The 288,358-nt window shown below is 43.0% G+C and overlaps 5 protein-coding genes and 1 non-coding gene across 32 annotated transcripts; all 6 read right to left on the bottom strand.

Moving 5' to 3' along the window:
* Positions 1 to 84,408: 84,408 nt before the first annotated feature.
* On the bottom strand, positions 84,409 to 94,818 carry NOC4L (nucleolar complex associated 4 homolog). Its single transcript, XM_075041499.1, has 15 exons — positions 94,698 to 94,818; positions 94,425 to 94,566; positions 94,193 to 94,299; positions 93,798 to 93,905; positions 93,107 to 93,256; positions 92,393 to 92,492; positions 92,072 to 92,106; positions 91,917 to 91,967; positions 91,266 to 91,377; positions 90,575 to 90,635; positions 89,907 to 90,017; positions 88,432 to 88,595; positions 87,586 to 87,668; positions 86,572 to 86,685; positions 84,409 to 86,254 (listed from the first exon to the last, which is right to left on the bottom strand). The coding sequence occupies exons 1-15, from the start codon at positions 94,791 to 94,793 to the stop codon at positions 86,138 to 86,140; spliced, it is 1,551 nt and encodes a 516-aa protein (XP_074897600.1). The 5' UTR covers positions 94,794 to 94,818; the 3' UTR covers positions 84,409 to 86,137.
* Positions 94,819 to 95,056: 238 nt separating this feature from the next.
* On the bottom strand, positions 95,057 to 149,803 carry LOC142037264 (E1A-binding protein p400-like). Of its 18 annotated transcripts, none has more exons than XM_075041479.1 (55): positions 149,678 to 149,803; positions 146,224 to 147,577; positions 143,897 to 144,007; positions 138,050 to 138,137; positions 137,525 to 137,632; positions 136,449 to 136,828; positions 135,895 to 136,197; positions 134,921 to 135,106; positions 133,368 to 133,508; positions 133,182 to 133,260; positions 132,849 to 132,901; positions 131,690 to 131,747; positions 130,918 to 131,007; positions 129,545 to 129,652; positions 128,581 to 128,774; positions 128,215 to 128,392; positions 127,412 to 127,548; positions 126,866 to 127,035; positions 126,217 to 126,391; positions 125,673 to 125,809; positions 124,851 to 125,037; positions 123,720 to 123,886; positions 122,726 to 122,880; positions 121,963 to 122,199; positions 120,735 to 120,899; positions 119,709 to 119,876; positions 117,502 to 117,596; positions 116,411 to 116,709; positions 115,454 to 115,656; positions 115,183 to 115,352; positions 114,770 to 114,966; positions 114,159 to 114,270; positions 113,308 to 113,451; positions 112,299 to 112,457; positions 111,951 to 112,034; positions 111,224 to 111,355; positions 111,061 to 111,105; positions 110,800 to 110,953; positions 110,116 to 110,357; positions 109,393 to 109,566; positions 109,103 to 109,150; positions 107,947 to 108,083; positions 107,331 to 107,387; positions 107,132 to 107,210; positions 106,352 to 106,552; positions 105,269 to 105,314; positions 105,068 to 105,177; positions 104,239 to 104,443; positions 103,565 to 103,728; positions 102,973 to 103,179; positions 102,470 to 102,665; positions 101,712 to 101,842; positions 100,893 to 101,060; positions 100,057 to 100,134; positions 95,057 to 97,609 (listed from the first exon to the last, which is right to left on the bottom strand). In XM_075041479.1, exons 2-55 carry the CDS (start codon positions 147,544 to 147,546, stop codon positions 97,337 to 97,339), a joined length of 9,408 nt encoding a protein of 3,135 aa, XP_074897580.1. In that variant the 5' UTR covers positions 147,547 to 147,577; positions 149,678 to 149,803; the 3' UTR covers positions 95,057 to 97,336. The 18 variants fall into 18 exon arrangements, with proteins under 18 accessions (XP_074897580.1, XP_074897582.1, XP_074897584.1 ...); XM_075041481.1 differs by having other exon boundaries at positions 100,899 to 101,060; XM_075041483.1 differs by having other exon boundaries at positions 102,470 to 102,644.
* A 241-nt stretch (positions 149,804 to 150,044) lies between these two features.
* LOC142037263 (E1A-binding protein p400-like) lies at positions 150,045 to 174,849 on the bottom strand. Its single transcript, XM_075041478.1, has 33 exons — positions 174,738 to 174,849; positions 173,855 to 174,182; positions 172,803 to 173,019; positions 171,292 to 171,477; positions 170,921 to 171,061; positions 170,374 to 170,452; positions 169,561 to 169,896; positions 169,145 to 169,281; positions 167,468 to 167,637; positions 167,130 to 167,304; positions 166,891 to 167,027; positions 165,911 to 166,097; positions 164,701 to 164,864; positions 163,224 to 163,393; positions 161,958 to 162,119; positions 161,662 to 161,717; positions 160,916 to 161,211; positions 160,157 to 160,359; positions 159,884 to 160,056; positions 158,689 to 158,885; positions 157,724 to 157,835; positions 157,162 to 157,314; positions 156,311 to 156,394; positions 155,807 to 155,929; positions 155,336 to 155,380; positions 155,051 to 155,204; positions 154,300 to 154,541; positions 153,967 to 154,137; positions 153,368 to 153,504; positions 152,806 to 152,884; positions 152,199 to 152,318; positions 150,864 to 151,055; positions 150,045 to 150,574 (listed from the first exon to the last, which is right to left on the bottom strand). The coding sequence occupies exons 3-32, from the start codon at positions 173,001 to 173,003 to the stop codon at positions 150,882 to 150,884; spliced, it is 4,764 nt and encodes a 1,587-aa protein (XP_074897579.1). The 5' UTR covers positions 173,004 to 173,019; positions 173,855 to 174,182; positions 174,738 to 174,849; the 3' UTR covers positions 150,045 to 150,574; positions 150,864 to 150,881.
* LOC142037482 (small nucleolar RNA SNORA49) lies at positions 159,369 to 159,509 on the bottom strand. The gene has a single exon (XR_012652389.1). It is a non-coding gene; the product is annotated as a small nucleolar RNA SNORA49 (small nucleolar RNA).
* A 621-nt stretch (positions 174,850 to 175,470) lies between the features above and the next one.
* PUS1 (pseudouridine synthase 1) lies at positions 175,471 to 184,670 on the bottom strand. Of its 4 annotated transcripts, none has more exons than XM_075041477.1 (6): positions 184,652 to 184,670; positions 183,264 to 183,488; positions 181,624 to 181,761; positions 180,801 to 180,903; positions 179,834 to 180,531; positions 175,471 to 177,408 (listed from the first exon to the last, which is right to left on the bottom strand). In XM_075041477.1, the coding sequence occupies exons 2-6, from the start codon at positions 183,477 to 183,479 to the stop codon at positions 177,358 to 177,360; spliced, it is 1,206 nt and encodes a 401-aa protein (XP_074897578.1). In that variant the 5' UTR covers positions 183,480 to 183,488; positions 184,652 to 184,670; the 3' UTR covers positions 175,471 to 177,357. The 4 variants fall into 4 exon arrangements, with proteins under 4 accessions (XP_074897578.1, XP_074897577.1, XP_074897576.1 ...); XM_075041476.1 differs by lacking the exon at positions 184,652 to 184,670 and adding an exon at positions 184,061 to 184,113; XM_075041475.1 differs by lacking the exon at positions 184,652 to 184,670 and adding an exon at positions 183,924 to 184,050.
* A 6,240-nt stretch (positions 184,671 to 190,910) lies between these two features.
* ULK1 (unc-51 like autophagy activating kinase 1) lies at positions 190,911 to 276,667 on the bottom strand. 7 transcript variants are annotated; one of them, XM_075041473.1, is made up of 29 exons: positions 276,213 to 276,667; positions 275,848 to 276,045; positions 274,906 to 274,998; positions 274,775 to 274,816; positions 259,600 to 259,632; positions 258,740 to 258,776; positions 251,500 to 251,673; positions 249,649 to 249,722; positions 246,863 to 246,964; positions 238,790 to 238,848; positions 234,809 to 234,891; positions 228,936 to 228,986; positions 221,664 to 221,752; positions 219,399 to 219,564; positions 217,450 to 217,510; positions 217,021 to 217,110; positions 212,828 to 212,953; positions 209,039 to 209,190; positions 208,135 to 208,218; positions 207,294 to 207,556; positions 206,460 to 206,644; positions 205,526 to 205,641; positions 204,801 to 204,944; positions 202,028 to 202,215; positions 199,108 to 199,286; positions 198,846 to 198,964; positions 196,449 to 196,606; positions 196,095 to 196,230; positions 190,911 to 194,130 (listed from the first exon to the last, which is right to left on the bottom strand). In XM_075041473.1, the coding sequence occupies exons 1-29, from the start codon at positions 276,264 to 276,266 to the stop codon at positions 194,075 to 194,077; spliced, it is 3,312 nt and encodes a 1,103-aa protein (XP_074897574.1). In that variant the 5' UTR covers positions 276,267 to 276,667; the 3' UTR covers positions 190,911 to 194,074. The 7 variants fall into 7 exon arrangements, with proteins under 7 accessions (XP_074897574.1, XP_074897568.1, XP_074897567.1 ...); XM_075041467.1 differs by having other exon boundaries at positions 202,028 to 202,212; positions 275,848 to 275,998; positions 276,213 to 276,665; XM_075041466.1 differs by having other exon boundaries at positions 275,848 to 275,998; positions 276,213 to 276,664.
* Between the last annotated feature and the right edge of the window lie 11,691 nt (positions 276,668 to 288,358).

Genomic DNA, 288,358 nt, shown 5'->3' with positions numbered 1-288,358 from the left:
CATGGTATAACTCTGCAACGGCAAGTGGAGGATCAAACCTGAGGTATCCCATTTGTCAGCTCCCTTCGTGGGAGTGGAATCAACTTGTAGACAGCTCTGATATTTTCCTATCCAGCATCCTAAAAATGAGTCACTCAATCGCAGGACGGTACAGCCCCCACAAGGGCAGCTTTGTACCAGTTCAGGAGGATGCTTTTTCTTCCTAACTTGTGTTAAGGACATTTAGGGTTGAGAACCAGTCATGTCCTCACCTGGACCTTAGAAATCCTGCAGTTCCTGGAGCCTCTAGAAACTGCCTGGCTCTGCATTTTCCTCAGACCACATTAGTCTTTCTCTTACACAGAAGTGATGAGAAATCTGTGCAATTGTCAGGTCTAGGTCCCTGAGGATGGCTTTCCAGGCTAGGTTGGATGGTGCAAGCCATTTGGTATGTGGATAGGAGGAGAATAGGGCCTATGGCTTAGTTTTTGCAGCTATGTTTCCACAGTATAAGCTCTGTCCCTCTAAAAGAACTCAGAGTTGGGCCTTGGGACCTTGTGGCCGACTCTTTACCCAGAAAGATTTCAATCTCCGTTGGCACAGGGTTTGTGCCAGGTTACAGTTTTCTGAGCTTTGCAGTGGGAACATTATATTTTGTTTTTAGAACACCAGCGGTGGTAGGTAATACATAGATAGTTAAGGTTACCTCCAGCTAGGAGAGTCTGACAGAGGCAATGGTAGCGACAAAGGAGTGACCTGGAAATGCTGCCCTTGATCATTCAATATGGAAATAAGAGCTCTGACCTTGAGTACCAGAAGCACGTTATCTCTGCACATACAACATGGAGATGATGAGAGAAGATTTAGAGGGAAGCTTGGGGTGCACACAGTAACTGCTGAAGGAAAGTATACATCAGATTCATGACTCAGTGTGAGTATACTTACTCTGTGGAAGAAGGTGGGTGCCTATCAAAATCTTCAAAGGCACACACAAATGCAGCAATTTCCTGGTTCTCTTAGTGGCTGCCCAGACTCTGCCATGCTCTATGTCTTAGCAAATAGGAGGCTCAAAGCTGGCATTAAAAGCAGCCTTCTGTCAAAACTCGGAAACAAAGAGTAAGATCCTGTGCTATTCCCTTAGGTGCTTTTGCAGTCGTCTTGTTGGCCCACAGCTTGCTTTTTCTCCTCTCTCTACAGAAAGAGTAGCAAAGAAGGAGTGTGTTGCATGTGCAAAGCCTGTGAAAGCCTCGAGTCTAGTGAGTGAGTAAGACTTGATGTGAGGAAGCTGGGTTTTCTTAGGAGTCCAGTTTCAGTGCTCCTGTGGGAAGAGCTGATTTCAGGTCCTTGGTTACTTCCCACCTGAGAAGTTATGTGACTAGGAGCCTCAAAAGGGGAAACTTAGCAGCTATTTTCTTGGAAATAGCTTTATTTAAACCTCATATCTTTGCAGAGTGCCCCAGAAGCATACAGCCATGCAACCAGGGACTGTATGAAATACTCAATCTTTCCATTCTCCTGCAGTTTTTCCTGCTTGCTTGGCATATGGAAGCACTAGATACGCTTGCCAATAAAGAACTCCCCTGGAAGAAATCAAAGAAACCATTTAACAAGGGATGAAAATGTGATAAATGTTTTATAATCAAGGTCCCATAAGCAAAAGTGAGTGTGAGGCAGCTCTTATCCATCTGAGTGGGAACTAGCTGGAAGTTTTAATAGTCACTTGGCACTGGATTTCTCTGGGTTTTGATGTGAACAGACTTCTTCTAGTAGGCTCATTTTTACAGGCATTCATCTCTGCTGCAGCTGTTCCTGCTATAATTTTTACAGATGCTATTATTCATAAGCAGTCTTGTCTCCAATACTTCTGATGTTAAAATCTTTTTGTTGTTGTTGTATTCCAAATCAAAGGATTTCTGCAAAGTATAGGTAATTCATGCAGTTTCCCTTATCTGCATGCTGATGCTAAGGAGTCTCATCTAATTAAAAAGCTGTTATCAAAAGTCTCTTCACCCCACAGACAGCAGATAAAGTTGGTTTACCAGCTTCATTTCTAACCTGAGGACTAATGAATATAATTTTACTGATGAGGGATTTCTGTGTGATTCCCCATGTGAACTGCACGTATAATCTAATGGAGAACTAGCTGAGCTTGCAGCGACAGTCAAGTCACTTTTCATACTGGGGCAAGCCAGTATCTTTTAAATCAAATTGTTACTCTCTATTAATTACTGCAACATATTTATCTGAAACATAACTGGAGTGACAGTGCTTATTAACAGCTAGGCACTTGTAAGTATGGTGGAAATATCATAAATGAGAATTGTGAGGCACACTAATGAGAGACAGGGGGATATTCAGTTATATGCAGCAAGGACTTTCAGTGTCCAGGTACCTGGCTGCTGATACTAACATCTGGCAGCAGCCATAGCACTGCATCAGCTCACGGGGCTTTTAGGGAGGCCTCATGCCGGTGATCTATCAAGGAGGCTGCCACAGCACAGCCTTTATATTTGCCTTCTCATCCAAAGATGCTGTCCTGGTTTTGGCTGGGATAGAGTTAATTTTCTTTCTAGTAGCTGGAATAGTGTTATGTTTTGGGTTCAGTATGAGAAGAATGTTGATAACACACTGATGTTTTCAGTTGTTGCTAACTAGTGTTCAGACTAAGTCAAGGATTTTTCAGCTTCTCATGCCCAGCCAGCAAGAAGGCTGGAGGGGCACAAGAAGCTGGGAGGGGACACAGCCAGGACAGCTGACCCCAACTGGGCAAAGGGATATTCCATACCATGTGACGTTATGCCCAGTATATAAACTGGGGGGAGTTGGCCTGGGGGGGATCGCTGCTCGGGAACTAACTGGGCATCAGTCAGTGAGTGGTGGGCAATTGCATTGTGCATCACTTGTTTCGTATATTCCAATCCTTTTATTATTGTTGTCATGTTATTATTGTTGTTAGTATCATTATTATTATCTTCCTTTCTGTTCCACTAAACTGTTCTTCTCTCAGCCCACAAGTTTTACCTTTTTTTCTCCAATTGCCTGCCCTATCCCATGGCGGGGGGGGGTGTGAGTGAGCAACTGCGTGGTGCCTAGTTGCTGGTTAGGGTTAAACCATGACAGATGCTCAGGGGAGGACCGACGAAGACCTCCTTACAGAAAAGAAAAAGATTTAAGCAGACATGTGGCAGCTGATGAGGGTTGTATGTGCCAGTATGTGTGTAGATTTGTGCTCATGTTCAGAGATGGGTTGCAGGGGAGAATGTATTGCCTATGGAGATGTGGTAGACTTACTGCTCTGACCTTAGGAGAAGGATCAGGCTGCTTTTATGTAATGACAACTAGATGAAAACTTGACTTGGGGCATGACATGAACAGAAGACTTCATTTTTTCACTAGGAGAAACCTGAGGCTTGTAGATGTTTTCTTCTAAATACTCAGAAGAGCAGAACCCTCAGCCAGGCCTACTGGCCTCACTGGCATTCTATGAAAAGCTTTTATTTTGGAAAAAGTGTTAAGTTTTGAGTGGCGGGGGGGGGGGGAGGAATGTCCATAGTGCTTCCTAATCTTGTAGCACATCACAATTTTCCCAGTGCTTCATTATTCAAAGAAAGATCCACCTAAATCTAATCATCTAACCCACTTCCTCTACTTTCTAATCAGAAAATCAGCATGGTCATGAGCTCTTAATCTGCTCCTTACTTACATTCCCTGGCTAATGTCCCCAGAAATTGTTACTGCTGTTGGTGAGTCAGCAGACTTACCTGAACGAGGGTTTGTTCCCTTACTACAGCTGTTAAAATCTTGGATGAAGGAAGAAGAAAATTATTCTCTCTCTCAGCAGTTAAATGCTGTACTGCATGGCTATTCAATCAGGTCACACAGACCAGAATAAGTTTTCAAAAACCAGATGGTTACAAACCTCTGTAAAATCTGCATGTGTTCAAATGTCAAAGGCAGCACCTTTCTGAAAAGTCAAGTTAATTAATACCTGTGATTTTGTAGGGAATTAAATGCAGGAAGCATTCCCTTATAACTTGCTCGTGACTGGATGGCTGGAACTACAGTAATTGCTTTGTATCAGGAATGTCATTTTTCATTTCTAGCAGGTCTTGTTTAACCAGACAGGTTCTTAAATTACTGTTCACTGTCTGCTCTGTAGTGAAGCAAACCTTTCAGTACGGTTTTTCATATGTGGAAGCACGAATTCAGAAGGTGGCCAACACATACTTTGCAAAGGCACGTGCTCTGCAAAGCTCTTGCAGGCTGTGTAGCTCCATCAAAAGATTGTTTTCTAGTAATAGTGGGCTGCTGTTTGTCCTTCTGACTGATCTCAGCAGAAAGGGAACATGGAAAAACATCTCACTGTTTAACAGACTTCAGAGATGTTTGAGGTTCTGTTTTGACCCATTGCTTGGGTCCATGGATAATTTTGTGATTGGGTAAAGAGGGCATAATTCACTAATATTCACCTTATGATCTTAATTAAATCTCTAGGGGTTTTGGTTTCTTTTTTTTTTTTTTCCAGAACCAGGATCATTCAGCTGTTACTGACTAATGAGGGATATTTTTCAGGGACCCACAATTATGCAGGAAACAAATCCAGAGAGACTGGGGAAAGAATACAACAGGCCCAATTCTAAGGCCAGGATAATTCCTTGGCCACAATGGAGTTGTTTCTCCTGAAAAGTAATTCTTAAATTTCTATTTCAGCTGAACCCAGCACTAACCAAATATCCAGGTGTACCCAGCTTTAGGCATGAAGGATTTTCATGGGACTTTAAATGAGGTGTGGGCTGGTCTCCCTGAAGAAAAATTATTTCATCACCTCTTTGTAATCTGAATAAATCTGGTGTATTTTCCTGTACATATTTTTTATTAATTATCCTTCCTCGATCCTTATGTTCTTTGTATCCTGTAAATAGTTTGTAGATCATGTATGTTCTTCTTTGCTACCGCCGATGTAAGCTCTGCTGTATAGTTCACACATTTAAAACTCCTTAATCTGTGTGCAAAAAATGTCCCCTTACTCCCTGCGTACGTTCCATGCAGGCAAGGTTGAGTTTTTTATTATTATTAAAGTCTAACATAATTCTCATGAAAATTTAAAAATCTGCTACTGCAGATGACTAGTGCGTGACAGATTTTCATCAAATATGCTTTATTCATTTACAGATGTTTAAAGGAATGATGCACTAAGAGCACTGAACTGATTCAATCCAGTGCTAAGCCCTCTGACAACAATATGAATGTATAATTCTTATGGTGAGAGCTCAGCAGAAAAGTGTTCCCATTAATATCTGGTCCCTGGCAACAGTGGGGCTTAAGAAATAGGGAAACGGCATATTTATTCACCACCTAAATTTTTAAACAGCAAACATTTTTAAAGTACTTGCTAAAATATTTAAGCCAGGCAAATAACAAGTAGATGATGGATGACAGGGAGAATAAATACCTTGACTTATTGAAGGAAAAGGAATTTAAGAACTTGGTTTGAAGAACTTTCTAGTTAAACTAACTGACTGGTGATAATTCTCTAATTGAATTGTTTGTACTAGGTTATTGAATTTGAGAATCTTTAAAGGAGTTCCAGCCCAAGGTTGTAAACTGCGCCATCTAACCCTTGAAAATGTCATTCGCTAGCTAAGATTAATCTAGAAAGGTTTACAGAGCTGTCAGCAAGTTCACCCAAAATCAGCTTCTTGGCAAGAATGGATTAAGAGGAGCCTTTAATGTGCTTACGCTGCAACCTACCATCTCCTTCATTTTCTGCTGGGAGTGGGAGAGAGAAGTCAGGTTTCGGGCTTGCGAGCTGTCAGACTCCAAGTTCTCTATCAAAAAGGAGTTCAGAGCCGGTATTTCTGATTTAAAGCTCTTCATTCACATCTTCCCTGCCCTCCCCCCACCCCACCACCTTTCCTTTTTTTGCAAGAAGGAAGCATCTGAAGGGCGTCCTTACCCAGAAAGGATAGGAAGGAAAGAGAAGTAGCAGATGTACAGCTCTTATAAACAGCCATTGTTTCTTGGCATTTATGGGCTGCATCGTTTTAACAGCTGGATATATGTTCCTTTATCTGCAGTTGATCTCTTAAAGTGGCACTTGTTCAGCGACTTTTATGAACCTCAGACTTCAGATGTCTATGCGTATTTTGAACAAAAAGTGAGAATTAATAAACTACGTTAGTCCTCCTCAGAAATTTCCAAGCTTCCTAACTCTGTTTGCATTTCAGAGCAATAGCTCCAAGGTTTTGTTGGTGGAGGATGCTGTGGCTTTTCCAAAGGCAGTATGAAGGGAGCAGGTTACACTGATTTCCCTTCTAGTTTCTCATCCCATGCAGGCTAAACTGAGATACACTGGTGCTTTCCTGCCAGCAGTAGAGCTACTAATGAAGTTTGCTCTCATTTCACCTTGCAACCCTTGTGTTCCCTGTGAGCACAGGGCATAGTAATTCATTGCATCTGCGGCAGGGACTGGAAACCGGAGTGAGACACAAATCTGAAACACTTTACAAACTTAATTTTCCTTTTATGTTTCTCTTCGTATCTGGGACAAGCCAGCAGATGCTAGCTTAAGATAAACAAGTGCATTGCGTTCTCCTGGGAGGGAAGGGTGTATCTATTTGTCAGGAACCCCGAGGAGCAGTTGGCTGGCTGACTCTAAGCAACACTGAAAACAGATTTAGCCTACTCTTTACTGTTTAGCATCACATTGCAGCTGATGGGAAGGAGGTTTTAGTGAATTTGGGAATAATCCAACAAAATTCAGGTTGGTTCTTTATGCTGCAATGTCAAGTTGTGCTCGGAGTAGGTCATAAGGCTGGTGGCAAGATAATGATACTCCAGGATCTAATCGCAGAGCTAGCTCAGATGAACTGTGGAGGAACTAGAAGACGATGGAAGTTTTACTTCAATGATTTGGAAATTATTAGGCAGATGACTCGATATTTTTGTGACAGAAACTGTAAGATCACATGCTTACATGAGCATTCATGTAATTTGCTTCATGACTTTCCTTAGTCTTGTATATTTGGGTGGAGAGGATAAATCAGATATAACATAGTACTTCTTAGGCTCTGAGCCAGCAGTTTTGTTTCTGATTGGCAAATTATATTATTATGTGTTCACTTTAGGTACTTAAAAAAATCTCACTATCAGAGTTACAAACAGTCCTCTTTTGCAATGAGACCCAGCAGTCGCTGTGTTCAGCGCAGATTTCCCCATAAGACATATCTCCAGTAAACAAGCAAATGGAGGAGCTCACAAAGCAAGAGCATAACACCTGAACGGTTTAATACTTATCAGTTGTTGACCCTGAACATCACTGGGTCATCTTTTCAAGTGCATGACTGCACTAACCTTGCTGTGTCAGGAAACTTTGTGTCCAATCCTGTAATGCATAAAGATGTCCTGGAAGGAGAAAGGTAATAGAGTTTCCTTGCTGAACTCCAAGTGCAACCTGTCATTATTTATTAAAGAGCGAGTAGCTGAAAATTCAACCATTCTTGACACTTCAACCTCTCCTAGCCTTATTTGTCCGTGTGGTAAACAGCCATTTGCAGAGAAAGACATTGCCAGTCACTTCTGAGGGAGCTGAAATAGTATCATTCTACTTATTTAGGAAAGGCATCTCTTTTTATTCTTGTTTTAAAGGTGGGACAATGTGGTCAATTCCCCTAATGCTTGCCGGTCTCATTTCAGCATGCCTGAAAAGGGAGAGTCCCAGCAGAAATCTTGGGCGCAAGCTGTAATTAATTGAAGCAAGCAGATGGCTCCAGCTTCTTGTGCCTTAGCAATGTGACAGCATCTCGTGGAGGGACTGTGACAGCATAGGACGCTTGTAGGAGAGGGGGTGGGATGAAAACCCTCAGGGTGCATCTGCAGGAGGCTCAAGCAGCGTCTTTATTCAGGCAAATGTTATCTCACCACTCATTGAATTATCTGTCTTGAATGGCCTTGGATAAGGGATAGCTGTACAGGAAGGAGAAGGAGGTGAACCAAGATTTACACTTAAGAAAGTGCAGAATACGATGCAAAGTTTGAATGTCAAGCCATTTAACTGGTCCTAATTGGCTCTGTGGGTGGTTGCTCTTATTTTGGAAGAGGAACACCTTTTCGGAATAAACATCTCTTCTAAATGGATTAAGCAAATTCAACTAAAAATTTGAAAATGTTGTTAAAGGATGAGCACAATCACATATGGCATCAGTGTCCAAAGTAATTTCTGGCATAAATATGACCTTGCAAGAGTAAACAAGCAGTTTTGTTTCTCTTGTGTTTCACATAGTCTAATTTAGTATACACGTTCCTGATGTTAGAAGTCAAATCCTTGTTTTGATTTTGATTACTCATAAATGGGCTTATGTAGGAAGTGTTTCTCACTCTCTAAGAATTTTCCAGATCTCCAAATTGTCATTAAAAAAATTAGAATTTTCTTATTTTTTCAAATAAACAAAATTAAGGGGGTAAGAAAGAGGAAGTCTGGGTCAACTAAAACATTTCTATTTTTCATCTCTTGGTATAAATATAATTCTTATTAACAGAAGTAATTTAGACTTACTTTTTAAATACAAAACCAGAAGATTTTTCACAACTTTGAACCAGTGAAATAGCAATACCAGGCTCTTCCTCGTTACGAATTTGGTCTCTAAACAGTTATTTTTTAAATAAAATTAAGCCAGAAAGTTGCCAGTAAGTTCCACTCACATGCCTCAAGTGAAGTACATAAAGCAGTGATTTGCTAAGCATGTGTCTGTGCCTTAGGCTGACCATCTGAACCTCTCAGATTCCTTACTGTGATACATTAATATTTATTTGCGAAGTATTGTGTGATTCCCCATACACAACACCTTTCACAAGCATAAAGTCTTAGTCTCCTTTGAGACTAGAATGAGGCTAGAAATCACACCAAAATCCCTAGGTGAAGTGTCTCTTCAAATAGCATCCTGCTTGAAGTGAATATTTAAAATACTGCAAACAAAAAAAAAACCTCTTGGAAAATACAAAATTTTACTTTCAAGCTGCGTGGTTTAACTGATGGAAGTATGATGTCAATTGGTGCTTTATCTGAAGGCTGTGTTTGGTATTTAAGTCAGGGCTAGCGCTGCAGTTTTGAGCATAGAAATTCAAGAGTGTCTTTTCTTTAGGAGACTCCTTAAGGATACATAAAGTGTGGCAGATGGAGAAACTTGCTGAATCTTGGATAAATTACTCTGACATTGCAGAGTTGCTGTAAACATTGTAGGACCTCGTGACAGCCAAAGGAGGTGAAGAAAAGACATCTGCACAGAAAGGATGCAAACTGTTTGTAAGCTTCCAACTTTTAGGAAGGAATAAATATCTAACTGCCTACAGTTTTGGGTCTTTAGACCACAGTCCTCTATGGAGAGTCACGGTGAAATAGGTCTACCCACACCACATCAGTGTCTAGAGAAGGACTGTACAGTGTTTCACTAAGTACAACATTATTTGCTGATGGTTTAGACCCATCTAAGCCATTTCCCGGGTGTCATAAGTACCATGCCATAAGTATTTTCTTCGGAGAGAAAAATCAGACTCTGGCCTCTTATAACTGCAGGTGACAGGGATGGTTCAGTTTTCCCTCTAGTTATGTCACCTGCTTCTTTCTTTTGTTTGCATGTATCAAATTTGTGACGTAAGCTTAGTGCCGTTTTCTCACGGTATCCTGAATCCACAATTAGGACAGACTTTTATTTTTAAGATTTCTATGCACTGCAGTCAACGGAGTTTTTCTTTAAATCCTTAGATCTTATTTAACCTCATGAGTTAAAAAGATTTTATTAATTATCTTATTTTATTATTATCTTTAGATACTCTAGAGTTTGACCTGCCAGCTTTTTTGCTGCCATGTCTGTTTGTGAGGACAAGTTGTCATGTGTGAAGACTCTGTAGAGCAGCTCCTTATTCTGGATGGTTTTGTACAGCTTTCATTCAGGCAAACTCCCAGATGTGGCAGGATCAGGCCCCCTGTTCTGAGGATGCTGATAATTCTAGCTGAAGCCTTCCATAAAAACTTCTTCCGAGTTCAGCATAAGGATAACTGATATAGTCAAAAAGAGTTCTCTGCTAGTGCTAAATTAACACTCATCTCTTCTCTTCTGACTCCAAAGAGATGGTTGGATGAACCTTATATGTCCCTTGGTGCAAATATTTTCCAGCTTTTTCTCCTACATATTTTCTATTTTTGTACATGCATACACTTTTTAAGGGAAAAACTTGCTTATGTGCCAAAAAATTCTATTGCTGCTTTTTCTTTGTTCCATGGTTTCTCCATTTAAATTGCCTCACAGCAGTTCCTTTTCATTCACAAGTGTTTATCAATTTTTAACAATTTCCAATTACCATATTCATTTCTAAAATTTGCGGAAGTAATGTTGCTGATGCAATGCAGTAAATATAATGCTTCTTTCTAGCCTACCTGAAAAAACAGTGAAAACAAGTGTGCTATTTACAAAGAGGTATCACTTTGAATCAAGAGTGATCCAAACCAAATTGTTACACACTGACATCTGATATGAAGGATCCTAAACTAGTTCTCACTTTGTAGCCTACAACCTAAAGGTCTTTTCTGGGAAGGGTAAGTATCAAATACCTGAAGGGGTGTATTCTTAACTTTCAGTATGTTCTTAGCACCTCATCCACATTCTGCACTCACAGTTATAAAACACAGTATCTCAAGCCATAAGAAATTATCTGAAATTGTGGAAAACTTGGCCTGCATATACTTTTCCTTTCAAACTTCCATTTAATTTTAAAAAGGTCAAACCAGTTGGAGCAGTAATTAGCAGAACAAACACTACTGTCCTCAGAGGAGACTGTCTGCCAAACTACTGACTCGAGAGAATGGTTACAGCTGAGTTACAGCCCAGATCTCTTTCCTGCTCTGGAAAACAGACCTGACTTAAGCTGGAAAATGCTGACAGACCCTGAACTTTATCTGTGCAGGTGGGTGTCACGCTATAATAAAGCACACCTCAGTCAAGCACATAAAACCAGGATTTAATTCAGAATCTGATGCTTAACTCTGCATCACCAGTCTTCCTTCTCTATATTAATCACACCAAAATACATACTGGTTGCATCTGTTAGTACTCCAGAGCCTGTTTGACAACTGGATGCAGCTGAAAGCTCTTAATTCTTGATTTGTATTTTGGTTTGGGAGGGGGGGGATTGGGCTTTTTTTTTAACACAAAGCAGTTAACACAGCAAAGCTAGATCCTAAGAGCTGGCCTGTCCTCCACCGAAGTTTGCCCAAAACAGAAAACCAATTTGGAAGAGCAGGCTCTACTCAAGAGCTTGTTAAATAGAATTTGAGTGGATTGACAATTATTTGAGGCTGGTGCCTATTGAAAAAGTACTCTCAGTGAGTATTTAGGAAACACTAGTTTTCAATAAACAAGGAAATTGGAAATATTATACAGATGCTAATGAATGGGACTTCAACTCTGTCAAAATTAGTCAAATTCATCCCTGCTCTGTAATACCTAGTATTTTACAAAACAGTAAGATCTCTGGACCCTTCCAGATGAGACATGGGTTGTACAGAGCACTTCAGCCCTGCTAGTTTTACTGGAGATGTGCTGATTTACATCAGCTGTGAATCTTGTCCTGTTGCAATCTGGAAAAGTTGGGGGTTGATAGGTGGAAAAGTATGCGGTGATGGTAGGGCCGAAGGTTCTACAAAGCCAGGCAGCAAATGCATGCATTGGCCCAAAGCCAACCTTCACGTGGGCCTCCGGGTACCTTCATCCCGACTGTTACGTACAAGGTCACTGAGAAACTGCAGAGTTGTTAGTGCTGTGGATGCTGGCAGCGCAGTTCTGTTCTGGCCCCTTGTACCTCCTGCTCTTTTCTAGGCAACGCTTGTCAAATGTCCCAGGTTTTGCTAAGACTGCAAGGCTTGGGGTCTCAGCCTTCTGCACTTCTCCATTAGCTAGCTTGGTGTTGCTGGAGATGGGAGTGTGTCCTGAGATTTGGACTGGGAGCGATGCTATAGGTCACCTCAGCATGGCAAGCAGGGAGTTTAGGAAGTGTCAGCTGGGGAAAGAGAGAAACAAGCTGAAGACGCAGCAGGAGAGAGGGTTTGTCTGGCACAGCTGCTGTTGTAGCTGATTTCCGTGCTTCCTCTGGCAAATGCAGAAACCCTTTGGACAATTAGGAAGCATGAGGGTGCTCTGTTTCCGTAAAAAAGGGGATTTCCATGAAAAGAGGTCTGGCAGTTCTGCACAGCAGAGAAGGTTTTCTCAGCTGTAAAATTCCTTTGTTTCCCTTACAGCTAGTTCCCTTCTGGCTGAATTCAATGGGCAAACCAACCACTCTCCCTGTCTTTGGGGGTTCCTGTGCTTCACCTAATGCTAAATCATAACATTGTGTTTTTTGACTGAAACACTGCAGCCTTCAGAAGAGAAGTGCTCTCTGGCTGCCGGGGGATGCAGGACACCCAGCTGGATGGACCCGTGGTGCAGCGCAGGTCATCTCTTCTTTGGCAATGTCTAGTCTGTTAAGTGTAGCTGTAGCGGTCCCGTTTGAGTAGACGACTAGAGCAGAAATCCTATCTGTACACTGCAGGACCATGCAATGGGTGAGAAAATCTAGTTATGCTAAAATTTCTCTTGCTGTCTCTCTTTTGACCTTTTGTGGGATCTGCTAGCTCATTTGTCTTGCAGCACGAACAGAAATATGAGTAAGGAAGCAAAAGAAAAGCTGAGTGCTCACAAAATTGAACACAGATTCAGACGAGACTAGCAAACCCAATTTTTCTTGCAGAGATGTCCCTTATCACTTTTTTATTCACTAAGGTAAGTCAAAACTTTTCAAACTGGGAAAATATTTTTTATTGTCTGTTGAACCCAATCAAGTCACAATTCAATTAACTGGATTGAGAGAGAGAGAGAGATGCTAGAGACTTTTATTTGTGCACCTGGCAGTGTGTGCAGAATACTAATAGTCTGGGTAATATTCTCCAAATTCTTGATCAGCAGCAGCTGGAGCAAATTTTTTTACTTTGATGAGTAGGGGAAAAAAAAAAATCTATTTCAGTGCACCGACATTACAAACACGGCAATTGCTAAGCATTACTGGAATTCAGTGGCCAGAATAAAGGCAGTGGCATTCATTTAGTTTCATTTCCAATTATAAGAGAACCTGTTGGGTTTTTTTCTCCAAAATAAAAACCTTGCAAACCTAGCTTAATTACAAAACTACACCGGCCACTAGCCATCTTGTCTGACTATGGATGTCATCATCTGTCATCCCAAGCATTTTGAACTCATTCAGCTTTGGGGAGATGAAAGGCAGACTTTGGTCCTGTGATTATTGTAAAACTTCTTTTATTTCATAGCTGAGCATGGAAGCAGGCAGCCTGGTACTGCGAGGGATAGCTATCCATGGTAAATCGAGAACAACCCTCATCCCTTTGTTCACTGTTGGAGCTGAATCTTTGGCAAACAGCTCCTCTTGCTAGGGCAAACGGTGACATTTGTTAAGTGCTTCCAAACTGGCACTTTGTGAATTTTCGATACAACTACCCCACATCTGATCCAATTGTCACTGAAGTGAAGTCAGTGGGAGTCTTTCTACTAACTTCAGTGCAACTAAGAAATTCTCCTGCTGTATGGTTTGTACAAGCGGGGGCTGGGGGGCGTGTGTAATATAATTTACTGGTAGTTGGGGAATTTCTTACAGTGATAGCATTGCGAGGAAGGCTAGTGAGGACAGAGGTTATAGGACATCAGTGAGCTAGGACAGTAATTCAGCCTAGTCAGTACATTGCCTGCAGTTCCCATTTCAAGACAGGTGACCCAGTAATAAACATTATTCAGGGAAATTTGGTGGGAAGAGATATTTTTAAAAATGTAGCATGTTGGAACAAATCCTGCTGTCAGCACAGAAGTGATTTTACTGAAAGAACAGAGTGGAGTGAATCTTTCTTTTAAAGTTCTGCTCCAGAAAGGTTACTGAGGCTCTCCCTTTCTTTCCACACTGAGGAGCGATACCCCCAACCCTGCCTGAGACCCCAGCCCTTTGACCTACCTGCAGAGGTTTTGGGGAGCAAAGGAAACTAAGTCATTGCAACAGGCACAACGTCTAAAATCTCCTGCACAGGGCCTCCTTGGTTTACAGCAGGAATGAAATATTTCAGCTGTGACATAAAGCTTCTCATATTTGTTGAGCAGAGCAATGCATGGATTGGATCCGATTCATTAATAAACTTTTGTATGCGGTAGCTCTGTTATTTCTTCAGGCTCTTGCTACTATACAATGAAGTACATGATTAAAACCAGCAAATGTCAGCTCAGAATCAATCTGGTTTGGGTAGGTCCTTTTAAATACAAGTTACTTTACAGTTGGAGTTGCCGCTTGCTGAACAGTTGGAGGGTATTGGTTGTGTTACAATTCTCAGGAAAAACTAATTCTATTCAGACCTAGTGCAAGCAAATTTTATTGTGCATGCAGCTGTTCAAGATTAAGTAATTATTTGATGAACCTTTAGAGGCAATGAATTTTAGATGAAGCATGTACACATTTTTATTATGCATACATTTTTCTTGATCAGTTTTCTCTTCATTTGGTCACTCGTTTATGTGGAAGCAATGAGCAAAATCTGCATATTTCACTCTTTAGAAAGAAAATTTCCATTTACATAGCCTTAATGTTTTCAGCCCACACATCCTTCAGTGAATTTTCAAAACCCACTGATCTATTACATTCTACATAGCAATAAACAGGTCATCTCAAAAAGACCAAGGTTAGACCCTCAGCTGGGCTCAACAGACTTTTCTCTTTTGAGCTCTTCTTGAGCTCACCTAGAACCATTTCACCTTCAGATGGGCAGGGGTGGCTTGTAGGGGCTCATGACCCTGGTCTCGTCAGGGGATGTTCTACATGCTTTTTTGTTGCTTAGAAAAGGTTACAAATCAAACGTTTCCTCTCTTTATTTTGTTCTTTGCAGGCAGCTAAAAGTTCTTTTTGTTAAAACTGGTTTCTGAAAACACCAAAAAAAGACAAAAGGGAGAAAAGCAGTTCTGAAACAATAAGCAAAACGGTGTGTTTTCAAGAAGAGGAGCGAGATGATTGCTTTTAAGCCTTTTAAATATTTTGCAGTCCATAATACCTAAAGTATATGTATGTAACTGGTCCAACCTTAGCAAAGCCAGCAGCAGCTTTGGGTTTCAGGCCAGATCCATTCTGAAGGAGGACACCATGATTTGGGCTCCAGATCACATAGAATGACTTTTACTGCCACCTTGAGCACTCACCTGCCCCCCTGCTTAGATCAGAGACTTTGCCCTGGGGCAATACATTCCGGAACTGTTTCAGCAAAGGCTGAAGATTTTATTTTCTGGTCCTTATACCACATCTACACACTTACGGGACCATCCAGCAACATAGATTTGAACCAGATCAGGCACGGACATGCAATTGCATCTTTAGTGAATTAGCTAAAATATAAGATAAGGAGCATATGTTTATTTTCTGGTAGCTGAAGATAGTATGGGATCTCCGAAAATGTTAAAGTGCTTCAGACACATGGTACGTGATCCAGCATAAAGCCTGCCAGTGAAAACTTAACCTGTCAAAGTTTATTTTTTTTTTAACAAATCTGAATCAGCAGAGCAAATTTATACTGGATCAGTGCTTTGTGTCTCACAGCTGCAGTAGGTTTGATCTAAGATGGATTTATTATATCATTGAACCATGATGTGAGTGTGCAGAAGATGTGAATACAGCTGAGGGAACTGTATTTCTGTCAGGAAAACACACCCGATAAGATACCTCACCCTGAAGCTGTTTGTCTCTGGCTACATTGCTTTTAAGCCTATGTCTGAGAGCCTTTTTCCATGATTGCCTTTCCTTCAAGCCGAGCTTCCACAGCACAGTGCCATGGTGTGGTACACAGAAATATTAGCGCTCTCTATGAAGAGATTATATAGCAAGAAAGAACAGTATATCTATGTAGATACAGGTATTTATAGACAAATACAGGTACAAAGCTGTATAAAAGAGCTCTGCTGGTTTCTTTCACAACAGCCCACACGGTGCCAGCAATATCCAGCTGTTGTGTTATCCTGGGTGTCCTTCCAAGGGGATATTCTCTTTCCTGCTGTTCCTTGCAGGTACAAGAATGGACTGAGGTATTCAGCTGTGCTCAAAAACCCCCTTCTCGTACTCCTGGTGCAGCCTGAGGCTGCACACACTGTGACACCCCGGAGGTGCTACCAGGAGGAAAGTAGCCGAGTAATTTGCCTGCGTAAAGTCTGTTTTGCCACAGGGGTGTTGGACGAGCTGGGGTACAGAAAAGCGTTGAGCTGCTCTGGATCCGGGTGGGTGCTACTGCCCTTTCCTGGGGTGCAGATTCCTGCTGCAGGCGCCTCCAGGCACAACAATTGCATCCTCACGGGAGATGACCACTCTGAAGTTCATTTGATCGGGCCCAGTTTGTTTCTCTGCATATATTTAAGAGAGTATATATATATATATATATATATACACACACAGAGTTTGCAGCTCGCCAAGTCTGTTGTCTGTGTGTATCCAAAAACCCCAGATCTTGATTATAGGTGAGATCTTCCAGCAAGTTTCTGTTTGGTGAGTAGCACTTGCACTAATACACAAAACATCCGTTGTCTTTACTTTGTCTCATATAGTGCTAAAGCAAGTTTCATAAGCCTAAATCAGGTACGTATTGAGGAAAATCCTGTATTTTAGCGAGACCCATCCACACCTGTTAGGATCCGCATGATGGATCAGTGTTAAGACATCAGCTGACTTGCTATCAAACTCAATCTGGAGCAGGAGCACAGTTACATTCATTCAAGACTCCTACTGTACCTCTTTGATTTAATACACCGGTGAGTATGATGGACCAGTATCATAGAGCACTTTTTTGGATTGTTTTTGGTTTTGACAGCTCAGTTGTGTGCCAGTTATCTGTGTGCCAGTTATCTGTGTTAGTTGGACTTGATCTGAAATCAGTGGAAGGACTGAACCTTTGACTTTGGGAGATTTGGAGGAAGCCCGTAATGACTGGCAGTGCTTGGAAATGGTCCAGACGTCTTACTGCTAAAATCACATTTGAGAATTTCTTCTGTCTATGTGGCATGAAAAGGAGTTGGTTACAAATGTTCTGGAGGGTTTATGCTTTGGGGTTTATTTTTATAGTTTTTGCCTTGGTTCCCTTTTTAACTGTGTTTAAAAAAAAAAAAATCTACAGGGTTAAACAATAAAGCAGTAATGCCCTTCTCAGCTCCTGAAGCCCCTAGATGGAACCGTGTCTCTTCTGGATTGAGGTGTAACAGGTTAAATGGGTTAGCATGGTGGGGTTTTTTGTTTTCCAGCTGAAAACTAGAAATGCATTTTCTTGTTTTTATTATTCTTCATTCTTTATCTTTAGAATTACAGTAACTAAAACCGGGTCATCCTCCATCTTTCTCCAGAGTTTAACAACCAGTAACCACTGCCCTGCTGTGGTATCCCACTGCTGGCTTTACCACATGAAATTTGTATGCTGTTTTTTAATAAACATAATAAAAAGTTTGCACATATATCCTGATACTAAGCGGTGTCTCAGCTCCTCCAAAACATAGTTTATCATACTGGTGTCTCAAATATTGATCTGGGCCTTGTCTCAATCTGGCAACTTCAAATCTTTGAGTATTGCTTCTCCTGGCCCCCAACCCCTGTACGGGGAAGGTTTGGAAGAAGGAGGTATTTGTGGGCTTTCCCTTCTGAGAAATCAGGACTTCAGGAACTGCCCACTTATGTTCACATAAGTGCTTTTCTAGTTGAAGTTCCCTGGAAATTGGAGGGAGGGAGGAAATTGTAAAGTTCTTTGCTTTCTTTAGCGTTTACACACAACTTGGCTTGCAGCCTTACCCATTAACCAGAGTTGGCTCATTCATAAAAATGATAACATGTGCTCTTTCATTTCAAATGCAATTTTACTAGCAAAACTCAATTCTAAAGCCACTCTTCATGATGAAATCATATTTGCAAAGTTAGATTGGCAAATAGTAGCCCAGAGTTACCAGGATCACCTGAGCAGAAATCAGATTACCTGATTCTGTTAGGGATAATTTAGAGAGCTGACGATCCCAGGAAGCCCTGTTAGGCATCTTGAATGGTACTGTTCCTTTGGTGTGGACTCTCACACGTACAGAACATTACCTTGAACCACCAAATTGTGCAAGGGCTCGATCTTTACCCACCCCGAGTAGGGAGTAATACAAAATGGATGCTGGCCCAGAAGCTGCATTTCTACTGTGGGATTAGAAAGCACTTTTCAGCTGTCTCTGGGATGAGGTGGAGCCCCGCCACACGCAGTTCTCCTGCACACTCTGCTTTCAGCGGGGAGAAAACACCGGTGCCTGGGCTGGAAGGGAGTTGTGACACAGAGAAGATCAGCAGACCAGTGCCGAGTGTGAGCTGTACAAAGGTGGCTTTGCTATCCTTTATTCCTGTCCAGTCAAATGCCAAAATACGCACTACCTGATGCGTGGGTGGAGCATGAGTTGGCTTTACAAGGTCCAGCTCAAGTTCAACCAGGGAAAAGACTTATTTTTCTTGTAAATACCAGCCAGGATTCCCATCGCTGGCAGACCCTCTATCTGGTGGTGAACAAAGATATCATAAGCAGGTGCTTTTTAGTGGTGTTATAAGGAAGTACTGTGTGTTCAAAAGTAATTACCCGTTTGTCAGGCAGGGATGAGGATGCTCCATAAAAACTTGTTATGAAATAAAAGCCTGGTCTGTAATGCAGCAGTTTCAACCCAGGGCTTTCTAGCCCCATTATGCTATGTAACAGAATACCAACAAGAAACACAGGTAAGCCCAATACATGCTACAGTAATTTCATTGTAATGTTTTTTTCTGTCAATAACTCCTAAGAAAAAAATTATATTGTTCAAAACAAAGTATCTGGAAAGTGATGTGTCTTTGTGATCCCATGCACTTCAGTATTGCATACACGAAAAAGGGTAGCTTGCTGTAGAATAGGTTTTATATTACTTAGACTCTGTCTGGTCTGTTCAGACTGATTCCTCTTGTTCTGTATTTTATCTAAATGTATGTTATAAACTGCCTCATATGAAGGCAAGAGCAGCAGTATGGCACCGAAGAAGCTAAAGGGCTTTGCTTATATCAGTGCGTCATTGACTTTAGTGGAGCAGGGGGTGACCCCCTAACAGGACTTTTGATAGTACATCTAAAGCCAGTGTTTGTATTGCAGTTGCCAATAAATGAAACCAGCAGATTCTTTATCAAATGGGCCATGAAGTGAGAAGAGGTTTGCCTGTGTATACAATGATGAAAAGAAAGGCACCAAACTGTCCAAAGCTCAGCTGTACTCATTTTTTCCTGGTCTGTCACAGCCATCAGTAACAATGATCGTGTTGCTTGTCTCTCTTTCATATGCAGGAAAAACGTATGAATAGGTACAGATACTTTTCTTTTATTTGCAGCCATTGTACAGAGGGGGGGAGGAGAGGAAAGAACATTGGTTTTGTGAACAACATTCATGAAAACTAAAACTTGAAAGAATAGCAGAAATCAGGACAAAAACATTTCATTTTAGCTTTTGACATCCTGCACAAAAAAAGCTTTTAATGAAAAATCATTCTGCATCAGAAAACAAAATGTCACAGCGAAATGTTTTGACTCCTTTTCATGGCTTTTTTAATGGAGTTAAAGTCCAGAAAGTTGTACAAAATAATACCATGGTGTCCCTATGCCACTATTTCTCCTGTATGCTCCAAAAGTACAGAAAATAAAAAAAAAAAAACAAACCAATCATCTGATTTTCCTCTGAGGATTTCCAGTTTGGGACCAAAGCACATGCTTCAGGTTTGTCTCAGTTGCCTAGACTGGGGTGAGCTGCTGCTACGTAGTCCTGACACGCTGAATTTGTCCTCCCTAACACAGCCTTGGGGTGTGAGGCAGTACTGACTGGCTGCGGGCATAGTATTTACAGAAGTGCTGCTTTTCGGAGCCAACATGCTCCCGTGTGCTCATCAGCTGCATGTGCAGTTACAGTAGGGTAAGGCCATGTTTGCAGGGACTTCTGCAGTAGAAGTTTCAAGAGAGATACAGCAAAGCTTTTGTTTTGTAAGATTCAAACCTTCCAATTTCTTACTAACAAACTCTGCTTTTATCTATGAGGTTGTGCATGAAAGAAAACTTTAGAACAATGACTTTTATGGCATCTGCCAATATTTTCATTTTAGCTTAACGGGGGATTTAAATTATTATTGAGTCTTATTTTCTGAAGAAAGCAAATGCATAGAAATTTGATTATATTGAGCCTCTAACTGCATAAACACAATACTAGCCCCAGTGGACTAATTCCATTAAGACTTGAACTATCCATCTTGAAGTTGCTCATGAATACAAACTGCCAGAGCTTCTGGCATTGCTGGGTTTGCAAAACAACTTGTACATTTTTGTGTCAGATAATAAAAGTCAGATTTATTTAGAGAGATATTAAAATAAACAGGTTTAATAATATATTTAAAAACTTCATTGTTACTCATGTGTTGTTTCTCTCTGCTTGAATAATAGTCTTTATTACAGCTGTATATTACCTTCAAAATGCCTCTTGCTTTGAACCTTGCAAGGTGCTGAATCTGTAAGTATATGATCTGTAGTATAGGCAGGTGGAGAATTTTAATTCCCGCAGCAGGAAGGTCCGTTTCAATATCTTGTCTATCCAAACTGTGCTCTGGCTTGCCAGTTTTTTAATTCTACCTATCTTTTAGATAACTCTTTTCTACCTAAATATAACATATTACTGCTGAGTTTGGGGAGTCATTAGGGAAGATCTGCCCAATTAGCATGTTAATTAGGACCTACCCAATTCGGGGATAGGGAGGTGATTGTTTTATTAGCATTCTGTGAGATGAAAGAAAGATTAATGACTGTGCCTGCACCCCTTAAGGGGTATAGAAGTAACACTTCTTATTTGAGATACCTGCAAGTGAGAGGAGGTATTTGAAATGGCTGGGCTTACTGAGGGAGTTGCCTGCTGATTAGTTATGCCTGGAGCAGAGAAAAGTATAATTGAGTTTGTTTCTTGATGAGAAGGAAATGATAGTACAAAGCAAACATAACGGGGCAAGAACGTCTGCTCTTATGAATAAGCGAAGTCCCATTGATAGCAATCTATCAACTAAAGGTTTGGTCCCTTGAATTGGGCGAGCTGGTCAGTGGGCTGGCAGGACAAGATTCGTGTCTGTTATACGCACTATAGGTTTACGTAGGTATTTAGATGCTATGAATGGAAAAGGTTGGTTTATAAGCAGCAAGGTTGCACCTCTCTTCCAGATGCTGGACTTTCTCATGGCTACATACTCCCATACAGCCACGGAGTCTGATCCATGGGTGTGCTGAACAGGTTATGCCCAGGGCATTAAAATTCAAAGGGCCTAAAATAAAGTCAGCTGGGGAAAAAAGAATGAAGTGTAGGCAGGAATCTTATTGAAATGTAGAAAGAAATAATAACACTAAGCAAAAAAGAGCTCTGGGCAACATTATCTGAGACAAACATGTAACCTTTCTTTTAACTTTATGATTGCTGTCCCTTCCCACAGCATTTCACATTAAACTAATGAATTCTGCTGCGAGAGAAAATACTATGTGCTCATAGTACGCTGAAGAAAGAAGGAAAGCGGTGTCATCATTGATCTTTCTGTCAAACTTTAATCATTTCTGTCTCGTGCTTGATTTAAGACTTGTCCTTTCCCGCTTTGGTCAATGAGCTGAGTTCTGGAAGCAGTGGATAGCAGGGGACTCCAGCTGCATTCTGCCAAGTCTTCTACTACTGCTTCTTGCGACAGCACCTACAAACTCCCGCAGTTCAGCACTTCGCACGCTGCTTGGTGCTGCACACAGAGGTAAAAGGGCTGAAAGCCCTGAAGGGAAAAATGAGATCATGTAAACAGATGTGAAAAAGCGGTCTTTTTTCAATCCTGATCTGAATCACTCTGTGCTGCTCTTCCAACCTTGCCGTGGAAGCTCTTGGTATCAGGATCCAGCCCATCGCTAAGGACTCTGAAAGACTGAAAGCTGCAATGGCTCTGAAGTATTCAAAGGCCTAATGAAGAGTAGGAAGAAACGGGTCTGACTGGTACCATACAGATTTGTTCCGCTTTTCCATGTTTGGCTGTGAAAATGATGCATTCCAGGATTCTCTGGCAAACACAACTCATGTCTGTCGTTTTGTTGCAAAACTCCAGCACTAATTTCTTCCAGGGCTCTGAAATATTCATGTGCCTAAGGGAAACACCAGGATGTTGGTTTCTTTGCTGCTTCTGATTTCTCCATAGACAGCAGCTATTTTGACGTAGTTCTTTCTTATATAAAAATCTTTGTTCCTCACTTCTTTTGTCAAATTCTTGAGTAAACAATATCAGCCTCTCAAAATTTAGAGGGTTCTCAGTGTGGTCTCGTCCACAAATGCACATGAACTTGTTTTTCCCGGCTTTGGGATTTGAGCAAATATTCCTTGTAAAGCAAAGGATACCTTCTTCCCAAGATTATCCTCAACAGCATGGAGGAGACCAAAAACGATCCCTGTGGACTTTATTAGTTTATCATAGCTTGATCTTGTTACAAAGGCAGGCCATTCTTTAAACCTTTGTTCTACGATTTTGTCTGGTGCTCACACATACATCTCCATTCACACGTTATTCATGCCAATCTTAAAATTGCTTTTATAAATTGTTGCAGTTCCAGGTAGATTTGCTAGAAATAGTTCTATTATATTTCTCTGTGTTTCTGTTGGCCTTGGATATCTCCACCATTAGATGACCATAAAGTACCATTTGATGTAGTAAATTCCTGATATGAGTTCCCATTGCACAAGCACAGACCTTATGCTTTCAACCGTTTACTTTGCTTTAACCATAGGATTTTTTTTAATCAAGTAAAGCTGGGGTGAATTGCTTTATTCATAGATGATTTTTTTTCTTTTGTCATCCTTATCCATGTGAATGCTTCTGGATCTGGACTGTAAATTAATCTCTTACTGAATTTTAAATTGGGATATGAGCAGCTTGTTCATCTCACTGAGAAGGAAGAAAACTGAGATATGTGTCTCTGTGCTCATGTGAGTTACAGCCAGAGTGTTCAATAAAAAGCTACATACAGCAATAGTATGCAATAGTAGTGTGTTTTTTTTAAAGTCACCCTGAGATGGAGTTTGCTATTTGTCAAACAATAGCTTTTTGATACTGGTAAAAACTGCATACATTATCTTTCGATACAACCAACAGTACCTGTGGGAGACCAGTTCTGTATAAAACAATTGATTCTACTGATATAAGCAAATTAGGTTTTTGTGACACAGGGAGGAGTTTTCCTTTTAGTCTAAAATGCTCCCCATTGAGAACTCCCACCAGGTGTACTATGCTTTCTGAAGTCATTAATGTAGATCAAAGAATAATTAGGCTTTGGCAAGCATAAGGGGGTTTGATTAATCAGACTGAACAGCATCCTTTTATCTCATAATACCAACTGCCTGTTGAATCAGCGTGGTGTGGCCAGGTTTTAAGAAAGTACTTTCACAATTATTTTCCTCTTGCACAAAAGCACGGCATTAAAACCAAGCAGAATCCATCCTTTTGTTTCTTGCCTTTCCCAACACTGACGACTAGGAATAAATGTTTATAGCAAATAGCAGATCCCGTGTGGAAATAGCAAAAGGTTGTTGTGAATTTGAAGCTGGTTTTTACTGGTGGTTGATACATTGCTGTTCTCCAGGACATAGCAGGTTTTTTTCTTGATTTTTCAGAGACTGGCAGCTGACTAGTGACAAATGCCAAATGATGGTGGAGTCAAGTGCATGAATCTAGCAGGTGCCAAATCTTTGCATGTGTGGGATGGAATCACCCAGACTTTCAGAATCCTTATGTCCCCATTCCACGCTGGGGTTCAGGTAACCAGAAAATTTAAGAAGATTTTTTTTTTTTCCCCCCTCATATGAACCAGTACTTTGTGAGAAGGAAATCTAGTAAATCTTCTGAATTGTTCACTCCATCACTGTGGTATTTCTTGAAATCTGTAGCTAGAGATCAGCTCTGTGACCTACAATAAGAAATAGGGTAAACTGTGGGAGTTGTCCTTCCATCAGATGGGTAGTATCAAATCTAAAAGTATCTGGATGCAAGGGATTATTTTTGTTGTTTTTCTACTGTAAGTTGTTAAAAAGTCTTGTGAAGCCCAAATTGAACAATGATTCAGACACAGCACTGAACAGATACTGGACCTGAACACCTCATTCTTTGTGAATGATAGAGACTACCCCTCCACACAGATGTGGAAAATCCATGTAGTAGATTAGTTCCTTGAGGACGGTACTGTGCAGCGAGAGACTGATTCTTACCCTGCATGCGTGTTGTTGTTTAACCCCAGCCAGCATCTAAGCACCACGTAACCGCTTGCTCACTCCCCCACAGTGGGGTGGGGGAGAGAATCAGAAGAGTAAAAGTAAGAAAACTCATTCGCTGAGATAAAGACAGGTTAATAGGTAAAGCAAAAGCCACGCACGCAAGCAAAGCAAACCAAGGAATTCATTCCCCACTTCCCATGGGCAGGCAGGTGTTCAGCCATCTCCAGGAAAGCAGGGCTCCATCACGCGTAACGGTGACTTGGGAAGACAAATGCCATCACTCCAAACATCCCCCCCTTCCTTCTTCCCCCAGCTTTATATACTAAGCATGATGCCATATGGGATGGAATGAATACCCCTTGGGTCAGTTGGGGTCTGCTGTCCCGGCTGTGTCCCCTCCCAACTTCTTGTGCCCCCCCAGCCTACTCGCTGGTGGGGTGGGGTGAGGAGCAGAAGAGGCCTTGGCTCTGTGTGAGCACTGCTCAGCAATAGCGAAAACATCCCTGAATTAACAACACTTTTCAGTACAAATCCAAAACATAGCCCCATACTAGCTACCATGAAGAAAGTTAACTCTATCCCAGCCAAAACCAGCACAATGTGTCAGAGAACAGAACGGTACGTTCTTGCTTACTTACAGGAGTTTAATTTATTTCTTGAAAGGTGTTTGCTGTTCACAGTCCATTTTTCCAAAGATTCCCATACTCCTTGCTGACACCTATGCCATAGCTTTGTAAAAAGTGCATGCCCTGCTACCTCTGCTTGTAGATGGCTTATCAATGCCTGGGATATAAATGTATATTTCATATGAATGAAGAGAGGCAGAAAGTCAATGGTGTTAACGTGATCTTGTGTCTGTAGAGCACTAGTAAGACTGGCATAAATATGGTCAGGGTTTGGCTTACAGAGACTTCCTCTGACTTAATCACCTGGCAAAACCCTAGAAAATTACTGTCAACATTTTAAAGTAAATTGATTAGGGTAGACAAAAGGAGAAGAATCAAACCAGAATCTTTTTTAAATTGAGTTTGTATGCTTCTGTCAAATAAGAGTATACAGTCCTTCTTCAGGGAGAAGGCAGCTGCTCAGGTCTGTTTTGTTGTGCAGCCCTGGAGAAAGAGAGGAAGAACAGGTTTTGTTGTTAAAATTTAAGTTGACTGTAATGGCCACTCTAATGTTTCATTTTGAACAGATCCCACAGGGAGAGGATGATATAAGTGGGGGAAATACAGGTTTTTTGGCTGACCAGCACTCTGTGTCCTGAGAACAGCCGACTGTCCAGGGTGCTTCTCTCCTCCCTTTCTGCCGCTGTAAAGGGGCAGCACCCACGGGCGTTTCTGTTGTGCAGGTGTGTTATGATGTAGGTGATCTCAAGAGCAACTGAAAAGCAGAGGGGGAGAAGGGGGAGCAGAGCAGGGTTTCACGGGAGCCATTTCACCGGGTGCAGAAGCAATGGCTGGGACTTGCTGTGGGTGCTGGGTATAGCAACATTATGAATTTTCACCTTCCTCCTAGAAATTATTCCCATCAAGTTGTAATGTAAGAGTATGAAACACCAGTAATGTCATTGTTGCATAAGAGCAGGTGCCTGTGGCAGTTGCTGCAGGTGTCTAAGGTGTGCTAAGTAAAGTCCTGAGGAAATAATTGGATCAGGATGTGCTGGGTTGCATCCCTCCCCAGCAATAAGGAATGCTGACACGCAGAATGGGACTTGATAGAAGACTGGTAATGAACTACTTTAACTCTAGAGGTTAAACAGAAAATAGTACAGAAAGCTTCTCCATGTTACGTTGCATTTCCATAGGAAATACATCTAATTTTTTCCTATTTGTTGGGGTGGGAAAATTAGAGAACCATAAAATAAACTTTGCTGGTTTATGATGATAATACGATTTTCAGCTTCACTGGAAATGAGCTTTTCCTTTTTTTTTTTTTTTTTTTTTTTTTTGCAGTTGTAGATACTATCATCTTTCTGGTAAACTCAAGCACTGTTACAAGACCTACAAGGTCAGCTATTAGCAACTAGAAATTACAAGGTCCTAGGGACATGGGAGCTATGAGGCAGAACACCCAAAGCAACTGCAGGGTCAGGGCTTCAGCCTTGTTTCAATTACAGATTAATGGAAATTACTCAGACTAAAAATTTTCAGGGGATTTTTAAGGTTTGCAGAAGTTTCTAGTGGGTTTTGTGTCTGGTTTCTATGAAAAACGAGAGGATTTCCTTGCAGCTGTGGAGTCCGTGAGCTCAGGGAAGGTGGGAATTTGTACCCAGGCAAAGATTGACCTTGCAGTATGGTCAGATGGAAAAAATACCAGAAATCTTTGTAAAGGGAATATTCTTGAATTGGTCTCAGAAGAAAAACATCCACATTTGTTGCATTCTCTAAAAGAAGCCTCCAAATTGTTTAATTCCTCCCCGCTTTCCATCAGTCACAGCTCCCATGCAAGGCAAGTTAGCGTCACAGCACCCATCCTTCTTCGGTGCACCACAAAGCACTGGCTTCCTTCCAGCTCTTGGGATTGTTTTGAGCTAAAACAAAAACAATAGGAACGATTCTTGCAAGTGTGAAGATGCTTTACACAGGGAATGACGCCAAGTGATGTAGCTGGATGTGCACAGTTTTGCTTATTGGATACGTTTGCAGAAATTCAACCACCTTCTGCAAAATGGAGGCTCAGAGCTTTGCTCAGGGGAGATGCCTGGCCACGCACTCAGCGAGGAGCAGAGCCACGGGCAGGCGAGAGAAAATTTTTGAAACGTCTATCCATTCTACATGCTAGGAGCAGAATTTGTCTTCAGAGACTGGGCAAAGAGAAAAGGGAAAGACTTTTCTCTTTCTGCACTTTCTTCTGAAGTGACTGCTACTGACAAAGCAACAAGATGCAGGACTAGGGGAGCACGGACCGGCGGTTCCCCCCCAGCAGATCTCTGCCGGCACCGCTTTCAGAGCTCCTTCCCGAGATGCAAGGAAAGACAATGTTACAGCAAGTAGGCAGCATTTTCCTAGCAATATTGTATTGTTTGTCTTCTACGCTTACATCAATATTTCAGTGAGGAAACAACAAAGCGTTTCCTTCCACCAAGCAGTGAAAGAGATCTCAAATGGGGAAGTAATGCTTTTATTACCAAAGTATATGTGGAACAAAGTGCTTCCTTTTTCCCTATTTATTTCTAAATCACATTCACACTAACTGTTGCATCCATTTTCTGCATCTCTGTCTGCGTGAAAGAAACTTGGGGAGAAATTACCTCAATAACGTCTTTCTAATCTTCCTTGTTTACAGCACACTTTTTGTTCAAAGTCATTATGACAGTCGTGGAACATTCTGAGTATGATGCAGTTATTGAATTTTAAATGAAAACTAAATTGGCTGTGGTGGAGGGGGAAAATATTTCATAGCACAGTAATTTTTCCTCAGGGTACAGTTGCTACATTTTATTAGAAATAAGCAATTTTCACTATGTCTCCAAAATGTATAGAGCAGATAAATGTGAGGTATTAATCTAAGGAAAAAAGGCTTTTACAAGTATTTAACACCAAATGGTGGTTTAAAGTTTGCATTTTTTCCTATGTTTTTCTGGTGTGTAGCTGGAGAAGCTATTTACTCTTTTTACTGAAGTAAAACACATCTTAGCTCTCTGCATTGGTCAAAAGCCTCCCGTGGTGTCAGTTAGATGGGATTTAATTGAGCCGATTGGAGGTTTTTTCTGCTTGATTTGTGCGTTCGGGAAGCGAGAAACATTATCTATATGTGAAATGTATTAAGGTGCCCATGTGGCTGATAAACAAAACTGTCTGCTGAACGGGCAGCTCTCCGCTCCCGTAGCGATGCCCGGGCATCTCCCACCTCTCCGTCCCCGCCAGCCCCACGCAGGGACGAACACCCCGAGGGTGTCTCCAGCTGGTTCCGCCAGCAAGGCGAAGGGGAGGCGTTCGGGAAGATAAATATTGGGATAAAATAACCGTGCCTTCGTCCCAGGGCTGCAGCAGGTTGGCAGGTATTCATTTCACAGAAGAGCTCCGTCAGCCGGCAGATCTCCGCAGGGAACGGCGCTCACGCGTGGCACGGCTCAGAGGCTGCCGGGAGGGAGCTGGGAGCAGCCCGGCACGGCGGGCAGCCCCCCGAGCCCTGCCCGGGGTGGGAAATTTCGCTGGCAGGGCCTCCGGAGAACAGATTTCTGCAGCCGCTCAAGCTGCTCCGGCAGCATCATTCAGCCGTTCCTTTGTAAGCGAGCAGCGCTGATGCCCTGGTTTTACGTTCATTAGATTTGCTTCGTTCCTTCGGCAGCTCTCAAGCTCTAGTTAGGCTGCAAATGAGAGCAATATTCAAATCAGTGCTTAGCGAATTCTCATTAACCAGTATTAGTTCTTGTTCAGCTTCGGCTCTGATTATAGTTTGTCAAACTGGAAGTAGATAGGAATTAATTGTAGCAGAGGAAGACGCGTGTTTTATGTGTTTGCAAAGCATACAAATTAGTATGGAAAATGCATCCACACGCGGTTAGTGGTGTCCGTAGGGTCGCGGTTTCACTCGGCTCGACTCAGAGCTGCAGCTGTCGCCAGCCCATAACGTTGACATCGTTCCCATCCTTCGCATACGCCTGCCTTTCGGCTACGGCTCCGCTACGGCTCCGCCAAACACTGCACAGCCCCTGTCCCATTAACGAGCACGTAGATTTTCTCTGATAGCTCTCATCCACCAAAATATGGATGGGGAACACAGCCTCTATGAGCACTGATGTTCCTGAGCAACCCCACAGAGCTATGGCTTTCTGTTCCAAATCGGGCCGTGTTCGTACGTGCCCCTGTTGATGGCCTCCATAGGTTTTGGTGGTGTTGGCACATCAGTGGCCCCTGCTTGTGTCTTCTATTTGTCTCGTGGCTGTAGATCACATTGCAAATCCACATGCACGGAGTGCACAGAGTAGGGTAAACGCAGCATGCAGGCAGGAAGAGGTTCAGTTTGAGCGGAGCCCGTAGGCTTGCAATAGGATGCAATTATGGAGAAATCATGGTTTGCTTGGCCCCAGGTTGCTTTGTGCTTTGGGAAGTAAAACCTGCATAGGCACTGAATGTAAAATGAGCGTTAGAAGCGCGTTCAGGAGAGTGTGGATAGAGGATTTTGTTAGATCCTCACAAACTGGTGCCATTTTCAGAAAATCTGGTCTGGGGTTGGATTTTTCACACTTTTGCCAGGATGCTAAAATAGAAATTCAGGGGAGGTTTACAAGCCAGTTCCCAGCAAACCTCACACTAAGTAAGCTAATTCAATTTATCGGTACTTATCGGATGCTGGGATGAGAGACCGTTTAGAACTGAATATGTTAATGTAAGTCTCTCTCCAGATTAATCACAAGCAGTTATATTTTTATGATTTAGCAGTGTTGTTTATGACTAACATTTACAGAAGATTACTAGTAGATTTTCAATAAAAGCTTTTCAGCTAAAACTAAGATTATAACAATTTTAGAGATAATTGGACAACCGTTGAATTCAAAAGCTGGTAAATATAGGGAGTTTTTCAAAACTCTATATTGCATGCTGACATAATGGCAGGTTAGACTTCCAGATGCATTGCTATATGATGAATGTATAGCTTGCTAAAAATAATGATACTCTTCATCGGTTGAAATATGTCGCAGCCTGTAAGCAGATGAAAGGGGTCCCCCCCATTTCAAATTAAATCAATTGTGAAAAGCATTTTCTTATTAACAAGTCTCTTCATTTTAGAGCAAATAGGAAAATCCCTGATAGTATATTCTTCCCTCTTCTGTTTTTTTCTCTTTGTAAATATGCCGGCATGATGTTATCAGTTGCTTTGCTTCCCACATAGTCTGTGTGGGCTTCACAAACTGAAATGGGACAGAGACTGTATTAAGAAAAATTAAGAAAACATCATTGCAAAAACTTGGAGGAAAACTTGTGGTTCACATGTAATTTCTGAAAATAACATTTGTTCCTCCTTTCATGCTAGCATGTGATACACAGGTACCAGTGTCCTTTGGAGGCTCTGCACCCACAGTCGTAAGGGATCAGATTATCTCAGCTGAATGAGTGGCTGTGCAGCAGCAAGGCTAAAGTAACCATGAGCTGGATTTACCCAGCCACACGGGATAATTTTTTACCTCCCAATGAATCTAGACATGTGATCTGTGAGCTGTCACAGATAGCAGAAAAGAAAGGTAAGCTTATAGACATCACGCTTAGATAGTTTTACAGCAATCTGCATCAGCCTTGAAAAAACTTTATAGTAAACAAATTGACAAAGGTTGAAAATCTCTAGTTTAGGGGAAAACTTTATCCCCTCTCCCCCCCAGACTGGAATTTTATGGTCTTTACATTTTGCTATCAGATTTGCTGTAAAAGCGCTGGAATTTTAGTACAAATGCTGTTTCCATTAACTTCATACAAAAACAAACTCTTCAGAATTTTTCTACGTGTGTATGGGTGCATCTTTACTCCTCCATTTAATGATAGTTTAATTAATTGTTTCCTGGTTTTCAGCTTTGTGTTGGCTGCCACCCATTCAATCTTAGTTTTATTTTTTGGACAAACCTTGCTGTAAATAGCATTTCAATGTCTACACAAGGAATGTAAATGTTGTTCTAATTTCCAGCATCATTCAAATGCCCACATAACCGTTATCCTTGTGAAAGCAAATTGAATCTGTCACGTCATCTTCTATGGAAGTCTAATTCTTGGTAACAAAAGATATTGCAGCTGACAGATGGAGCCACACACTACATAATTAAGTCTCCAGTGTGTGTCAACTGTAGCCTTTCAGACACAATTAGAGTCTGACCAGTTCACCCATTTAGGTACTTTAAAAAAAAAAAAAAAAATCCCTTAGGTGGGTGCAGAGGTTTCTGTGAAAAATGAACTCCAAAATGCGCTAAACAGAAGAAAATAGGATCGTGTTCATCGCCAGACTTTCCAGTGATAAAATTTGATACAGCTCTTTAAATCCTCACTTTACGTCCTTTTCTTTCGCATTTATTATGTCCTGAGTGTAGCTAAGCATAAACTCTTCTCAGTAGGGATGCTCGTGGAGGCAGTGGATGGAAAATACATTTTCTTTAGAAAACTAGCTTCGGGAACCCCCAGCTGTGCAGGAGATACAATTGTGTTAGGTTTGTAACAGTAGATTGTAAAACTTTGGAAAAAACTACGAAACAACAGAAAACTTTGAGAAGAAAAAAGGTGCTTAGTGGTGTGCGATGCATCCAGAATTAAAGAGGAGCCTGAAGCACTACCTTGTGACATGGGCCTCGGTATCTGCCGTGCTCAGCAATCTCCATGTTTAGGACTTTTCTTCATAGAGTCACAAAGACAAACGCAGAAGAGGTTTTAGGTAATCTGTTCCACTGCTCTCCTGATAAATGGTTAGGCATCTTACAGTAATCACCTCTGAATACGTGAGGCGTTCTGGTCTATAAGAATACCTGAGCAATACCAGATCTCAGGTTTTTCCTGTTATACCTATATTTTAGCTTCCAAAATTGATTCCGTTATTTCTGATATACACTCCTTTGTTCATTCTTTCTTCTTTCACTAGAACACACGCAGCAGTTGCCTGATAGTCATTATAACGATGCACCAACGGCAGCAAAAGCAGCTCTCAGAGTACAACAGTTTTTTCACGTTCCTCTTCACTTTTTAGGTATGCTTTGCTTCATTAAAGAGAAGTTCCATGCTGCTTTTATTACGCTGGCTACTAATGAAGGATAGGCTTATTAATTCAGAAGTTTTAATTAAATCACTTTCAGAGGGACCTGCTTGGCATGAAAATACATTCTGTGTCTGATTGTAAGGAGTCTCCGGTGAAACAGCCTTCCTTGCTGACCATTCACATTGGACACCTGTATTTCAAATTGGCGTTGGCAAGGAGATCGGGAGGCAGGAGACACCAGGACAGTGTGCACAGAGCAGCGCTCCCCACATGCAGGGCTGCGACCACCAAGCCAGTCTTTTAGCTTTCCGTAACTGTGTCGGCAGACATCTCAGATGTAAACACCCATCCAGAAATGGAACCGGACCACGGTGAGCGTTTGCAGGTGTACTGCTGGTGCCCGTCCCGCGGCAGCATGCGGGAGGTGAGGTAGCCACACGCGTGGCAGCTTCCCTGGTCCTGTGGGAGGGTGGTCTAGAAGAAGTCTAAACTAAATGGAGAAAAACAGGTTGCCAAGAAGCAGCTCAGTCAACTTTTCCTACACAGCTAGCTAAAAATGGGAGGGACTGCCTCATGGTTGGCCCTATTGAATGCCTAGTTCAGGCTGGGTAGTCACTTTTAGCAGTTTAAATTAAGGCTGGAGTGGGATTTAGCCACTTTTTTTGAGAAAGAAATCTCCAGAAGGCATATACACTTCTGTAACAGATCTGCATTCAGAAGAAAGGAAGCTAGGTCCCAGAACTTGGTTTAGCTTGGCTTATATGGGATAGATTTGATTTTAAGAAATAAACCTTTCCTTGAAAAAAAGAATGAATATGTCTAATTCTGGGAACTGTACTTGATGGTGAATTTGCCCTCTGACCTGCCTCTTTCATGCTGCCCACCCCAATCTGGCACAGATTTACAAAATTGATTTAAAGACTTAGCTTTCTCATCCCATTTCCATGCTTTCCCCCAAAGTAACCAAGTTACAATGCTTTCCTCAGGCAAAATGCATTTTCAGCAACACCATTACTCAATAAACCACAGGTGAGGTCAGGCAGGAAATATTTTTCCTTGCAGTCATCTAAAGAATAGGAAAAGAGGGAGGAAGAGTCTTGATTTCACCTACCAGACTACACCCTGCTCCCTCCCCTTCTGGCCTGTCTCTCTCAGATCTGTGGTTTGAGCCATTAAAGTCCTGGCCTGGATGGGCTTTCGTGCCGGGAAGGTCTGATTTGGATCTTGCACACTGGTGTAGGGCAGGAGAAACCCCACAGTCAGGACCTCTCCACTGTAAATCTGACTAAAAGCCATAATAGCCATGATACATCAGGTAGAAGACCTGGAGAGAGCAAATGCTCTCATCTCAAACACTGAATTTACAGTAATTAACAATTGTAAATGCAATTGCAATATTTTATAGGCTGTCCTTCCTATGATTGTGGAGAATGGAAGTTAATGGAAATACACTTGATAGTACTTGTTGGCTGAAGGGCTTACATTAGCTGATCTAGTACCTCCAAATGCACACTTAGGTAATAATGTAGTAGATGAATCAGAGACGAATGAGATTTTTTTTTTTTTGAGAAATAATAAACATGTTTCTCTCACTAGGCTCAGCTGGGATATTACTGCTGTTCATATAGCCAAGTGTTTTGTTGGAGAGATGAAGTGCTGCGTATAAACTTGTTCATTACCAGAAACCTGACAAATACTGAACTAATATCATGTCAACAATAAGCTGGGGATAATGCATTTCCTCTCCTTCTAATAGATTTTTTTCTTACATATAATAATAAGTAATACTAAAAAATTACAATGGGAAAAAAGGGCCGCCGGAAGATGTCTGCTCTCTGTGATACACAGTTCTTTTGACTTGAATATCGGGGCAGAGAAGATGAAAATAATTTGTTTGGGGATTATCTACACGCAGAAAGAAACTTGATAATCACTTGAGTGAGTAGCTGCTGTATTTGTTTTCTACCCTCTTGCCTAGTGATCATTGTTCACTTCAGTGAAATTATTGTTTCCAGGGGTGGGGAGTGAAGGAGAGTTCATTAAAGTGCCTCTGCTCCCCTGTTGCAAAAGTGTTAGCAGCCACTTAGCAGGACTTGCACGCTCAAGGAGGTATGTTAGTTGGATCTACAATATTCACCAATCAATTAATGGTTGGGGTTTTTTCCTTAGGGGAACACAAACATGTTAACACAAACAGGAAGATTTAATATACAGACTAGCTTAGTCCTCAGAAAAGGCCTAGTGCATCTTCAAGACAACATAGCACTTAATGGCACATGTATAATTATGTTTTATAAAGATTTTATAAGAATGGCCAGAATAATATTAATGATGTGTGAACATAGGTGGCAAGACTAGATTTATGTTTCAGGCAATTACATTTTACAAGCTGAAGTAGAGAACAGAGGTAATTAACAAGAATAATGAAAGCACTACCTTGCCATAAATCACTGTTAAAAAAGAGTAAATAATAGAAGACAAAGGGATTATGAGTCAAGTTCAGTCGTTATCCATCAATTTTAGAGCAGAAGGGTGGGTTTAATTAGTGAAATGGCATAGCACTTGTTTGGTGCTTTTCAAATAATCTTGATGCTCTTCTATCAGGGGGAACAAACATCTGATTGAATGCAAATGACAGTGATTGCCTTCTCCACTTTTCTAATCAGTGCAGGAAATTTCATTTTGCCCTCCTTTTGATGAAGCAAAGGGAGCGATTAGCAGGCATGCTGGACTGGGGAATTTTGCAGTCCTGATTGCAGATGAGGGTAAGAGTGTCCCTAATTTGTGAAGGAAAAAAAGCACCCAATGCTCCAGCACTTCCAGTTTCCTATGAATTGTTTAGTTCCAGTTTTTAATCTGCAACGCTTTGTGGATCAGAAAGCAAATCAGCCTCTACTGGGAAGACCCTTATCTATTAATTACTTTTTTCCTCTTCTTATCCTAGGAGAAGATGTTTCTCATACCGAGCGACAGGAAGATGATGTTGAATTGAAGTAACAGCAGATGTTACTGGGACGCTATCACAAGTCTGAGGCGAAGGGGCTCTTCGTGACCAGCTCCGGGCAGAACCCCAGCATCTTCTCCGTGTGTTTTCTTTGTATGTCTTGAGGTAGCAGCTCATCTTCAGCTGAGTTTACCCTTTCTCCTCATTCTGTTTAATCTTGCGAGAGGAGTAGCTGTATCCCTGCCCTGCAGCTGACCTTTGCAGAGCAGAAATGTTTGACCTTTGCAATGCGTGAGATCGCAGAGACGACACGTGCTTAAGACGCTCGTCTAGTCTGCTCTGCAAGGGCTTGAATTCACCACTGCCCTTTGTGTGAATTGCCTGGTTCAGTCCTGACAGCGGTGAATTGTCCAGGGTCCTCAAAGGTCGTCAAAACCTAGGACTGGCTCTGTGCTAGGTGTTTCTGGCTCTCAGAGCAATTTCATGTTAGTTTTTCTTCTTTCTTTACGTGTGGGATTCATCCTCAGTGCCTGCAGGAGGCAAGTATAAGATTCTTCCATGCCTGTTGTTTGTACCTTATATTTGCACATGATGCCCTTTGGACAGGTCGGTGTTAACTTGCTATTAGAAGCCTCTGTTTTGTGAAAAACTCATGACTCCTCCACTGCTGTGAGCTGTTGGCCATCAGCACCTGGAGGCCATGCCCACGAGGGTGCTGTGACTATCCAGAAAACAGCGTGAGTGCCGGCTTGCCGTTTAACACAGGTGCAACAGTGCAAAGTGAGGGCCTCAGCCATCCCGGTCAGGGATAGAACTTTCCCAAACTAGGACATGCCACTGACTTCTAATATTGTGTCTCCCCTGCTGAATAACAAAATTGTAAGAGGTGATGTCAGTTATCCCCCAGCAAATTCTCCTTCACCTTGTCACAGGAGAGACAAGGCATCATTTCCCTCTGAACCTTCACAGTATAGGCTGTCGTAAAAAAAGAAATAATGTGGCAGATTCTTGCTCAGCCCAGAGAGGATGGAGATGACTATGCCTGTCCCATGAACACCTGAGTCAAAAATTAAGAGTGTGTATTTGGGCACTAAGCCCCGGTCTCCCAGAAATGTGAAGCTTGGTAGAAAGATCCCAGGGGAAGCCGCATGCCACAGTGTAAATATGGATTTTCCCATGGATGAACAAAATATATTTCTAAACATCTTGTCTTAACATTTCAGCCGATACAAGGACTGTTTCTTTGGAAGTTGTTTTGTGTTCTAGTTATTCATCTCAGAGCTGAGCAAATATGGACTGAAAACATGACTGACTAGCGAGAGGGCTTTTTCATCCTGATCAGCTTGGGCTGTGATTTTGACTGACTTCACTGACTAAGGGATAAGATAGTTGCTACTTGTAGACGCATCTGATCTCTCATTGCCAAGAGGACATGCTGCCATTCTGATAAGGAAAAGTAACGCTAAGTTATTTCTCCATTCACAGAACACAAATCTGTTTTTGCAAGCAGTTTGCCAGACTGTGATATTAATCAATATAGCCTCTTTACTAATCCCTAGCTGAGGGCCATTTCATTTCCACTTGGTATCTGTGTAGTCTAGTCTGAGGTGAGTGGGGAGTTTCTTTGCACTGCTGAAGATTTGCTACAAGGCATCACAAGAGATGGCTGTTTCACTGCTGGGTGAAAAACTCTATATGTATGCAATATGTTTTGCAGAGCATTAAGGCACCCTTTGACTGAAAACTAATGAGAAATGGACTATTTACTATTATTCATTATTGCATGTGCAAAGCTTGTGAGCTAAGTTTAATTAAATTCAATAAAGACATATGCAATAAAAATGAACAATTAGCAGCAGTGAAGGATTCTGATCTGAATCTGTGAAGACTTTCTTCATCCCTGCAGCAGAGCGAGAAACAAAAAGACTGCGTAATCTCAGTTGACACATATAGAAAGGGAAAGCTCTACGTTGCCCATATTGCAAGTGGGTAAATTCAGTTAACCTGCGTTTGTCCTTGATTACACACTGCTTTCTCCTCTGCCTATAAACCTCAGCACAAATGTCTAGCCACCCAAGCCACTTCCAGATACTGACAAAATGCTTTGTGTCACACAGAAAGCACACCTACTAAATATAAAAGGTTGCAATGGAAGTCTAATGAATACTTTCAGGAGATTTGCTAATCTGTGGGAAGAGTCATTAGCAGCTAGGTATTGCGGCATGCTCCACCCTGCTGACCACAGGGCGAGTGATAAATGATGCTGAAGGGATGGAAAGCTGAGCTGGGGAAAAAGGTGCTCATTCAATACTGCAGATTCTCTGTGCTGTATCATCATCTCTGGTGATGCTAGGATGAGAGTAACAGTGTAGATCCATTGTGAAAAGGTTCAATATTTCCTCTTGTACTCAGGCTGAGAAAAATCTCTGTGGTTCAGAAGCTGTATTGGCTGATGAGAATCACATTGCAGCCCTTCAGATTGGAGGCCTCAAGAATCTGGACTTTCCAAACCTTTCTAGATCTAACTGAATCAAAAATCTAGCCTGAAAAAATATTTTGTGATGGTCAAATTTAAAAAAAAAACAAACAAACCCAAACCCAAACCAAACAAGAAAAGATAAATTATTCCCATCATTACACAAAGTTAAATTGAACTCTGCACATCACATAACTCTTCCTGGCCCAAAACCCAGATGTGAGTTTTGATATTGGGCTTCCTCCACATCCTAAACTGGCATGCAGTGCCATATTCAAAAAGGAGAGTATAGAAGGTTAGCTGTGCCTCTTAGAGTCTTGTCCTGGACAAAGATTTTTGTGAGCTCAGTTTTTCTTGCAAAGGGATGAGTGCAGCTCTGCAAGCACTGCAGGTAGCATCTGTCCTGCAACTCGCATAAGCTGACATAAACTCGGTGCAAACTCTAACAGCTTCAGATGTGTACTGGCAGTGTGATGATACAGAGTCATAGCTCAATAAACCAAACCAGCTTCTTTTGGTGTCCCGCCTGCTTGAGCGCATCACTAGAGCTGATTGGAAACTGGCCAAGAGAAACAGTTCCTCTGGCAAAATTCTGACTCATTGAAGGCAAAGCATGTTACGAAAATGCCTCAGTTTTGAAGAAGCAGGGTGATAACTTTCAATTCTGAGCTTCTTGGAAAGTAATGCTATGAATTTTTTCTTTGAAAAAAACATTTTCTTTGTTTTTAATACTTGTACTTACGTGGTATATATGTGTATATAGTGTACAGTGTACAAAAGAGTTGTCCAATTTCAATGACAGATTTTTTTCTTGATTGAAACAGAATGTTTCAGTTGTCTGAAAAGAAATCTCAAGTATTTTAACTTGTGGCAAATACATTTCTTTAAAAATCCTAGAGCAGCAGAAGATGAAAAAGTGGCAGTTTCATGTAAAGCAGAAAATCTGATTTCAGTTCAGCTTTACAGACAGCACTGCCCGTGTATCTGTAGCTTCAGAAGATACCTTCATATGAAAAATACTCATGCAAAACTGATGTTGCATTCCTATCTTTAAAGATCTGAATCTCTGGATTGACTACTTTCAATTTCTGACCTAATAGATAAAGGCGTAATAAGGGTTTTCCTGGAAATCCTTGGAGTTTTCAGTTTGTTGGGGGCATATTCTTATTCCTCGTGTTCACCTCCCTGCCTTTGTTTGTATCTAGGCTTGGTGAGTAAAGCAGAGCTACCTTTTAAGGATGCCATTGAAAATCAGGGGAGGGGGGAAAAAATCTTCAGAGGCTATTTGTGGGCGTGTGGAGGGAGGGGGGATTTTTAATGAGATTTAATGGAGCTGGGAGCTGGGTTATTTAAGACTGGTGCAAAGATCCTTTGTATTGACAATTCACTGTATGAGCCATAAACTCTTCACTCTGTGCATATAAAAGATGAAAGGACCAATTACTTATTGAGGTATTAAACACCCAGGGGACAAAGATGCCTGTCTGGCAATAGTAAACATATTGACTGAAACCTATTTGAATTTCAAATTGCCAAATGTCCCAATTTTTGAAAAGCTTCCTATGATAACCAAGGTCTGGAAAGTCAATTGAAACTTAATTCTCCTGGATATCTCATGGGGAAAAAGTACATGAGTCCGGACAGATTCAATTATTTAATTTTAATGAAAAAATAGATAGCTGCTTTATAATTTCCTTATAGAGCAGTAGATGGGAATTCAGCTCCTTTTTCTAAGGTGTTATCCTAGGATAAATTACAATAGAGGTCTGCCAAACATGGGTTGCCAAGAGGTTTATGACCAAGGATTTTCTGCTTCCTCTTGTCCCTAGATCCTTTCTTTCCCTCCATCTGGGACCAGGTCTTTCTCACATGCCAGCCAAGTCTGGACTAGCGTTTCCTCTGACCACAGATGGTGCAGATGGTATTTATAAAGCATTGCAGAGGGAGTCTGTTTCAGGGTGCTGTACATCCACACATTGCAGAAGGATATGTTTACTGTCTCATCTACTAAAAGACTTTCAGAGAGAAAATCAGCCACAGGGCAGTGCTGCTGCTATCAGCGTCGTGCTGGTAAGATATCCTGTGACTGTCCTTGCTGGGAAGACAAAGTGAGTCCTGAAAGCAACTGGGGAAAAGAAGCCGCTCCATTATGCCCAGTATGCTTGCTCTGACCATCTTCTTGGGTTGTCTGAAGTCCCCCACCATCAGATGCTCTTGGGGTGAGGCAGGGACTTGCCGTGATCTCAAGACCCATCAACTGTTTGCCACGAGGTGGCTGGGCAGAGCTCCAGTTGAATGAAAAGTTACAAGTAACTCTCCCTGACTTGCACTACTCTTGTCACGTTCATTAGTAAAAGAGTTCATCATGATTAGTGCTATTACTCTGAATACCAATGAAGTTATTGATTTCCTCTGTATTGGACAGCATTGCCTGAAACGTTGATTCCGTCACGAAACCATGAAAACACTTAGTGCTGTGTAACCGTGGGTATTTGTTGTTGAATTCATTTTCCCTTTGTTTTTACTGTAACGTCATATACAAAGCAAAGGTACGCAGCAGCAGGGCTGTTCTCAAAACCTCAGAGGAGTTTATCCTCCCCTTTATATGCTCTGCACACATAGAGCGAGCATCCATAATCATAACAGTTGGCTGCATGTGCACTGCCACGCAAAAGAGACACCTACTACTGTACAACTGTCCTTGACCTTGGCATAATAAGACTTTTATCAGATACAGTCAACAAGTACACCAATCAATGCTTCTGTCTGAATAAAACTGGTATTTGTTGTTGCTTTTGTTCTAATAGCTCCTTGTTAAATAAGAGAGGACGAGTTGCTGCATATCAGATACGTTCAGCTGACTGTGAAAGAGATTTCATATCTCCCTCTTTGTCTCTGGTGGTTTCTGTTGGGATTCCCATCATGCAGTCATTTTTCTGTATTCCATTTTCTCTCTGTCTTGGTGTACAGTCATAAATGAAGGCAAGCATTTATCACCACAGCAGCTTTAAATATCAAATGCTTGATGAATTTACTCTCAGCTGGCCGGAAGCAATACTGTAATTGCAGCATTTTATAATCATCAAGACTTGTTTCTCTGAGCTGAATTAATTTGCATGAGCAATGTGTTATTAGCAAAGTTGCTGGTAACCAGCATGTACAAGCAAATTGTGGAAGAAGACTCCTGCAGTCTGTGCTTTCCTTGGGGAAACTCGACTTTGTGAGATGTTTGAAATGGGTGGGTGAAGAACTCTCTCCGGGGGAAAAGGTTTAAAACGGGTGCAAGGAATCCAACCCCATGATGGATAACGACTGCAGAGCCAGACTCTACCTCTGGCCATACAGGGCATTCCCCTGTTTCTATCAACACTTATCTCCAGCCATAGTCATATAGTACAGTAAATCCCGCACCAGGATTTGTAATACCAAGACAAAAATACAGAGAGACATTTTTCTTGAGTAAACTCAACCCACCACTCAAGTGTGCTCAGGAATTCTTGATGAGTTAAATGTGTACCACCAGATCAGGTATCGCCCATGCTCCTTTATGCAGCCAGAATAAAGCTGCTTGATGCTCTATATCGTGCATGCTGGCTAAATCAACAGAGGTAAACTCCAGCGTGCACTTCTCTAAACCTAGTATTTACATCTAGATGGACTGGTAGTATATGGGTCTGGAAGGATGACTGGGCTAGCCTTTGTTCTGACTCCCTCGGATGACTTCTTTTTAAGATGGTGGAATGTTTCTCCATCATGGCTGGGGATGGACTTTTGTGTCTGTGGCAGGAGCTTCAGCTATTGCTTTCCGTGAAGGTTCTTAAATGCTTCTGACAATTACTTCAAGCGGAAGGCAGTGTTCACATTTCCCAGCCTCAATGAGATTTCTCCAGCTCGTTGTGGTATTTATTGCTGTATTAATTGCTCATGTACAAAAGCTTGTGGTGCTGTGCATAATGCTAATAACAGATCCTAATGACGGTGCACCTCCCTCACCTTCTCTGGTCTGTGCCTTATTGATGTTTTCATTAAACTGTCCAAACAGCAAGGCTGGATGCACATACCAAAATGTTTCCTTTTCATTGGAGAAAAAGACCCAAAAAGGAATTGGTGGTTGGAGGATGCCAGACAACTAGCTCTGAAGGATGAACTCTGAATAATGACGCAAGAAGTGTCGGGGTGGGGGTGGCAGAGGGAGAGGCCGTGCCTCCACAGAGCTCACAGAGAGGCAGCTGCTGGTGGTAGGATGTTAAAAGGCATTTTTTACATTTTTTAGAAACTTGTCTGAAAACAGGTCCTGATCTCCTAGGGATGCTAGGAGACATTCATCTGGTAATGAAGTATACTGTATTTGGGGAAAAAAGCATATGGAAAAAATCTAGTTTTTCAGATGCTTGTGTGTAATTGTAAAGGACTGAACACACATGGAAACTAATTTACCGATACTGAAGTACATCCCTTAGGAGAATCCTCTCATTGCCTCAGGAGGGAGGGAGATGCTGGACAATAAGAGCCACTACTAGAATTTCCAGGAAATGCTTCCTTAACTATGCTGAGAGGAAGGTAATGAGGAAAGCCTCTGGGCAGCTTTGGGTGCATCCTTGAAAGATAAAGGGATGACCTGTTATCTTGAAGGCTCCTGGAGCCTTTCTAAAATGATTTACAGGTCCCGTTTTGCCACATCCACTACTGCGGGGTTCTTAAATAATTCCGAAGAGGGGAAAAAGCTCTGGGAAAGGGAGGACGGTCAGGTATCAGAAGCTTTTGTGGCAGGGTAGAGTCATACAGAAAGACATATAGCATGTGCATCTGAGGCAGGTGAGACTTCCCACAGCCCAGAAGAGCAACCCCTGAGTTGCTTTTGCTCCAACACCTGAAACTTGGCTTTCTGGTAACCATTGCTGCTGTTTCTTCAGGTGGGCAGGAAATCACAAGAGGTTGGTCAGACCCTGACATGTGGTCATGGCTGATCTACAAGGACTTTCGGCCTGCGCATGGTTGCAAGTGGCAGAATTTTGTGGTTCCACATGGAGAGAGCTGATAGCTCAAGGGTTGAGCCAGGCAGGCAAGGTAGCTAGTGGAGAATGGAGATTTAAAGACATAGCTGGAGTCAGAACTACACTCAACCTCATTATCTATAACAATGGGAAGAGCTTATGCTAATCATAGATCTGCTGATGATAGAGGGCAACCATTTTATTTCATCAGAGGATTGAATACTACTGAGAACAAAGCCAAGCCTTTCAGTGAGATGTAGAGAACTGGCTGCAGCTTTTGGAAGTCCAAAGTTGTTAAGATTTCTAAAGTATTCAGAATAGAGGGACAATGTGGTGAACGTGCAAGTTTTTAGTGGAATTCACTTGGAACAACTTGCATAACTTGTAATGCCTCCATCCAAAACTTGCATTATTCTCACAGCTTTATTGTGTACCTATCTTCTCTTTATCCTTCTAGGTATATATATACATCTGTTTATGTATTTGTATATGCATTAATTTATCCTTGGTTAATGCTGCCTTTTAGAAAATAGCATAGTTCCTTTGTCTCTTAAACTGAGGACTCCGTCATCCCAGTTTTTATTGGAGCTCTGGGAATGGCATATGTAAAAAGGTGCAATAACTCTTTGTTCTTTGTGCTTTTCTTTTCATCTTATGAATTTTGTCAGATATGAGGTCAGATGTGTCTCTTTTATTGAATTCATAAATTACATTCAACCTTTATTTGTCTGTTCATCAGATCACCCTCTATTTTGTTACTCCTTTGAGAAGAATCCAGCGTGAGTTTGAATTTATGAACGAACAGTGCCTTCTATGCTGACTGAATGTTCTAGGTGTTCACGCATTTAACTGTTTTCTGCAGTTTGGTCTTGATCTAGTGATCAGAAATCGCTTCTTTTTGCAGGCAGAATATCTGGAGATGTTTCTTTTGCAGCTCATCTGAGATCCGTGTTACAAAGCCCCCTCGCTGGCTGCACGGGACTCCACCAAACCTGATGGATAAGCATGAGTAATAACTTGTCATTTGGTAGAGCTTTTCATCAGAGACATTTCAAAGCTCCTTACAACAGAATTATCATAAGCTCCATATACCAAAGGAGAAATCAAGGCACAAAGCTATTCAGGAGATGAGAAAAAGCATCCAGATCTCCCAAGACTTCCCTTCAGTGCTTTGGCAACTACATTCACTGTTGCTCTTAACCTGTGTCTTGCTGTCATTCCACCTTTCTGTCTTCAGTCTAGGGAGATATTGGGGAGAGGACAATGATGTCATATCTTCATCATAGCAGACCTAACATTACAAAATAACAGTATTTTTTTTTTAATTCCTAACATGAGTTTATGCTAGAGCTCTGTAGAAATAATTGATTAAGTTTCAATTTATACTCAGAATAATAACTGACATGGTAGTAAATGTGTTCATTGATATCTAATTTGGTGTGGCTAATTTCCTCAATGCCAGCTAAATGCCTGGGTATTTCTTATCGTGTTAATGTATTATCTGAATCTTGTTGCACATTTATTCGGTGCTTTTGTAACTATGACTTAATTACATGGCAACTGAGTTTATACCCTGGTATGGAAGGATTGCTCCTCAGACAGTTTCCTCAGATAAACAATAGATAATTGCCATGTTCCCGCTTTAATTAATGTAAATTATAAGATTATTTGAATGATCTTAGGTCCAGCCTTGGTAAGGCACAGATCACTTCTCAAGTCATGCTGAGCTCCTGCTGAAGTCAGTACTGTCCATCAGTACAGGCTTTCATCCAGCCGTACAGAAATCAGGACTTTTGCATATGAAAATACTGTCCCTCAGTATGAGGGAATGACACATATATAACAACATTTAAAATTTTGCTCCTTGTGGCAAGAATTGCCTATCCCCAAGCCTCAGAGAAGGATGTGCATTATGTTCTTGCGCTGTTTGACCTACTTAAAGCAAGTGGGAGTCAATATCTATTAACTTCTCTCTGTTATATCAGTCAATACTTTGTCCTTAAAGCTGTTGTTTTCCTCTCCCTACTGCACAGTTCATGATCACAGGGAAGAAGGAACTTTTCTCACCTCCATCCCCCAACGCTTTTTCCCATTAATACAGTCAAGTGAGCACTGATTTTCAAACCACACAAGATGGACAAATGCGGGAGGGGGACACTGCAGCATTCTCCATGCTCTCCCCTGCTGGGTGAACAACTCCCACTTTCACAGTTTTCTTATCTCCTTCTCTCCCGGTTGGGTGGACAGGGGGTGCGGACAGTTTTTGTCGAGATCCAGCCTCTAGGTATGTTGTTCAGCCTCTAGGTATGTTGTACAGCCTGGGAGAACCAAGAGGGACGAAAAGTGCCGCTGCGCAGCGTGATTCCTGAAACGATGGAGGGAATGTGCATGGAATCGGAGATGCTGGGGAAAAAACCATGAGTGATCCTTCAAGATACTTAAATAACATTTCATGACTCAAGTGAAATGCTCTTGTTAGGCCCTCTGGAGGAGAATTTGACATTTTCTGTGCCACCTGCAAGATTAAAAGAAAATGCTGTTGGCTTCTGCATTGTCTCGTGAAAGGCACAGGGGCTGACAGAAATGTAATTAAATTACCTGCAGCATTCATCTGTTGTCATAGCAGCCCTTGCAATGAATATAACAATAATTTCATCTACAGCTTAGCTTACTGCAGCTTTGCCTATACCAGCTAGAAAGCAATTTTCTACCCCGTATCTGGCAGAGAGAGAGAGTTCAAGAGTTCCCATTTCAGTTTCACCAACAGTGGTCTACAACAGGGTAAATCCACAGATGATGCCTTTGCTGCATTCCTCCAACATCAGATAGCCCCCATTACCTGTGGGTGATCTCATGTGATTCAGGAGATCAGATTAGATGATTATATTTTCTTCTAGCCTTAAAAATCCCAGAATCACTGCATCGACTTACATGCAAGTAATAAAAGCACAGTGCAGTGTTTTTTCCCCATCTTGACTGAGTCCACCAAGAAGATCTGGCTGTGCTGCAAATGTATGCCCTTCACTTTGCTGGAGCCGTGTTTGAGTTTGGATGTGCGGAGCACAGTAAGGACACAGACGTTCTGGCACTGGTGGAGGGCGCAGCAGAGTGGGTAGAATTTGTCTCTTTTTTTTTTTTTTAACTTGCCAAGTAGTATGTTTCAAACTGCGATATTATTGATGGACCCAGGTGGCTCCAAGCATGTCATGACTGTCCTTTGGTAAATGTGGAATGAGCTCCCTGGCTCAGTTCATTATCCCATAGGTAAGTGGCATCTATCACCGTGCTTGGCAGAGAGAGGCCAGCAGACTGTTTCTGCAGAAAGACTAAAGGGTTGAATGATCCTGAACACCTGGATAATGTCTAATACCTAAAGGTGGAGCATCCATTAAGTCCAAGAAAGGGTAACAGGCTACTAGTTTTCATGACTTACCCTTTGGATATGGAGGACTTTGTCATTGATTTATCACTGTAAGAAATTTCATCAAAACTCACTTCACTTGCTGATATTCAATTTTGTTTTATTATTTGCTGCTATTTATTTACTACTTTCTTCTAGAAATGACTGTTATTTACCAACATTCTCAATTAAACAGCCACACAAATCAGGTATGTAGGAGTAACATTCCAAGAGAACAATTAAAAACAAGTCAAGAATAGAAGAATATGATAAATGAGACATACAGTATCTGCAAGAAATCTGTGGCTCCACCTAATACACCTGGGAAATATCCCCTTCTTTTTGCTTCTATCCATTCCATTCCTCTTCGGCAGCTTTAGGGAGCTGAGGTTCATCCTACAATGACTTGTTTTTATCTCACATATTCAGGAATTCGCAAGTTGAAGAGTGTTTAAATACCATGTGAAAAAAGACTAACTTGTGCATGGCCAAGATAAGCTGATTTGTAAGCTGAGGCTTCCATGAGCCTGGTGTATGGAGTATTCTTCCTTCGGGCATGCTGTGCTCAGAGCATTGAAGCTTTCTCTCTCTGGAGCAACTGTGTATAATGACCTTCCCAGGCTAAACAGTGCTAAAATGAGTTGTTGCAAATTGCTTATGTGTTATCATTTTACTTTTCTTTGTATGAATAGACCTAATAATACATCCACATGCACAGTACCTTTCCTATGATGCTCTCAAATGCTTTACACAGGTGCATAAACAGTATTTATTCCTATTTTACAGATGAGGTAAGAGGGATGGTAGTAACAGAAGAGCACAGCTGAGGATCAAGCAGGGGTAACAAGAGTTAGATGTGCCTTTGCCATGCTGGATCATACCAAGCAGTACTTTCTTAGAGTTTGGTAAGTATCAAATAAGTATCAAAGGCAGGTCTTGCATAAGATTGAATGTCTGGACATGTACATCCATCCCTTTGGACTGACGCAGAGGCAGGTAGAGAACAGCTGTATTCCCTCAGCTGGAGAGCAAGGGAGAAATGGTGTTCCCTACCTCTTCTGTGCCCCTGCCTCCTGCCAAAAAAAAGGCTAATGTATCTTTCAGAAAGGCATCGGGAGATGAAGAATCTATTATTTAACATGGTGCTGTGTTCCCCTGGTTTTCCCCTCATTTCTTCCTGGCTTGAAATCTGGGGAGCACACAGTCACCCAGTGTGGGAACTCACGCTCCCTCCTACCAAGGGATTTGCTTAGGAAGGAAGCAGGAGGGATAAACACGAGCACTCATCTGTCTTTTGTGGCCAAAATTAATTGCTGCTCGTATATAAAATTTGCCTTTTGGGGGCTTCGGATATGAGCTGGCTGTTGGTTAACTCCAGTTCCAATTTGGGCCAAATATGGTAAATTCAGAACTATAAATGATTGTGAGTTCAAGCCAAGTGAACTTGGATCTGTGAAGTTTGCAAGGGCTTGCTCACAGAGAAACCCTGCTAGGTGTCCGCCAGCCAGTATCTGCAGCACAGAGCTATGAAACCCGGTCTCTTTTACAAGACAACAAAGCTCCTGAGCCAACAAAAGTTTTGCTCTGAGTTGTATTGCAGGGGCTGCAGGGTTGGAAATAACAAAAAAGTATTGAGTGAGTGGCTTAGGCGTCATGGCCTGGCTAAACTTACAAATAACTGATTTTCCTGTGATTCGCATGTTATTTTGAAAAAGCTCCTCTGGAGGATATTACAGATTTGAATCAATTAAATTTGACTTCAGTAACCTACCCCTGAGAGGCACCAGCAGCAGGTTTGTTCCATGGCCCGCAGAAGCTGCTCTCAGTGGCTTTGGTGTCCCTGGCTGCCCAGGGGGTGTCCCGCGGGGCTGCAACCCATGAAGCCTTTGAGCATCATTTTCTGCTACATCAGGGATTGTGGGGAAAGGAAAAAGCCAGCCTCCCACATCTCCTTCCCAGTCCCAGGACTCCTTGGCTGTCTGCTTTACAATCTGTTAGGGAGCATTGCAAATAGAGAGCATGTTTCGGGGTTTAACGAGGGGAGCCGCTGATGAAAATTGAGACCTGAGAAAGGACTGAATGCCACCGGTATCTCTGGTCTGACACAACAATGAGGTCGGTTGTGAAGGAGTAAATTAAAGAAAGACAGAAGTTTAAAGATCCGACAGCAAATATTCTGAAGGTTGTGGGACATAACAAGTTAATAAACTCAACTGGATAATTTAATTCAACACAAAGGATGCATCTGTGTGCACTGAATAGTAGGTAAGAATTTGACACGACAAGATGGGAAGGCTTTGTTATCCTCTTGTCTTGCTGGGATTTGCTTCAATTATGCCAAAGAATGTTACTTCATTCTTGCCCTAATAACACTGTAGAGGAAATTAAATTACTCATATATAACAAAAGTGAACTGATTTTGACATCTCTTCTAGGCAAACCTCCCGCTGTATTAGCTCCTAAGCGCATTCTCCCTCACTTAAGGTCTCATGCATATGTATGATTATCACTCATAGTAAATATAAGCACTTTGCGAGAACACAAATTAACTGCAGGATGTAATGGAGGTTGCCAAGGGTATTTTTTATCGTTGACTATAACATGAAATCTACAATACGGGTACAATAATGAATGGATTGTGAGGCATGGAGAAATAATCCCATCAAAGGGTTCTCTGACATCAGAAACCACAACAGTGAAACTGATGTCACTAGAACCTTGAGCTGCTTTTATTGTGCCTTTATTTCATTTCATTGCATTTTAAACGGAGCCTTGGTTTAGCTCGAAATTTTTCTTTATTTTTTTATAACTTATCGATTGTTGAAAACAATTAAAGGCTGTAGAGCTAAAAAAGAATTAATTTTATTTTTTAAGGCTGACAGACCTTAGCCTTTGGTTTTAGCTAGATTAATAATGGTGGGTTGTCTCTGATGCGATGGCTCTTTCTTAACGTTTGATTGCTTTTTCATTACAATAGCTAGGTTTTCAGAGGTTTTTTATAGTAAATTTAGCCTCCAGAAATAAACCTCACAACCTTGAAACTAAGGTTGAACCCTGCAAGGCGCAGACTATTGCACCAATGATCTGCTCTTGCAGGCTTTCATTACGAGGAAGCTAACACATCCCAAATAATACAGCATTTACGACAATAGAGCTTTGTTTTTAAAACCCATTACTTTTCCCAGCCTGTTCCGAATGCAGCTCTGAACCTTTGTTCTTTCGATAAAACAGCCTCTTATCTGACCTTTTATTCAGCTCCATCCCCCAGCCCAGCAGTATCTCTGTGTTCGGAGCCTGCCCGTGCCAAGGACTGTGCCGGGAGGGGTTTCTGCTGCAGCCAAATTTTGGGGGTAGATGCGGGTGGCTTTCATCACCCATAAAGTGATGTCCTGGGCAGCGAGAGCTAGTTTTGAGACGGACATTCCTGCAGTATTTTCTGTAATTTCTGTCTTGAGCCCCAGCTTCTCCCTATGAAGCGGGGATGGAGTTTTAGGGGCATTGCTGGGCTTTTTGTTTGAAACTCAGTAAAAGAACCAAGAAAGGCTATGAGGAGAGCCAGGGCAGGCAGGAGGGAGGCTAGTAATTACCTGGCTGTAGCAGAGGGGAGTGGGAAGAGCTCTGCCTGACTTTTCCTAAGGATCGCAGCACTGCTGTCCTAGGAGCAAAAGACGAGAGTCCTCTTTAGGCCATGACGGCTCTCCTCATGCTCAGGGATATACTGCCATTGTCAGGCATGTCATCGTTATAAAGGAGCAGATCAGAGAAAAGCAGGCAGCATATGTATTGCAGGCACGGGAGGAGCAGGAGGAAGGGAGCTGGACTTCCATTGAAAATGGCAACATCCTCTTCATCCATGATTGAGTAGATGAGAAAAATGGGAGAAAAATGGAGACAGATGTCCCCGGGTTAACTGTAACCTTGCTTTGCTGCAGTTCAGCATCACAGGCTTCTCTGCAAAGCACGTCGCGTGGGTCAGCTCTCTTGGCACTGAGCAATTGCGTGCGGAGCCAGGCGCTGAGACGGCGGAGAGCGATCATCGAGGCGCAGCAGAGCCTGCGAGCGGGTCAGGCTGCCGTGCCCACAGCATCGCACATCCAAGGGCTAAATCCTTCTGATGCAGCCTTCAAAGAATAATTCCAAATACCAAGCGTTATATAAGACATTTACAAAATAAATGAAATATAGAAACTAATAGAGAATGAAATTTCTGCTTATTTTACCCATCATCATTTTTGTTTCTAAAGCACAATGAGTCTGGCATGCAGACAATGGGAAACACAGTGTTTTAGTGACACTTACAGCATCCCAGAGGACCGCTCAAAGCAACAAAAAAACCCAGTGATGTCCTTAAAGACAGCAGATGGTTTCTTCAAGGTGAATAATTTTATTGTTTATTGCCTGCTCTGTATACTACAAGGAATGACATTTAAGAAACTGCTCAAAGATGTTTTTTCAAAGTACAAAGAAAACATTTAGGAGCCAAATTATCTATACCAGTGACTGTGTCATCACCAGAGCTTGGAGTCTGGCTTAGAGGCATGTAACAGATTTGGGAGAGTGAACTTGCAGAAAACATGGAGTAGAGGTCAGGTTTGTGTTTCTACCAACTTCATGGTCTTTGCAATGACCTCCAGAATGGGCTCAAAATCTGGAGAGGAGGGGAAAAAGAAACCACCACCCCCCATCCGAAATCTGTAGTTAGGTAGCAGGAGAGCTGTCAGTCATTTCGGTGTCACTCACCGTGCTGCGGCCACGGCGCTGTTTTAAACTTGATGCCACGCAGCTTCGCTGAAGAAGCGTGTTAAAAGGCTAAAAGCACATTAAATACCAAACATAAGGTGTCTTACAAGGAGGTAGTGGTTTCACTGTATTTCGTGGCTCAGGGGGTTTTGTGACAATGTCTTCGTTAATGAGGGGACGGTGGCTGAACTGATTTGTGTGCACTACAGTGGCCTCTGTGTGTAATGAGCTCATTCGGGTGGGATGCTCCTTCCCGGCTGCCGGAACACGGCAGAGTCCTCCGAAATGTGGCCAGGTAAGTCCTTCATCGGGGTTTAGATGGAAATGGGCCCTGAGATTCAGGTAGTGATAAAAAAAAGCCAAGGGTTCAGAGAAAATCTCAGAACTGGAATGCTTTTACATGGCATATGAAAATACAGCCTGTGAGAAAAAAGTGTTGTTATAAAAGCAGGAGATCTTGTGAAGCATTTATTTCATAGCTTTTTCTTTTTTTCAAGAGAAAGAAATACCGTTTGAAAGCTTTCCTTTTCCAAGATACTTCAAAGTTTCTAGATCTGGCAAAAAAAAACAGTATATAGTGCAATAACACCTGGAAAGTGTCCTTAAATCTCCTGTAAGCTTGTGTTCAAAATTTCATTAGTACTGAAGACTTTAATGCAATCATATTTGGCCAAACCTTCCACTTAATTTTCAGGTTTGTTTTTTTTTATTATTATTATTATTATTTTTCCTTTTCATATTCATATTCTCCCTTCAATTCCTGTCCCAACAGAAAACTGTCACTTCTCCAGGGAAGTATTAACTCCGAATAAAAATTCAAGTGTGACCTTTTCCACAGGTAAAAAACTTACTGCTCTCTAGTGCAAACTGTTTTGAGACTGTACGTCCCTCATGCTCTGCCCAAAGCTGTCTGCTGCCAATGGCTTTGACCATTTTGTTCTGACTCTGTAGTTGGATTTGAAGCCTGTAAAGCACGCACGTGCTTTTGCGGGGCAAAAAAACCCACTCTCTGAAGGTAGAAGAAAGAAAATATCTGTTTATAACTCTTTTGTTTGACTTTTGGGGGGGTTTTTTGGGTTTTTTTTCAGAGTTACTTCTGGAAGGATGGTGAAAAGGTCACAGCAGAATTACAAGAGAAAGGTGTTCATAGATCAGCTGTACAAGCTACTTTCAAAGCAGCTTTTCAGGACAAAAAGATAAAACATAATCAAAGGCAACTACTTTTTTTCCTTTTACCTGAAAGACCATGTAAAATTTCAGCCTTGAGAAGGATGGAGGGAGACACAATCTCTTAGCCCAGGCAGAGCATCGCTCATCAGCTGTCGGCGGCAGCTCAGGCACCACGTGGCTCCAGACTCCTCGCCTATGCGGTCGGAGCGATGCACCTCGGGAGAGTGAGTGTATTATTTGTTACATTTGGAGATCATTTTTTTAAAATGAAACCCCTCAGGGAGCCCATCCTGCATGGGTGTCAGGGGCCACCACAAAAATTTAGACTTTTCTGGTTTGTTTGGTTTTTTTTCTATCCAAAGATAGAGCATCTCTTGGAGCAGAAAGTCTGGGGCAAATTAATGGGCATGTGCTGAGAGAAACCTGTGAGTTCTTAAATGAAAAAGAAGCAGCAGGAAGGCAGAGAAAACACGGGCTTTGGGGTTATTGCTTTCATTTTTACTACTTACGCAGGAGGCCTGGAGTAGGGGGTTAGCAGCTAGAAATGAGTGAAGCAGAAGCCAGCCCTATACAGCTTGCTAGTGAAAATTAGTCATGGAAACACTCTGTTAAATCCAATAAGCATACGCATGAAATCTAAAGTAGAAGTATCTCACGGTAAGAGTTATGTGCAAATCGAATGAGAGTGAAGAGAGGGAACTTCGCACTTAAAGAGACGTTGTCAGGAACGGCCGACTTCCCTCGGTGCAGCCAGAGCTGCAAGGGTGGGCTTGGCTCTCAGTCCAGATGAATACTGTCCTGCCCCTCCACATCAGCAGAGTCTATGACCAAACCTGCTAAGACATGTTTGATTATGTGGTTGGCTTTTTTTTTTTCCCAAAATTATAAATTTCATAGCTTTAGCAATGAGAAAGAAAGTAGCTGGAAACACTGTTTAGAAATACTAAAACACCAAAGAGAGAGAAAACTCCTTTTGCATAGTAAGAAGCTGTTACAACTAAGACTTGTGAGATAATTAAGGATAAGAAGATTTTGGTCTGAGTGTCTGACTGGTGTGATTTAACAGGCTGCAGAAAAAGTAGCCATGGAAGATAGTGGAATCTCATTGGATTATAGTGGAATCACCGTGATGGTGCTCTCATCTCCCATCTGTCTCCCAGATTTGGGGTCAGGTATCACAGGGGAGGGAAGGCAGCAGCTTGCCTTTGTGAGTCATCTTTGAGGTTTAGATGTTGGTCCTTAGCAGACCTGCTAAGCCAGAGCTTTGTTCACCTGAGCACGTATAGTCTGGAAAAGCACACATTGCCTTTACCGTCTTTAAACCGTTAAAGCCATTTTCCTAATTGACTTACAACTGTTGTAATGTAAGAGTTTTAACACTGTGAATAAAGATTACGTATGATTAGATAAGCAGTTTAAAAGCTCAGAGAGCTGAATCATTGCATTTATTAATTGTGCTCACTCATTTATCTTTGTGCTTTATTTATTATGATACAGTCGCTGAAACCTTAATAAAATTGATTCAGAAAGAAAAACTCATTACTTAAAAAAACCCATACATCACTCTTTTAATTAGTTCAGTTTATGTGACCCTGCACGGAGGGCTCTTGCTATAACCCAGGCGTGGCACAGAGGTTCAGAGCTGTCTGTGCACCGAAGACAGCAGGGTTGAGCCCCTCTATATCAAGCAGACCCCTCTTTTCCCCTCCGACGGATCCTCTCAGAGAGGATCACAGGTATAACTGGATAATTTAAACTGGTAATTTAAACCATTAAGTCTGATTAATTTGGGGTTTTTAGACCAGTTTCTAGTCTAAAACCACTAGTCTAAAGCAGGGGCATGGCAGGCTGCCTTTAAATACAAGGCAAAATCTTAACGTCCTTCCTCTGTTTGAAGGGAAGGATGAGGGTTTATGCTTTGTTTTGCTCCTCTGGCTGAAAATAGATCACACTGAACTGTAAAGGAGGACTTAGGTTTTGTCTTGTGTATACATTTTTTTTTAAAGAAGTGGCAATTTAAAAGTACTGACTTGGGCATTGCGTGTTTGCACTTTCAGCTGGCCATAATAAATCTTTACACTGAACTGTCGGAAGTATTAAATTACTACAGAGAATCTTGGCCTTGTTCTTCACTGCAGAGACAATAGGATTTTAATAAACAATATCTTTGATTAGGTTCAGCAGAAAAGCCAAGGATAACTAAGTATTTGTATCTGTCAGGGATTCAGCAGGAATCCTTGTAATTCACCTTGACTGCAAAAGCTCTTACAAATGTACGTGAGACTTGATAACAGGTTTTGGGTGTTGGTGAGAGAGGGTTTCTCTGAGTCTCTATATCTGTACTGCTGGAAACCTATCTGTGTAGTGACAAAGGCTTTTTTGATTTTCCCTACTACATTGTAGAAAATACAGAAATATTAATATCCCACCCCAGGTTTGTGATCTGTAAAATGAAAGTGTCTTTCTAAAAATAATGGCAGCCCAACATCAGTGCATTAAAGCAAAAGCAGTATAAGTGATGCTCATAATTCACAGGGTCACCTAGAAAGCTGTTATCCACCAGGGAAAGGCTGTTGGAGTACTGTGGTGTTCGCCTTGCCGTACAGCGGCACAGCCGACTGCTGAGCTCAAGGACTCGGTGTTTGCTCTGACGATACAAACCCAGCAGGCCACCTCATGCTAATGTCAAGTAATGACCAAAAAATTAAAAAAAGAGCTGGCCGATACATGGCAGATGGCACAGAAGACCTTACCCTGCTTTAAAATACAGTAATGTGGTCCTGGCCAGGGATGCAGAATAGTACTAATTTGGTGCCCAGGAGTTGCTGCTGCTGAAGCAGAAATGCCTCCTGACCTGCCCAAGCAAGTAAAAATATGACACTGCAGCTTTCCAACACCATTAAAAATTGGGACTATTTAGGCCAGTTGCCATGGAGCTTGCTTGGTTTGAGCCTGGCTTCCCACTGGGTACTAAGAAGGCAAAAGCCTCAAGCAGTTGATGCGAGTCAGTCTGCATCCTGCAAAATATTTGGCTTGTAGGAGTGCAGGCTGGATTCAGGGCTGCGAAGCTCTCTCCCAGCCCTGTGGGAGACTACCGTGTACAGCGCGTGGTGCTCACAGCACACTGATTTTCCTTCTACCAGGCCAGCCCCGCAATGTCACGGCTTGTTCCCCTGTACATTCACCCAACTGTAGAAGTTAGCTGGTGATTTAAGCCATAGATGTTATGCTTTGCTGTATGCAAAGCCTCTTACTACCAGCTCCAGAGTCTGACTTCCAAGGCTTGTGCGCAGATGTTAAATACTGGAATACACCAAGTACAGCGGTGCCATCCCCTTTTGAAAAAAGAATCTCATCTTAAATACAATGGCTTGAGCCTGGGTAGAGAATATGGTGATAATAATTGCTTATTATGATAAATGGAGTCATGTTCCTTAAAGAAGAAGCAGCAACTCATGAAAAAATAGCCAAGGAAAATGAGACTCGACGGGCTGAACTGGCTTGATGAACAGTAATGATATATATCCACAAAACAGACTTGCAAAATGCACTTTGACTTAATTTTAACATTGTTTAATATTCTCATGATATCTGTAAAAGCTTCCAAGACAGACTTTACACTGCTTTAAACATATTATTATTTATGTTCCAGCCACAAAGAAAAGGGCTGGAATATGTGGCCAGTACTTAAAATGAAAGAAATGCTCAAAATGAAAGCGGGCAAAGAAAACTGAGAGCTTTTGTTTCAGAATAATGACTGTCCCAATGGGATAATTAATTTCCCTTAGAGCAGCTTGTTATTTTTCAAAGATATTATACTTATGCAGATTTAACTGTAGAAATATTATATCGTTGTAATTTCTCCAGTGTGATGCAGCTCTAATTACTCACTGCTCAGAGCATGAAAAGGAAATAAAAGATGAACACCAAGTTAATTTTTATTTTAAAAATGAACAAGAAAGTTAAGCTTTAAAAGAAAAACAGACCATCATGTATCAGACTGGGAGCACGGATACATTTCATGGAAAGAGGAGCTGCAGTAATTCCGGTGTTCCTGGGAGGATGTTGCCAAAGGTGAGCTACAGCCTGGAAAGAGGCTTGAGGTTATTTACACCAGCTACAGTGGGATGAAAGCAGCATACCCTGAAGTACATGCCACCAAGTGCAAGAACTAATGCACTGTGCTTCTGTCACCTGTTCCTTTGGATTTACCCTTAGTCTGGCTATGTACATCAGTTTCGACAAATCTTCCCCCAAACTAAGAATGTCGTGGTGCCTACGGGGCCGTTCGGCTTAAGGCAACTGGGTCGAATGTGCTCCCAGGACAACACTTCAGTCTGTTCAGACAGCAAACTCAGGTTCACAGGCTGCTGTTTCTGTGTCTGTCACACCTCTGCTTTGTGTCTAGGGCTTATGCTGTACCCTTTAAGTAATCCAATCACTTTTCCCAGGCTATGAAAACTCTTTTCTGCCTCATTGTTCCTTATCTTTCCAAGGCCTTATGCTACGAAGTGCTGATTACTGCCAGTACCTGCAGACACACGAAGCTCCTGATCCCTCTGCAAGTCGGAGCAATAGTGCTCAACGCAAACAAATTCTTCAGAGCTTCAATACCTCTGCTGAACAGCTCGGATGCTGCCTCCTGCCAAAAGCATAAGCCTTAATGCATCAGTGCGTGACCATGGAGCAGCGAGGAGAGCTCCGTATCTTCCACGGGATGCTGGAGCCAATTTGCCTCGCAGTTTGCCCCACCAGAATTGCAGGTACGTCGCTTGTGCCCCTACAGCAAACCCCCAGAGTGGAAGCAGCAAATCCAGCAGGTCTCACCCTCGAAAACACCCATGCACATCGCTGGAAAAGGCTTGCGATGATTGCAGTCCAAATCGGCTCTAAAGCATCCATCACACAAGTCAGTGCTGGCGGCTGCTGAGACAGCAATTAAGGAGGTTTATTAGAGCGCTGGCCATCGAGGTGCCACGGGACACTGACAGTTCTCTGCTTTGATGGGAAGTCACAGCATCTGATTGTCAGGATCTTGGAAATGAGTTGCACTTGGTGCCAGCATTTCCAGATCTGCCACACTGCCGTCACGTAATGATCATCAAATGACTGTGGAAATATTTTTTTCTCTCTCAGCCACACAGCCTTACAAAAATACTCTTGATGCCAGTGGAGCTCTGCCTAGGAACTTGCACGCTTTTTCCCTCCCTGTCTTCTGGTCTCCTCCTGCACTTAGATCTCGGGTGCAGGTGTTGAGGACGTTGGACTGAACGATGACAGACCAGCAAGCTCTTCCACTTGCTAACCTCATTTCTGACCAGTCATTTCTATACTCCTCCACTACCAAAAAGGAAGATTAAATTGCTGCCCAGTTTCTTTGCCTCGTGTCTTACAGCACCTACCACCCACCGTCACAAGCCCGTGTCACTTCTATCACCTGCTTGAGCTTTAGATTCAGACTTCTCCAACTCCAGGGAGCAGAAAAGGCTGCTTTGTCAAGAACAAGCATTGCCTTTATCTGCAGAGATCTGAAAGAGATTTCATTAGACATTTTACGCACAATTTCAAGATTTAAGAGTTTGATTCAAAATGTTATTGTTTTCTATAAATAAACCTCAGCTGCCACATGACAGGAAAAAACCTTTATCAGAAACCCGAAGGCTGGTACCACACAAGCCTCTCTTCCCTCTTCCTTCCTCTAGCAGACAGCTCATCTTTAGGAAAAATGATTCATTTTAATTAAGTTGAGGAATATCTTTAAATTGGGCATGAGAACTGAAATGTATTATTCCTGATGTACAGGACATGGAGGTTATGGTTCACACTGGAATTTAACTTATTGTTCATCCACATAACATAGCATGAAGCAGGAGAAGAGCCTATAAGAATACATAGATTTGAAGTTTAAAGCCACCAATGAGCCCACATGGAAGTTAACCACAGTGTAGAGTACCCCAGCTATGTCTGATATGAGCTGCAAGCCATACTGGACACTGTAGCCCTCTCCAGCAGTCACTAAATGATGCACCATCCTGCCCAGCAGTGCTCAGTGGCCATCCCAGTGGTCCCACTGGGGCTACGTGTGGTCTGTGATCAGAGCAGCTACTGCCTGGGTCGGGATTATGGGCAAGATGACTTTCCTTCAGTTCTGCTCACCCATCTCATGAATTCAGAAATTCAGCAGCGTGCAGCCAGGAGGAGGTGTGAATTTTTGTGTGCCATCCCCCCCCTGAATGAGCTGGTGCCTCCTGGGCTTCAAGTGCACAGCCCGAGCCTGCTCCACAGCCCACATTTCAGCTGGGTGCTCTCACCAGCTGGCTAATGACTGAGATATTGGCCAGGAATCTTTCCTAGCTCAAAACAGTCCTGGAACGGTGAACCTCCCAGTGCTGCATGCCTGCAAAAGGCAGACTCCCCGGGGAACTGCTACACAGAGCTTGTATATTGAGGTGCCACAAATAGGTCAAGGACGTGGCCCCTGTACAAAGGCAGCTAATTAAATGTACAAATCCAATAAAAATAAATATGCCACTTGAATATGCAGGTCCTGCTGTTCCCAAAGATAATAGGATGCAAGTCGGTTGCTGTAGCTACCATGAAAATGGCAAAGAAACCCAGACTAGCCCTGGGAAGAAATAACATCACCACCTAGTCCCGATCCAACCCTTGCTGCAGCAAGGCTTCCCCAGGCTGCTTCCTTGGGTCTGGCTTTATGGGTTGAGTGAAGACAAGCAGCACTTCCCTGACCATTAACTCTCTTTTGCCTTATTTCCTTACTGTTTTGCCTTCGGTACTATTTTATCCACAGTGACTGGTGGTTTTGTTCTGGAGGTGCCAAGGGGTTCACTGTGCAGTAGGATCAACGCTCCCACCGCTGTGTCGTGTTGGCCTCCACCGGTGTTACTGTCATTCGTAAATGAGAAGCGAACGGGACATTGCAGACCCAGACAGGGATCTGCAGAGCACCCAGCCACCCTCTGCTTCACACCCACCCTGCCTGCCCCAGCACCCAGCCCTTGCCTGCTCCAGCCATAGGCTGCCTGGGGAGGGGACAAGCAGCCATGGTTTTTATCTGCTACATTAAAAGTCAATACAGAGAAAAAAAAAAATCTCCTCAGCTGGGCTTTTGGCAGTTGATGGGGTCACTGTACATAGCAAGCAATAAAAAAAAAAAAAAGTGCATATTAAAGTGGCAACTGCATCCAAAATGAAGTTTCTCAAACCAAAGGGATAAAATGCCACCTCACGATCACCTTTTGGCTTTCTAACCAACACTGTAGCCCATGCCATACTGGACAAGGGTGCTTAAGGAAATGAGCAAAAGCCTCATCCTAATGGAAAAGCTAGGGATGCAGCAGGAAGGAGCGGAGCTCTAAAGAAGCGTCTCCTCAGTGTCCAAAGCAACGTGAGCTGCAAACACATGTCCTGCTCCTGGTTTCTGAATTCCAAGTTTGGGTGGATCGGCACAAACTACAACCCCCACCTTATATTTTTTTAGAAACAAACACAATTTCTGTAAATGACCCTTTGTTATTGGATAGCAAAGCCAGGACTTGCCAGACAGCAGTGTAGGTGTCGTGCAGGGCTGGCAGTGCAGCTGGTACTCCAGATGCTCTGGCATTTGTCATGGTCACTTGGATGCTTGTGAGCCAAGAATAGCCCCAGTACTCATCAGCAAGCTCGCAGGGAAGCAAAGGCTGCCTCTGTCCTGTCAGCTATTCAGAATGAAGCCTCGGACATGATTTAAATAAATAAGCAAACACTTTTGGAAAGGAGAAAAGTATAGAGGTTGCCTGTGGGCAAGGATGATGCTACAGACCATTAGTGTGCTGGCACAAATCAAAGATCTTTGCCATTCCTTCCCACCTTCCAAGTCAGCTCGGACATTGTGCTTTCCAGCTACGGGGTTAGTTAGCACGGTTACAGCATCATGACCCAGGAGGAGAGCCCTGCCAGTGAGCACCATGAGGTCATTTTGTCTTTGGGCTGCAGCCCCGCTCCCGCTCCAGCAGTGTCTGCACGTTTTACCCAGGCTGAGGGCGTGCTGGAGGGGGGTCAGGGTTATGTTACCAGCACCATGGCACTCCATCAGCCCTCTTAAATGACGGGCACTGCCTGTACTTATTTCTGGCTCCTAGACAGATGCCAACACTTCTGGCCGCAGCCTTTCACGGTGTGACCCACACCTGCAGCATCCATGCTGCTATCAGCATCCACCTTCATCGCAGCCCCTGGCCCGGCCCAGCCCACGCTTTGGCCAAGAGCTGTGCCAGAATGGGCCCTCAGGCTCAGCGAATGCCAGAGGTGATAACGCCCATGTGCATTTATTGGCCTTTCCGTAGCCAAAGCCACCTGTGGGGTCTAGTGATGTGGGAGAGGGTGGGATGGTGCTGAGCTAATACATCTGTAGGGTACATTGCTACAGCAACAGACCCCTCAAATCTTCTCTCTGCCTCTTGCATGCGATAAACATAAAATAAAGTCATGCTGGAGTTTTGAAACCCAATTAATACAAGCTGCTATTAAACAAGTAAATGCCTGAGCAGTTTGTAAAAACCCCTCAGAGGCTTTCTGCTCCGCCTGCAAGCCGGACAAAACCATAAATCAGCAGTGCGCTGAGGCTGCTGGTGGCCGTACAGCACATACACACGCACACAACCCCCCCAAACCCTTCAGCCCTGGACAGACAGACAGACAGAATTGGTTCAGGTTGCTGTGTGAAACCCCACACAAGTCAGGCGTGCTGCTGTTTTGCAGCTGGTGGTGTAAGGTAGTACATTAAAAGCTCATTTACGGTTCTCAAAATAAAGTACCGGAATTTGCCAGTTGTTCAGTTAGCTATCATCACAGTAATTCCACCAAATCCAGCAGGAGGGGGAAAAAAACCAACAACAAAACCAACCAACCAAACAAAAAAAGGCAAAACAATACAGACCACCTCCCAAGTTGTTTGGAAAAACAAACAAACAAAAAAAGGCAAAACAATACAGGACACACACACACACACACCCCCCAGGTTGTTTGGAAAAACCTGGAAAGATACAATAAAATGCCAAGTATTCATGTTTACAGCAATTGTATCAAGTGTAGGGCATGAAATCGAGCACATCCATAGCACAGACAAAAATTAAACAGCAAATTGAATGCCATGATTCAATTCTCACCTAACAACAGCTGTAACAAGGACAGGAAATGGAATTCTTTAACTCAGTTGTCATGACAATACTCTTGAAAAATATCTGCCATAGGATAAACCCTCACTGCCTCCGTGTGACTAGAGAGTGCACGTCGCCTTTTCCCCCATTAATGCAGCACTTTCTTTCAGATCAATTCCAGGACCCAACAATTACACTCAGCTATTGGATACGAAAGCAGTAGATACCAATGGTACAGTTTATAATGCAGTTGCTGTAATTAGTTTTTAAAACTAGCACTGCACCAGGAACTCCTCAAGCTATGTTATTGTACATATAATGGGCTAATTGCAACGCAGTCACATTATATTTCTTTTTTACTCACATTTTTCATTGCTAATATGCTTGTTAAATAGTGACAAGTACAAACGTTCATAGCAGAAAAATGAAATGCAAATGCTATTGCCACGCTAAAAAAAACCCAGAACAAAAAAACCCAACCTACTGCATAATTTTTTTCTGTTACTACTACTTCTGGGCTGGTCTTCAGAATTACACTTCTAAGATGAAAATGCAGTGTATTTCTTGGAATATGAACTGTGATTAGAGTAAGAAAATAGTTTTGACCTTATTCTTAAAACTTGTATTATACATATTAAAGAAGTATATATTATCTATAAATTTTAAATTTTTATAGCTATATAATAGAAGGAAGGGGGGAGAAGAAAGAAACTGCGTGTCTCTGCTGTTCAGTGTCAGCTTTACTTTAGAGAAATTTAAGAGCTAACTGGGCAGCAAGGGAAAAAAAATACACACTTTCACCCATGAGATATCCTGCTAATTTACTTCCCCTTATTGACTTCATAGCAAGTATGTTAGTAATATCTCTTCCAAAATACTGATAAACTTTACTGGTATGTGATTTTAGCTATTACCGGTATATTTTTTTGTGAAAGCAAATAGAAGGAGGGAAAGAGTGGAAAAAAAGTAAACCAGAAACATGCCAAAGAGCCCCGCTGGGTGATGGACAGAGTTTGCCCCAGAAAGAAGAACAGGAATGAGGAGTGGCCAAGAGCAGAATTTGGCCCAAAGTGTGTAATAGGCACGTTATCTCCTTGAATCAGCATTTCAAGGGCAAAATGAGGCAGAAAGCCTCGCTCTGATCAGTTCTGCAAACGCAGTTCAAGTTAATCTGAGGCAAAGCAGCGGCTTTAACATATAGATCCCCAAATCATGCTCAAAACAGTTCATTATCCTTTGCAGTAGATGCCCTCGACGCTCCCTGCCCCCCTTTTACGAGCTGCTTTACAAGTGCTCAGCGCAGAGGTCACCTTTCCTGCTGTAACCTCACCTAGCAAACAAACAAATTGCTTTAGAAAAGAGGGGGTTACTTTTGGATTCCCACTTGACCTGCGCGCTCAAGTGCCCGGTGGGATCCCGGAGCGTCCCACGCATGCAGGGGTCGACAGGCTCACCCTCGCCCGCGGCCGCCTCGCATCCCTACAAACATCTGTGCTTTCTGCTCCGCTGCGGGGTTTTGCTCCAGACGGCGCAAAGCTTTAAGCAGAGACATCGTACGGTGGGGCCAGAATAAAGCACGGGCTGTTTGCGTAGTAAGGCGGGAAGCTCAATAGACGTGGCAGGGTCTGTGCTATAGAAGAGAGAGTTACGATCAGATTTTCCCCATATTGAGTCACCTGGAAGAAAAAGATCTTCCTTTTGACGTTGCTCTTGATACTCCAGCAATTGGATTATTACCACTGAAGTAGGTCCTCGCTAATTGTCATTTAATGAGGCCAAACGGGGCATAGAGGCGATGCCTCCCCAAGTCCTGGCAGTCGGTGGCAGCATACAGTGGCTGCTGAGCTCTTTATGAATCTCATTACCCTACTCTGATTTGATTTCTCATAAATTAAATTAATTTTCCCCAAGTCGAGTCTGTTTTGCCTGGGACAGTAACAGGCGAGTGATCTCTCCCTGTCCTTATCTCAACCCGTGAGCCTTTCATTATATTTTTGTCTCCCCTGTCCTCAGAGGAGGGGAGTGATAGAGCAGCTTTGGTGGGCACCTGGCGTCCTGCGTACACAGCTGATGTCGTCTGTTCTAAACCAGCCCAGCCCAGTAAAGGGATGGGGCTTAGAATCCCCACAGCCTGTGTTTCCTGAGCTCCTTTGTGCAAGTAGGGGCTGACTCATGGTTACGGTCCTAAACACTGAGGAAAACAGGTGGCTGGCTGCTGGCCTCCTCCTCCTCCTCCTCCTCCTCCTCTGCTTGCACAGGAATAAATACCTCAGCCATGAGAAGCAAGGGAGGAGCAATATTAACTACTCCTGATTTCCACCAATGTGCAAGAAGCAGCAGGGGGTCCCAGAGCTGGGCGAACTCATGAGCAGTGTTTCTGCATTTCACCCATTTACCCACACCTTTTTCTGTAAAGGTTGGCATAACCACAATTATTAACTGCTGGAAAAGGCATTAGCTCTCTCAATGGATCAACGCACTTCAGCAAGGTGTCATTGTGCACAGGCAAATGTGTGGGTTACAGGTATAGATACATAGAAAACTTTTGACCTAGTCCCAGTAGACGAATTGCTGTTTGCATTGGGCTAGACTGAAGCAACTTTTCGACAAAACAAACAATATATGCAAGCAACAAGATGCCATGCTTTTTCTATCTTGAAACCCAGAGAGCCACTTAATTCCTGTTTAAACCAGACCCACTCTCTGACAGCTCTTCAACAGCGTACTTTGAAGATAAGAGCAGCTAGTACCTCAGATGATCCAAAAATGTTCCATACAGTAAGCTGAAAGTTCAAAATGAAAATTAAACCAGGACTTAAACAAAAAAAACCCAACTAAAAAATAACCTTGCCCTTTTCTCAGTTGATCTGAAACAACCTAGAGGAAAAATAATACCATACAGAAGCACAGTGTCAGGCTGTGAGGATGTTCTCATGGTTTGGCAACACCCCACGTTTTTCTTTCCTTGCTATAAATGAGTTGGCAAGAGCTGTAATCTGAGAGCAAAGCCTTTGCTTCAAACCTAACCAGGACAGGGTTAATGTGGAAACACTTTCCAGAGGTAAGGGAAGAAAAAGCCACCGGGTTACAACAGATGATAAATATTTCTTCAAGAAGCCTTTAGTTTGGCTAAGCACAAATTACAAGACATGCGAGGTGACTGAGGGGAGATACTGGAGCAAGGAGGGAGGACTGCAACCAGAAATTAAACTGTCAGCTCAGCAAAACGCACCAGGCAATAAAGGTAGCATCTCCGCAGCTGTGAACTGCACGTGGGGTACCGTCCTGCTCCTCCTCCTGAAGGTCTAAAGGCCATCTACTCATCTGCCTGGGACCGGGAGGAACTGCTGCTCAGAGAAAGCCCGAGGAGCCAGCAGTTCCTGGGCACTCATTTGCAGCACAAGCAGAAGGCTGTGACTCCCAGAAGACCACCGTGGCGTTAAATGGCGTGATTCTGTTTCAGCGTGAAAGGCAGCCCCAGCGTAGCTCCAGGCTGGGAAGCTCTCGGCCAAAATCCCTGACGGCACATTAAGTCAGCGGCATCTGGAAGAGGGAGTGGGACGAGGAGCAGCCTGGCCGGGCACAACCTGCTGCTGCAGCTCCAGCACGACACAGCTCGCAGCGGTGCAGGCTGCAAAAAACACACGGAGGGACAAATCGGGTCGGATGGGACAGCCGGCACACGTACCGACACATCGCCTTTAGTGAGTCCCTTTTCAAGGTCACCAGCACCGTGTTCAGACACAGCATGAGCTGGCCCAGGACAACACTCTTGATCTTAAAAGAAAACAATCCATTAAATATACCTCTTGATGTCCTTTCATCCTTGCTGGTGATCCAGCCCACCTCTGCCAGCTCAGGGAATTAGTCATCAGAGTGGCGTAATGTGACCGGCCGGTCAGCGGCGGGGATAGCAGGTACCTGCCAGCCTGCAATTTTCCAGCCATCAGATAGGTGTGGATGGCTTGACAGATCCAAAGTACAGTGCAAGTAGGAACTGAAGGTTTTACAGGAGAAATTATTATTGTCAGGGTTTTATGGAGAAAATAACCCCGTGGAATGTATTTTAAAGTAGTAGTTTAGACAGGAGCATGATAACATCATAAACCATAAGAGGAAAACTTGAGGCATTTAAAAACATCAGAGGGAAAACAAGAGTGAATTACTACTGTCTTGCCCTTCCTAGTTATTTGTTGTCTTAAATGATATGTGTATGCCTGTGTGTGCATTTGTAAATATATTTCTTTAATTCTTTTTAGACAGATTTTACAAATGGAAGAGCTCACAGTGTTGCTGTATTAAAGAGTGAAAAAAAATACCCGTGAGTGTGTACAAGCACCAGCTGGAAAGTACAGGTAAGTAACCGCATCGCTACAGAAGATGTAGGGTGCTATCACACAGCAGTCCATCCATCTGACTGCAGCCACCCCGGCCAGCAAAACTCCCTTTGAAAACTTCCCATCCCTCCTCCCTTGTGTTTCAGAAGGCACCAGCGCCCTGCCAGAGCAGGCACACACCCCCATAAGTAGGTTCGATTTGTTTGAGGACCTTCTCAGTGGTCCTTTAGGTGTCAAAACATACAAAAGCTGCATCAGTGCTGCCTGAAGAGTGAGGTGCAGGTGCCTGGGTATGACTAAGGGTGTGCAGGGACGTCAGGAGGATGCACCAGCGTGGTGGCCTCTGTGGAGCAACCAAAATCCTCAGAGGTGTAGGTAGGCACAGCCTGAAGTTCGCCTTGAATTGCACCGCCCCACATGGGGATGAGCCTTTGCTCTAACACAGCACTGCCCCTGCCTCCTTCTCAGATCAGGTTTCCTAGAAAGTGGAAGAGGCAGACGGCAATAACCAGGGCTGTAAAACGTTCGTCCACATGCATTTCAGCATAGAGGCCGTCACATGCTCCACAGAGCCGATGTGGGTTGTATAACATCCATATGTCTTCCATTTATCATAATTGAGTGGCATGAACAAGTGTCCTCCGGCCAGCCTAGGAAAGGAACTAAAACGTCAGCGTTTCCTGAGCCTCGTTAACCAGACACTCACGCTGCGTCAAGGACTTCTGAAGGAAAGCAGAAGGTCTGACTGCACAGGGAAGGGCAGTGGGAACCACCTCATCTTTCTGCGGCGGGAGGCTGGAAGGTGGTACAGCTTACTTTGGGAGCTGCCTACACACACAAGTGGGCTTATGGGCTGGGTTTGAGCTGTTTCTTACTCACTTGTAGGGGCTGACCGTTCCTGTTAAGGTTCATGTTAAAAGACCCATGCATGGAGATGCCCGTCCTCCACACACACCAATGTCAAGCAAGCAGAGCTGCCCTTTTGGCATTGCCTAATACGGGTAGAAAAAGGTCACTGTGGGACTGTCAGCATCCCGGGGCACTCTGTGCCAGTAACATCTTGGTAATGCAGCATTTTTCACAGATCTTAGCACTTCTAAGGAGCTATTAATTAGTCCTTGCCAGGGAGCATCCAGGACAGCTTTTTCTGCGCTGCTTTGCAGCTTCAGTTCAAAGCTCGTTTGAAGTTAACAGAAAAGCTCCCACAGGCTCTCACAGACTTGGGAACAAGGACCTAAAAACCTGGTGGCAGCTTTACCTGAACCACTGAGCTGTGAGGGTTTTCCATCTTTTCCCTCATTTTCTAAGCACACCTAACACCCAAGGGCAGGACAGTTTTTACCAGTGCTATAGCTTTGCTGGGAGACCAGCCATCCCTGCACACATGTGCAGGTTATCCCCTGGGACCGAGCGGCCCCAGGCCGCTCTGTGCTGTCTCCAGCTCGTGCGATCCCTGATTGCTTCAGGTCCCAACAGGGAAGAACATGGGAAGAACGTACCTGACGGCTCACAGACAGACAACTCTGCGCTGTAAGACATCTTCGCGTAGATTCAAACCTCTGAGTCTTTTACTTGGCTCAGATGATTAGCACAAATTGCAACCCGAACCCAATTTAAGCTAAGTGCCAAAGGATAAATACCTGTAAGTGGAAGGTACCTTCTGGTGAACAAGCAGGGTGGGAAGGTGCCCACGCAGCTATTTATCCCCAGCATAACACAATGCCATCTGCATTTTGCCAAAAAAATCATAATGTATGTCTTCAGAAAGAGATCAGTTATTTAGGGAAGGTAATATTACACTTAAATCTTGCTTTCTTTTTTTCCTTTAATCTGCTCTAGGTGTGTCTATATAGGCATGAGATTAAGGAGATTCTCAACAGAAGCAAAATAACCAGGGCACAACTGACTTCCCTCAACAGCATATGTGCCCTTGAGGTGATGTCCCCTCTGCCTGGAAACTCAGCCCTGTAAGGTATGGTCCCCAAGGCACCAAATCCCCAGCAGAGTTAAGAATCGAGTTTTCCTCAGCCCCTGCTCAAAGCCTTGCTCCTCTGCTTTCTGCAAACACAGATCAGGTCACACTCCTCCTCCTCCTCTGGCAGTCTCAACCCAACGTGCAGCACTTTGCCCAGCACTTGCAGCAGATACTTGCTTTCCTAATACTATAATTAAACTATGGAAAATGATGCACATGAACTATACAGGTTTTCACTACAATTATTTTTGCTAAAATACTGTATCAAAAGTACCACAGAGCTGCCCAAGCTCTATTGGAGAGGTAAAGAAATTAGAAATGGAGAAGGCCATTCAATGACAGGTCCAAGAAAAAGGCTTATTAGCTCAGCATCCTGCTCTGCATACTGGCATATCACCAAAAGCTTGTGTCTGATAAAAGAAGACATGAATGAAAATCTAAAACATATTTAAGCAACTTTCTAGGAAGGGTTTTCTCTCTTTTTCAAAAATATGATTAGGATCCATTACTGTTTTGACACTCTAGCCTAACGTTTTCACTGCAAATCACTAACCAAGTGGGAAGCTGATGAATGGAAGTGTCTCGTTGACACAAAGAGAGGCAAAGTGATTTCACCCTTCATGGAACCCTTGCAACATTCCAAGGCTTCTTTCTCAAAGTCCAGTTTTGTAACTTCTGCTGGAAGTCTTGAATTACAAAATCCTGCTCCTCAGTGCAGGATGCAGGGACAAAGCAGAGCTGGGCATCTCCCAAGGATGTGAAGAGCTGTCTGTCCCTTTCAAACTCACAAGCAAAGAAACCCAGCTAGCATGCTGTGGGCAGGCTGTGGCCTGTTACATGTAAATAAACACAGCAGAGCTAATTGCAAACTCAGTGTGAGACCCGTCATTCCTAGGTGTAAGGACAAAGCGGCTTCTCCCCAGAGGAGAGCTTTCTAGGTGGTGTAAACCAGCCTGGGTGCGGATTTCAGTGGGGCAATGCTGATTTCTGTCATTTAGAGATCTGTCTCGGGCTGTTTAAAAAGCGGGTCTCTGTTAGAGCAACTCTTCATGGTGTAAGACACCCTTCCCTTGCAAACTGTCAGCCAGTAGCATGAGTTATTTCAATGGCTACATCACTTCAGACAAAGCCTCACCATCTGCTCTACCCTCTAATTACAAATGCAGAAAACATAATTCACAATCAAATCACATAAAAAAGGAAAGAAAATGAGCAATTAAAATGCACATTCTGCCAGGCAAATCAACCTTCCCTTCCCAGCCACGCAGTACCCAATCCTGCTCTTGCCTGTTACAAGCAGGGTCAGAATTAGTCCCGGACCGCTGGAGACTTCAGTCCTGCTGGTTTCACTGACAGCAGCCTTCCAGTCTTGACCTTCTCATCTACCAGGGACTCTCTTTAGCTCTATCCTGCTGCTGTATTTACTGGTGACTTGCTAACCCTCGGGATCCTTTTTTCCGAGGGACCAATTTACCTTTCCAACACACAGACATATCTTTGTTACTTCCCGCTCCCTGCCTCTCTTCTGGGGTCTTCCTGGCTCATAAGTCAATAAAAACTTGAGGGTTTGGGGGGAACAAGAAGGGATTGATGGTGGTGTGTTTGCCAGCAAACACCCCAGGCTGAATTCATCTTTGGTGCAATGTCGCTGCACTTTTAGTGAAGTTATCATCCGCTCCATAACGTGAGTACTGAAATGTACATTAACATTCAGGCATCAGATGATACACTCTATAAGCAATTCAAGCCTATCGAGGCAATTTCTTGCATGTTCAAAATTCAAAGTCTCCTTCTCTAACATCATCTGGTTCAGAAGAGCTGAAATCCAGCTCTGAGGCTGAAGGGGGTCCTTGGAGGGGGATGTTCTGCTGGGGGGAAGCATTTGACCACTGTGCCTTACCCCCATATACCTGACCCACAAGACTGGAGGACAGACAGCCCTGTCAGTCAGTCCATCCATCACTGATGCAAGAGCTTTTAGGAGCAGCCCCAACACCCATCAGGTCCATCCCAGAGGATCAGGATCAGCGCTCTCCAGCGGTGCGGAGCAGAGGGGGAAAACCTCTGTTCTATTAATGTCACTCAAGGAATTCAAAGCTCTGCATCTGACATGTCTACAGAGCCCTTTCTCGTGGCACATATTCCCACTCCTGCGTGGGTGAAGAAAAACCCCTCTGCGAGCCAGCACTGCAGTCTGATCTTCCTTCCCTCCCGTCCCTGCTCAAAGCCTGAAAAAAGCTCACGCTGTCTTTTTGGCAACGCTCAGGTTTCCACGCTGGGCCTCAAGGAACACACAGCAGATGGTCCCCGCTGTCCCCTCATTGTATAGCTGCTATATGGCACAGCCTCAGGAGGGGAAAGGGATTGGGCTTAGCACGATGGACACGCTGCCAGCTGTGCTCTCAGATGGGAGAGCCCCACAATGTGCTGTGGTACTCCATCATTGCAGGGGCTTCATCTTGCAGAGCAAAATTCCAGCAACAAGTGGGCTGCCATGGACCCAGGCTGAAGGGGGTCCCTGGCTGGATAACATTGCTAAATAATTTCTAATTTTCCTTAAAAACCTGCTCCAGTAATCTTCCTCCCCTGCCTGCCTTCAAAGCCGCTCCATGAGATGCTCATTGGCAAGGAGAGCACGAGGCTGTGATATTATTTTGGAAATGTTTCAGGGCTTCACAAGTTTTACAATATCTTGCAGCAAAGTGGGGATTCTTGCAGCAGGTGGGATTCTAGACTAACCAATACACTAAGCAGAGTCAAGTGCCAGATCACTGATCTGAACTGAAAGAAAAGTTGTAACTCAAAAGAATACAAAGGTACCACCAGTTCTGTAAAGCAAGAAGATCTCCAACTTGTTCTGCAAGCAATCCGGTTCCCAGATTTGCAAGCCCTTCCCGTGAGCTCGGCATGATAAAAGGAGGAGGCATTTCTCTTCCTGCACCTGATGCTGTGCCTGAGGAGGAGCTGCAGCCCTGATTGCTGCTGCGGGTTATCACAACTGCAGCTCTTCCTTAGCATAAGGCTGAGCACAGAGCTCGGGCAGCTCTCCCCAACCCAGTTCCCAATGCTGTGTTCGCCTTCCCTGGCCCGAATCCGCTCTTCGTGAACCAAAAATGTATGATGTTACTTGAGAAGCGCTGGATGCAAGCGGCAACCCAAGATCCCTGCAGCTGGCCGGTTGCACCATTTGGAAGGCAGCTCCACAGCTTCCTCCCTCAGGAAGCAGCATTTGCCATCGGACACGCAGCAGACTTCTCCGGCAATTAGCAAATGGGGCTGAGATGATTCACAGCTCTCAAGTGCCGTCAGAGCGATGACAAGGCCTCGACCAACAGCCAAGGGTCACATCGTTGTTGCTGGCAGCTGGGAACTGGTGGCCAGGAGGTTGATTGGGCCATTAGGCAGCTTGCCATTAAGGGACGAGTGACCAGCTGCCTGGCTGTAAAACCTGTGATACGCAGCTCCACGTGTGGGAGATGAGGCAAAGGGGAGGCCAGCAGACTCGGCGTTCGGCACCGGCAGTCCTGGCCACTCACGAAGTGCACTGTGACCCCCCCACTTCTCCCTGCTTTACAGCTACAGTCTTAAATCAGGACTTGCAGGGGTACCATGCTGAATCAAGAAAACCAAAGAGCTCCTAGCAGGGGAGAAGAGATCTGTCCTTCCCATTTTCTTAACAGCCCCTGTGCTGAGTCAATACCCATCACCTGTTATTGCACAAGTATTTTTTTTTAATTTTTTTTTTACTGTTTGGAGATTATAAAAGCTAAACAAAAGACATGCAACAAGTTATAAATTCAAAGGAGATCTTTTTAAGTGCCAAACCGCAGCTGAACTGTAGTTATGGTTATTATACAGAAACAGACATAAAGCTATAATGTGGATCAACACATTTTATCATAGTCATTCAACAAAATACTGAGTCCATGCAGCTTAGCTATTACCTTTCTACAGCTCTGAAAGATTTACCATAGTTTCAGCTTAATCTAGAATTTTATTATGTAGTTATTTTAATCTCACTGCTTGGAGTCCTATTATCAAAGTAAGATCATGTTTAGATATAGCAATGATGAATAGTGTTAGAAACAGCTAAACCAGAAACAGAATCCAGCTCTGTTTTGCTATACGCAGTAGAAAACCATCAAGAGAGCCTTTGTGATGCATTATAGAGTGATAAAGGGGTCGTTCCTACTGGGTGGCTGGGATGAGTGTTTAATTGGATGCTCCGCTCACCTCATTATTTATCTGTGTGAGCATCTCTCACCCATCATCAGATTGAAAGCCAGAGGAGACCACCAGGCTCTTTTCTCTGAGCCCATAGCTGAATATTAGGCACTAGCCTGATTTTTACATTCTCTTACGCACATTTTGCTGAGGTAAAGTACTTGTTCAGGCAGAAGGACAAACCCGCACCAGAAAACCCCTCTCCCCTCATTTATTCCGTAACACCAAAGTAAGGCTGGGACTCTTCGACTGCAGCCAGTGATGCTTGCCAATAGTCATGAGAACGTGAATTCCACAAAGGCTAGGAGATGGCCAGTGTGGGAGACTAACCCTATCCCGTGCTCAGAGCTGACCACGTAGGCAGGGTCCCAGCATGCCAAAAGCAGCCCTGTCCCCAGGGGCGGGCAGTTCTGGGGACAGAAGAGCTGGTCCGACACCCGCCCCCGCCAGCGGCAGAGCCTCTCCTGCAGGTTTTCTGCACGATGGCACTGAGTGCTTGGTCTTGCCGTAAGGTTTTTGGAGGTGGAATTGCTGCTTAGGTTGAAGGGTCCTCTGAGAGCAAGTCTGGTACTTGGGGCTGCAGTTTTTGCCCTGTTGGTATTTTGTTCAGATGTCCTCTGGTGGGTGCTTTGCCACCCCAGTTCCTCAGTAAGGAATTCAGGGGAACGTTAAAGACATCCAAGTGCTCTAAAGCACAAATTTACATCTCGTCTGCCAAGACATTTAAAGCATATCTTTAAATGCTATCCTGAATCAGAATATTTTCTTAAATTGGGACTGAAGAACTTTAGGACATGCTTTAAAAAACGTAAAGATGAAATACCACACGTGGCTACTTTGGGAAGAACCAAGAGAAGGCTGCGCGCACAGCAGAGCGGTGCAGCATCAGCAAGCCAAGCGTTCACCGACATGAGCTCAGCCATTGCAGCCGGTGACACACGTGTCACCGGGACCAAAGGAGGGTCGGAGTGACCTTCTCACAGCCTGTAAGTGCGATGCTGGGAGGAAAAATGGGCACTGTTCATTCCAAGCGCGATCATCTCCTTCCCCTACCCCGCAGCCAACACATGCTGAGACCCCTGGGAGAGAACCTTAGCCAGAGCAAGGGAGAACAGATTCGCCTCCCTGTGACCACCTTGCACCGAAATACAGCCTGGCACTTTGCGGTTTCCATTTCTCCCTCCTCTCTTTTCAGCATCCTCAGTCCCTCAAAGCCATCCCAACCCACCGGCATGACGGCGGGGCGGTTTCTTAGGCAGGTCCAGCCCCAGGTCCCGTTAAGCCGCGGGTCTCTCTGGTTTTGGGGGGGATTTACACGCCGGCGGTGATGCTCCAGCCCGGCTGGGCACCACGTATTCCCAGGGGAGCTGGAGGAAGCGGAGGCTTCGGTTAAACCTCGGAGCAAACGGGCTCCGGCTGCCTGTGCTGAGCAGCCGGCGAAGTGCCATCCGTGCGGGAGCCGCCTGGCCCGGTCTGCACCGTCCTCTAGTGGCCACCAGCGCCGATTCAGTGGCCCGGTTCTGGCCCCCTCCAAGGCAGGGGGAGCAGGGAAAGCCCCCGGGCACCTCTGGGTCCCACCTGCCCACAGGGCCCTGACTGCAGCCCCGTTCAGCCCTCGCTTTCTCCATCGTACCGTCCCTCGCCGCAGCGGGGTCCCCTCTTTTCCTCCCTCTTCCCCCACTCAGTTGAGCCTGGGACTGTCATCGTCGCAGTAACGACCGCTGCGGCTACCGTGCTAATCTTCAGCAAGGCTCTGCTTTCACCCGACACCCCCAAGAGCGGAGATGGGGAGAGCAACTGCCGCTATTTCTTCCACCCTTTCCAAGGCTGGGCTCTGTCCCGGCAGGCAGCCAGCCCCGCGGAGCGGGAACGGGGTGCGCAGGTTTCGGGGGGACCTGGATGGGAAAGGCCGCTGTGATGGCGACGCAGGGCCCGGGCCAGTCCTGAGCGTGCTGCTCCGGTCTTGGCGACCTGCTAACCTGACAACATCTGAAATGACTTCCCACCACAGCTCTCTTGCCCCCCCTCCCCGCTCCATTCTGGCTTCAGTGTGGCTCTAGGACAAATAACCCAGCAGGGTCATCCTTCACCAGCAAGTTTCCAAAGAGCCAGTTCCCCCGTCCCTCTTCACACATCAGACATCTTCTGAGAACAAATGACCTCACCGGTCTCTGCATCGAGATGGTGGGACACTAAACTGATCTTACAAACAGACTCTGCTTTTCTTTCTGATGCCTGTCTTTTAGGTTCAAACCAGAGGTTTTTAATCTCTTTTTTTTCCATGACAGCGCATGTTGCCAGCTGCTAAAAGCAGAGGCTTTTCCACAGTCTTGTAACAAGGAGATAAGCGACCAGCAGTGGATGAAACTCCCAAAAAGCAATCGCCTGCTGCCCAGCTCTGTACAGAACACCCAGGGTGGCATTTCCCTCCAAACAAGACGATGAGAATGTGGGAGGGCAGCTGGGAGAAACCCCCCCCAGCTGCTCCCCAGGGCCTGGGTGCTGCAGAGGACCACACAGGATGGCTTCCAGCTTCGCTGGCCCGTGGGACGCAGCCTGGCAGGCTCCACATCAGCAACTCGGACCACCAGGACCAAAGTCCCAGGCAAAAGTTGCCAGTGGCAGCAATGCCCCCCATGAGGAAGACGGGGGGCTTCAGCCTTCCACTCTTGGGCACCAAGAACGGGGAGGATTTTTGCCGGGAAAACAGTCTCTGCTGCCAAGTATGGAATAAAGAGAAAGTTTGAAGTAAATCAGGCACTGTGGTGGGACTTGACTTAACTGCCTGCATCCCTCCCCCTGACCTCCCCCCGTAAGTCTACCTGTGTGACACAGCAGCAAATTTCACCTACAGCTTCTCTCAAGACTGACTCAACTCCAGGAGAACCTTACCTGGGCAGAGCAGCACACCCAGCAGAGACCCGTCTCTTCACCAGCAGATGAGACCGAAGGCCTTCCACTTGGGAACTGCAGTTCTTGGTCATCAAGCCTCTGTTTCCAAGACCACAGCACGTGGTATCTCCCGTCTCCAGGTGAGGTAACTAAAATGTAAATCCTCACTCTCCCAATCTGCAGGAAACTGATGTAGGCAAAAGGGATCTGATGATTCATTCACTCTGTACCTCGGAGCCCAACACTCCTTCCCCAAGAGCAGCACAGGAACGCACTTTGCCACCCACCTAAATATTTGATAAAAGTTAAATACGGTGACCTGTGATTGATGCTTCTCCTCACATAAGCATTCCAGCCGAAATCTGGATAATGCGCAGCTTTATTAAAGCATCAATTATCTTTAGCGCAAGCGGAGCTACGTTAGCAGGACTGCAGTCTTCTCATTTTGATAAGGTTTGCTCCGTTCGTTTAGCAATGAAACGGAGATACCAGCAGGCCATGGAGTCTGCAGGTTTTAACTCTGTTAGGATGGAGTTGACACTTACCCCCTCTGTGTGTGCACCATCAACCAGAGCATCCTGGGGTTTATTTCTCAAGAAGAGGAAAGTTGGCACTACAGCCCATGAGGAACAAGCAGTCATCACTGGCAGATATCCTCCAGCTATAAAACACTGGGTAAATTCCCGGGATCCCAGCAGCATGCTTGTGTCTGACCGATAGTGCTCCGGGTACAGAAGGAAAGTGGCCAGAGAGCTCAGGCTTGCTGCTGAGTGGGTGACGTTCCCAAACAGCTCAAGTTTTGCTCCACTCATGTGCATGTAGGATGGTGGCTTAAAAAACTACAGGAAAGCAAGACTGTTGTCCCAAAAGTAGGTTTCAGTACCCGGTGTGCAATGAGCCGATCTCACACACAGAGACCACATACTGTTTATTACAAAGTTGTGCAAGTTTGGGTGCTAGGTGCTTTCCCACTAACTAACTAGCACACCGCGGTATTCTCCAGAGTTCCTTTTATACACATTATTTTCACTTGGTAGGTTCCCACAGACTTCCCTCTAATACTGATTGGTTAGTAATTTGCATATGGTTACACAATCTCTGTTCTCATTACGCATGCTCTGTGAGTAAGGGTCTCTGCCTGGGCCGGGGTCTCCTGCCCAGTGGGTGTGAGTTTTAGTATTATAGTGAGGGTAGTTCGCTTAAGGACACAGTTCAGCTAACTATCCAAAATTAAGTACAAACATGATAATTAAAAGTACATATAGTTGACATATTTTCCAGGATGTTTCTCCTTCAAGGATAGCCAACTCCTGATTAGTAGTTCTCTAATTCATCGCTTCTGACAACCTCAAGGACGGTCAGCCTGATCCTAGACATTGTGTACATATTTGGTTTTGTTAGTATGTGCAACATCTAACTTCACTAAATTCTTCACGGATTTTTAACCCTCTACTTGCTTAGATAACAATTCCCCCCTTTGAGATTTATACAAAGAAACTTGTACTTCCTATTTAAGTCTCATATAGTATTTTCATATACTACTTTTCTTACAGTTGAACAACATTTAAAGTACATTTTAACACAACATATATGCATATAAAGGCAAGCAGTATAATTATTATTATAGCTATTAACCTTTTAATCCAAAAGCTCAGGTCAGGAAACCAGGAAGTTAACCATTTCCATACTTCTTCCAATCCCCAGGATGTGTCATCTTTTAGAATTTCATGTAATATCTTAGTCTGTTTCCAAATTTCATCTAGATCAGTGGAAATTCTTCTGAATCAAACAATCAAGTCATTCAATTCCTATATCTCTCTAGGGTCAATATTAGTATTAATCCACAAATTTTGCCAGGACACATTTGCGGGAATAGGTAGATCATGGTACGCTGAGCTTGTAAGCCTATGATATAAAACTGAAACAGAATGATTCCCACAATTTGATACATATTTTAACAAATACTGAATAAATGGACCAGGTACAATTCATGAGGCTTTGGAGAGCCTCAATTTCAGCGGCTGTATCTCTTTAGAAGTCTACTTTTCTCCCAGAGCCGTTTTTACTCAAGTGTAGTGAATCCAGGAATCTATTCCCTTTAATTTGACATCAGTACTTGTTACCAACACCACAATATACGGTCCTTGCCACTCCTCCTTTAATGCTTCATCTCTCCATGTCCAGAGATACACTTGATCCCCAGGCTGGAAGAATTGTACTGGCGTATTAATGGCACTGGAGTTCTTGTTCATTTATACCTGTATAGGGAGGAAAGAGTCTTTGGCACTGACAAAAGCTATTCAGAGAGCATCGGAGCTCCTGTTACATGCATCTGCCCATGGTCTCCCGTTAGGTTTATGGAATATGGTTTCCCATACAATATTTCAAAGGGACTTACTTTCTCTTTAGTTCTAAGTGTAATTCGGATTTGCATTAAGACTATAGGCAGCATATCTACCCATTTAGAATAAGTTTCTTGGCACAGTTCTGCAATTTGTCTTTTTAGGGTCTGATTCATTCTTTCTACTTTTCCACTGGATTGTGGCCTCCATGGGGTAAGTAATTCCCATTTTATCCGTAAGAATTTAGAAACTTCTTTCACTACTTCAGCAATAAAATGGGGGCGTTTATCTGAGGAGATTTCTTCTGGGATTCCAAACCTAAGAATTATTTCCCTCAATAATATCTTTATTACTTCTCTAGCCTTGTTGGTGCAACACAGGAAGGCTTCGGGCCACCCTGAAAAGGTTATCCACTAATACCAAAAGGTACTTATATCCTCCGCTTTTTGGTAACTCAGAAAAATCAACTTTCCAGTATTTGCCAGGGAGATACCCTCACGTTAACTCTCCAGGTGAAGGCTTCTTTTCTATTTTTGGATTACTCTTGCAACAAACTTGGCATTGTTTAACAAGTCCTTCAGCATACTGTTGCACTCTGGGTCCTATTCCATATCTTTTAATGCCGAAAACCAGTGCATCAGCTCCCATATGTGTACTTTTATGAGTCCTTTCCAATAATTCTCTCATAACTGGAGCATTAACTATGCATTGTCCATTCGGGGTAACCCACCATCCATCCTTAGTTTTTTCACAATCTAAAAGTTTGGCTAACTCATTTCCTTTTTCATTATATTTTGGAACTTCCAATTTCATCATTGTTTCCAGCACCAGCGTGCCCATTACTTGATTAAAGGATACTCTTTTCGCAGTTTCATCAGCTTTTCAATTATCCCTAATTACATCTGTATATCCAAACTGATGAGCTTTGCAATGTATTACAGCAACTTCTTTCGGCATAGTGACTGCTGTTAATAACTTTAAGATTTCTGCCCCATGCTTCACAGGAGTTCCTTGGGATGATAAAAGTCCCTGTTCTTTCCATATGGCTCCATGAGCATGCACAACTCCAAAAGCATATTTAGAATTGGTATAAATATTCACTCGTTTCCCTTGTGATAACTCTAAGGCTCCGGTAAGAGCAATCAATTCAGCTTTTTTTGCAGAAGTGTGTATAAGAAGAGGCCGAGACTCAATTTCTTCATTCAGAGTCACTACTGCATCTCTGGCCTTTTGTTCTCCTTTTGAAACAAAACTACTACCATCGATAAATAAGATCCAGTCTGGATTTTCCAGAGGGATGTCCTTCAAATCTGGTCAATGGGAATACACTTGTTCAAGAGATTGAATGCAATCATGTATCGAATTCTCATCACCAGTAATAGACAACAATGTGGCTGCATTCAAGGAGGAAGATGTTTTCATGATTATATCATCTTGTTCCAATAATACAGCTTGGCACTGTATCACCCTGCTTGGGGATAACCAATGCTGTCTGTCCTCTCTGCTCTAATACCCCAACTACTGCATGCGGAACAAATACAGTAATTAATTGTTCCACAGTCAATTTCCAAGCTTCTTGAATCAACAGTACAGTTGCAGGTACAGCCCAGAGACAGCCTTGCCACCCCTTGCTTACTTCATCTAGTTCAGAAAAATATGCCACTGGTCTTTTCCACTCCCCCAATGTTTGGGTCAAAACTCCCAAGGCTATGTGTAATCTCTTGTGTACATGTAATGCAAAGAGTTTAGTAAAGTCTGGTAATCCTAAATCAGAAGCTTTCATCAGGCCCTCCGACGCTCCAAAGTCCACTCTAGGACTTCTCCTGGTCCTTTTATGGCTGCATATAGAGGCTTGGCCATTAACCCAAAATTGGATATCCACAGTCTACACCATCCTGCCATTCCTAAGAATCCTCTTAGTTTTCTTTTGGATGAGGTAGGGCAATTTGACACACCACTTCTTTACATTCAGTCCCCAGTTTTCTCTCTCCTTGTGATATTTCAAATCCAAGATAGATAACAACCCTCTGTGCCACTTGTGCCTTTTTCTGAGATACTTGATATCCAGCTAATCCCCAAAAGTTCAACAAACTTATGGTCGCCTCCTTGCACTGCTGTACAGTTTCTGTCCCCAGAAGTATATTATCTACATATTGTAAAAGAGTGACAGAAGGCTTCTTACCTTGCCAGTGTTCTAATTCTTCGGCCAGTACGTTACCAAACATAGTAGGACTGTTCTTGAATCCTTGTGGTAGTACTGTCCAGCAGAGTTGCACTTTTTGTCCTGTGGATGGACTCTCCTATTCAAAAGCAAACAACTTCTGACTCTCAGCTTCCAGCAGAATGCAAAAGGCGGCATCCTTTAAATCCAATACTGTAAAAGAAAAGTTATTCTCAGGAATAGCAGATAAGAACGTGTAGGGATTTGGTACCACCGGGTGGACATCAAGCACAATTTGATTTATTGCCCTTAGGTCTTGCATTAATTGGTATTCCTGGAACCAAGGCTTCTTACTGGTAATATTGGAGTGTTAAATTCAGCAGCTTCAGGTACCTGACCCCCCTTCACAGGTAGTTGTGTCCCGTTTCTCCAATTTTGGACATGCATTTTTCCAATGTCCTTCTTTTCTACAATGAGCACACTGATTTGGTCCAATCTGGTTATCCATAATTCGGGGACCACAACTTCTGCCTCTTCCTTGGGTCATGTTTCCTCTAAAGCTTCCTCCTCTTCCTTGTCCTTGACCCCAACACGAAGCACCCACTATAGCAACAGCTAGTAAAGCAGCCTGTAGCTTCCCATCTTTTTGTTTTTATTTTTGCCTCTCTTTCTTTTTTACCTCTTCCCTATTATTATATGCTATCTCTATTAATTGTGAAATGGACATTCCCTCAGCCCCATCAACCTTCTGTAACTTCTTTCAGATGTCTGGGGCTGCTTCCCTGATAAACAGCGTATTAAACATCATCTTGCTACTTTCTTCCTCTGGATTTAAATCAGTCCATTTCCTAGCTATTTCACACAATCTCTCATAGAATGCTGTGGGTTCCTCATTTATCCCTTGTTGTACCCCATATAATTTAGAAATATTGTTTTGCCTAGGGACCCCGTGGTGTATCCCATAAAGAATCAATTGTTGATATTGTTTAACCATTATCCTTCCTGTAGTAGTATTGAGATCCCAACCGGGGTCCGTTTTTGGCATGAATCTAGTAGGATCGTCCTTCACGTTTTGCCTTTCATTTTCTTCCTTAGATTTCTCTAATACTAACCTTTTCTCTTCTGGAGTAAATAGGGTATTTAACAACACCTGCGTATCTCCCCATGCGGGGTTATGATTCATTATGACACTTTGTCCCAATCTATGCATCTTTTCAGGATCATCCCAATATGACCCTACTGACTCCTTCCAATTTAATAAATCTGATGTAGTAAACGTACAAACATAGGTAACCCTTCTGGTCCTACTGCTTGATGCAAAGGAGCTTGAATAACTGGCTGTTGTTGAAATCAGGTTCTCCCTGAGATCAGGCTAAAGGTATCCAATCCCTGGATATAATCCTTCTTTCTTCTTTTATTTCAATGCTACTGCTATCACTCTCGATTTCAAGATCCTGCTCTCTATCATTGGGTTTTGCCACCAACATTTGAGCATCCTCTTCTTCTTCACTTTTTCTAGTACATCCTTTCCCTATATCACATGCAGAACACCACCTTTGCTTTTTCTTTCCATTATCAGCTAAAGCATACATGCCATTATCATCATTATTCATCAAACCACACTTCTTTCGGACTTCATGGTTATTACGTAAAGAGAAAAGTATATCAACATAAGGAACTTTATCCCATTTATCCCTCCTTCTACAAAACAACATTAATTGTAGTATAGTATTATAATTTATGGATCCATTTTCAGGCCACGCTTCTTGATCATCTAATTTATACATTGGCCGCCATTGATTACAGTATCATCTCAGCTTTTCTTTTGTTAGAGGATCCCCTCCAAACTTATCCCAATGTTTCAGGATGCATCCCAAGGGAGAACAACGGGGTGTCTCAGTAGAGGGGCCAGATCCCATATTGTTTCTTAAGAAACTGTATATAAGGCGCCTACTTGTGTATCTCAGTCTCTTGCTGCAGTCCTTCTAAGGGAACGACTTCTGCAGAAATATTCAAAATCCAAATGAGTGTAAAATTACGCGACAGATACCAAATCAAATACAAAACAAGGGATGCGTCCCGTCATTAACCAAATACAAAATATTAAATGACAAATAGCCCCTTTTAGCAGATCCCCCATTCAGCAATATCTTGATTTCAGTATTGCAACTTTGTTTACTTACTGCCCAGCAGGGAGAGGAGCCGTTGGAGTCGCCAAAAATCAGTTCAGTGTGTGCTGGAGTCCGAGCAGTCCGCTTCTCCTCGCTGATTGCAGCAAGTCGATCCAGGCAAGGCTTCTCAGTGATGTCCCATGTGGGCTGCCAAAACTGTTGTCCCAAAAGTGGGTTTCGGTACCCGGTGTGCAATGAGCCGATCTCACACACAGAGACCAGATATTGTTTATTACAAAGTTGTGCAAGTTTGGGTGCTAGGTGCTTTCCCACTAACTAGCACACCGCGGTATTCTCCAGAGTTCCTTTTATACACATTATTTTCACTTGGTAGGTTCCCACAGACTTCCCTCTAATACTGATTGGTTAGTAATTTGCATATGGTTACACAATCTCTGTTCTCATTACGCATGCTCTGTGAGTAAGGGTCTCCGCCTGGGCCGGGGTCTCCTGCCCAGTGGGTGTGAGTTTTAGTATTATAATGAGGGTAGTTCGCTTAAGGACACAGTTCAGCTAACTATCCAAAATTAAGTACAAACATGATAATTAAAAGTACATATAGTTGACATATTTTCCAGGATGTTTCTCCTTCAAGGATAGCCAACTCCTGATTAGTAGTTCTCTAATTCATCGCTTCTGACAACCTCAAGGACGGTCAGCCTGATCCTAGACATTGTGTACATATTTGGTTTTGTTAGTATGTGCAACATCTAACTTCACTAAATTCTTCACGGATTTTTAACCCTCTACTTGCTTAGATAACAAGAGGGTTATTTCTGAAGCTGGCCATACGCTAATCCAGCTGCAGGTGCCTTCCACCAGCTCTGAAGAGAAGTTTCCCTCTGTTTTTCTCTCTTTTGGCTCTGCCTATGTGCTCCAGTTCTCTCTTTTTAGTGATGTAAGCATGGCCCAGGGACAGGGCTAAGAAACTGCGGAAGAGCAATTCTTTTTATTAACAGACCTAAAATTTCCATCATAAACTACACTAAGATAGACTCTTGGCTTATTAATAGCAGTAAATCTCCAAGTCCAATAGACTTCAGTTAATGAATATTGATTATGATAGTGCTGGAGAAGGCTGGTGTCAGTCGAACTGAGATCCTGTAGCCCTCTTTGCCTGAGCAGGGCTGTAAATTAGGCAAGAGCTCATTTGTTTTTCAAAACTAGGTAGTGGAAAACACAGGGGTTACGGCTACACTGCAGCTTTCACTATCTCAAGGCTGGGAAACCACCTTAATACTAACAGCAGGTGCTTAGCAGGGCTAAGCATTTTTTACTTGTTTTTTTTTAAGCAAGTGGGAGCTTTGTGGATCTGGTCCCTTTGGAGCTAAGACAGGATTTATGAACTCGCTCAGTGTCCGGCTCCTTTATGCTGAAAGGAGCTTATGTGCAATCCAGAGGGGCAGAGGTAGACTCCCAGGTGGTTAAGATGACAGGCAGGGGATGCACGTTGGGCAGTTCCTAATATCCCCTTGAGATACCTGAGTGTATGGTGTAAAAAGTGAGTTATTTTACACACACAAGCCTAATTTCCCGGAGGATGACTGCCAGCCTGCAGCCAAGCGGAATTTGTCCCACTGTGCTGGAAGAGGACAGGCACTGACTGCCCCAGAGCAGAGACCCCTCTACTCGAGGCAAGCCTGCCCCAAGCCTCTGGCTGGCATTTGCACTTTTCCACTTATTTATGGATGTAAATCTACACTTCCCTCTATCCCCTAATGAATAGCTTAAAAGTAAGAATCTAAGCTGATTAACACAAACACCATAGTGACTCGGACCTTTGACTCACAAGATAAATCCCATCGTGCTCTTGATGAGTGGCTCTATCTTTTACCTTCAGGCTGGGATGACTTTGAATGGCCTTTAAATGAATGAAAGCTCAGGAAAATAAACCAAGGGCAGTCCATTGCAACACAGAGAGACCTTATCACTATCCTCTGGTGGGAGAACGAGGCAGTGACGGGTGGGGAGGCTGGGGGACTATGTCAATGTTTTCATAAAACTTTTATGCTCACTGAAATAACCCAACAACAACAACAAAAAAGCCCAGAACAGCCCTCTCCCCGCTCCCCACATCTGATAAAAATCAAATAATAACAGGAGTGACTTATGCGCTCTCTGCCTGGTACTTCAATCTGGCCTTCCAGTTAATACGCACTATGATTAAAGCGTCTATAATCTGCAGTCTGTGGAGACCTGTAGAGCAGTAGCAGCAGCGGGTGTGCAGCCTGATAAGGGTTGTTCACTCAGTGCAGATGAAACTTTTAATATTTATAACTGCTGATTTTTTTCCCTGATGCTTCCTATTGAGGGGAGGGGGGTGAAAGTTTAAAGATAAAAGCTTGATGAAAGACCAGGTGGAATGTTTTTCCAAGGACAGGCAGGAGCTTAAAGCTATCTCCACCTAAGAGCTGGTTTAAGAACGCTGCTTAGGCAAGTGCAGCATCAGAGATGGGGGATGAAGTCTCTGGAAGACCTTCAAGGCTTGTCTAAAGTGCACCCAGGCTTTAAGCTGTAAGCTCTTTTGAGCTGTCTAGGGTTTGTCTTGTCTGCATCAAGCACAGTGGGGCTGTGCCTGGGACTGCTAGGTATCACCACAAAATAATTAAATCACACCAGGTCAGCTGCACATACTTGAAGTAAAGTGCTAACAGCATTGAAATGTGCCGGCAGATCTGAAAACATATTGAGTCAGCCTAACCCTCCGTCTCAACATCAGTGGGAGCTGCAACGGTTAGCACACAGGGCACAGGGAATGCACTTGAAAAAATACATTGCATCTTGCTCCAATCAAGTCACCGTTAATTGCAGTACAGTACTTAGGATCCACAGCTGGCAAAAACATTGAAGATTCTGGTGCCTTCGCAGTCTTTCTCCTGGGAAATAGCAACCCCCCCTATTTCCAGTAGCATCCAAGTGTATTGATAATATTTTAGTCTGTGGTCATTTGGTCTCGGAGGTACAAGGCTTTGCCCACAAGGCAGCAGCAGGCCATATCAGAGGGCAGAAGCTGCTGCTTCCCACTACTGCCCACCAACTCAACCTGTTCCATGAGCAGGGTATCCTTGTTTGGTGCCAGGAGACCCCAGGGTGGCAGACAGAGGCACACAGCTTACACAGCCCTTCGGATGCCTTGTTGACAAAGACTCTGCTTACCCTCCATCCACATCTTAAGAACTCAACCAAACTCCCTAATTTTCAACCCCATGAGACCTTGACTTGCCCCATGCCCAAATGGTTTAATATTTGTGCATTAAAAAAAGAATCCTCACACTCCTGGAGTGTCAATATTATGAAAGATAGGAATGACATTGCCCATCAGTAATTTCAGACAGATGTAACTGGGCCAACCTGAGTAAAACAAAAAGATGCAGAGAAAGGTATTTAATATATATATTCATTCATTTCAATATTCAATATATTCATTCATTTCATCTGAAAGATGATACACTTACATACTTCTTTCAAAGGTAGCTATGTGGTCCTCATTACTATAGCATCAGAGCACTTCAAAATGTTTACCAAACACATACATACAACACACATATGACATAGGGAGATACATTTTAGAGGTGAAATACAAGGCTTGGGTGAACCTGAACTGAGGTCTCTCAAGCTGTAAGTTATCATCTCACCCATTCTGTCTTCCTACCACAGATAGCAGAAGTCAAAGAAAAAAAGAAAAGCAGGCTGGCCAGGAAGGAGACAGGATTGTTTTTTCACCAGTGAAAAACAAAGAGCGAGACTTCTTTTAAAAACAGAAAAAAAATTGAATCCTGAAAAACACCCGACCTGAATTCAAAAGCATCAGAGAAAAAAAAGAGAAGAGGTAGGGCTCTATACTCTGACGACACGTCCACTGTTTGGAAAGCATGAAGAAAACATAACACTTAGGGTCTCCAAGACAGCTGCAGTTTTCCTTGACTTAAACAGACCTATCTGACAGAAATTAGATTTCTTGGCCTCTTTGACTGTATTTTTCTCCTCCATAAAATAAGATTTCCAAATATGCAAGCAGACTTAAAGTCCAACGAGATAACATTGAGTTGTTGAAAATTATTACGAAAAAAAAAAAGTCCTGCATTTATCTGCGTTCTTAATAAGCAGTTTACCTTAAACTTAAAACCTTGTGGGGAAAAAAAAATGCCAAGCCCTATCAAAATGAATTTCTGCATGACTTTGGGAACCATATGAAAAATCCAAAGTAACAAAACCACCTAGCATCAGGGGACTAGTTAAAACTTCATTAGCACCTGGATACACACTGGCCACAGCTCCTACAACACCTGCAGGCTGCAAACAAAACTACATCAAGCTGCTTATCATTCTGAAGCAAAAACCAAGGATTAGACATACCTCCCACTGCACATCAGTTTGCCTCCCTAGCTACAGCAGTCACCAGGATTATGCTCATTTCCAAAGCTCACAAGCATTTTGAATTAAGTAACCTTACAGCATGAGATGGATGTACATGAGGGATCATCAGCAACACTTCACAGATGGAATTACTGAGCATCATCTATGAGTTGTTTTTGACAAACCAGAGCTTTCAGTGCCTCGAACGTGGGTGTGTTAAGATGAGTACATAAGAAGCTAAACATCCCTCTGAAGACATGAGTTTAAAAGTGTATATAATTAGAGTATCATCAGGTGTTTACAGCTATGTATTGAAGTCACTTGCTACAAACAGGTTGTCAGCTCCACTATAAAAGTAACACATCTGAAAAACAAGAGCAGCAGTCAGAGACCACAATTCCCCTCAGTCCTACTGAATTGCAGCAAGATGCTCTGTCGATGCAGTCACCGATCACAGCCAGCACCAGCAGCTTTGGAGAAAAGGGCTGGAATCCCAGCAATGAACAAGTCCAGAAAACTTTGCTCTGAGGAAAAATCCCTCCCAAATAGCAGGTGGCAGTATGTGAGTGTGAGACAAAGGGAAGTCCATCCATGGGTAGTGGCAAAGGTCGCTGAAGAAGGCTGCACCTTTTTCAAGCAGTCCAGCTCTCATCACATGGAGAAACTTCAAAGGCAGAATTGCCGAGCACAACACGTGAGCTTTGTGCATGTCCCTAAGATCAGTCAGTTGTGCGGATGCGTTTATAAGAGATCACATCAATCTAAAGTGAAGTGCTCTGCAAAGATATCATTTTTCTTCCCAAACAAACCTCGTACTTGGTCAAACTCCAAGGGCACATCAATAGCCTTTTTCTTTACTTCTTTATCAAAAAGCTACAAAGGAAAAAATAGAAGATATTGGCAAAACTCAGTACAAGCTTTTCACCCTGGCTGATACCACTGCTCACTCTAACCTCTTAAAAGATCCAGCAAATAAACCTTTTATATAAAAGCCAGCCCTGTCACCACAGCTGCCTCATGCTCTATCATTTAACAGACATTTTCCTGGTTTTCCCTGGCTGTGGGTAACCAAAAGTCAGTCTAGCTCCCTGCGCAGCAGCAAGGTTGATGAACAGAACATGGCTATTGCGTCCAGGAACCAGTCTCCTTTCCTCTGGTTCCAATCATTCACAAAGGCATAGCAACACTACCTCATAAGCTGAGAGCTCCAGGAGCCCTGATATGTCATCCTCTATTTCAGACAGCGACTGGTTCAGGATAGCAGCTGCCTTGGCCACATCTGGGTGATAATGGTTTTGTAGAGACTGCAAAAGCAAGACAAATAGGGGATGGTCTAATAAGCACAGGGTAACACGCATCTATCTGCATTCCCACACAGATATCTGCCCCTTTGCTGGTCAGATCTTCAGTGAACATCAAATTCTGGCAGAGGCAAGTTTGCTGTACTGTGCTACTACACAGCTTCAAGAAATCCTGCTTTCAGCCATCTTTCAAACACGTCAAAGGCCCCTCTCACCTGGTTCACATCCAGCTCAAGACAGATGGACTCCTCCACAGGCCACACCTGCAATGCATAACCCAATTCTGCTACCTCCCATAGCCCTGATGACACATCCGAGCTGCTGTTCTCTGGGCTTCCTGCTCCTGCACAACATCCTTGTTGCTGCTTCAGCCCCTTACACAAAACCCTTGTAGCATTTAAATGGAAAGTGATAATCCTGGCATTAAGGTTTTAGAACCACTGGACTAATTTAACCAATTTCAACCTTCACACACCATCTTACAAACGATCCAGGTGAAAGATGAACATTACAATCTTCTCCAGCATTTTTAAACCCATTTCTACAGGATGACCTAGCTGTACCCGATTAATTTTCATCAGTGCTCGGCAAGTTCCTATCTCCTCTCCAAAGCAAATAAAGCGCCCCGTACATTTGCAGGTATTTAGTCTGTTTCAGCTGTTAACTGCACACTTTTCAGCTGCACAGTCAGATGTGTGCTCACAAGTCACCTACTAATTAGCACATACAATTTCTCCAGTGTATGGAATCCTTTGCGTCTTACGCTAGGATAGATCTGATTTGCGAGACATTATGTCAGCAGGTTCTTGTAAGCAGGACTCCCTACTGCCAAGACGCGTCAAGGAAGTGGCAAGGGTGGAAGAAACCCATACCAGACCAGATGTTCCTTTTTAGCTGACATACCTGAATCTCCCAGAGAGAGCTCTCCAAAGCCCTGCTTTCAGATGGCTTCTCCTCCTCCATAATATATGGATCTTCTGACATACCTAAGGAAATAGAGATACAGAGCTAATACCTCCTGCGTGATGTACATAACCCCAAAGGGAACACAGAGACCCAGAGCGGTGCTGCAGCCAGAGTTGCTCCTTCCCAAGACATTTAGGGTCCAGGAGCAAGCCGACGCATCCCAGCACAACCCAAGAGTCACTGCTGGCAGCACTGCAGAACCATGTTACTTTTTTAAAGAGCACAGGAAGTAGGGCACCAAGAATATCTCAGGCAACTTTGAATGGTCACTACTGATGTTCAACACTGGTCAGTTAAATCAGAGAGATGAAGTAAAAACTCAGGAGACCGCTGAGGCCCTAGTGAGGCCACCTACACAAAAACACTACAGACAGAAATTTAGGAAGCTTCTGGTTTCTGCATTTGGTTTCTTCTCTCTTTTTTTTATGGTCCTGAGGTGAACAAGACAAGCTCAGCGGTATGGTACAGCTCCCCCAGTCCTTTAGCACTTGGAAGTAGGCTGGGTCAGTGTGGCAGGCTCAAAGCAGCCTTCACCCAGAGAATCACAGAGGCAGTGCAGCCAACTGTGAGGCCCAAGGTCAGAAAGGAGCAAAGCAGGCAGGTCTTCAGAGGCAGAGAACTTGCAAGAACAGCCCACTGGCTTTCCACGAACTCGAGGGACAAGGGGATCCTTCTAAACCTCAGAACCAGGGCTGGGATCTCCCCTCCTCCTTCGCAGGAATCCTGCTCTTTATGTTGTCTGAAGGCGTAACCCCAAACTCCCCTGGCCACCTTCCCTCTTACCTTCTGGCCCATTAGGTCTGTGTACCAGCACTCTGCATGCAGGATGCCTCCGAAAGAGATTACAGATGAAGGGAATGACCATGAGTAGAGCTTCGGGAGGAGCAGTCAGGGCCAGCCGGGAGAGGCGCTTTATAAATGCTGCCACCAGGTAGGCTGGCAAGTGACTGTTGGAAAGGAGACAGAAGAAACCAGCCTGTAGAAGTGCTAGCAAGTGAGCCAGCAGCCTCACCAATCCAAACAGCACGTCGGGTTAAAGATCAGTGGGGCTCTTCAGATTTTGTCAGCTATGAAGTAAAGAGAAGCTACAAGAATCCTGTTTCCAAGCCATAATATAGGGTCTTGTGTCCTCTCTGGAACAAATCTGGGGGCATTTCCATTCAATACATGAATAATCTCAAATCAGTCTGTGATTCAATCCAGATGCATGGCACCACTCCAAGCACTTGCCAAGCATATCTCTTGTACATGGTCATTCACATGGCAGTCTTTATTCAGTCCTTTTATAAACTTCTGAGTGCTTGGCCTGGCAACCTTAATTATATTCTTCTAATGTAATTTTGTGGGTTTAATTAATACATAGGCCATGGTGTTAAATTTACGTAATACTTCCAGGACTAAAGCAAGCACCACAGCTGTTAATGGGAACATAAAGCTGCTGTAATGTAAATGTGCAGAATAGTTCTTTTTTTATGGTAAAAATGCAAATTTCTAACAGCAATCAGCTCATCTAGGCACTTTCTTCAGGTCAGAAGAGCCGGGATGAAAGATGACAATTTTCAGCCACTCGGCCTTCAGCCCTGGGGCATGCTACACCTGCAAGGCTCAGCAAAGCCACTCCACAGGACACCATCTGTCAGATCTTGTTACTCTCTCCAAAGTACACTATGAATACAAGGGGTTTGATAAGAAGTGCCTAGTGCTGAACTGTAAAGCGTTACTCTTGGTTTATTTTATAACATATGATGGCAACTATATGACCAGCTGCTTATCTAGTTTCTTCCCTGTGTACAATGAATTGACAGCATCAAGACAGACTGTCAAACACTTTATATTTCAATGTTATATGGCTGCAAAACGTCATCAGTTTATTAACAGCTTTATGATCTATAAAAAGCCTGCAAATGTTACTTTTTCCATATTCATAAAGACAGACAGAAAAATCACCACTTTCAGCCAAAGTGGAATACAGATCAAAATACATCCACAATCACTGGCGGATCAAACTCAGGTAACTAACTGCATTTTTACTTTCTGAAACTAGATGGTTGTGTGGCAAATCTTCAAAAATAGCACATGAAAAATTACACAACACTACAATAACTTGGGTTCAGTTTTCTTGCTAAAAATGCACCTAATCCAATAGGCACACTGAATATGCTATATCCAGACATGTGGCAGACTGTTCAAGAACAGTCTCTGGCTAACAGAAAAGCATGAAGAAAATAGTGAACATACATAATAAAGATGCAACTTACGATGAAGACAAAAACAGATCAGCCAAATGGAAAAAGCGGGCTCGGTACTTCACATGATATATAGAAGGGTCTAAAAGACTATACAGCTTTTTGTAAAAGTCAGGATATTCCCTGTTAAAAAAAGGAAAAAGACAATGTCCGTTTGTGATGTACAATAGGACTACACTGTGTCTAAATGTTTCTGTGCTTTCATTATAGACTACCCCAGACCACTGCTGTGCTCTGTTTAGCTTTCTTAGGCTTCTCTCCACAGCCACCACTTAAAAACAAGCTGTACGGTGAATTTATGGCTCTTGCAGTGCCCAACCATTTTCAGGATGTGAAGCTATGTCCATTGACTGCAAATGGTACAGGATCCAGTGAAAGGCACACCAAAGACTATGGCTTCACTGTGTAATCAGATCAATTAAGTCTATTATCAAAAAAGTCTACTTTCAAGTGCTGAGCAACCACAGTCTGGGGAAGAGGATATTTAGGCTCAGCTGAAAAAAGATCAGACTATCAAAAGAGCTCAGCATCCAAACAGCTGAGCCTCTTGTGCAGAGTTCAGCTTTCTCGTGGGGGAATTTTAAAGCCTGAAGATGTGTAGAATCCATTTCAGTTCCTTCCTATAAAGATATAAATGCAAAAACCCATGTCCCTTTAAACAAGATGCTCTTTTCACTTACAGATTATGCTGATGAATCAGAATAAATAATCCATTTAAGGCTAGAAGACTGATTGCTCCACCTGTAAGAAAGGCAGGTATCAACACCATAAGAAAATAAGTATCAGCTTCAACTTGTTTCTATTATAAAACCTTCCTACAAGAAACACAAAACTAAGAGTACCTGCAATTAGAGCAAGCACAATAGCTGTAAGGTAACAATTTCATCTAAAACCATCCAGAGGCTCATAAGTTACTTACAAAGATTAAACTGTAGTTTAGAAGAACAGGCTCTAAAGGACTGAGAGACACAAACATACTGATCTGACTCCCCAAGAAAGCCATACTGTGTAGGCAAAGGTCTCCCCAGAGAAGACATTTCTGTAGGAATCTGTGCATCCTGTGTCCAGATGCAGGCCAGGTATCACCATTGCTGGCTGAACTCTAGAAGAAATCACTCCAGTATTCTACTCTTCCCAAAGACATAAATATAATCTTCCCTACATACAAGGAGCAACAACACTAACACACACAGTTAAAAACATCTCATTTTCAGGGACAACAAAGTTCACATTAGTTCCTTAGCTTGAAGCCAGCCAAAAGTACATCTGTTTCATCACCCAGGCTGAGGTGTTGCATCCAGCAGCCCTTCCAAGTCCACATGTACCATGCCGCAGAGCCTCAGAAAGAACAAAAAGGCCTGTTTCACTCACCTATGCCATAGGCCACTGTCAAGAAGTCTATCATGAGAGTGGGCTCATTCATATAAGGCAGGATGGAGTCATGTAGAATGACAAGAACTTTTTTGTAAAGGCCAGTGGGTAGCTGTAAAGGACAAAACAATACAGTGAAACAATCATTGCAGGGAGAACTCGGAGAGCAACAGCAATCCATGGCTCAAAAAGGCAACACACAAGCAAAACGGAATGTGCCAGGACAATACAGAATGGCTTGCAGAAACAGTTCCCAAATGGGAGAGTTTACAAGTGACACCTCACAATTCAGTTCATTCAAAGAAGCTGGTGCTCACAACTAAAAGTGTCATCACAGCTCAGAAGAGAAAGTCACCAGCAAGAAGGCTTTGGAACCTTCAACTTGTGAACAGAGGTTGTTATGCGGCAGATCACTCCTAACAGGCAGACTTAAGGTGGGAAAAAAATGCTGAGAGTAAGGAGAAGCAGCAGACTGTACATGAGGTCTTGTTTCTCAGCAGAACAATCCAGCAGAAGTGGTGACTGGGCAGTTCTCATTTGACACTGAAAGCATAGTGGGCTCCTACCAGGAGCTCCATGCAAGGACAGCCACAGCCTCTAATGATTAGTAGTTAGAAAGCAATGCAGATCAGTCGCAGAAGTAACACTCACCTTGTGCTTCAAAAAACTGAGCCACATTTTTTCAAACGCCTGCCTGTGTGCCTTAAAACAGAATTGCAAGCAGTGAGTTAAACACACTGGTGTAGATAAAGCTCTATTTTAAAGTAGATAAAATTTCAACTCTGAAGCACCAAATGAACAGTTACCTGCAGCTTCGACACTTTCAATTCCTCCCAGTTATCTAAGAAAAAAGGGAAAACAGATGTTGAACTTGAAATGGATGTTTAAAAAATTAAGACAACCCTTTTTTACTTAGTCCTTTGATACCCTAAGAATTTGGGCTGAAGTCTTGTCTTGACACAAGGCCATGACAGACCCCGCTGTAGACTGAGGAATATGGATTTTGTAATACTGTTTAGAATCACTGTGATCAGAGAAGCAGACATTTTTCAGACAGTATGAATCTTTACACAATAAAAATCTTATTTTCCTTTTCATACACAGTTCATCATGTGGAGCTTACTAACCTTGCTTCACCATAAATTTGACCATGTCACACTCTTTGTTTGGCATGTTAATGGGCGAAATGAGGGCAAATACGTTCTGTTGGTAAAATGGCAGCGGCCTCTGAGAAAAAAAGCATATAATCAAACATGAAGCAAGTTCCACAACAGATGGTACGATGCCGGACTTCAACATTGTCCTATTTCCCAAGCACTGAATATATTTAGGAAAGAAAGAGCAAAAGAAAAATGCTGATGGCTGGTGTATATACTGGTATATTCTCTATTGCTGCCTCGTCCTGGAGTGTTTGCCTAACACAAAACTTATCCCTGAACTAAATTCTGGTCTAACAAAACTGGTGGATCCCAGTAAAGAAAACAGACTCTTCTTCTGCACAAGAGAGAGAACAAAATTAAGTGTTCTGTGTGTGCCACCCAAGCTGCAGAGATCTGGGTAAAAGAGAAGCTAGACCCCAGACAGGTTTTGCAAGAACAACAGTATGTGTGTCTTCAAGTACTTCCAATTTCAGACTGAAGACAGTCTTAGCATAATTGGCATACACTGTGAGCAAGAAAAAAAAATAAAAAAATAAAAAATCAATGCCTTCAAGTGAGCACACTCATTTCTCTTGCTTCCAAAGTCTTTCCATATACCACTAGTTCCTCCCTGCTTCATGGGAAAGATACACGTTTCAGAGCAGTTTATCCAGACCCACCTCAACAGTAACAATTTGTTACCTCTTTTGTCTTCTGCATGACTTGTCCAATATTCTCAGTGACAGCCTTTATGACAAAGTACCGAATGTCATCATACTCCATATATTCTTGAAAGCGAGAGATCAGGAGTGAAGAGTCCTCATTTATGGGAAGCAAGCCATCAACAACTACCTAACAAAAAGTTTGTAAAGGAAAGCAACGAGTCAGCGTCTTACAGTACTGGAGTGGACAGCGAGCTGTGACAGCTCCTGTCTTTCTGAAAGGCAGCTAGCATGGCTGTGTGCTGCTTGCCACAAAACAACGTTCACAAGCCACTTTGACAAGCCCTCCTGACCTACAAGATGGGCCCCTTCTATCAAAAACAATGCCATTTAGAAACGACACGGTGGCTGAACCGGGGCAGTACCTTCCCTCTCATCTCCTAATCCTTGCAAGTGAGGCCAGGGACTCCAAAAAACCACCCCAGAACTGGTACCACATAAACACTCAGGAATCCAGCTCAAACCTGTACAAGGCAGCTGCTCCCACACCTGCAAGCGTCGCCTCAGCAGGGACAGAAGCACTAGGTCTCGGTGCTCGCTCTAGACCACCACCCTCCCTGCGTGCTGACAACCTCCTAGCTTTAAATTTTAGTACTGGAGAAGGTGAGCACACGAGGTCGTGTGCGCCACCGGCTAAGCGACAGGAGGAACTCTTCAGTTCTGCAGCTTACCTTAAGAAGTTCACGAGGAAAAGTTAAACTCCCCTTCCACTCTACTTTGATCAATGGATATCGTGCCTCCAACTCAACAAACTTCATGAGGGTGCACAGTGACAGTTCCTTCAAAAAAAAAACAACAACAGAGACCCCCCACCTCAACAAGGGCACCAGGGTTGAGACCCAAAGGAGGCAACTTCTAAGGGAGGAAGAACGAACCAAGATGTTCTTCTCTGAGAAAGCTGCGTGCCCGCTACCGGCAGGCTGGTGAGCTGAGGTGAGCCAGAGCACCAGCCATGTCTTAGAGCACGGCCTGCCCAGCCGCACTCAAATATTAGAGCGAAAATTGCTTCGGCATCGCAAGGGACCCCCGCGTGAACCGGTGTCTCAGCAGCAGGCTCAGGACCTACCTTGACCTGGAAGGCAGCGTGTCCCATCAGTTCCGCCAAGGAACCCACGCAGTCCTTGTAGCGGTGCCTCATCCATATCTTGTACTTGTCCTCCGCGCTGTAGTTCCCTGCAGGGTGAACCGGGGACGAGTCTCGAAAGCTCAGACCGGCCGGGACGAGCCCCAGGGAGAGGCGACCCAGGCTCAGGGCCCTGCCTCTCCCCGCACACCGCCGCACGAAACCCCCGACTCACCGGCGAGAGAGGCCTCCTCGGCGGGCAGCGGGCCCACGAACAGCTCCCTCCGCTCCAGCAGCGCCCCGAACAGCCGGCTGCAGGTCCGGGCGGCGCAGAGGACGTCCTCCTCCTCCTCCTCCTCCTCCTCCTCCGCCCGGCCCTGGGGAAGAGCGCGTCCCTGAGGAGAGGGGGGAGGCAGGGCGGCCCGGCGCGGCCCCGCTCCCGGGGCTCGCTGCGAGCCGCGGCCCTCAGCCCCCAGCGCCGCCCCGCCGGCCGCCCGTCCCCCCTCACCGCCAGCAGCTCCAGGATCTCGAAGACGCGGTTGGCGTTGCTGCGGCTCCCCAGCACGGCTTCCAGGCTGGAGGCCAGCGCGGCGGCCCGCGCCATGCTGCCGGCCGGCGGAAGGAAGGAAGGGAGGGAGGGAGGAAGGGCGGGAGGAGGAGGAGGAGGCGGCGGCTGCGGCCGCTCCGCCCGCTGGCGGGGACGGGGCTCGGAGCTCGGAGCCGGGGCTCGGAGCTCGGAGCCGGGGCTCGGAGCTCGCTGCTGCGGCAACCCGAAAAGCGGATCTGTGGGGAAGAAGCTCCCGAGTCCGTCCCCCCCCCGTTCCCTCCCCCGCGCGTTACAGAAGGCAAGGCGAGGCGGTGTTATAAAAATGTACACTTTATTACACCTTCAGGTAGGATACATCACTATTCCTTATAATCCTACTGGATCAAGTACAAATGCTTATGTTCATCAGTTATTTACAGGTTGACTTCCTAACACACTCCTGGGAGAAAGACACATCAAAAGGAAAAAAGAAAAAAAAAAAGTGATTTTTATCTTCATTAACTGACCTAAACAAGAAACAATTGCCTCTTTAGACACCAAATCAGACCAGCACAATGATGCAGTCAACAGCTTTCCCACTGTTGGACGTGTTCCCCCCCCCCCCCCCGACTTTCATGCACATAATAAGAGCTAAACATTTAAAAGTAAAACTGGGGCTAACTAAGCAATATTTTTGGATGAGCAACACTATACTGTACACGGTGTCAGTTATCCGTTACCATTGCATTTCCTTTGCATTTTAAACTATTCCACTGCCAACACCACCAGCTTTGCGGCTAGTAATGAAGTTCAGGTAATGGCACAGACCGGTGGTTCGGCAGGGTCAGCGGAACACTACTGCATGCACAAACAGTTTAAAAAAAAAAAAAACAACAACAAAACAAACAACAATGCCCCCATATCTGCAGACCTGAGGGTCCAAGAAAAAGAGGATGCAGGAGAAAAGAGGTCTAAAATAAACCCCCCCCAAAAAAATCAGGAACGCTGCCTGACCCCGTGTTAACATTTGTGATCTTAACAGAATGGGCTGAACCTATCCTACTTAAAACAGAGGAGCTGACTGGGTATTCTTTCTTGTTTAAGCCATTTGGATTGCTAGGTACCAATAGGTGTGTACATACAGAGGTAAGAACGAAAGATATGCTTTCCTTGCCTTTAAATAGGCTTCCCGCCTAAAAGAGTGAAAAGATCACAGAATGGAAAAATAATTTTAAAAACATCTCAGAAAAGGAATGTTGTAATTTTGTCTGAATTTTACAAGTCATGCAGTTTTATGGCCAAAGTAAAATAAATCCATTCAAGCCACCAAGAGCTTTTCGATTCCTCACTCAGTGCTGTTTGCAAACAGTCTGTTTTTCATTTTATGCAAGAAAAGTAAAGAAAACCCCCACAGTTCTATGCAGCTTTTTGCTTGGGTTTTTTTTTTGTTGGTTGTTTTTTTTTTTTTTCATAACAATAAGGCAAACTGATTTGGAGGAAGAGGCCACGCTCTATTCACATCCAAAATACCCACCTGAAGATACATTCATCATTAGCTTTAGTAAAAGAATAGTACAAAAGTTAGATCTTATTCTTTACACAGTTGAAGAATTAAGTCTTAGATTTAATTTCACTATTCTCCCCTTCCCCCAGCCCCCCACCCCCCCGAGCTGAAAGCTGAGTAGAAAGTACTGAACATTTAAACATGTTGCAAGAGCAGAATGAAACTGAGAGATTAAATTTTATCAGTTGGAGATTTTCCTTGACGGAAGTCCCATGAGAAACAGCTACGGATCATTTGTTTAGCTGTATCCACTGAACAATTCTTTTACAAAAAAAATGGGCTACACTTTAATACACATCTACTATCAACACAGTATTTACTCAGTTCATGCCTAAAATACCCATTATCTTAAAGTGAAATATGAGAATGAGCGCACAGGTTGGGTGATTCAATAAACTGTACACAAAACTACTAACAAACATTTTAAAAGACTTACAAAAATGGAGAATGAAACTTTTTTTCCTTTTTAATTACATATACTTACAGGTTTTCACATTTATTGGCTAAAGTTTGCAGGGAGCACTTCAAATATGTTCGATCTTCCAGAGGTATTTACCTCAAGCAAGAACAACATGCAGCTTTTATACAGATGGAAAATACTTTGCTATGTTAGCCACACTTGGTTCTTTGAATGGCTTCGCCCTAGATATGGAGCGTCCATCCAAACGATAGCAAAGAACTGCATATTCCCACGGGCAGTTTGTGGTATGCTAAGATAGATGAATTTTACTGACGTTTATGGCATATTACCATGTTACTTTTGTGAAGCTGGGCAGAATTTAAACATAAGTAATGCTTGCTTTATCTGGTTTGAATGAGCACAGAGAACACTGGCAGAATGCATCTTGTACAGATTTTGAGTGCTAAACAGTTGCTAATACGCTTAAGTTTTATGAGAGTTTCCATGTTTAAATGTTCACCAGCAAAAAACCTTCTGCTAAAAAAAAAAATAAAATAGAGGTGGTTTGTCTTCATTTGGATGTTTGGAGTCGCTTCTCACTTGGCTTAGCAAACAAGAAATGCTGTGTTTCCCTGTTATTGCATTCTAATCATTAGTTCAACTTGGCTTAGTAGGTGCCTTTAATCTGACAGTAGGCGTCCTCATTTGTACTTTTGCTTGCTGATTCTGGGCTTCAGATGCTGCTGGTGTCTGGGCTGGATTCTGTACACCTGGAGCCTGAATCTGGGGAGATGCTGTTGTCACAACTTGCTGTTGTATCAGTTTCTGCTGGACGACCTGAGCAGTAGCAGTTGTTGCAGGAATCACCTGAACCTGCTGTTGACCTGCTGTCGTCTGAGAAAGCGTCACAGTTTGGGGTTGAGCTTGTACCTAGACATTAGGATGACAAGCCAATTACAAAAGAATAGTTTGGCATTAAACGGATCATTCATTACGTTTCCACTCTACAGAAGGCATCTGACTTACATAGGCATTCGCTCTCTTGACTGACAAGTATCTTGGACAAAGTAGGAAGGCTGGGAGGGATTCTGGGAACATAGGCTCTGTGGTTTCACTGAGAAACACTGTTCTGTCACATTTTCTAGAGCCGTATAAAACAGAACTAAGAGCCAAGATGCCTGTAACTCAGATCTCTGCAGCGCAAATCAAAGGACATTCCCCCAGATCCTTTACAGAAGATAAATGGAAAGTATAGAAACCCCACTGGATAAACAGGAAAATTCCCATACTGCAGAAGCAGAAGTGAAGGAACAGAGAAAAGAACAGAGGGAGGATCAAAGAGGTTAAAATGCCAACTGTGCACCCATATTATGACAATAAATACAGCCACTGAGGCTTCCTACCAGTCTCTGACATTATCCTTTCAGACTACAGCTGCCAGTCTCTATTGCCAATTTACGGTGGAATAGTTTGAGCTCCATCCAGAAATCTAATTTTCATAGCACTACCCAGAGCAAGGAAGAAAAAAATTCAACATCTCCTTCTTCAGAGGACAAGGTAATGAAAACTGAGCAGCTCCATCTGCCTTTGTCAGAGACAGAAGCCAAATGAAGCTGCAAGGACTTCTCTAGGGGAAAGTTAACTCTTGACCGATCCAAGAGGAATCTGCTGGGAAGCACTAAAAATGCAGGTAAAAAGAATGCTACATACACATCAAGACCAGAATTTTAAAAATACTTAGCATAGCCTAATCCTACTGCCATTGTTGTCACTGGCATGTGTGGGAGGGGAGCTGTTTATTTGTCTTTTTACCATGGACTTCAACAGTTCCAGAGTTATGCCAACGTCAATGAGTTTTGAAAATCTAGCTTTTAAAGTCCCTTGAAAAATTATCTAGGAGCTCTTACTGACTACAGAGGACAACTCAACTTGTGTTGACTGATAAGCTTTCTACTCCCTGCTGTCTACCTTGCCCTTGAAGCATTCACATCTGAGGTGGTTATCAGTCAGCTTACACCACTTCATCATTGTTTTAAGATAAACAGTCACAGATTTTATTCTGCACTGAAACACTGCACTAAAACCTGTGACAGATGAAGAGCCGATTGGCTCAGATTTTTGTGCACTGGAGGCAGTAACTTCACCCACCGTCCAAAGTTAAATCATTCCTGCCAATCAACTGCGTAAGTTATGCCGGTTGCTAAATGGTCTGAATAACATTGTTCTGAACAGTGTTAAATAAACTGCCTGGTATTTAGGGGAGGGGAAACCAAACCATCTGACCTTCTCTTGCCCTAGTCCCGTCTGTTATCATACCACATTCAGAACAGATACCACACCATTCTGACTTTTTGTCATGGTTTAACCCCAGCCAGCAACGAAGCACCATGCAGCCGCTCACTCACTCCCGCCCCCCCCTCCCCCCAGTGGGATGGGGGAGAAAATTGGGAAAAGAAGTAAAACTCGTAGGTTGAGATAAGAATGGTTTAATAGAACAGAAAAGAAGAAACTAATAATGATAATGATAACACTAATAAAATGACAACAGCAATAATAAAAGGATTGGAATGTACAAATGATGCGCAGTGCAATTGCTCACCACCCACCCACCGATTGACACCCAGCCAGTCCCTGAGCGGCGATTCCCCCCGCCCCCACTCCCCCCAGTTCCTAAACTAGATGGGACGTCCCATGGTATGGAATAGCCCGTTGGCCAGTTTGGGTCAGGTGCCCTGGCTGTGTCCTGTGTCAACTTCTTGTGCCCCTCCAGCTTTCTCGCTGGCTGGGCATGAGAAGCTGAAAAATCCTTGACTTCAGTCTAAACACTACTGAGCAACAACTGAAAACATCAGTGTTATCAACATTCTTCACATACTGAACTCAAAACATAGCACTGTACCAGCTACTAGGAAGACAATTAACTCTATCCCAGCTGAAATCAGGACACTTTTACAAAGCACTTGGCTCAGCTTTATGAACTGGAACAAAACAACTTGTAACCCTCCATTTGTCCTCATTTTTGTAGAACAAACTCAGATGACGCTCATTAGTTCAATTATTTGCTATCTTGACTATGTATCACAAGAAACCAATTTTTAAAACTTCTTTCAGCTCTAGAAAATATTTTTTTCAATCTGTTTTCCAGCTTATCTACAGTGATGAACCAATGTTGCTCCACCTACCAAAGTTTTAGACTAGAGAATATACAGCAGCTTACTTGGTATTCACATGATTCATTTTTATAGAAGGGCACTTGCTATATCCTTCAAAAATACTGCCTATGCCACACACAAGGTGAAAAACACACATATTCCAAATAAATGAGTTTTCAGTAGGATCATGTTTCTAGTGCTGTATCTGACAAGTGCAAAACCTACCTGTTGGGAAACTGAAACCATCTGTTGAATATTGGCAACAGTAGCCTGTTGCTGGACCACTTGTGGAAGTTTTGCAACCTGTAGCGACATGAAATAAAGAAAGATTTCGTCAAAATAAAAAATTGCTACTAGCAGCAAAACACCATACCTATCAAAACTGCTAGTGAGTGAAAACCTTTCCAAAGTCCTGTTCATGGTAAGCTGCAGCTTGGCATTCTCAGTGATACTGAACTTCTGTAAAACTTTTTAGGTCAGTGTATTGAAGAACTTAGCTAGGAGAGGAAGAGGAAAAGTCATATTTTCAATTTTAACTGCAACATACTCGTTTCCTCCTAACTATATATAAAATTGAAGGAAGCACAGAAGTTCTAATGTGCTACATTATCTTAGATATACTTTTGAAAGAATAAGGCTTCCAATTCCTAACCCCCTTCTTTTTCCTTGGTTAGACTGATCCAGTTATGCAGAAGAGAAGATAATTGAACTGTCACCTACTCTTGGCTGCTCGAGATTAGGCTGGGAGGCAGCACCAGAAAACAGGAAGAACTCTGGCTGAATGTTCCTTAGTAAATACAGCATGGAATCCCTTGCTTAAATAAAAAGGAGTGACTCTATTTATTTATTTATTTCAAAGAGGAAAGGTGAACTTACAGCTCAGATAGTTCCTCTAACCTGCTATAAGGCCACATATTCAGCACCAATTATTTTTATTACAAAGTCAATTTAAACCAACGTGTGACTAGAATTAATATGAGTGGGTGATAAAATGCTACATCACCTGTCATCTTTACAATTCTCCAGTCACAGCAGAGTTTAAAAGTGTAAACCTGTGTTACCTGTACCTGAATCTGGGCCTGCACTTGCTGGGTTCCACCTGGTTTCTGGGTTTGGGAAATTGGAGTTGTCAAGAACTGTGTTTTAATGGCAGGCTGTGTAGTGTAAGTTACTTTTTGTTGCTGTGAAGTCTGCTGTTGGGTTTGGACCGTAACCTGTTGAGCATTTATCTGCAGAAGAGAAAAAAAGGCATCAATGACTACAAAATATATGTGTATTTTAAAGAATAGGTATATAGCTAACAAGATTAATTACATTTAATTATTGAAACAAAATCCTCCCAGGACTAGTAATAGCAAAATGAACACTAGGCGAAAGCTTTCATGCACTTATACAAATATTCTGAATCACTTAAAGTATTTACTGAAAAGGTTCTCTCTTACACACATGCACACATACACACGCTTCATATGATCATGCACTTCCAAAAAACCACACTGGTGGCTGATTGACAGCAAAGCCTATGAGAACATGACATTTCAGGAAAAAGGGTATTTCGCACAAATTATATTGTAAACAGTGAAAACCTCTGGGAATTTTCCAGGTTTGGTTACGTTAGAAGTGATTAAAGAGAATCTTCATCTTTGTTACTTGAAAAAGAAAACCCAGTTTGGGGCATGAGAAATCACAGCAAATGGCCGCCTTATTGAAAAAATTATTAAGCACCTGACAAGGCACATGAGAAGCCGTTCTCTCTAGACTTACTTAAGATTCACCCCTAGAAATACTGACTGACTCTCTAGGAGTGTCCTCATAATTTAGAGCTGAAGCTTTACAACCACAGAAGCTTTACATAACTCAATGGGAAAGCAAACAAGTACCTTTTGCTGCACAGTAGCTTGACCCTGTGCAACCTGAGGCTGGATAGCTTTCTGTTGCTGTGCTGCTTGATGATGCTTGAGTTTTAGAAGCTGCTGGACATGCAGTGGCTGTGCAACTACCGTCTGGCCTCCTGAAAATTACAAAAATAATTAGAACTGTAAGAGTCTTCAGTTTATTGCTTTGTCCCAGTAATCACAGCTTGCAAACACAGATTGTGCTTTTTATAGACTTACACATCTGTATAGCTTTGAGCACTAATAACCCACTGATTTTAATGGGAATAAGACATATGATTTTGACAGTGGAGGAAAAAACATTCTGTTATCTAAGGGCATGAGTAAGCTATCTTTGTGTTCTAACAATAATCTTCCCACAGGAAAAATTCTGTCCATACTAGAGGAGACTGTTATAAAATACAAGTCTTCCTATTTGCATTTTGCATTTTTAAAAAAACTGTGAAATTACTTGTCTTCATTTTAAAAACTGTATCTGCTCACCTACTCTCATGCACAGATTTTTAAAAAAACAAAAAAACACAAAAAACCTTCCACTATGGCTAAAGAATCATGCTACCCTCCAGACTGAATGGAATAAGTGTAATTCTCTTACCTCATTTTTGAAATAAATGGGAATACAACCTCAATCACTTTAGTTTTTAAAAAGTGTGTGTCCCACAGAAGACATTACTTGAAACATTCTACCTTTAAAAAAGTGGCATTTAAAACTTTATTATGTTTTAGGAAGTCCGTTGACATACCTGCTGCTTTCTGTGGCTGCCCAATGGCAACACTAATGCCTGCAACAGTGACGGGGAGTGTAGTGACTCCTGCAGATGACACAACAGCAGCTGGAACAGACACCACTGGAGGCTTTGCCAAAGCAACCTGTGCTGCTTGCGGAGTTTGGGCCTGGATCTGTCCTTGTGCTTGAAGCTGGGAAGCAGGAACACGAGTCTAAGCAGTAAGGAATGAAGATTATTGTACTGGCCCAAAAAAATATTTGCTGCATATAATAGGTCATTATAAAGTGATAGTTGTAAATGTTTCTAAATATAATTGCTCCTTTACAGTAATACAATTCAGAGGTGGTATTGGTGGGTAAGTGCAATTTAAAGCTATTTACGTTAAAGCTGTATCCTTTGTACTGCCCAAGTAATGCAAAGGGCACTTGTGTGCATGAATGACCAGTATCCAGTTCATTTAAACCAGCAAAGATAGTAAGGTGTTTAAGACTGTTTTTGCAAAGTCAAAGCCAACTTACAAGACGAGCAACTTGCAGGTTTGTCACAGTAGTGCCTGTGAGAACTGCGCCAGGACGAGGTGCTGTCACAGCAGTGAGTTGTTGAGTTTGCTGTTGCTGTTGCACTTGTACTTGTGCTGTTTGCTGTTGTGATCCTTGCTGTGTCTGCTGCGCTGCCTGCTGCTGGGGAAGCTGCAGTTTCTGCTTCTGCAACTTGATCAGCTGCTCCTGCAAAAATCGAACACTTCTATCATTTCCAATCTTTTACACGACTACAGGAAAAAAATGGAGATTAATCTGAAGCTTTAAAGGAGAAACATTCTATGCCAGACTTCAGTTAAGATCAGAGAGCTAAGAATGCAACTCCTTTACACGATGGTTTGCCACTGAATAGGTAACAGTAAGTGCTTTACATCCTGACCTACTGCGATAGTGGTACTATCTGAAATGGCTAGCAGGCTCACTGCCTTCATGAAATTTCAGTAGGGTCAAATTTCAGAAAGAGCTGCATTTCACTCTAGCCCAAGAAAATCGGATACATCACACACTGCTAACGATGCTTACAATAACAATAGGAGTAACATGCCACGTTACTTCAGAAGCATTTCCTCACCTGTGACAATTTCCCTACAGTTTTTATCTGAGCTGGAGACTGGGCTTGTGCCTGAGCCTGAATCTGTGGGACCTGCACCTGAGCAGCCTGCTGCTGCTGTTGCCTCAGAAGCTGGAAGTGAGCAGGGGTGATTGTTTTGCCGGATAGCTGAACTGTTGGTGTAGCTGTGAACAAAGAAAATACAAAATGCTCTGAAGAAGGATTTTCAGGATTCAGTTTAATTCATTGATTTCACGTGAAAAGCCAAGCTGTTAAATGCATATTTTTCTGCTCCAGCACAGTTTGTGGATTAACTACAAATAACAACATATTAGCATAAATATGATGTAAAAGCAGAGTAAATAATAAAATATATGATTCTTTCTTCACAATGTTTTTTTAGTCCAGACAGTCAGTTCTAATATTTTACTGCTGGATTATTAATAATCTTTTTAAATTGTAATGCCTAGGGGCCAAGCAGCTCTCTACTGCAATACTTTATCCAGAAATACTAGAGAAAAATGTAATCTGGGCACCAACAATAAAGCAAGTTAAAAATCATAGCACTGTTTAATTGTGCTGCCAGCAAATCCAGACTTTCAGTATTGTGGGGCTATGGTGGTAAAGCAACCTACAGAAATTCTGAGGCCCTTTACATATCCTTGGAAAAAAGTCCCTAAACACAGGATTATTACCTGGTGTAACTTGAGTCACCAAAGATCTTGTCTGGGTCTGCACAGGTGTTAAGTTTGTAGTTACTACTGCTGATGCTGTCACTGAAGTTACTGCACGAACTCCCTGGGTAGATGCTATGGTCACCAGCTCTGTGGAAGCAGCAGGTGCTGCTGCAGTTCGCTGCTGGGTATGTACCACTTGTGCAGTTGCAGTGCCTCCCGAAGTCTGAAAAGGAACACAGTCATTATTTCTCAAAGTTTCCATACCTCATATAAAGCTATGGAACCTTCTGGAAATGGACTACACAATTTTAGAAACAAACACAAAAAATGCAAAAGCATTGCAAAAGCAACGATGGTCCACATCTTTCTAACGCATCTATCTGTTCAGATCTGTCTCATAATCAGCATCTGGCTAAATCTTTTTCAAACAGGCTGATCACCAAACTCTTAACTACATTACAGAAATCTGATTTTACTGCCTTTCAATTTTTTGCTTTATCTTCCATAGTCTTAAACCATTAAAATGGTAATAAAGATCATAATTAACAACGCACAAAACAGTTACAGGCTGGAAATTATAATGATATAACACATTGCCTATGACAGCACTCGTCTACGAATTATTTTTAACAGTAATATCTATTAGGCATTTTTTTCTGATAAACTGTTCCAGTGTGTTCTGGTACTTTGGTAGGAGGGGCTTGATACAGAATCACATGATGCACATGAAATTTGCAAGAAGCAGAGTTTCTGATAACATGGAAAGCTAAAGAAGAAAACAGATACGCCGATAAAACATGCAATGAAGATCAGTCCAGGGACACAACTAGTGATGCAATCTACTCACAGTCAATGTTCCAGGTATAACAGGTGAAGCCAGACGTTTATTGATGGGCTGAAAGGTAGCAGCAGGGACTCCAGCAACGGTATTTACTATGACATTTCCACTTACTGTAGCTGAAAGCAAGCCAGGATTAAATGTGAGATTCTGAAAATGAAAATCTGAATGTCCTATCATCTCCAATGCCTAATTATAAAGTCTTCTTACCAGTCTGTATACTTGTCCCCGTAACTGCTGTTTTGATTGTGCCCGCCTATTTAGAAGACAATTGAGGTAACAGTTCAGAAAAACAATAAAAGAAAACTGAATACAGTTCTTACTCTACCATGCTGTTTAACACAATGCTGCACTCCAGAAGTGACAAAATAAGACAAATGCAGTAAAACGCACAGATGCTTCTCCAGTTGTTCATTCATCAACAACAACTGATGTATATATTAGGATTCTGCCACACTAACGAGCAATTGGAGACCAGTTGAATGTTGGTAAATACTGGTCATTTGACATGCTTGTTAGCAGAAGAAGGGAGCAGTATCTTACTCTGACACGCCACAGACAACCAGTCACACGTGAACATCACTGAGCAGTAGATACACAGCAATACTTATGGGTTAGAACCCATCCTCGTGTCTTTTTCTGTAAAAGCTGCAGTATTCTTGCCCTTCAACAAGCACAATAAAATCACCAGTGCCTGCACATATTAGTATGCAAACTGGACTGGCTCTAAAAGCAAAATCCTCAGACCTGTCATCAGATTAATTAAAACAGACTCTAGATTTAAGGAAGCTATGAAAACTTTGCACAGATTCGCAATACAACAATCATGGTAGGTCCTGTATGATGCAACATTACACTTGCCTTGCAAAGGTTAATAAAGCTTTGGCTTTTAAGCTACTTTAACAGAGTAGCTCTTACAGCCACATTCTTTTTATTTTCCAAGTTCTTTGTATAAACACTGTTCACTGACTGTGTACATGTATTTGCTCAGACTTAATTAAGTTAAATTTAAGTCTAAACTGAAAAAGGCAAAAAATCTTTGCAAAGGATATGGTGTTTTTCCACCCCAGAATGCCAAGACCTATTGCTACAATGGTACAAACATAGTCTTAAATGAGCAAAAAAGAAGATACCCAGCATACTCAGGGGAAAAAAAGAAAGAAAGAAATAGCTTTTACCTCACTATACTGACCTAAAATTTTCACTTTCCAGAGAAAATAAAACACACAAATATGGTACACACAGAAGAACTGAAGTTACTACATCAGAGGCACCAAGCCCTCCCTTTCTTACCAATACTGCTGTGTTGGCCACAGTAGTTACTGCAGTCTGCACTACTGCCTGTGGCTGCTGAACTACCTGTGCCTGAGCCTGCGGCTGAGGTTGAGCTTGTGCTTGCTGTACAGCTGGTTGCTGAGCTTGCTGCTGGCCAGCTTGCTGCTGCTGAGGTTGTGGACCTGTCTGTTGCTGTGCCCTCTGCTGTTCAGCCAAAGCCTAGGAAATCAAATTGTGAGCTTCATAGTCTTCAAAACATCGCATGTAACAATCAGGATGTATTTTTAAAAAAAAAAAACAACAACAAAACCCCTTTAATTCTAATCATGTTTTATATATCTATGTGCAGAGACAGCATACAAATCTGTCTTCACTGTACCTCTCTAAGTTACATGACCTAACTAGTTTCAAACTACAAGCTATATTCATGGTTATATGGCTTAGAGCAGAGCACAAGCAATTTACCATCAACAAGCAAGGACAAGTATCTCTTTCTGAATAATGTAAGAAAGAAGGCTACAGAATGGTCAAGAATAAAACAAGAATTTTACATGTTTTTAATGTATTTTAAAAAAAGATGCTTCTAAACAACGAGTATGAGTATGACATACAGGCCCAAGGAAAGGTCCCTCTTTGGACCTTGAGTATCTAAACCCTAGTCCATGAACAAGCTGCAGCTGGTCATAATATCTACTGTACTGCCAAACTTCTCCCAGAAGGCAGATATTCTCATACTTCCTCTGTTGCCTAATTTTTTAATTACTACAGTCATATGTATAGCTGAGATGGAGACCATACCTTTTTCTCTTTTGCAATACGTTCCGCTCGGAGGGATGCAACTTGAATTGGAGGAAGTGGCTTATCATAGTTGATTCCACTAGAAACAATGATAAGACAGAGCACACAATTGTTAAAAACAAGTAACTGAAAGGTAAAAAGGAAAAGAAAAAAGCACTTTTATGCAATTCATAACTCCTTTAAGACAGAGAGTGCCCACCTTTCTGCAAGCACTGATGCATGCTTTGGATTCTTCTGGAAAGGATTCATGCCAAGTCTGAAATTGAGCAAAACTGTATTACTGGAGACAGAAAAAACTTAAAAACAATATTTAATTTCACATGTTTTAGCAGATGACGCTGCCGTTTTGGTGAAGTTTTCATGATATTCCCACCAGTACTGGAGCCTGCACACAGACAGACATTTTAAGAAAGACTCAGAGTAAATATTAAATGAATACAGAAAAAGTTACTGCAGGAATATACGTAGAAAACAATGTACTACTAAGCAGCATAGATATCAAAATGTTTAAGATTTAGGCAAATGGAAAGTGTAGTTTATAAAGTAGATTAAAAAAACCCCAACTGAGTGCTCTTCTGTTCTTAATCACATAAAACAAATTCATGCAGTGAGTAAAAGCTAACCCAAACACACGAAATATGAAGGTGTTCCAGTAACACAAGGCCAGGATGCAAGGAAAGAGATCAAGAACAGAAAAACAAAACAGCAGTTTGAAAGAGAGGGTAAAATAACTCTTGGTTGCGAAAGCAATTCAGAACACAGTTTCCAGGAGATCTGTGGTAACAGGGAGATCGAATGATCCCAGTTAAACTTACAGAGGTTTGATAGGTGGACTTCTTTTCCCTGCAATCATTTTCATCATCTCGAAATGATTAGTATAAAGTTGCGTGTGGGTTGCACCCTCATCTTGAGCATAGATCTGATTGGTACGAAGTGGGCGACTGTTTTTAGTCTAAAAAATGAAAAAAAAACCCAACGTTCAATTGCAAACACACCCACATGGCATTTCGTCTATGTATAAACACATGGTGCGCTTGTAGATTATTTAAAAACGTACTCCAACATATCTATCACAGACTGGTTTCTGCCTCGTGTCACTGATAACTTACTGTTACACAAAACTCTATGGGAAATATATAAAGAAAGAGCAAAATAATGAGCAGTTCTCACGGTCACACTGGCATCAGCACTTGGGGACATACAAAATGGCAAACTCTAATTTGAAAAAGAATCTTTGCTTTAGTTTAGATTTTGCAAGTTTAATTCAGTACCCAAACCAAGAGCCCATTAGTTTATAGTTATGCATAGCGCACACATAATATAATAAAACCATCACTGCACTGCTCTCCCAACAAAGCTATGTTAACATCCAACACACCATGCCATTCTAATACTTGGCTTCTCCTAAGTAGAAACTGCCAGTCAGGGACAAACCTGCTTATTAGCCAGAGCATGGGACTACAGTCAGAAGTTCTAGATTTTCTACCCAGTTCTGTCACTATATTGCTGTATGGTTTGGAAGAAGCTGTTTATAATCATGGAATTTATTTTTGTTTCTGTAGCATACTATCATCCTCATTTACTAAAAGGTGCTTCAAGCATTAAATTCACTATGTATTTGTAATCCACTTAGACTCTAGCATGAAGTACATTCTTACAGATCTTAAGTACCCTCTTAATAATCAGGATAAGTTATATGGTGGTTGTTAGGTGGAAAAATACCCACTACAGTTTAAGTGAAATCACAAACTTCTTGCATGATTTAAAATTTATCTATCAAATCCAAAAGCTGAAGTCTGGTGTCAATCCACTGTATCAACAAAGAAAGGAAAAATAAATTTGGAATTGTAATTGATGTTTCAGAACTCAAGTAACACTCAACATGGATCTCATATGAATTATCTGCCCACCTCCATTGCTGCTAAATACCACAGTGTCTAGATTTGATTTTGAAAGAATACCAATGCACACCTTATAAATACTTTTTGTCTTCTTTTTAGGATTAGCTTCGTACATTAGCTGTAAAATAAGAAGGAAAGTTAGATGATCTTTTGTGGAAGATTTTGTTCAGGTGCTTTTTCTTTTCAAAGAAATCACATAAAATAACTGGAAATCCTGATGAGGATAATTTTATAATCTTTTAAAAGTTATTTATTTACACTGTTGAAACATTTAACAAAAAACAAGTGTTTACGGAGATAAGGAAAAAAAACTCTACAAACTTAAGGTAAAAAAAGACGCATCATTCTATGTAAACTCACCTTTCCTTCTTCCCTTGGAATAATGACATTTTCATATCTGTTTCGGCATTGTTTTGGTGAGCGATAGACTCTGCTGCATGAGTTAACAACATCACTAACAAGGTCCCAATTGGGAGTGTGTGCTGGCGATACAACAGCAAGATTTAAAGGAAGCTCCAGCAGCTGCTTCACTGCCTACAATAGATAAAGGTACAAAAGCTTCAGAAGACAAATCATTCCAATCTTCCAAACCTACCCTTATCTGCATGTGTCCACACACCATTACTACAACGATACAGTCGGCTTAGGACTCAGGCTATGTTCACCTACATTCACCGAGAATAAATAAGCACAAAATACTATTATGCAGACTGATATGCAAGAAAACACTTGGAGATTGGTATAAGAGAAACAGAGAGCTGCCATTCGAGTACTGCTCTCTTCTCAAAGGTGGGGAGAACCTTAGCTGCATTATCCAATGTCCTGCCAGCACAATTAATCTGGAACATAATAGTAAGTGTTCCCTACAACAAAAATAGGACTTAATCATGCATTTTGTAATTTAACCTTTAATTTATCCTTAGAGGAACACAAATGATAGGCAATCTGTTCTGAGCAAAATGCCAAACTAGCCATTAAGAATTAGAAATAACCTTGAAGAGATAAAGTGAAGAAAGCCATTTCTGAAATTAGAAGCCAAAATACAATAAATAATAACAGCAGAAAGTGCAGGTATCATCTGACCTGCAGAAGTGCCCAGTCTTCACTGATCAACCACTCTGGGTTATCCTGTCCAGCCTCAGCAGCTGGTTTGACAAGAGTTGGCAAAGGCTTTGCAAACTGTGTTTGTTGTTTCAACAAGATGTTTTTCTTTTGCTCTTTGCCCTCTCGGCGCATTTTCAACATTCCTGGAGTTGCTCGATCAAAAAGTGAACGAGGTGGAATAACTGTCTCTCCGTGACGTTGCTTTTTCTTCCTACCTGCAGCTAAGAAAAAGAAAAAGAAATAAAAAAAAAAATTCTTGGTAAATAGTTACTACCATTCTTTGACTCTTCTGCTACTTATAGCTGCAAAATGCTTCTACATGTGTACAGACTATTCCCCACTGCCTCTTAAAAGCGTACTGTCAGTAACTAAACAAAGCCTGGTATAAAGATCAGCCTTTTCCTAACTCACATAGTAGAATGCCCATTTTCTAAAATTGTCCTTTTAAAAACACCTATACGTCTAAATAGAAAGACACAATGTAAGAACTGAGGCTTCCAGTGATTCTATTGCTTCAAGACCATGGTGAGACAAGAATTTTCATCTCTTCAAACCTGCAGATTTATCTTTACTGGACCAGACATGTAGGAGGTATGAAAAAATCCCTTGATTTTCTTTAACTTTCAGCAATAAATCTCAGAACAGTTTTGAAGAAACACTTACCAGATGGATCTGTTTTGTGTCGTTTACGTTCCTTCCTGACATACACTGGAGGCAACTTTGATTCTGGAATAGGCGTGGTATCATACATCAGGCACATAACAGAATCTATGTAGATATCATTGTCATCCTGAGGTGGAGTGGGAGGAGTCCAAAGCTACACAGAACAAAATTTGTAGTTACTGCAATATTAACTCTCCACTGATCTTTATGTTTCAAAAAATTAAAAGCCTGTTTAGGCTGCCTGGTGTTACTTTTACTTACTGGCATTATTTCGGTTTGTCCATCTGGACCTTCATAGACATATTCCTACACAGCAAAAAGAGAATACAATTCAAATGATCCAACTGAACCCTGAAGGAAAAGGTCTTCAGAATAACTCTTAAGAAATAAACTATTAAGAAAAACAAGACTAATCAGGAATTACTTTGTTGTATGCATCCTCCCGAGTGTAGGTTAGAAGTTCCTCTTCATCCTCCCAAAGCATTTTTTGCTCTTTTTCCTTTAACTCCTTCATATGCTGGACTTCCCATGCTTTCTTTGCAGTTTTCAATTCCATCTAGATGAAAGTCAGACTCCTTATAAACTTTATGCAGTAACAGACACTGGATTAAAATGTATCAATTTGTATTTTACGGACAAACTCCTTGAACTTTGACGTTTTCAGGCACAGAAATCTTATAGCAATTTCTTTACAGATATTTTCACAATCATTTAGAAGAGATTTTTCTGGTCTCTGTTGAGGGTCTTTAAATCCTCACAATAAAGCAAACTCAGAATTTCAGTTAAACAACCAAGACAACCAGAACACAGCTCCTTTACCCAAAAAAGCAGGCTCACTGAAATTAATGAAATTTTTTCCCCCACTATCAATGGAGTACAACAAATATTTGCTGAGCTGTTCTGAAGAATGTCATTCCCATCTTATAAAAAAGAAATTAAGAACTGACACCTGCTTATACCAAGAGAATCCCAAAATCATAAGCTCTGTGTAAGGCATTCCAGTGTTCATAAAGTACAGCAAGAAAAGATCACAAAAGTGCCTACAATCTATTCCCCGTCACCGGAGAAACTTCCACTTCACATTGAAAATATAACCTTGCTTGCACATACTGTGCCTGAACAACATGGAAAAGAAAGATTTGTTGTTTTACCTCATTCAACCGTGGCTCATTCTCATCAACTGAAACGTGGAAGAGCTCTAAATAATTCATAGCATACTTCTCAATTGGAGTCAGCTGAGAGAACGTATCAAGTAAAAAAGAAGTTAGTATTGAGGATAATAAAAGTTAACTGAAGGAGAGTGTATCAAAGCTCTCCTTAAAACTGATCTGCCCCTCTGATGGCTTAACATCTTAAGTCAGTAGGACATCTCCCATCCATTTAATGGGAGTATCAATCCCATAGACAACAAAGTTGCTTTAAGGCCAGACTGCAAAGAAATTGAAATATTTGAACTAAACATTACTTTTTAACCAAATAATCATGGAAAGTCATGGTACCTGATCCACAACAGCAACTAACTCCTGCAGTTGTGAGGGCTCTTCATTGTATTTTGTCTCGCAGAGCTCTGAGATTAAAGGTTCAATGCTTGACTCGGGTCCTACTTCTTGTACACGATCATTTGACTCCTCATCCTCTTGTTCAATACTGTTGAGGGCCTTTCAGAAAGATGTATTTTAAAAATAATGAAGACTTCAAAAATATGGAAAGAAACCCCATAAAAAGTTCACTGAAATCCAACACAAATTTCTGGAATAAGTCTCTGCTGAGGTAAGAGAAAGAGTCCCCAGAAAGTATACAATTCAACTGTGATCTTTTGGAAGTTTTGTTACAAAGAAAATGACAAAACAACATAAAACTACCAGAAAAAGAGATTGACAGAATTTACCCAGATAAAAAAAAGGTAAGTGTCGTGGTTTAACCCCAGCCAGCAACTAAGCACTACGCAGCCACTCACTCACTTCCCCCCCATCCAGTGGGATGGGGGAGAAAATCGGGAGAAGAAGTAAAACTCGTGGGTTGAGATAAGAACGGTTTAATAGAACAGAAAAGAAGAAACTAATAATGATAATGATAACACTAATAAAATGACAACAGTAGTAATAAAAGGATTGAAATGTACAAATGATGCGCAGGGCAATCGCTCACTACCCGCCGACCGACACCCCACCAGTCCCCGAGCGGCGATTCCCTGCCCCCCCCCCTTCCCAGTTCCTGAACTAGATGGGACGTCACATGGTATGGAATACACGGTTGGCCAGTTTGGGTCAGGTGCCCTGGCTGGGCATGAGAAGCTGAAAAATCCTTGACTTTAGTCTAAACACTACTGAGCAGCAACTGAAATCATCAGTGTTATCAACATTCTTCACATACTGAACTCAAAACATAGCACTGTACCAGCTACTAGGAAGACAGTTAACTCTATCCCAGCTGAAACCAGGACAGTAAGGTAGCTGTTTAATACTAATGTTGCACAGCTGTTCTTTTAATGTATGTATTAATAATTACCTCTATGAATGGTCTTGCAACTTTAGGTGAAATATTTTCAGCTGGAGATGGCTCTTGAGAAAGTACTACAAATTCTTCTGCTTTCACTCTAAATCCAGAATCCTCCATAGGAGAATGAACCTCAAACAATTCCTGAATCGTTTGCTTGGTAAGCAGAAGAAAAAAAAACAAAGAGAAGTACATTCAGCTTTCGGTACCATTCTATTTTTTTATATAATTTTGAATTAGCTCAGGTTCAAGTGACCTTATAAACTATGGACTGACTAAAGAAAAACAAACCTCTATCTATTATTTCTGGAAAATTGTCCATTTTCTCCTCTGTAACTTTCTCCTGTAGGACTACAGAGTAGAATAAAGTGTTAACATTTCATTTATAGGGAAGTCAGAAATACACACTGTCTCATCCTGCACTACCATATTGGGAGTGCCAGAAGAAGATGGACTAGCTTCATCAGTGCAGTCACTGTCTTCTGCATTTTCAAAGCAGCAATTGAGAGCCTATCTCACTAACTACCCAAACTTTGTATTTTGCATTTTTAAAGTTGTTGAAACCTTCATCCTTACAAGTTCTGCAGAATTTTGCAGCAGGGTGCAAGAAAAAAGAATATATTAAGTCACATAGGTGATGCCTGTGCATCACTGTGCAAGTAACAGAACAAAAGCAGATGGACAGTATTTGAGAGAATGTGGCCCTAACACCTAGAGTTCAAGCAATCATGAAATCTGCTTACCTATCAATTCTAGTCCAAACAGATTTCTACTAAACTGTTATTAAACACTCCAACACAGATGCTTGAATTTATTAAACACTGCAACACAGGTGTTTGAACATATTTTGAATACTAACTTACCTGTGTTAAAAAGGCCATTGAATAGTCATTTCCCTGAGCAGCTACTTCTCTGATCAAGTCCTTTGTGCCGTTTTTCAAAAGCTTCTCTTCTACAGAATTACCACTGACAAGCCTAAAAAAAAAAAAAAAAAGGAAAAAGAAAAGAACAGAAATTTGTTAAGTCATTTCCAAAACAGCTTTCAGAAACAAAAAGAGAAATTGCCCTTAGAGAGTAACACTGAACTCTTAAAATGTGGTGCTTTGTGGGTTTTTTTTTTTAGTTCTGGTGCAGGCCCAGAACAAAACACATACTACCACCTCTAGTTTAAAGCTTTCTTTTAAAAATTAGTGTAATTAAAAAAAAAAAAAAAAAAAAAAAAATCAAAACCCACCTCACTTAAAAAATTCCCTGTAAACTAACACACAAAAACCATGCAGGTATGATTCATTCGTTACATTTGGTATTAAGACAGACCACATTTTCATACGATAACCTGGCATCATTTTTATTGAAGTGAGATGAAGTTTTCAGCACTGTTTCCACTTTATTTCAGATCATACAGAGTAGCACTATCTGAATTAACCTTACATTAAAGCATGTTAAAGAGCGGTCATTGATCTGTAACCATCACCTGTATATATGGATATCTTTACATCTCCCAATTCTGTCACACCATTCCTGAGCTTTTGCATCCATCACTGGGTTTAGATCATTGTCATAGAACACAACAGTGTCTGCCTCAACAAGACTGACTCCAGTGGAACGACTGTGAGAGGAAAGGATGGCACAGAAAATGCGCTTGTCTCTGTTGAAAATTTTCATCAGCTCCTACATAAAAAGAATAAAAGCAAGGAGTAAATAAACTATACATCAAAATAAAATACCAAACCAAATTCACTATAGCCTAATAAAAGCCAGACAAAAACAAGTCAAGTGTTTCAAAATGAGAAGAAACAAAGCAAATTTCCTTCTCCTGCTGTAGCTTATAAAAGCCTGAGCAGCACATATTGCTGTACCAGTGGACAACCATTAGGGCAAACTTACCTGCCGTTGTTCATGGTTAGCATATTCATCAATCCTCACAAATGTGAGGAAATGGAAATTCAGAAACAATTCCAGTATGTCCAACATCAGAATCATCTGTGACAAAATCAGCACTCGGCGCCCTTCAGATTTCAACTTTTGAAGCAAGACAGCAAGAGCTTCTAATTTTCCTATATTTCAAACAAGAAAACCAATAATGGTTTTATGTAGAAATTCCATTCCTGTGAAACAGGAAATTACTGAAATATTATCACCAAATGTCCCCCTTTACCTGAGTCATACTGCACCAGCCGGAGGTCAGGGAACTGTAGCAAGTGAGGAGTTGTAATCTGTTGCAACTGATGCAAGTGTGGAGCTGCCTTCTGCTTAAGACTGTGCTTAAGGAGTTTCAATCTGTGACTATATGAAGGGGGAGGATTTGCTACATACAAACATGGGGGAGCAGCAACTGCAGCTGGCAATACAAAGAGAGCCCTGTGAAAAGCATCAAAAGAAGGGAATATCAGTTTTAAAAGTTACATACAAAATTATCAACTACAGCAATAATTTTCAGCCTGTCAACCATGTAATTTTACACTATTATCTAACCACTTTTAATAAAGTGACTTAGAAGTGTTGCATACCTTCAAAGCGTTAGTATTCTCTATCTCCCTTTATCTTTTTGTTTTATTTTGTCTGCTTTGATGATAGCCTCTGTTAAGGTGTTTGCACTGTGACCACTGCATTCAGTCACTGGAGCTCAAACACAAGAAACACCCACCATACCAAACTTACTAAAAGCAATTCAAAAAAGTTTGAGTTCTTCTAATTGCATTTCATGGTTCTAGAAAACTGCAGCTATCGCTCTGCACACAATCCACTAAATGTCAGCTTTAACTAAATTTGCTTCTGCCTACATCTCTGTGTCTTAACTCTTGTTGGTTGGCTCTAAGAGGTACCTACTCAGAAGTAAATTCAAAGCATAAGAATGTAAGCTCAAGTATGGTCAACTGAATTTGGGCTTGAAATTAGGAATGAAGCACTGAAAACTCTTTATTACAAAGATTCTAAAAGAAACAGAAGTGGTTGTTATTTTTATGTTCATACTGCACATCACTTACTGCTAAACAAATCAGTCTAAACCAAACAAGCTCATGGACAGAAACAAAGTTTTAAAGCTTTTTTGAAAAGGAGTGTTTAAGAAATAACCAAATGTATTACAGGCTCACTAGGCAGAGTCACACATTACCTGTTAACAACATGCTTTAGAGATTCTTGTTGCTGAACTGAAGTCAGGATCATTTCTTGCAATGGGTTACTTGGGCTTCCAGAGGCACTTGAAGAAAGGCAACAGTTCACAAAGCCAGCCCACCTCCAACTGTTGTCTTCACTGGAAGACAGCTGAGAGGGCCTTCTTTCACCAGTCAAAGAACAAACACTCAGCAAGTCTCTGCCGTACATTGGGGCCCGTGAACAACGTCGCTCATTGCCAGAAAATATTCTGTCCAGGCGCTCCTTCAAAAGCCGGTTCTTTTCTTCATATGTTTCCTTTGCCAAGAAAAGTTGAAAAAAACCCCATTTGCTGCTCATCAGAATCACTTCGGAATTTGAGTTTCTTTAGAATGAAGCTATCAAGATCAGAGCACTGTGTGCTTTATGCCAGCTTCCCAGATTATAACACCCACGTAGACCAATCACAGAAGGTGTAAATTTTGGATAAAATTTGAAGACTACAGCTAAATTCAATTCATATTAAAGAGTCAATTCTTAGTTGAGTATCTTCTTGCTTTTTTAAAAGTACATTTTCATAGTTTTTGAAACAAAACAAAATCATTTCTATTTAGGGTATTTCAATTAACACACTAATACTGATGAGGTGCAGGTTCTTGCACAGTTTAACATATACTTGATGCTTCCCTATGCTTTACAGGTTGCTTGATTATCTTTTCTAAAAACTGCTTATGATTTAAAATCTATAAAAATCTGCCCCATTGCCTTTGTGTTCAAAACACCCAGAAAATCTTACAATTTCCCTTTACTTATGCATTACTACATAATTACGATATATTACAGTTACAAGAACCTGTCTGCTATCATAGCACCAGAAAGTTGTTAGCTGCTTTTATACACCAGAATTTATTTTAAACTATGGATTATAGGTTGACAGATCTGATGCATTTTCATCTGAAACACTGACAAAAGTTGGGGTTTTTACCTACTCTGTAATCATCAAAGTTCCTAATTAATTCCAACTTTGTAAATTATAGCTTCCAACTATTACATGGACTTAGTAACAATCCTGAGAAGTTCTGTTTGCATAAGAAAATAAAAATTAAGTACCTGCGATTGTCCATGTGTAGGTGCTGGTTTTAACACTGATCCCATGTCACCAGGTGATGACAAATTAGTAACTGCAGTTCTACCTGGAATACAAACTGAGGATAAACCTTGTGTTTATATATTTATTCTTCTGAAGATTGGTTTCATTTATTATTTTCAATAAGTAGACATTTCATAGCTGTAACACATCATAATTGCAGACAAATTTTCAGTCTAAAGGTCCATTGGGTATTGCAAATTTGTACTTTGTTACACATCAGATCTCTGACAGATATTTACACTAACTGTTTTCACAAAAATCCAAGATAGATCAATGGAATTTTACTTTGCTTTGCACCAGAACTGCTGCATTTGTAGTTTATTCAAAATGTCGTGTATAGCGCAATAGGTATTAATATTTAGAAGTTATGCTCTAAATCACAGAATCATAGAACGGCTTGGGTTGGAGGGGACCTTCAAGATCATCTAGTTCCAACCCCCCCTGCCATGGGCAGGGAAGAGATTGTTCTAATTTAACTTAAACAAATCATCTAAGATTTTTCAGAAAACATATGAATTCAGTATATTTACAAACTGATGAAACTATATGATGGAATCTCAGAGTAGCATTCTTGTGAATTCAACTGCTAGGAGATATTTTCCCTGACAGCTAACAAAACTATAAGACCATTACACACAAGTAAACTAATCGAAACTACAGTAATACCCTTCATGTACTAGCAGACTACAGACACCGTGTAGCAGTTATTTTCTTGATAAGATACACAGGTTTCTATCTCAGCCAGAATGCATTGCTCATCAGCACTGATTATTTGTAGTAGAAAAGCAGCACAACCCTCCACTAGTCACTGTGAAACTGTACTTCGTGGCGAGTCAATACACCCATGAAGAACCGCATTCAAGTTAACAAGCAGGTGCTAGCCTTTACATTAACAGACTCCAAGGAGTATGCGGAAGTTTAAGCTTTGCCTTTCTGCATTTTTATTAAAAACAAGCTAATACAGATAGCCAGTATAAATCCAATTTTACTACAAAGCTACACATGAGCCCAGCAATTACAGTTTCCAATCACCCAAAGCAATGGAATTTATTTGGCATAATTCTGAATTTCCAAAACGCAGAAAGTCAAAATAAGTATTTTTAATACACTTTACATCTTCGTCCAAAGATGAACAGCAAAAATAATAATGTTTTCTTCTATCAATTGGAAACAGTACTTTAGTAGTTATTGCTTTTCACAGAGCTCTCTTTTCACCATCATGACAGTAGTAAGATGCATGAGTTTTTGTAGAAATCTTACATCAATTTTCATTCTGAACTGTGGCCATATTAGGAGTACCTGTAATGTAATCAGAGCTGGAGGGTGAAACATTTGAGCCACAGATCTTCCAAAATATGACAGAAATCCTTTACCTCCCAACAACTGGGAGGCTGTTGAAGCTTCCTCTCCCTTTTTATGATGAGATGTTTACTCTTCAGAAAGTCAAAATATGAACTTCAAGGGCACATTAATACATCAAAAAGGAGCAGTAAACAGTCTGTTTTCAGGGAATGGTTTATATCTAGAGAAAGTTACAGCAGATGGCCACTTCCAGGGAACGAACTCCTAGCATTGCATTTATCATCATTTAACAATCTGCTGTTTCGTTGTAAATGCATCCTAGACAGCAATTTCTCTATTGTTTTCTGATCAACATCTTGATCGTGTTTTTAAGCAAGGAACTGATCACATTTGCAGCAAGGCACCAAACACCTAAGCAGTATTTGCAGAGGGAAAGGGAAAACAGTAGCTTGATTAGACAGAGAAGCAAAGAAAATTAGATAAAAGCAAAATCAATGTAGAAAAATGGAGAGGATTGCTGGACATTCTCTATCAGTATAAAAAATATTCATCCTGACCTTTCTTTGAAAAAAGTAACAAAGTATTTCAAACTCACTTCTTCCCAAAAAATCTGACCTAAGACACAACTGGTTAAAAATATTCTGTATATTTAATACAGTTGCAAACTCTCCCAAGTTTGTACTAAAAAATTATCTAAAATTCCAGTACACATCACACACAAATCAAAAGGATTTGTCTCATAGTTTATCTTCTTCTGAACTCACCTTACAGAATTATGATCTATAACCATTTGGAGTTATATATCAATGTGATTTTAGTAATTGAATGTTTGGATAGAGACATTTCTTCAGGCTAGAAAACCTACCTTGCTGTGTCACTGCTGTGGAAGTTGGGACACCTGCTTGATGTTGGTTTCCTAAAGCATTCAGAGCATTCTGAACAGTTCCCGCTTGGGAAACCGTTTGCATGACAACTGGACCCTGAGGTCTCAAATACTGCTGACCAGGTGCTGAAACAATCTGAAGAACACTTCCTGCAATGGAGGATTTAAAAAAACGTTAGGCTGGATAGAGTGGAAAAGAATAAATAGTGTTCTCTAGGAAAAGATACCACTATTACAAACTGATCGTTACTGCTTCAAACTATGTTAAATTTTCCCAGACAAGTTCATGACACCAATCTGATTTAAAGTTGCATAATATCCGATAGGAGGGAAACACCTCAGTCTTCACAGTTAAAGAGGAGTTTCATGTCATAGGGGTATCATTCTAAATCTAGGTATTTTATATGGAATTCAGATGAAATCCAAATCAACCAAAAAATTCTCACTTAGCATTCCCTCTATTTATTTTGTTGGCCACAGATAACCAAGATGTCCAGGTTCTCCTGAATTTGGCAACACACATACCACCAGCAAGGGAAATTTGGAAATTTCAGAGTAAAATGTATTGTCGGCAGAGCATTCAGGTCCGGGTAACAGTTGGGTCAAAATTCAGAGGCACATCAATCTTCAAGTATTATTTACACCGTTTCAGAACAAACCAAGAACATCCTCAGTTTTGTCTGTTTCTGCTTATCAGGATGTTTATCTGAAATAATGCCTCACCTTACTTTAGCTATATTGCATACACGGGAAAACAAATTCAATAATAAAATCTTGAAAAACAATTCAGAAAAAGAAAGTAACCGTGTCTTTCATTTGATAGGCATTTATTTTTCAAAACAGAGCTACCTTGTTATCTCTGTCTCACACAGAAAATAGGTAGAGCAGAACAGTACAAGCAGTGGGGATGGAAAAACCTCCTTAACATACAGCAACAAGGAACGTGCTGCCCATATCAAAACATGAGCACTCTAAATAACGGAGAACTCCCTGTTTTGAAATAAGTACCTTGTAACTGCAAGGGTTGCCCTGCAGTAAGCTGGCGAAGTTGACTATGTGATAAAGTGAACTTGTTCCCTTGGAACTGCAGTGTTACAGGGGTCTCTGGTTGAGCGATTCTGCCTTGTGCTCCTGCTATAGAAGCCAGCTGGGCTATTTTTACTACCTCACCACCTGTTAAGGAGGGAAACAGGCATTAAGAAAAAACAAAGTGGGAGGTGGGTTGTTCAATATTCACAATTCTAAGTTTTGGTTAGTAAACTGGTGCTGAAGCGCCTTCCATGCATAATTATACTTAGTGCATCAAAAGTGTCATATAAAAGTTAAGCAGGTATTGCTTTCTATATTTGTTGGACAAACTGGAAAAAAGCTGATTGTTGAAAAGGTAAGAACATCAACATTTTAGAAGTTATCACTTTCATTAGCAAAAAAGTTAAGAGCTACCTGAAAACTCATGTGACACTTTGTAACAGAACGAGTATAGACATTAAAGTGATTTTCACTGCCTTTTCAAGAGCACGAAGGAAGGTTTAAGGAAGAGGCAAAAATATTCACCCATGTGGCACTGTAAATACACATTTGAAACGGCCTGAAATTTGCTGATGAAACGGGATTTATATTAAGCGATCTGCACTTAGACAAATCAAAAAGCTTTAAAGTGACAAGGACCAAGCTTTTTGTGATTTAAATGCAGAAAGGTTAGAGGCATTTAAGCATTAAGTTTTATGATATTGAGAAAACATTGGCGAGAAAATTTAGCTTTTGTAAAGGCAGTGCATTACCCCAGAGATAAAATTAATACATCAGTGCTCAGTACTCTATACACATGCTAATAGGCAGTGCACATACAACCTTAAAGCAAAGCCTCATCGCTTTTCTCTGCCTAACAGTCGCGACGTTCCTCTCTGCGAGAGAGGCCTTTAGCAGATGGATTAGTGTTTAATATGAAAGGAATAATTAGGACAGAGCTAAAACATTTGGTCTGAAGGAAGTCTTGCCAGCAGAAGAAACATGCAGAAATAGGAGATTAAGTTGACACCGCTAATGTATGTCCACAGCAATTCTATTGTTTCTTATCCAATTTTCGATTTTCCTTGGTCATAAGCAACATACTGAGCAAGGCTAATCAGAAGAGTGAAAAAAAAACAACGATTCTGTACACATTTTAGGGTGCCTAGTAACTTAACCTCATTGTAGTACAAAGGTGGGAGAAACCTTGAAAGGGGAGGCCACTTACTAGGCAACCGTGCCTGGGCCTGAGAGGTCAGTACCAGCCTCTGAGGCAGCACACTCTGTTGGATGGTGTGCGAGGGGGCCTGTGGCTGAGCCTGGCCTAGCTGAGAGGCCTGCGCAGAGGTCTGGCCCCGCGGTTTCACAGGGTTGGCTGTGCTAGTTGCTGTGGTGAAGGTCGCTGCGGGCTGGTGTCTTGGAGCACTGGTGGAAGCCTGAGTTGTCTGAAACTGTGCTGCTGCGGCTGCAATCAATAAGGGTTGTTTGTGCAAGCTGTTAGAGGTTTTAACTCCACTCTTTTAAACAACCTGCATTAAAAAGAAACCTTCCAACAGGATATTAAAATGGCTACAGGAATGGCTTGTCCTTACAGACTGGGATTTCTATCCATGCCTTCTACTCCATCCTATTTTTACAACATTATATATTTGGAAAGCATTGTTTAAAGGTTAAATAAATACACAAAAGCACTGTAAACTCCCGTCTTCGACAGAACATTACATGTGAGCAGGTTTTAAATACCAACTGGGCCACATTTACTTCATATGCTAACAGTTAGCTTACACAAAGCTTAGTTTTGCATTATACTGGCAGATAGATCATACAGTAGAGACTAGTGGGGAAATTTACTGGCAATTAATCTGTTGGTATTTTTAAGCCACTAGTATTCTAGACCATTAAGCTAGAGGGAAAAGGAGCTCTATTAACAGACTAACTTGTACCCGTCTATGCAGGGGCTCAGGTAACCAGCCTAGCACTAACTCTCTTACCTTGATTTGAAGACACTGTAGCTATGGGTGATCTTCCTCGTACTTGTCCCTGTTGAGTTACCGTTGCTGTGGTCACCGTGCGTTGTACTTGAGTGCTTGGGAAAACTACGGTCCTGCCCTCAGGTTTCTGACCGTACTGAACGGGTTGAAACAACCTGAAAAGAGTATGAAAAGTCGAAGTCTACAGGAAGATCACAGTTTGGCCTTTAAAAATAAACTCTTCACCCAAGGAAAGTATAAACTGATCATATCAGATGCTACTCTCTTTCTCACAGATGGCTGAAGCTGGCAAGACTTATCACTTCAGCAAATTTCATGTGTGGACACTCTGTAAAGTCATTTTGCTAAGTCCAAGAAAGAAGAAAAGTTTCATTGCCATGCATCCAGTTTAATGCAGGATGAATCAGAATTACAGCAAACAGCTTAGAGTCTAGCCCAACATCTGGAAAAAGAATGGGGCTCTTGTATCATTTCCAGAGAGACATCAACATGCCGGCAGGTCATCAGGCAGCTCCTTTGCATCAAAAAAACAGTTCTACATTACTCTGAAACCACTACTTCGCTAGGAGAGAAATACTCTTAAAAAATTTACTGCTATAAAACTTCCTATGTCTCTTACAACACTGCAAGCACAGCTAACACTGTAGGCCCAGCTTAGTCTTGAAGCATTATCTCCATGCTGATTTTGCATAACAACACTCACTTGCCATAAACAAGGACCCCAAGAATAAAATTCATTTGCTGGTGAAGTAAAAACTATGGGAAATCCATAAACAAGCTTCAAATAGAATTGTATGCCTCAATAAACTATTAAAATAGAATCCCTATTTTCCAGGGTAAACAAGAAAGCAACAGAATAATAAAATGCAAAGTCAAGTCTGAGGTTTTGTGTGAATCACATTACCAGAGATGCAGACAGAACTCTGTAAATATAGCAACAGAACTCCATTTTCCTCCTGTAATTCTAGCTTAAAAGGAGAGCAGTTGTACATACCTGCTTGGTTTGAGCTTCACTGGGTTGGGCCTAGCTGGTGGTGGTGGGGAGCTGTAGATTTCTTCAATCAACTTTCTAGTAACCTTTTGTTTTGGCAACATTTGTGCTTCATAATGAGTCATTTTGTTTTCCATTCCAATGAGATCAAAAAGAGACAGGTCTGACTCCTAGGGATATTGTAAAATAAGGTTTGTTTTATGTGATGACCCAAACAGTTAAATCCTCTCTATGTTCTATGCTGAATTCATTTTCTATATTTTACTTTTTAACTTGAAATAAATGCTGTAAGTTTAAAAAGTAAACTATTAATTATTAGCCAAAACTGTCTAGAAACCTTGGAAATATATCTCAAGCTGATAGTCCCATTTTAAGCATCAGCGTCAGAAGAAAAAGAATTGAAATCATTAGCCAGTCATGGAAATCAAAGCAAGGCACATTTAACAATTCTTCATATACCATAATTTCCAAAGAATTAAGTAGAACTCTTAGAAGGTGTTTGTTAACTATCGGGCTCAAATGCCAAACTATAAAGGTACACATATAATTTAGTAGAAAAATATGAAGGACGGAAACGAGATCAGCCAAAAAGATCATCTCATCCGCTCCATTACTCATGCTTCTCTCTAATGCAATTATTTCCTTTGATTATCTCAAAGAGGGGGATCACTTCTTTAACGATAACACAAATAGTGGTACTTCAAATGGATTGACAGAAGTGTACTAATTTAGTCACTGAATCAATGTTCACTCTTATGTGATAAGTCTTGCTCTCCTTTAGCTACTGAAAGCAGAAAGAAAATTACAGAATGCCATAAATAAGCACTGTGCTACCCAGAGTGTTTTCAGTGTTGGAAAATTACTGCAAACATGAGTATGATGAAAGCAAAGCTAATTTCTCTTTGACCAAGTAGTTCACGAAAAATTACTGATTACAAACCACTTGAAAAGTTCAAACTACTATTACAAAAAAGAGATGCAGTAAGTATGCACTTGGTAGGCACAGTTACAGAATAGTGAATTCTTTCTATTTATAAACTTTGGGTAGACATATGACATATAAGAAACAATATTAAGTACTGAAATTCAACAAGGGCACTAAGAGAAAAAAAACCAGTTTACTCTTCTACTCACCTTCCAAATATCCCTTTCTAGGGCACTCAGTACCAGAGATGCAGTTCTGTATTCCAGTGTTTCTGATACATAAGAGGTACTTGAAAGTCGAGGGTTTATCAGATCAGGGTGATTACAAATCCGTTGCAACTGCATCAGGACATGCAGGACACTGATGAAATGTCCACTTTTGAGGGCTTCTTGGGTTCTACCAAATAATTTATACAGAAATACATTAATTTAAGTATAGCTTTTATGGAGATGTCCCCAAACCACCAAGGTGAGAATGTGCAATGCAGTATGTTATGCAAAAGTCTTAAAACAAGCTTAGATTTTACCTAGGTCTTTCTAGAGCATTTTAAGTAGCACTGTACCAAATGTAAATTTGGAAACATGAAATTTAAGGACCAGTGCTACCTTACAGTCAAATACGACCTAACCACCTCCCTACCCTCTACCTGCTTTGTTTCTGTTTCATCCCTGCACCTATCAATAACCACTTGATACCACCGCACAGGTAAATGGGTGGGTGCAAGGAGAAACACTTTGGGCTTTAAGAAATAAAGAACCACTCATTAGAGACAAATCTTAAATGAAAATAGCACAGCAAACCTGACCATTACAACTTGATTTTAGGTTCCAGAGGTAAATGCGTATTTTCCACTAGGCCCATAGCATCACTTGCCTGTAATTTTAATTTACAATGTAATCACATTCTATTCACTGGTCACAGTGGAAAATTTCAGAAAAACACTAAAACACTTCCAACCATGACAATCATTTATCATCTTGCTTAAGCACCAAAAATGACAGCATGTTTTATTTACTGTTTTAACTACTTACCCTGGTTGTAATATGACATCTTCGTACATAGCCTTTTGTCGACTAGAAAGACGACATTTTAGCACATGTTCATATTTCTTTGTTAGCTGCTTTTCAACATCTCTCTTTGATCTTCGCAAAATAAATGGCTGAATCATCTGAAACATTTCATAATTGAGGGGAAAAAAACTTCTCACTTCAAAGATGCAGTTTTACAACAGGAAGCTAAATCTATTCACACCTAACACATTTGATGTGATAAACCTCATATGCCATATATAATCATATTGCTATGCAGAGTTGTATAGGCATTAATTTGTTCTTTAATTTCTGAATGTTATGCTTCAAAATCTGAGCCTTGTATTATTTTTTTAAAAGAAATCTCCATACTATTCCAGTAGCAGAAACCCCTGCTTTCAGCAGGGCTTTCTGTCTGAACCGAACAAAGTGTTAAGAAAGGCCAGAAATTTCAAGCTGAACCACATCTTTTCATTTCTTCCTTTTTTTTTCCCCCCAACAGTTTAACTACTGTAGTAGGACAGATGAGAAAAAAATTAAAACATACTCTGTGTAACCTGATGACCAGTTTATGGCAATAATCCTGGTTCTCCTCATTAGCTGCTTTTACTGGAAAATCTAGATAAGGTCTGGAAATTCCCGGAATCAGAAAATGTACCATGGTCCACAACTCCATCAATGTGTTATGCAAAGGAGTGTCTATCAGAAGCAAACGATGCTGGCTGTGAATAACAAAAGAAGATTTTTAAATGATACAGCATTTAGCTAGTATCATTATGAAAAGGACACCAATATTAAAAATACTTTAGTGTAGCTTTAGGTTTGTCAGATACACAGAGGAAATAAGTAATGCTAATAAAATTAAATCTAGGATAAATTATCTTTTTAGTCTTGAATATACCACCAAACTAACTTCCTCATTGCAGAGTATCAGAACATACAAGGAGATCTGTTTGGGACCACAGAGTATCAGCGAAGAAGAGTTACAGTGTTATGACAGTGGCAACAGAAACATCCTGGCCATGTCTCTGAATCCTAATTGTTTCAACTAAAGGCACCTCTGCAAGTGCATGTTGCACAAGAATTTGGGCAGACCAAATCAAGAGGTTTTTTTCTCAGTTTTTTGTTGAGAGAACTGCGTGACATGAAGAGAGAAAAACCCACTGCCAGCAGGAAAACCATTTTCTGCTCCATACCTGCGGAGACTGAAAAGCGCCTCCCAGTGTTTCTCAGTCATGTTCTTTATTTGTTGCATCTCATCTACTATTAAGTATTTCCATCGCATTTTCATAAACGCTGGGTGGCCTTTGAACAGCTGTTTGTAGGAAGTGATACACACATTGAAGCTGTTGGGTTCTGTCCATTCCTACAAAAAGGAAAGAGAGGATGAGACAGAAAAATTAAGGCAGAACTCTCAAGTATCTTACAACCAGCTATTTCTTCACTAAGAACAGAAAGATGCTATGACCCAGAGCGTTCTAAAGGACAGTCTTGGCCCTTGAATTATAGTCAGTTCAAAAAGCAGGTTAAGTATTGCACATATTGCTCAATACCACGGAGTTCTAAAAATGCCTTCGAAAATCTAGAACCGTTAGGTGTGAATCTCTTTGTAAACCAACTTGTAGTGTTAAAAACTTCTCATATCCCATCAGGATGTAAGGAACATACAGATAAATGCAGGTTAAAGGTCTTGCCATCTAAAATGCTAAATACAACAGTGAAAGAGTTGCAAAATACAGTACCTGTCTTTTTGCCCTAAGTTCCCTTTGGCTGCCAAAGTAGAGAAGTATTTTCAAGCCTGGGCACCAGCGTTTCAATTCCAGCTCCCATTTCAGTATGTTACAGCTCCGTACAACAACAAGGTGAGGGCCCCAATTACCTACAGAAGGCGAAACATAGCAGTTAACAGTAGAAAGAGACTCCTGACAATTCATGTGGCTTATATTCTCCTCTGATTTTTAAGTGCAGTGCGCTAAATTCATCATTAAAAGTTAGATCAAATAACAACAGAGGTATTTTAATGACTAATCTATTCCTTATTATTTTTCAGACCTCAAGTACCCCTTGTGTACCTAGTATCTATTTTTCCCTCAACTACATCAACTGCTTGAATACGAGATACTACCTTCACAACAAGCTTTGCCTTACTTATATTCTTAAACCATCCTCAGTACAACACTATTAGTAATATCTGAGATGATATACAAGACACACTTGTCCAATTGTTCATATTTACTCCTTGAATTTAACCATCTGTGGCCATCTGGTCATTAAACAATTTGTAAGGCTTTTTTATATTAACAAAACTAGGCTTCAGAAGAATTTTGTCACCTAGAAGGTAACAGCAGATTGATCAAACAGTATACTTGATAAGAAGGCACCCCTATGTCACACAATCTAAGAAAGTTTTTCTGACATAATCTTAGTCTGTGCATCAACTAAAGTCTGATACGGTTCTGCAGAAAAAACCGTGACCCTAGGCTACAATTCACAAAGATAATGCTGGCCCAGTACCTGTCTAAAATTGTTAGGCAAATGAACTTACCTTCATTACAAGCCAAGTGGGCAAAAAAGGCGATAATTTGTACTGTTTTTCCAAGCCCAGCCTCATCTGCCAGAATGCCATTGAGATTCTTCCTGTACAGCTTTGCTAGCCAATCCAGCCCAATCTTTTGATATTCTCTGAGAGGCCCATACAGCAGTGATGGAGTATTGTATTTTACCTGTAATGTGAATGATTTGATAGTTTATTTCTGAGTTAAATTCATGGACCATATCATAAAGCATAACCATTCTATAGTTTAATAACTAGAAAATATTTATTGTAATTTGTTGCTAAAATCTGCATAATCATAAAAAAAGCATTCTTTATGTAAAAGCACACACAGTAGCAGAAAATAGGGAGTCATACCGCTGTTGTTATCCTAGAGCTGCCTTTAGGTAACAGCATTTCTGCTGCAGCAGCAACTTCTGCTATGTCTCGCATATGCTTCTTTGGAGGACTTGATCTGTCTATACCCTTGTACTGGTCAATGCTGAGAAGGGAGTCTATGAGGACAACTTCTTTCTGAGGACTTTCCCTATCAGAGATATGGTCTTCCATTTCTATGAGAGAGAAAAATTACACTGGCATTTAAAATAAACGTCAGTAGCGGTTACACAAAGGAATTGAGACGGTTAGAATTCAGACAGGGGTCTAAAAGGAGGCAGCTAACTTTCAAAAACAATTTCATGATTTTCAGGCTAGTCAAGGTAAAATGAAAATAGCCTATGCTCAGGATCATGTTCATGTTCTGGACATTCACACTAGCTACACTACCATGACCATTAGCTTTTCACAAGTCCTAGGGAGGTCCTCTAATGCTACTTAAAACCTACCCTCAAATATGTAATTCTATCATCACGTTAGTACAGAACAGACGGCAAATGTGTAATAATAGCTAGCTATGAAGTGTGCTGTTTAATTCAATGCAGAGAGGCTCTTCTATGGCTCACTATTGTTCCTGAGAATCTCATACTTCTTGACTTTAAGACAGGCAAACACCACCCTCTTTCCATAAACTGAGAAATGAAAAAAAAAAATAAAAAGGAAGAAATTCGTCACAGACCACTATCCAAAAATACTTAGTAATAACAGGAATAAGACTAATTTTTCTAAAGAGCATTCCAAATGCTTAGCAAGAAAGCCACTGTACTTTCCATTCATTCTTATATATAACATTCTTCTTCACTTAAAAAATAACATTTTAAACGTGATTCACTCAATATTTGTTTTCCCCTAGTATAAAATGTCTTTTAACAGAGACCTGAAGAGCCAATCAACTTATTTCACCTTGTAAGTCAGCACAACTTCTTCTAAACAAAAAGTAATTTACCTTCCTCACTGCTATCCTCTTCACTGTCAGGCTTCGGCTGGGGCCAGTGAAAATTTTCTGCAAAGGCACCTTCATACATCTTTAGTAAATCTTCCAGAGGCAATTCAGCTGAAGGTCATTAAAGGATTTAAGTTTAAAAATATTATAATATATATAATATTTAAAAATATTTAAAAATATCAAAACTTGTAACAATCAATACCGTTGGTTTTAATGTCATTATATTCTTCACAATTGTATAAAGTTTGCTAATCAGAAGTTAATTGAAGAGGTAATCATTAGGTGGATGATGGCAATATTTATTTAATGACCTTGATTACAGAGAACACTTGGCATTACATCAAGCAGTTTACTCACCCAGAGGGCTTTTTACTATATTACAAACCCACCATACAAACTGACAGTAAACCACTGCTTGGGGAGGTAGGGGCATCAAATCCAGCTGAGTGGTTGAAAGACAGTTCAAGACTTCAGAATTTCAAAACTGAGCTGTACCTCAACCCTGCTAAACAGTATCTCCACGATCCCTGGTCTGATCTGTTGAAGCAGGAATGTGCATGCTGGTGGTGGCCAATCAATCAGGAAACATCCTCATTAGGAACTTGGCTGACTGGCCAAGAGTTATAATCCCTCCAACTGGCCAGCTGGCTGCAGCCACTAAGCTGCCAAACAGACCAAACAAACAGATTTGGAAACTGCATATTAACTGCCAGGCGGGCTTAGCTTAATGGGAAGCTTGCCTCTAAAAATCAGCAAGGTTTTTAACACAATAAGTGAAGTGATCCCTATGGGATGCTTTGCATACATCAAGCTCCCCATAGCAGTTATTGTTACATTGCTAATGAAAGAGAGCTGCTAGCCAGAGCATTGTTCCTAAAAGCCCCTTACCTTCAAGCATTTATACCGCCCCGCAGACCAGCACTTCAGGGCCCTTTCAGACCTATCAGGTGGGTCACAAAACCCGTCTGAGATACTCAGGACAGTTGATGATAAAATGTTCATGTTCAATCTGATACAATTCTGGTTTTTAGTACTTATGATGTACTCCTAGAACTTAGGTTGAGAGTCTTTTGGTGTGAGGTTTTGAAGAAATGCAGTGCTTCAGTAGAGAAATACTTTTTCTCAAGTCACCTTGTGCGATAACTAGTATATAAGTATACAGACTGCTTTATAAAGTACAGATGTCCATCATTATCCCATAAACTGCTACAGCTTTCCAAACAGAAAAAAATAAATTCAGATTACATATGACTGAACATCTGAATGCATTCAACTTCTCATCTAGAACCCTATTTACAAATACAATAACTGCTGTGTGTTTTCACCTGTTGTTTCAGAGCCCACCACAGAGAAGAATCAAGCTATACGCCTACCTTCTTTGGCTAGATTAGACAATTCAGTTTGATGGTTTATGTTTCCTTCTTTAGCTTCTTGTTCTTCAATTGTTTCTTCTTCATCTTCAACTAAAATAAAAATAAATGCTAATCTTGGCATTCAAATTACACAACAATTCAGGAAGTTTGTAATTATATACCCCTGAAGTGTACTAGTATAGAATATTACAAGTTAGCAGGATTCAAAAAGAATGAGACATGTATGGAAACCAAGAAAATCTGAAAGCAACTATATGTAGAACTTAGAAGTGAAAAGGGGAGAAGCACTTCTGCCTCAGGTCAGAAGGCAGTCTTGAACTGTTAAATGTTGGTTGACAATGGTCAGAGACAGATTATTCTGTAGCTTTAAACTGGGGATTTTCTTTGTCAGAAACATGACACAGATGTCATCACAAGAAGGCAACTGAACTAGATGGGTAATTCAGACTGAAATCCTCAAAAGAAGTTTAAGACCACTAGTAAGGTTTAAGAAACGAAGGGATGAGGACAGAAAGAATTAAAATCCACTAACAGTGATGCCAGCGTGTTTTCAGGGAAAATTTTATTTTCAAATTTTCACTGAAGCTCTTTTAAGGAAAATTTACTATCTAACCGCCTGTCTAATCTCTCTAAGAAATGGATAAAGGTTGGTATTTGGTTTGTGAAAAGCATTGCATCCATGTAGTAACAGACTGAAAACCTGTGGTTTCAGGGTTTTAATATACAACTTATATACTACACTATAGATGCACAATTTTGAAAAGTGACTTACCTTCCTCATCAGTCAAAGATGTGCTTGCCTTTCTTTTCCTTCCAGATGATGAAGAACCCTAGCATTAAATAATTAAAATATTTAAAATAGTAGAAAACAAAGGGAGGTTTCTTGTTTGTTTTTTTTAAAGAAAGCACAAAGTGCCTTGCAATCACAACAACATTTGCTATAGACACTTAACACCTATTAGTCCTTTCCTGGTCGTGCAAAAACAGATACTCTGCTTCTGTACTGAAGGCAGCGTGCAATCAGCCACTTCAAGTGTTTGTGGTTCAAATTACTCAGGTCCAGCTGTGGCACAGAGCCATAGTACACTCTTTCCCTTAGAAACATTACTGAGGCACAAAACTCTTACCCAGAGTGGTAAGATGGCACAGGCCTACAACTGTTCACTCTCAGCTGTCCTGCATACTCTCTAGCATGGTTTGGTCTGTGCAAATTAACACTCACAGACAGTGCTAGGCCACAGTTTGGCTGATAACACATGCTAAAACTTGTTCCTAACAAACAGGAAATTTAGATGCAGGCGTTCTGCCTGGTGAAAGGAGAGCATTTCAGCACGTGGGCATCAGCTGTGCCATGCCAGATGGCTCGGGGCCTCGGAACAATCACTCGTCCATTTTTTCCAATTGCATAGATGTAGCCAAGGAGTCCTAGCACACATTTTGTTTAGGGCAGAAGATATTTAAGTTTCATTCAGTTTGATCCATTCTGTAACATATACCTACATCTCTCAGTAGATAAATCACCATTGAACAGCTGAAAACATGCTTTCATGCCCCACAAAGTTTACCCCTGGTTACAGTAGATGAAACTACTGCCCAAAATGAACTGGCAATTAATTTGTACGTTTTTTTGGTCTTGCAATCTTAGAATGAATGATTCAAAGCCACTCAGTAAGTATGAATTTTTACTTTAAAAGACATGTATTAACCGCAATTTACTTCCCCATTAAAAAGCTGTGGCTCGTAACCAGAAAAAAATTACATTTGTTCTTATAACCATATGGTCAATTGTTAGTAACTACACAGAAATCCGTTTATCATCACCATATATTTAAGGAAAACACTTCATGTTTATAAAAACTTTTTCACCATTTTATACAGGTAGTCATATTTAAACTAATCTGATGGGTTTTTTAAGAAACAAAAAGACTTACCATTTCACTTTCTTTTTCCAATAAAAGGTCTTCTGTAGGTTTTGTATCCTTACCTGGAAAATTATTATACTTGATGTATGCATTAGTCACTTACCAATTTTACGTTTCTTACATGAACTTTAAATGCATTCAACATAAAACACAAGAAATATTAACAAAATCTAGCACAAAACCATGAAAAAAACCCATATCTCATAGTTCAGATCTATTTACAACCTATTATTAGCATCTCACAATTCTACACCAACAAGATTAAACTCCACTGAGTGAAATTATGTGAAACAATACCATCAGAATTTATACTGGATTTCTTATGAAATGGAATACAATTACCTTTCCTTGAAATTCTCTTTAAATTCAAAGCTTTTTTCCTTTTCTCTTGAAATTCAATTTGCAGTTTTATTTCAACAACCTGAAACATAAATCAAGTCTAATAAAGCACTTACACTTTATAAATAAATTACTGAAGTTGAAAAAAACAGTACAACTTGCACAAGTATTAATAACTCGGTATTTTACCTGTTCAATGTTAGACCAGAAGTATTCTATTTCTCTAGCAATTGATGCAGCAATTCGCCTTAGTTTGTTTTGTTCTTCCCTTTTAGCTCGCTCTTCATTAAGTTTCTTTTCTTCATGATAACGAGCCACAGTTCTTACCATCTAAAATACCATGAGAGATACCGAATTAGGTTATCTCAAAGAACACATCATTGCATTTTTTAACACTATAGTGGTTATCAGCACCCAGATGTTGACCATAGCTTTACACACATAGCACTTACCTCCAATATTTCTAATTATCATGCCAGTAGAACAACAGACATGAAATTCAAAGGAAAAAAGAAAATACAAGAACTGTAACTAAGCAATCAGGTAGGAAACTCTTAACCCACTACTCTCTCTCAATAAAAAAATTAGAAAAAAATCTACTGAAATTAGCAGCAAACACACAAAAGAAAACTTTTTTTTCAGACAGCACATACGAAGTCATAGAAATCACAGCACAAAATGTCAGAAACCAAAAGTAAAATGAGTTCAAAAAGAGTGTACATACATGAGTGAAAGATCGGTTAATGGCTGTTAAAGACTGACTCGATTGCACCCTTTAGCTCAGGAGGTCCCTAAAACATTGACTTCGAGAAGTTTGAAGCATACTGCCAAGGGAAGGATCATATCACATTTGCCCTTCCTGTTTCTCCTATTCTTAAAAACCCACCATTGGCCACAAGTGGAATAAGTGCTTCAAATCCAGATTTAAATTATATTCAAAATGCAGATCTTCATTTTACAAAATGATACACCTATTTCAATACTTTGCTTATAAGGAAGAGAGTTCCAAGTTTCCATCATTTCAGAATATACAATAGAAAACAACATGGCAATTTAAACTAATGACCTTCAGTTGCTCTCTTCATTACCCCAAACCAGTCATAAATGTATCAAAAGAAGATGCAACATTGCTAGAATCCATACAAAACTCTTGCTTATTGCAAATAAACAGATTTTACATATTTCATCTCACACCACCCCAATTTTCATTCCATCACTGACTTAATTATTCCTACTGTGCTGCTCTCTTCCCCTATGGAAACAGTTCTCTATCATGTTTCCACTGCTGTCCTTAGAACTCCATGGTTTCTCCTTCATCATTTTCTGAGATTAAGAAAGAAGAATTAGACAGACAACCACACCCAATGGAAGTTATTTACAAAATTCTACATTTATTCTTCAATAAGAGGGAATAACTGACTTGTGAGACAGGCATGATAGCTGTACTTTTTAAGTATGACACAGTCAACAAATTGACTGGGACCCCTAAACAAGCTATTTGATTTCCAGAGGAATAAAATCCACAAAATCCAAAATTATCACAATCAATACAATTATCTAGTCTGTTTCAAATGCTAGAATATCCAAAGCTGACAACATGGCTTCTCATTTAAGTTAAAAATCAGTGCCTTATATTCCTATCACTTCTATCTGTAGAAAAAGATCATTTAAATAGCTTTGCTAGAAAGCTGAGTGATACCAAGAACAATTGGTATCTGAGTCAAAAAATGTTTTTCAAGTACCTTCTTAGCAGTTGCCATCTTCCACTTTCTCTCTTGGGCAAAATCAGTTGCCATCCACTGCATTTCTTCCAGCAAATAATCCCAGTGAGATTTTGGTCTTGGAGCCTCTTGGAGTTTAGGCAATCGCCTGAGGGACCATAAACCCTCCTTTCTCAGTTCTGCTATTCGCTGATGGATTTGATTTTCCTTAAAAAGAAGTACATATAGTTACAACGAAGCTGCAGAATGCACCTAAAATAGTAGCCAAATAGAAAAATAATAATTGCTGCCACTTCATTAAAATAATTGACAGCAAAAAAAGGTGTAACAGCATGACACATGCATTACAAAAATCAAGTCTGAACACTGCATCAATGAAAAAACTACGGGACTAAATTCAACTTACACGTAAAAAGAATCACAGTACTTCAACCTGTATTACAAGAGGTACTTTATTAAATAACAGGATAAAAAACATTCACTGGGCAGCACAAAAAACAAGTTAAGAGACATATGCAAACCACAACCAAATAATCCTTTCTTTTTTTTTCATAAATTGAAATTGCAGATGTATTTATCCACAGAAGATAAATACATCTTCATTATTAATACTGCTTGATTTTGTGAAAAAACAAGTTCTTTTTGATGTTCCTGTTAAATAAGCAAAACAACACCTCCAGTTAGCTATAAAAATAAATAAGGTTGCAGTCACCTCGAATGAGTAGATAGAATCAATATAGTAGAAAGAGAAAGAATGCAACAACAGTATGAAGACCAGTAAGCCTTCAACTTCTCTGAATGCCCATAAAAGCAAAAGTCAGTATAGCAACCAGAATAAAAAAAAAAAAAAAAAAAAAAAAAAGCCCAAAACTACCACACACGCCACCCCTCCCCCCCAAAATAGCCCATTTTCATAACTCAAACGCATCGATCATGTTAATTGTTATCTATGTGTTAACTGTTCATAAGTTTCAGGGAAAACCAAAAAATCTTACCAGCTTTACTTGCTCAGCAAGCTTGTCTTGAGAGTTGTCCTGTGGTAATACTGCCGCATTCTGAGCTGGACTTTGTGTTTTAGGCGCTGCTGCTACTGCTAAGCCTGGTGGTTTTGATGCAATAGGAGACAGGGACTTGTTAGTTGCTGGAGAGGTCCTGTTTGTTTGTACTGGATATGCAGAAGGCGGTGTTGTGCCTGAGATAGTTGCTGGCACAACGGATGAGGTAGGTGGTAGTGTATTTGCCGTAAGACGCTGAGAAGTCTGAGCAGAATCTGCAGATGGTCGTGTCAGAGTCACAGTCTGCCCAAGAAACACATTTGTTAGTGATGACTTTAGGATTCAATACTGTCTTAGTCTACACTACAGCAGAACATAATGCAGACTTTAATTTAATAAAAAATGTACACCTGCATTTTTATAAGGAAAGGATTTAAGTGTCCATTGGAATTAAAAAAAGTTAACATTTTTCCTGTATTTTCAGGAAGATAGTGTTCTTAGATTTTACTGGGCATTGAAACAAACCTATCTTCACCCCAATAAAGTTCACATACCTGTTGCTGTATTGTAGCTTGTGGCTGTGACACTTGGTTTTGTGTCTGTCCTTGCACATGGATTGCTGGTGGCACCTGCTGTTGAAGTGGTGCTGGAAGTGGAGCAGAAGTCAGGGGTACACTCTGAGGCTGGATCTTCACCTGAATCTGAGGCTGAGATGGAGATTCCACTATCTGTGGTTGCTGCTGTGAAAGCTGCAGCGCAGCTGGGAGAGATGTCATGGGAACATTTGCAGGTTGCAGTCTCCCTGGCAGCTGGGGCGGAGGTGTATGCAGACTTGCTGCATTCTGCACAGGAGGGCCTTTAGATGGGTCATACTGTTGTTGACTCTGTTTCTGTCCAGTCAGCTGTACGGTTTGAGGAGTGGGAGGCATTCCACCTACAAAGCAAGAGGAAACACAGCACAGATGAAACTAAAACATCCAATGATCTTTACTAATATAAACAGGAATCAACTGCAAATAGACCGATTTGTTACTTACTTTGCCACAAGACACCATCACTTGAAAATACCACATCACAATCACAAAATAAATCACTATTACAATAAACAACAAAGTATTTCATGCACAGGACTGCAACTAAAATTTGGAGCACAGTAACTATAAAAAAAAAAGTCATTATATGTCTTCTGAATTTCTTATACTTAAAAAAAAAAGATCGGTGAGCTAATGGAATTTAACCTAAAATAACAGCATCAAGTCTAAATAATATTTAGTTCCTAACACATTCACTCTAACACATATTCCAAAGCTTGGCATGACTAATGAATATAAATTTGTCATGATGTTGCAAATTAGGAAGTTTGGTTTTCATAAATCATTGGCTCAGTTCCAGAATTCTGTTTAACCATTTTGCATCAGCACCTGTGACGTATTTCCATGCCCACATGCACCTTTGGAGCCCGTCACTCAGCTCCTTAAACAAACCAGGCATTGCATACCAAGTATTAATTTACATGGAGAAGTGTGTGGTGGGACTAGGATCTTGGAATGCTGGAAGCCCAAGTTTCTAGTCCCATCACTAACATCTCCCTGTTAAATTAATGTGCAATTGGCATGTGGTGACACAGTACCTTGTGCCGTTGGCATTAGCTGTTGAAGAGGAACTCCTGAAGCCACACCCGGGTGCTGAAAAACCATCCCATGACGGCCCACTTCAATTCGTGGTCTCTTAGACGAATCTGTGATATTCAAATTCCATTTATGGCATGGTATAATGGAATGGGTTCAATTTTACAAAGCAACTACACATGATTCCAACATCAGCTCAGAAAGCTACGACTACTATACATGTGTAGCATTTATGAAGAACATGCTCCAAGGGCAGAGTCCCTGTAACTTCAAGTTGGCCATCTCCAATCTTCTTAGCCAGAACAATCAACCTAACAATGTCTCCATGCCTGGCAAATCCAGTCCTATATATTGTGAGTGGAGTGCACTCTTCGCACAGCACCATTCACAATAGATAGTCCTAAGGATCTGGCATTTCCCAAGGTGAGGCAAAACTGTATTTCAAGAGTTACAGAACAGTGGGCTCCATTAACTGTTTGGAAAAAAAAAGAAAAGAACCAAAGTGAAATTCTGTCTGTGGAACGTACCTGCTGGTGCAAGTGCCTGCTGTCTCTTAAAAGCTTCAATTTCTATGGTGTTCACAGTCCCCGTTACTGGAGTCCCTGTATGCGTTTGCTATTGGAAAAAGAAAACAAATCACAAAAGTTCAATCTGTAGATAGTCTAACACCAAGATGTACTTTACAAACAGATCTAAAGAGGCCAGCACAGAACAAATCCTTCAGAACAGTTGCACAATGAAGAAAACAAGACTCATTCAATATCTGCTATAAAGTTTTAGATGTCCATAATGCACAGATGCTCTTCGTTGAGTTTAAATTTTAAAATGGTAACTAAACTGATGAAGTTGGTTATATATAATACACGTCTACATTTTTATTAAAAGTGATACCAAACCCAGGGAAATGGGATATATAAAAAATAAACTTGCACAATATTTTTTATTTCTTTTAATAAATGGATATTTTCATTAGTGTATTACCCTTCATTATTTGCATAATGCTGCAATGAAGTCAAAAGGATGCATTCATATAGTATGTAGCTGCAATAAAAAGCTGACGTGACAAAAATGAAACATGTTGACTTCATTACAGGATTAATTAGAAGGGAAATTAGATGAGGAAAGAGAATTTACACATAAACTGTATCATAACTACCAAGACACAAAAGTAGGAAATGAGAGTCAATACATTTGTGAAAGCTAATCCTTTTCACTCTGTGTGAAAGATCAGTAACACAAGTTAACTCTCATCCTGAAGACAGTTTACGCTTACTTGAGTCTCCACCACTGTCACTCTCAGGATAGAGCTCCATGAGAGTTAGCCTTGAAATATTTCAGGAAAAACTGCTAAGATTTGGAAGAGGGAATAAAAGAATCTCAGCCACATTACACAAGTTCCAATTCCAGTTTTCCAGATCCTAGACTTGTACTTGTTTGCACAGCTGGCAAAATGAGTACCATGAAGAAACTCAATGAGGAGAAACACAATACTGCCATAAGGCTAATGTGACATCAGAGATCATCAGAAATTACTAGACATTTTGTCTCAGGATAAACATCACAGAACTATGAATTATCACGCCTGGAAGGGCACTATTGATACTGAGATGCAAAAGAAAACACCAGGGTTTGATTCAGCAAGTTGGAGTTCAGCTTCACTAAGATTACACAGTGTATTAAAACTTTATTTTAAAATGACTACATCTAATATTGGCAACGATGGCAGTGAATGTATCCTAGATAATCCTTCCAGTGTCAAACTCAGATGGGGGACTCACGTACAGGGTTATTGAAGCAAACAAGTTTGGGTACGTGACTATTTCCATGCTCTTTGGGCCCTCAGCACTACTGGCAAATACTTACTAATGTCTGTCAGTGTTTGTGCAAGCTCTATGCCTTTCAGTGAGTTTCCAAGTCATATTTTTCAATTCTCCTCAATATTTAGCCATGCTATGCCCAATATTCTACTATGAAACTTAATATGAGAAAAATAAGGGCTATCCCAAGAAAGGTCTTAAGAGATTCTATCAGAAACCACAAACACAGGCTTTATGTATGGCAGCCTCTACAGCTTAGAAAATGAGCTAATTTAGCACTCAAGTTCTCCAAGAGCAATCTTCTGCTGGTGACAGCCCTTGCCATATTGATGTACAGTAAGGGTTTGCAAATGTTGCGAAAATTTATCATGACAACATAGCAAAGACAGCAATTTCCCAAAAGAATTTTCTAGTTTATTCACAGATCTTTTCTTCTCCGATTTTTAATACAAATTCTACCAATGTAAATTAAGCCTAAGGAAGTAAACACCAGTCAATATTGAAATAAACCATAGCAGTCGCAACCCTGCACCTTCAAAGCTTCATCAAATGGTATTAATAAACATAGCCAACATCACCTAAAATGACTGAGTTTCAAAAACTCCTTTTTGAACTGAATATCTCTCACGTCACTCAGATTCTATCAATAGCTATGAATTAGTAGCATCCAATCTCTTTGCTACTGTGAGGGCATCTGCAGCCACTCTAGCAATACAGTTATAGCCTATAGGTCCTGCACATGGGTCAGGGCAATCCCAAGCACAAATACAGGTTGGGCGGAGAACGGATTGAGAGCAGCCCTGAGGAGAAGGACTTGGGGGTGTTGGCTGATAAGAAGCTCAACGTGACCCAGCAATGTGAGCTTGCGGCCCAGAAAGCCAACTGTATCCTGTGTTGCTGTATTGGGTTTGTACGGCAAGGGTTTGGTAGCAGAGAGGCTACAGGGGTGGCTTCTGTGGGAAGCTGCCAGAAGCTTCCCCCATGTCCAACAGAGCCAGTGCCAGCCGGCTCCAAGACGGACCTGCTGCTGGCCAAGGCTGAGCCCAGAAAAAAATTTGCTGTGGGACAGAAACGGCAGCCAGAGAGAGGGGTGAGAACATGTAAGAGACACACAACCCTGCAGACGCCAAGGTCAGTGCAGAAGGAGGGGGAGGAGGTGATCCAGATTCCCCTGCAGCCCGTGGGGAAGACCATGGTGAGGCAGGCTGTCCCCCTGCAGCCCAGGGAGGTCCACGGTGGAGCAGATCTCCACCTGCAGCCCATGGAGGACCCCATGTCAGAGCAGGTGGATGCCCAAAGGAGGCTGTGACCCCATGGGAAGCCCGCGCTGGAGCAGGCTCCTGGCAGGACCTGTGGCCCCGTGGAGAGAGGAGCCCACGCTGGAGCAGGTTTTCTGGCAGGACTTGTGACCCCATGGGGGACCCACGCTGGAGCAGTCTGTGCCTGAAGGACTGCAGCCCGTGGGAGGGACACATGCTGGAGCAGTTCATGAAGAACTGCAGCCCATGGGAAGGACCCACGTTGGAGAAGTTCGTGCAGGACTGTCTCCTGTAGGAGGGACTCCATGCTGGAGCAGGGGAAGAGTGAGGAGTCCAGCCCCTGAGGAGGAAGGAGCGGCAGAGACAACGTGTGATGAACTGACCCCAACCCCCATTCCCCGTCCCCCTGTGCCACTGGTGGGGAGGAGGTAGAGAAAATCAGGAGTAAAGTTAAGCCTGGAAAGAAGGGAAGGGTGGGGGGAAGGTGGTTTAAGATTTATTTTTTATTTCTTATTATCCTACTCTGATTTGATTAGTAATAAATTAATTTCCCTCAAGTCAAGTCTGGTTTGCCCATGATGGTAAATAGTAAATGATCTCTCCCTGTCCTTATCTGGACCCACGAGCCTTTTGTTATATTTTCTCTCCCCTGTCCAGTTGAGGAGGGGGAGTGAGCAGCTGCATGGTGCTTAGTTGCTGGCTGGGGCTAAACCACAACAGTTGCATTAAAAGAAGTGTGACCAGCACGTCGAGGGAGGTGATTCTCCCCCTCTACTCCGCTCTCGTGAGACCCCACCTGGAGTACTGTGTTCAGCTGTGGGGCCCCCAACATAAGAAGGACATGGACCTGTTGGAGTGGGTCCAGAGGAGGGCCACAAAAATGATCAGAGGCTGGAACACCTCTCCTATGACGACAAACTGAGAGAGTTCGGGTCATTTAGCCTGGAGAAGAGAAGGCCCCAGGGAGACCTACCTTATTGCAGCCTTTCAGTACTTAAAGGCGGCTTTCAAGAAAGCTGGAGAGGGACATTTTACAAGGGCATGTAGTGATAGGACCAGGGGTAATGGCTTTAAACTGAAAGAGTGTGGATTTAGATTAGATATTAGGAATAAATTATTACTGTGAGGGTGGTGAGACACTGGAGCAGGTTGCTCAGAGAAGCTGTGGATGCCCCATCCCTGGCAGTGTTCAAGGCCAGGTAGGATGGGGCTTTGAGCAACCTGGTCTAGTGGCAGGTGTCCCTGCCCATGGCAGGGGGGCTGGAACTAGATGATCTATCATTAAGGTCCCTTCCAACCCAAACGATTCTATAATTAAGATGTGAATTTTGGTTATAAGAATCTCTGACTTATATTCTTCCCTAATGGTTCGCTGCCATCTCACACTCAATATGGATTAAGTTTTCAAATATTTGTCTTCTCACAAGGCAGACATGCAGCATATTTCAAGTCCAACAGCCAGTGTCTGGCAGAGCATCATACACTTAGGCATTTATAGAATTTTCAAAAGTCACAAAAACTTATTTTGTACAATGCTACTGAATTAATTAACAAATTCAGCTTATGTCCCATTTGCATCAAATTCTTTCTGGGACATCAGTTTAAGAAAGAATGTTTTCCAAACTCTGCTTCAGATGCCATTTATTTCACCTGCACTCTTACTCTGGATGATTGCATACTCACAGTTTCAGGCTGCATCTCTACTTTAGGATTTTTGACTGACATTTTCTTAAGAGTATGCCTCCCGGCTGTCTGCATTATCACCACTTAATTTAGGCCAGACACTTCAAAGAGCAAAGATGTTATGTCTTTATAAACTGTAGTCACATACCACTAATATTAGACTAAAACTGTCCTAACTTTAATTAAAATAATGTAGTTCTCCGGAGGTCATGATTATGCAGCACGCCCACAATAATCATTCTGAGTGCTGCACTTAGGCACTCAAATTTGAATGATGATGCTGATCAGGACACATTATTTCTCTATAAACAGTTCCAAAGAGAAAGACTGATGGAAAGAGATGGTACTTTTCTGTTAACAGTTTGTGCTAAAAGGTATTATCACAATTACACAGAGTTTTGACTTCTTTAGCATGAACCTGCTAGTTTCCCTGAAACAGGTCTAAAATGGTGTAATACTTTCAAAAGTACTTCATCACTGCTGGAGCTATAGCTTGATAATAACCCTAATCACTGTAATAAATAACCTGATATATTACACATTTTAAACAGCTTAGATGAAGCCTGGTGACCTAAGGAGACTTCCAAGACATGTCAGTATTGGCCATAACGAAGAGCTCTCAGTGCAAGCCCCTTTACTATGCAACTCATCTGTAAAATATCCCAGTGAACATCCCATTTGTTATACACAGGAATACAACCCATTTTACATTTCATTTAACTCTCCATTTTCCAAAACCTACATGAAGGCAATACAGACTGTACAGCTTCAATGGTACAGCAGAGTAATTCAGCCTGTAACACCTGCTAAGCACATGTAATTGAGATAAAAGGCAAATATTTTAGTTGCAGAGGAATTAGGGTATATTACTTCTCAGGGTATATATAAGCAATGGTGCCTGGGTAACACAGAGTTGAAGGTAGCTGCATAAACCCATACTAGCCTGTATTTAAAAAGTTGCATCATCACTGATCCACAAAAATTTTAACTGGTTATCACATTTTTTTCTTTACTTTGTTCAGTATTCCCTCATGAAAAAAAAAAAGAAAAAAAACTGTAAAAAAGGACTTATATAATAAAAATAAGCACTTCAAGTTTCTTCTTCCCAATGTTTATGGTAGAGCTAATGGAAAGCAGTTATTTTAAAAAATTATGTCAGAGGTCATTATTGTTGTTTGAAACATTTTAGGGAAGGCAAATCCAAAACCTTCTGTAGCAATACTCAAAACCTTTAATAGGTAAGGAAAAAAAGAAAAGAAATTTAGAAGAAATCCACAATTACAATGCCACAGACAAAAGAATCCATATCATCACTATGCAGAATGCACAAATGAACCAAATGCATTAGGGAAACAAAAGACAAACAAACCAAAGTGAAAACATTCAAGCTGAAAGTTAATGAAATAAGCCAGCAACCTGGAGACAAAGATTTAACTTCCTTAACTCAAGGCTTCATTAATACTGATGCATTTGAAGATTGCAAAGTTTTTTTTGTTTTGTTCAGATGATAAGGCATGGGCTTTTGGGAAAATTCTAATTCATCTAAGAAATATCAAATCTGAATGAAGAAAAAAAATCTGGGATGAAACTACATTTTAGAACCATTGAAAAGTACCTGAAATGGTTGCTGCTGGGATGAAAAAGCAGCAGAAACATTTGGAGGAAGCTGGGTTGCTATAGCGACAGGAGTACCAGTCTGCCCATCCTTTCCTGTCACAACCTTTACCTGAGAGAAATATTTTGGGAAAAAAAAAAAGAAGGGAGAATCATTTTCTTTTTAAAAGTTTTTCTTCTTTTTTTTTTTTTTTTTTTTTTTGAACTGTTCAACACACTCATTTTGTACTGATGGTACCTCACTGAAGAGGGGATTATAACTAAACCGCCATCAGTGCAGCTTGGTTTGAGCGCAGGCCGTTTTTTAAGAGTTCTGTCTCACTTTTAATAGCAGAACAGAGTACAGCCTTGACTATTTATAGTGACTTCTTGTCACTGGAAACCTTTTCTTAAATCCAGTTAACATAAAAGTGTGTTTTAAGTTTAATGATTGCTGCTCCTAACGGACAACAAATTAGCATGACAGACAGTTTGAACTTAAGAGAGCTCCAACATTTATTTAAGCAATGAGCACAGCCACCATTCGCTCTCCCCTTGAATTCCCAAAGTGATCAACCTTTCCAGGCAAGGGATGAAGTGCATTGCTTTAGCAGAAAGTGATAAAGAGAGGGGAGGGGGAAATAAAAGAGAAGACGACAAAAAAATACAAAGAAAGAACATACTCAAAAGATGTCTTAATCTTTCAAAAGGATTCATCATTCAAAAACACGGAAAGACTTTTGCTGTTGCACTTTGCAAAATTCTCCAGCAGTTAAACAGACAAGCGGCTTTCACAAACAAAAGATGACCCATCACAAGAAGGCAGTGAAGTACAGCAAACTCCAAACCCGAAAGACCGAGGGGTAGAGCCTCAACTGATGTAAATTGTAGTAGCACCACTGACTTCAATGAACGTATACAATTTACACCCGCTAAAGATCTCTCAAAATGTGCATACTGTAGTTCAAAATACCTGGTATTTCAGCTGACAAACACGCAACCCAACAAGAACACCTAAACAATTTGACAAAATACAAACCAGGTGAAAAAAAGATATTGAATATCCATTGCCAATAAATTACAATAACAGGCTAGCTTTTATGTTACTATACATAGAAATTATTCCTTCAAAATTATCAATAACTATCACGAGCAGAAATACATTTTTCCTAGTCAAGAAGTTTAGACTACAAAGCAATGAACAAATTAAACTTCAGCTGTTATACTGCCAAAATTTCCCACAAATTCCAACTGAAGATACGATCGCTAATGATTCACACCTAAGAGAGTCATCAATTTTCACTGAAGACACTCAGTTCTAGCAGATATTTCAAAGCAATATGAGTTTCTTTACATAGCAGGTTTGATTTGGTTCAGTACAAACTGGCAACTATACACCGATACATATTTTTACAAATTTTAAAAGACATTTATGAGTGCCAAGTGATTCGGTGGCATCAATGGTATCTACCCTGTTGCAACCACTTGCCATGTAGGCTTGCACATAGGGTCTGCCCAAGACACGCACTGCTCCAGCACCCACAGGGTGCTGCAGGTCAAGAGCTACACGAATGGGTACAAACGTGCAGGAAAAGTTGCAAGGCATCTGTCTGTGGCAAGCTTACTTGAAGTCCTTTGCCATTAATAAACAGTGAATTCAAGTTAGTAATTTTAAACCTTTGCATAAATAACAAAGTTAACTTGTTAATGTCCAGTCTCAAAGTGCTATTTGTTTAATCATTTAGACAGCAGTACATGCACAGAGCTCTAAGACAGCCTAAGTAACCTCATTCATTACTATGGACCCACATACATTATGATTCACATGTTCTCTCTGAGTAATTAGATTAATTCAGGTTTTTTGTTGGCCACAGCAACACTGAACTTCACTAACATCTATGGTTAGAAATCACATGAGTCAAGTAAAGGTTACAAGACTCTTACAAAACTTTTTGGTCATTTTTTTGGTTTGTATAATTCTAGTAAGTGAAATTTAATCTATGATTCCGATTCATATTCATTCTGATAGCTTAAAACAGCTTCCACACCAATGCCATCTTTATCTGTGTGCTGCCTTACACACCAACTAGGACAGTGAAAGCTCCTTTCACCTCTCTATTCTTTGCTTTTAAATACATACATCTAACAGCACGCTCAAGCTGACCTGTCAAATCGCACTACCTAGCAGAACTGCATTCTCTCAGACCAACTATTTAAAGAAAAATTGCCGTACTTCATCAAATAAAAATTATTTCTCAGGTAGCGTCACATTCTCTAACACTTCACAACCCAGGTGCCACAACTTCATCTACGATTTTATTCCAAAACGTTAACCAACAGATTTCTTACCTCATCATTGATGACCTCAGATTGTTCTTCCTCTTCTTCCTCCTCCAGATCCAAGTCATTTTGCCTCAGGTATGCTTGCAGTGGAACACAGTGTTTCTTCTTAAAAGCTAAAAAGTCCATCATATTCCCTTGAAGATGTTGCAGGAAAAACAGTTCAATCAAACATTCCTTAAAAGTTTCCTTAAGAATTTCCATCTGCTTGTGGTGATGATCCAAACATTGTTTTCTCATTTGAGCAGTCTCTTGGTTGGCAGGAGGAATCTCCTCCAACTTTTTGGGTTGTTTTTTCACCGTCGTATTAACTGTAGGAGTAAGAGGAAGACTCGACAGCCCCTGTGGTACAGTGGCCCGTGAAGGACTTGTGGGAGGAGGTGGTGATGTCATTCCAAATGCACTAGGTCCTCCAACTCCCGCTATCAATCCACCAGAAGTCCTGTCATATCCAATGGGTCTACCCAGCTGCTGTCCCTGAAGCACTTGCTGCTGTTGTTGCATAAGTTGCCCTTGGATAATATTGCTGATTTGGGGTGGCAAGCTGGTGGTCGTAATATGGCCCGGGCTAGTCAAAGATTGCATATTTGCTCCGCTAGCTACAGGACTTTGAGGACCGAGATGATGAATGGTGCCACCAGACTGCGAATGAGGTTGTGAAAGCCTGCGTTCCCGTACCGTAGCAGGTGTCCCAGAAGATGGAAGCTGTACTTGTGCAGCCGCTCCTTGAGCAATCTGTGCAATTCCTGGTCCTTCCTGATACACAAAGTGTCCACCGTTTGAAGGACTCAGGCTGATTTGTCTCACAAGCACACTAGCATCTACGAATCCTCTAGTGGGGCTCTGGCTGCACATACCCAAGCCAGGGCCTGGAGTGCCTGCCCGAACATTTGGTAACGTTTGCACCGGCACAGGGTTAGGCTGTGTAGGGCTTTGAGACTGAACCTGTTGAGGCAGCGGTGAAGTAACTTGAATATACGATGGGGATCCATGCTCAAACCGCCTCTGCTGAGGACTGAACTGAAAACTCGGTGATGTCGGGTTTGGAATTGGCAATGGGGTAAGGGTTATCTGCTGGTTTCCTGAAGCCACCGGTCCAACGTTTTGCAGCGTGATGTTCACATTCTGCCCAGCTACTGGACTTCGACTCATTATAAACTGTTGTATTTGGTAACTGGGGGACTGGGGTGCAGATGGACTTGCAGAAGGTGCAAAAGAAGCTGCAGGTGACTGGGGTAAATTTGCCTGTTGCTCTTCTCCCTCACTGCCTGTGAAGGACCTGGACCTCTGGAGCTGGCGCTGGGCATTCTGAGGACCATTACCATGGTGCATCCTCACTGTTCTAGGGTTTTTACAGTACACACTAAAGAAATACACAAAACCAGAAATTCAGGGAAGGTGAAAATATTTCTGCAACTGAAACTATTTAGTTACTATTCGAAAGACTACCTTATAGTAAGAACTCGGTTATCCTGTCTTTGGAGTTACTTAAAATGTTTTACGTCCTCAGTCAAATTATCCAAAACCCTCAGCACCACAAAAACTCTCTTAAATCTCTCATATGTTTCTCCAGCTAACAAAGTGCTGTTGAATAGTTTTACAAATGATACGTTCCTCTTAGCTAGTTAGACTGACTTCAAATAATTAAAAAAAGTACTTCTTCCCTTTCTGTGGAACATCAAGAATCAACAATCTCCAATATCAAAAGTATCTACTCTTTTTTGTGCTCATTATTCCCCATGTTTCAGTGCTTTTAACACTTAATACAATGTTCTTGATAACACAACAGTTGCTCAAAACCTACAGTACATTTCTTCAACAATAACTAAAAATACGCTAAAAATGGACACAGACTATTCAACTTTATTGCTCTAGCTACTGAAGAAAAAACGCAGCATGAAAAATCTCCCTACCAAATCATCTAAATGTTTGAAAAAGTATTGTTCTTGATACTTAACTCTGCCTTCTCTTTCCTTCAGGACACCAACCCCTTAAAGAGATGAAAATTAATCCAAAACTGCATTTCATTTAGAATGCTGTTTATTGAGCCGAGCTATCCAGAAATCCCAAAACATTCTGGTTTTATATTTCAGTCATTGACAAACAAAAATTCCACTGACGTGCACTGACAGGTAGATTCAGTGCTGGGTGTCACACAGCAGTAGCAAGCAGCAGAAGAAAAATGAACCCTGTTGGGTTTTTGTTTTTGTTTTTTCCAAAATCTCTCTCATATTTTGAAAACGACAGTTTCATTTTTGGCATTCCAGGCCAAACACACGTACGACTACGCTGCCATGCCTCTTTGCTCCCAACTCCGAGTGGGTTACAAGTGGCAACGGGCAGCAGCACATCCAACACGGCAGCACTCCTGGAAAGGGACGCGATGGAGCGGCTGCCTGCCTGCCCCGCTCCTCGCCCGTGGCCGAGGCAGGGAAACACAACACAACCCTTCTGCTCCCCCTGTACTGGGCTATCCGCAGCAATCTGCTCAAGCCCTGGGGATGGAGATATTCCCTTCCTCGCCCCCGGGAAAAGAGCCGGCTTCCCGTGAAGGCGAGGAAGCAGAGCAGCGCTGTCACACACGTGCTAGCGGTAGGAGGCTGCAGGAGAGGAAGGGGGCTGCCCGCGAGTGCGGGATCCCACACGGCAGGGAGGTACCGCGGGGCGCAGCCGGCGCGGGGACCGGGAGGCAGCGGGGACAGGTTTCCCCTCTGCCGCTCCGCGGAGCTCAAATCTGGGGGAGAGCCCTCAGCAGGGCGGGAAGGGGGAAAAAAAAAAAAAAAAATAAAAAAAAATCCGCTCCTTACAGGCACCTTTTCCAACAGATTTAATAATACTGCAACACTTCGTGGTATGGCGACTCTTTCGTAGCCCTGATACCGAATAATTAAGATCCCGGCGATATCACCTATCGCCAGTAACGAGGTCTTATTATTTTAATTACCTATACCTCGCTAACATTTACGGCCCAAGTGAAAACACTTAATTAATTACACGCCGATAAGGAAGCGTCACCAGCGCGCTGCCGGCCTCTGCCCGCCCGGGGAGAAGGGATCGCCTTTTGTGTGCCAAACCCAACTGTGCGAACGGCCCACGGGCCGGGCCCACGGCGACCGCCCAGCGCCCCAACTTCGCGCGGGGCTTCCCCCGCCGAGGCCCGCGGGGGAGTCCCCCCCGGCAGGGGCAGCGCCGAACCCCCTTCGTCGTGTCCCGTCCGTGTCCCCCCCGCCCCGCGGCGGGACGCGGCCGGCCCTGCCCGCCCCCCCCCCCTCCCTCGGACACGGCGCCCCCCGCCCCAGCGCCGTGCGGCGGCGCGGGGAAGGCCCGTTCCTCCGCGGCCAGCCGCCGGGACCGGTGCCGCCGGGCCTGGGGCCCGAGGCCTGCGGGGCGGGCGGGGAGCAGCGGGGCCCGGCCGCCCACCCCCCCCCCCCCCGGCCCTCCGAGCCCGGCGGGCCCCACTTACCGCGGGCGCCGGGGCCAGACTTTCCATTCGCTCCTCACAGGAAGCGGGGGCGGGGGGCGGCCGGAGCGGCAGCCGCTACCAGCGCCGGCAGGAGACAAACCGCGCCTCCTGCGCCGCGCTCGGCTCCCGGCGCCTGCGCCGCCGCCCCGCCGTCCGGACCGCGCTCGGCGCATGCGCCGCCCCCGCCCGCGCATGCGCCCCGCCGCCCCCGCCGCCTCGCCGGGCCCCGGGCTCCGCTCGGCCCCGGGCTCCGCCGGGCCCCGGGCGGGAGGAAGGGGAAGGGGGGCGGCCGCTGCGGCCCTGGGTGTACGGCGGGAGAGGGAGCGCTGCGCCGGGCGGGAACGCGGGAAGGAGACGCGGGGACGGGACAGAAAAGTAACTTTTATTGTCGTGCCGGCCGGGCGAGGAGGCGGTGCTGCCTGGGCCGGTAACCGTGCCGACCCGTTTCTGCAAGGTTTGGCGTAGAAATCCACAAAGAAAAGGTGCCTACGGGCAGGAGGAACCGTAGAGCGCTTACCTGGAGCAGCGGCACCACGGTCCTCGGAGGACGGGGAGGGAGGGAGGGAAAAAAGTAACCTGGTGCTACTCTTGACTACAGTAACATACTGCCAAAAAAACTGGGGAAGGGGTTGGCAACGAAGGAAACACAACTTCCACCTGCCCGATAACGACATTCAGTTCTCATTTACAAAGCAGGCGTTTCACTACTTTCAGCATCCGCGGCTGAAGGCGTCACATACACCGACTCCAGGCTATACGTAAGCTTTGCTTTCCAGGGGTTCACCAACACCTGCAGTCTGCCATCAGGAGAACTCCTCTACTGATGTTGTCTGGGGCAAAGAAGTCACTGGGGGCTGAGGATCAGGACTTGGTTCCTGGAACTTCTTGCAACTAAATCTAAAATGAAATTTTAGACAAATAGTGGTTACTAGCTCAGAGTATATAGAGAGAAAACAGTCTAAGATAAAACTGAAAAATAAGTGACAGTATACAAAGATGACAGTGTTTAAAATTCTATGTAATTGAAATTAATTACACTTAAATAATACAGCATCTGGAGATATGCTATTTTCTAAAGAGTGGAGGACTTACTGAAAGACTATTCCATCCTTTTCACTTACCAATGAATTTTAAAGTGAGCAATTTACTTTCAACAGCAAAATGTGAACTGAAAATAAAAGGTTACCTGATATAAGCAGAGTCATCAAAAGCCATCTGCACAGTTGCCATCAGAGTGATGGTTACAACTGATGCTGTCAAATGCTTCTGCTTGAAAAAACTGGCTGGGGGTTGAGGGCTGCAGCTGTGCTGGAATGGCAGGTACCACAGACACTTGCTGTAACGCAGCTGTGACTGCAGAGAGTGTACGTCCCAAAGCCTGAAAGTGTCATGAAATAGACTGTATTTTTAACATTCAGAAGTGTTATAAACTGATCACAAAAGAGGGTGTGAAGTTTTAAGAAATTCTTCCAATGAGGGAGGTAAATATATTGAAAAAGTACAACTACATTCGTACCATAAAATTACATTTGTTCCAGTCTATACATGCATCCTGGTTTCAGCTGGGATAGAGTTAATTTTCTTTCTAGCAGCTGGTATAGTGTTATGTTTTGGATTCAGTATGAGAAGAATGTTGAGGACACACTGATGTTTTCAGTTGTTGCTAAGTAGGGTTCAGACTAAGTCAAGGATTTTTCAGCTTCTCATGCCCCGCCAGCAAGAAGGCTGGAGGGGCACAAGAAGTTGGGAGGGGACACAGCCAGGACAGCTGACCCAAACTGGCCACAGGGGCATTCTATACCATGGGATGTCATGCCTAGTATATAAACTGGGGGGAGCTGGCTGGGGGAGACCGCTGCTCGGGAACTAAACTGGGCATCGGTCAGCAAGTGTGAGCAACTGCATTGTGCATCACTTGTTTTGCATATTCCAATCCTTTTATTATTATTGTCATTTTATTATTGTTATTATTATCATTATTAGTTTCTTCCTTTCTGTCCTATTAAACTGTGTTTACCTCAACCCTCGAGTTTTACTTTTTTTCCCCAATTCTCTCCCCCATCCCACTGGGGGGGGGGGGGGAAGTGAGCGAGCAGCTGCGTGGTGCATAGTTGCTGGCTGGGGTTAAACCACAACAATATGGAATGCCTTTTTCAGCATCGTAAAATCCACTCTGGGATGAAAGCCAAAATCCTGTATCTTTAAGAAAGAGCTTGTCTATAATTATTCTTTGAATAGTATTCTGATATCCTTGAACAACAAGACTGTATTTTTTTAAGTAGCACTTAAGTCCATCACCTCAGCTCAGATAAAATGAGATGTTCCTGCTACTCAATGTCCCAATTCTCCAGATTTGCTGAGTCCTACACACAGCCTCAGCAAAGTCAAAACAGATGCCCTAAGTGCACATGAATCTGGACTAACAGATTCATTCAGTTGGGAGGAACATATTTCTCTGCCTACAGCTGCAGGAGTGAAATGAATTCACATACCGCATGGCAATCATGTTTTTGTTTCTCACCTGTGTTTCCCCCTGTGGTTGACACTGGGTTTGGGTTGGCTCCATTGTTTGTTCCTCTTCTTGTTTCTGACTGGGCTGTTGCTCCTGCAGTTGTGGAGCTATTTGTTCTTCAGTCAATGCCTATGACAACAGAAACAGATGGAAGGCAGGGATCACAGTGATAGGCTTCTTTTTAATTATTTTAATTCTGAGTAGATAAAAACCATGACTGTTACCATGAAGTCAGGTAAAGATTTATCCTGAAATGAATTCCTAATTGTCTATACCAATAATTGCAACAGAAAATTCTGACTTGACAAAAAATTATTATATATCAGGGCTGCCTGCTTCAGACATTGCTAAAATACCAAAAAAATGAGACAACCACAGAAGTGTAAAGGAACAGATCTGGAACGGACAGCTGATGCCCTGAAAGGGGATTAGGCAATCAAAACTCATACTGAACAATTTTCAGTCTTCTAAAAACTCTTGTTATTTTTCCTTATTCCCAGCCTTTGCAATTGTTTTTACGTGAGAAAGTAATTGAAAAGATCTGAAAATGAAAAGGATTGAAAAGCTATTGAAAAGAACATACAGAGTGGAATTGACCTGGAAAAACTGAACAGACCTTTTCCTGCATCGTCATAGGCTCTGCACAGATGGAAACAGCCTCAGACATAGGTAGTAGCTTGTCATAGTTCTCAGCACTGAAAGTAAATGAAGTAGCTTAAGCTAACTGAATTTTGTGCAACTATTTCCATATTCATGGTATTTTAACACAAAGAATTTTAAAATTCTGGAAGAGGAATCTGCAATTAAGATCTGAAAAATCTGGGGATTAGCAGGGAACTCCAGCCAGTTCTTTACCTAGAAATATGACAGCTATATTATCAGACCTGAGAAAAGAGTTGAAAGCCTGGCCTATCCCTCCTGATACATCACAGGGAGCAATTCTGAAGCACTTCAAGCTTTTCTTTACATCAGCACAAGCACAGGTTTGATTCTTTGACAGTAAATGCACTACTTTAAGTTAAGGCTGAAGGTCATCACAGCGCTTCTGACAAGAGAAACGCCCCTGTGAAATACATTTCTGCTTAAGAGAAAAGAAAAAAAAATCACCAATCAGGCCACCAAACAGATTAAATGTTAAATCTGGGAAAAATTATCATTGACAGTAGGAATAAACTTACAGAAACCTATTTGAGGAACTTCTCTTTCTAGTAGTCATTGTCATCAACTCAAAGTGATTCATATAGATTTGAGAACGCTCAGAATTCTTGTCTTTAGCATAAGCTTGTCTAACACGAAGAGGATAACCACCTGTATTCTGGAATAAATAGAAATTGAAGGCTTAGGTACCAAAAATACATAGTCGTAAGTGCCCTGTCTCAAAAATCATAGTTTACAGTCTTGACTGAAGACAATTCATATCCTGCCACTTAAATAAAAGTTAAAATAAATAACTCCCCTTCCTTAGTTTTAATATAGTGATAGTGCAAAGTGATACATCCAAGGTGCTATCATTGTCACAGCACTGGGGAAATTCATATTCTTAAGTGTATGGAAACTGTAGTAAGTATAAACTATAGTAGTCATACTGACAGGGGAAGTTATTTATTAGCATTTGCTTGTATACCAAGCTACTCAAAATTCTAAAATACAGTTATTATTCTGCTTACTAAACATTCGTGTAGTCCACAAAGAGCAATGAGGAATTAAAAAACCAAAACAAAACGCAACAAAAACCCCAAGCCTTCACAATATAATGAACATTTCAACATAAACTCACCTCTCCTTCTGGACCTGCAAATGATTTTATGTAATGATTTTGGCATTGCTTTGGGGAGCGATAAACATAGCTACAAGAGTTAACGACATCACTGACAAAGTCCCAGTTTGCTGTCTGTGCAGGTGACACCATAGCAAGGTTTAAAGGAAGTGTCCGTAACTGTTTCACCGCCTAGGAGGCAGAGAGAAATCGAACCAGTGTAACGTTTCAATTAAATGCTTTTTTTGTGTGCACAAGCACGTATCACACTGTATTAATCAAGGTCTATGGATGCTGTAACAAACTTCCACGTAAAAAGTTTTTGAAGTCAATAAAAAGGAAGTACCATCTTACTTTTAACAGTGCCAAGTCTTCAGCAATTAGCCATGCAGGGCTATCTTGCCCAGTGTCAGTAGCTGCATTGATGAGAGCTGACAAAGGTCTTGCAAAATACGTTTTCTGTTTTACCCAGAGGAGGGTCTTCTGAGCTTTGCTCTTCTGTCGTGTGTTCAATATTCTTGGAGTCACTTGATCAAAAAGTGAAGGTGGAGGAGCAACCATCCTTCTACAGCAACGCTTCTTACTCTCATCTGAAGCTAATTGGCAGGACACAGTTGTTATCTCCAGTGAGAAAGGAACTATGTGCAACAAGATCATGACAGAAAACTGATTGCTGCAAATCATCTGACTAATGATAAGTCTTTTGCAGTACTTTTCTGAATGCAGGTACTTTCAACCTATGGTCCTCTAGTACAGTATTTGACTTGATCGATCATTTTTAAATAGCTTCTCACTTCACTAGGAAAATAAGCTTAAAAACAGATCAAATGGATGAACAGGAGTCTCATTGCTTTACTCCTGCTCATTTAATCCACCTGTATTTCTATTTCTAATTTGTAAGGACAATAGCAAGTTTTCACAGCGCAGTCCCTCTGCTTGCACTCTACGCTCAATCATTTTGTCTGAGTGATATCAATCTTAACAGAGATAATGGTACATGCATGCCTAAATTTTTAAACACAAACTTAGAGATGTTCTTGCAAAAGAGTTTTCATATTGTTTCACACAAAAATGTTACCACACCTTCCCATGCAATCCAACTTACATGACAGATCTGTTCTCTGCCGCTTATGTGCCTTCCTAACAAAAAGAGGTGGAAGCTTAGACTCTGGAATCGGAGTACTAGTATACATCAGACACATAACAGAATCAGTGTAGACATCATTGTGATTCTCAGGTACAACAGGGGGAGTCCAAAGCTACAAAAAACCCCAAACCAAAACAAAAAATCAGCAACAACAACAAAGAAAACCCACAACCCACAGTTTGCCATTAATTACAGTATTTCAGGTAAGGTTTCCTTCAGATGAAGCAAGAGCTACTGACTTACAGGCATTATTTCTACTTCTCCATCTGGTCCTTCACAGACAAATTCCTGTATGAGAAGCAAAGAATTTTTGATACCTCAATACATCATCCAGTCCAGAACCCAGCATAAACTTGTTTGCAATAACTATAATTCTAAAATTACGGTAGAAAAAAAAGTATTTTAAGGAATTGTTCTTAATTTTCAATATTCTTCTCAAGCTCTTCCTTCAGTTGTTATTACCTTGATACGTAACTGTGCATGTCCATTCCAAGTCAACCTACCAACCCACAGTTCTGCCAAAACAGCAACCTGCTACTCTACAGAATTAAAACCATCTACAGAGTGACAGCTTCAGTTTCAAGAGTACAACAGTTCTGCAAGGCCACAAGACTAGTGCAACATGAACCCAACACACATACTTAAATACATGGTTCATAGTCATAATATACAAATTCTTCGAAAAGCAGGGACTTGGCAATCCCATGATGTTACCGTGTTATAAGCATCTTGTCTGGTATACGTTAAGAGTTCCGCTTCCTGCTGAAATTTTTCTTCTGCCTTTTCCAGCTCCTTGGGATGCCGATATTCCCATTTTATATTTGCAGGTTTTAACTCCTTTTAGGAAAAAAATTTGTACACTCTAAAATATTTCCACTTTTCACAATAAATACGCTAACAGCAGTAAATTGCCACTGATTTGAGTCTCACCTTTTATAGGCTAACAGTGACAGCAAAGTTAGTTGAACTGACTTTTCACTCTTGGATAAGGCCCTCATACCAGTAAAAAGAAAGGGAAATATGTCTACATGTTAATTAGGAACCAGTGTGTTTTTAGACCACGATCATTTTGAGCAAAATTTCAGTGCTCATAAACAAACAAAAAACCCCAATAAACAAACAAAAAAAACAAATAAACAAAAAAAAAAATCTGACAACAGTTGGGGTTTTCTATTTTGTTTTTATTAATTACTCAGAAAATGAAATATAGTCGCTTACCTTGTTGACTTTCTGGCTTTTTTGATCATTCAAAGTATGAAACAATTCCAAGAAATTCAACGCATACTTTTCAATTGGCTTAAGCTGTTCAGAAAAACATTTTGACACATTGCTAGTTACTTAGCTTTTGAATTAGAAACATGAAAATAACCAGTGATTTAAAAACAAGCAGAAAAACACCCCAACAAATAAACGTATTTATTTTGGTTGCAAATAACGGCACCATAATTAAGGTAGAAAAGAGATCTAAGGACCAAAAATCTGACATTCTGGTCGCTAGCTAGTCTGCTCACATCCCACCAGTATCACTGAGAATAGGCTCCAACTATTGGCTTCCATTTTGCTAACCAGATTAAAAAAAAAGAGAATCCCATCCAAGTTATTATGCACACTCTTGACTGGTTGTTAGTAAGCAGGCTGCTACTTGGGTTTTGCAAAAGTAGTCAGAGGGAAAAGGAGACAATCAGAATATGACAGAACTTAGGGAATGCTAAGAATAGTCATTTCATGGTTAAGAAGAAACAGATCCAAGGCCTTTAAGAAAAAATACAAGTATCTGGCAAAGCACAAGACTGTAAAACAGTTTTATATCACAAGATACAATTTAGTCCACTGCACTTCACAACCCTCAGGAGAACGTTTGATGACTTAAATGTTTCAGTACGTGAACAGATCTATCAATAAGCTCAGATTTTCTCCCAGGATTGCTGCAGTATTTAAATTTGCACAGAACTGTTTCATGTAAATGGAGTGGAAATAAGATACTTTATGAAAGCCACTTGATTGTTGCACAGGAAAGTAAATTTCAAATATTTCTAAAGGTTTACGTAAAACAAGAGAAATCATCATACCTGATCCACAAAGCTAGCCAGCTGTTCTAACTGTGAAGGAACCATGGTATTTCTTGAATCACACAACTCTGAGTCTATATCATTTCTTATCTCAGACAGTGTCTCTTCTGTAAACTTTCTGGAATCCTCTTTTGCATATTCAGAGCAAAGAACCTTATGGAGACATGTTTTCAAGTAATTGATAAGACAATGTATGATGTCTAAAGCTTTTTAATCACCCTAAAACTGAGTTTAGAAAAGTCAGGTTACAGACACATTTGATATCTTTTGCTGCAGGAGAAGTTGTTTTCGTTTGATTAAAACAATGTCAAAAATAGTGTAAAATTACCATTGGAACAAACACAGTTTTCTTTCTAGATAATTTTATCTTCTGATTTTCTATGTGAGCTAACAGTTCAGGATTTTTACTGATTTTAACTGTGATCACGTACCACTGGCCCCCAAACAAGTCTGGAAATGAATATAAAACTAAATGATGTTTAAAATTCTGACTCTGATCTAGTAAAACACTAATTTTTTACATATCATTAAATAACTGCTCACATTCTTAATGTTACAGTACCTGAGTTAATAAGTCTGTTGAACAATCATCTCCCTGAGCAGCCACTTCTTGAATCAAATGTTTAATACCTTTTTTCAACAGCCTCTCTTCGACAGAATTACCACTTATAAGCCTGCAAAACAAAGAAACTCATTAAATACCGTTCCCTAGAAAACAGTGACACTTTCTGAAACTCAACTGTTTCATGTCTAATGTTCCTCGCCTACGGCAGTGAGCACCAACACTCGTTTAGATTCTGTCAGGTATTTTCATAGGAAATTTTGTGTTTGTTATGTAGTTTATTTGAGGAAAGCTTTCTTTTTAGATCTGATTTCGTATTCTCAAAACACTGGGTTCTTTTAAGTTCTTATTTTTGAAATGCACAATAAGCAGTATTGTCTTCTATACAACTGGATTTTTACAAAAATCCTTACAATAGCAGGGTATTCGCTAAAAGTGTCTGCACTGCACACCCATGCACACCTGGCTAATGGTGTAAGGTGAGCAAGAGCTCCCCTCTGCTTTCAGCATGTCCTTCCAGGAAAAGAAACAGTCCCTTGAGAGAAGCTTTCAAATACATCTTAGAACTACATGAACATCAGTATCTCATCACTAATGGATTTGAAATCCAATGATAGACCATCAAGAAAGACATTAATTGTTTATCAAGAGCAGAAAACACCCACAGATATTAACGTTCGTTTTGACTGTCCCAACACAGAAATCCAGATGGCTTACAAGATGAAAGTGGGAGTGAAAGACAGGAATAGAAGATGCAGTCAGGGGAAGGACAGGGTTTTAATTTTCTCTTTAGTCTGAAGGGAAGAAGCATGTATGACTGATCCAATCTTTAAGGGGATCTTAAAAGACCAAATGACTTAAACTAAAAGGATGACGTCAACCAAAAATCCTAGTTTCACCTTAAAACATCTTCCCTCTATTCTTGACTTTAAAACACCTATACTATTTCTTAGCATAAAAGTCACCTGTATATGTGAGTATCTCTGTCTCTTGCAAGTTTATCACACCATTCTTTAGCCTTCGTATCCATCAGTGGATCTAAATCAGTGTCATAGAAGACAACGGTATTCGCATTTACATGGCTGACACCTGTGGAAGGAGTGTGGGAAGAAAGAATAGCACAGAAGAATCGCTTGTCTTGGTTGAAGTTTTTTATGGATTCCTAAAATGGGTAGACAAGCAACTTAATTACAAATTCACATTAATAAAGCATAAATATCTAAAACTTTTTTACAGAATGAGAAGATCAGAAAAATTGCTTTCTTATTAATTCCCCAACCTACATTAAGCATGCAAACATTTAAAGTTATCTGACTGTCCACGTTACGGATCTATACAACTCAAAATTAATTTGTGTACCATTAAAACTATTAAGTTATGGTGCAGTCAACCAGATAAAAATCTAAAGATCTATTACAGTAGTCACATTATATCCTATGACTAAGCACACCTCACTGGGTTATTACATTCTCTGTGTGTTTCATCATTTTTCTTGTCTATTGACTAAATTGAATCCATTCTATTGTGCTGCCTTGTGTTGCTTTAAGGCAAAGTATTCCTTCATGATTTATACTGCATTTGACAGAAAGCATAACAATGCAATTTGAAATAAAAAATAAGAAAATAATAACTTAACTATATTGTTAATGTTTGCTCAAATTGTAGGCCCCAGAGGATACTAAGAATCTTACTGGGGAGGGAAATATGAGCATACCTTCAATTTATCCTCAGGCAATGCCAGGGCACTCGACAAAAAACAAAAGCCCCTGGAGTAAGGCTGAGGAAGTGCCAACATAAAAACAGCAACTACATTTAAAGTACTAACAATGTAGATGGCTACAGATAATGAAAGGAAAAGCAATTATCAAAATGCTATTGTGAAATAAAACGTCTGTATTTCAAGCACAAATTACTCATAAATGTAGGACAGCTAGTGGCATACCTCTTGGCAAACACCCTGATGCCTCATCAAACAGTAATATGACTGACATATTTCATATATAATTACATATTTTGTGCTACAGCTACATAGATAATTTGCTTAAATAACTAATGAAATTATGCAAATGAATTTTGCAAATGTATTAGACTTCCCTTTAGCATTTTCCCTCCCACTATGAGCATCTATTAACTATTAGCTTGAGTAAGAGGTCCTTTTACCAGATAATGCCAACTGTGAGCACCGCTGTCATTAACTCTTATGTATGTGAGAAAATGGAAGTTCAAGAAAAGCTCCAGTATATCAAGCATTGGAATCATCTGTGTCAAAATCAACACACGATGTCTTCTTGCTTTCAGCTTCCGAAGCAAGACAGCCAGAGCTTCCATCTTGCCTGTTCATGAAATAAGAACGTGAAGGTTCTGTGGGTAGCATTCAACAATTAAGAGAAAGCACATTTGCACAGTTATAATAGGTGGTGTTTTCTTTAATACCTGAATCATGCTGCACCAGTCGGGGATTTGGAAACTGCAGAAAATGAGGCCTTGCTATATGCTGCATTGAATGGAGGTAGGGAAGTATCTGTTCCTTTAGACTAAGCTTCAAGACCTTCATTTCATGGGTATATGTATAAGGAGGATTTGCTACATACAAATCTGGAGGAGCAACAGCTACAGCTGGCAATACACACAGGTCTCTGTAAAGCAAACCAAAACTTTAATATACTAATTTTTAACAGCTTGGGCTATTAACTACTCAAAAACAGTAATAAAGAAGATGTCTGCATGGAAGCATAAAAGACCTGGCTAAAGGTAATTGAAAGTAAATCAGTAGATGAAGTTTAATGTTAGCATCAAGTAAATGCAAAAACACTCCAGATCAGAACAAGACAAGAGGAAATTACCACCATCCATAAAGTTACCAAAATAAATTGACTTACAACTCCTACTTTTTTGTAAGTATTCACACAAAAAAATACAAGATATGTCAAAATAAAGTAGAATTGCTATATAACAAATAACAATTGCCATTGAACTATTAAGAGTTTTAAAATCTTAGAATGATCTAAAATTATACATCAGGCATGCAAATAGATTCTGCATAAAGGCATTTAGCCTGCAATAAGGATAAAACAAGGCAACTCATTTATCACTTTTAGCATTTTACAGTACTTATATAAATACCCTGGTTTGGATGGTAGTAGACACCCGTGAAATTTGTGCAAAGACTGCAAATGGATTTGTCTCAATTACCTAGTAACAACATCCTTCAGGGCAATCTGTTGCTGCTTCAATGTCAGAATGAGTTCTTGCAATGGATCCTTTCGAACCTCTGAAGTGCTTGAGTATGGAAGGCAATTTGCAAAGCCAGCCCAGCACCATTTGTTAATCCTGGCAGAACAATGCTGAGACATTTTTCTTTCACTGATCCAAGAGCAAATTTCCAACAAGTCTCTGCCATACAGGGGGGTTCTGGAACAACGACGCTCATTCCCAAAATATATTTTGTCCAGGTGTTCTTTTAGTTGTCTTTTTTCTTCTATGATACCCTTTAATTCAAAAATCTTACCTGAATGTATTTTGACCAGATAAAGCTTATATGAAAAAGAAATTTATGCAAAAGAAAGTTGAAAATAAGGATAATTTAGTTAATGCAAGTTCTATGAATGACTATGAAAGGAGACGTGAGCAGGAGAAAAGGTGACGATTAGAATAGTATTTGTGATACAAAGACTGATGTAAGGTTTGATAGTTTAATGAAAAATAAATCTGCTTTCGTAGTTTATGCATACTGGTAAAAATATAACGGGACTTTCAAACTGCTATTGGAGAGTCCACTAGTACAGATGGATGAGACTAGGCAATTACAATATTCTACATGCTTTAAATATTAAAGCTTTGACTATTTCAGCAAACAGATATGCACACGTGAATCTTGTAAACTATACATTGTTCATGATCAAGTATATACTCTATCATATAAAGAGTTAGCGTAGTACCTGAGTTGGACACGAAAGTGTAGACACCAATTCAGATTTAGTACTCAAGTCATCCACTGTCACATTAATAAATTCATTTTTCCAGGAAAGCAGCAAGACAAGAAAAATATTTTAATGAAGAAAAATAATTTAATTTCACAGACACATGATATTACAATATAAGGATATTGTAGCTTCTAAATTTTTGATTTCTCAATCATTAAAAAGTTAAAAAGAACAAAGAAAAAAAAAGAGAGGAAAAAAGAGAGAAAAAAAAGAGAAAGATATGAATTGAATCTTGTAGCACCTTACTTTACCTTGATGCTTCAGAGACTGTCTACCAATAAGCTGACAGAACTGACTGTAAGACAAAGTAAATGTTTTCCCTCTAAACTGTAATGTTACAGGCTTCTCTGGTTGAGCAATTCTCTCTTGTGCTCCAGCTGTGGAAACAATTGGGCCGAGTATGATCTTGCTGGCTGTTAAGATAAGACAAAAAAGGTACAAGGTTTAAAAAGAAGACTTTCCTCACTGTACACTGCAGGATTTGACTGATTATCCCATGCATATAGTGTGCCCTATTTCCAATGAAGGGCAATTTTACTCCAGGCATAACTCTTGGGTTGCACTTAACTGCAAACAGACTAGGTCTCCCCCTAATACTGTGTGTTCTTAAACTACACATGAAAGAACTACACTGTTCTTCCCCTCAGTACCACTGGTAGACCTCTTAAAAAAACCATGATTTCCTAGATACAGTTTGACTTGTAGTTCACAGGTGTACTCATTTGATTTGACAATGCACAAACTTTGCAAGGGCTTCAAGAGTCTGCACAGGTATATTTCAAGCAAAGTCTTGGGGGAAAACGGCCACAGAATAAGAGATCTTTTCCTGCACAATTCATTTTTAGCAATGAAAGAAGTTCTTAGAACAGTTAACACCACAAAAGAATAATTATCAGATATAATTTTCAGTCTCCCTTCATACTGAATGCTTCCCATTCAACCGTGCAAAAATTTATACTGTACCCAGCTGAAATCAATATGTAGAGAATTTAGAAAAGGCCTGAAAAAGAGTGTGCTTGAAATACTGCACTACATCCCCAATCATCTGAAAATGGTCTGTTCCACAGGGCTGTATCATATCAAAAAGACCCAGTTAATAATGACCTTTAGTAGTGGCTCAGCAGAGACCCAGAGAATGGGACAGTGGTAATGCCTAAATCTGCTCAGTCAGTTAAGAACGACATGTGTGAAAAGCTGTCTCACGCACTGCAGGTCAGGTCTGAGGGGAGAGTTTCATTAAGATGGTATACTTGGAGACCAACACAACTGCCTGCAAAATTTCCAGTGTTTGCACAATAGTATCATTCTGCTTATAAAAGAGAGACAGATAGATCGTAAGAAATTTTGTTTTGATTTTGTGAGGGAACTGCTGTTAGAAAACTGCTAATGGAACTTGATATTCAAATATGTAATGCACAAACGCATTGAGTACAACTTCATTTCTTCCCCAAATTCAAGCAATATTAAAAAAAAGACAGCAAACCAGAAAGCAATGGTTTATTATATATACAACACACCTTTCCTATGCTGATTTTCTGAAAACATGGCAAGGGGTTGTCGTCCTTGTATTTTCCCATGATGATCTGCCATAACCATTGCTGTGTCCACTGTCTGCTGCAACTGAGACCTTGAGAAGTCTCTAGTCCTACCTTCAGGTTTCTGTCCATACTGCACTGGTGTAAATAACCTAAAAATTAACAAATTGTCTGTCTACACATACAAAAAACATTAATGAGGAAGTTGTTAATCCTAACACAAAAATCAAGTTAAAAAGCAAATAGTTATTTTTAGTCAGTAATCTGAGCTAGAAGAGGTACCCAGCTGCACAGCATACAGCAGGAGGGATTCTGCTTCTCTCAACTCGCAGAAGAAACAAAATATACTGTAAAACACAAGTACACCAAAAGCTCTGAGGCTTCAGTCTTCTCTAAAAGATTACATGGAGGGGTACAAGCATGACAGAACTCCCATATTCCTTAATCATCTCTGGAGTCTGAAGACAGCAAGAAAACTCCCCAAAAGATGCTAATAAGGATCAAACTTCTTAATGGAGCAAAGTCTTAACTATGGCTAGGTGCGATGTTAAGTACAAATAGCAGGGGATCTCTACTTCCACGCATCTTCAGGCAGTCTGGTTTTAAAAACATACTGCAATTGTAAAAGCTGACTTCACAATAACTGTTTCATATATACTACTTTGGGGAAGCTAAAGATGTCTAAACAGCAAAAGAATGAGTCCTTTTTCTGCTTTACATATATATTTTAGCTATCGCTTCCAATTCTTAAATTTCATTAACTGACAAAGCTCACTTCTGGCAGAACATCCTAATAGAACGAGTGCAGGACATCCTCCTTGTTGCCTGTTACAGCCACATGTTACACAAGCTGTCTTGGGCTTCAGCAACCACACTCTGCTCTTACCAGGTTAATTTATTGTAAAATGTTGAAGTCTACATTGCTCTACAGCAGAATTACATTTACTCCAAGACACAAAAATGAACCCTCCCAACTGCTCTTCAAAGAGTCAATAACAAAACCAAAAAAGTCAAAATTTAACAGAACACCTTTTTTCCTTCCCGTTCCCCACCCCTGCAGAAAAAAAAAACCCCAAGATTTCTTTAAGTGCTTTGCAACCACATCTTAGTTAAAATTAACTAGGAGAAGATTTAATTATTCTGCTTAGGAAACTCTACTGCAGAAGTCGCTTTCACTGTTTGATCAAAACTACAACAGACTTCAACCCAATAGAGTTTGGCAGGAAGGATCACAACTGAGCCTTCATGAATGAAAAGAACTATTAAGTGGTAAAAACCAGACTGCTTTCCCTCAGAAGACTGGCATACAGTCTTTAGCAGTGATCAGTTTGGACACAAAAGATAGCAAGAAAACCAAATGCTTCCAAATGAACCCTCTCAGCCCTCACAAACATTATTCATTTTCACTTGTTACTTAAAATAAATAAATAAATTAATAAGTCACTGGAATACTGCATACCTATTTGGTTTGAGCTTCACTGGCTCAAGTCTGGGTGACGAAGGAGAACAGTAGATCTCTTCAATAAGCTTCCTAGTTACCTTCAGTTTTGGCAGTATTTGTGCTTCGTAGCAAGTAATTTGGTTCTCCATCCCAATCACATCAAAGAGAGACCAGTCTGCATGCTTAAGTCATTAAAAAAAAAAAAAAACAAACAAAAAAGAAAACAAAAACAACCTAAAGGAATATTTCTACTACCATTTAGTTGCAGTAAAAAAAACCCAGTAGTAATAATACCACATTATCTGAGAATGATTAAAAAGCTCACAGCTGATGCCAGAATTAAACCAAAACATGGCAGAGCCAAGTGTCATGTGATCTTGCAGAGAGCAGCTGCCGTTACTTTAAAAGGTTTCAGCAACCTACACCATGAAAATAGAGCATTATGCTCATGTTACCAAGAGTCAAAAACAGGACACCACCCTCAAATTACAAGCTCTCCAGTTAATTCAATGCTTGTAATGAAAACATTTGTCTTCGTAGAACTGGCATTCCAGACTCATCCACTCCCACCTTGATACATTAACCCTACTTCCTTCACAAGCCTTTGACACTCTGTCAGCCCCTCAAAATGATTTTTCCAACAGACTTAAAGGAGTAACTATTTGAATTTCCCAGGACAAATAATGCTACTGTTCTAGCTTTGTGCAGTCTTTCTTAAGCCTCTAATATTGCTACAATCACTACAAAAAAAAAAAAAAAAAAAAAAAGGATGAAACCGCTTGCAATTTAACTATAGTCTGTTTGCTAAAGTTACAACTAAACTGTGGAACCTGATACAGCTTCTCATTTCCAGAGCTGTACACAGCTTAACTACACCCTTAACTACTCCTCAGGACAGGACAAGAATGGCACCTTTCTCTTGCTTTCAAGACCCATCAGTTTAGGTTAACTGGGGACTCTAAGCACAACCAGAAAATGTTGCAAAATAGCCTGACCTTCTTTGACAAGGATAGCAAATTCCCAGCATACCTACTAAATTCACTACTACTATAAAGTCAATGGTTATTATTTATAATCTCAGCAGTTGCTTCTAAAAATAAATGAATTAGCAATTCAGATTTTGAAGTTTAATTGGAACTTGAATTATGTGTGAGAAATTTTATGTCCTAAGCCACCTGCTCTCCTAGTCAAATCAAGCCAAGCACAAGAGAATTACTTCCCTACTCACCTTCCAAAGATCCCATCCTAATGCATTCAGCACTAGAGAAGCAGTTGTAAACTCCAGCGTGTCTAATATACAGGAAGAACTTGGAAGCCGGGGACTTATCAGATCAGGATGATTACACACCCTTAGCAGCTGCATCAGAATATGGAGGACACTGACAAAGTGCCCACTTCTAAGACATTCTTGAGTTCTGTTATTTAAAGTGAAAATATAATTTAAATTACCTTTAAAAACAGTGCTTTTTAGGAGCTTAGGTCTTTATGCACACTCAAATTGTTTTTCTGAATAAATCTGGTAACACCAAGTTATCACACTTAGAAAAGTATGAGTTTAAAAATGCAGTCTTCCATTCCTCCAGCTTCTCTCACATTCAAACTTTTAATAATTTATAGAATATATTCTGATTTTAAAACTCATATTATCATAAACCTGAATTTCTCAAATAACCACTCTATTTCAAATGGAAATGACATTGGGTAATATATGAAACACATATTGTCAATATTAAGGCTTTTTTTTTAACACCTGAACATCTACCACTTTAAATTATCAAATTCACTAGAAAATACAAACCAGACATATCAGAAAAGCAATGTAACATATAACCTAGGACATTCAGTTCCTAAATAACTTAAGAACTAAATTTAGATAAAAACTGTGACACATGGTCAATTGTCTAAGTTATAAATATTTTGTCCCATAGTCTGCAAATACTGTTTATTTATGCTTCTTTTCACCCTGTCAAACAACTGGATATAAACAAACAAATACAGGATGAAGAAATGGCTGAATGCAGTTACCACTTAGTGTAGAAGATGATTAGCCTGCACAGCACTGTGATTATGCCAATGTGCTTAAATCTTTACGTTTGCCCATGACTCACTTCGAAATAACACACTAGCAAACAAGCTCTCTTATTGTAACTGAAATAGTTCCTAACTTTAACGATGAATCAACAATTAAGAACTACTCAACAGATGTACCTTGGTTGAGACAAGATGTCCTTATACATTGACTTCTGCCGATTAGAAAGAGTACATGTAAGCACGTGCTCATATTTCCTCGGTAACTGCTTCTCAACATGAATTTTGGACCTCCGCAAAATGAATGACTGCACTACCTAAAAGAATACAAAACAATAATTTCCTAAGTGATGAAAATTGTAATTTTCCTCAGAGAAAAAGATACTAGTATTAAGACACTATCCTCAAGGGAGACGTACTCTCTGCAGTCTCACTGCAACTCTCTGATAATGATCTTCATTCACCTCCGCAGATGCTACCTTCGTAAAATCCAGATAGGATTGGGACATCCCTGGGAACAGGAAACAGGCAATGGCCCACAGATCTTTTAAGGCAGTAGGCAGAAGCTTATCCATCAAGAGTAAACGAAGATGACTGTGAACAACGAAGGTAACAATTAACGTAAGATCTATTTCATAACTTAAATTACATCACAGCAAGAAAATTTAAAGAAACTGCAGTCATAAGTGCTGAAGTTATTTCAGGAAGTAACTGATACACAAAAGGAGAAAGAAATATTTGAATGAATGTTTCAGACCTCTGGAGATTGAATATTGCATCCCAGTGCTTCTCTGTCAGATTATTACCATTCTGCCTCTCATCTAGAACTAGGTACCTCCACTGTACTTTCATGAATGCTTCATAGTCATTAAAGAATTGCTTGCAGGAGGCAATACATACATTAAAGTTGTTAGGGTCAGTCCATTCCTGCAATAAAAAAAAAAAAACACAAAAATCCTAAAGGCTTTTTTGATGGCTTTCAGAGCAAAGACTATTACGCATTTCCTCTTCTGGAATTAAAATAGATTATCTTGCACTTTATCCCAGTGCAGTTCTTCAAAGCTTTCAAAATCCCCAAAGGGAAGAGAATGCTCAGTTTAACTCTCTGGTTGTGATGTTTGAAACGTTATATAAAATATCCTTAAGAGAAACTGTTTTTTAAAAGAAGAACAAGCTTTTCCTATAAAACACATAGACCAAGTTTCCATCCAAAAACAATTGGCAATGAAAAACCATCTTTCCTTAAACATTTTAAAATTGTTCCTTGAAGAGTTTGAACAAATTTCAGAATACTTATACTTGTTGTTACAGGTTATCAATAGAATTCATACTTAAAGGATAAACTCTAATCTCTAAGATTCATATGCGTCAATCTTTAGGTAAATTCTACCTGGAAGGATCAAAATTATTATAGACTTGATCACAGAAGCTGCCAAATGTGTGAATTAACATCCTGATATTTACTTTCGAAGGCAAATAAATTAGAAACACAAGACACAAAGTTAAAATTGCAAGAATGAAAGGAAAAGTCACAGAACTAAAGGAATAAATATGCTCAAAGCTATGGCAATTTTGCTAATTTTCTCCTGCTCTGCTCAGGTTACAAGGCAAGAGAAAGTTATTACAAGATTTATATGGCCCAATTCTACAAACTTAAGAGAGAAGTGAAAAATTGCTAGTCAATCTAAGATTATATGAAGGACTCCAACAAGGAAACAAATTGAAAAGTAACTGGAAAAGACACATCATCCCAAAAGGAGGGATAAAAGTTGTATGTTGTAAAAACATTAATGGAGGAACCCAAGAAGTTCCCTGTAATTATGGAAGTTGAAAATGCAAAAAACAGAGGAGGGAAAAAAAAAAAACAAAACAGCAGCATATTTTGCAAATAAGTTTAGTGAAGTTTTGAAGCCCGAAAACACACACATGGCTTCTAAGCTACAAGATACACATCAAACTTCCTGTTGCTTCTCCTGGATTACACATCAGTTTCCCATCCAAATAATGGCTAAATTCAACACGTTTTCTTAATAAACTTCTGCAAATACTAAAATGAGGTACAAGTCACTGGAGCAAAGATGTGAATTTCCCCATACAGAGATCAGGTACTAGTCAAAAATATCTGTGCAAAGGGACATCATGCTAGTAAGTGCATACATACAACTTAAAAGGCTAGCCAGACAGTGCTGGTAATCAAAGCAGATTTTATTGGTAAATATCAAACTCTGCTTATGAACTAGCATTCATGAGATGAAGAATTATCCTCATTCTTCCAGTATGCTACACAACAAAAGAGAAAAGAACCAGGTTGTGATATGGCTATACTGAAGTTTTTAACCACAATGGTATAACCATGACCCAGGCTGATATTTTCTTTCTGTGTAATGCTTATGTTACCCAGTACATGTGTAAATGAAACAATGTTCCACAATACCTGTCTTTTTAAAAAAAGTACTCCTGGGTTCCCAAGATACAGAAGAATTTTCAAAGCAGGACACCAGCATTTCAGTTCAGTCTCCCACTTCAGCACATTTAAGTCTTGTGAAACAACAAGAATAGGTCCCCAGTTACCTATACAGATAAAAGGTACAGCATGACTGGAAATGATTGCATACCATATCTGACTTCGGAACTTAAAAGAAAAGGCAACTATGTATATACAAACAACATACACGTGCACTAACAACGAAAGGAATTGTGTATCCTTTCTTATAAAATTTATTCCAGGTACATTTCTTTCAATTATACATATTAAAAGCAATTCTTTTTCTTCCCTTACTGAAAACACATTCACTAATGAACTGTTAAAAATATAGATTTATAAAATAAAAGATCTACAATATTTCATACCTTCATTGCATGCCAGGTGTGCAAAAAAAGCAACAACTTGCACTGTTTTTCCAAGTCCAGCTTCATCAGCCAGAATGCCATTGAGATTCATCTTATACAGCTTTGCCAACCACTGTAGTCCAGTCTTCTGATAATCTCTAAGAGTGCCGCATAATAGGGAGGGAGTATCACTTTTTACTACTGTTGTGATTTGAGCACTGCCTTTGGGTAACAACGCTTCTGCAGCAGCACCAATGTCTGCTAAATCTGCCATGTATTTCTTTACAGTACATGTGAGATCTGGAAGTACCACTTCCTTCTGAAGGCTCCCTTTCTTATTCAAAGGGTCTCTTATTTCTGCACAAAATAATAAAAATCATGGTGCTGCCATATCTGAGATTAATAATTCATTAACAGATTTGATGCCATTTACAACTAATCCAAGGTCTAAAGAAAACAAGAATTCTACGCTATAAGAACACTCCTAAGTTTGTCAAACTTGACTACATAAACAAGGGCAAACTGCAGTAGGACACGGATGCACACATGATAGTTTTAGTGAATTCAGTTTCATGCGTGGCCCCCAAGAGACATAAAACTAATCCCTGATACAAACAAGAGCTCAGCAACAAAAAGCTTTTACAGTGCATTTATCAAAGCTTTAGTAAGCTACAGGAAGTGAGCGAGCTAGAGAAAGGAAATATTTATGACTGAAAACAAAGACCAAAATACTAGCTTCTAAGCATTTATTTTGGTAAGCTTATACTACCACTACTACCAGTACGCAAAAGAAAAAAAGTCATGCAAAAAAAAAAAAGTCTAGGTTCTTATTACCTTTTTTTGAGATGTTCTGAGAGTTTAATGCTTTCTTCCTCCTCTCTTCTAACTCCACTCGCAGTTTTAAATCTACCACCTGAAATAGAGAGAGATTAGGCGGAAAAAGAGCAGAAGGAAATGAAAAACACGAATGCATTTAGCTTCACATATAGCTATGAATTACTTAACATTTCCTCAACAGTAAGACAGGCATCAGACACGGCTACAATGCAGAACACACAAATCAAAAAATAGTGTGTACAAAACTGACCATGAATAGAAGTCATCCACATAATAAGCAAGAGCTACCCAAGAATAACTCACATCAAAACTTAAATGTCCACAGCGAGCCAACTGCACCAACTAGGGTTAGCGAAGCACTCTCCTTCATGACATACAAGGCCTGAAACTATTCGTGCAACCACAACATGAAGCTATCTTTACCAACAGACAATACTCACCACGTGGGCTGAGCAAAGCTCAGTTGTAAGATTCTCACCGTTATGGTCCAATAGTTTTTTTTATTCAAGACGTCTTTAGATTTTTTTAAATTATTTTTTTTTACCTGTTTAATGGTGCACCAGAAGTGTTCAATTTCTCTAGCAATAAAAGCAGCTACAGCCCTCAGTTGCTTCTCCTCTCTTTTCTTGCATGTTTCCTTATGAAGTATCATATCGTCGTGATGACGAGCCACACTTAAAATCAGCTGAATAAAAACCATAAAATTATTTTAAGTTTTTACTCTGTTCTATCTAAAAAGCATATTTCTAAAGAAAGAAAAAAAATACAGTCCCTCTAGGAGTACTGCCCAAGCTTTACAAACACAGTGGAGAGGCAAAACAAAACTCACACATCCTCAGTGATCACGTCCTAACCATGAAAATGCTGCCTATTCTTCCCCCCCTTTTCTGGTTGAAAATATCAAATTCACATTACTCTCTTGGCAGTTATCATCTTCCATCTTCTTTCTTGAACGAAATCAGTTGCCATCCACTGCATTTCTTCCAAAAGATAATCATGGTGTGATTTGTGCCGTGGGGCCTCTTGGAGTTTGGGCAGACGTTTCAGAGACCATAAACCCTCTTTCCTCAGTGCTGTTATTCGCTGCAGAATTTCATTTTCCTTCAAGTAAACATAATTATACCTACGTTTCCTACTGCACAACACAAAACCAAAATAGAGACACTGTGAAAAATGTTACATGAATAACCAATAGAAACACTATTCAGTCCTTGGAAACATTCTACATTGTTTGAAGTTGCACTTTATTAAAAGATAATGAATAACACATCTTGTGCAGATTTATGTAAAGTCCCTGAAGGACTTTGTGATGCAGCAGTATTATGTAAAATCAGTAGAGAAGTTTGGGATGCAGTGGCACTCAATCTTGAGAACTTTATTTTTTCTCCTAAAATATAGTACCTCTAGATCTCATGAGAAGAGCAGGGCTGATTCAGTGAGAATTTTCACAGAATTGAAATGCTCTGCCAGATGGCAGATGGACAGAATTCTCTAAGAAGTTCATAGAAAAATACATTTAGTTATGGCATTTTTATTAACACATGTAAGCATCCTGCAACTGCTGGCAAGTAAGCACAAGCAGCACAAATTTTCATTGTGATTCCTCCCCTCTTATTCTAAATATGCTGCATGAAAAGTTAAAATAATTGATTCAGTTTAATTAAATCTCCTTCTAGGATTTCATTATAAGAACAAATTCCACTTCCTTAGTGAATCTGCCTGACTCCTTCTCATTCCTTTTCCTTCTTCAAGAAAAATCATATGGTGTGTCTGCACCACTAGTTAAAACCAAAAGAGAGATACAGCTATCTACAGAGCATTCTAAACTTAAATGAACACAACATTTTATTTTAAGGAAAGTTTTATACCCAGCTGTGCTATACAACAGCTATCTGAAGCAAATTATTAGTGCTTGATAAAGTCTTTTGCAAAAACTACTGAAATTATTTGCTCCTTTCTCCCCAGGTTGGAGTAATATATTCTGTCATGCACAAAGGAAAATGCTGCCAGGACACAGTGAGAGGTTAGCACGCTGTTCCCTCTTGCTGCACCTTGTAACTGACTTACCTGCAACCTTCCACATGTCTGAAATTTACTTTGAAGCATGAAATGAATTTGATTCAATGACAATCCAGCACAAGAATATTTAAACTGAGAGTTGGGTAGACATTGCAAATGACATAAATGAACAGATATTTTCTTCACAGAAGTAAAATTTCAAGGGAAAGTAGCGGTAAAGCACCAAAAATTAATCTTGTCTAGACTTTCTTAATGAGACAGATGTTACTGCGCTGTTTCTGAGGATACTCACTTCCCTGTATTCAGGCAGACTATTTAATGGTGCAGAATAGATGACAACAGCAATTACAATACACAGAAAACCAGCCATTCAAAGCCGCATACAATATAATATGCAAATCTGATACCTGTTGTTGTACAGGAACTGGAGTTGGGACCAAAATCCCAGGCTTCTTATCACAGCCTGCTGGTTGTACCTGCTGAAGAAAAGCTGGGCTCCTGCTGTGTGGAGCTGGTAAGGAACTATGCAAACTTGACAAGTTTGGTCCATTTTGCTGTTGGTTTTGCTCTTGGCTAATCTGTTGAGCCACTTGAGGAACAGGAGGCATTCCACCTGCAGGGAAACTTTTAAAAATTGCTACTTCAGTAATTAAAATAGTGGAATATCAAAAAGAACCAATGAAACTGGCAATATAGACTGTTACATAGTTGCTCAAATCAACTTTCTACCATACCACAATACAATTGCATACCTAAAAGGTATGAAGATGCAAATCAATCAGCATGCTGGTGTAGAATGTACTTATCTGCTCTTTAACCTGACAACATGAAGATCTTTTTTAACAACATCCCCCAGAGAGGTGATAGCTAGGCAACCAATCTCTATCAGGGTATCAAATGACCAAAAAGGAAAAATTTCATTCAACAACATCAATTAAAGAAAACAACAAATTAGGCACAGAGGGTACAAACTGAAGCCCAGTGCATGGAAAATGAGATGTGCAGTGCTCACTAAGGTTTCTAAGATTTTCTCCAGAGGGTTTTTAAATCGTATGATAATTGGCATTAGATATAATGTTACAATTACAGAAAATCTCATTAAAGCAATTATCTTTAATTATAAAGGTTAAAACTTACATTTGATCTTAAATACTTTTATCATAAATCATTAATATATGTAGTCGATGTACCAGCATTATTTTAAAGGTTGTGCCATTTTTTTTAAACTGTTATTACAGCTAATTATGAGTCTCTATGTGAGGTACTGTTTTGGAACTAAAATGAAGTTAACCTAATAAAGTATCTTCATTATCAATAAAACGGTGCATTGGTCTACCACTTCCAAAGCTCTATCCACATTTACCTTTGATTTCACTTTTACATTCCCTTTATTTTGCTATGAAATGGTTTTTACGGTTACAGAATTGCTGCCTGCCCAACTTCTATAAAGAGAGCTCACCTCAATCAACGGTGATTGACCTTTTAACTCAGTGTAACCACTTGAATTCTTTATCATCCCAGTAGGTTCATGCAGTTACTTCATTTCTAGCAGCCAGACACAGAGGATTCCTGCAGCACATTCTGAGTCTTGCCTGGATACGCCTGTACTTTGGAGATGACGCGGGAGAGTCAACAGGCGCTCGAGGCTTTCTCCAGCCCACGGACCGGTGACGGCCAACACCGCCGTCGGCGTGGAGGGCGAGCGAGGCCGGTGCTCTCGCACACGAACGACGGGGCGATGCCCGGTGTCACTCGTGCAGTTCCCAGATCTCTCGTCTCATAGAGCGCTGCCGTTTGAGGGGCAGAAGGATTTATCCCATAAATAAATACATTACAGCCACGCATGCCACTAATACAGACCCGAGCGGGGTTTAAATGCTGAAAACGCGACAATGTCTGCAGCACTACCGGCCAGGCTGCGAAGACGCTTTAGTGCGAAGATAAAGTTATCTGAACGGACAAGGGCAGCGCGTTATCGAACCTCCTCTGCCGCGAGATACACCAGAAACCCGTCGGCGCGGTACCGGCACCTTTCCCGGCAGGAACTTTCCAGCCGGCCGCAATGCAGCGCCCGGCGCCGCACGGCTCCTGACCGACCCCGCACCCCGCCACGGAGGGGCTGCGGGACCCCAGGTGGGAAGGAGGCAGTGTCCGTCGGCCAGGACGGAGAAAAACCGGCTCTAACGCCCAGCTCGGCAGCCCCGGCGCGGCACCTGGGTGCGCAGAGCGAGGCGGGGAGAGCCCTCCCCTCCCTCAGCTCCCTCACAGCGACCCCGACCTCTCCGCCGCCCCCGGCCCTCGCACGGCTCTGTGTCCCGCTCCCCCCCCGTCCCGGCACGCACCTGAGGCGCCGGGCCCGCCCCCGGCACCGCTCGGTGTCCCGTTCCCGCGCCCCGCACCTGAGGCGCCGGGCCCCGCCGGGCTCGCCCCGCCCCGCCCCGCCGCGCAGCGGAGCGGAGCGCTCCGCTGGGGACAGGCACCGCGGCGCCCCCTCGCGGCCGCGGCCACGGCGGCAGCCGCCCTTCGCCCCGCCCCGCCGGGCGCTAAGCGATACCATTCCCCTCTCACCTGGGGGGGGGGAATAACCCCCCCCCACCCGCAGAGAGGGCGTGAGCCGCCGAGCTCCGCGCATGCGCGAAGCCCGTGTGGTGGAGGCGGGGGGGAGGCCTCCTCCTGAATGGCGGCGTTAGGTCAAATTCGGGCGGCGGCAAAGAACCTCCATCTCCCCTGAAAGGGAGCCTGTCCCCTCAGGCGGCTCGCAAGCCGCGTCCCAGAGCCTGCCCGGGCTCTGGAGTCAAAGGGGCCCGCCGTAGCCCCGCTGCAGCCTGCGCCTGTCCCCGCGGGCCTCTGCCCACAGCTGCGGCCTTCTGCGTCCTGCACAGCGCTCAGCTTTTATTTTCTCCCCTGTAATACCACTTAGTGCTGCGCCCCTCCACAGCCTGCTTTAGAATTCAGGCCACCTCCGTATCTTTCATGGTTTTTTTTATCCGGCTCCTGCAATGAAACCGGAGCTGAAATACCAAATTAATAAGCCCCTTGAAATAAAACAGCGCACATACCAAGAGGTAAGAAAGATCCCTTCTTTTATTATGATTTTGTTTTCTCCAAAGGCCATAAATAGAAGTTCTCGTTGATTTCAACTGAGATACATGTCAGTTTTGGGGCCTTTATTTTACGTAAATAAAGGTGGGGTTTTTTTTTTCAGATTGAAAGGGATAGAAGGACAGACCTTTGGATAGAAGACTAATGCAGATTAGGTCAGTAGTATGAATAAGCAAGGGATATAAATGAAAATCTACCTAGAGTCCCTCACCAGAACACTTTTACACACTTGCTCTCATAAAATAGAGCAAGGCCTTCACAATAAAACAAAAAGCTGTAATTAAAACCCAGATAAAATAAACAAGCAAATCCTTTTTTAAAGGAGAGCTGTGCTCTGGAAAAAAACAAAACCAAGAAAAAAACATTCCAGAAGGAGCCATAAAATTAGACACTTTGGCCAGAAACCACTGAATGAAGGAGCAAAGAGTTGACTGCTCATTTTCAGTAACTACCACATTACAAAGTCTCCACACGGACCCCAGCGAGGGAATCGGATCAAGCACTTGTACGAATACCAGAATGCTTGGAGAGTCTTGTTCCACCCCTTCCCAAAGTGTTCTACAGGCAGGGAGGGCAGGAGGGCTGCTGCCTTTACTTGGTCTTTCTTCCACCACCTCCACAGAGGGTTGGAAGCAAGAACCAGAAGTCAAACCACAGTTGGGGAAAGGAGAGCAAGAACCCCAAAACACAGAAAATTAAAGTCGATTACCAAAGGAAGACAGTCATCAGACACGTGCTTCCCATGTCATTGCACACATTCCTCTATTCTGAGCAGCTTGTTGGGAATTAAGAGTTCACACATACAAAGTCAATGCAGACTTGATTAAAGCCCAGAGGAGGGCAGCACCATTCCTTTCAAGCATGCTAAGTGATTCAATCCCAAATATAGCAGATGGGTAGATAGTTTCCACTAAAACCAGAAATACTAAACCAGCAGCAACACATTTAGTGATCCACCACAGGCAGTGCTAGAATGTTCATGGCTGCACACGTTGAACTGCAGTCCTAACAATTAATTTACATCTTCTCCTCACGTCTCAACTACAGGTGTGTGAAACAACACCTCAGGCAATAAAGGCCCAATTACACAGGTAGCTGCAGATGTATATTCTCGAGTCCGCCCAAGCATGCAGGCAACACCGGGAGGATGACATGTCCCAAAGAAAAGGTCTCACCTTGAAATATATGGTTCAGTCCACGTTCCAAAATTAAGACCTCTCACTGAGTAAGGAATAATTTCTTTTAGACTTGCAAAGCTTTAACAAACAGAAAATGTGTTTCAATGCCAAAAGAATTCACAGCGTCAGCATGATAATGAGTTCCTAACCCGTTCATATTATTCCCCAGGGAAGTCACAGACAACATGGAAAATAAAAGGGTAATAGTGTTTAGAGATCAGGTTAAGTAAAGGCGAAGAAAGTAATAATTAAAAAAAATAAAATCAAAAGTTCATGGAGTCATAACTTCATAATAATAATCAAAAAAGAGTGTATTAAAATGTTTTGCCCCATCTTTTTTAGAGATTATACATACTTAAAATACTATTTTCCAGGTAAACATATAATAAAAACATCATTCAAATAGCAATTAAGATATCTCGCATTACAAGATTCTTTTAGAAAGCTTTCTCGTTATGCCATTTTCAAGTATACCAGTCAGGTCAATCAGTCAGTGGTATAAAAAGCTTTTACTTTTTCTACTGCATTGTTTTCCCCATGCAGTTATTCCTGGGCATCCAGTTCTTGTTCTGCAAGCACACAGTCCCCTGCTTTACAGGATTCTTGGATTTAGAAAGGCCACTTTCTTGTAGACAAAGGGAACTGCAAGCAGTAAGGGTCCCAGGTCCAGCCACTTACTGGCTCAGTCGGAATCATCATCACAACCATCACTGCCTTCAAGATCGCTGCTGTTCTGTAAAGTAAAATGGAAAATAGTTTGTATTTCATTTACATCTAGAGACTGACCTAAATCAGAGACACTGACTTTAAACATCTCCAAAAGTATAAGAAAATGGGGCTAGATCCCAACTTCATGTCTTAGACCCATCTATTGCAACAAACTTCTGTGATGGTAAATGATGCTTCTTGGAACAAAAAAATTGTACATTGGACTACTCACCAGCAGAAGAAATTTCTTCTCTTTTATATTTACAACTGCATGATTACATCTGGCAGTATATAGGAAACTTAAAAGTGGGATAATAGCATGAAATGCTGATGTTTAAAATAAATGCAGGTGAGACAAGTTAACAAGTGCTTTTTTCATGCAAGTCCCTCAAAAGCTGTTTGCTACATCATCTAAAGCCAGATTTGAGAATTTTATTTGTCTGCTGCAGAGCATTTATATCAAAACTGTATTAGACATATGCAAGGGCTCACTGATACTTGTTTAAAAATTAAGCCCTAATACAAAGTAGTATTAGGGAAATACAAATGTTAGCAACTTAGAAAGGAAACCAAAGTCTGAGTTCTTAACTGGGAGCCACTCCTTCAGGAGTAAGTCAATATGCTGCAATAAATTAGGGAGGTTTACATAATTTTTTGAAGCAAGTATTTTGACTGATATGATTGGCAACAAAGGATTTTATAAAGAAAGGCTAACATGACAATATGCCTGTAGTTATTCCTTTTTTTCCTCACCACCACTTGCTGAAAACATGTAAACCTCCAAATCCCATGAATTTAACATTGACAATTTAATATCCTACTACAAAAAAAAAATTCTGAGAGACTTAGACAGTTGCCTTTGTAACAGCAAGCACAGCTTATTGAAGTGCCAACAGCCTGCAAAATCTCAAAGGAGTCTGTCATACCATCCTTTATTTATCCTTCTCCAGACAGCTTGTTCTAACTATGATGCCAAAACTGTATTTGGTCAAGTTCATCTAAAGCAAGCAGACCTGCCTCCTACTAGCAATACATCAGTGATTTTGAACCTGTCAGCAGTAAGTCCTGTCAACATTATCATCAAGACCCCTGAGCCGGATAAGGACTCTGCACCACATGGTCTCTTTGGGTCCCATTTAACCAAACTCATGTGGCATTTGTCATAATGACCTGTCACAGATGTCCTCATACAGCAGTATACGTCAGAAAAACAATTACCACAAGTACAAAAATAACCCTGAGAAATTTCTGGTATTTTGCTTGTACTATTCAACAAGGCTGTAAATTTTATTTTATATGTTGAAACTCTTTCTCATACTCAAAAAAAAAAATGGCAGAGACAGGATTAAACCTAACGTTCTTCAGAGCAGGATGATTATCTGCACAAAATAAAGCTAATGTTAAGGACTCCATTAAGTGAAAAAAGGTCATTATTTTCTTCTGAGTTGCACTACACAGAAGTTTTAGCCCTGCCCATCACTGGTCCTTCGAGGATCTGCCAGCCCTCTGACCAAAAAAATTTGAATTACATGTAGAACTGTAAGGTATCTTCAGGTCACCAAGTCCAATGCCCCACTCAAGCAGAGCCTGCTTCAAAGTTAGATCGGGTTGATCAGGGACTTGTCCAATCAAACACTGCTGTATTTTAAGTCACTTCAGTGGTTGTCAATTTAAAGAAATACTTTGTGAGTTTGACTCAAGCTTCCTCGTGTGGTTTCCAACCTCCTTCTACCATGCCCCAAACATCTTTCAGCTCTTTTCTTGTGAGGCTATTCTACATCTCAACCAGAAAAAAAAATTAACTTAAATTGAAATTTTCTTTTTGTTAAAAACGTATTCTACACCTTTGTTTTACTGCAACTTACAGCCGACAGCGTTCCTATTGTCAGAAATCAGATTCCGCCATATCCCGTTTCACTCAGTAGGAGTTGTTCTGATGACCCATTTTGAGCTCATGGCAGATTTACTTTAAAAAGCTGGTCCTAAATTTCCACACACCCCCCGATTCCAAACCTTATCTAGTGAACAGGGCATTACACAAAATGAGAATTAGCCCAAAATCAGAGAATACAAAAAGCCAGCAGGTATTTAAAGAGAAATTGTCAACCTGAAAACTAGTCTCTCAAACAGCTTCACAATAGCAAAGGCTGGTAACATGTCCACGATTTCTGTTGCCAGTTTATAATTCTGCAAATTGGCCTGTGCTTTAAAGCATTCCTTCCTCCCTCCCTCCCTCATCTGCCCCGTGCAAAACCCTGCAAAAATAACACTCTGTACAGTTCATTCCACTATCATCAAGTGCACAAAGACAGAAAAGATAACACACATTTCATACTCCAGATGACTGTCATCTTCCACAGCATATTCACGGAAAACAAAAACGTTACTAAGGGAAGGGCCACTTCAACTTGACAGCTTCCATTTGATAAAATAATAGCTTCAATCATTACCTTTGAATTTTTGTTGTTAGCTTGCATCCCAACAGCAGAAGAGTTGAAGTCATGAATGGAGAGGGTGTTTAGCCAGTTTGCCATGGATTTCTCCTCCCTTTCTGTGCTGATAATGGTAGGATAGATATACTGCTCTTTGAAAACAGCAATCTTCTCCTCCTCCTCTGTCCACTCCAGTGGCTCATGCAGCCCATCATTTCCAAAACGTCTGTTGTATTTTTCAAAGTGTACTCTTTCCAAGACCAACCCAAGTCCTGGGGCTTTGGGGACATCTACTTTCTCCTCTCCCCAGCTGCGCTCTATGATAGACTCAGCAGCATAACCTTTCACAATAGCTATCACCAGCCCAATCATCTTCCTTATTTGGTGCATCATGAAACTCTGACCTTTCACTCTGATCACTGCAAATTCCATGTTTTCCCGCACAAACGGCTCTCCACAGTACATCTCCATTATGTACCGCTTGGCACTGGGGTCCCTGGGTCCCTTCTGAGATGTGAAGTTGTGGAAGTTGTGTGTTCCTTTATAGCATGCAAGCAGTTTATTGACTTTTGCAAGGGTCTCTTTGTCCAGTCGATAAACCTCTTCTTGCACATCGTGGTCTTTATGGGCAAAGGCAAATGTTGGCAGCATGTAAGAGTAGGTTCTGGCATCACATTTGTTCTTGGAGTTGAATCCTCCAGTGACTCTCTTCAGACCTTGTTTTAAAAGTGACATTAGGTTTTTGAATCGGTAGGTTAAAACCTGATTGTGATCTCACCCCTACCAACAAGAATTTGTTTCAAGTAAAATACAATCAAAAGATAGACTTATTTTATAGGACCCTAATTTCAAACTAAGGGAAACATACAGATTTATGTTAAAACTAAACTGCTTATGAGTAAAATTATAATGGTAAGGGAGAGACCTTCTGCAGGAAAAAGCTGCTCTTTGAAAACATTTTCTCTGCCCATTCCAGTATCCTTACCCAGAATTCTGATGTGAGAAGGAAGATGGTTATTGATCTTTTCTAAGATGTCATCTATTAGCCTGACCTTTAGCGACACAATCTGTCCAGCTGCAGACACACCCTATAAAAACCATAAAACACACAAACACATAATTATGTACCTTGGAAGCTCTGGGATAGCACTTGCAGAATTGAAATAGCTGAAGAACAAGTTTATTCCTTTTTCTCACTGGTCATTTCAGGCTGAAGCAAGGCAAAGGCAAGGCCACAGGCAGAAATCCAAGCTGGAGTACTCCTGGAAGACCTGCTGGTGCTGTATAGCCATACAGCACCATAGCAGTCTTACATAGCAGAACACTGCACTCCCTTCCATGCCATCTCACTCTATTTGACTGCTATTAAGTACAGCACCAACTCAAAAGAAATTACTTATACATAAGATCAGCCACGAACTCCAGTTCAGACTCAGAATCCCACTGTGGCAGGCTTAAAAACAACTGAGATGCAGCTAAACTCTCAAGCGCCGCATCAACCAGGCAGCCAACAATGAGGAGCAGCAGCAGGAAGTTGGGAGGCTGAAGCAGATGAATGTGACAGAAACACAAAGCTTAGGGATGAAGCACCAGCTTTACAAACACCATCTAATCAATATCCTGCGCTTTCTAAATATTTGCTTGTTCTTAAGTTTAGTAGTGGATGAAAGGAGAATTTTCAAGCAGCATTCATTGTGAATAGTATTCGCTATTGGATCTCACTCTAGAGAACGCTTTACCAGTCAATCCCCGTAGCACTGGCAGGGGTACACCAGAGTTTATGAGAGCACAGGCCCTAACCAACGTACCTTATCTGTTCGAGCACACCGCTGAAAAGACATTTTCTTCATATCTTCCCCATGGTTTTCTGGGATACAGCCTGACTGAACAAGGGCAGATACTAAGTCATCTTCAATTGTCTTGAACTGCGAAGATCCCACGTTTCTCTAAAAGAGGATATATAGTAAAAATAAGAACAAGGAGTAATAATTGGATAACTGAAGATGACAACTGAAAAATTTTGTTAATCAAACATTGCTGTGAAATTCTTTAAAAGTCTTCCGTTCACAGCCCTAAAAGCACTGCCATTCTCTGACAAGACTAACTATACTTTACCAGAGCATGTTAATGAAATGTCTACATTCTGATTTACTTTTGACTGTTATTGCAAGTAAAGGATCATTTCTAATTTCACCGTGCAATACTTCCGCAATGGAGTTTTTTGAGGATTCCTTCAACTGCATGAAACAGCACCAATGAAACGCTGTTTTAGTGCCTGCAAGTTCACAGCTGCTGCTCAAAACCTAGCCTCTGCAAATTCTGTTTCTAAAAATTAGCTTGGGTTCTTTTGCTCAGTTCACCTGAGCTGTTGCGCAACACGGACTATGGTTTTCTCCAGTGACTTCTGCACTCAACTCACAGATGAACTTAACAGAAACTCACAGCCTTGTGTGTAAGGCTGCAAAGCACACACCCTTGACACATACCATTCAATTACAAGAGCAGTAAAGCTGATAGGCACTTACACAGGATGTGCCCACAAGCATAAGGTTTACTGTTGTTGAACAAATCTACTTTGCTGCATAAGCATGAAAGACTCCCTTCCCTGTCTATATGCAATCTTATCAATTATCCCGTGGAGCTTTTAAAGTACGCCTCAAGAGTGTATGAGGCTTGCAGTACGCCGAGAGGAGCAGCAGATGGAGCAACATCATCCCCTTGCTGCCAATACTGTGTGCAGCAAGACCGTCCCTGCACTGGCAGGTCTGGTGCTGGGGCGATGCTCGAATGCTGGTGCTGTAACAAAGCAACATCCCTTTTCTTCCACATGCAAACATAGAAGTCTTGCAACAGTCTTCCTGTTTCTAAACTGCTACAAGCCACCCCATTAGAGTGCATCAGAAAAAGGAGGATTTAAAATGTCTTCAAGTACAGGTAACCTTTTTAAAAGTACAAGAGACAGCAACATAGATGCAAATTTGTTTCATTCAAATACTCAGCCCAGTTCTCCAGAATCTGCGTGTAGTGAGACAACTTGAGGTCTAATCTAAAAGAAACTTAGCCCAACTGCTTTGAAATGTAAAGCTTCAACCAGAAGCTGGAGCACTGGTGAAAATGGGATCACTACACGGCGCTTCAGGTTTTGACAGAACTGCAGAGCCCGTGCTTTCAGTCTCCTCAAGAGCCTTCTCTGCAGCAGTTTTTGAAAGATCTTCTGCTGAAGCTCTATACTAAAGGCAGACTCACTAGAATCACCAAGTATCAGAGATGTACCACTGACTTTTTTTATTCAAGTTACTACCAAGCCGTTTGAATCCAGGCATGCACTGTTCCTGCCCCGGCTTTTCAAGCTGCAACTGCTTCCCTACTTAGTCACAATGACTCCAGTTATAAACCTAACAGACTTCAGAAAAAAAAGCTGGCCACGTTGTTTTGCCAAACCACGTACTTGCATGCCATGGTAGCCTTTCCCTGAATACGCCATCAACAACACAATCTTCCTTTTGGGTGACTTTTTACTCTGATCCTCCACGTCTTCCTCATCCGCATCTCTCTTCAACCTTTTATTTTGATGTCCGTTTTCTTCTAGCCTTTCAACCACCTCACTGCTGCTGTTCAGTCTCTTCGCCGGGCTGGCAACCGCCGCTCTCAAATCCTCAGCCATTGTGAGAACCTGCAAGGGACAGGACAGCAGAGAGCAGTCGGCAAGAAGCTGAGGCAAAAAGCGACAGCTCCATCCCGCGGAGTAGCAGAAGGGGGCACCCAGGGCTGTTTAACAAGCGGCAGGCAGGAAGGTCGCCCGCCCCCCGCTCCCTCCTAGGCCGCGTCGCCTCCCCCACGGCAGCCGCCGTCCGCCGAAGGAGAAGGGAAGCAGGGCCCGCACGGCAGCCCGGCGGGCCCGCCAGGAAGACCAGCGGGCCGAGGAGGAGGAGGAGGCGGCGGCGAGCCCGGGCAGCTCCCCCCGCGGCCCACCCGGCCTCTCCCACCTCCCCCAAGGCGAGCGGCGCAGCGCGGGCGGGTACGCACGCTGCGCAGCCGGCGCCAGGGCCCGCCGCACGCCGCGCTCCCCGGGGCGGAGAGCCCGCAGCTCACAACCCTCAGCCCCCACCGCAGCCGCAGCATCGTCCCCGAGCGCAGGCCGCGACGGGCGGCTCCGACGGGCGGGAGAGGCCGCGGCCGCCGCCGCCGCCGCCGCCGCCGCCGCCCCCCTCAGCCTCCGGCCTCCCGCCTCCCGCCGCCGCTTACGCGGGCGCTGCGGAGCGACGCCACCGCGCGGACGCGGCGCGACAGAGCCACGTGCCGCCCTACGGCGGCCGCGCGGGGACAGGGCGGGGCGAAGGGCGGCGCGGGTTCGGGGCCAGGGGACCCCGGTTCGAGGCTCGCGGCCGGCGGGAGCGGGTCCCCCGGCCTGGGCGCAGCGCTGAGCCTCCGGGAGCCGAGCCTGGGGAAGGCCCTGCGGCTCCGGCAGGCGAGCCTCGTCCTGCACGGAGCATCTGGCTAGGCAGCACGGGCTTCCTCTGAGTTTTAGAAAGGGAAGGCAAGGTGGCCCGAGGTCTGCCGGCGGGTTCCCGGCCTGAGGAGCCGGCGCTGGCGCCCTGCGGCCCGGCCGGCCTCCGGCCTCCTGCGTTTGCCGTCGCCGACGAGGCCTTGGGCCTCTCCCCCCGCTCGGTCCCGCCTGCCACGCACAGGGTCTCGGGGGCCAACACGTGCCTATTAGCGCCTTCACGATTAATAAGTCAAGCAACAGCAGGGGAGAAGGCAAACCAGCGAACGCGTTCCTGTGGTAAATATTAGCTGTGTAAGTAAACCAGTCCGTTTTTTCCCTTGCAAACCCACCTGAGGAGAGTAGCGCTACTAACAGCATTGCAGTCACCGTGAGGGGAGGACAAGTGATATAGAGGACCACCAGAGGACTCCTGAAGACCACCAGAAACCTTCAATGCGCCTGCATAAAAGACATTTACATATGCTGATAGTTTCCCGGAAATCTAATAAATATGTATGTAAAACAATGTACTTAACCTGCACAATTAGGCCCGACGGCGCACACGACTTTAGTGAGACTACCCCTCGTGCTGCCCAGCGCTGAATAAACATACCTACTTTACAATCTCACTGATTGTGGAGTCTGTTTTCCGCACGTCACAAGGGGGAGGAAATACTTTGCGCGACACACAGGTCTGTCATCAAAAGCTCACGGTTCCTTTCCCAGAGGGGTGTAACGTTGGTCCCTGTCCTCCCCTTTCCACGCAGCTTCTGCTTGTGCCAGTATCAAGCACAAGCACCTACGGTTTTGTTTTCCTGTCAGGTTTTCCTCCAGCCGGCTTTCTCAAGCAATCGTTGTGCTCGTGTCTTCTGCAACAAGTTTTATCTGCAGTGATGCACTTAATGGGAAAGCTGAGTACAATAGGCACCCTTATCAGGCAACAGCATGTACCTCCCGAAAAGCCAAATGCACCTGGAAATTGTTTTGTTATGCTACGAGCTTCAGTGCTTTATAGGACAGAGCTACCCAGAGAGGACACGGGTTCCCTGGCACGCTGCAAGATTAGTGTAAGAGAGCTCCATTTATTCATTCAGATGGAAAATGGAAGGGTTGACGTTTCCAAGCAGGCCAGATTATTAAACATAGGCTTGTTATTTCTGCTAATAAGGGGAAGAAATGCAGCATGTCCTTTTTTGAACTGACACTTCTGAGTTATTTCAGTAGCGGGATGGGGCAAGGGGAAGATTTATCACACAGTCCCAGCTGCACTTTGTTTAGAGAAGTGATAAAAGATCGCCTGTCACAGTGCAGCACTGCTGCCAAGGGAAACGGGAATACAAATTTCTCTATCGCTTCAACCAGGGCGTCTGAATCTTTTTTGCCTCATTTCCTTAGGAAGTGAAGCTTATGCAATTGCGCTGCCTGTCTGTCCACTGCCATCGCTTCCTCCTCTGTCCCTGCTGTGATTTCTGAATTTGGCTCATTTCAGCTAAATTTGAGAGAGGGAAGAAGGCCCCAGCTGATACAGAAAAACAGTGGTGGGACAGGAGAAAGACTTACGTGGATACCCCAAGAGGGAAAAAGCTTTGGTATCCCAGCCTCTTACCCATTCCAAGAGCAGCAATGATGCTCCAGAACTGGCAGCACAAGCTCTGCTTTTGACCTGCCATGACACGTGCTGCCTCTTTCTTTTTAATTTATCACCTATTTTATTTTTAAACAGGTAGCTACCGAAGGCAAGGAGACATTAAAGCAACTTGCCAGGGTTGCCCCTGGTGGTCAGTTCTGTGGGAGTCGGCACCGGCGAGGCAGACCCTCAGGGATGTATAGCTCAAGCGAAAAGGCAGCAGACACGGCTGCAGTTTCTGGCGTGGAGCAGAAGGTCCAATTGCAGATCTCCGTGTGGGGTCTGCGAAGCCAGCGCGCTTGCTTGGATTTGATTTGCAATGCACAGCGAGCACCTAACATCTTCAGGAATTAAATTAACAAGGGCTTTCATTCCTCTCACACGCATACCCAGGATTAAATTGGAATCGGTGCAAACAATTCACAAAGTTCCCCGCTGTTTATGTGAGGAGCAGAACATTTCATACATGTTTAATAGGACTGGTAAAATTAAACTACGTTGAACAGTACATCTGCTTGGCCTTAAGTGAGAGTGCTGCCATCAAGTTTACTCAGCAGTGAAATCAGCCTCGTAAAAGCTTTCTAGGTACGAGCGCATCTGGGGACTCGCCGACAACTGCACCTTTGTCAAACAGCTAGCTGGTTCGGGGAGCGAGACGGCTGCAGGAGAGGTGTTCGAGCGCAGTCACGTTCTGAGGCATATTAATTTTACCTTCATCGTGACACCGGTATCGCTCCTCGCTCAAAATCGGTTTACGGGTGCGCTGGCAGGGGGTCCTTCAAAGCTGCTCTGGGGCAGTTCCCCGCCGCATCCCTCCCTCTCGGGGTCAGGCTGCTCACCTGGGCCACCCCTCCGGGGCCGGGAAGCGGCCGCAGCCCCGCCGGGGCTCCCGGGGAGGGCGGCAGAGGGTGCCCGGGCGGCGGCAGCCTGCAGGTGGGGCTCTGGCAGCACGAACCGGCTGCTCCTCCCCAAAACTGCCTCCGCCCGCCGGCCTCCTCCTCTCTGCCTTCTGCCGGGCAAGGCGGCGAGGCGAGGCTGCGGTTCACGGCCTCGGCTCCCCAGCTTTTTCACTGCCAGGGCGCTGCTGACACGCAGCTGTGGTCGGGGACCCGCTCCTTCCACCCCCAGGACACTCGGGTCGTTCCCCCTCCGGCGGGCAGAGCGGGCCCCACGGCCCCACGGCGGGCTCAGCCCCGGGGGCAGCTGGCCTTCCCCTCCAGAGCAGCCTCCTGCCGCTCTCCTGTGGCGACGAGACCCCGGCAACTTTCGCTCGTCTTCCTCCCCGAGGCCTGCTTTGAACAAGGACTTACTTATTCCAAGAGGCTTTTACATTTTCAGAGAAATATAATTTCTTTCAAATCAATAAAAACAAAAGCTCTGAAGAAACATTGTGTTTTGAGGGACGTTTTCTTCAAATTGTTTTCTGTTAAAGGGAAGGAAAAAACTGCTCAATTGATCTTTAATGAGTTTAAGGGGTGGGGAGTGCAGCGTACCCAGCAATCAGCTGTAGCAACAGACTTCAGCAGAGGATGAAAACCCACAGCCCTTCTGTCCCCCAGAAAAGAGGTCGGGGCTGAGGGTTAGCGTGTATCCTGGGACTTGCAGCGGAAAGATCTTCACTGCAGTGCCAGGCAAGCAAATCCAAAGCAAATTTGGGGAGATGCATCTTTCTCATTTGGACAAATATTCTTTGCTGCATGGCACCAGCAGTTCAGGAGATACCAAACATAGTGAAAAGCTCTTTACCTCCGTGCTGGGAACTGGAGACATGCTGCACTGCAAGGGACAAGGAACACCTTAGTCTGCAGCTCCCCAGCCCTCCGCGGGGCATTACCTGGAAACAACCCCACAGAAGAACACAAGGGAAAAGCACTGGAAGCTCTTTCAGCTGTGGAGAATGTTCCCGTTTGAGACCCAGTCAAGAGCTATTCCTCCACTAGGTGTAACACAGGCCATTCTTTTCTCACTTGGAAGTGACGCAGCTGCCTAAAACAACATCTGAATTGGGAGAAGTTTAGCAACAATTCACTTCTAAGTGTTCCAAGGTTACCTGCAGCAGGAACCCTAGCAGACTTGTAATTTCCCCATCACATTGTATTAATGATCCCTCTGCCAACGTAAGCAAATATTCAGGCACAGCAGACACTGAGAAGCCGCCGAAGCCACAAACCCCACATGCTGTAGGTCTGCGGCACGTTGCCTCGTGCACTGCAGACTGGGGGATGACTTTTTGGGAGCTGACTCTTCTTGCACCAGGGCTTTGGATCTGAGCCATATTGTGGACACAGCCAGCCACGTTTACCAACGCGGGAGGTGGCTGGGTCCAACCCCAAGGGATCTCTAGTAGTAGCATCTGGGTCTCAGTGAGAGCTCATGAAGAACAACCGTGAACATTTGGAAACTCGGTCACCCTCTGTCCACAGTAAGGGCGGAAACCTGTTTTTGACATTACTTGCTTAAGCTCATTCTTAGAAATAGGTTATTTAACATGTTTTCTAAAAGCATTCAAATCCCCTGCCAGGTTTCAGCTCCTAGGGCAGGTGGTGGTTCTGACGCTATTGTCCCTAAAAAAGCTGCTTTTAGAACAGAAATGTCCCAGGGAAGTTTGTATCTCTGCACTACGTGCCATCCCTCATGCAAGGAATGGCACCCATCATCAGTGCTACATTTATGGTAATTAATTTAAATAAACCCAACCTCTAGGATTTGTCTGGAGAGCATTAGCTCCTGCCCTGCAGAGCTGTGGCAGTGTGTTGCCTCCCCGCCACGCAGCCCTTCCCCTCCTTCAGCAAAAACCCTCCAGCCCTTACAACCTCCACGACTACTCACCCCGCTCAGGTGAGCGGGACTATCAGCCAGCACACAGGAGCGTGCTGCAACCAGGATCAGCGTGCCACTGCAGGAGGAGAAGATGCTGTGAGTTAAACAGTGCAGAGCTAAAACATGCTGTGAAGGAGTTAACTCCTCATGAGCTTTAAAAGAGCTGGTAACTAAAAGCGGAATACTTGATCTTCGTATTGCCTCGGTTCAACACACACCCACCCGTTTCTACTTCCTTGATGTCACTAAACCACCTCTGATCTTTCAGAGTTGAATGAGCATGTTTTTGCTGACGTACTTACCAACAACTAAATATAAAATGTGGGAACGAAGCCAAATGCCCTGGAAGAATTGCTCGGGTTTGTTTTCTCCTTGAATCAACAGCGGCATAACGTCACAGTCAACATCTAGAAAGTTGTGCAATTTTCACTGGTGCTTTTAAACTGTTCAGGCCCCATGGTTTAGTGCTTTTAGAAGAGACTGTTTATTTCTGTTGTTTAAGTCTTCCCAGCTAGCACTTTCCCCCCTTTGCTCTGCTGCCTATGAAAGAGTCCCATGGATTCAGCAGAGTATTCTCTATCCACCCGGGCATGTGACGCACAGTGGTCCATCTTTCATTTGGCTGCAGGTTTTCCACCTGAACCTTTAAACTTCTTCACAGGCAGCTTCAAAAGAAAGCCCCTCCCTTACCCTCAGCATCAGAAATTTGTATGTATATATTCTTTACCACAATCCCATGCTGCAGGGAACAAACACACAGGAGGTTTTTCTACAAAAGGGGGCTTTACATGTCAAAACCCAAAGAAACAAAAAACCTCATAAAACCCCCACCAAAACCCCCAAAACAAAGATCCAAGTGTGCTGAACTGCTAGACTTTAAGCAACACCAGCATTTATATTTATTTAGCTCTGACCAGTCTTCCAAGGGCTGCCATAGGGTCTCGCCTAGGTTGTACCACCACGACGCTTTCCCCGCATTGAAGTGCAGCTTCGCAGTTGCCCCCAACACTGATGCCACTGCAGCGTGGGGCAACTCTGCAGGGAAACGGAATTGACTCTCCCTGCGCGTTGAGTCAGCGTAAAGGACAAGTGACCAGAGCCCGGCCTTTCCAGGCAAGACCGTTCTCATGGAGCGAACGTGGCGTCCAATTCCCTGTGGTGGGAAAGGCAAGGGCAGGAAATAGAAGTTATAAATAGGGCTGAGCACAAAAAAACAATTCCAGCTCATGGTTAATTAAGATTTTGAAATAGGGTCTTTCCTCACAAACACACAATACAGTCCAGAAACTGTCTGGGGTGATGCTGAGTCACAGGGGGGCTGTGGGCAGGACTCTCCCCAGGGATGCTCACGGCCAACAATAACACGCACAGTCCAGCAAGCGGAGTTTTGGGAAATGTTTGGTGGAATTACGGTACTTGGCTCCTGAAAGTTTACACCTCTTGTTTTAAGAGCGGAAGGACTGGACTAATTAATTCAGGACCTCTCTCACCTCCCAGATGCAGAGCTTAGCTTTTCATCCGAGAATATTCTGAATCAGGCAGAGCAGGGTCTACAGCTACCCGTCTTACACGTGAAGTCACGACCAATGCTCACAGCATTCTTCTTGTACTTTTTGCCATAGTGATTTTTTGCATAGCTAGGCAGGCAAGAGAAAGCAAAGCCACATGCCATTCTGTTCCAATAACAAACTGCAATAAGTACAAAGACGTACACTGGGTCCTCACCGTTCCATATGGCCATCAGACACCCCTGCTCCAGCGTGCTTTGCGCGGGAGCGCCAAGTAATAAATCACTACGACAGGTGATCTTGCAAATACTGAAACATGGGAGAAATTTAAGCATCTAATGGGATGGGAAGGGGTCTGCTATCAACTCCTGACAGAGTTTCTAACCATAGCGGGAGGAGAGCATAGCCAGGTAATAAGGAGAGATGAACCACTGACTGCAGGTCCCACCCAGAAACTGGCTTCAACTTTTCCAAATTCAAGGGCTTCATCTGCAGATTTAGGCAATGTAGCTTGTTCTGTCGCAAGCTTCACCCCCTGTGAAAAGGGGTTAACAGCACTTTTTCACCTGAAAGGGCTGGTAGAACCAAATACATTAAATACCTTACTCGGATACCGCACTAAACTGGAATTACAAAGTACTGAAAGTAGGCCGCTAACAATTTCAAATCAATTTTATTTTCTTAAATTGGTGTTGTACAATTTAAAGCCAAAAAAAAAGTCACACAAAACACAAATAAAAAATGTTGACAAAGTATCAAGCATTACCTTATAAAGAACATCATCATACGCTCTCACAAACCTGAAGATACATGTTTATTAGACTGAGGTTTCTTGAAATCTATTAAAGACGCTAGACACAAACGCTGCAACAGTAACAAAGCCATGACAATAGCAGGTGGACTACACTAGCAACTTCAACAATGGTTGGGGGGTTGGTTTTTGGGTTTTTTTCTTTTTTTTTTTCCATACCTTATTGTCTACAAAGCAATAAATATTTTTCACCAAAAAAGTTGGTTTCACGCTACATGCAGTTAGATAAAAAAGTCACCAAAGTGATGGCAAAATAAATCACCTGTCTGATTTGTTATTCTTTTTTTTTTTTTCCTTTCCCATTTTGGGTTTTTTTTGTGTGGTTTTTTGTGGTTTTTTTTTTTTTTTTAATTCAAGCACAGTGGCTAAGTTTCAAGTATTGAGAGAAAACATATATATATACACATGTTTGTGTTTGTGTGTGTATCTATATACATACACACACATACACACACATATCCTTGTATGTATATACACAAACACATACATATATATTGGTTGTAGGTCTGTAAACCACAATTTTTTGGAGCAATATATACTTTATACATTGAATGTGGACAACTTTGATACATTCAAGTAATTAAGTACAGCTGGAAGGTTAGTGCTGAGCTTGCCACACACAGAGATCGTTACACCTGCGGCAGAGACATGGATCCTGGGCTGTGCTTCTCCTTGGCAGGAGGCCCTCGTGTACGCTCGGGGTTTGCCGGGAGGGTTCGGGGTGCGTAGCAGGTGTCTGTATTGCAGAGTCAGTCCTGGCTTAGTGCTTTCGTGCTGCCTCCCGGTGCACCGCTCCCACCTGCAGCATAGCCCTTCGCAGAACTGGGAAAAGCCTTTTGGAAGCAGTCTGGGTCTCCTCTGCATTTCTGTCCACAGGCTGGGGGGGTCGGTTGGTTGTTTTTGTCTTTTTTTTGTGTCTTTTTTTCCCAGGCACAAGCACAAACGGCCACAGAAGCAGCAGGCTGTGAACGTATGATGTAACAGCAGCCCAATACTGAAGCATTTGTGAAAGCTACACTTAAACTTCCCTGGTTGGGGCAATTGGAAATATTTTTAAATTTCTTTATTGGCATTTCTGCTCTGTGATCAGAAACACCCATGTTGCCAAAGATGACGCCAGCTCCAAAGCCAATTAAGTTGCTCCTGAAACCCTTGTAAAGTATCACACTGAACGTGCCATTATTGAGAGAAAAAAAGCAATGAGGACTTAACCACCATGTGCAAAATATTTTTAGATCCCCAAAAACAAAGCCTGAGGTTTCGAGTTGCTTTCAAAGATACTTTTCTGCCCAGCGCTAACAAAATACTGCCACAACTCTGATAAATTAAGACACACACATGCGCACGCAGACAGACAGAAAGGCAGCCAGCTATCCTCTCACGCACATGCTCACAGCATCCGAAGCCTCAACTGGAACTCGAGCCACTCGCACCCACAGTCTCATTTGGCTACAGAGTCTCCCTAAAAGAAATGCTGAACATAAAAATGAACACTACAAGATTTCTTTATAAAAAAAATGAAGCAGCAAATAAAACTTCTTAAAAAATGCGTTTCCAACTGTAAGTGTGTAGGATCTTAACGCCTGTTCTTGAGCTCTTAAAAAGCACGGAGCTTTATATTGACTGTCCTTAAAAGAACATTTAAATAAAAAAAAACCAAAACAAAACACATCTTGGTACTGCCAGACTGCAAGTCAGCTTTGCCTGGTGTGGAGGAGGAACAGCACAGACTCTGCAGTGCTTTTTGCCTCACACTCACAAGATACAGTACAGTTAAATACGTACAGTTACACACAAACCATATATATATATATCAATATATATTCACCCTTAGGAATACATATTAATATACGCACACACGTAGTGCAATAAAACAACCAGGAAGCAAGGAAAGGAATAAAGAGAACAGCATTCCTAACAGTCGTGATGTTCCTGGGTTGTTGTGTGATGCAAAGTCAACTTCTCAAAGTTCCCATAGTGTGTAAAGTGCTCCTTTGATTCACAAAGCTAGTGTTTTCAGTTTGGGGGGGCGGGGGGGGGTGGTGAGGGCTCCAGGAAAGGGGTCATTGAGACAACAGCCGAAAGCAGGACAGCGCTAGTGCTTCCTCCTGGCAGATATGTACTGACAGGCCGAGCTGAACAGCCAGGAGTCTTTCACGGTAATCCCGCTGCGCTCGGGGACCAAGGAACGAACGGATTCATTTTGGCTTTTCACAGACACAAGAGCGTTACACTTTCTGTCGTCCTCCTGTTTCCTGCGCAGAGTCTCTTTCCCTGTGTCGTTCGCCCATCCAGGCAGAGAGGCAGTCCACACGGCAGCCACGGGAGATGCAAGCTTCCTCAGCAGCAGCGTGTCCTCTGCCTCGCTCAGTAAGTCTGTAGGAGGTGGGAGCTGCTTCAGCAACGCTCAGGCAAAAGGGAGCCGACTCCCTCCTCTCTGCCATTCTGTAAGCACTCCAAGGCATAAACACGTATGAGAAGGGACAAAGGAGAGAAAGGAGGGGAGCCTCGGGTTGCCAGGAAGCTTGAAGATGCCTGGCTCTCAGCTAGGATAGGGGAAAGTACACAAACTGGCCTTGATTTCTGAATGACACCCTCTGACATTAACTGAAGCCAGCAGTTTCAGCACATCCATTGCCTGCAATGGACACAGCACTGGAATACCCTGTTCTTAAGGAAGAGGGATAGGCAGCAGTCTTATCCTTCAAAGTGCTGGGAAGAAGCAGACTTCTATCCTTCATCCCCTCTGCCAACGAGGGAACCTTTCCAGATCGGCTACGTCTTCGCCGAGGCCTTTGGGCAGGGAAGTATTTGTGCTTGCTGCAGTCACACATCCCCACAAAGGAATCCAAGTCTGTGAAACAACTTCCCAAAATGTCAAAATACAAAACACTGAGCAGTTCACCCTCCAGGTCTCCTACTGCCAAAATCGTTTCCCACCACAGCAGCAGGCCGTTGGAAACAAAGTGATCAGCTGGGGCGAGACGTGTGAACAACAACACTGAAATCAGGCACAGAACCCCGACAGCAGAGCTGACAGCCTGCGCTCGATGCACAGTTTACCTGGGAGACAGAAAAAACAACAAAAGAAATCAACTTCTCATTTTCCTAGCAATATAGAGACTACCAAAACATGTTGGAGATTGAATGGAGATTGAAGGGAAAAAAAAAACCAACCCAGAACTTCAGCAAATTTAAGCAGCCCTTCGAGAATCGTTCCCAGGTACTGATTTAGACTAGATGAGGACCTGACTGCAAACACCATGCTGGGAAGGGACAGGCCAAAGGGTTGAATAATCGGGGATCCAACAACAAAAGCCAGGAGGCAGCAGTTGTGATAGAGGTATCAAGATGTTATAAAGAACCACCATCCGCCGGGAACAATTTATTCGCTTTTAGTTATTGGAGCGGCTTTTGCCAGCAGGCACGATGACTCAAGGTCTCCAATGCCATTTGTCATGGCTTACAGCTGAGAGACTGAGCCCAGCCCAGCACAGTTGGTGCCAGATTCTCACTGTCTGAGCCCAAGACTCTCTCAAAATCTAAATGTTCGGTGGGATTCATTGCTCTCACAGGAAGACTCGCTGTATTTCTAGGTTCATCATTTTACTTTTCAGAAATAAGTGATCATATACCTGAGATCTAAAATGAAATGTATACCCACTACAGTCTACCAGAGAACAGCTCAATCAGGAAGCTGGAACATAGGGTAAAACAGGGAATCCCAGGATATCAACTGGGAAAAGAAATCTATTAGATGCATTAACTGTATCTCTGGACAAAAGATGTGATTCAGGTTGGTAAGAAATGGTACAATAGAAACTACTTAGTATTCCCTATTCACTTAGCCTTCCAGTACCACACACCACCCGCCAATCTCCCTTTGCTCTCCTTCAGTGAGCCTCATGTCAACTGTGAAAGTTGGTGATAATTAACTGACTGATTGCCTGTGAGCCAGAAATCTCTTCTCTCATTACCCATCCGAGAGCTCTGCCTACACGGACGGCTAGAGCAGCCTGGCAGCACTCTGGACGCCAGCCCAAGAAAGGCATTCGGTAGCCAGCAGAGGGGAGAGGCACGGTTTGCCAGCTGCGGCCTTTCCCTTCAGCCGTACTGACGCCAACAGGAGCTGCTGCGGATGGGCTGGTTTAGCTGTGGCAGAGCAGAGCCAAGGCCAATTGAAGCTGCTCTGACAGATGATGGCTATCCCCCATCCCCTCTGCCCGCCTCCCATACAGAGAGATGACAGAGGTGATTAAACCCCAGCCATAAGGGCAGGGAAAGTGCTCTCAGAGCAAGGGAAATCAGTCCTTTCCACTCCACATGGAGTGCGGACTTGCGGAGCCTGCAGCAGCGGAGAATAGCATCCCTCATGACAAAGGCAGAGCGCAGGAGAGATGACAGCTTGGAGCAGCAGACAGAGGAGTCCATCTGTCCCTGGGAGAGGAAGCCAAACGATAGCAAGTAGGTAAGAGTTTGGCTTTCACTGTTACAGAAGCACTTGCTGATGAGAAAAATACGTCTGCTGCCTTCTCAGCCAGGCCTGGCACTGGGGAACCAGACAGGTGAGCAGTCCTGTTTCAGGAGACATGCTGGAAGGAGCCCTCACTGTGCTGATCGGCCATCTCTGCCCAACAGCTGCTCCAGTTTCACGTTCCCAAGTGCTCTGTGCAATCAGAGGGATGGTTCCGGCTGGAAAACAAACCCAGGCCCCTGCTGTCGCCAAACCACTTCCTTCAGCGAGTTCTTTCACACATCAAAAGCTCCAACAAAGCCCTGGCAATTGCTCTGCATGTGAAGCTCTCAAAATATGGCTCAGAACAGGGACCTGCATTTCTAACAGTTTTCCCGCTGGGAAAGTAGGAGGCCAGGCTGTGAGGAGCTACAACAAGCCACGAGATCTCTGCTATGTCCACCAAGAAGTAGCCAAAGGAAAAAAGGATGCTGGGTACTGAAATTTCTGATCCATTGACCTAGAAAAGCACATGTTCTAGTGGGAGAAAAAAAAAAAGTCACTGAACACTCACATTTATTGATGTTTTCTATGTCCCCCTGTTCAGTGATGATGTTCAGGAGCCCCTCCATCAGCAGCAGAGCCTTGTGGTACCTCTGTGCGCAGTCCTCTCTGTGGTGGAACATCTCATCCAGGGCTGCAGACTGCACCTGCAGGCAAGAACCCCGTGCCAAGAGGTTACTCCCAGACCAAGATCCAGCTTTCCCAGCATGGCCCCCCAGCTGCATGAACACCTCCCTCACCCAGCCTCCAGAGGCTGCACACAGCACCATGAGTAACACCATCTGCTAAGGCCACCAGCAGGAACCATTAATGCCTGACACTTGCCCTGCACTATCCCCGATTCCAGGCACTGTATGGTTATTACCATTTGCACAGCATAGCTGAAGATGAGCTTCTCTGCAGTGATGCTGTTGATCCGATCCATGAGTTTCTGTTTGTCCAAGAAGAACCTCTGGAGTCTCATGTTGAGGCAGTGGCAGGATGATACACTGGATTTATAAAGCTCATTCAGCTTCTTCACAACTAGAGTAAAGGAAAGAAACGCTTTAGGCGCTACTTCCACTTCTCCCTGTACCTCCCAAGCTCCACAAGCAGGACCCCAAATGAGTAACTTCAAGACAACGGGGTTAAGTGAAAGCCAAAAGACTGTCAGGAAAGTACTTGCTGCACCAACAGGGTCTTTTTCCTTTCGTCTGTCACCTTCACCAGTTATAAGCCTGCACGTGGCAAAGCCTACATATATGCCTAGTTCACCTGAGGCCAGGTCTATTTTTGTTCCCTTCAGCTGCCACAAGGCAGAGAGCAGTCTGCACCATGCAAGATGTCTCACGCACCACCAGAAGCAACAGACGTGCCAGATACAAAGCTTCTGCTACTTTGATGGGCGATGACGTGCCATGAAGAAGTACGTGACTTGCATGTGGTAGCTGTTGGAGCTGAGTGTGGATGAGCAGCACTGACTAGGCAAGGGAATCTCTCTCGGGACTCTGCTGTCCCAGAAAGAAAAGACACTGATGCCTGTGAAAGGCCACCTTCTTTCCTGAACAGCGGCAGCTTGTATGGGAAGGTTACGGGACAGAAAATCAGGAATCAAATATGATTCTGAGGGGTTAAATAACAATCCAAAACAGCAAGTGATGCCACAGGCTTGAGCCTGCCTAGCTGCATGGCATGATCTACAAAAGTACTGAATACAAACTCCCACCAACATCTTATGAGTATTAACTGCTATGTGCACATTTGAAAATCCCCACACTGCATGATTTGCTCCTGGGGGAGGCAAATTAACCCATACCATGAACCAGCCTCTCTCAGCTACGATGCAGAGGGGCAACCTCACATGACAGCCAAGCCTTGCAACTATATCTAGCCTTCCCAGGCAGAGATGAGAGAGCAGAGAGCCAGAGAAGAGACTTCCTCCAGGAAGAAAGGCTGCTGTAACTCTTCATCAGAGAAAAGGACCAAGGCACAAAAACATAACCCTCTCAGGGTCAGACTGCCAGGTCACCCATGCTCAGAAGGAATCTGAGAGGGAGTGGGAAGCCTAAAGCTCGTGGGTCACATCAGGAGGGCAAAATGAAAAACTCCACGACAAGAGACTATTTAAAAACCAAACCCAAAACAACACACAAATACAGCAACATCCTCCTCCACGGAATTCAGTCAGAGCTCTGAGCTGTGCCCAAATTATCAGGAAAAAAGAAAATGACTGTAGGCAGGGACCCTGCCTGGCACACGTTACTCCAGGGCAGTGTCCTGTTGCACTTCCCTGCTTTTTCCATATACATTGGACACAAGTACCTTGTAAACCCTCTTGTCCTCACTGTGCCCTGAAAAGCCTCAAGGGAGCAGTACTTAGTGGGGAGAGAAACAAGAAAAGAAAGCCTTGCCCAATTCCCACACACTGAAGGACAAATTACACTATGAAGCTAGAAGTTGCAATCTGCCCTGAAAAGGAGTAATTTATTTGGATTATGACAACTTTCCTGTTAGCCTGAATTTGTGGAGGATGTGTAACTAAACCTGTGTATCTTGCTCCATACTGCCTGCTACAACGTATGTGTGCTCAATGTATTTAACTTTGGGTTTTTTACACCACATCCCAAGGCAGCACGAGTACTTTCAAAGACTAAGCTCTTGAGGAAGGTGGCTGGTGGGTCAAGTACTTCAAGTGCTTCAAAAAACTCCCTCAGTAATATTACAATGGTAGGTTTAAAATTATTTCTTCTAATCACTGAATCACAGCCAACTTGCATGACAAGCCAGCCAGTCAGATGCAAATGTAAGGCCGTTAACACTAGCAAAGAAGTGACTCTAGCATTACCAGTATTTTACTTCCTGTGTTTTTGTTTCACTTGAAAAATTATCACTGCCAAGACAGGTCTCCATTTGCCAAGTAAGCACTTCCTAGGACATGCACTGTGTAATTAAGTTGGACTTACGTCAAGTACAAATAAGTACCTGAGACAGAGATGTACAAGGAATCAGGTAAGATACATTCGCCTCTCACTAATTAGCGCTGAAGATTCTCACAGGGGCATGAGCAAAAGCTTTGAGACATAAAGTCAACGTGACGAGAGGGACATTCCCCTCGGTGCGAATAAAAAACAGACCTGGCTGTGCAAGGGGACAATAAGAAATAAGTCCCTGGGCATACCGGTGGGGTTTCACACTCACTCAACCCCCTCCATACCCTTTGCGATACTTTTAATACTTCCATTCCAGGGAAGTCCTTTGCACCATGTGCCCAGCGGCCCCTTACCTTGCTTGACGGTGGAGGAGAGGCACAGCTTGCCAGCTTTGATCTGCTCTATGGCCATCTGCAGCCCTGAGGACAGAAGCTCTGCTACTTTCAGGTACAGCACGAGCTGCTCTGCGTAGCTGCAAAGAAAGCACATCGCAATGCAAACAGATCAATGGCACAGTGGCCAGTGTCTCGAAGGACTTCTGGTATGGACTGATACGTGGGGTGGGAGAATTGACAGAAGACTTGGGAGCTGGGTGGCTCTCTCCTCGGTCCTTACCTCCACTCCCGGCTGAGGAGGCTGATCTGGTCGGCCACCACGCTCTCCTGGAGCTGGTACTCAGATGTCACTGAACTGCTCATCTCGCTGGAGCTGCCTTTAAGGGCGGCAATTTCCATCACGTAGTGGACAAAGGCCAGCGTGAAGCGGAGGCTGCGCAGGATGTCGGTGTGCTCTTGCTGTTGAAGGGATGCCAAGGTGGGGGTTACAGAGGGAAAGCTGGCATGCCAGGGAGGGCTGCCTACCTAGAGCTGTGCCAGTGACACATCCCAGCTTACAGAAATAACACCCGGGCCCCAAAGCCCCCTACACCTCTGCTTTGGGCAGGGACAGCCAAACTGAGCCCTGAGCCTGCACACTACACCAGTTCCTCCTCCACAATAACAGCAGCAAGCAACCATCCCAGGCCAGAAATTTCCAGGCAGCTCCCTGAGAAGCTGGTGAGACTTGCTCCAAAATGACATGCCCCCTTCTCAAGGAGGATCCCAGCTCTCTGGGACTCTCTCAGAAATCAGCCAGGAAAGGGGAGAGACCATCTACGCCACAGGCCCAGCTCTGGTCCCCACCACAGCAATGCTGCTACAAAACTGAAAGTGGGTGTGGATTTCGTGAGTGACAACCTCCTACGCCACAGAAAACTGCAAACGCAGTGTGTCCCACCCCACAGCCCAGCCCTCACTTAGCCCTTGGTCTTTATATCCTCCCAGTTCAGTGCAGTGAGCCCTGGGTGAGATCCTCTGAAGGGACAGCAAGGACAATCTTTTATCTGCAACTCCTTGCCACTTAGCGAGTGGCATACACACTAAGTGCTACGTTCATTTCAAAGCAGTTGTTCCTCTGCTATTACAGATCAAAGGGGATTATCCCATTTCTGGGAAGCTGCATTGCTTAAGTCACTGAAAACATTTTTGGAAAGTTAGTATTTGTGGAAAAACTGAATGCTTGTGGGTCCTAGAAAATGAATTGCTGCCTGGAACAGATGCAACTCCATTGTTCAAACTCTTTCTGTAAAGCAGTAGCTAACCTTCTTGATCTTCAAACATTCAGTGGCTCGATTCTCTCAAAGGGGGCTGGTAAGGATCTTTCCTACATGAATTTATCAAAAAAAACCCACACAAGTTCTACAAGCTTTTGTTTTTCATTCACTGGCTCAGGCACTTGGCTGCTAGGGCAGCTTTGACTATCTGAAATACAAATCTCTCCTCCCACCATCTTGCTACCTGGACAGTCCTGTAAGGTCAGGAAGTGTTATCTCCATCTTCCTCTGTTTAAAAACAGAGGAGGAACTTGTAGATTAAGTAATTGCTAAGTCATACAAGAAGTTTGTGGCAGAGCAGGAAACTGCTGAGATCTTGCAGGTCTCAGCCTGGTATCTATCTCTAACCAATGCACAGGCCTTCCTCTCTGCTTATACAGTCAGCTTCTACTCATTATGCTGGCATTTGTAGCCTCATTTGGCATCACAAGAGTCTTTCCTTCTGTAGCCATCTCTGTATTGTGTTTTTAAAGCACTGCAAAAGAAACTAACACGTAGCCTTCAATTTGCCTTGTCTGCACCCAAAGAAACTTCTACAAAAGATGGAAGAACCACCCATCTGAATGCAACAGCTTTGCTCAAGATAAAAAAAGGGTGCTTAAACAGTAAGATTTCAATGCCTTGAAACTATCAGCAGAAATCAGAAAATCTGCCAGGTTTGCATTCTGGCCAACTCCACAGAGCAGAAAGGGTCTCAATATATGCTGTAAAGGTTTTGCAACATGCAAATGGATTACTGTGCTCAGCAGAAATGATGACCGAACACAAATGACTCATTACAGACATAGAAGCTGAGTTAAGTGCTACTAACAAGATAAAAGTTGATACTTCCTTAGGACACCTCTCTTCAGACCAGGGTCCGGAACTGGTGGCAGCTGGCAGGGCCCCATACTTCTGGGACCTCACATAGGCAGGATCCTCAGTTAAACTCACTACTATTGTGATCACATCAATGCTGAAAGTCCTAGCCCTGTGGCTCTGCAGGTAATTAAGCAAACGAATGCAATTCAATGCATAATTGACAAAAAAATTGAGCTAAATAAAATCTGAAGTAGAAGAGCAAACCCACATCCCTGAAACAATGTATGCATACCTCTGCGGGTATCTAGGGGTTTTTAGCAACACCAGCAAAATTCAGATACAAAAGAGCCTTCCTCAGTCCCAGACAGCCTAAGGAGGTATGACGAACAGAGCTGAAACCATGACTGAACCCGCCTCCCACCTCTACTGCAAATGGGCAGCCTGACCTACATTTCAAATATATCTCAGCTACAAAAGCATTTGCTCTGCTTCAGCCTGTCTTCAGCCTGCAGAGAAGGGGAGCCTGGCAGCCTTCTCACCTTGACAATCTGCTTCAGCTGTTCTGGCCCAGAACATGGTGTCCCCCTGCTCCCATCAGTAGCATAAGTGTCAGGTTTGCTTTTTTTCAGATACTTTCAGCAGAGGCTGTATCACTGCCTGACTCCCCAGGTGCATGCAGCAGGCAGTCATTTGATACACTAAGCTACTCACGCTCTCAAGTCAGCTATTTTAAAAGAGAAAAGGCCCAAAGTACCCAGGTTTTCTTCAGAAACTGTTAATACAGAAGGCATCAGATAACTGATGTTTCCAGCCTGCAATTTCAGCTTTGGAAATGGTGAATTTTAACCCCAGTCATGGACTGTCTCACTGACTAAACAACTTGGTAGCAGGCTCAAAAGTCACTGTGCTAAATATGCCCTGGGCTTTTTGAGCACTGCACTGGCCTGGCTCTCTTGAAACCAGTTTGCTCCATCTTTGGAAGCAACCCCCTTGGCTCCAAACACAGAGTCGTCTGACTTCTGGATTTGCTTTACTTTTATTCCCCCGTCCTCTGCCCCTAACAAGTCCCTGGGATATACCCACCTCCATGAGCGTCTCTTCGGGCAACTCTGGTGCCTCAAATGTAACAGCACCTTCCAGGTTGGCGGCGATCGGATCGGCAAAAGCATACCGGAGACTTGAGGTGCCTTCCACAGCATCCCCACCAGTTCCCACTGCCAAGTGCCTGCCGGTGTATGAGCCTCCAGAACTGAGAGAGCTGGAAGACCCTACTGAGAAGAAAAATAGGCAAAGGAATTACTGAAGATAATAATAGTAGGCCAGGTATTCCTCACCCAGCAGAGAGGACTACCCTGTAGGATCCAGGATCCTGGATCTGATAGGAGCCAGCAACAGGTACTTTGGAGGAAGATGCAAAGACTCTTGATGTAGAATAACCACTCCCCAACATAACCTCCTTAGCGACTCAGGTAGACCAGCTTACAAGCTCAAGCAGATTTAATGCACCTTCCAGAATGTCTGTCATTTACGGAGACAATTCAGAAATACTTTTTTTTTTTCTTTTTTGTCCAAACCCTTTCTGAATCCTGCCACAATATCTTGGGCTGACTTTTATCATACACCACCATAGCCAACTTCCCCATCATCGGTCAGTGTGGTTTGAAGCCTGGTTCCCTAGTTTTTACACTATCACTGAATGAGCACCTCTGACAAGTAAGGTTTTTATCATGGTTTTAAAACACCAAACCCACTTACATGAAACCAGGAAAGCTTTCTATTACATGCCCTGCACTTCTGCTTCCCCCTCTTTACAAATAGGAGGCTGGGCAGAGAGTAAGTGACTTCAGCTGAGTCAAGACCCTAACCTCAGGATTCAGGAGACCCTGTAAATATGGTGTCCATCAAACAATTCCCTCACCATCATCTTTTCCCCTTCTCGACCACTGAATCCACCCTAAGAGCACATTGCAAATAAAAGATGGACACTTCAAAAGGAGCTTCTGTCTCAGGGTATTCATAATACATTGACTACTTCCAGAAGGCTTCATATCCCCTGACACACTGCCACAGAGGGATATATTCTGTCTGACGGGGGGATGCCAATACCAGCTACAATACTCTGCTAATTCTACCAAGGCGGTATTCTCCACTGTCACTGATCCTTTGGAGGGAGACGTTTCTCTTCTACCCATTAATTTAATATGCTGCCCTAACCTGCCTTCAAAAGGTTCAGCAATATAAAAATGCACAACTGATCTGCAGAGAGGCACAGTCTCCTCTCCTCCCAAAGCTCTCTCCCTGTTAGCAGCTATGCTTCAAAGCCAAGTGGATCATCAAAGACTGGCAGAGTATTTCCAGATCTTTCAGAGAGAGGAAAGGACCAATAATTTCACATTCTGGATACCCTGTAATTCCAAGAGGCTGTTTACAGAAATTGTTGACCCATGAAAAGGCTCTGCCTTTATATCTGTCAAGTAATCTTACTCATGGCTTGTCCAAGCACTTTGGGTACAGAGTTTCAGCTTGCGAAGCTCCCCTTTTCACCATTAACTTTGTGCATTAACTATAACATAACGAGTTACTGCACAGACCTAATAAACAAAGCTTGTCAAGCAGCACTGCTTTGACCACCTTGACCTAATGCTGTGTATATGTTGTAGGTTCACTATTCAACAGCCTTGTCTTCCAGGCATCCCATCTGAGGTCTTGACTGTTCGGCAGACCTTAAGCATCCAAATCTCAACCCACTAAAAACTGGTGCTTGGCTCTGCTTCCAAATTGCTATTATCCTCGCAAAAGCAATACAGGAAGTCTGAATTCTCTATTCGTAACATTTCAGTAGTAGCTAGAGGCTGTAGCCAGGATAGTAACCCCATTGTGCTACAGGGGCCTGTCAGACACTTTGTAAGAGTCTCTGCCCTACAGAGCTTACCCTCTAAGTAGATGAGACAAAGAAAGGATTATGGTCCCAACTTTCCAGACAATCAAGGATGTGAGTGGTTTTAGTTATGATGGAAATCCAAGCCGTACCCAGGAACTGAGCCCATATGTCCCCCCCATCCCAGTCAAGCAGCTTATTCATAGTTAAATCCAAACCTTCCCTGCAGTAATTAAGAACAAGAGAGTCGACTACATTCAGATGAGCAATAGCCAAGACGAGAACCCAAACAAGCCAAAAATGCAAATAAAAGTGTCCAAATATTTTCTTAAATTGAACATAGACTCCAGCTCGCAGACACACTATCCCAAAAGGGCCAATTACCACAGCCTCAACTGTGGGCTGATGAGGCCAGAGCACTGGCATCTTAAAAGAAGTATCTGTCAAGCAGGAGTGCATTTCCCCATTTCCTACTTAAGCAGCTCAGAGCGTAAGTAACACCACTAACAATTTTGCATACAAAGCCATCCTGGCCCTTTCCCAACGATACTCGTGCACTGAAATTGTTGGGCATGGATGGTCATACTCATCTTTTATAGCTCATCCAAAACCCATGGGGAAAACGATCAGAACACAACACAACCTTTACGTTTGTTGACCTATCAGCAACAGTGGGTCTATGAACAGCTGCAGCATTATTCCTGAAGCAGAGAGCAATGAAGTAAACGAAGAGTTTGCCTGTCTCTTCCAAGTACTGGAAAACCACTGTCTGGCATTAGTCCTTGTGCCAGCGTAAACAGTTATCAGCAATAACTCGGGTTGGCAGGAGCCAGCACGAGAACCTCAGGCATTTAGACCAGCTGAGCTCTACCAACTGTGCTCTGAGCAGCCCTCTGCCACTAGCAGCAAGGAATTCAACACATCGCTCTGCCCCCAGGCATTCCCACTGGAACAGGCAGGTAGGTATCAGCCCTTTACCTGAAAACATCCTGGTCCTCGTGGTCTGTGGGGGGGTTGTTCCACTGGGAGGGGATCCGACAGTAAAAATCACTGGGGATGGGCTGGCAGAGCCCCCAGCCCGGGCACCAGAGTGCAGGGTCCCTCCGTAAGCACCTGAGGGAGCTGGGGAGACAGTTGAAAGGTGCAGACTGGCATTACAGGAAAGTTACTGAGAGCATGGTGTGCCTCACCCAGCGGTTTTATGTTCCTGCAGACTCTCTTGGGAGACAGTGGTTACCAGCACAGGCCAGCACTCCCTTTGGAGGCATCCCCCAAGAAGACGACCAGGCCAGGCTGGCATGAACTACAGGACACAAGCCTGGGCAGCGTTACGCATTGCTGCAGCTGTTCTCCCCTCCTCGCTTCCCAACCTGCAAGCCCACCCTTGCAGAGCCATTCATATTCGAGCCGCCTAGCAGAAAGTCCCCATTTCCACACGTTACCACATTCAGAAGGGGCCAAAAGAGGACGCCCTGCCTACAAAAATCACACCACTAGCCAGCAACTACACAGCACGCGTAGCCCACAGACCTTCGAGCACTCCACCGAAGAAAGCAAACATCGTTACACTCCTCACACACGGCAGTCACTTCCTTTGCCAAAAGCCATCAGAAAAGCAGCCTCCCATTTGCAGAAGGCATGTAGGCAAACTGTTTGCCCCAACCCAGGACATCCTGCCAGATCTGCCTGGCCTCCCCACCTACCTGCAATTTCCATTGGCTTCTCATTGTTCAGGCTGTCGTTGCTGCCAGCTTCTGAGATCTGTGCCCCAAAGGCTGCCTTCAGAAGCAGGTCAGTGAGCCTGCCTGTGCTCAGAGATCTAAAAAGAGGACATATAACATGATGCAGAAAATCAACAGGTGTTAATTTTTCAGCTAACTTCCACTCCAGTTTGTGCCATTCCTGGTCCACAACCACTTAACACTACAAAGCAAACAGTCTGAAGCTGAAATGACCACTCTTCCTCTTTCAACAGAGCATCTGAAGCACCTCCTGCTACTTGTAGGAAGTATACAACTACCATGACTAACTGCAGTAAATGCAAGCACTGACTACAGCATTATTACAACACAATTTTTCTTTGATGGAAGATATGGAAATTAATATCAGAGGACTCCTCCAGATCACTGGAGAAAGCTGTAGTCTGCAGAGGCATGTAAGAAAAACTTAACACTAACACGCGAGTGACTTTGTATCCTGCAATGCTCATGACAGTCAGCACGTAGCTTTCAAGCAGATCTCTGGTCTGAAGACCTGTGCCCACTGTTCAATGGACAAAGAACACCCATAACACCCTCTCATCCATGACAGGCACAGGCTCTGCAAAGACCAAGGCATGCATCTGCATAATTGCAGGGAGACTGGTCTAATAACAAAATCCTGCATCCCCACTTGATGAAACCCTGGACACTAAACACAGTGTGAAGCTGCAGACAATCTCTCACTTTGTAAAATCTAGGCCATGGCCCGCCCCTGTAGAGGAAGACCAAAAATCTGCATCATATCTGCTTGCAATCCAAAGGTGCTAGCAGTTAACTACAGAATGTTTAACTTCAATGTTAGCTGGAGTTTGAAATTTGCCCCATCTGTCCTGTATTAGGGAATGAAGCACCACTGTATAAACAGGCTATAGCTCACCTGCCCTTGATCTCTTCCACAGGCCTCAATCCCAAGCCAGTTTGCTGGCAGTGGAAATGACCCATCTCCTTCAGGTCTGGCAAGGTCTTGTTCCGTGTTGGAGTCATCATGACCCCCTGATGGGCCAAGAGGGTGAGGAGATTCTGGGAACTTGGGGTTTTGGGAAACTCAAATGGGGACACAGCCTAAGAACAGAAAAAACAGAAACCTTTCTTTAAAAACAAAGGACGAAGGTTCCCCTCACCCTCCCATTTGTTTATCAAAGTTAAATTGTATACTTAACAACCTGCCTGAAATAAAGAGATAGAAATCCCACCCCATGCAGTTACTTGTCCCCAGTACCAGAAAGACTAAAACAAAAGGACAACAAGCTCTGCCGAAAATTTGTAGCAGCCTAACATAAGCAGAGAAAATGCTGTCACAGTGCCAGTTTTGCATGAGACACCAGGGCTGTCACCTGCTTAACTGTCTGCCGTCTCTGTTGGGGATTCCTGCTGGACACACACATGCGTCATAAGCCGAGTTGCTGTGTGCAAACCAGCCCAGGCACTACAGTTCACTAATGCGCTTCTGACTAATCTGGGCAGCTCCTTTTCATTGCCTGTTTAAAACCCTGGACTCTGCTCAGATGGTGAACACTGCTACCAAGTGAGATCTGTCCACTAAGAACTAGGACACTACCTCATTTCACACAGATCACTAAACAGCCCTTGAAGAAAAGCGAACAAGCAGTGATAAATCCAGGTCAGAGTTATCTGATCATACAGTGGTTCAGCCCCAAATAACCCAAAAGATTGAGCTGTGAGGAACCCAAAATCAGACTCCTTGACATACCTTTGTAGGGGAGCCCATTATAGTTGGCAAAGGGCTTCTCTGCATGAACTCAGACAGCTTCGGTGAGGATCTGAGCTGCCGGCAGTGCTGTAAGCCATGAATCTGCAGAGGCTGGCTGATTGGGGTATGACCAAAGTGAGCAACAAGAGGATCAGAGTGCTGCTTGGTTATCTTCTGTCTGCAGGAATGCAAATCTGACAGGTTGGGAGCACTGTGGAGCCGGGAGCCCATCCCTCGAGGAGAGTGTTCAGGCGCCGAGGAACCTGGAGAGCCCAGAGTGACAAACCACATCATTTCCTGGTTCTAACGCAAAAAGCCAGCCTGATCCCAGGATCCACTGCACAAACATCTCCAGATCAAAACCTTCAGTGGATGGCTAAGGATGGCACTCTGATCAGTGCCACAAAACTGCTAGGCCTGATCAGGTTTTGACTCTACAGGAAGAAGAGATATGAACAGGGAAACAAAAGTATAGCTTCTTCCCTTCACTGCAGCCCTTACAGACAAAGAGACTCTGACTGTCAGAGCCTAGCAGCAAGGAAATTACACAGCAAGCAGGCCACTTGGCAGAGGGGGTTTTGAGATGCTTTTCCTTCATTCAATCCATTGACTTCAAAGTCCCAAGTTTCAAGTTTTTGTGACACAGGGTTTGTCAGCACTGGAAGACGCTGGCTGACGGGATGTGAATGGATCAACTCCAACTCCTACCAGCACACAGAAATCCTGGCTGGCCAAGCAGCAAGAGAAGCTGCTGAAGGAACATACCCCACCTTGAATGCCCTGAGACTATGGTTCTGGCCTTATCCATAAGAATAATGGAGGGAGGTAAGGACCAACGCACCAGCGACAGGAATCCTGCTTCTCACTTCTGCTCCAAGATTAGACGGGGTAACAGTCTGGCTGGGCTGCTCTGGGATTGTTCCAACTTTGAGAGAACACAATAAAAAAAGTTTATTTGGTATTAAGTTTCCATAGGCAATAACAACACTATGCACCATCTGTTTTATACAAAGATGCTAGTTATCTCTTTCATCTTCTCAGCTCTAGCTGCGTAGTGAAAATATCAACAAATCCTGTAAAAGGAGGAAAAAAAACCTTCTGTCTGGTATTAGTTTAGCAAGTTTTAGTCTGACTTTGCAGTAATATTAATTCAGAGGAGCAGAATACGAATATTCTGCACTTCCCCACCAGCAGAGTCTAATAAGTATAGGATTGGAGACACTAGGGTTATGGAATAGCTAGTTGCATCAGAGTCTGTTTCTTTATAGAAAACAGCAAATTGCACTAGGTTTTTCTTATCCCTTTCCACTTGAATTGCTTGTTAGCACCTGGATGCAGCTACCAAATATTCTGACAGCTACTTTTCAGTTTGAACAGTGAAGTTCAAGCCCTTCCAAAGCTGGTCAGAATTTTGCTCTGACAACAATTGGCTTACATTTTTTCTCACCCCAGCCCAAGCCAGTAAAAAGATACTTTGCACTTACAGAAGCCCTCTTCAGAGGGCAGCAAAATGTTTGATGCAGACACCAAAACAAAGCTTGCCTCTCCTGGGGCTAATAGGTATTTTCCTCTCCATTTTACTGAGGCCAAAACACCTGTCAAATGATCTATTGAGAAGAGCCAGGGAGAACACAATAATCTGAATTCCCTATTACCTGGCAGCTACAACTGGTCACAACCTCCCTCTTTACAGTACAGAGGCACATGATTTTATTAGGGCAGCAACATGCCAGTTGACATCTTACCTTGCGGTGATGGCATAAACGGCTTGGCACCGCCAAAGGAGAGCTTTCTAGAGCTGGGCACAGATCCATGCTCTCCAGGATAAGGAGGGGAAGCACCAGTTTTAGGAAAACCAAGAGGACTTGTACTGCTAGACCTCCGGACCGTACCAGACCTTACAGAAAAAAACAGCAGCACACATGTTACTCGAGGTGCCAGTAAAGAAGAGTAAGGAGAACAGTATCACCAGACACTCACAAACACACCCAGGTACTTCCACAGAAGTGGAGCTTCATGGCTGTTTATTCTGGATAAAAATCCCACTGTTCTAGGACTACATGAATACAGATTAAGATGATAATCTTTGTTCTCAAGAATTTCAATCCAAACAAAATTTTGCAAACCAAATAAAAAGAATGAACGAGATTAGTTTAGCTGTAAGCAGGAAAGCCTGTCATTTTTCAGAAGTCACTTTTAGATGCTTTCAATCAATCCTGAACAGGACAGTTTCATATCTTGCCATGTTCAAGGTGTTTATTTTAGACAGTGTCTTCAGAACGCCCTGAGAGGGCTTTATTCAAGTGTCCCTCCTGTGCCGAGCCACTCACCTTTTTATCAAAGCAGCCATTTAGGCAAAAAGCTCCATGAGTGCAGGTTGTATGATGCAGAGGTAAGCTGTGCCAAAGGCACTGCTCTGCAACAGAGCTTTGACTTAAATCAGAAGCTACAGAGCAAAACAGAGCAGTGTGTGGCTGTCAGATCTGAAACAGTTCAGTACTACCCAGAGGAATTTCTCTTTGGGCTGGATAGTCAGAATTGCCTGGGCTCCGAACTCTGTTAACTCCTTGTGAAGCCTCACCTTAGGGAGTTAAAAGTAATTTGTACAGCCCACACATGCAGGAACCTCAAGAATTACCCAGCTGCTAAAATGAAACAAAAGAGGAAACTAGACTAGCAGGAAAGTGAGTACAGCCACACCGCCACTCTGGAGGGAGATGGGATTATTGTAAATGAATTAATTATTTCTCAGTATTTTAACGTTTTCACCACTCGTTAAGAACACACAACCTAAATACTATTTACTGAAATGCCATTCTGCTTCTGCAGGCTCCTTCACCAAGATTCCTATTACACTCTTCTACATGAGAAAACAAGTCTTTTCATCAAATCCTTCATTCTACTCCCAATTTGAACATTTTTTCCTTTGTTGAAAGAACATTAGTCTCAGCCAGTAGGTGGTTTTCTTGACAGAAATCAATGAATATGCTGAAAAAAACCCTCTGTGCTCAAGGCACTGAAAGATGCTATCACCAAGGTATCCTGCCTCCTCTCCCAGTGATGCTGCATTAAGCTGTCCATACATACCTGAACAGAAGGAGCAAAAGTGTATGGGTTTCAGCAGTGCAAACAGGGCTAGCTACATTACCCAGGAATGGCAAAGTCATCCTGATGAAGTGTCAGACCTCTACTCAACAACACTGCTAGATGTATGTTTTACTTTACGCCATGTTTCAGAAAATAAATAAAAATAATTAAAAATAAATAAATAAAATCTATTTCAGTAGTTGAGGTATAAGAATTTGATCCGCCACCCCTCCACCCCCCCTTTTTAATGTGTTACTACATTTCTCAGCTAAATGAATCCATGCTATATTTGCATGCTTGGAAAAAAGGAAATCCTTTAGAATTTTAACCTAAAAATCACTTCTCTTCAGGTTGCTCCAGATGCAGAGGCCTAATGCTCATCAAGTGCCTGACCCTGAAGCTAAATGAATATACAACAAGGAAATGGCACACCTGGCAAGCTGAAAAGATACCTAGACATTTAGTGGCAGAAAGTATTGCTCATCCATGTTTTTAATTCTCCAGAATATAAGCCATCCAGAAGGCTGAATATTATCTATCAGGAACTTGCAGAAAAAAACACCAGCTGACTGCTGCTGTTGAAAGATATGGAATGTCAAATGCCACCCTACAAGACATGGGATAAGCAAGCAAGCAGACGAGCAGGACAGGTGATGTGGCCAAAAGTACGCACACATAATTACCACCTCAACAAGCAACATATCTATCCAGAAACAAACTACATGACATAGGCATACACCAGCCAGTCAGATGACAGTGGTCAATTTTTCAGAGACAAGAGTGTACGTCAAGGTCTGCAGTCAAATGACTTGGCAAACATGATGAGGCACTTGGCTGTAATGACCTACTTGATACACCTGATGGAAAAGTGGAATCACACACTAAATGCTTGATGAAGATTTCTCCTTCTATTCCTGAAGGGTGTCTACTGAATTTGCTGATTAGAGGAAGTGATGGTGAGAGATAAATATGGCTTCCTGGGGCAGAAAAAAACCAACACTGAACGCCAGAGATTCTGAGAAGATGCTAAAAGCAGAGTGTGAATCATCCTGATTGTGTCCATTCCTCGAGTTCCTCTGCAGGGACAATGCTAATCTCATCATTACACAGTGGTGACTAAAAGGAGCAAAACATGACAGTTTGATCCCTGACTGGTAGCTGCAGGCTGTGAACCTGAACTCAGCAGCTCGTCACCAGGCTTGCGGTAGGCACAGCATGCCTACGTGCATCCTCTGCACCCTCTCCAGAGCTCTCACTTTATACGTCACATGGATAACCAGGACTCTTTTGTCAGTTCCAACACTAACAAGGTCCACAAGTTTTGCTGTAAAAAATAAAAGGCATGTAGGAAACAGAAAGGAGTCTACCACAAAACCTGCCACACACTTGAAGAAGTGAACATAAAATAGTATTAAAGTAACACTGGCACAAAACAATCTCTCTGCTGATCCTTGATTACTATCAACATATTGTGTCTCTACTTACGGGTCCACTGTGAATAAGCTTTATCCTGAATTAGGCTGGCTGAAGCCCAAACTTAGGCTGACATAGGTATTACCCTACTTCTGAAATCTAAACTTAAACTAATCCAGATGCCAAAGCAACTCATCCAAAAAAAGACACAACACCTCATAGACACTTCTGTTTGAATGCCCCTGCTGTACAAACTCTTTAAGATCCTGTATGAGTCTCCTTCCAACCAGTCTACAACCTGGGCTGCTGCTGTCAACCCAGATTTCAAATCTGTAAGAACCAGAAATTATACGTGAGAAGAGACAGAAGCCCTATGTGTCTTGGATGTACAAGGCATTACCACTGAACTCAGAAGGTCAGCTGTACGGCTGAAGGCTGGCATCCAGGTCTTCCTGATGGCCTTCAGAAAACATGCTCTGCCTCACAGGCATAAATTGCTCATGATTTAATCACTCCCGGCTGCATAACCACATTAATATGCAACTTGTGTAAGACACATCATCTATGGTATGACTAGCCACAGGAACTAATTAAGGTAAAGTCAGGTAAGTTTTGCAGCCCCATCCATTTTAGTTGTTTATCTCAACTTTTTCCCTTTATTAAGGCATCCGACAGATGGATGGTTCTCTGCTTGGACACCCAAACCATAGCTGGCATGGGAAAAGCCATCAGACTCAAAGGGCCTCAGCCTGCACTGAGAGTTGACAGGACCTGTCTCGCATACATGCACACAGATAAAATTTATAGAACTTGGTAACAAAATAAACCTCAACATCATTACAAAAGTACCCCAAAACTATGTTACTACATAACACCACGCTGGCTCCCTATAGCAAGGAGGAGAGCCCATCACAGAGGGAAATTTTTAGAGGTACAGAGAACAAACTGTGAAACAGTTTGTTTTACAGCCCTTGAGCTGTAATACAGGAGCCCCTGCACTGACGTTGCCCCATCCTCCCAGCCCCAGCACTTACCGCGGAGAGGCGTATTGATTGGGAGACTGCAGGTTCTGCTCAATCCGCCGGTAGTTATGAATTTGCGTTGGGACTGGAATGGGCACAGAGTGTCCGTACTTGCTGCTAGAAAACTGACCTGGCCGGCTGTTGAAAGGAGACACACAAAGAAAGCCTCTTGTAAGGGGTGGGCCGTCAACTAGGTAATTGGAGTTTTTATCTTCATAAAGCAACCGTTCACAGGGAGCGTCCCCTTGGCTACTCTTGGGTTGTGGGTTTATACTGGGAGGTAGTTCAAAGTCATATCAAAGGGAAGTGGCATCACACATCTCCTGAAAACAGGCACCTTTCTTCCAGCACGATTCCCACCCACAGACTGAAGTTAAAACATACACCCAAGCGCACCACTCCCTCCAGGAAAATTGGATCCCTACTATTTCAGGCCACAACTGGCCTAGTTTCCAACAGCTCAGATCCACAGCCAAAGAGCACATCATGGAACAGGGGCTAAACATTCGTGGCTCACAAAGGATACCAGCAAAGATTTTGCTGCCAAGAGCTACTTGCAATTCATGCAGAGGCATTGCTGGAGCAATGGCATCTCCGTGAAAGTCTCAGCACGCCAGGAAGAGAATAGAAACTTGCGGTCTATATCAGAGTATTTGCAAGTTAACTACAGGGTGGAGAAGGCAATTCGGGAGAGAATAAATTTGGGGGACAGAAGCTGGTATCTATATACCCATCGAGGTCAGCTAGAATGTCACACAGACAAAATGGGACAGGCCCAATCTGCAAACTTCAGACTTCTTTCTAGTTCCATCCGAGCAGGTTAATCAGCTCACGTCTGATATCTATTCCCCCGGGTGACAGTTTCCCCTGTTACACTTAGCCTGTACACCACACCACACAAACCACGTTATACAAAAACCATGCAAACACGACATTTAACTAAGTAGCCGCCTGAAGTATTTTCCCAAAGGCTCCAGAATTCTAGGATTAATTGCCATGGCAATGCTATTTACAACTGCCAACACCAATTGCAGGGACGTTGCACAACTACAGAAAGATCTTATTGGTAATGAAGGCTTCTGCAGTCTTCTTGTTGTCAGTCAAGGACGCACGCCTGGATTTGCCCCTGAGAAGCAGAAAGTATCACTTCTTTGGGTCTAACACTTGGAGTGGAAGTGTTTTACATAAGATGAAAGGAGATACTTAATTCAGCAAGAACATATATTTTGCACAGGGGAAGAAAGAAGAGTTTGTGTCTTATTTGGCAAAGCATCCCATTACCAGAATTTCTTTTTTGGGGAAGATCAGCAGTACTCTGTAGTTTATGGTCACAGTGTTGAACAAAGCTGAACTCCAGGAACGTGTCTGTAGATCTCCACACTGTGTACATGAAGATGCTCTTCCATCACAACAGAGCCAAATAACTGAAAAAGATCTTTCATAAAGGCTGAAAGATCACAACGTGATTTCAATTTCTTCATTCCTCTCTCAAGATGTCTACTAATTTTTTAAGTTCTATATATTCCTCCTTATTTTTTCCACCAAGAGAACAGACTTTTAATCTGATGTCTGTTTCTAAAAGGCAGCATGAAAGCCTTGATTCTTCATTGACGTACAATAAAATAAAGACATTCAAGGTTTCTGATTGTGCAGTGAAAAGGTGAGGCTTTGGTGTCTCTGCCTTCCATCAGTGTAAGACACGGAGTCAGACAAAGCAAACAGAGCTTTAACCAAGAAATCTGAGGGTTAACATCAAACTTTTTACATATCCTGACTTTCAACATACGTTTCAAACACCATCTCTTCAGTCTGGCCAAAATCCTTTGGGGGAAAAGAATTTATCTGGTAAAATGATCCCCCCTCTCTCCAAGAGTTATAGCAAGTCCTTATAGGAGCCAGGTTTCTCCACAAGGTGCATGTTGCAAAAGAAAGCATCCAAATGAGGTGACATATACTAAACATGCTAACTGGCTTCAAGCCTTAAAGACTACGATTGACCACAAATTTGCAAAGATCAAGAGATAAAGCTGGGACATGGAGTTTAGTTACTTGGCAGTAATTAAAAGCTCTTTGAAAATGGTATTAAATCCATTGCTGTGGGATACATCCAAGGAAGTACTTTTCATTAGACTTATTAAGCATCGTCAAGGGAAAAAAAAAACCCAACTGACAGAATCTTTTAATTCTGCCTAGTCCTTATACTCTTAGTTAAAAACAAGGAGAACTGCTCTAGAGTACACCATGACATCCCGAGGAAAACCCACTGCTGGCCACTCTAAAATAGCCTTTGCTTTCTGTCCTAGTTGGACTGCATCCAGCATTGCTTGCTAGCCTAGAGCCACACATGAAAGGGAGAACTGCAGCTTCCGAGTGAGCAAAGACAGAGAGAAAATCAGGAGCCCTCCTCTGCACCAGTGAAGCCAGGTGCTGAACCAGTGGGCCCCATGACATCTACAGTGAAGGGCACCGAAACCCATGTGAATAGTAAGGGCATACCTGGGTGGCACCTGTTCAAAGCACTTTCAGGGGACAGATCAAAGATAATGCTTTACACTCTGGATTCAGAGTGACTGCTCCAATCTTTCATTACTTATGTCTTATTCCCCATCCTGGACAGGGTAGGAAGTAACTTTTCAGTGTTTCTTCAAAGCAGATAGAAAAGTGAGAAGTAGCACTAGAGGGTTTAGCATCTGCTCCACAGAAGCTGCTAGGAATGAGCAGGAAAGACAGCGAGAGCAGAAACATGTTTAAATCATAGCCGCTGACATCGACTTGTCGCCCTGTGATCCAGCAGAATACAGTGAGGCCAGTCTGGTGAAGACAGCAGTGAACAGTGAAAAGTAGGCAGCATTTGTAGTCAACTTCCATGAATTTCCACTCACTGCCGTCCAGAAAGAAGGCCAAATCCTTTAATAAAGACTGATCCCCAGAATGCAAAGGAATCAGTTAAGGAATAAGCTGTTAAAAAGCTTAGCAGGCAATGGCATAAGAAGCCTCATGCAATTAAACTCCACACTGCAGTACATGCTTGCCAATTAATCTGATCACGTCAGCAAGGCTTTGAGGTATATTCTTCTCCTTTAAATTTGTATGCTTTGAGGCTATGTTTTGTCATTTTCTAGGCTCTGCTTATGTGACAAGTGTGTTCAACACATAGCCTGGGACTAGATTTTCTTCTTAAGAAAGATTTGAGAGTCATCCATCTTCCAGTGTGAAATCCCCTTCAAACTGTTCTCCCCCAACAGGTGCCATATTGACAGAATAGAAGATAAAAGCTGTCCTGCTTCCCCAGTAGGCAAGAATGAGATGGGAAGCAAGACCACCAAGCTCCCTGTAAGCTAAACATGTACCATAAAGCTTCAAGCTCTAGAGTCAATGGGATCACCTTCCACAGACCATTAACACCTCCTGAACATAAATGTGTCTGAAGGCGCTGGCAGTACTGGACAGCTGGTGCTGTTATGTGCGGGCAGCTGTCACTTACAACATTTCTGAACACCAAAGCTAAGTTTGTAGCAACTGGTTTAGTTGGAACTAAACCTATGACCATGCCTGTTTGCACTTGTTATTCCTACTGCACCCTCTGCTACTAAACAGGGCCCATATAGCAGCATTACTTTACACAGACATAGTGCAACGAGCTGTTCGGTGCTTCAGGCAACTGCAAACAACTAAGTAGGCCCAGATCTGTCCTTTAACAGCAAGGAGAGATGAGCAACACTCCTCCACATTTGCCCTCCTACCCCTTGCCCAGTAATTCAAGCCCGTAGTAGTTTCAGCCTTGGCTGAAGTGTTGTACTCTAATTCACTGCATGAATTTAGAAGCAAGGGTCTTTAGCTGGAATACTCACCGCCTCTGCAGGCTGAGCACAGAGGGGATGAGTAGCACATACGTGCCAGTGGAGTACATTTACCTTCTGCTTGAGAATAATCCCTGGCCCTCCAGGGAACAGAGTTAATTCCAGCTCTACTGCATTCTCTTCTGGCCCCTCCTGAGGGCCAGAAGGAGAGACAAGCTCTATAGTTGGGACTGATCAGTGCCCACGGCTGGGGAGTTCCTCCTGGGTGTTTCTTGTTGCCCTTTAATTAAAGGGAGATATGCGGATCTTACCCAGCACACCAACATCTGTAAGATCCCCTTGTGGAAGCCAATGGGTGTTCAATTAATCAATGTTTCATAGTCACCACTGAACAGTCTTTCTTACCTAGATGGGCTAGGAGAACTGCTGTATGGGGGTGAAGGAGATGGTGTCCTTCCCTGGCTTTCCAAGCCTGCTGAAGTCACCAGAGAACTCCTGAAGAATGATAGAAAGAACCCAGTGGTTAGAGCCTGGGAACCAACCCTGCTCCTCCCCTACAAAGCATAGCAACAGAGCTGTGTCTGCCAGCACCCTCTGCCCAGCTAAGTCTAGTCGTGGTAGCCCTGGGGACTGTCATGCTGCCCGACATACACTCTGGTATTCAGGTGCCACTTGCTGATCAAACTGAAAATGGTCAGAACCAGGCAGGTGACAGTTATCTCTGAAACAAAAGTTCTCATCAACATTTTTCCACCCATCCACCAGAACCCAAAAGTCTCTAATGCAGAGTACGCTCCAGCGGCTAAGCCATTTCAGTTGCCTTGGCGGTCTTACCCGCTGTACATCAGGCTGTCTTGGATTGGTTTCCCTCCTGCAGCCTCAGCAGTTAAATCACCTGAGGAACAAGGAAGTGCAGAAACAGATTAATTCGAGATAATTTTCTTAAAAATCTTTATATATTCAGAGCAACTGAGATTTTGGGGTAGAATTTCCTGCTCCTCCAAGACCTGCTGAGTTGCTTCTGAAGTCAGTGTTTTGCAAAATACATGTGGGCTGAAGCTGATGTGGATGCTGCTAATCCTTTGTGCTGGTTTTGGCTGGGATAGAGTTAATTTTCTTCATAGTAGCTACTATGGGGCTATGTTTTGGATTTGTGCTGAAAACAGTGTTGATAACAGTGTTGATGTTTTTGTTGAACAGTGCTCACACAGAGCCAAGGCCTCTTCTGCTCCTCACCCCACCCCACCAGTGAGTAGGCTGGGGGGGCACAAGAAGTTGGGAGGGGACACAGCTGGGACAGCTGACCCCAACTGACCCAAGGGATATTCATTCCATCCCATATGGCACCATGCTCAGTATATAAAGCTGGGGGAAGAAGAGGGAAGGTGGGACATTCAGAGTTACGGCATTTGTCTTCCCAAGTAACCGTTACACGTGATGGAGGCCTGCTTTCCTGGAGATGCCTGAACACCTGCTTGCCCATGGGAAGTGGTGAATGAACTCCTTGTTTTGTTTTGCTTGCGTGGGTGGTTTTTGCATTACCTATTAAGCTGTCTTTTTCTCAGCCCACGAGTTTTCTCACTTTTACCCTTCTGATTCTCTCCCCCATCCCACTGTGAGGGAGGTGTGTGAGCAGCTGAGCGGTGCTTAGTTGCCGGCTGGGGTTAAACCACAACATCCTTATACCCTGAAGTTTTGGAAATTTTAGGCTGAAAGGCACTCCTTTTGGAAGGGGAACCAAAACCTGACAGAGTCATTTGTGGCAACAGGTATACGCCCACTTGGTGCAAGCAATTAGCTGCTCTGTAAAGACAGCGGCATATGTTGCACGTAGGGCTTTGAAACATCTGTGTCCTAAGTGGCAAAAATCCAGGGCAGCCAAATGAGCCGGCAGCTCGGAACACAACATAGGGGAGTTTGTGCCTTTGCCGTAATGCCTGAACACTGGAAACATGACTAGCACAAGACAAGTGTATACTGGCCCCACTGCTGTTCCCAGGAAAAATACAAGCAATGCTGAGCTCTTCCTTATCGTAAGGATTGCACAGCAGAGACCGTTCACAGATTCCAGTTCTACCCCTCCAAATTGCTGTTTTAATACAAGTAGTGCAAGTGTGAAAGGAGGAATCACAGCATTTATCACCAAGTCCCAACTCAGCAAAGCATCATATACATGGTCAAGGATGAACAACATCCTTCTGCTGGTTAAGTAAGGACTTGTGCATAGACATACTTAGGCATGTGGCTGAACTGGGCCCCTGGCCTCTATGTACATATATATTTTCAACTAATTCCTATCAAAGTGTAAACACATAGAGGTGCTAAAATGAAATTTAAGATGTTTGAAGAAAAATCCAACATCTTTCAGTTTTTCTCAGGGATTTTTTTCAAGTGTAAAATCCAGCTTGCTTGCTGAAATCCTGTCTTGGACTGTGATGCTGAGTGAAACTGAAGACAGGATGACATGGGAACAGCTTCTGTGAGAGAAAGACGTATTCCTGTGAGCCTACTTATCTTCTTTTCCAGTTGGATTTCCAGGTTCAATCTCTTATTGAGGTCCCTGAGTAATCTTTACTCTCAAATCCTATCTTTGAAGGTAATTACAAAACATCCTATGAAACTCGCCAGTGAGACAGATATCTCTTCCAGCTTGAGAACAAAAACATTCCTGTTATTCAGTCAAAACAGACAGGTTTAATCACTCTTTCAACTTTCTAGTAACTATCCTTAACATCCACAGCCCCCTCTACTTAGAATATCTGCCCTTCCAGAAACCACCTTACTTGAGAACTGTGCTGGGACCATAACGAAGTCATCTGTGTCACAGGATGAATTCTTACTGCTGCTTCCAGCAGACTCCTTAGATCCATGCAGAAAGCCGGGGGAATCCTGGGTAGGAGATGCCAGGGCCTTCTCCTGCAGCTGCTGCTGCATCTCTCCAAGGGACTGCTAATTCAAGAAGAAAACAAACACTGGCTTCAGCACAACTACTTCAGCATTCTGCTCGACCCTTTAAACTGAGCTGTACAAGGCTACAAACAACATTTTGCTGATAAATCAGGGCTGATAGTTTGCCAGAAGCAGCTGTTTAGTTTACTGAAAAGGAAGAACCTTTTACGTCCGTGTCAGAACAGTGCATCTTTTGTTACACAAAACATACTACCAGCATGTCCGATGCTCCCCAGATAAGAAAAATTCACTTGAGGTATTGCATCCCTCTGCTAAGGCTTTCTGGATCAACCACGCGTTTTCAACCAACTCAATTTAGTATGGCTGTGAAACAGAGAAGAGCCTTTAGAGATAGTTTTGGTTGTTCTTTTGGGTTATGTTTTTTTGTTTCATTGTTAAACATTAAACATCTAGTCTCCACTCAGGCTTTTGCAGTAAGCAGCACTCAGAAAAACATATGTAAGTGTCCCTGCACTTTCAGGACAACTCTGTTTTGCTGTAGTACTAATAAGGAGTTAAAGCAAGGCCTGAAGGAAGCTAAGCATTCAGTAGATGAACACCTCACAGCCATCAGAGGCAGGACAGACCCTAAAAAGTCCCATTTTTCTGCTTCCTTCAGCCAAATGATGAATAGCCCCACAATCCTCATGTTTTGCAGACAGATGGAGGAGGCCGGACGCTTTAAGAAAGCTTTAAGACAGCTGAACTGCCCACGGAGTAGATCACAGTCTTTATCCTAATGCATTTTTAGGCTGAGAAAGACTCGAATCAGCTTTCACTTGGGCCCTATTAAGGCCTTGCTCACCCTCCAAAGATTCTCCTGCTGTACCAGTGGGGACTCTTTCTCACTGTACACGCAGTACATACAAGCAGAAGGAATTTTCCAGCTGTCAAAGTTGTCTCTCTTCCACCCAACTTGCTAGCTCTGCCCTGCAGACATGGCATTTTTCACATGCTGGACCAGTACACCTCCATCAGTAAAGCTTCAAAATGCAAAGTGGGACCAGTGCAGTACACTTCTAACATGGTACTCTCTCCTGGTCTGGCAGCAAGTCTGTACCATCCCCAAGCTTCCCAAACCAGGAAAGCTCAGGGGAGAGAGTCTGCTTTTCACACCATCTACCCATTCCTGGAGGCTTACGATCAGGAGGGCCTCAGTCTACTGAGGGCTGCAGGGGGGAAGAAGCTGTCAGGGATACAGTTACACAACATTCAGAGGAGAGCAGACCTCTCCCCTCTGCCAGCCCACATCATGAGCACCTACATCAACTTCTGATAGTGCCTCTCACCCTTTCTCACACCAGGTTCAGACACCTTGGTCCAGGGAAACTCAAAGAACAAAGCAAAAAAAGCAGTAATACCAGGGAAGAAAAAATTCAGTTCTTCTCCCTTCCCTACCCATCACACCACCAGCATTCCTGAGTTCAAAGTCAAAAGGCAGCTTTCACCAAGAGCCTCCAAAAACAAGCTTTCAGTTCAGTGAGCTGGAGGAATGTCACTTCACTGGTCAGTTAATATTCTGCCCTCCAGAAAAGTTTTCATCGTTTCAGGTAACCAGAGAGAAAAACCATCAGTTCAGATCATCTCTCACAGGACCACTGGACTGTGGCAGGTCTGGTCTGAGCAAACAGCTTTGCTGAACGTCCCTCTGTGGTGCCTGGGAATGCTGGTCAGAAAGTGGGAGGGTCACCTTACAAAGAAGGGTGGATATGCTGTCAAGCTGCAGAGACTTTGCTTGAAAACAGAGAAGTTACTTTGCAGCCGAGTAAGCAGCGCTATACCCTGAATTAGTGACTGGTTTTTGGTTCCAAGGAGCTTCCCGTCTCTGCCAAGACAAGCTAGTGTCTTTAATGCCAACTTCTTTCATAAAAGATTTTCATATCATAGGCCATGGCAAATTGAAATATTTCTTGTGGAGAGAAAGACAACCTTCAGGATCCAAACTCTGAACAGAGTGGAGAAGACACTGAACCAAACCCAGGCAGAACTAAAGCGTTCAGTGACTTGCACCAGGAGACAGCAAAAACAGAGGCTTTGTTTCAAAGCAGCAAGCAGGGAGACCATTGACACAAGCAGAGCATCCTCTGGGCTGTACTTACAGGAGGCGATGCCAGGTGGGAAGTAGAAGAGCTGCTGGAGGAACTACCGGAGCCTGAACTGGGATAAGAAGGCATTGGCACGGAAGCAGCTAAAACCAGCAAAAGACAAAACCAAAAGAAGTTGTCAAACTAAGATCAATCAATAATAAAAGGTCTTTTTAATCTTTTCCCATCAGGTTTATTTCATGTATCAGATGTGGCCAATTAAAGCAGAACAGAAGAAAAATTAGCATTCTGTTCAGTTGTACGATTCACATGCGTGCACTCCTCCACGCACTATTTCAGTTACAGCTCTTGGGATGGAAGGTCTCGGAACACCTGACCAAGGTCAGATGTCCACTCAGCAGCTGACCTACACAGGTAGCAAGATGGTTTCTGCCCTAAAGAGCCTCCAAAGCATGTTTGCAAATGAAGGGAAAGATAAATAGAAAAGTGGACCGAGTTACTCATGTCAGGAGCAGAGCTTAGAAGCTAGACCATACCCTTATGGTTTCTTCTTTATCAGACCTTGTGGCTTAGCACACATACATCAAATGTTGGGAGGTCTGTGCTAAGTTAAACACATGCCTACTTAAGCCCTCTGTGCTTGCTGCACCCAAACAGTTGGGCATCACAGACCACATGCTATAAAAAAACCCCCACAGAATGAATCATTCCACAAGGAAATAGTTCATCGCTTCCTATACCTCAATACGTTCTCCCTCGGTCACTTCTGCAAGTTAAAGAGGTTTTGCTTATTTAATCTCTTTGTACAGAAATTGTTCCACAGCACAGGCTATTCTTGCATCCCTTCCTTTTACATTTTTTTGTTCAATATCAGAACTTACCATTTTATTCACTTCATTGTTAAACTGGCTTTTGTAACTCTCATAGAGACATAAAGCTCACAGTGAAAGGACTAGCTAGCATTGACCTTCAGGCAGAAAAGATGATTAAGGCATCACAGAAGAAAAGAATATTTAACTCCAATTAGGCAAGTGAGGTTCAGTAAATAACTTAGAAGAGCTCAGCTCAGCTGAGGAGGGAGACAAGTCAAAGGTAATGCTGGCTCTTCAAAAGACTTTGAAGTATTTAGTGGTTCAAATTCCCCAGTCCACCTGCACAAGACCGAACAGTGCAGAAGATGCAGAAGAACCCCAACATCCCCACTTCAAGGCAGCCTGAACTCGGATTTTACTATGTGACCATTTTGGCATTTGACCAACTTAAGAGAGAGATCAGAGACAATGCTTAAGTGAGGAGAGGAACACTTTGCTTCTCTTCCATCGTGCTGGCAGAGAATTAGCACCTTGTATCAGATTTCTACCTTTGCAGGATCTGTGCTAATGACTCCATACTTAATACAAGGAAGATTAATAACACCTAGAAGAAGAATGCTTCTGTTTGAAGTAAAACTACCTCTGTCATTAATGACATTAGATACTACAAAGTCCTTACTCTATTCAACTGGCTAGAGAAATAAAAGTACATCTCTCAGCAATTAACTGTTGAAACAGTGTTCTAATGATAAAAGAATGGGAAAATATGCCTTTTAATAAGAGGCTTTAAGAAGTCTTTCCATGTAGCCTATCAAAGAAGGCTAAAGGATGACTGGACCAGTGTCTCCTAGCACAAAGAGAGCAATCACTTAGATGCTGAATTCCTCGGTCTGACAGAGACGTAACAAGATCCAACAACAGAAAAATGAAGCCAAAATGTAGACTTAAAATGTACGTTTTAACATAAGTAATCAACCACTGTAACAGTTTAACCAGGGTCATAGTGATCTCCTCCACCCTTTGCTAACATTAACAAAACCCAAATGCTTTTCTAAAGAGGTTAAGTTAGACTGCAAAGAGAGATTGATTCAGCAGAGTCCTGGGGCTTGTGCAATAGGAAGCCATAGCGGGATGGCTGCATGGGCCCTGTGTGCCGTTCCCTCTTGTGTTGGGCCATACTGGCAGAGCTCACTCTGCCAGCATTTTGAGGGTTAGGTCCGTAATGAAATAAATCTTTCCAAACCTTTGTGAGAGGCTACTGTTTAGCCTCTGCATCTATTCTACGCTTGATTTAGTGCCCTTGACGGACTGTGCTGTTAAAATGCACTGTGGACTGGTAAAGGAACTGGGACCACGGTACCCTGACGATGGGTTTTCTGGGAGGTCAGTCAGGGGCTTGGCATGGAGAGCTATACCGTCCGCACCCCGTGTGCTCTTCCAGCACAGCTGGTTCCCACTCCCCACGCCCAGGGAACACACACAGAGGTCTGAGAACTTGTCTGTAAAACGGAGAGCTCTGTCCTGCTTACACCACACTGCTTTTGATCTCTGCGATCTTCCCACAGAGCCTGCAGAGCAATCCCTACTACCTTCCCTATATATTTAATACCAGAAATCTGAGAGGGGGAAGAAAGTCTCCCCATTTTTATCCTGCCAACTGTTACAGAACGATTCACCCTTGTACAGACAGACCTTCCTATTATGGTAAGGCACTTCTAAGAAAAGGTAAGCGATTTCTGAACTGTATCCACACATGCCTGCTGGAAGACTTGCGTTGCCATTCATTTTTCCTGGAATTAGTATTTTTGTTAGAGTCAGTTCTCTCTCAAGGTCTCCTCCACTCTATTTTGGTTCTGTGTTTATTATTGATTTAAACCTGGCTGGAATTGAGACTTTTCTATTTTTGTCTGTTTGCTTTGGACAGCTTTCCATTAATCTAGGAAGGAAGACAAGCAGGCAGACTTTGCCACTATCATCTGAAACTCGAGTTAAAACTCTATCTGCATGAAGCACACCTTTAGATACAGCCTCTATTAATCACTGTTCTGATCTGAAACCCTGTAAGCTCCCCAAATTCACACTGTAATGCTGTGAGGTCCAACTCAAAAGGTCCTGACGCTAAAAACACACTTTCATGCGTGTAGAACCACAAGGTTTGGCTCTGACAAACTCTCTCTGACCACCACATCCCTGTTGGTGCATTTTTCAGCGTCAGCCACGCAGGACAGCTTGAAAGCAAGACACTTGCTTCCATCGCCTCCACACACCCAGGCACTCCCCGTTTAAAATTAAAAAGGGTGCAAGCACTTGGCTCATCATGTTTTCAGCTGAAGTCTGAATGCAGGGAATGTTAACATGGATTGTAGGCCCCCACCCAAATCCAGAAATTGCTGGATTGTAATTGTAATGTAAATAAGTCTGTTTTCATAATTGTCCTCTCCAACTTGTTCCAGCAACAAAACAGTCATGCTGTATGTTGCACAACCAATGCCAACTGGTTTCAGAATGGGAGAGCTGGAAGCCTTAAAGGCAAGTCTGTGCTCCAGCTGTGTGGATCTTGATAGTGGATCCTACACCTGCAAAAATCACTTCTGACAAATCATCCTACCAGGGGCTCAGTTGTCCTAAAAATATCCGAGCCTCAAGCTTTTATATAAAAGTTTTATTTGGAATCTGTGTTTTACACACACTGGAGAGATGCATTTTTGTGATTATCTGGATTCAATTAAAACCAGTCATCAAAAAGTTATTTAATTGCAGTCTCTGACAAGGCAATAGTTTGCGTGTAAAAACTGAATGGACTTGTCCAAAGAATAAGCTGCTTTTTAAGAGTTTAAAAATTTGCACCATTAAAATCTTTTATATGCAGAAGTCATGATTTTTTTGCTAGTTTTTACCTATTCTATGTACAATAAGATTATAAAGATGGTAAAAGTCAAGTTAAGCCTGACAGATACTCCAGACACTGAACCACCCGTACACTTCTGAACCATAATCACTCATGTTTCATGCTCTCTTAACTCAGAATAAAGGAGGCACCAGCTTACCATTCATTAAAGGCAGGAGCAAAAAAACTTCCAAAATATTCTGCATGGGTACCAATTACAATGTGTTTACTGAGAGAAGACTTGCACAAGTGTCTAATTATGCCTTCTCATGCATTATTACTGTAACACACTGCCCCATACCATATGCTGATCAGACCTGGCTACAGACAGACACATTCTGACCAGACACAGTATTTTAAAGACTTTTTATTAATAAATTTTTACACATCTAAAGAACATGCTTAGTCACAGGTACAAAACCCACAATATAAAGTAAAATATAAACAAACAAACAAAAGATAAAGGACATGTTTTACTTAACAAAGCCCAAGGTCCTCAACCCACTCTCCAGACTAAAGCCTGTGGCAAACAGAGCTTTGTGGTACACCCTGAATGGCAGCAGACTTAACGTCCTTGCTCCAATAAAGGAGTGAGATAAGAGGAGTGACATGAGAACAACCAGCCCTCGAAACCACAGCGGAGAGGATGAGCTTGTCAGAAATGTCATATTTAAAGATTTTTGACAGAAATGTTGATTTTGCTGAAGTGTCTTGAAAAACATGCAAATTTATTTAAACAAGGGGGACCCCCTGCCATAGCAACTTCAAAATTATCCACTTAGTGTATTATCCATATTTGAGGCTTCCCCAATTTTCTGGAATTCCAAAATTACGTTATATTAAAAAATTTCTTTACAATTCCATGAGACAGTGTCCTAACACATATCCACACAGAATGAACAGCCGATGGCTCTCACTTTATCTGTAATCATTGTGTGACCAGCTCTGGACCAGCCTTGACGGGGTTCAGAAGCCCGGGTGATGTGCTCAGCTCTGCATGCTGGTGGCACCTCTCCCATTCTGCCCTTGCCACCTGAGGGCAGATTTGCCTGTAGGGGTATGGAGACCACTATGCTCTGCTCAGACTGCAAAATGTTCTCATCCAGAAAGGAAGTGTCTCACCTTAAAATTGGTTTGGGACCTAAATGGATGCAGAGTGGCCTGCATCTGCAGGGCAGGTGCCTCCGAGCTGGAGGGTCCTTTAGGCAAAGTCTGCACAGTGGATCCCCAAGCTTAGCTGAGGTCTCAGTGCATTCATCACATACCAGCTACTCCTCCAAAACACAGATGCTGGTACAGATCATCCAGCAAACTCTCCTAAAAGAAACTTGCACACTCAAATGTGAATGACTTAGCCCTGCTTCCACCAAAGTCAGTGGTAGCCCAATTATCAGCTCCCAAGGAGAGCAAAACCACAAGGGCACACTGTTCCTGCCCCCAGCTCTCCACTGCAGGCCTGAAGACTCTAATTCAGTCTGAGCATGACCATCATGATTCAGATGCAGCTGTATCTCTTCTCCTCTTTGATACTTCCTATATTTATGATGCTGAGCCTCACGTTGAGATGAAATAGAACAATAAACTTTCGGACTCATCTTAGTTCTGCATGCAAAGCCAGGGGAGCTAGCTGCGGAGCAACTGCAACCTTGCTAAGTCATCTACTTCAGCTAAAACTGTGCAGATGTTAAGCATGCTACTGCGTTAAGCAGCATTCCACACATCTCAGGTGAATTTTTCTAACTGAGATCACCACAACCCAGACCTTTGCTGACACACTGGCTTTTCTCTCGCCTATTCAGAAATCAAAAGGACCACCATTCCCACATGCAGCCTCTCTCATCCAGGCTCTTCAGTGCATTTCCCCGAGGCCTTCATCCATCACTGCCATCTGGCAGTAGCAGAGACCTCCACAGCAGACTACAAGAACCATCTCCACTAGCACATTGTGTGCAACAACTTGAAGACCTCCGGCAATGGAGAGATATTTCTCCTCTCATCTTTTCAAAACCAGTAGTGGTCTCTCCTGGCTGGAAAGGACTCCAGGCTGTGGACATATGCCTGGAGGTGAGGACCAGCAGGGCAGCAGAGAGGTCTAGAGATCATATAGTCCTTACCTACCTGTAGAGGTGCTCTTTTTATCGGGCCTTGACCCCACACCATTAACTTTGGTGCAGCTGGGGGCAAAGGCTGAGCTACAGTCTCCTGCTTATAATGGTGCCTCTGGTTTCTCCACAGCAAATGCGCAGAAGTTGGAAACTGAGGCCAAGTCAGGAGAACCCTCTCCTGTTTGCAGGGGGTTTTCTCTTCCCCTGGCCAATGAAGGAACTGAACTGCTGGAGGTAACAGATGAGCTGGTGGGCATGCAAGAACATCCCGAGGGAGTTCTCTGCCTACAGGGGGATCAGAGTTTGGAAGGCTTTTCCCACACAGCAGTGGTATAGCAGGTGCTGAGAGTTGAGCTGGCTTAGGAGCAGTCCTACACAGGCAGAGTCCTTTCCTGCCTGCAGAGCAGTCCTGTTTTACAGGACTTGCCCCACATCTTGCTGGTGCAGATGGAGATTTGGGCCTGGCTGGCTTGCAAGCTCCCCTAAACCAGAAGCGTCTTTTCTTGCCTGCAGGACGGTCACCTAAGTACACAGTTAAAATCTGTATCAGGAACAACTGAGAAGTCCTGCTCTGGAACCAGGAAAGCAAGAGACTCTCAGGAGTGATGTGGACATCAAACAAGGGGCATCCACCTACAGCATACATCCAAGAGGGGCTCCAGGTTCAGAAAGCATTGGACATGCTCCCTCTGAAAATTCCAGCCCTTGCATTGGGCACCCCAAATCAGTCACTGAAAAAATTCTTGGCTCTATCATTTACTTGGGAGATTAAAGGCCCAGGAGGATCATTCCAGAAGATGACAACCATACACAATTCCACTGAACCAAGTCTCTTGGCCAGAGGACTCTTATCTTCCATACACTAGAAGCAATTCTGAATTGTTTTCCACTGAAAACAAACCTCTGAATCATAGTACATGTGGTTGGAAATTTTCAAAAGTTTTGAATCAAAAGAGGAAAGAAAGAACTTTCAATGGAAATCTGTCTTTGTTTTGGCCATTTCTCACAAAGCACCCAAATTCAACCCTTCTAAAACAAGATTTATCAAGAATTTGGACGTAAATGCTGAAACAAGATTTGGTAACCAGAGCTTAGCATTTTGCACAGCTAACCTAGGGTACCACCTGGCAAGCAGGGACAAGAATACCAGTTTCCATCATTCGCTATCATGAATTATCCTATGGATATGGATGAAAAGCAAGATTATGCTGCATAATCCTGTTTACCTACAAGCATCCCCACGGGCCAAGCACTGACACAAAGCAGCTGAATACATTTCAAAGCTACATTTACTTCTACTTTAGGTTTCTAAATAGCCCCCTAATCACCCCTTTGAAGATAACTCAGCAAAATTAAATACATTTTGATGGCAAAATCTGGACATGACACAGTAACAAACGCTGAACCCCTGTCTAAATAACTAAGAAAACATAAAGTAGTCTTTTCCCTTCTTTTTGAACTAGCAGCAAAGGAAGTCATCTCATGGTTCAAAAAGAATCGTAATCAAAAACGCAACACTTACATTTTTTCATAGAGGCACTTGCATCCAAGAACGGGTGATGGAAAAATTCATCTGAAAAAAAAAAGAATCAAGAACAATGACTCAGTGAAAGGAAATGACTGTAAAAGTTTACAAAGCAGTTAAAGCATAGCAAGTTACAGTATTTTACAGTGATTTTTCCCACACAATCCAGTCAACCATGGAAGCTGACTGACTGCGGTTGCATATAGTAGTGGTCAAGAATGCAGACTGGGGACTGGATGGAGGACCTACTCATAAAAAAAGGATGGGAAATTATTTGGGTCTAGGGATTGCTATGTAAGTACGAAAAGAAAAGTGGCTCCTCTGCTACCAGCCACCTCTGCAAAATCAGCTGGGGGAAGGGGGGTGGCAGGCAGAGAAGGGAAGTCAGTTGGGGCAATTACATGAATAAAGGCGGGGGGGGGGGGAAGTCTTTGCCAAAAGTATGGCCAAAGGACATGAGGGTTTGTACCTTGGAACTCCCCACCAGTACTAATGGATTTTCCTTCCCCACAGGGCATTAAAGAACTTAGTAAGGTTTTGCTGCAAGCTACAACCCTGGGATGACGGGGAGAATACACTAAATTAACTGTTAACGCTCCTCTGTCTTGCAACAGCTCTTACATTTGTAGGAATGGGAATCAGTTATTGAGGGTCAGATAGTGTGACGATGTTGAGACCTGGCATAGCCACATTTCTGCATGTGCATCAAAAGCTCCTATCAGCACGAAGAGAGAAATCCTCAGGCGCAAAATAGTACTAAAAGACAAAGTCCCTGGCTGATTAGGGTGGTAAGTCACCCTAATTGTAGCGACCCAGGGGAGCTGTATTTATCACACTGTGCTGCCACTCATTCCACAGAAGAAGAACGATGGACAAAAGGACTTCCACTGAGTGATCTTCCATCATGCACAGACCCAAACACATCACGCACTGAGGGCAGAAATGCATTTTCTAAAAGGTCAGCAAAGAACGACAGCCCAGAACTCCCTTCCTTTCACATCCAACACAACTGCTGCGTTCTCCACTCATTACAGGAGGATATGCTACAGATCCAGGCCAAGAAATGCTTCTGTCCTGGCTTGCTGGAGACCCTCTACTTGTTTGCCTGTCCTCACAAGTAGGTACCCTTCCTGACTCCTCTGTCTCTGATCCACTGCAGCTCTATGCCAGAGTCCTCTTCTATCACAATCAGCAACTCAGCCTTTCAGGAGCATTAGTCATGGATCAACACTGATTATTTGGCTAACTGCAGGCAGTTCAACTTGTTTTCCCAGCATAGATTTCCTGTTGCAACACCCAAGGTTTACAAACTTCTGCTTTCTGTAAACAGCAACTCTTTGGCCAGTGAGCTTTCCACAAAGTAGCAACTAGGGGTTTTTTGTCTGTCTGCTTTTTAAACATAAACAATCCCTCTCTCCCCAGCCTCTCCTTGCCACTGCCAGGCCAGGGCCCTGCAGCCAGAGTGCACTGGTCTGGAGTTTAGCACAACAGAAGTGATGGAAGTCTCTGGCAGAGAAAGCTGGAATCTTACAGATTAGATCTGCTGTGGATAGAGAACATCCCTATCCTGCCAGGAGCTGCTCAGCTTGTGGAGTTTCCTGCTTTTGCTTCAGCCTGCTCCTCTAGAGGGTACCATCCCTCAGCTGAGCTGATTCAACTCAGGGGGTGGAAATGATGATTTCTTTCACTTTTGCCCTCCCTCCCCCCTCCGAACCACTTATTAGTTGTGCTTGCAAAGCAAAATTGAAACAACCCTGCTTGTAATCATCAGCAGGAAACTTGCAACTTGAAACCCTCCTGGCTTTCCTCTAGATAATCTTGAGATTGTGAAGACCATCAGTTCCTGGTAGAAGAGCAGCTGAGACGCACAAGTAAATGAAGTTTCAAAGCTTATGTGTTGCTGTTGTGTGAATTGACTGAACTCTGGGGGAGTGCCATGGGGGGCATTGTGTGCACCTTCAGGCAGACTACGGAGGGCCTCAGGGAACAAGGAGCAGCAGGACACCCCGCTCCTCTGGGGACGGTGGCTCAGGAATCATCCCTGACCCAGCAGCGCACCCGAATCTTTACCTTACAGAGCACAGGAGGGTAAACTAACAGTGAACAGAGGCACCAACCATCAGCCAAGGTAGACCTTGTATAAATAGCGTAGGTGAAGAGAGCAGCCTATGGTTAGTTTGCCAGCAGGAGGACAAAGCACCTGTCTACTGGGAGCCATCTAAGGGAAGGGAGAGATCTGCTTCACACAGGATCCAGAGCTGTGGGACATTAACAGTTTGTGCACAGCTGGCCATAGACAGCAGCTGAAAACATGGCAATAGCTGGGCACAGAGAAGTGGTCTCATTTAAGTATTGCTACTATTTTGGCAAGGGGCATGATCTGGGGGTCTCCTGAGCTGACACTCTAAGGAAAGGAAGAAGGGTCCATTCAGTAGGTGTAGGTCAGAGAGTCTCCGAGCCCTCAGGAACATAGAGAAGCTGAAGACCGAGCACCAGCAGACAGCAGGGAAAGGTGAACAGTTGTGTCACAAGCAGGGAGGAAGCTCAGATGCTTTGGCAGAGAGTCAGAGGAGAGGAGGCAGAGGTGGATGAGACCAAGAATACAACTGGATGCTGAGGAACTGTATTGGTCTAAATAAATCATGGCTCTGGTACTTGCTCTCCTCTCAACTGACAGGAGATATTAAAATGTGGCATGGAATGCCACAGAGTCATTGAGATCTGCCTTCTATAAAGCACAAGGAATATCTCAAATATAGGCTTCTGTAAGAAAATATTCACAAACCCTCCTTGAGAAACAATTACATCTTACAAGGACATGCCAATTTGTAGAGAAAAGGATCCCACATGTGATTAAGGGCAGGCAACAGTCTCAATGCAGCAAGATGTGCTGTAACTGTTGTCCTGAGTGAAATTAAAGTCTATTATCACAGTTTTCCAAGAGGTAGACACTGACTCATGCAGTCTACTCCCAAGAGGTATAAAAACAGCTTATGGGGGGCTAAAGATGTTTACCAGACTCCATTTCTGACAGCAGGAAAACAGGAACCTCAAAGATACTTTCTTTTGAAATGCACAGCAGCATGATAGAAGAGGTAGAGATCCACAGCCCAGATAGACAATCCGCACAGAATAATACTGAGAGGTGCTTATATTCAAGTCAGTCTGTCAGTAGCTTCAACAACTCCTTTTTCAAAAGGCTTGTTTTCTCACTTTTGCACCCCAGTAACGAGTCCTTTACATTCAGCACTGGATAATTTTATCAGCCTCAGTCAATCCACATGCTTGCTTCACCCAGGTGACACTATCCCCAGAAAGGCCTTCCTGGTATCTCTAATTCAAAAGAATAAGAGAGGCTGCAAAACAATTTCTCTTCATCAACTAGCATATGCTGCCCAGCAGGAAACAATCCACCTGAGCAGATAAGCAACAAAAAAACAATAGAAAACCAACCCCCAGAAGACTGAAACAAACCCTTTTACCCCAAGCCTGACTAAAAAGCAATATCCTGAAAACACACAGCAGCACACTTTATTTTCAGGTTAAAAAGGTAATGTCTGTGCAAAAAGCAGAAAGCTCTATGACTTGCTGTGATACTTCCCACCTGATACTTAACACAAATCCATAGGCTTTGGCCCCACAGCCTTGTTTCAGGAAAACCACTTGAACGTGCTTGCCCAGCACCAAACCTTACTTGAACATAGAGGCCGAGGGGCAAACTTATGCTTTCCACCAGCAGCACTGGCCCACAGAAGCAAAGATGCTCCCTGTGGTTCTCCTCTGCACTCAGACACACCACTTCCTTGGTGAGAGACAGTATTCACATCCTGATTTTTACCTGAGACAGGTCTAGACTACCTTGGCCCAAGGGGAAGGGAGAGCTGGAGAGAAGAATAAAAGACCATAGAGTTGCCTTTAGATGACCTGGTCCTTTCAGGGGGTCTAGGAAAGGTTCTACCTCTGCCTGCTTTCCTCTATGGCATGGCTTCACTAGAGGGTCTTCAGACCTTTTGGCTCAGCTAAACGCATCTGAAAGAGGCTGCCAAAGCCAGAACTGCCTGGCACGTAATGATTGTTCTCAGTCTAGAAGGAATTAAGAGATGAAAAAAAAGAAGAGGAAATCTTCATGCCAGCCCAGTCAGGAGACTGAGACACGGGTCTATAGGGAGAGCCGAGAGACTGCCATCTTGAGCCCTGATGAGAACCAAGGCATCCTTCCACAGAAACCTGGAGGAGGAGGGAAGGGTCTGCAAGCAGCTACAGTCTGGCTCAGATTATCACTGCAGCCCCTGAGAAACAGGGGCTATTGAGTGAATTGTTCATTAAATGGGTACAGCTTGCAGCTTTGGGAAGGAACTATGACAGAGAAAGAAAATGGATGCAAAAGATCCACGTTTCACCTGGTAGCATACTTAACACAATAGAAGTTCAGAGAGATTATAAAAGTAGAGGCCAGGAGAGGGAATGCAAGTAAGAAACTGTACTGGGTTTGCATGGCAAGATTTTGGCAGCAGGGGAGCTACCAGGATGGCTTCTGTGAGAAGCTGCTAGAAGCTTCCCCCATGTCCGATAAAGCCAATCCCAGCCAGCTCCAAGACGGGCCCACCGCTGGCCAAGGCCAAATCCATCAGTTACGGTGGTAGTGCCTCTAGGAGAACATATTTAAGAAGAGGAAGAAGAACCTGCGCAACAGCAACTGTAGCTGAAGAGAAGAGAGAAAATATGCAAGAGAAACAACCCTGCAGACCCCAAGGTCAGTGAACGAGGGGGAGGAGCTGCTCCAGGCACTGGACAGATTCCCCTGCAGCCCATGGGGAAAACCATGGTGAGACAGGCTGTTCCCCTACAGCCCAGGGAGGTCTGCAGTGGAGCAGATATCCACCTCCAGCTCAGGGAGGACCCCACACCAGAGCAGGGGGATGCCTGAAGGAGGCTGTGACCCCGTGGGAAGCCTGTGCTGGAGGAGGCTCCTGGCAGGACCTGTGGCCCTGTGGAGAGAGGAGCCCACGCTGGAGCAGGTTTTCTGGCAGGACTTGTGACCCCACAGGGGACCCACGCTGGAGCAGTCTGTGCCTGAAGGACTGCAGCCCATGGGAGGGACCCACACTGGAGCAGTTCATGAAGAACTGCAACCCATAGGAAGGACTTATGTTGGAGAAGTTCATGGAGAACTGTCTCCCATGGGAGGGACCCCATGCTGAAGCAGGGGAAGAGCATGAGGAGTCCTTCCCCCGAGGAGGAAGGAACAGCAGAGACAACGTGTGATCAACTGACCACAACCCCCATTCCACATCCCCCTGTGCCACTGGTGGGGAGGAGGTAGAGAAAATCAGGAGTAAAGTTAAGCCCAGGAAGAAGGGAGAGGTGAGAGAAAGGTGTTCTTAAGATTTGGTTTTATTTCTCATTATCCTATTCTGGTTTGATTGGTCATAAATTAAATTAATTTTTTTCCCCAAGTCAAGTCTGTTTTGCCTGTGACAGTAATTGGCAAGTGACCTCTCCCTGTCCTTATTTCAACCCACGAGCTTTTTGTTGTATTTTTTTTTCTCTCCTCTGTCCAGCTGAGGAGGAGAGTGATAGAGCAGCTTTGGTGGGCACCTGGTGTCCAAGCCAGGGTCAACCCACCACAGAAACATTTGCTGAAAGTGTGCCAAAACTCTGGGTTTACAAAACTGTACTGGAATCAGCACTGACCTTTCCAGCACATATACTAAAAAACACAAGATCATGGAATCTTCCAGGCACAGGTGAAATCCAGGTGTCTGGATGCTTCTCCTAGCACCAGCCAGAAGTACAGGGGTTTGTGAAGTTCCATAGCACAAAAGAAGACACAGACAGGCAGCAGAACTAAAACGGGAAGGAGGTCTTACCAAAGTCCATGCGGTCCTTATGATTACGCTGCAAAAGGCCCAGCAGCAGCTGCCTCAGGTGGCTTGACGTTTCCCTGGGGATGCTAGGATTGAAAACAAAAGCAAAATAAGAGAGAATTGCAGTCTCCTTAAACTGCTTTTACATATTCAGGAAGGCAACCTGCAAATGCAAACTCACTTTGTGCCTGCTGGGCTAGGAACATAGGAGGAGCTCACTGGAGAGAGGCTGAACAGAAACATCTCTATTTGCATCTCTGTTTGGCTTTTGCTCCCCATTGTCATTGTTAAGGCTACAGCTAATCTAGCTTTAGTGGCCTCTCCTGTGAGCACCTGCAGATCCTTCCCTTCCACAGTGGTGCCAACATCATCCACCTGCTTCTCAGCTAAGTCCACTCAACATGCAATATTTTGCACATGATAAATAAAATCTCTTCTGCTTGCTCTAAAGGGAATAAGGAGGTCATTAAAATGAAGCAGTTACCAAGGAGAAGCTTCCAATTAAGACATTGGTGGTGAAACATATCACCAATTACTACCATTTTATTAAGGTATTTCTTTTTCAATGCAGCTTATGTAAGACCGGCAAGTAACCTTTATCTATTTGCTTCCTTGATATACAGCATTTAGTAATCAAAGGCCACTAAGATGTGAGCAACTGCCACCCGAGCAAGCTAAATTAGTGCCGCTATTACCCCACTTTCAGTATAGCTAGGAAGAAAATACTCTTTTCAATGACCACTGCAGCACAAAAGAGCTAGTAAATCACTGTGCTCTCCCTCACCCCACAAGCAGATGGGGGATGGGCCAGGGCAGCTCTTCACAACCCCAGTAGATTGCAAGAAGCAGGGAATAAATGAACAGATTAAGGCAGGGAAAGCAGAGTTCAGCTCTTGCATAAGTGGATTCAGCTCTGCTGACTTTCCTCCATAACCAGAAGCACTGTTAGGAGCTGTAGCAGCCGGGCCCTGCCTCCAGCCAGAGCAGAGCTCTCCAAATTAAGCGTAGGTGGCTCCAACTCCTTTCAGTATTGACTCTGTTTATCATGGCTGTGCCCAGTACGGCCCCACGGTCTGCCAGGCTTTCCCCTCGCCCCATGCGAGGTCAGCTGAGGTAATGGCATGTGTGCTCAGCACAGTAATTTTAACTGCACGGAGCCCAAGCCTGCTCAGTAGCACAGCACGTGGCTCGCTGCTTGGGCAGGGCTCCACTTTGCTGGGCTGGCATCACTCACTGCCCTGAAGCCAAGCCTGACTGATGCTGGGAGAAACAACCCTTCATTTCCACCAACTCTACCCCTGCCACAGACGGGGTTAAAAAAAAAAGCTAGGACAAAAATAGTGGCGGGGGAAAAGAGGTGCTACCTAGCACTAATGGAGTCCTATTCAATGAAACTGGAGATGTGAGGCAAAGTACGTATTTATAGGTTTCAGTACTACCCAGTAATTTTTCTGTGAAGCCTTAGGCCTCGCTGGTGCAGGAATTTGAGCCCAGCAATTCCTAGAACAGAGAATGACGGCAAGCAGCCCTCATCCTTGTTTGTACTGGAGGAGTTGCTTTTCCATCCCTGACACTAGAATGGTTTCCATGCACCTTCCCAGGTCGACAAAGGAGAAGGCAACCAGGACTCTGGAAGGGATGCAGTTAAACTGAGACTCAGTTTGAGCCAAGAAAAAACACCCTCTCATCAAAAAACGTGTGCCTTAGAAGCATACTGCGTAACGGAATAACCCTAGATACCACAGCTAGCAGAGCCTCCTGAAAAATACATTAGTGCTGGAGACCTGCAGTCCTCCAGTGTTATCGTCATAATTTATTTATCCATGACACATAAAGCTCTTAGCCAAAATGAGTCCATTTCCCAGCAATGACTTTAGCTTTAGTATGGTTTTATAGCCAAGAAACAGGCAGGTCAAGTAGTAGACCTCAGAAGTCACAACACAAACTGAAGATTGTGCAGATTAACAGCCTCCTCTTATCTCTCACGTCTAAAACATCAAGCTTTGCTACGCTACAGTATTATTTTCCAAGGCCATCTCTTTAAACATAAGCAACGAAACTGCCTCCTTCCCCCCATGATCTAGAATGTACTTTGCCATGCAGATCAGCACAATGAATGTTAGCTTTTCAGATCAGTGCTATTAAAATTGTGAGGCCTGTGGGCTCTCTCCTACTGACATGGGCTCCCCACCTCAGAATGGCATTTCACCTGTCAGCAACAGCACCAGCCCAGCAGGCAGAGACCGCTGGTGAGCATTTAATGAGCTCTTCTTCCCCACCCTGTTCCCAAGCCAAAACACAGCACTTTCCATGGTGATGCTGGAGAGGTGGGTGCCAGCCTGCCTAGCCCCAAGGAGAATGAAACCAAATCCTGGCACTGCTGCAGTCTGAGAAGGAGGTCTCCGGAGCAGTTTCATGTTTCATCCGGTATTGGCAGGGCTGGCAGAGGCAGTTTATTCATGTTTACTCAGGAAATAGCACAGATTGCAGTTCACGTTAAAAGAGACAAACTGACTTTGGAAAGCAGGGTATCGGCATTTGCACAAAGGTCACTTCAGATATGACTTCTATGGTGAAAAAACAATGGGCTTAGATCTAAATTTTTGAGGAATTTGGTAGTTATAAAGTGGAGATAAGTGAAAATGGTAAATGCAGACTGCGTAAAGGACTCGCAACAAAGGAGAAGGACTAATCCCTACAAGAACAGGCATGCTCTCCTCTTACAGCTGAGTTTCTTTTCTCCTTGCCTGCTTCCTACTGCATGCACCACGAGCCAAAGCAGCAGCAGGGCAGCGTGATCAACACAGGGAAGCTTATTAATTTTAGGGGTTAATTTCTCTTAGTAAGAGGGATTGCCTCAAAGGAGAGCAGCCATGTTTTAGGCTGTGTAGGGGAAACAGAAGCTCTACTTTCTGCTCACACAGACTATCTGGCTCCAAGTATGCAGTGGTGTTTTTGCTTTGAATTGTTCTGTTTGGGTGTTTTACTCCATTATGCCCTCTGGTTCAATCCAGCGGAGTATGCAGATGCCCCAAATTTAATCCTGGTAGAAATTTTGTCCCTTCTCCCCAAATCAAAAAAGGAAGTACTTAAAGGGAAATTAAATGCATGGTGCAAGCCATTGATAAGAGCTCTAGCCTCTTGACAGTTCTTCCTGCTATCTCTTGGAGCTGTCTAAACTGATAAGGAAAAAAAAAATCCATATACAGCAACTCAATGAACTTCCTGCCTATGTGGCTGCATTAGCAGCTCTGCCAAATGGAAGCTAACATTCTGGTTAAAAAAAGGCCTTCCAATTTTTGGATGTATCATCTGGAACTCCAGTCCTGTCTCTACACCAGGCTGAGGTTTTGAGAGCAGGCATGAGGTTCTGCTTTAAGAGCTCAGAGATCAAAAGGAAAGACCACATCAACAAAACCAAAATACACTGACAAATCACAGCACTGAGTAGCTAGGTAACATACACCCCGGTGGGACGAAAGCAGTTATCTTCCCCTTGAAAACTGCAGCAGTGTCCATTTCCATCAAGGTTATAATATTTCCTCCTATTAGCAGGATGGACACAAGCAGTTGCTGCCCTGACACGTGAGAAATGGTAATGTGATCTGCAGTCAGGTATGGCAGGTTACAGGAGAGACTGCTTGCATGATTCAAGAATTGCCATGATTTCTTCCCAAGGCTCCCAGCCTCAGGGAAGCCATATGTGGGACAGGACCCCTAGCTGGCTCTTGAAATCACTAATGATCCTGAATTTTTGCCATGTAGGAGAGAAGTAGGATCTGCAGAGAGAGAACACCAACTCTGGCAATCTGCTGCTGTCTGACTTTCTCTGGGCCACATCACTGGTGGTTTAAGGAATGGGGGAAAGCAGGTGGCCAAATATTTCAGTCACCTCCCTGAGTGACAAGCCAGGAGCATGTAAGGACAGGTATAAATACAGAGTAAACAAGTGCATACAAACGGTGACACTGGAAAAATGCTTACTTCGGCATCAGCATCTTGTTTTTCTCATAGAAGAGGCGAAGATCCTGTGGACTGCTGGCCTGCAGAGGAGAAAGAAAACCAGTGCATGAAGCAGTTGACAGTGAAGGAAAGCGATTAGCATTTCTATTTCACAGTTACTCTGAAGAGCAGAGAAAAGCAGCACTTTTCAATTGCTGAACCAGCACAGACAATGAGAACCTGCAGCTTGCTTGAGACTGAAAAGCCAGCACTGTGCCAGAGTGAAAATACAGTATTTCAGCCCACTGTCTTTTTGTCCCTGACCTGATTCTGTCCTGCTCTCCCCTTCCAAAGGCTGAGCTTCGTTGCAGTGAGCTCTCATGCTCAGGTCTGAGCTGGCCTAATAGCCTCACCCAGGAGGCTAAATAATTGCAGACGTGAGGAGTCCCAAATGATGAATGGCAGATCCTGCTGAGAACATGGATTAGTGCTGCAGGGCATTTTGAAAAGGGGCAGGGGGCCTGTTGACAGGCAAGGGATCTGTGAAGAGACCAGGAACATGGGGAAACAGCAACAGAATTAGGATTTTCTACTTTAATTCCAGGAAGCCAGAAGGCCTCAAGCCACAGCTCCTATTTGGGCAGTAATATACACAACTGCTAGGGATGTTGACAAGATCCCAAATTCTGAGAGATGGGATTTAAAAAAAAAAGGGCTGGGCACAAGAAGAGGTTTACGGCTGAGGTTAAAAATAAAATCACCAGTATAGAAGCACAAACACATAAAAATCTCCTAACGTCATTTCTCCATTTGCTTTTATGCAATGGATAATACAGGCCAGTAAATTAACCGTCGTGTCTCAAGCTTTTCTGCTTAGGCAAAGTCTCCTTATTAAAGGCAGAGCAGGCTGGCTGGCATGACACAGACATGAAGGCACATACAAACAGGGAAGGAAGATCAGAGAGATTCATCTGCAATCAATTATTAGTGCAGCAGAGTGTGTAGGAAAGTGTGAACGAGGAGGCAACAGGCAGCTTCTCCTGATGTTCAGGGCAGGCTCAAAAAACCCTCGAGCCTTCCACCTACTTCCCTTTCTAAATTAGAAGCATTTAAGGTCAATTAAGATGCTTAAAATGGCAAATCAGACAAGCCAATCTGCAGATGGCCATCAAAATACCACTAATACAGCATGGCTGGAAAAGCAGCCACATAAGGTGCTGTTTCAACATCACCTACTCCCTCTGGCTGAAGATGAAAATTAAGGATAACTGAGAACTCAGTACAAAACCTCAAGAGAAACCAAAGGAACAGTCTCAAAGGCTGCTAACATCAGTAGACTTGTGTAGTACTGATCAGGACAGTATTTCTTGCATAGTCTTCACAACCCAAGCTTCACAGATCTACCAATTTGTGCCAATAGGAGCTACTGGATTCCTAAAAGATGGAAATAAGAAAGATTTCCTGGTTCTCCTTTCTGCAAGAATATATCCTCTGCTGTTCACAGACACAGCAGGGACCCAAACAGGAGGTGCAAAAATACTTTCTTCACAAACCATTAAAATGAACGTTATTTAGCAAAACACTTTGTTACATAGATGCCAAACTGCACCAGAATTTGCAATCACTGCCAATTAATTTGATTTGGTTCAGTAAAACTCCATTTTATACCTTTCCCCTTGCAGATCTTGCCCTGTAGTTAGATTCTTAGTGTTTGGCAAACTATAACAAGGCCAGCGTACACACTGCACCAAATGGCTTGGCCACAACGCTCTGCATGATGAAAAATATGCCTGACAGACATAACATACAAGGAGGAACAGAACTCCACTGCAGGGAAGCAAAGTGCTTGCTCACATCAGAGAGATACAAGCCTTGGCTGTTTGCTCTGTTCATTTCCTGTCACAACAACTCAATTGTTTCACAAATACAATGAAGCTCTGATCTATTTCAAACATTGTTCTGTCAGAAATTTTCCTGGCAATAAAGACAGAGTATATTAAAAGCAGCACACATGCACAGCCCAGTTCATTAGAGAGGGTTTCTAAGCACTGGCTTGGATAGAAACAAAATCCTCAGTAAAGTTCCCCTCTTCTTTGTACAAATTAAAGATATCCCTGTAGGGATGTTGTTTCTCCACATTCTGCTGTCTCAGTACAATTCCCACTTGTTCTGCAAGGACCTTATCCAGGGTGTCAGGCTCCTACCCACCCAGACAATGTTTTCTCACTAAGGCTGTCCCCAAGAGCCCAAAATTCGAGGCTGGTCTCTGATACAGGTAGCTGCCTGCTGGGGAATAGAATCATTTTAGTGAGTGCCCAGCACAGACAACTGTGGATCACCATTGATTTGGAAAAACCAACTGCATCTTCACGTAACTTCATTATAAATCAACTGAGTCACACAGTTCTGTTCCTAGCAGCAGGGTCCCAGGCTTGCAGTAACATGCCCACTGCTCTCCTGCTGTTAGCATCCACTTCATAAAGCATCGGTACCTTCATCCACTTTGCTCACCTCTTCTTTCAATAATAGTGCTTCTCTGAGAATCAAGGAAAAACCTGCAGAAATGTTTGTAAGACACTAAAAATATCATTTGAATTCCTTCTTTGACGAAGCTAAGGACTTAATTTGAAATGTACCTTCCAGGCAGATACACCCTACCCAACACCAGAAAAAGCACATTTTAGGCAGCTAACAACTAGGCCATTCAAGGTACACAGAGCCAGCAACCTGTAAGACAGCATCCATCTGTCAGAAAAGAGGGATGCAGAATGGACAGCTCAGTTTTCCCCAAGAACGGGAGACACCACACCGGCATACCAATTCATGCCCTTGTTCCCCCTCTCATGTTACTATGGAGCAGCTGCATTAGTGTAACTGGCTCTGTTTTTGTCTGTCCTTTCTATATATAAAGACAATTGGACAAATTCAATCCTGCCACTCTGTTACTCTGTCCTGAGCAGCAGTGGAAATATGTTGAGCCAACAAAGGCATTCAGCGTAACCCTGCCAAATCCCATTCGGTGCTGGCTGCCTGCAAATGAATTGCACGCGAAAAGCATGCAGGGTGGTGTTCCGAAAAGCACTCAGCACCGGATTTGTTGTGCTTGGGCAAAGGCTGGATGCAAGAGCCCAGTGCTCAGTCAGAAGAGGGCCAGAAACATTCACACCCTCCGTGAACAGCACTGTCTAGTCAACACTTCAGAGCAGGTATATGGTATCTGGTCTGTTTTTTGAATCCTTTCCTTTGGCATTCCTGGGGATTTGGAGGCGCAGAGAAGGGATTCAGATATCTTAGAAAAAAAAAAAAAGAAATAAGTAATAGTGTTTCTAGCTCAGTAGTTCTAGGGAGAAGCTTGAAAACCTGCTGCAAATACTTTCTGCTTGTACGGTCTGAACAGTTGATATTTTAAGACTACCACAACTAAGTGGCTGGCATTTGGGGGAACCTGAAAGCACAAGGACCAGAAAGAAAAAACAAACAAACAAAACTCCTAAACCTTTTTCTTTAGCTGTCCATGGATGTTCTTCTCTCTACTCCCAACAGAGCAGGAACAGACCCACAAACACTGGTCCAAAAGCCAAAGGCTCACTGACTACAGCAGCAAGTCAATCACTGCACACCGTCTCAGCAGAATAACCTCCCACTGCCAGGAATACCTGTCCCCATTGACACAGGACAGTCCAGAGGAACAGCTTTGGGAACAGAAGAGCAGCCTGCCTAACAAATAAACCAAGAGTTCAAATTCTGGGTGTAAAATCCTCCCTTCTCTTGTCTTCCTCAAGGCCCATTTCACAACATAGCAGTTGTTTAAAGGGATACATAATCCTAGTACTTATGCAGGCAGAATTAACCCAGAAATTAAGCAGTTGGTACACCAGGCTTAGAAATTAATTTTTCACCTAGCTGGGATGAGAACATATGCAGGCAGGTTAACTCTTTCAGAGCAAGGCAGCAAAACTTGGATTACCTCTCTTCTGACTTCCCTGCTCCCCAGCTCACTCTCCCACAGACACAGCGCACTGCATCTGTAAAGTGGCTAGAAGACTCATGCAAAGGCTCAGACAGCAGACAACTAGGTTTCATGGTCCTTAGCAGGACCTGATGTCCAAGTGGACCTGTGCCACTGCCAGAGACAACTCTGACACAAAGTGCACGTGCTTGGCAGCGCGTCCACTTACCAAGAGCTGACCAGTTTTGAAAGGGGTCACACAACAGGAACCACCAGGAGCATCAGTGTGATTCTCCCCACCACCACACCCCAAAAAATAATAATATATTGAGGTCATTTAACTCCAATCACATTTAAAACACCATCTGACGAGGACTAGATTTGTTTTGGAAAATATTTTAGACCTTGTGTAAATCTTTTTCTTCTCTGCTTCCAGTTTTGCTTCTGGTTGTCACTTGTCTACACAGCCTACGTCACCTCATGGTGGGCACTGGGTCCCAATCTTTTCAGCTCAGGTGAGGACAAGAAAAAACCACTAGACTCTCAAGGCACTCCTCAGTACTGGTCAGCAAGACCAGGAAACACACTGTCCAAAGTCCTATCCTCAGTGACAGAAATGAAGAGATGCAAGTGCAGACCACTTAAGCAAGGCAAATTAACAATTCCACATTAATACAGTCCTCTGCAAATCTGTTTATAGGGATTATGAATCCCATTAATCTCATCCCTATGGCAGTCTCACTGTTTTGTTTATGGGCATGTTTAATACAAAAAGCTCCTTAACACAGCTTCACCAGCCATCCTACCAACTGTTCACATCTAGGCATCAGCAGCTTCTTTCTTGTCTGTGTGCAGTGAGGCAGGGAAGGGACAGGAATGGCTCTGGGAAGTTGCCTTGGGTGACCCAGCTATAGTTAATTTTAACTTTGAGACAGCCAGAAATCACATTCATGCACATACATACATCTCTGTCTTGATTTACGAGCACTTTCTGGATTGACAGCTACCTCAGCCTTTTCACACATTTGATCTTTTCTCTATCTAGCCCAGCCTCTGAGAAGCCCTATTTTATTTTTAGACAGCTCTTTCCTCCTCACTGCAGATAACAATGGAATCCTTTTGTTTTGCATCCTCATGAAGGTGCCCAACTGGCTCATGCAGCAAACAGCTAGAGTGCTCAAATGCAGCATGTTTCATATGACCAACCATGCTACAGATTCCCAAGGGAATCTCAGCTAGACAGAGGTGACGGGCTGTCCTTGCCAGCCTGCGAGGGAAGGCACAGTGAGGATTTAGCCTGAAGAGGTTAACATCAGAAATCCAGTTCCTGGCTGCCCTGTACAACTGGGTCTGCTGGTGGCACTATGTGGAATCAGTCTGTTATCTCCCCACGCATCTGTAGATGCCTCTCCCAAAAGCACTCATTCCTATTCACGGTCTCCCCATCACCTCTGTTCACTACCCCTCTCTCCTCCCAAAAGCCCTGTAAACAATAGATTCTTGCCTGCTCAGTGACCATCAGCAAATTCTTACAACACAGTCATGCCAAAAAAAGAAATAAAACCAGTTAACCTTTAACTAGCTTTCCAACATCTGCCCTAGACAGGCTTCTTTCACCTGAAACTCGCAGCTAGGAGAAGGCAATTTGTGACACACATGGTCAAAACAAATAGATGGTGCAGAGAACCATCTGGGCTGAGCTCTTCTCTCTCCCTGATCAAACAAATCCACAGCTGCTACTGCAATAACAAATGGGGCCTGGCATTTTGCTTCAAAATACAAACCCCAAAAGAGGAAAGGGCGTGGAGAAAAATTAAAAATACAGAAACAAATGATCCCCATCCCCAGTCCATGTTAGATGTATATAGGAAAGAGAAGTTATCCAGTCAGGCAGGCACAAAGCAATGATCAGGACCTGCTGGGCAGGGACCAAAATGTCCCCTTAATGCCCACCATAAGGCAGGGTACCACCAAGCCTCAACCAGAGGGACACAGGCATACAGGACTCACCTCTGTGGGAGCCTGAGGACACACATATAAGTAGAGAGCTGATAGTTTTCTGACCACCTGCCCTTTCAAAACCTTGGCCAGAGAGCTGAATGAAGCTGACTAGTATTCAATTTTATTTCCTGTAAAAACTCTTCTCTGCAAGAACAAATGTTTTCAGAAGAACATTTCTGTGACATGCTTCAATGGCCAATCATAAAAGCCACCTAATTCTTTTCAAAGAAATCAGATGCCCCATGGTTGTGTGTGAGCTATTAAGCAAAGAACACCTATGATAAAGTCACCACATTAAATAACTAATCATTTGAATGAGCACAGTATCAAGGTCCCTTTAGAGACTAAAAGGCACCAAGTTACAAGACAGAACAAGTGCAAGGCTCTCCTATAAATGCAGAGTCAAAGCTTGCTTTCTCAACCCCTATGTTCTTTTCTTAAAGTACAAATATTTATTTTCTTTTATCCTAACAGTCATTTTCTCCTCTCAAAGACACCAACGCTGACAACAAGTGGATGCAGCCAGTAAACAGGAGCCATTCAGGAGTTTCAGTGTACTTTGTAGGGGTGTTTATAAAAAAAGAAACATGCAAAGGAAATGAAGTCTTGCTCTAAATGCAGAGCAAGCTGGTGGACAGAATATAAAGCACTGGAAAGGAAGATTTTTACAGCAGCAGGGAAAAAATTACCCTGAAGGAGAAAGGTGTTCTTGGCTCTAGACAAAACCAAAACATACCATTAGTTTACTTCTGTATTTGCCCACTCTTTCCTGCAACAGATTCAGAATTCACTTTATCCTTCCTGATGATGTAACTGCATAAACATTCAAGGTCTTGTGTGAAATTCTGAAGAGCTGTGGAACTACAGCTCAGGAAGTCCTGCACTTCATAAAATTTGTCTTATTACACAAGCATAGATTTCCCCCCCCAGCTGACACTTTTTTGTTTGGTTTGTTTGGGTTTTTTTTTCATTATTGGTTTTTGGGGTTGCTTTTGGTTTTTCTGTTAGGGACTCAGGATAAAGAAATGTCAGGACATGAGAAAAAGAGGGCCACAGTTCACATTTGCCCTAACCAATCTGAGAAGCTGAAGAGTTGGCATCAACTGACACATCAGCATGTAAATTTGAGGTTTGGTCTTTTCTCATGGATTAGAGACGAGCTGTACAGAGCTCACACATTAGAGAAGCAAAAAAGTATCAGCAACTCAAGCATCTCTCTGCTATGCTGTAAGACAGCAAGGAAAAAACCTGACAAGTACAGTACTTTAAAATAGTGGTTGCAAGGGAGAGTTTGCAGATTTCATTCAGCACAGAAGCAAAGTAATATGTGGTGTGGCACACTAATGATTGGGAACAAGAAAAATGCACTGAGTCTAGATGAACTCGAGCTATATATAAGATTACAAATACATGAAGTAATCCTGAAGCAGCTTGCATAAGGCTGTGATGAATTCTCCATCATTCAGAAATTTAAAAATCAGAGAATGTCTTTTATGAAAAATACACTCTAGCTCATCCAGAAGTTATGGCATAAATTACAGGGTGGAGTTTTACTGGACTGTGTCGTATTTGGAGGGGTTTGGACTTGATGAACATAAACATTTCAGGCTGGAAGGGATTGCTGTGAGATGACAGATAAGATCCTTTTGATAAGATCCTACTCAACTACTCTAAAATCAAAGTCAATTTAGCTGCAGTATGCCAGTTACCACCAAATCATACCAAATATTAACTTGTAATTACAATCTTCCTTATTGTCCTTCCATACTGAACAGAATTATAATTATAAATTATACACCAAGTACAGCTGTAAATAGAAACTGATTTTTTTAAGTGTGGGCCTGGAAAAACAAAACCACTGCTTTAACTGACTCATGATAATTTTCTGAAGAGATGACCCTTCCTAAGGATTTATAACCACGAAATACATTTCACTGAGATAGAGCCCAGAGAAGGAGAGTCACATTCTAGTAACACATTCAGCATTACAACATATAAAGCACCACATTGCCAAGGTGTGGGACAGCCAGACCTCCGTGAAGCTGGTTCTATGGGAGTTAATATTCTACATGACAGAAGGCTTAGAGTAAGCGGATTAAAAGGAAAAAAAAAAAAAAAAGAAAAAAGCAAGAAGGTGTCAGAAACATTAGATCTTAGCAACTCACCTGAAAAGGAGCCTTTCCTGTCAAGCACTGATAAATGATGGTTCCTATGCTCCAGAGGTCAGCTTTGGCATCATAGTGTTGAGACATAATGACTTCTGGTGCCTTTTTGGGGAGAAAACAGAAATCTCTTATGAAAAAATGTAGGGGTTTTTTTTTTTGGCAGCTGCAAGAAAGAAACAGAAGTCACTATTATGCTTTAAAAACCCCTGAGGTAGATTCCCCAATAACCATGAAAGATTTGCTCCCAAGACAACTGTAACACTACCTTGAAGAGGTCAATTCCCTATCCAATTGGGGGAAGCAGAGACTTTCGCTCAGTCAGACAAAAAACACCAGACACTGGTTCGCTACTTTGGGCAAACTCAGTACTTTCCCTTCTCAGAGTACCATTTTCTGCTGAATCCACCTGTGCGCAGAAGAAGCCTCACTGAAATTGCACAGACAGATCTTCTAAACGAAAGCAAGTAGCTTCAGCCTCCATCCTGATCTGCATGACTCATTTTGCCCAAGATGGCAGCATATTAATAATTATGCTCCAGAGCCTGCTGCCAAGGTCACAGTTTGGGTTCAAAGGCAGATCTGTCCATTTCAGTCCAACAGCTTGAGCCCTGCTGTGCTTCAGACTCTGGTTTCTAATCTCACACCATGCCCTTGGTTGCTCCCTCCCAGGCTTGTTCCAAAAGCTGGAGATGGTGCAAGTCCACAAAGCCCTGTGGCTCAGGAGGCAGCGTGCCTTAGGAGTGGCAGCAGAAGAGGGACAGAAGGGCAGGCTTGCTAATCCCACGTGTTTGTAACAACAGATTTCATCGCGGTGCTGCCAGCATGGAACAGGATCAATTTTCTAGCTCTGTTAGGAGTAAAGGCCATGTGTAACAAAAAAAAAAAAAAAAAAGGCAGCACACAAGTTGTGGACAGGAGCTCGGTCTGTCCCTAAGGGAAGCAGGCATGACACCAAACAAACCCAAGGAAGCAGGACAAGAGCTGCACAAGAAGGTCTGAAGTCTCACATGGCATGGATCATACCAGGGTTCAGACAGAAAGCTCATTCTTTCTTTTTTAGAAAATACCTTTCTTTTTTAAAAGAGCAAAATTAAAAGAGCAGCAATGGGCTACAAGCTAAAGCAGGGAATAAGGCCTGTCTTGCCAGCAGATGTTCCCAGGGCTACCACACAAGATCCACAATAGCAGCAGGGACAGACTTCAAACACCTCCTGAATCCCAACTGAACCTTCCATCCCCATCTTCCTTCAAATCCATCAGTAAACAGAGAACAATACAAAACATTCCGAGATTCCTTGTAATGTCCACAGTTGCTTAAAATAAAAAAGGTAAAGTAGAAAAAGGTCTTCACTGGCTTCCTCCAGCCGTATCAAAAAATAAGCTGGGTGTTTTCATTTACTTTCACAAGAGACTCTGAAAGAAAAAGTATCACTAAAAATAGACAATTCAGGAAACTCACAGGAGAAAAAAATTACATCATCTTCACATATAGCATACTTCAAATAAACATCAGGCTTCAAAAAAAGGGAGAGGGAGGAAGTCTGTTAAGTTAGTACTGTGGAACAGACTACCAAGCTCACTAGCCCTGTGCAGCGCAGCACAGTCCAGCCTAACTCTGCCCAAAGAGGATAGACAAAAAAACAACCAAAACAAAAAACCCAAACAACTTAGAGTGGATTAGACCATGTTCAAAATCAGGTGCCCACTGCCCCCAGGACACTTCTAAAAAATTCAACCTAAATTGATCCACATCACCTTTTTACTTTGAGCTCAGACAGCCACATGTCCAGGAACTATTACATGGCTGGCTTTGGCATTTCTATTTCTGGCCTGGTTTTGTCATTTTTAATTTCACTGACTTGATTCAACACTGAGATCTTGACTGCTACCATGAGTACAAATGAGAGATCACCTCCTCACATCCTGGTCCCAGAGTGGAAAGTACAAAGGGAGTGAAAGGGATCAGGCACATCTGTTTCACAAGCTAAGAAGTCATCCTGGAAGCAGCTGGTTTGGTGAAAGAATTAGTGGGGGGAAGAGGATTAGGAGTGGGAATGCACAAAACAAATTGCAAATAGAAGCAGGTGAGCTCCATTTACACCCATCTGCTGAGTTGTACAGCAAAGCATACTTAGGAGTGAGTTAACCAGAATGGCAAAATCTCTGCCTGTATAGGTCTACAGATCTGAAGGGATTTTGCAAGACCAAAAAGAGCTAAAAACAGTTGGAGATTTTACAAAACTGCTGTCAAACAGGGACTTTGCTCCTGATGCTGTGGCCTTAGCAAAAATGACTGCAAAGCCCAAGGTGACAGCAGGCTTGTGGAACCACTGTCTCATAAAGGGCCTGCTGAAGCAGTGATTTACTGAGGCTCCTCTCCAAGGAAGCAACACTTCAAATATAGCCAGATGTGTGAAATATCACCCCAGCCCTCACTCTCTTTTGTTGTTGCTTTGCTCACAGCAGAGGAAATACATTTCATTTCCCAATGCCTTCAGTGGAGAGGCCCCGGTCCCCTCTGGAAGATGCAGTTCCTGAGAGCAGACAGCAATCAATACTCCATTTTGTTCAGTTTTATTTATCCACAGCTCACCTCAAAGTTGAGCACCTGTTGTCCAACATTACCAGCAGTTAGAACTTTATGAAGTCTCCCTGTGTAATAGCTGGTTTCTGACAAATAAATAAAATTTCACCTCTGGGGGAAAGACGAGAAAGAAACCAAAGCCTTGCTTCTGGGGTACAAAGCACAGACAATACAGAAAAACCTGTAGGCAAAACACACTTACCATGTACATTGGTGAACCACACAATGTAGCTGCCATCATATTATTCTGCAGATATCGGGCAAACCCAAAGTCAGCTACAAAGAGAAACAGAGGTAGGTCAGGATCAGAGACCAGTTCTAGAGACCCTACACATTCTCCACCTCCCTTTCACTTCCCATGAATCTTCACAGCAAGTGAAGTACCCCATCTTAACAAGACTTTGATAGCTCTCTTCTTGAGCAACAACATCCTTGTGCTAGTTATTAATGCACACTACAGACACTAGAAAAGGACAGACCAAGCCACAAAAAAAAAGTATTCAGAAGAACAAAGTCCCATTCATTTTTCAGAGATCAACAGTCACTTTTTCCTGTACCTATTTGCCTGCACTCCAAAATGTCAGCTGCTCGAAGCTGGTAAAGCTCTCTTGACTTCAGTGAGAACATGCCAGTTTATACTAGCTAGTTCATCTGCTGCTATCTCAGCTTTTAATTTGGGGAACTAAAAGTTCCCTTCCATCAAAAAGGCTGCATGTAACAGACATCCAAGAGAAACCACCACTTGCCACCACCCACATTTTTACATCAGCCCTACTGAAAACAGTCTTGCTCTGTTCCTTTAGAAGAGTTTCAACAGTGCTAACTCCAGCACGAGGACAGAAAGCTGAGCCATAGTTCACCTGGTGGCTAGAAAAGCCAGGGACAAGGAATACCAAGATGAATTACTTCTGCAGGTTACTCAGCATCTGATCATACGATACTTAGAGGTTCTCTCAAGGTTACCAGATATTTCAAGCTAGGAGATTGACACAGCTGTTTACACTGTCATCTGTCACTAATGAATTGGTACAGCAAGCTATTCCCTGGACCACATACTCTCAGGGAAGTGGGAGCAAGGGGTTGAAGCGTACATCACACCCAAGAGCAGCTGTGCCCACAGCCCTCCTGCCTGCATTTGGAGCTCCCACACACTTCCACCTTCTAGATAACTCTTTACTTCACACACACAAAAACCAACCAACCAACCACCCATGCTTCAGCCAAACAGGCAGCAACATTTCAAACTTCTCCACTGGACCTCATTTCTCAGCTGAATGAAGGCATTAACACTTTCTCCACAGCACAGAGTTCAGGTGAGGAACAGTTTTATCTAATTGGTGTCAGCTTCAGCTCATGAACTGTAACACAACCAAGAAGTCCACATGTTGAGGTGATACCATCCAGCACTCATTTCTGAGGGACCACAGGGGATACGTGTGCTCTGTAACTGGATTTCTGGAGCATGTCCCAACTACTAGTCCATCTGTGCCACTCGCCTAATGTGCAAAAAGCTAATTCCTTCAAGATACAGCTGAGAAGCCTGCCTCTAATTCAGACTGTGGAAATGTCTGCTTTTAGGTGTGCCTGACTCCCATTGTGCTCTCTGAGGCCAGCCAAGAGAGCAGCTAGTTTCAGGCCTGAAGACACCAACATCTACCTCAATACTATTAAAAGCTGAAAACAAAAGTCACAATGCCTGCTCATTTCTTGGTAAGCCTGGAAATTAGAAGCCAATTAGGGCAGGCTGGTATTTGATTTTACCGAGGGAGGCACTGTTCAGCTGGAAGTGGAGCAAGGCCTGCCCAATTCTTTTGTGTTAGTCCGTGTCCTGGCAGAGCAGAAAGCTCTTGCTCCTACTGTTTGGAGTCAGCTGAAGGATATGTCTAGTAGAGGAACTAAGCAAGGAAGATGAAAAATGTCAGGGCTTTTTAAGAAGTACAGCAATTCTTTCCTTCTCCTAGACAGTTCCCCGAAGAAAGATTGAGGCTTGCCACTTGCCTGTCACCAAACTCTCCTGAGAGCGCTTAGGGTGACATTTCTAATGAGGTCTTACCGATCTTTATGCGAATGTTGTTGGGATTTGATTTCCTGCCTCCAGCATAGGAAAGGAGGATATTCTGTGGTTTCAGGTCCCGATGGATGATGCCTTTGCTGTGCAGCATTTTCATGGCACCTGCTATCTGCTGGAGAAAGAGCCTGATGGTGTCTTCACTAAGTGTCCGCATAGCTAGGAAGAAGGAAAAAAAAATAGCCACAGATGAAAAAAATTACGGTGCCAGTTCTCTGAAGAGCCTAGAGGGCAGATTCTCCACAGCAATTAGCCATAATTTGTCATTTTTATTTCCATGTATGGTGTTTTCTCTCCACACACCATTTCTGAATGATTCCTATAGGCAACAAGGAAGAGCGTTTGCATTCCCAGCTTATTCTGTAGTCAGGGCTGTTTTCAGCCCCGAGTCTCTCATGGTGAACTCAGGCCAGTGGCAGGTGCTGAATTTGGGTCATCAGCTGGGTCCAAAAGCAACATTTGGTGAGGTTTAGGGCTTTCCTTAGCAAGAGCTGCCAGCCAGATCTAGGCAAGCATTAGGCAGGGCCTGTGGCCCGAGGAGTGGGAAGGTCACTAGCTTCGAGCTATGGTCGGGAGTGGTTGGACACCTAAGGTCAGAGCTTTATCACAAAGAACGTCTGAAGGTGAAGCTAAGAGGAAAGGCAGTTAGGATTAGGATTTATGCCTGCCAGAATCATTAAGGCTCATGCTGGGCCTGGAAAGGGTTGATAGGTTAAATTCAGACAGCCTGTTAGGGTACCTGGCCAGCAGGGATCTGTAACTTTGGGGTATGAGTCCAAGTCTAGGCCTAACCCTTGTGCATCATCACCTGCTAGAGCAAACCATAACTCTAATCTCAAACCCAGGATTAAAGTGAACCACAGTCCAATACCTAACAACATACCCCTACCAAATGGACCCTACAAACTGCCATCTGACACCCTACATCTTGCACCCATAGATGCAGCAAAAACATCTCAGAATGCTTTCAGAAGCAAATTAAAAAAACCCAACATTAGTAATCAAAGTCTGCAAATATGGAAGCTCTGAATTGCACTCTCCTGAGATATGGGCTTCCCAAGAACTGTGGCGTGAAAATAAACATTGAGGGGATTAAAATAAATTTTCAACTGGCTCTTCTAATCAGAACAACGAGACATTAGGTCTCATTGTTTTAAGAGCTATACGTATGAAACTCTTGCCAAAGCTGGGACCGGCCAGCTGAACAAACCCCAGGATCAACAGTGCTACCAGCCTGCCTCCTTGTCAGTCACTGAGCAAGTGAGGCTTAAAGCAAGCACCATTTCACTTGAATAAAATAATTTCTTTTGTAAAAAGTCCCTGTAAATTACTTGGTACTTCATTAGTGTTTTTCCAGCTGTTCTCTAGTAAGACATTAAAACAAGCTGGCAGGAGCTTCAAACTGCTACTCTACCTAGTCAACTAGAAGGGAGGAATTCTTATGAAAACACAGATGAGGTTGCACACAGCTTTAACACAACACAGGAAATTAAAAATCTGACTTTTAAAATACATGCATGGGAAACAGCAAGGGACACAGATAAGTTAAACAGCACTTAGAATAGAAAATAAACTCCCACCACTCCCAAACCTCAGTGTTCTAGAAGGAGGCACAAGCAGAGCTAAAATGTCACCACAGCTATCAGCTGGTCCTAGACTCATACATGTGAGACCAGTGCACATGTATATAGAGTTTCTCTCCCCTCACTGGGCCTTTTTCCTCATGAACTGGCACTCAGCTGGAATTCAAGAGGCTCCTCTGCAAGAAGAGGAGATTCTGTGAAGGGATTTTAAGGACATGAAGAGGTAGCTCAGATGCAAGTCTTCCAAACCCACTTGCACCTTCTGAAAAAAAAAGCACTGCCTCATCTTTCACAAGGCTTTCCCTGACCTCCTTCTGAAATGTATCAGCATACTCAGTCCTGTACCATTTTCTGTCTATTAAAGGTCCAGCATCTTAGCTGTGCTCAATCTTCTCTCCTACAAAAGGTCCCTGCAACATTTCTGCGATTCCTATTCAAGGAAATCTATTCAGGAATGGCTAAAACATCATCTTTAAACAAAACAGCAAGAATTCCAAAGTTTTTTTACCCAATTCAGCTCAGGCCCAGGAAAGGGCAGGCTGTCTCATCATCCCCCAAACATGAAGCAAGACTTGAAACTTGGCAGTTCTTAACATTATTAAGCTAGCAGGCAATTGCAAAATCCTGGCTAAATACACTCTGCCTCTAGCAGAGAAACTGTGTTGTCAAGAGCCTTGTTCTGACCTGCAGTCCCAACAGCATGACCCGTCTTTAAGGCGTTACCCTCTCCTTTATATAATTTGGTGGCTATAAGGTTAACACAGCACTAGCCACCATCCCTCAGCAAACCAGCTAAGCCTCCCTAATGTGGATTCTAACTCTTCATACTGAGAACAACAACATTGCTACAAAGATCAAAAAAATCCATTCACCCAAAGAAAAAACATCCTCAGCTACTAATTTCTGCAGAATTTAAGCTTTCCCACTTCACAGAAGTCTGTACAAAGCTCTCATCCCTGCAAAGGTACTGTTTTCCTGACACAGGCAGAATCTAAGCTGGTGTCTTCAGCCTGCAGAGAGATTCCCCCAGCGCAACTGCTGTGGCATAGTGCAGCTACCATGTTGCAGCACAGCAAAATTAGACAGAGGTCTGTTGGATCTGCTGGCAGCATTAAATCTCACAAATCCAGGTAGTGCAGCAAGGCAGGACTGTGAAATTGAGATGCTGCCCTCAGTAACAAGAGAAGGGTCAGTCAGTTACTTGGGGAGCGTAGGGGCATACCCTTTTACCTCCCTCCATTAACAAACAGGCTATAACACAGAAAAACAGAAGTCCTTATCTCTCATACTCAGCCCATCAGTCTACTGTGTGACAGCAGCAATCTCCAACTGAAGGACAGAGACATAAATACAACTGACACCTTCAGTGACTTCAGGATATTGGTCTGCAAAAGATATTCTAGATCAGCTACCATTGGCAGAGGGAGGGAAAAAGATACAGAAGACTTATTCAATTTAGGTGCCAAAAAAAAAAAAACCACCACCGAAAACCCACACAACCAAAAAAGGTGTGAGGAACAAAACATCTCCATATCTTTGCTACATCCCAAATAGGGAACTTGTACTTCTGTCCATGCAAAAAGGGGATATTCTCATCTTCACCAGAAAACTGCTGGCCAAACACTAAGCCCGCACTGAAGTCTGGGCATCCCTGTGGATGTCTGTGGTGAGCAACACATTCTTGCAGAGAATGCTGTTTCACAAGCCTTGCTTTGCCATTACTGAGAAGTAATAATATCCCTGTGTTTATTTTCATGGGCTCCACTTCAGTGACGAGGCACTCGGCTTACTGCCTTGGGAACAGCAGCTACACAGGTCAGTAGATCAGAGCAAATATTTACTGTGGGTCAGTGTGGGGCCTGCATACCTTGTAGCTCTTGAGGCGTAGGAAAAGGATGAAACCACCTAAAAAGTGCCCTGGTCGGCCTGTGCCGAGATGTTCAACCTGCCAAGAGGCTGCCAGGTAAACTGTAGTAAACAGCCCTTGTCAGCTGCTCCAAGGGTAGATGCATTGCAATAGACACGCTGATGTTACATGACAACACCATTTTAGAAAAGTTATTTAGGAAAAAGAACTTCTCCTCTTACCCACAGGTGCCACAAGTATCTCTAACATGAGCCCAATCCAAATCACACTGAAGTCTGAGAGACCAAGCTGATTTATGTGGGGCCTGTCTTGTAACTACCCCAGCTCCACTTGTGCAGAGTGTGGCCAGCAAGAGTCCTGTGAAGTCTTCTATACAAGTCAGAAGACTTATCGCAGATAGGTCTAGTCTCATCATAGATGTTTCTTAATCACCTAGCTGTATAGGGTAAAAAGTTACACAGCAGTGCCTCCCTCATACCTCTTGTTTGCAAAAGGGTCCCCACGCCACTTGAGATGAATTAGCAAGACAACAGCTCCTTACACGTGTCGTGGTCAAACCTAGAAATGCCTTGCTCTAACACAAAGTTTTCTTCACAGAGATGTGCTCTCCAAGAAGCAGCTTTAAGAAAGGTCATGAATATGCACTTACAAAGTGTCCATAACAGCCTGTGTCAATGCCAACTCACAGGATTTAAGAAGGAATTTCAGATCAGCCTGTTCTGACCTCCCGAATACTCAAGGCCACAGAATTCCAGTTATTCCCATACAGAGGACAGTCACTTCTGTAACACTTCCCACAGCTCTACCACACACAGCAGCCATCTGCCACTCTCAGCTCAGGACATACCCTATCTATGGTGGGCTTTAAATGAAAGCAACATCCAGAGATCTATCAGAAAGAAAATTGCATTATACCATTAAAGAACACCACCACCACCACCACCGAAGTTGTGCTTAGCAGAACACACACAACCTTGGGTTGTATCAAAGAGATGGGGCTGACCAACAGCCTAACCCAGCCAAAATGCATATTGCATTGAAATGTGCACATATGCACGTCCTCCAGTTATGAAGACAAGGAGAATTAGAGTGCCTTTGGATTCAACACAGAATTACCATATTGCCTAATGCTTGTAATTAGAGGGCAGAATGGATTGGGAAGCTTATAAGCATCTTGTTCAATGAGAAACAGGGGATTTGCATGCACAACTTGCATAAGTGTTACAGGAACTACCAGCAAAAACGTCTGAGGAGTCAGTGGGAAAGTAGATGTTGCAATTAAATACCATCATTTAATTATTAAAATAACTGAAGCAGCAAAATAACAGCTCAATAGTGATGAGCCTCCTGCGTACCAGTGAAATGCCCTGGAAGAAACGTGAACTTTCCAAGATGAGCTTTCAGGAAAAAAATCATTATTGTCAAAAGCGCCCCGAGCATCTGCAGAAACCGGGAGAGGAGATACCCCAAAGGAACACATGGTGGAACAGAAAAAGTGATGTGATGCAAAAGCTGAGACTTGTATCTAGGCTCTGGGATCTAGAAGATCCAGATCTCTGCTGCTATGATGGGAGTAACTAACTTGCATGCTGCAGTCCCTTACTGACCGCTCCCTCTGGAAATCTGTGCCTGCTGGGTTCTCTTTACTGGTAATCAGCACACAGATTTTAAGAGTTAAAATAAAAGCAAGCACCAATTTCCCAGACACAACAGCTGCTCTTTACAGTTGTCAAGGTAAAATGTTTTCTTGGTAAAAACAGAGCTAAAGGTAAGTTTTTCAAATTAACTCAGGCAAAGAAGGATCAAACCTTAGCCCAGGCAACACTCAAACAAACCAAACTGGGATAAAACTGAATTTTATTTGGAAAATACAATTCATCCTCACTTTCTCAAACTAGCGACCAATTTCCTGAGTGGTCTCATTTGATAAACAAGGAAGTGAGCTGTATTAATAGCCTAGCTAATTGCACAGTATGTTTCACTTTTTTTTTTTTGGTGGGGTGGGTGGTGGGGCAGACAGAAGATGACAATGGACATATACAAGCAGTGGTAGGAACAGGAAGATTTTCTATAAACCCAGGTTTCTATAAAACATACGGTCAGAAGCTGTGTTCTTGTTCACACACGTAGCTTTGCAAACAGTAGTGCACAGCCCAGTGCTTTAACACAAAAGGTTCATTTCATGTGCACGAAAGCTAAAAACTTTAGCTTTCAAAGCCAACACATTGGTAAAACTGAAGTTTGACTATCTTTTAAAAGCATTTCATTATTAAAATTTGCACTTGTATTCAAGGAGAAAAAGAAGGTATCAAAAAAAACCATTTTCACTTGGTATTCATAACAGCGTTTCGCCACCACCAAAGATGCTCCTATTAAAGCACAGCAATACCCACCAGATGCAAAACAACACTACTTATCTGAGACAAAGCACACTAAACCTGGATTTTAAAAAACAAATGCCTGTCACTTCTCTCACCCACATTTTAAACAAAACACACGAAAGGCAGAATATTCCTTCGTTTTCCTTCAAGTACTAAATCCTTTCTGAAAATTAGAGTCCACAAATGTAATTCATTACCCTGTATAAATAGAGTGCAACATACTAGCATCAAGCCCCAAATAATCATTCTAGGGATACCAACACTAGCTGTAGGGCAAATGTAAATTTAGCTTTTAATCCTTCAATTTTTGCCATTTCCAGGCATCATGTATCTCAAATAAGGAGCCTGAAGTGTTATCCAGCTGACTAGCTTTGAATGTGAACAATGTGCACAATGTTTAACCATGACCCAGAGCCACACCAGAAATGAGATTAAAGTTGTCTCTTCCCATTTAGTAATCTTCTAGTTAACATGCAAGACAACAAGAAAGCTACTTTAATGAAAAAAAAAACAAACAACACCCAAACCAAAAAACAGTCAGGCCAACAGAAAATAAGGGCTATGTCTGACTGCAGCTAAGCAACTTGTTCAACATGTTATCTTCCTACCATTCAGGTACTCAGGTGCAATGTGATTTTCATATAGGCCAGGATCCTGTACCTGTGCAGTGGGCTGTACTGAAAAGTAGCTTGGGAGATTGAAGCCTGAGTCCCAGCAATACAGCTGGGTAACAGGCAAAGCATGTTTCATTTGGTTTGATGGCAAAGGCACACTTCAGTCTCACCAAAAGGTTCTTCAAGGCACCACAGTCAGATACCTGTGCTATATTCTCCAAAAGACCCTGAAGTTGGTAGTTTTCATCACCTTTGCAACACTGCTGGACACACTACAGCCACCCTCAATACACTGAAGAAAGAAATGTGTTCTGTCCTAGATGTGGGGACACCCTTAGGGGTAAACTTAAAGGAAGTGAAATATAATCTTGGGATCTTATTTTAATCCAACCCTACAGAACTATAAGGCTTCAGTATAAATAGCTTTTTTCCAGTGACCAAGAAAAAGACAAACGATGTCCCTAGCAGTGATAAAATATGTTTAATCTATAAGGCTATTGTAACTAAAAGACATAACTACTGACAACAGTCACTACAACCTACATAGGAAAGACTACAAGACTAGCTTTTATTGTCATGGATTCTCAGTTTTCAAATGATTATCAAGGGTGAACCTCTTGCAAGAGGAACAGTGATACTCCGTCTATTTTGCAGAAATTATAAAAAAAAAATACAATCTGCTTACTTAGACCTTCAACAAACCCCAGCAACTTTAATGAGCTAAAACAGCCAGTGTGTTCTTCTGAATACAGAGGATATTCTCAATATTGTTCTACTTACTGTGAAGGTAGTCTGCCAGGTCACCACCATTACAGTACTGCAAACAGAACAGAAAGCTCAGTTAATGCAGGGCAAATCAAAGATTAAAAACAGTAAACTTCACTAGGATGGCAGGTTTATCATAGTATTTAAACATAAATAATCATATATGTCAAAACACATATTCAGAAGTTGGCAGGGAAAACCCCCATTCCTGTAGGTTCCTCTTCTGTCCCATTTCCCCAAAATGTTATGTTGCATTATAATACACCAGTATTAACTAGCTTTTGTGCACGTGCACATCCATGTACATACACATCAGAGAGCAAGATAAAACCAGAACAAAGCAGAAGGGTCACTACTGGAGACACCACCAGAAAGCTGGTTGAGGAAACCCTGGGAGTAACCACAGCTGAAAACTGAAATTCCCCACATCATGTTCCACATCAGTAAGGAAAGCCAGTGAGACCTCAGAGTGAAGACTACAGAGGAAGGAAAATGTTCAAAATCTTTGCAGGTAGGCTGTGTTGAGAAAATTCTTTTTTTGTGTATCTTTGATGCAGATACTACCCAGCAACACCCACCTGACCCTTGAGGTAAGACATCTGACTGATTAAACCTGTGCCAGCATGACCTTCTGACAGCAGCAATATGAAAAATCCCCCTGGCTGCTATCTTCACCCACACTGCTCCAGTTCTCAAAGGCATGCAGCTGGAGATTAGGTTAGCAAAAGCATCACAGGTGAGACTGAGAGCAGAAAGCACTAGTTGTGTAACAAGCTGGTCTGCTTTAATTTTTTTTTAAACTTGTTTAAAAAAAAAAAAAAAGGAAAAGAGAGAAAAAGAGAGGGAAAGAAAAAAAAAAAGACAGACACACTCACCTCCATAACCAAGTAAACAGAGTTTGCCAGTTCCTGGTAAAATAGAAAATGGAAGAAATAAAAGATTTATGCATTGAAATATTTGACACATTTTACAACTGCCACATTTCCTTTTAAACAGGTAAACTGTACTCTGTTATGTTATTCAAACTGAAGAGAGGGTAAAAACTTCATTATAGGTTAATTCCTGGAAGACTACTTGCTTTGAAAGTGTCAGGTATTTAGGGATGTTATTACCTTCCAAGTGTGCATCTGTTTAACCAAGCAGATCTGTATTGTGGCTTGGGTCTTTATGTTCCTTTCGGGCTCTTGGGATTAACGGCGGCACGCAACGCAGATGCTGGCACACTACTATCTTAGAGCCTTAATCATTTCCACATTTAACTTGGCCCTTTATAGCAGCTATGCCCACATGAGCAGTGCTAGTCTGAACAGAGAGATGAGAGCAAAACAACTTTGGGACCTGCAATTCAACCCCACAGCTGAAAAGTGCCCCAAAAAATTCACCTTTGATTTGAGGGCAAAAAGGACAGATCTCAGGTCAAAAATGCAACACTGGCCAACCAATTTCTACACATGCATTAACAGAGTGCCATTATCAGGTGGCTAAAGCTTTCTGGATTATCACGTGAGTCACCACCAGTGAAGTCCAGGCCAAATGCTCGTCCTCCTAAGTTTGCTATAGGTGCTGCACTGTGATGCTTTTTACAATCTTGAGAGTTTACCTCCAGCCTTAGCTGATCTGCTCCACTGGCTCCCAGGCCTTGGAAAGGACGTACAAGGTGGTATATCCACAGTACAAGCACAGGATACTGCGGAGAAGTGTCCCACAAACATACAGCACCCCGGAGCCGCATTAGGAACTTTGGTGGCTGTGCAACACACGTGCCGACACCAGTGGGTGCCTGGCACTTGTTTAGCAGAGATGCCAAACCACTAGCAGAGAACAAACATGAGAACAGCCAGATGTTTCAACCCTGGGTAGACCCAGAACGGTGAGTGACTCTAAATCCTCTTGTTGAAACAGAAGTCAGACAGAAGCAGACCTACCACATAAAAGCCTGCGTGCTAGAAGTCACTCCTAAACTCAAGGCCCAGGCCTGGACAAGCGCAGGCAGCAATTACCGGGGTGAGTGGAGAAGCTCTGAAAGCAGCAGCAGGGCAAGAGTCTCCACTCCATTTCCGTAGCTCCAGGGCAGCATGCCTTCATTTACAGGCTGTTTAGACACCTGCCCGCCTGATTCCTCTTCTGAGCCCAACTACAATTTCAAAAACCCCAGCATCCACCCTACCAGCCTTTTAGTTTCCAAGCAGTCTCCACCGTCTGCTCTCAGCCCCTTTCATTTTGGTCTGCCCACAGGACTCTACCTCCTGTCAAGCCTGTACCAAATTGTCTGCCTTTGTCAACGCCTCGAGTCCTCGGCACCTCCCATCGTTTCTCTTGCAGTCCTCTTTTAACCTCACGACGTGAAATCTGAGTTTCCAGATGCTTGCTGGAAGACTGGCTGGAGCAAGGCAGGGAGAGGGGAGGAAAGCTGAACTACCTGCCGTTTGAGAGACTCGAGCTACAGCTGCATGCAGCATGGGCCACCTTCCCCTGGAGGGGCTCAAGGCACCGGGCAGTCCAGCAGCCTTGGCTCACGTGGTTCCCCCGGTTCAAGCATTCACCAGACCCCAGGGCTGGCCATCCCCAGCTCTTACAGCTGTTTTGACTGCCAAGCCCAGCTGAGCTTTGTGAAAGTCCCCTGGCTTGTCCAAAAAGCAATTTTCTGTGATACTTCAAGAAGGTGTTTGTTGCATTTCCTTGCATGACAAGTACTGCTTTAAACAGGCTTTGTTTTCCAATCTCTGCATTTAAAAGCAACACACGTTAAGTCATCCACTTTCATACACGCTTCAGATGAAGTGGAAAACCAGCCTGTGGTTAAAAGCACTAGCCCAGGTGAGCAGTGCAGAAAGAAGACTCCAGGCATTTTCAGAAGTCTTCAAAGCCCACCAGCTCCTGCTGTCCTTAGCAGGAACAGTGGAAAATCAACGTTTATGAAAGACATCTCAGGCCTTTCACTTCCACGGGAACTCCGGGCACAGACATACCAGAAGATGCAAGGACACACCAGAAGTGCCGTGCAGCTGCTCAGGGCAGCAGACCAGGGAGCTCACTACGGGGCAACTGCTGGGCATGGAGAAAGTGTCTGAAGTGCGTTTTGCAGCCCAAACCATATTCATCACTGTCACAGCACCATTTTTCACAGACCCTTCTTGTCTAAACATGCTGTGATCACTGCAGCTCAGTAACTCTATACATTAATATGTATCGTGCCAGCAGGGTTTGGGGAAGCTTAATACATTATTACTTATATAGAAAACAAAGAGGAAGTTTAGCTTACACAAACTAAGTCCAAAAGGTATTTGTAATAAGTTATTAGCCAACAGCTAATGTACACCATACAGTTTGGTTGTTTTTCCACTGTATGTTATTTAAAGTCTCTGCAAACAAACATCATCAAGCAAGTCATTGATTTTTGGCAGCCAGTGCGTACAGTGACTTAGGTTAAATAAGGACCTACACAGGCAAGAGAGATGCTCTGCTCAACTGCCCCAGCAACAAAGTGACCTTGGTGGTTGGTGGTTTTATCCCACCAACACAGGGTGAAGAGATAAGAGGGCAATGCCCGAAAGGCTTCTAAGAGAGAAGCAGGTGGCTCCCCCGACCATTCACTGGCAACAGCACCCTCTGAACATTCAAGCCTTACTAGGAAGCACTCTCCACCCTGCCGCACGCACACCCACCGCAGCAGAGGAACATTTAGCAAGTGTATTTTCAGATCACAGACGCCTGTAGCAGGGATGACACAACCTCCGCATTTGCAACTTCAGCATTTCAAGACCCACTTATCAGAAAGAGATTTGTAGGAATTTTGCCAACAAAACTAAACATTCATTTCAGGAAGGGCCCTAGAAACAAGCTCTTGTTTGGAAAAAGCCTTCAGCCAGTAGCTTACTGTGGTTACAATGAATACAACTATCTAAAGAGACTTCTGGTTTCTCAAATGGGCTGATGGACTTCTCTCAAGCCAATTCAGCAGCAGAAACTATTTCTTTTCCATTTTTATCCTTCCACAGTATTTATGATCTGTTCATTAACGAAACAAGGAAAAAATACCGCAAGCCAAATTTTGCAGGCTACCAGTCTCTCTGTAAAGAAACAAAACGCCCAACCCACTCATTTCTATATCAGTAACAAGAATAATATTAGTTTGTTGTATTTCTGCAGAGGCTTATGTCCAAGAAGCGCTACAGATAATTTACTCTGGACCTCTTAATCACATATGCCATTCCGTGCAGCCAAGGTTAATCCTGTCACTAAACAAGCTTAACGAAGGGAACAGCACAGAAGCAACCCCCTAACTTTTCCTAACATCACAAAGTGCAGCAGTACGCTGATCATGCTCCACAACAGCACCAAAAGGCCTCTGCCAAAGATATTAAGATGATAATTAATCAGTCTGGATCATTGCCTCACTCATAGTTCTTGCAGCAGAGGCCCCAGCGATGAAGTTACAATTTAATTGAGTGTAAAAATAGGCAACAGCCTCTACTGTCTACAAATAACACACATCTGCCGACAGAGGACAAAGAAATGAAGAAACGTCATTTAGCAGCACAGCATAAATCACCCCAGGACAGTGCTGTGTTACAGTTCCTCACTGGGATACCAGGAGGGATGGCGTTACAGACATCAAGACCCAGCAGTCCTGTCTCCCTTTAAATTTTCTCTCCACCCATATTGGAAAGGTGGCATGATCCTCTTCTTGGAAAGTGTGTGTTAAGGTGTGTCCAAAGGGAAATGTCTGGGAGTACCCACAGTTAGTCATCCTCCTACCACAGCTTAAAAAGTCTGCAAGAGGAAACTTCCATAGAGAAATCCTCCTCTGCACTCTACCCCAGCATCTAGCCTGCCACCAAGTTTAGAAAGGGAAAAAAAATTGAAGTTCAATTACACAACACTCCAAAACGCTCTGAGCAGTGCAGTGTTCTCACCAATCTGTGTGGGACCAGTGTTGTAACAGACACTGGGGTAAAACCAGCAAAGAATGGCTCCCACCTCACACAAATCCTCCTTTCTAGGAAGGCTGGGGGATGCAGGAGGAATGCTTCGAAGATGAATGTAGCTCCACTGTTATGCCCAGGTACCGAGCACCACGTGGCTGACAAGGCTCCTACTGCCTACAGGAGAGGAGCCGTATGGACTCAAGTCCTTAAAACTGGTCTTGTTACTCTCCTGAAGCGCAGCGTGCCACCGCCTGTGTGTTGGCCCCCCTCCAATGGCAAAGGTCCCCGTTTTGTACCTCTCAGAAGATATCCACCATGCCTTGCTCAACACTGCCTCTCTAACAGCACCCGGAGCAGCTGCCAAGCAAAGATAATTGCCACACACAGATCTCTAAACAGGGCTAGGACCCATCAAGCACCAACACAACAGAAGCATACAATAAAGCTGAGGGTCTGACAGTGGAAGATAAACTCAACATCAAGCGAAAGCTAAGCTCCTCCACTCTGTTTTGGGTGTTTTGGTTTTTGTTTTTTTGTTTGGTTGTTTTTTAATGCCACTTCCCCCTCCACTCGCTGCAACAGAACCACAGCACACCACATCCTCTTGTTTTGCCAGTAGGATCTCATGGAACCAGCACCCTTTTAGCATATGGTCTCTAGTCATCGCTCTTCTGACAGCAGCACTGGAGTCACAAACGCAGGCTGTAATGAACACAGTTTTGCTTTACAGAAACCAATTCCAAGGCCAACGGCACCTGGAAAGCCTCTGGCTAAGGCAGGGGCTCCCAAGCCCACTGGGCTCAGGCAACAGAACCTACTGCTCTCAAGAGAGGGAAGAAACTTTCCAAACAGCAAAATCTCTTGGTATAATTTCACTCTGGCTCACAGCTTGGCTTGAGCAGGCTAACCTCTAAAGAGGGAGAGGAAAACTGTCATGCTATGCAAGGATTATCTCTTGATGCAACTATTTGAACAGAAGCAAGATAAAAGAAAATAGTAACACCAATCTGAATTGTGGGAGCACCTACCAATGCCCAACCTTTGGAAAATAGATCTAAAGCAAATAACTAGAAGATATTCACATGCTTTTTGACCTCACACAGAAAGAAAAATGTGTCTCCAAGACTATTGTGTTTCTCTGTTCTCTGGCCCTGGTCGTTCTCTTCACTCCTTCCGAACCTTACCAACGAGGATCTCAGGAACACTTCAAGCAGGTTTCCAATTCAGGAGACAACAATTAACTCAGATGAAGGAAGAAAAGCAGGAAAGGAAAGGAAAGTACTCATTCACTACAGCATAATCTCCTCTCTGCGCAAACTTACAATACCACAAAATGTTTCTCAAACCCAGATAAAGCTTCACAGTCAGACAAAAGCACATTTTAGGACAGACTTTTGGGATTCAAGTCATGCAGCCAGTGAGGCCCTGCACCAAGAGAGTTAGCACTTTATAAGGAACCAGCAGCCACTTTCTTGTTGTGTATGGGCTACACTGGAAGTGATAAATCTTGGGCTACGGTAGCAGTCACACATAAGCACGGTCCAGGAGATGATATGCAAGCAACAAATACCATCGTCCAACAGTCTACTCAATGTCTTTGCCTATTTTGGCACATCCAGGTCCAGCAATGAAACCTACTGCTACTGACTGGAAAGTATTATTACTGTGGTCCACAGATGTTTGACTTCCCAAAAGAATGAGGGCTTCTAATTTCTTCATGTAGATCCCAGGGAATAAGTGTAAGAAGCGAGACCCAGAGAGGCCCACAGACTTCTGCATCGGCTCTTGACTACATTCTGCTTCCTACAGACCTGTCAGCTCGTTCCAGGATGCTGAGCACCAGCACAGGCACAGGGCAAGCAGAAGGGAGGCCCAGTAGCACAGAAGTGGCTTATGGCCAGCCTTGCAGCAGGCAGACTTCTGTAGGACCAGAGGAACAACGATGCCAAGGGCCAGTGTTACCCCATTCCAGGCACTACGGTATTCTCTGCTGATAAAACAGATGAGTTGTTTCAAGACAGGTCGTACTTCAGGGCAGATTAAGAACAGCAGGAAACCTATCCTCTGGTTCTACGCAGGCTTCAGGAAGGGAGGGAAAGTATTTCCCATCCCCCTGGCAACAGTCCTAAAGTCTGACTGCGTGACATTAAAAAACAAACAAGACAACGTCACGTCCACGGAGCTACTGTTTGCCAGGCAGCTAATACCACCACAGACAAATGGCAAGACAGCTCGTAGGACGGCTCAACCTTCAAGGGACCTGAAGAAACTTCACCATCTCTTCCACCGGACGCGAGCTTGCTGCAGCTTCCTTCAGACCAGCCCCAGCTCTCTCTGCTCTCCACCTCCACCTCCAGGCAGTGGCGGGCCGCAGTGCCTGCCACAGCCCCGCTGACTGGGCAGTCCGCTGGCGGCTTCACACAAGTTCACTGCAGGCCTCCACCGAAGCGCGGAGGCTCAGCGCGCTTGCTGGAGGAGCGATGGCTACAGCGCTTGCAGAGAGCTCAGACAGGAAAACGCGACTCTCCTCCGGAGGCAGACCGGGCCTCTGCAGAGCAACACGCTACAGCAAGTCAAAGCCCAGAGCTGCATCTGGGCCTAACCGCAGAAACCAAAAGACGGGATTAATGTCATAATAAGAGTGCAGAGACAAAGCGGCAGGTTCCACAAGTCACCGGGCTTCAAGGCGAGACCAAAGCCATCTATCGGGGCAAACTGAAGACTCGTGCTGCCGGGACACTGGAAAGCAATCGCTTCTTACAGCGGTCATGTTCGTCCGGGGGTAACGCTGCGCCACTTACACCAGTTTGTGCCCACGGCTGGCCAGCTCTTCGGGAAGTCTTACTGCCCGAGAACAAGCGGCACAGGTCACATCCGTGTGCAGCAGCGGCAGCAGCCCAGCAGGGATAAGAGATTGCAGAGCTAAAAAGCAGCAGAATCCTGAAAAGTCTGGACTTTGGCATGGATTGGAAAGAAGTAGTTACCCCTTTGCCAACAGGCAGAATAAGGCTTAGAAGCTTCTTTAAACAAAAGCAAGCTCTTTTTTGCAAATGGCAATGTATTATGTTAATGCTATCAGGCGAGGAAGCTTCAGAATTCTAAAAACAATGATAAAAATATCAAAGATCTGATTTGCTTTTCTGTATTTATTCCTCATCTCCTTTCTATATCACAGTCTTATTATAAAATGAACATTTAAGGTTGAATTCCCCATTACCTTAAGCTCAGTCACATGTATTGGAATGAAATCCTTGCATACCATAAAGTTGTATTTTATGAGCCTGCCCAAAGAGCAGGAGTAGCGGAGGGAGTGCTGTGGGTCAAGGCAGACAATAAGGCAGGCTACAAGAGTGAACGTTTCAGTTTTAATCACACACTCACTGAGACATATTCACTTACTGAGATATGTGCAAATACAAGCAAAGCAACTCAGTCTGGAAGTTTGATTTTAGAACCAATTAATGTAGTTCTACTAATAAAGTTGGGAACGGCTTGTTTTATTAACAGTATATCCCAAACACAATCTGATAGCCTGCAGGAGATTTTTTTTTTTTTTTTAAGCAACTCTGGAAATTAGAGGCCCAACCTCCACGTGGTTTTCTATGGCAGCTGCATGACTGACTAGCCTTTGCAAGTCTTTTTTACATCCATTTATTTCATACTTCATTTACCAGATTTAAGAAAACAAACACGCAGCACAAAGGTGCATGGGTTTTCTTTCAAATAAAAACAGTCTTAAATTAAGAGGGGAAAAAAAAAATCCAATTACCGGAAGCCAGAGTAACATGGGCTTGAATCTACAGTATTTAAAAACCAAAGAGAAATGACAATGTTTTGACATATTTAACATGCTGGCTACAATTGCCAACTAAATGAAAAAAATTTCAAACAGAAATGAAGAAGCCTCCAGAGAGAAAGTAGCCCAACTGCCCAGCTGTGCGCACAGTGACATTAAGCAGCAGGCACAGATAGGAAACACATAGAGGCTACATGCTCCAAACCCTCCCGCAGCCCAGCAGGGCTGTGTCTCAGCCCTGCCTGCCACCACCTCACCTCACCCTCCGCTGCCATCCCAGGGGTTTCCCATCACACCAGCAGCTCTCACACTCTGGGCCACCAGCGCATACCGAGCCGGCTAGGAGGCCTTCGCTTCCCGGAGATGTAAGACGCTTTGCTAAATAGGATCTCTCATGACTTAAAATTCTGCATCTTTCATTCCCCCCCACTGGAAGCATGCTGTCTGGTTGATGGCTAGTGTGCCAGCTCAGCTGACCTAATTCCTCCTGTTATTCTGATGCTAGGAGACAAGCCAGGTGCTCCTGCAGCCAGACAGAACATTATTGCCCTAAGCAATCACTGATGCAGAGTTTGATTCACTTCTATCAACCCCCCTTGAAACAACCTTGCTGAATAAACAAATGCAGCTTTGAGATTGTCACTTTGCATTTTGAGAGCATCTCTTTATGTTTACGGTGGTATGTAAGGCCTGCACATCATAAAGCAGGAGACATCACACAGTTAAAGCACCTCTTTGCTATCCACTAAGCACAAAAGATGTTCTAAAGCTATTTGTTGGCAGGGATCTTCCCTGGATTCTGCTGTGGACATTTATTATTAAATTTCTCAGACAGGAACCATAACAACTGAAGGCTATTAAGATGGCTTCTCTTAAGCAAAGTATGTTTAGGTCTGTACCTGAGAAACATTGCCTTGGAAGACCACATGACTCATATTCACTTTCCATCAAGTTTGCCATTTACTATTGCTACATGAACATAAGTAACAGGAAAAACCAAAACAAAACAAAGAACACCAACCAAAAAAACCACCCAACCAACAGAAAACAACAAGCAAAAAAAGTACATACTTATTCTGAAAACAAAACAACCAAAAACCTCTCCTTGACTTTGCAAATCAAAGACCACTACCTCTGCTGACCACCCCTGTGCTGAGCTTCTCATTTCCCACTGTATTTTCTGCATGCCATGTGATGAAGGCAGTCTGCCTCATGGAAGACACACGTCTGCTTCAGAGGACCAGAGGTTCTCTAGGAGTTTCCCCAAAGCAAACCAGAGCCATCCAGCTCAGATTCCTACCACCAACACCAACCCTATGTTCGCTGTTTGCTAGTCTGCCTGTTGTGCAAAAGCTTTTCAGTTGGTATCAACCGGTGGGAAGGCATGGGGTGCAGGAAAGGGAGAGGAAAAAGGAAGACTCATGAAAAGTGAACCATATCCTCCATTCTCTACACATGCTTGAGCATTAAGATGAGCTTTTGAAACACACAGTTTTATTGCAGTTTCACGGTTTAGGGTCACGTCCAGTCCAGCCACAAAATGTAATCTTTTAATTGGGCTTTGGTTTGGACATATAAATATTTGAAAGAAATTCAAACAGTGGTTCTCCACCTGAATTCAATCCCACCCAGCCACTGATTAGGAGGCACCTCTTCCCATCCACCTTCCAAATCTCCACCTCCTTGCTTTGCTCACTCCAACCAAATGCATTCATTCACCACTAGGATTTAAACAGTGGAAGTTTTCATAATTGAAACACTGATGGAGCTTCCAGAAGAGCAGTACAAGTAGCACCTCAGCCCTTACTAGAGCTTTGCTGTCAAACTGTGAACACAACAGCCTACCAGTTTCCGATTACTCCTGGGAAACATTCCTTAATCTGTCATTATAGTCTGAGTAATGCTACCTTCCACAGGAGCTTTAGAGACTATTAACTTCCACGTCGCCAGCTCTTCCATGACATCCTAATCATGTGAGAGGAACACAGGTATGCGTTTTACACATAGGATGAGTAAAACAGTGATCATAATTTCAGAAATGCAACAAGACCACTCCCTCTAAAAAAAGCCCATGACTCCTCCGAGGTCTATATTTAGTGGTCAACATTTGCTAGATGTTTCTGTGACCTGCACAGTGGGGTACTTAGTTAGTGAAGCCAACTTTAAATAGAACTTCAAGACTATAAAATTCTCTACCCTCCATAAACATAGCCATTTTGGTCCACTAAACTCCCAAGCCTCATCTTACAAAACTACTGGCAGAGGGTGGCTCGGTTTTTGTTCTTTTCCCCTTCTAGCTCTAAATTAAGCCAGATCCAATCTTCAGTAACAGAGCAATTCCCTTCAACAGATGTGAGGATGCTGATGGAGCAGGATAGCAGACACCCCATTCTTGTCCGCAGCGCAAACAGAAAGAGGATTGCTTGGCAGTTCAAAGAAGTCTGCACTTTACACCCACTCACCAGGCAACTTGCCAGCTTTGCTCAGGGATGGAATTAAAACAGGATTTAACCAGGCAGGCAGCCTGACCTCAGGAGTGTGATCTCCCAGACACAGAGTGCCTCCTTAGTCATTCCAAGTGTCACAGTAGAGCCCTGTCTCCCAAGACAGGGCACCCGAACAGCAGTGCCTGAGGAACAGAAGATCCTGCATTAGGTGGCACGAGAGGTGGCGAGGCAAGGAGGTGACACTGCAGCAACACTGATTCATCCGACATCACGCTCATCAGCGAAGTGCTGCAGCAGAAGCAAGCTGTGCTGGAGGGCACACCAAAGGACACTGCCGTACACAGAGCTCCGGAGGTCCCGGGGGACAGCAGGAGGTGCGTACACAAGATGTGGACTAACAGCTAAAGGCTCCGTGTCGGAAAAGGGTGATGGTGCAGACAGCACAACACAACATCACAGCCCGACAGCCACGGTCCTATTGATCACAAGGACTTTCTATACAGCAAAAATAGAACAAGCCTGTTATTACTTGGCTCTCAAGACCAGCCCAGGGTGACTGATCATTAAGCTGAGAAGTGCTTGTTCTGCCACCCGTGCTGTAATCCACATGCACAAGTAAAACTGCATTGCAAGGACCCTGTGCTCTTTGTCTCCAGGAGCTCCAGGTGATAGAGTTACCCCAGCAGAAATATTTTTGGTGAGTCTGTACTGCACGAGTGAGTTAAGCATTACTCTCAGCTCATCCCGAGCTGGTGAGTACAATAAGCCAACCCGACACAAAATTATGGAAAGCAGACCCTCAGGTAACCTAGGCTGAACCAGAAACTTAGCAGTGCAGTGCCCTGTGTGACATTAACAGCTACATTTCTACAACTAATCCATCCCACCCGTGCAAAAAAATTGGGGGCGGATGACTCCAAACAAGAAAAAAAGCCCCACCACCCAATACCCACACAAGCACAGTCACAGCTAGGCTGCTCTAAGAAGCAAGCTCAGATCACAGCACACAACTTGGGAAAACGTGCCAGTAAAATAATCCTTCTTCCTATTTCATGCAAGAAAACACTTTCTAATATCCAAAGCATGATTTCTGTTTAGGAAGAACAGATTTTCTGCCCCCGCACCAACACAGCCACATGTGAGATCTTCAGTTGACATGTATTCAACCAAACTTCCTGGGGCAGCTGGCACAGCACAGGGAAGAAAACATAGCCAGGACCTCCCATTCCCCCCAAAATACTAGTTACATGTAAGAACCTACTTCTTACTAGTGCTGGAAGAAGCTGTCTAGTGCACAGTGCTCCCAGGATCTGACAAGTTCAAGAGTTACCTTCCTACCATTGAAGCCCTGTAGCTAATCAAGAGGTCTCTGATCACAGATTTGGATTCAATGTCCTGAGTCGCAATAGAAACCAAAGCAAGTCCCATACACCAAGACCACACTCTGCTAAGCTTTCAGTGTCAACATGTGTTAAGAGTTGAGCTGATCCTCAGAGTTTTGGAAATTCGTTTTCCAAGAAACCTCGTTCCCAGACCCAAGTCCTCATCCGGCAGAAACCACCATTTTTGTATCCTTGCTGTCACTGATTTCTACCTCAAGGAACAAGAGCTCATTTGGCTGTCTTCAAACAGAGTACAAAGACTGCTGGTATCCAGATGTTCCTCTAGACTGCTGTACTCCCCTCCACTGCTGCAGTCTTAGACACCCCAACTCCAGCCCCTCTGCAAGCCGGCTGAGGAGTCAGGGATTGTTCAGTAGCAACTAATGCACTCCACATACGGTGGAATACCATTTTTTACCTCATCCCAAATATCTCCTGCACCTGGGAAAAATCTGCACCACAACTCCATACAGACACTAAATAGACAGTACTTTAAGAAATGCAATACAATATGATTTATCCTCTTTTTGAGCAGGGGTTCTTGCATTAGGCTCCTAGACTATTCACAGCACCTCTCATTAATACATGAGCACATAATAATGGGAACACGCATATTTCATTTTGAGCCATTCTCATGTAATGATGCTGCTCTTAGGAATCCGGTGAGGGGATCTATAAAAGTCCAGACACTGCACTTTTACGCATTAAACATTCACCAGTATCATTTATTCCTAGGAAGCTCCTTATTTTGTCATTGTTTGAGAACCAATATCACAAAGAACTATGAAACAAGAAGGAACACAGCAATTTTCCTAGATTTGAGGGATAAAATAAGTGTGCCAGGGTAAGAGCTGCTGTCAGTATTAAATATCAGCACTGCAAGTGTCTGGGGCAAACCTGGCATTACATAAAAATCTTGAGTTGTACGAGGCCCGGTTAGCATTAGCTTTTAACTGGGAAAATGCAAACAAACTCATCACTGGGTGTAATCACTTGCTTACAGCCACTGTGGTTTTGGCAACCATTTCCTTGTGTGTAAGGAACACACGAGTAAAAGTTAAAGTCACTGTTGACAGGAGGTGCAGAGGAAGGGACAACACAAAATGCAATGACAGACAAAGCTACAGAGCAACATTAAGATTCACAGGAAGTATTTTTTCCTTTTTGGCCTATGATGTTGTAATATACACCTCTTCAGTTTTAGAAAGCTTAAAAGTAGGAGCTCAATTAACTGCCACATTTTCAAAGGTAAATATATATACAGCTATGAACAAAGCAACTGCCTTGTATCAGAGGAACAAGGTGAGTAATAAGTAGTCTTTCCCACAAAGTAAGGAAAGGTGCACAGAAGCCAGCCTTCCACAGAACTGCACTTTTACCTTTGCAGATAATTTACTCTCATACAACTCATAAGCAGACACAGAGCAAGGCCAAACACTCAGACACATAACACACACAGCCTACACGGGTGGACCGCATCAGACTGTCTCATGACCCACCACCTTACACCAGAAGAGACTCCACACCCTGGTAGCACTACATAACATCCAATGGCACCTAAATCATCTCATTTTGTCCAAGAAGTCATACTACCCAGGTCATACAAGGACTCTCTGACAAAGCTGGTAACTAAACATATACCTCGGCATGCCTTGAGCCCAGGACCATGCTCGAGTTCCTGTTTTGTGGTATCTTATACAGCTAATATCTCACCAGGTTACACTGCTTTACACGGAATTTAACTAAAGCTCATTTGCCATCACATAAGGAGAAAAAAGTATTGCTGCATTTGTAACAGTGATGAAATCACTCCTTTTGCAGGACACGTCTTTGAGCTGCTTCCTACCCTGCAGTTATCTGAAGCAGGGCGAAGAACAGACCACGAACAAAAGTTCTGAAAGATCTGCAATAAGCAAATCCAGCAGCATAATGCTTCACACAAATGCAAACTACAGAGGAAGCGCAGGAGCAGCCGCTCGCTCCCTCAACTGAAAAGTTAAGTAAACTTAGAAGGTACAGAGGAGAATGAAAAAAACACGAGACCGAATGCCCCAAGTGGCCCGTGCCCAGAGGAAACTTCCCCAGCTCTCCGACCTACTCTGCAGCAGCCCGCGTCAGGCCAAAGGCGGTCGCTGCTTTGCAAGACCAGCTCTAACGGGTGGTTCAGGAGCAACGCACAGCTGGCCTCTTCCCCAAAGGAGATTTCCAAGAAGCAGTCCCCTTCCCAGCAGCCTTGCTTCCCTCCCAGAGCAGCCTGAAATCCCCCACGTCCACCCCCCGTCAAAACCACGCCAGGCGTTAAACGCTTCCCAAGGACCTGCCCCACCTGCAGCACCTTGCCATAACCCCCTGCTCCGGTGGAGGGGGACACGGTGGGTGACACAGCCCCGGGGGGGGGGCTGCGGGGCCGGGGTGACACGGGCAGACTACAGCACCCAGAAAGCATTGCAAATAGGCTGTACCAACCAGCTGGGACTCCTGTTTGGGGTGACGCGGAGGCCACCGGAGCCAATCCACGGGAGAAGGAGGAATGTCAACAAACACGGCGGCCTGCAGGACACGTGATATCAGGGACAGGGCAGGCAGATCCAGATAAGCCACCCCAGGGCCACCCAGAGGGGGTCCACTGAGCCAGCGGTCACGCAGCCATCACTCACAAATATCAGACTTTAGGGCGGCACAGGCTGTACCGACGCACCGCACGCCGGCCCCTCCGTCCAGAAACAGAAGGGCTCCATTTTAGGCTGTTAGATCCTGCAGCGTTTTTTTTTAAAAAAGCATCACGGATGTCAGAGAAAACTTAGCCCGTGAGCCAGCAGGGTTTTTTAACTAAAAATTCAAGGAAAAAAAAAAAAGTCATCGGATACCTTGGGTTTCAGAGTGGATCAGTTTTTAGCACCTTAGATTAGATCTTCAGAGCTGACTTTGAAGGAAAAAAGCAACTGTGGGAAACCACAATAATCTAAAAATGTCTGCTGCAATTTTTAACACTTAGTGATTGCCACAAGGACAACAGAAAAATGCAAATGAAAATCCTCTGGAACTGAAGACAATCATATGCTACAAAGTCATGCTCACACTATTTTTACATTGCCTAGGAAGAAGAAATTTTCTTAGGGAGTGTATCCAGACCAGAGAAAGAAAATAAAAGGTAGGCTTGCCAGGAATAACTACTGTAATTTTATTTCTAACATTTTGAGAACTTATAAGCTTCTAACACAGATGTATTCAACACACACTGCATAACAAACATCCTGGGAGCAGGAGCTCCCACCTCAACTCCCAACTGCATAAGCATTCTGTGGTCCAGACAACAATTAATACACGATCTGCTCAAACGTGTTTGTTTGTCTTTCCCCAACTTATCAGAAGACTTTTTTTTCTCTCCCTAGAAGGCATGTTTGATTACAAAACATCTGTTAAAAACTGCAATTCCACAAACTCCATTCAACCTCTCCCCAAAACCAGAATGCTTTGCCGTAATTGAATGTATTTACCTGGAAGTCATACAAGGCAACGATGTTTTCATGTTTCAATTCCTAGAAAAAGTAAAACAAAGACCATAAGCTAGGAGCAACAAAGGGCACACAGAACAAAGACCGAAGAAAACAAGTCAGTCTACCTTTACCTTAAGTATTTTTATTTCCTTGCCCAGCAGTGTTTGAGATTTTGCAAGGTTTTTCTTGTTAATGCATTTCACAGCTACTTCCAGCTCAGGTTTCTGAAAGAGTGCATATGCAATTCAAAGATAAATGTAAATTTCACCATTCATTTACATTAGGATAAGCAGCCTCTTAACAGATTACAAATACTACTGAAAGAAGTGTCTTGCAGCACTGGTAAAGGCCTCCTACTTTATATCCTAATGCCTATCCCTCACTTGTTCAGACTTGCCCTTTCCCGAATTATGCTTGTCAGCCCAAGGAAAAAAAAAACCCCAAGGTTTGGGTTTTTGTTACTACTTTATACAATGATTATCCTCTTATTTAATCACTAGAAATAAACGCACTGTGGGAGCCATGGCTTATCCCAAGCCCTAATGATGGAAAATCCACTGCCAGATTGGTTTCCTTTTATTTACCAGCGAGCGATTTTCCCTCCTCTTGGAAAAATTAAGCGGAGAAGGACGAAACTTCACAGACACAAAAATAAACCCCAAAGCAAGATCCCTCTACACGCTTCATAGACGGGGTGGAGGCATTATTTTCTTTTTGCTGGTTTTCAAGGCGAGGGCCAGTTTGGGGAGCAGGACGTCTCTGCGGACACCTCCGCAGCAGCCGGCCGGCCTCCAGCCCCGCTCGCCAGCCCCAAGGTGAAGCCACCTGCCCGGGTCCTGCTGGGGCACACGCCCGCCTCCCCGAGAAACTCCGAAGATAACAATAATAAATGATAATAAATATGTCTACCGCCAGCAGAGCCGCCCCACAGCCCGGGGCTGATGCCCTGGCTAAGAATAGCCACCGCAGCCCAGCGGGGACGGGGTGACCGGGACGTGGTGCCCAGCTCGGCCCCCACCGAGAAATAAAAAGCAGGGGAACAAAAAAAAGAAGAATTAGAGGAGATTCTTCACCTCTTTGTGCCTGCCTTTGAAGACGACGGCGAAGGCTCCGTGCCCGATCAGGTCCTTCCTGCTGAACTCAAACTTTCCCACCGTCTCCATAGCGCTGCGCCGGGGGGTCCCCGCAGCCGGCGGGGGGACCGCGGCCGGGACGGCTTCAGAGCTGCAAAGGGACCAGGAGGAGCAGGATGGCGGTGGTGAAGGAGCTGCCTTTGAAGAAAATTAAACCCCTCCCGATCCAAACACAACGGGGCACCCCCCCACACCCCCCCCCAAAGAGCGGGCAGGAGCCGGAGACCCGCTGGCGGCGGGGGGCGAAGCCTCTCCCCTGTCAGCCCGCCGGCGGCTCAGCGCCGGGCCGGGCTCCTCTCCCCCACCTCGCCCTCGTCCATGGGCTGCCTCTTCCTGCAGAACGGCCGGGAGCTGGTCATCGTTAGAGCCCGGGGAGAAGTCGGCTCCTCAGCAGCGGGCCTTCCCCATCTCCTCCTCAGGACAGACCGCCGCGGCTTCTCCGGCCGCCGCTTCAGGCGGGGCTCCCCATGCCGAGCCCCGGCCCTTCCCCCGCCTCGCAGGCGCGGCTTCGCCGAGAGTCCACCTTAAGCGCGATCCACCTTAAACGCCCGGTCCGCCTTACGGGAGCGCTCCACCTTAAGCGCGAGTCCACCTTAAGGGCCGCCCGCGCCCCCCGACCGCTCGTACACAGCGGGGCCGGGGTTTCACCCCCGGGTCCCGCCGCACCGCCCGCCCTTCGCCGCCCGCCCGAGCCTCGCCGCCCGCCCGGGCCCCAGACAAAGCTCTGCCGAGCGGCGGCGCGGACGAGAGGAGAGTGCCGGCCGCGGCGCAAGCGCGGTGCGCGGCGGTGGGGGAGGCAGGCACGGCGGCAGCGGCGGCCACCTGAGGCGGAGGGGGCCGAGCCCGACGCATTTAAAGGCGCCGCCGGCGGCCGGCCCTGAGTCAGCGGCGAGGCACGATCCCTCGTGGCCCTCCGCTCCGGCGGCTGAGGACGGGAGGGCTCCTGCCAGCCCTCCCCGTCCCATCCCCAGCCTTTGAGAAGTGTTTCCCACAAGTAAAGAAACGGGTCCCCTCGGGTGAATTTTTAAAAATTCACCGCAGGGGCCGTGACACGGCCCAGGCGGGACCCGAGGGGCTGTGGGGGCACAGGGGCACCCCGGCCCCACCACCCACAGTACCCCATCTTCTCCCAGAGGATGGCCCATCTCCTCCGCGTCCTCCGGCCTCCACAGGCGCCTGTGCTGGGGGCCCGCAGCTGCTCCGTCCCCGCTTCCTCAGAGGGGAGCGAACCAGGCCTCCAGCTCGCCCTGAGGAGTGACGGAGGGCACCTCCATCAAGCTCTCCTCAGAGGAACCTTTCTCGACACCCTGCTCCAGAGGTCCACGTGCGAGGGCACCTCCGTCAAGCTCTCCTCAGAGAAACCTGCCTCAACACCCTACTCCAGAGGTCCACGTGCGAGGGCACCTCTGTCAAGCTCTCCTCAGAGAAACCTGCCTCAACACCCTACCGGAGGTCAACATGCGATCGCTGTTGCAATGACAAACCTTTCCCAGCCTAAGCCTGCTACTGGGTTTTGGCCATCGTCGACCTCTCGCTGTGCAGTAACCCATAAGCTTTGCCCTGTGGCTGTGGGCCCACAGGTCACTCCCTCCGTTGCAGGACCCTCTCACGCGTTTGACCCATCTCCTGCTCCAGGCTGCCCAAACCCGCTCCCGCCAGCTGTGGTGGTATCTAGACCACTTGTGCGCTTGGTCCGGTTCACCTGCATCCATCTCAAAATGTCCAAAGCGGAACATCGTATTCCAGCTGCAGAGAAAACAACGCGCCTCACGGGCAGCGCCCCTGCTCACAGGCTCCAGTCCGAAGCCTGCTTTTTACGCAGTTGTGTGGTATAGACCTGTATCAGCGCTGCGATACCAAACGCGTGCTGCTCTTACAATGCCCGTGGCTCTGCAGATACCCAGTGCGGAGGGTGCTCAGTATCGTGACACTGAGTGTCTGCAGTTATCACTGTTTTCAGCAAAGATTAGGAACAAGCAGCACCTCACAGCCTCAGGCCTTGTATTCTACACAAAAGCAGTGGCTGACTGATACAGCATCTGGCCTGTAGTCTGTTGCCCTTGGTCGCTAGCTAAGTCATGTTCAGGTACAATCCTGCGCTTAACACTTTGGTGAAAAAATGACAGCATACACCAAACACCGGTATAAAAGTAGCAGTGCCTGACTGGCAGTAAGTTGCGTCTCAAATTCCAGCAGTCATTTAGTGGTTGGTGGGAACTGTGAAAGTGATAAGGGTATTCTTCAATGGGAATTTAAGAACAGCATCTGTTGAAGTAGCCCTTAAACCAAACCAAAATTACAGTACCTTTGTGATTTCAGCAGAAATGAATTTAAAAACTACTTTTTAAAAAAATACAATATACTTAACTACTTGTTTTCTTTCTCACTTCTGGGCCTGTGCCATCCACGAGGTCTACAGTTTCAGGCTTTTGTCAATGATCACAAGGGGTTAATTCAAAAATTAACACAGAAACCATTAAAAATAGCAAACACCATACTTGCAAAAAAATCAAGCTGCTTGGCAAATGACAGACCCAGGAATTTATTTTACCAGTTGTTAAAAGCTGCTGTCTCTAACACAGAAGATAACAGTTGCAAAAGTTTAAGGCAGGAAGTGACGAAAGTATTTTGAAACTTCTTAGATGATTTGTAGGCAGACAAAATCTTGCATCCCCCTTCACTGGAAAATAGCCAGGGCACCATGGTTAGCAAGTGTACTCTTGCAAGAACTGCGGTAAAATCTCTAGTGACCACAGGTGTTTCTGCCTTTTATTTTCCTAGCACAGCAAAGACGCAGTCCTAGTGCTGGGCGAAGAAGGAAGTTGATATGACTGCTGTTCAATTACAGGCCAAAATATCACAGTGATGAATGTTCTTTGTTCTGTACTGTGTGTGCTTATTTGTTCCTTCACGTGCTGTTGGTTGTGAAAAAAATGTTTCACTTAAATCGGTTTTGATTAAACGTGGGTTCTAAGGTACCTTTCTGCATGCAGCTATATACAGAGTCAGCCTCCTCTCTGTTGACATTTAATTTTATTCTAAGCAAACTGGGTTTGTTTTTAAGCAGACTCACTGGGTATCTTTCTAGTGAGTATGTGGAACTTCAAAGCAGCATAAGAATTGTGAAGGTACTCAGAGGTCTCTACAAGGATCAGGACCAAGTTGTACTGGATGCTATGTGCACACTCCAGGCACCACACTTTCTTTGAACTGACAGTTTAACATTTGTAGCAGTTAAATGTCTCTCAAATGTATCTTCCAAAAATAGACTAGTGAAAAGATTTGAAACTTCTACAGAGATTTAAAAAATTACCCAAGGACAACTAATAAAATGTAATGCCACTTGACAGCGTACACAGGTTTGAGATATTTGGAGTGCACTTTGCAGAAGCGTGGTTTTAGCAAAACATTTGTTCGTTTTGGTACAAAGAGGGCTGAAAAGCTTTTTAATTAAAAGTAGGATTCCTCAGATTTTTTTCTGTGTTTTGCTGATTAAATGCTTATGCTCTATCAATTCTTCTCTGATGTCCAGAATTCAGTGAGAGTATGTTTAGGCCAACATCCAACACATGCAAATTCTGTTCTCCTCCTACAGCCTCCCATTTGCTAATGATGAAAGTACTACCACCAGCACGTATTCAACTACTTCCTCAGATGGAGGCATTAATCTTGGAGGGGACGGAGTATATAGTTCAATTTACTAATGCAAAACATGACTGTGGGAAGATCTATTGCTGTGATTTATGATGGGTGGAGAAAAATATAAGCATGCACGCAACTGTGGGAAACCTTCAAATATTTTCTTGAAATTCTTTATTTAATTTAATGCAACTTTATTCTTTTTTTCTCATTCATGCATGAAGGAAAGCAACAGACAACTGATATCCTGGTGACTCAAATGATACTCTTTTCTAATACCATGTTTTAATCAGTAGTCATAAATATGGCTGATTCCACCTACTGGAATCTGAGTGCCATCCTTACCTGTGGGCAGCAGACGTACGGTATAATTATCTCTGATACCACCTCTATGCTGTGGAATTGGTTAAAGCTACAGAAATATGAGGGGATTATGCAAGAACAAGCAAACTCAGAATACAGATTTCCAATAAAGACAGAATAAAGATTTCCATCTAGGGCTAAATTCTTCTCATCATAGTCCAGCCTATGGAATAAATTATGTATGTACCTAACCAGTAGCTCAAGGTGTGACTGAAGCTCATGTAGGTACAACTACACTAGTTTTAAAAAAGCTAACTCTTTTACCAGTAACCTGGAGCAACATAGACTTCATTGTGGACTGCAAAGCCTGACTTGGAAGCTGGGTGGATGCTAAGGAACGCTGGTGCATATTCAGGTGCTTGCTGCTATGCGTACTTTGCTGTAGGTACCAAATCTTTTGTGGACACTCACGTGAGACTTCAGTCCCATCCCGATACCCCCGAAGAGCAAGAGGTATCCATTTGGCTGTGTCTTCTATGACAAGTGACATTTTACATTTGCTCCTATACAACAAAGACCTGGGTTCTCATATCCCAAAGAACCGGTGTCAGATGTGTGACATGTTCCTTGATGCCTTTCTAGACAGTTTTAGCTACTTACTACAAGCATCCTCTGTGGGCCAGACAGCTGTATTCCCCAAGAGCCTAATGTTTTTGCTTTTCTAGTTCAGCAACTGCATCCTCGTGTTCCCCATGCTGTCCGATGAGAGATCAGCCACCCATGAAGCTGAACCACTGTATCTGGAAGGCATGGGGAAATCCTTGGCCAGATACAATCACAAAGAACAAGTTATTTCCCTTGCTATGTATCTCTACTTTGAAATCAATGTTCTGCTCCATGCAGAGGGAATCTCCAAGGCCCTCCTGTGTAATCTTTTTATTACAGCAATTGCCTTATAGACAGAGGCACTAAGGGCCAGGAAAACAAATCAGTATTTCTGGAGGAAGGGAAATGCTGAGCTATGAGGCTTGGGCACATGAGCAAGATGTGACCGAACAAGTTACTGCACAAGGTCTGAGCCTTATAATTGGCCACACATCTCCTCTTTGAGTGAAATGAACGCTAAAGCCTGAAGATGAGCTTTAACATGAGCTGTACTGCAGTTGTAGGTACATAGTCGTAGGCAGTGCTGCTGCTGGGTAATTAATTTTCTTCACAGAAACGGATGCTTGAAACTTATTCTGGGTACTTCACAGCCAAAAAAGATGGAGAGAGTAGCATAAGAGGAAAGATCAGGTATGGCTTAGTTTCAGGGTACATCTGGATGAAAAGCAGACACTGTATTCATGCGAATTCAAAATCTGATTCAAATTCAGGCATGTTAAGACAGTTACACATCTGCTTTCCACAAACTTCCTAATAGCTGAGCATAATTGCCAGTATCTGGGCAGAGCCAACAGTAACCTGAATGCTGGAATTTTTGCCAGATTCATCAGGAAGGAGTGAAGGAACTGAATATGCAGTACTTGGCTGAAAATCAGGTTGGTGGAAGAAATATGTGGAAGGTCTACAAATATCTGTAAATAGTAAAAGTAAACATTACCCTAGCATTAATGACTAGAAGGCAAGCTGCGGGCTGAATTTAAGGGAAAATTAAAATTACATCTTTTAATCATACCCGTTTCAGATGTCTGTTAGTAGGTTAGATTCTGGCTCAGTTACAGTAAGGGTAAGACACAGATTACAGTTAGAATTGCACCAAAGTCACACCAGGGTAAGTGAGTTTTGAACACAGCCATGTTGTGTTGCATTCCTGGAGAGGTTGAATAAGTAGATCAATTTGGAGCCCTGAAACCATCTGTGAATTTACAGCAGTGGTGTAAGTTACGTCAAGAGTATTTGTTCATACCTCACCAAGGATCTGCAGAAACAGCATTCCAACTCTGGTAAAATGCTTTTATCTTAGAAAGAGAGTGATCCTCTGCTCATGACATCAGCTCTTGATCAGTGAAACTAGAGACACTCAATTAAGTGATGGAGTTTACAATCTGCTCCCTACCTTTCACAGCCAACTGCTCCCTCCGTTGCACACACAGCTGAATCGAAGACATTTAGGTGACATCTAAACATGGAATAACACAGCTGGAAAGACTGGATGTTTACACTGTTAGAGCACTGAGGTTATTCAAATACCAGTTGCTGGAGCAGTATGGCACCTAGCATCACGCACCAGAGAGGAAGAATCACTTTCCATGCACTTCCACAGCCCTGTCATATTACATTCTGGATTTATTTGCACTGTGGGCCCGTTTATTGATTAATACTGTTGAGAGATTTAACTAGCCACTGAATTATCCTGGCAGGCCAGGTCTGAGATGTTTTATTACCCCCCTCCCCACACGTATACACCAGCTCACTGAACAGATTTTATGAATTATTGAAGGCGGTGTTTTAATGTACTCGGCAAGGTGCTCTGGCAAGGGGCTTCCTAGGTTCCCTTTGCATTGTAATATCAGATGCATTTCAGCTACTGGCAGAGGGCTCTGGGCACTAAAGGCTGTACTCAGTGTTCAAATCTGTTAGTCCTCACATCAAGGACCATTACCTAACCTGCCTGTCAAGCAGCTGATTATATTAAAATGAGGTTTGCCAATAAATAAGAGAGAGTCTGCAAATCCTCCACCCAGAGCAGTCTGTTTTCAGGCTAATTGGAAGCTATTTCTTGCCAGAACAAACATTGCTTGTCCATAAATCAGCAGGTATCATTATGCAGTTCCTTCCAAAATGTCATCTCTGTCCTGGATGAGAACAGACCCACGCTCACCACCCTCAGCCTCCCTCCCCATCTGCACACACACTTTGGTCCATGCCATCCATGGGGCCCCTTGCATCAGTCCTGGGGAAGCCAAGATTTGTTGGGAGGGGACACGGGCCTCGCTTTAGCCTGTGCTCTGGTTCTCTGGGACCCCCTCCAATGCCCACTCAAGTCAACAGGATCCTCTGCATGAGCTCCAGCATGCTTCAGCACTAGCCCTTGCTTTGGTGACCTCCATGTTAAAAATAACTGCTCATCTCACGGCAGGAGGAGGAGGAGGAGGAGGAGGAGTGTCATGTCCCTTATCTTTCAGATCTATGGAGTTTAGGAGGCCAGAAGAAGGTTGCTCAGCCTTCAGCCTGGGCTTCTCTCCAGATAGGGCAGGACCAAGGTGGGGTGAGGAGGGGCATGACTCATACAGCAGAAACCTCCAGGTTTAAGGACCATATCCTTCTCCAGGAGAGCACTGAAAATCATGGTCAGAAAGAACCTTTCAGCCTAAGAAAGTGTTTTCAAAGCAGGCCAGGTGGACAGTGAAGTCATATTTACCACCTCAGTTGTCTTTGGCCTTCTCCAAAGCAGCCTTAAGACAAAAATCACCTATGAAAGCTACAATATTAGAAGCCAGCAGTGACTTCCCAGAGAAACCTGTATCTGTCCTGTTATGAATCAGAGGCCTTGTTCTTTTTCCTGCTCCAGAACCTGCCCATCTGAGAGTGGATTTAACACCCTTTCCCTAACAGATTATAGCGAATAGCTGCAGAAGCATGCAGGCTTAAAGAAACAGTCACTTCTTCCTCTTCATCATGAACCTGGGAAGTCCAAGACTTAAAAATGGGATTCTCAGGCATTTTCTTTGCAGCGGGGCTCTTTCTGGGGTTTGGTGCATCAGCATCGCTGCCTCTGGGGAGGGGAGGCCTGGCCCGGAGCACCCCGCGCCTGGGACCAGCTCCCTCGGGTTGGCTGACTGCTTCCAGCAAGCTTTCAGCCTCACCTGGGGAAGGAACTGTTAACGAAACTTTCCTCTTTGTGACTAACTAGCTTGGAGGCGTCTGCGTTTTCAAGTAGACCAGCAGCATATACAATTTCAAGCAGGCATTGCTCCAGCCAAGGCCTTACTCATCCCACGTAAAGCCAGGGCAGAAATGATAGTTTCCTTTATTTACAGACATATGTAAATAACAGCTGTAACAGTGAGGAATGTCCACAGCAGATAGGACAAGACGTAACGAGCTTCAGCAGCGATGAAGGAGATCTCTCCCCTTGCTGATGGGTTCAGGAGGGGAGCGGGCTGCCCGGGCAGCAGAGCACCGTCGCTGCTGGAGCCTTTCTGGGACAGGTTGGGCAAACACCTGGTAGGAATGACACAGGCAAGGTCAGACCGTGGCCTTGGACGAGCAAGCTACATCATGCCCAGCTCTCTCCCCCTTTCTGTGGTTTGTTTTCAGTGGTTTGGTTTTGGGCAGAGGCTGGCAGTTTCTCTCCCTAAAAGCCCAAGATGAGCAATTACTCCTAACTCAGGCCTTGGAAGTTATCATCCTAGTCCCACGCCTATGGATACAAAGAAAGATCACTTGGGAAAAAAACTCAGGCTCGTCCTCTAGACCTGTTATCAGCCAGCTTTTTTGACTGACAAGGACAGGCTGCCTCGCAGGAACTAAAATTCAGCACAGATGCACCCTGCAGTGAGTCTGGACGCTGCTGTTTGCAGTGGCAAGCAGCTGGGATCTGTACCCGCGTTGCAACACTCCAAAGCAATGATCCCTTGTCCTCACACATTTCTAGGAAACCAGATGGACAATGCTCCAGCACAGAAGCCTGAAGCAATGAGTGACGTGGAGGAAAAGTTTTCAGTGGAGCAACAGAAGAGTTTCTTTAGTGTTCGGTGCTTTCAAACTCGTTTTAAAAAAAAAATAAAAGCCACTGATCTGCTAAGATGTCAGACCCGCCCGTATCCGTACCCCAGCACCTGCTGCCTCACAGTAAAGAGGAAGACCTAAGGGCAAGGAGATAATGAAATAAGTTATTTTTAATCTGATTTTTTTTATTCCTTTCCTTCTTTTTTGCACATCTGAGCTCTCTGCTCTGTAAAGTCACATAGCAATTGGCCAGGAATGCAGTTTAGGTGAAGCTATTGGCTGGGACTGAAGTTCTGTAGCTGCTGACTTTCTGCCTGACTAATCAGAGATGCATTTCTGAGAGGTATTTAGGTACTTAACTCCCCTGGATTGCTGTCTCTTCCTTTCCCTCATCTGTGTAAATGACAAGGTCTTTGAAGACCTACTTTCTCATAATTATTTCTGTACTACTTTGAATTTGGTAGTGACTGTAATGCAGTAATGGTTACGTCCAATTAAAGATCAGAAACGTACACATCTCAGCATTTGTCATTTGGCCTTTGTCAAATGCAACAAGGTGCAATCACTAAAAAAACCCCAAACACCTGAATGAAAGCAAGAGGAAAACGGCTAACCCTGATTTAGGAATTCTCTGTCCATAGCTAATGCTTTCCCCAGGGCTAGGTAAAAGCTGTGAGAGCTCTTCAGCTAATATGCCAGGTTAACCCTAATGTTTCCCAGTAGAGGATTTTGTTTTTATTGACACTATAAAATGTTGCAGGATGCATTCGTGATGTATGTCCAGGCGTTGGGAAGCACCTGACCTGGCAGTACTGGACAGCAAGATCATCCAGAACTATAAGAGCTATGGAGCTTTCCCATGACTCATGAAATTGTAGTCAAATATTCCATGGCTCACAGATTAACCTAACAAAACCCAGAGGGAAGAAAAACTATTGGGTTGTTGGTTGACAAGAGCCTTTTAAAATTAACATGGCATAATAAGCAGGATACCAACATCCTCTTTCTGACTCTTGAGAAACTCATAAGGAAGAGTTTTATCCACTCACTTATTACCAAGGGACCTCAGCTGAGGTTATGTAATTAGGATGGGACACTTTTTGCAGCTTCGAGGCTTGAATAGCAATATTAATATAATCCAGTTACAGAAAGCATGACCACATGCAACATGCTATTAATACTACCTTATATTTAAATGCAGTTCCCTTCCATTCTACTGCAAATAAACAAAATCTATCAAACACATAGAAACCAGAATGTAGCCATAAATGAACCACAAGATAAAATACAGTAAACAAGGTTAACCATCTCCCCTTCTGCCAACATGTTATGTGCTTGCTTAACACTGTAACACAAATAGTCTGACCCCATGGACAGGGCATGGAAGGGGAGTCTGAATGTAGATTTCCAAACTCCCGGGTGCATTCATGTTCCCTGCTTTGTGATGAATTTCCTGGGTAGCTCTGGGCACCTCTGCAACTACACGATAATCACGCTGGTAAATTAAATAGTGCAGACAAACCTCTCTAACCCCACTATACCTCTGTTTTTTCTGTAAAAATAGGGTGAGTAGAATTGCAGAGTAGAGAGGATGAAATATGTTAAATATTGTGGGGTCAGCGATCGATTGCAGTAACAGAGGCCACAGAAAGGCCTGGGATGCTGCTGGTCCAACAGATAGAAATTCCAGAGGAACACAGATTGGCAGTGGAAAGCTTGTCCACTGTGGAAATAATGGAGCACTTTCTATCCCCTATATTTTTAATTTGGCATTCAGTCTCGGCCTGACCCTTACCATATCTGGGATCCTAATGGTCTGTTTGAATTCTCTTGTGTAGACATAATACTACAGACCTAAGTCTAGGGAGCAACACAATACATTTTGTATTTAAAATACCACAGTCAGTTTGGCTTCAATAACATATATTGTATCATTCCACCAATACCAATTATAAGTTAGAGATTTACTCCTTCAGAAGCTATGATAGCTAAAGAGAAAAAATAGGCAGAAGAATAAAGTTTAAATGGATCTAGGGGAAAGAGAGGAACACTGGAACTATTTGTTTTAAGAGACATTTTATTTTTTGATGACATTGTCCTGTAGTTTATAAGACTAGGATTTACTTGGCATAGCTTCCTTCAGAACTCAGGGTTTACATTGTGAATCAGATTTTTCTGTCAACAGTCTTAATCTTTTAAACTAATATAGTATCTTTCATGAAAAACTCCAAGCACTTCACAGTCCTCAGGTTGTATGTTTTAAAGCTATACTCAACCATTCTCAATTTAACGTCACACTCATATAGGAGCCTAGAGCCTCAGCCAGATGAAACAATTCTAATTATACTGACTTGCACCAGCGGAGGAGCTGGCTAATGCCAGCTGACATGCTTAGGAAGAGAATCAACTTGAAAGACATGTGTAACCAGTGTGGCATCAGTTTAATGTGTCACAGGACACCAAATTAAGACCATAAGAAAAAAAAATCTGCTGATACCTGTGTGGGTACAGACTGTTGCGTAAGGCACAGAAAGGCTATCCCTGTGACTCTGACACAGAAAAAGCCATTGTACATGAGTAGGAAGAATAACTGTAGCAAGACGCACACTCATTTTCTTTCATGCATGCATATTCATTCTGATCATTGCATGGGAGTGAGAGCTGGGAGGATGAGGTCTTTGTAGATGGGAGGTTTGGGTTTTCTTACCGTGAACTTCAGAGGAAGGGTGCCCCATATCTAAACAGGATACGCCAACAACATTTAAAGAAATATATTAAAAAAAGGAAATATACCAGCAACAATCAAAACACGAACATTACCAGGCACTGTAAGTCAGCACTGTCACTGAGGATGAGAGTTGCCACCCACGTCAAACCAACCTGCCTAATTTGATCAGAGAAATTCTTTGTGGTTGGATTCAGTTAGAAAGACCATGCACAAATAGGCCCTGGGGCAAATTATACCATTTTAACAACGTAAGTATACTCTTATCTGAATCATAGAGGATCTGTTGTTACACCATTAATCAAGTATCCTCCTTATAATCGTTTAGCCAGTTCCCTCATGATACAGAGGGGACACACACCATCTGCATCACACAGGAAATGTCCTGCCTGTCCCTGGCCATCAGCACGGCATCAGCTATGTAAAGGCATCACTATGCATCACAGCAGCGAGTTATTTAGCATCCCTGCCGACGGGTCCTGAACAGCACACCATATTCTGGATGTAGGCTAGCCATTCATTGCTTTTCTTCAGCAAAGCTCTTGCCAACTCTTTAGCTTTTAAGAACAGACTCGTCAATGTTAGGCTGTTTCAATACAAATGCCTCCTCACTGGAGCGCCAGAGATTGCAAGTGGGAATGAAGAACCACTGGGCTGCTAGACTACGAGGCTGCCAGAATACCTGCCTCATTACTTCTAGCAGGGGAGAAGAGGTGAAAAATTTCAGGACGACCTAAGTAATGGAGATGTTCCAGGTTCACAGCATGCGTTGATTAAAGCCAGGATTAAACCTATTCTGTAACTGCACAAAATGACTGGCTTATATACAATGCTGATATACATAACATCTACTTTTTTTTTTCCTTTCTCCTGTTATCCAATAAACCAAGGCCTCTTTGCTCTTTACCCATTAACTTAATTGAAGTGTAATATCTCTTATCATGCATTGTAACAGGTTTGCTATGTACATGTGTTTTCCAGGAAGTTTCCAACGGTACATACTCCTTGTGCTGATTGCAAGAACTGTTATCAATCAACTGTTTTTAAATAGACAATGATGCATACATAGCCTCCGCAAAGGGTTTCTTTTAAACCTGTATTTCATTTATC

The sequence above is a fragment of the Buteo buteo genome, chromosome 11 (genome assembly GCF_964188355.1).
Source record: "Buteo buteo chromosome 11, bButBut1.hap1.1, whole genome shotgun sequence".
Classification (NCBI taxonomy): domain Eukaryota; kingdom Metazoa; phylum Chordata; class Aves; order Accipitriformes; family Accipitridae; genus Buteo; species Buteo buteo.
The sequence above is the reverse complement of the archived record's forward strand: the minus strand, read 5'-3'. Positions and strand labels throughout refer to the sequence as shown.

Coding starts and splice junctions, on each gene's coding strand:
- NOC4L (XM_075041499.1), bottom strand. CDS start 94,793: ATGGCGCGGGCCGCCGCGCTGGCCTCCAGCCTGGAAGCCGTGCTGGGG. Junction 91,968..92,071: donor TGAAAGTGTCGAAGCTGCAG/GTAACTGTTCAT, acceptor TTCTGTTTTAAG/GCACACAGGCAGGCGTTTGA. Junction 88,596..89,906: donor GATCTGTTTTTGTCTTCATC/GTAAGTTGCATC, acceptor CCTTTCCAACAG/TCACTTGCCAGCCTACCTGG.
- LOC142037264 (XM_075041479.1), bottom strand. CDS start 147,546: ATGCACCATGGTAATGGTCCTCAGAATGCCCAGCGCCAGCTCCAGAGG. Junction 135,107..135,894: donor TTGCTGAGCAAGTAAAGCTG/GTAAGATTTTTT, acceptor CTTCTTTTTAAG/GAAAATCAAATCCATCAGCG. Junction 102,666..102,972: donor ACCTGCAAGTTGCTCGTCTT/GTAAGTTGGCTT, acceptor CTTACTGCTTAG/ACTCGTGTTCCTGCTTCCCA.
- LOC142037263 (XM_075041478.1), bottom strand. CDS start 173,003: ATGCCTCCTGTTCCTCAAGTGGCTCAACAGATTAGCCAAGAGCAAAAC. Junction 167,305..167,467: donor GCAATATTCAATCTCCAGAG/GTCTGAAACATT, acceptor CGTTGTTCACAG/TCATCTTCGTTTACTCTTGA. Junction 167,028..167,129: donor TTGCAGTGAGACTGCAGAGA/GTACGTCTCCCT, acceptor GTATTCTTTTAG/GTAGTGCAGTCATTCATTTT.
- PUS1 (XM_075041474.1), bottom strand. CDS start 183,937: ATGCTGCGGCTGCGGTGGGGGCTGAGGGTTGTGAGCTGCGGGCTCTCC. Junction 180,904..181,623: donor GGTGTGCTCGAACAGATAAG/GTACGTTGGTTA, acceptor TGGTTTTTATAG/GGTGTGTCTGCAGCTGGACA. Junction 180,532..180,800: donor TTCTCACATCAGAATTCTGG/GTAAGGATACTG, acceptor TTTTAAAACAAG/GTCTGAAGAGAGTCACTGGA.
- ULK1 (XM_075041473.1), bottom strand. CDS start 276,266: ATGACCAGCTCCCGGCCGTTCTGCAGGAAGAGGCAGCCCATGGACGAG. Junction 246,965..249,648: donor GTGGTTCACCAATGTACATG/GTAAGTGTGTTT, acceptor CTCCCCAAAAAG/GCACCAGAAGTCATTATGTC. Junction 219,565..221,663: donor CCCACCTGGCATCGCCTCCT/GTAAGTACAGCC, acceptor TTCTTGAATTAG/CAGTCCCTTGGAGAGATGCA.